This window comes from Oncorhynchus masou, chromosome 33 (assembly GCF_036934945.1).
Source record: "Oncorhynchus masou masou isolate Uvic2021 chromosome 33, UVic_Omas_1.1, whole genome shotgun sequence".
Classification (NCBI taxonomy): Eukaryota; Metazoa; Chordata; class Actinopteri; order Salmoniformes; family Salmonidae; genus Oncorhynchus; species Oncorhynchus masou.
This window is the reverse complement of record NC_088244.1, coordinates 36,694,767-36,983,124: the sequence shown is the minus strand read 5'-3', so window position 1 is coordinate 36,983,124 and position 288,358 is coordinate 36,694,767. Positions and strand designations below refer to the sequence as shown.

General features: G+C 43.0%; 14 protein-coding genes and 1 pseudogene across 28 annotated transcripts; 7 read left to right on the top strand and 8 right to left on the bottom strand.

Annotated features, from left to right (window-relative positions):
• Window positions 1–12,673: 12,673 nt before the first annotated feature.
• On the bottom strand, window positions 12,674–19,849 carry cbx5 (chromobox homolog 5 (HP1 alpha homolog, Drosophila)). The gene is made up of 5 exons (XM_064957539.1): window positions 19,519–19,849; window positions 18,720–18,937; window positions 16,906–17,128; window positions 16,002–16,102; window positions 12,674–15,695 (listed from the first exon to the last, which is right to left on the bottom strand). Exons 2-5 carry the CDS (start codon window positions 18,860–18,862, stop codon window positions 15,554–15,556), a joined length of 609 nt encoding a protein of 202 aa, XP_064813611.1. The 5' UTR covers window positions 18,863–18,937; window positions 19,519–19,849; the 3' UTR covers window positions 12,674–15,553.
• A 160-nt stretch (window positions 19,850–20,009) lies between these two features.
• On the top strand, window positions 20,010–25,102 carry LOC135528447 (heterogeneous nuclear ribonucleoprotein A1-like). 5 transcript variants are annotated; one of them, XR_010453549.1, is made up of 11 exons: window positions 20,010–20,119; window positions 20,615–20,731; window positions 20,925–21,282; window positions 21,380–21,475; window positions 21,714–21,800; window positions 21,903–21,968; window positions 22,339–22,530; window positions 22,865–23,062; window positions 23,234–23,324; window positions 24,832–24,904; window positions 24,992–25,102. XR_010453549.1 is itself a non-coding variant. In XM_064957538.1 (10 exons), the coding sequence occupies exons 1-9, from the start codon at window positions 20,108–20,110 to the stop codon at window positions 23,311–23,313; spliced, it is 1,146 nt and encodes a 381-aa protein (XP_064813610.1). In that variant the 5' UTR covers window positions 20,010–20,107; the 3' UTR covers window positions 23,314–23,324; window positions 23,577–23,875. The 5 variants fall into 5 exon arrangements, 4 of the variants coding, with proteins under 4 accessions (XP_064813610.1, XP_064813608.1, XP_064813609.1 ...); XM_064957538.1 differs by lacking the exons at window positions 24,832–24,904; window positions 24,992–25,102 and adding an exon at window positions 23,577–23,875 and having other exon boundaries at window positions 21,714–21,758; window positions 21,879–21,968; window positions 22,339–22,488; XM_064957536.1 differs by lacking the exons at window positions 24,832–24,904; window positions 24,992–25,102 and adding an exon at window positions 23,577–23,875 and having other exon boundaries at window positions 21,714–21,758; window positions 21,879–21,968.
• nfe2 (nuclear factor, erythroid 2) lies at window positions 23,963–32,264 on the bottom strand. Of its 2 annotated transcripts, XM_064957534.1 has the most exons (5): window positions 32,017–32,264; window positions 29,663–29,879; window positions 29,341–29,419; window positions 28,926–29,069; window positions 23,963–28,698 (listed from the first exon to the last, which is right to left on the bottom strand). In XM_064957534.1, the coding sequence occupies exons 3-5, from the start codon at window positions 29,386–29,388 to the stop codon at window positions 27,385–27,387; spliced, it is 1,506 nt and encodes a 501-aa protein (XP_064813606.1). In that variant the 5' UTR covers window positions 29,389–29,419; window positions 29,663–29,879; window positions 32,017–32,264; the 3' UTR covers window positions 23,963–27,384. The 2 variants fall into 2 exon arrangements, with proteins under 2 accessions (XP_064813606.1, XP_064813605.1); XM_064957533.1 differs by lacking the exon at window positions 29,663–29,879.
• A 7,649-nt stretch (window positions 32,265–39,913) lies between these two features.
• LOC135528445 (coatomer subunit zeta-1-like) lies at window positions 39,914–49,599 on the top strand. The gene is made up of 9 exons (XM_064957531.1): window positions 39,914–40,020; window positions 41,843–41,911; window positions 43,354–43,435; window positions 44,329–44,420; window positions 44,546–44,601; window positions 44,702–44,779; window positions 46,015–46,066; window positions 46,812–46,850; window positions 49,014–49,599. Exons 1-9 carry the CDS (start codon window positions 40,003–40,005, stop codon window positions 49,059–49,061), a joined length of 534 nt encoding a protein of 177 aa, XP_064813603.1. The 5' UTR covers window positions 39,914–40,002; the 3' UTR covers window positions 49,062–49,599.
• A 13,879-nt stretch (window positions 49,600–63,478) lies between these two features.
• On the bottom strand, window positions 63,479–74,651 carry znf740b (zinc finger protein 740b). Of its 5 annotated transcripts, none has more exons than XM_064957525.1 (7): window positions 74,561–74,651; window positions 73,130–73,292; window positions 72,539–72,760; window positions 71,527–71,667; window positions 71,243–71,369; window positions 68,094–68,212; window positions 63,479–66,849 (listed from the first exon to the last, which is right to left on the bottom strand). In XM_064957525.1, exons 2-7 carry the CDS (start codon window positions 73,172–73,174, stop codon window positions 66,664–66,666), a joined length of 840 nt encoding a protein of 279 aa, XP_064813597.1. In that variant the 5' UTR covers window positions 73,175–73,292; window positions 74,561–74,651; the 3' UTR covers window positions 63,479–66,663. The 5 variants fall into 5 exon arrangements, with proteins under 5 accessions (XP_064813597.1, XP_064813600.1, XP_064813598.1 ...); XM_064957528.1 differs by having other exon boundaries at window positions 71,243–71,366; XM_064957526.1 differs by lacking the exon at window positions 74,561–74,651 and adding an exon at window positions 74,392–74,525.
• Window positions 73,279–84,050, bottom strand: LOC135527478 (cysteine sulfinic acid decarboxylase-like; annotated as a pseudogene).
• A 168-nt stretch (window positions 84,051–84,218) lies between these two features.
• Window positions 84,219–88,634, bottom strand: zgc:174906 (uncharacterized protein LOC571548 homolog). The gene is made up of 4 exons (XM_064957530.1): window positions 88,476–88,634; window positions 86,507–86,878; window positions 86,309–86,389; window positions 84,219–86,186 (listed from the first exon to the last, which is right to left on the bottom strand). Exons 2-4 carry the CDS (start codon window positions 86,844–86,846, stop codon window positions 85,894–85,896), a joined length of 714 nt encoding a protein of 237 aa, XP_064813602.1. The 5' UTR covers window positions 86,847–86,878; window positions 88,476–88,634; the 3' UTR covers window positions 84,219–85,893.
• Window positions 88,635–99,352: 10,718 nt separating this feature from the next.
• LOC135528440 (LIM domain and actin-binding protein 1-like) lies at window positions 99,353–113,105 on the top strand. Of its 2 annotated transcripts, none has more exons than XM_064957519.1 (11): window positions 99,353–99,618; window positions 101,188–101,340; window positions 102,336–102,381; window positions 103,964–104,326; window positions 109,282–109,351; window positions 109,926–110,020; window positions 110,532–110,600; window positions 110,686–110,737; window positions 110,911–110,978; window positions 111,084–111,217; window positions 111,421–113,105. In XM_064957519.1, exons 2-11 carry the CDS (start codon window positions 101,219–101,221, stop codon window positions 112,535–112,537), a joined length of 2,136 nt encoding a protein of 711 aa, XP_064813591.1. In that variant the 5' UTR covers window positions 99,353–99,618; window positions 101,188–101,218; the 3' UTR covers window positions 112,538–113,105. The 2 variants fall into 2 exon arrangements, with proteins under 2 accessions (XP_064813591.1, XP_064813589.1); XM_064957517.1 differs by having other exon boundaries at window positions 110,908–110,978.
• Window positions 113,106–114,552: 1,447 nt separating this feature from the next.
• spryd3 (SPRY domain containing 3) lies at window positions 114,553–199,322 on the bottom strand. Of its 5 annotated transcripts, none has more exons than XM_064957520.1 (11): window positions 199,212–199,322; window positions 195,531–195,750; window positions 182,867–182,981; window positions 169,091–169,215; window positions 168,653–168,788; window positions 166,467–166,655; window positions 145,577–145,729; window positions 126,835–126,892; window positions 122,952–123,071; window positions 118,930–119,072; window positions 114,553–117,745 (listed from the first exon to the last, which is right to left on the bottom strand). In XM_064957520.1, exons 2-11 carry the CDS (start codon window positions 195,647–195,649, stop codon window positions 117,611–117,613), a joined length of 1,293 nt encoding a protein of 430 aa, XP_064813592.1. In that variant the 5' UTR covers window positions 195,650–195,750; window positions 199,212–199,322; the 3' UTR covers window positions 114,553–117,610. The 5 variants fall into 5 exon arrangements, with proteins under 5 accessions (XP_064813592.1, XP_064813593.1, XP_064813594.1 ...); XM_064957521.1 differs by having other exon boundaries at window positions 145,577–145,726; XM_064957522.1 differs by having other exon boundaries at window positions 182,867–182,942.
• Window positions 199,323–202,239: 2,917 nt separating this feature from the next.
• igfbp6b (insulin-like growth factor binding protein 6b) lies at window positions 202,240–207,178 on the top strand. Its single transcript, XM_064957516.1, has 4 exons — window positions 202,240–202,632; window positions 203,703–203,737; window positions 204,525–204,644; window positions 205,137–207,178. Exons 1-4 carry the CDS (start codon window positions 202,293–202,295, stop codon window positions 205,248–205,250), a joined length of 609 nt encoding a protein of 202 aa, XP_064813588.1. The 5' UTR covers window positions 202,240–202,292; the 3' UTR covers window positions 205,251–207,178.
• Window positions 207,179–208,775: 1,597 nt separating this feature from the next.
• pip4k2ca (phosphatidylinositol-5-phosphate 4-kinase, type II, gamma a) lies at window positions 208,776–219,100 on the top strand. Its single transcript, XM_064957515.1, has 10 exons — window positions 208,776–209,207; window positions 209,781–209,878; window positions 210,086–210,182; window positions 210,418–210,567; window positions 213,133–213,279; window positions 213,582–213,620; window positions 216,307–216,420; window positions 216,605–216,869; window positions 217,070–217,173; window positions 217,558–219,100. Exons 1-10 carry the CDS (start codon window positions 209,055–209,057, stop codon window positions 217,636–217,638), a joined length of 1,248 nt encoding a protein of 415 aa, XP_064813587.1. The 5' UTR covers window positions 208,776–209,054; the 3' UTR covers window positions 217,639–219,100.
• Window positions 219,101–239,794: 20,694 nt separating this feature from the next.
• On the top strand, window positions 239,795–244,112 carry gpr182 (G protein-coupled receptor 182). The gene is made up of 2 exons (XM_064957514.1): window positions 239,795–240,006; window positions 242,134–244,112. The coding sequence occupies exon 2, from the start codon at window positions 242,137–242,139 to the stop codon at window positions 243,220–243,222; it is 1,086 nt and encodes a 361-aa protein (XP_064813586.1). The 5' UTR covers window positions 239,795–240,006; window positions 242,134–242,136; the 3' UTR covers window positions 243,223–244,112.
• A 742-nt stretch (window positions 244,113–244,854) lies between these two features.
• Window positions 244,855–250,990, bottom strand: LOC135528435 (zinc finger and BTB domain-containing protein 39-like). The gene is given in 4 exon segments (XM_064957513.1): window positions 244,855–247,802; window positions 247,804–248,112; window positions 248,324–249,995; window positions 250,900–250,990. Coding segments are annotated over 3 exon segments (2,244 nt in total). The 5' UTR covers window positions 249,959–249,995; window positions 250,900–250,990; the 3' UTR covers window positions 244,855–247,502.
• A 4,690-nt stretch (window positions 250,991–255,680) lies between these two features.
• Window positions 255,681–273,645, bottom strand: LOC135528434 (arf-GAP with GTPase, ANK repeat and PH domain-containing protein 1-like). The gene is given in 19 exon segments (XM_064957512.1): window positions 255,681–257,271; window positions 257,469–257,760; window positions 258,036–258,258; window positions 258,588–258,678; window positions 258,959–259,110; window positions 259,443–259,502; window positions 259,630–259,761; window positions 259,915–260,185; window positions 260,799–260,903; window positions 261,005–261,085; window positions 261,380–261,478; window positions 261,481–261,561; window positions 261,971–262,092; window positions 262,313–262,447; window positions 262,661–262,802; window positions 263,036–263,121; window positions 263,255–263,342; window positions 263,466–263,524; window positions 271,266–273,645. Coding segments are annotated over 19 exon segments (3,669 nt in total). The 5' UTR covers window positions 272,491–273,645; the 3' UTR covers window positions 255,681–257,046.
• Window positions 273,646–279,392: 5,747 nt separating this feature from the next.
• On the top strand, window positions 279,393–288,091 carry tspan31 (tetraspanin 31). The gene is made up of 6 exons (XM_064957511.1): window positions 279,393–279,565; window positions 280,508–280,675; window positions 284,228–284,308; window positions 284,946–285,086; window positions 285,511–285,621; window positions 285,856–288,091. Exons 1-6 carry the CDS (start codon window positions 279,503–279,505, stop codon window positions 285,928–285,930), a joined length of 639 nt encoding a protein of 212 aa, XP_064813583.1. The 5' UTR covers window positions 279,393–279,502; the 3' UTR covers window positions 285,931–288,091.
• Window positions 288,092–288,358: the final 267 nt, after the last annotated feature.

The window sequence follows — 288,358 nt, the reverse complement described above, 5'->3', positions numbered from 1 at the left end:
ATTAATCAATCAGCAAAGAGCGCCGGGTGTACTGTGTTGAGCTGGAGAAGCTGCTGAGAGGGGAATCATTTATAGGGTTTAGCAGCTCAGTAGTTGCAAATCCCATACTAAGGGCCAGGGGGCAGTGTGGGGCCAAGAGGGTAGGGCTGTTCCCTCCTCACCACACCCGAACCTCAGCAGGCAGGATGTGATCAGCCCCACCGCCACTGTTATATTTTTAACGCTATGAAACAAATGGGTTGATACACCCATTTTCAGTGTACACTCTAATCTCACAATTTACAGTTAAACAAGCAAATAAAGTTATTGAGTGGTAAAGCTATAGGCCTACTCTCAGTGGTGGGAATAGGGATCCCCAGCTTTCAAAACGTAGGTTTTTTTCCCCTGCAGAACGCTAACTGGGGCATTTTAAGAACTCATAGCATGTTGATTAAGGGGGTTGGGTTAAATGCGGAAGACACATTTCAATTGAATGCATTCAGTTGTACAACTGACTAGGTTTCCCCTTTTCCTTTCTTAGCCCTTGCCTTCCAGCCAGTCCAGTCCCTCTCCTCCTGCCTCCTTCCCTCCCTCTTCCATCCTTAAGCCTCCCTGTGGTGGCTGCAGAAAGAGATGCCTGCTCAGTAGCACCTGGATTTATGTAGGGGAACCAGACACAGCAGGTGTTGTAAACTCAAGGCCCAGTGGGTCGGCAGTCAGTAGAATGGAGCAGCTTCAGGAGGGCTGTAAGTGTACCCAGTGGTCAGACTTTATTACAGACAGAAATACACCTCAGCCCCCTTCAGTCTTTCACTTCTCTCTCTCTCTCTCTCTCCCTCCCTCTGTCTCCTCCACTTCTCCCTCTCTCTCTCTCTCTCCCTCTGTCTACTCCACTTCTCTCTCTCTCTCTCTCTCTCCCTCTGTCTTCTCCACTTCTCTCTCTCTCTCTCTCTCTCTCTCTCTGTCTCCTCCACTTCTCTCTCTCTCTCTCTCTCTCCCTCTGTCTCCTCCACTTCTCTCTCTCTCTCTCTCTCTCTCTCTCTCTCTCTCTCCCTCCCTCTGTCTCCTCCACTTCTCTCTCTCTCTCTCTCTCCCTCTGTCTCCTCCACTTCTCTCTCTCTCTCTCTCCCTCCCTCTGTCTCCTCCACTTCTCTCTCTCTCTCTCTCCCTCCCTCTGTCTCCTCCACTTCTCTCTCTCTCTCTCTCTCTCTGTGTCTCCTCCACTTCTCTCTCTCTCTCTCTCTCCCTCCCTCTGTCTCCTCCACTTCTCTCTCTCTCTCTCTCTCTCTCTCTCTGTCTCCTCCACTTCTCTCTCTCTCTCTCTCCCTCTGTCTCCTCCACTTCTCTCTCTCTCTCTCTGTCTCCTCCACTTCTCTCTCTCTCTCTCTCTCCCTCCCTCTGTCTCCTCCACTTCTCTCTCTCTCTCTCCCTCCCTCTGTCTCCTCCACTTCTCTCTCTCTCTCTCTCTCTCTCTCTCTCTCTCTCCCCCCTCTGTCTCCCTCTGTCTCCTCCACTTCTCTCTCTCTCTCTCTCCCTCCCTCTGTCTCCTCCACTTCTCTCTCTCTCTCTCTCCCTCCCTCTGTCTCCTCCACTTCTCTCTCTCTCTCTCTCTCTCTCTCTCTCTCTCCCTCCCTCTGTCTCCTCCACTTCTCTCTCTCTCTATCTCTCTCTCTCTCTCCCTCCCTCTGTCTCCTCCACTTCTCTCTCTCTCTCTCTCTCTCTCCCTCCGTCTCCTCCACTTCTCTCTCTCTCTCTCTCTCTCTCTCTCTCTCCCTCCCTCTGTCTCCTCCACTTCTCCCTCTCTCTCTCTCTCTCCCTCCCTCTGTCTCCTCCACTTCTCCCTCTCTCTCCCCCTCTTTCTCGCTCTCTCCTACTCTCTCTCCCCCTCTCTCAATATCTCTCCCTCTCCTAGTCTCCCTTTCTCCTCTCTCTCAATCTCTCCCTCTTTCTCTCGCTACCTTTCCCCACCCCCCCTCCCCCAGCCAATAGAAAACAGATGAGACACTTAGTCCGAGGCGGCCCTCCTTTGCCCTTCCTGTTGTCAAGGCAACACATCTGACATACATTTTCACATAGTTTGGAGTAAAGTCTCCTTCTTTTTTTTCCTCGAGCCGATCGTTTGAAAGTAACAACACACTCAGGAGAGGAAGTCTTTTCAAGTTGAAAGTAACACGTTTATTTAATACAGTTGGGATTAGGATAACGTTCTTGAACCTAGATATACTGTCCAGTAGCTCTGAGATGTGAAAGAGGTGTTTATTTCCCAACCTTCTTTACCCGGATCAATACTTCATCTCAGGGAAATAAAGACTATACCCTCCATGTTGTATCCCTGACCAGACAAAAGATGACACCCTAGTCTAGCGCCATCGTGGAGGTAATGTAGTCAGGGTCATTATGAGGTGACAATAACACATTATAAGAGGGTAATAGGCCTGCATGCTTATGACAAGCGTTACATTATAACTGCATCATAATGCACCATGTCGGCAAGCTTCAAGTGTTACAGATCAATTCAATTTCCCTTTCTACTCTAGTTTAAACTGATCCCTTCCAAAATTGCATGATATACTGTACATTTCCGACACGGCGTCAGACTTTTCTTTTTACAACAACTCACTGAAGCAAACCAGGTGGAGGCATGCCATCGTGGAGAGGCCAGTAGTGGAAACACATGAACCACGTGATGCTGTCTCTCCTCTCTTTGCTCTCATCGTGTCTCGTAAGATGGTCTAATGCTTCGTGGTAAAACGGACTATTAAACCTTGCCATATCAATATTGTAACATGTATGTCAGGCTGAGTCAGGAAACCAGGGCAGGGTGCCACGATGGTTCAAAGGACTAGATACAGAGGGTAGTCAGAGAGAAGGGGAGAGAGGGAGGGTGAGTGGTGAGAGAAAGGAGAGAGTTGAGAGATAGAGAAGGGGAGAGGGAGTGAGAGATTTCATTTTGTATTATATCCTAATTATTTTGTGTATTGTATTGCTTTGGCAACATTTGATCATTCCTGCCATGCCAATAAAGTATATTTGAATTTGAGAGAGAGGAGGTAAAGTTGGTGAGGAAAGATGAGGGGAGGGTACTGGAGAGGGAGGAGATGTCTGGTGGTGGAGAGCCCATCTGTTCTGTCTGCTCCCCAAATTCACTGACATTTCCTGGATTCCTGCCAAGCGAATCTGGGCTACTTTGGCTTTATTTCTGGCCAACAGAGAGGAGACGAGATGGACTTGATGTGAAATGTTAGTATGGTGGTCTGTGTGGTCCAGTGGTGAGAGCCACTGATTCTGGCAGACATGTATGAGTCGGCATGTTTCAAATCCATCCCACAGCCCTTTGACTCACACTTCCCGGTTTTTTTCCGAACACAATCTCTTCAATAAAGAAAACAAAAAGTACAAAAAAATACCTTCAACATTTTTTTGATGTATTATGGTTATGTGGCTCTTCTCAACCACTAGAAATGAAGGATCTGATGATGACACACTGTCTATTATCAAATACATTCTCAACGTAATCAAAGACACTTCCTACTTCTATCCTCTTCTGATATAAAGGGCTTGGAACTGTTGTGAATGCATTACGCATGCGGGTCATTCTATGAAAATGGTGGCTTTTTGAACAGCCAAATTTCAAATCTATATTTTTAATCAAAACGTATAGTCAGATAATAGTTAACCCCTTAACATTATAAATCAACTTAAATGACAGCTTAACATATTTTTACTACATTACATGAAAAGAAAATGCTGGTCCTGCCTTTTTGTCACTGGTGTTACCTATATTGTAGATGACAATTCAGGCTTTCTAGAATGTAATTTCAGTCTTTAATTTGCATATATAATCAAAGACAGAAAAGGTTCATGATAATACTAAGAAATTGGCACCAAATAGGGAATAGGGTGCCATTTGAGGCTCAAGCGAGGTGTTTAAAGAAAATGGAGGTCGCCAGCCGGGAATTGTGGGATCTTGGATTGGATGAGTAATAATTGACTTTAAACATGTCACGCTCTATTGTCTGACATTTTTCCATTTGTACTATAGTTTTTCTTTTTTTGTAACATTAGAAATAATTGAGGTCGAGTCGTCAAAATTGAATGATCGTATCCTTAAAACGTTTACTAATGAATGTAGCAACAGTTAGGTAGATACAAAAAAAAACATATTAAATTAAATTGGGCAACTCTGATGCCAGAACACCAATATCCCATACAGTATTACCAGTGGCACAATGTGAAACCAATGACAAACATAAGATCATTTCAAACGCATTTTGTCCATTTATTAGTCATATTTTTAATTACAAATCATTTCAGATTCCATGAGATGGGTTGATTTAATATGAACAACAAAAGGAGGGTTATTGGTCAAAGATTAAGTCCGAAAGAAGAAGCCTATTGACTAAAATGTGTCTTTCATAACACAACATTGTCCACTAGAACATAAGACGCACTAACATTGAACATAAACTAAAAATGGTTTCCTAACCACACCCATACCAACATTTAGTATGCAGTACAACATGTTCATGGAATTTTTCCTGTATTGTTCTTCACTTTTACTTCAGATATGTCTGTCTTTGCCATGTTATTGTGTCGCGTCAAATCTCTTATCATCTCTGAGCCAATCTCCATTGCTTTCTAGCTACTGACGGCGTCTTCACCAGTAGCTAGTTCACGCCTGCCACCTGTCATGCAGTCATGTGCTCCTCCAAGTACTTCCAGATACTGTGGCAAATTTGATCTGATATTTTGTTCACTGGCAGCGGCTCTGGCATCAGACAAACAATCTGGTCATCCCCATACCAGATATCATCTCTTGGGCTTGGCCAGTAGAACTTGTCGACATCATTCCTGTGCTTGCACTTAACTTTGACATTATGTTCTTCAACCTCCAGTATAATGCCAGAGTTGTTGGTCGTAGTTCACGATACACCACTGTCCACTGTGGTGAGACTCGATGACATCTGAACGAAGTGGAACTGAGGTATCCAGGTCGATGACATCTGGTTGTTGTGGAGGTGAGAGATCACGGCCATTAGCCGGCATTGTCGGGAGGGTGACTTCTTGGGAGTCCATAACATGGGCAATCCCACATGCCTTCCGCTGCTTGGCAGAGACAACTTCTCTCTATATTTTAGGATGCCAGGTGTGATACTTACAAGCTGGTGCATTCGCATGGCTCCTTTTATGGTAACCAGAGATACCTCAGACATCCTCTGTGCCTTTCTTTCCACCTCTTCCTCGCTGTCATAATGCAACTGTATTTGACTAACAGAGTCCCTCAACTCTTGGTAGAAAGACATTGCATCCGTTGTGTCTCTCCCGTGGCGGACCAAGAGGTCGGCCGACCTCTTTAATGACCCCCCTCACTCCATCCGGAGCACCTTTTCCTTGACTGGCCTTTAAAAGGTTCCACGTAATCCCCTGGAAGCCCTTCTTGTAAGGTTCTGTGCAAACCATGTAGAAGTTGCCCTTCTATTTATTTGACCCAGGAAGAATTTGGCAAGGATGTTGCATTTTTTTCAAAGTGGTGTTTTTGATACATTTTAACGCTAGTGACATGAAATTTAGGGACATCTATTACTCGTAAATAATTTGTAATATTTATTTGATGTTTTTTAAGTCGTCCACTAAATAACTGTAATACTTTCCTTTGTATTATGGCATTTAAAGAGGGAGAAAAATATATTTTTAAACTCTAAATATGTCACTAAACCCTGACTCCTGACCTGAGGGACAAGCCAATTTCATGGTACTGACCATGCTCTACAATGTATACAAAAAATAGTTTGCAATATAACTCTTACATATGTTTTGTTAAAACAACAAAAAAATAGTTTTGAGGTCATTATCTCACATTTTTAAGTGTTTTTCCTGGTGAATAAGGCCGGGACAGGAAAGCCACCATTTTCGTAGAATTACCCAGGCACACAATCCGGTGCATGAAAATATCCAGAGTAAGAAGGATTGATCATCTACACCACACTTAAACTACATAAAACTAATCCTATGAGCATCAAAAGTCCACTGTGCTTCGTAAACCTGTTTCCTCTTGTGGAAAGGATTATTTTCTGAGTCAAAGGCACTTAAACATTTTTGCCAGATCCGACTCCTTGCTGAATCAATGAATACGAGAACCACATTTTGTGATGAAAGAAATATCACAGTTGGAAATCCAGAGGATTCCACAGGCTCTTAGAACACTAAGCCCCCATGAAAAGAGTGCGTTTCCTTCTAATGGCCAGGGTTCAAACAGTATTTGAAATCTTTACACATTCGATTGAGCCTGCCTGGGGTGCAAGATGAGCATTGTTTGCACTTTTGGAACTTCTCCACTTTTCCAGTTGAGTCAAGCACAGTTAAATTATTTGAAAGTAAAATCAAATCCTATTTGAACCCAGGTCTGGTGCATCGGTTAACATTAGACAGATTAGACAGTGGCCATTTGTTTTTTCTCTCCATTGCCAAATGTGGCTTCTCAGTTCTACAGTCACAGCTGTTTAAAAAAAAACTTGATCCTCCCCATATTGAAACCTCAAGTGTATAATACCATTCATTGAGAGGGTGTAACGTTAGATACTTCATGGCGAAGCTTGGCTCTAGCATGCCTTGATCAGTGGTGGGCGGTGGACATGCAGCACCCAGTCAGGGGTTTGGGCAGGGCGAAGAGCCAGAGACCCAGAACGTGTCTAGGCTAAATGTGAGCGGATTAATGCTCACCACACATTCGACCTCTTTAGGAAATACAAGCCGACTTTTCAACGTAAAAGGGCACCATTAAGTCTCTGTAGTAAAATGCAGGGTCACATGATGTCTGAAAGAGCCCAATAGTCAGGCAGCCGTGATTCCTTTGGGCCAAGGGAGGACAGGGGGCACAAAGCTGAGGGGAGAGGCAGGGGGCCTGAGGCTGGGTGATGGAGGATTGGCAGCCATGATTATTTCGAGGCCCAGGGAGGACAGGGGGCTTATCTTTTAAGCCTCAGAATATCTACACTGGGCAGCTGTGTGTGTGTGTGTGTGTGTGTGTGTGTGTGTGTGTGTGTGTGTGTGTGTGTGTGTGTGTGTGTGTGTGTGTGTGTGTGTGTGTGTGTCCTCCCCGGTGAGGACATCATGGGATGCAGGTATCTGTTGAGTTTTCCACTGAGATCTAATGGTGACTGGCTGCATATCATTATCCTCCCTGTAAGCATATCTGTATCTTCACTCTGGCTGAGGCTCTGTTCCACGTCCATCCTAGCACACAACTTAGAACGAAGCTATGTATTGGCCATGTATTCTAACTGCTGTTCTAGGGTAGATATTAGACAATGACAACCTCCAAAAGGATCCCGTTTAAATGGCTGATCTACATAGCCTGTTTGTGGTACTTTAAAGTCAATCCCTGCTGAGAATGCATTTTCCAACACAAGGGAAGCTCATTATATGCCTTAATGAGCCTCTGAATCACATTGTGCAGCTGCCTGGTAACTTAGGCTTGTCTAATAGGATTTTACACATGGCAAAGAGAGCTCCATCCCATAAAAAAAAAAAAACTTCTTTGAACTGTTGTTAAAATGTTCAGGAAATGCATTGCGACAGTCCCTATCTCCATGTGTAATTTACCAACGTGGACGATAAAATGAATCAGGATTCGTTTGGGTTTTAGAGCTCTCCTCTTAGCTGCTGCACTGTAAATAAGGAGGACCTGGATTGTATTCATTAGGGCACAATGGAATACGAAAGCGTCTTATTGGACAAGGTCGGGTAAATCTAGTTGTCTGTCCCTCCCTGTTTTAGTCCATTTTCTTCCATTCGGAGCCTGATGAATACTATCCATTGTTCAGTCGCTGCACGGTGGTCAAGAAGAAGAACTAATTGGTCAATCCATAGTAGTTGTTACAGTCCAAAGAGTCACACTATTTAATTTGATGGACCCCATACTTTTGCTTCTAGCAACGTATTACGTTCTTATAATGTATTGCTACGGAGAAACACTTTTAGTTTATAACAACGTAATAACAATTGTTAGAACAATGAGCTAATTCCAGCCTCTTTATTTAACTACTCACCAAATTACTAATGTATCATCTCAAACTTGCAGGAATATAAACTTATGTTGTATTGGAATATATTCAACAAAATATTCTATTATACAATTACTAAAACAGTGGAACCGTTGCGTGTGTGCCTGCATTGCATATTAATTAATAACCCCCCCCCCCCACCAATCATGAACGGCATACTTAATGCTTTCAATCTTCTTTCTCTCCCTTTCTTAGGTGCAAATGAATTGATGATGTCATTACAGGACAAGCCAGATCACCATCCTTAACAGATGGCAGAGAAACAGAGCTGGGTCGTTGAAATCTAGAAGGGGATCAATATTCAGAGGCCCATGGTAACACTGAGTATGACACCGGCTGTATTAACATGGAAATATCATGCAATATCTCCGGTAACTCGGCTTTCCTTCTTTGCTGGTTTCATTAGTGAGGAGAACTCGAATGACCCCTGTCCCACCACATGTAGGTTACTCAACAACAACATAACAAAGACATGCCCATAAGAATCTGCCGCTGCTATCAATTTAATCTCCCCCTCTCCCCTTTCCTCCTCATCTCTCCTTTACTGGATTTCCACTCTTCTCTCAGGGCTAGTCAGTCGGTTCACACTCTTGCCTCCGGCATGTAACTCTAGCTCGCCTGTTTAAATTATATCTGCTCGTAGGGGCCAAGAATTAGCATTTACATTTTATTGGAAGCACTGAGATTTAGAGCGAGGGGTATATCAGCTCTGAGCAGACAGAATTAGTTAACAATGCATTACCTGCCTTTTATGGCAGCTATAACTCTCTGCCCTGGTCAGCGGAAGAGATGAAGGGGAGGAGGGAGGAAAAGAAGGATGGAGGAGGGAAGGGAGTCGGTGGACTGGGTTGGTCCCAATCCCGCCAGGGGAAGGGGAGACAACGGGAGTGTCCTAATTGGAACACTGTTCTCTATACAGTGCAAAAACGCTACACACTGAGAATGGAGAAGCTCTCTCCGTGGCCTTCTCACTGCACATTAACCAATGATGGTGAGTCAAATTAGCCGCATCACTCTGCAATCACCATACGGATCAGTGATACTGCACTGTGCTGTGAGAAGCTGATGACAGAGAATAGGTTCAAATACTAAGTGGTTGCTCTAGCCTTCAAATAGTAATTGAACCCAGGTCTGGTTCTGTGCTGTGAGAGGCTGAAGCAGAAGCCGTCACTCACCCACAGAACAACAGCTGGAGGACAGCTATGCAGACCTGATCAGAATACCAGAAGGACCACATGACATGGCATTGGTCTCAGAGATATTCCGACACACAGCCCCTATTGAAATACAGTATTGTTACTACTCAACATTTAACAGCAAAATACAATAATAGATGCTGTATAAATTCAGTTGCCGTGTGTGTGTGTTGTTGTTGAACAGGCCATGTAATATTGATCAAGCCCACTGCAGCCTTCCCGACTAACAACCCCAGCTGCACAGTAGCCCCCTCAACACTCATTTGTGATGATGTGCAGCAAGACAACCAACCGCTTCCACAGGCAATACCCTCTGGAACTCATTTACACGAAAAGTTACACAAACACACGATATACGACACGGGCTGTGCTTGGGGAGGCTGGCGCGCACGCTTTTAATGACAGAAAGCAACCCACACACGGTTAATGGTACATGTGCTCAGTCAATTTGTCATGTCTGCTTACACTCCATGACATCACTGCAACAATCCTCACCTGAAATCCATGCACTGTATTTTAACAGTACACAACAGATACACACAATAACGGGGTGTACTATTAGTGCCTGATCTAGCTAGACAGCAGATTCTAGTCCGTAGTCCCTGGCTGGTTTGATTCAACCTTCTCTGTAAGACTGCTCATATCTTTCCAAAGATGCCTCAGCCTTATTCACCACACACATCATGGACAGAGAAAGAGTCCCTGGTCCTGACTAAGGATGCGTTATGATTCTGTACCCTTCTCCAGAAGTGTGTACTTCCTTCACTCCCCCTCATGCATTGAAATGCATTGGATTGGCACAAGCACGGTTGGAGTGAGTTTCCACTTTATTCCCTACACCAGACAGTCCAGTCCTTTTAAATCCATAAAGGCAGGTGTACAAGTGCACACTTTGGGAGAATAGTCCATCTGAACATGGGGAGTACTACAGCTCTCCTCTCCCACTGCACCACTCCAAGTTCTTCAGCAGAGTGAGCAGACAACTCCAGGTTCCATAAAACCCCCTTCTGGACTTAATGGTCCCACAGGCTGGATCATTTACTGGTGACCTTTGCATTCCATTTGGAGTGGAAGAACTTTTTTTTTTTTTTTTAAATTCTACCGCCATAAATGTAGCTAGCTGGCGAGATATATATATATATATATATATATATATATATATATATATATATATATATATATATAGAGAGAGAGAGAGAGAGAGAGAGAGAGAGAGAGAGAGAGAGAGAGAGAGAGAGAGAGAGAGAGAGAGAGAGACCATTGCATCAACGGGCATGGGCGGGTTGAACGTCTGGCAATTACTTAGAACGATAATCTTTTATTAGGGTGGGATGGGCCAAAAATGGACACGGCCGGCGGCCCAATGAACCTCTTTTTTTCTGACCTTTGCGCTATTTCTCTGTTGTCATAATGATTCCATATTGAGCATTTGGCTGACCATCAAACGCACCAAAGAGAGTGAGACGTACTCTGACTCTCAGTAAAAACAGAAAAACGGAAGGATGGTGCAGGAAAAAGTTCAACCAAAAAAGGGTTTGAGGCTGACGCTGCCAAACGTGTGAAATTAGCCAACTTATTTTCTAAAAGTTCTGCTGGTCCGAGTGCTGTGTCTGTGAAGGTCATGACAGATCACATGCTGTGGGTGCAGTCGAGGTGGGAAGAAAACAGAACGACACACTCACTCAGAAATTCATCTGCATTCACATAAACTAGTCCCGGCATCATTCTTCTACAAACACAGGTTTTATATTGAATTTTAAAAAAACAGAGAAAGGGAGAGACCAACAGTTCCTTAATGTATCCATTGGCTACAGCCAAAACATTAAGGACCTGGCAGTCACCCTCTCTCCTATTGAATTATATGTTGCCTAATATTTAAACACTTCTAAAGTGGACGGACGAACGGGGCACTTGAAATATGTAGTTACGCTGTTTTATGGTAGTACATGAGCCAATGGTTATCTAGTAGGTGTTCAGTGATTTTCTTTGTCGAATATACAGTATGTGCTTAAAATAAAGTGTTACCCATTCTGGTAGTGAATGAATAAAGGTCCTTAATAAACCATTTAGAAAAGGCATTAATAAATTGTGTGTTCACCATTTATTTATAATTACACACACATTTAACCATTTGCTAATCATTAGTAAAGTATTTTTGCAGTCCCTAACCTAAAGGGAGTGCTATTTACACTATATAAATACTTTGAGCGACCAGTGTAATTTCTCACAAAAAGATGGACACGCCCTTGATAGACATTCCTGCAGTACCTGGTAAAAGAACGAGCACACAACACGTTAAAAACACTACATAGACGTGTGAATAACTAGCTTACTAACATTTACAAATGTGGGAGTAATTATTATTCTATGCTGATCAAATGGTTTGCAAATATCAAACTGGCAGTACATGTCAGTGTCTCTCCCCACATCCATTACAACTGCAGCAGCAGAGATGCCTGTGCTGCTCGGCTTCACTGGGACCAGAAGACCACACTGCCTGTGCTGCTCGGCTTCACTGGGACCAGAATACCACACTGCCTGTGCTGCTCGGCTTCACTGGGACCAGAAGACCACACTGCCTGTGCTGCTCGGCTTCACTGGGACCAGAATACCACACTGCCTGTGCTGGGCCCAGCAACATCCTAGTACCTATACCTGTAATAGTAATTAACGCTTAGGATGGCGGGGGACATATGACAGCCAGGCACTTATAGTTGCAATAAGAAGTTATGCTTTTAAAGGTATGCGCCAATGGTCATCTATTAGGCATTTATTCAGTAGTCATTACATACAGTGTTTATTTATTCACAACTTGGATGTTGCTGGGCCCAGCACAGACACAGATGTACTGCCTGTTCCTTAATGTTGGCACTATATATAACAGCAATCAACCTATAGTTGTATCTCCAGTGGTGCGTTTACATTTAGTCTCAAACACGAGCTGGTTAAAAGGAGGACTAAATGTCACAGGTAGTGATAAACGCTGTACTATAGTTGCCTATGTATACGTGTGTGTGTGTGTTTTCCTGACCACCATGTGATCAAATCAGGAATTACTCTAGGGCCTGGTTGTAGCCTCTTCATACAGGCCAGGTGGAAGAGAATAGTCCATTGAATTAGCTCAATATTCAGAGTTGGACTAATTGAGGCAATATTCTCTGTCATCTAGATGGTACTCTTGAATTCAACAGTTTTTTGAAAGTCTAAAATAGTCTAGGCGATGTATAAAATCAACTATTAGTATATCAATAATTGACTCTCTCGATAGATATAACAGAATATTCTCTGTAATGTGGGGAAATGAGATTAGTTTATGAGCAATAAATAGGAGCCAATTAGGTCCATTTCAGGATTTCCTTTGACATGGCAAATGGCTCCATCTGGTGGTTAAATATGACTAGTGCACAGCAGTCTAGCAGAAACATCACCAGTCCGTTGAATGTTGAAAACAGTTTACTACAATACATATAAAACCCAAATTTCAGAGCATTAAAAAAAAAAAAAAAAAAAAAAAAAAAAAAAAAAAAAAATATTGGTGAGATACACCAAAACGTGGAACACTTTGAAAAAAAGGTCAAAAATGGACTACAAATGAAAATCTTGAGTAAATATAAATAAAAAACAGACAACCGTTACATTTGTCCTAAATAGAGATGGTTCTGAAGAGAGAAGGATATCCAAGTAATCTTTCACTTGTTTCTATTACTACAGTGACAAGACAACTCAGGACTCAGTTGCTCCTTAAATTGTTGTTTTTTTTGAGTGGGAAAACATCACAAATTGAATACGAGAATATTTGATCACAATACATAGCAATAGCACTCTGTCCATCATCAACTCAATGGTATAGGCTACAAATATACTGGAATACTTTGCCTCTATTCTGTGACTAAACAACCTTGCTCTTTTACCACACATTTGGATATATCATTGAACACAAACTCAATGCTCTCATTACTACATTCAACACAAGGGGTGGAAAGCCAAAATGGACAGAATAGGCAGTTAAAACAAACCTGTAATATGAAGTCAATGCTGTGGATAACATCGTTCCAAAACATTCAGTATTTAGCATTAACAGGGATGACAAAACTAGAAATTCAGGTCAGGACAAATGATCTTTCTACAAGTGGAACAAATACTCTGTAGGTGGTGTGGATTTAACCACTTAATACTCAAAAATAAATCAAAAATCATTGACGGGGATCTTAAAAATGTTCAAAATAGATTGATAAGCATTCCCAAGAAGGAACACTGTCTGGAGGTAAGCCCCGATCTGCCCTATCCCATTCTCTCACGCAGGGGACTGGGCAGGACACGTCGGCCCGAGCCATTTAGCCCCAGGGTGGCATACCTTGATCAAATCAATCAGTATGCTCGTATGGTGTCACTTTCTACTGCAGAGCATGTGGCATGCTGATTGTCAACTGACTTCTGATCTAAGGGCCGGGTTCCAATTCCGCACTGCTGTGATAATATCATTCACATTTGCAAATAAAGATGGCTTGAAACATTGGGTACAACTTTTGAAGTGGCCCGTCTGTGCATCTGTAATATTTGCTTCATTGTGCTTGTTGTGGTGATAAAATTGTCAGATTTTTAAAAATGTATTTATAAAAAAATAAAAAAATAAAAAAAATAATAAAAAAAAGGGTAATCGGAAGAATCCAAGTCCAAGTTAGGAAAAAGCAGCTACTCTGACTAAATATGTTCATGATCTTAGCAATGGAATCAGAGCTACATGATTACTTGACCTACAGAACAGCTACATAACAGAAGCCGATGGACAAAAGAGTTAAAATATTAAAATGTAGGTCATTCAAAACTTAGTCCAGCCACAGTACTAGTGAAAAATTGGAGAAATAAAACAAGACATGGAGTACTTAGAGGGGACAATATTGACCGTAAAACATCAAAAGGTGGACTAAAACTACTGAACAAAAAAAATAAGCAGGGGAGATTTTCTACCAAGGTGATCGGAGTACGATAAAACTATTTTATCTACGGCATAACTAGTTATTGTCGAGGTTTGATAAGACTTGGAAGACTGTCATCTTCCCAGAGCAAACATGTCGAGGGCTCGTATTCAAAGTTTCCAAAAGAGTGCCCGATCTAGGATCAGTTTATTTATTTTTTGGACCTTTTAGATAACAATGAATAAGAATATATGGACAGGTGGATCAGCACTCCCACTCTGAGACGCTCGATTTGTGAATGCTCTATGAAAGTCCCCCCTACATCCGCTATGGATCATGTCCCATACCATTTTTGAATGGGATTCCAGAGTACATCAAATTCATGAAAAAGGGCTTAAAGAGACATGTAAAATCATATTAGTAGATTCATTTACTCCGAACTGATGACTTTCATGAAGGTAGAAGTAAATTAATCCACGTAAACAAATATATGCGTAGGATGGCGGCGCACAATTGGCCCAACGTCGTCCGTGTTAGGGTTTGGCCGGGGTAGGCTGTCATTGTAAATAAGAATGTTCGTAACTGACTTGCCTCGTTAAATAAAGGTTCAATAAAAATATATATATATTTTTTAACCTTTTCATGATTTACTCTTGAATCGCATTCAAAAACGGCAAGTACATGATTCAGAAAGTAGACGGGAATTTCATACAGGGCACTGGACCATGCTTTGATAGACGTGGCCACTTTAACGTTACCTATTAGTTAAGACGACTACCTTCAAGTCACTTTAAGATGGCTGCCAGTACCTAGACAGGGTACCACAGAATCAAGAATCGTACTTACACAAAAATACAGAAACGGAATAAAGCAAGAGGAAAGACAAGCCGTCCCCAGTAGCGAGCGCAGCCAGCCTGTTTCACCACCTCCAAAACCCACAGTCTTCCCTCATCCTTCTCAGTTTGTGTGTAAAATGGCTAGATTGGGCTCTTTGTTATTCAGGGACATTAACCTGTACACTGGGGCACAGAGGGGGGTATCATGAAGAAGTGGGCAGTGTCGTCCATCGTTGGCTTGTGTGATTTTTGTTATGGTCATTAGCGGGGGGGGGGGGGGCTTTCAGTTCCGAATCGCACTCAAATCCTCTGTGTTGCCTTAACTCTTCACTGTTGTCAGAGCTGTAAAGGTGGAAGCAATGTGGTGGAAAATATACCACTACACTACTTACACCTACCCAAGCCATAAAAGAGAAAAGAAAAAGGCTATCATAAAAAAAAGTGTTAAGGCCAAGGAGAGGAATAGGGTGCGATTAGGTACTGGCTATATGAGTGTCTCCAGGTCATCCCTGCAGGGGGGGGGGGGGGGGGTCAGTGACCATTCCTGTGACGACACTTCCTGCTTACATGCTCACAGCGCCCTTCTCCTTCTTATCCCCGTCTTCATGCCAGGTGAGGCGCTCTTCGTAGAAAGCTATGACGATCTGCGGGCACTTGTGATTGGCCTCCTTGGCCAGCACCAGATCTGCCTCATCAGAGTCCTTCCTGTAGCGAGAGGAAATAAACAAGAAATAAATAAACACGATTTATTTCCAGGCCTATTACCATGCTGATGTAAAGGTAAGACTCCCTAGTAGGCTGCTTAGGAAATAACGACAAATCACGATGTCACAAGACTGGATCAGGAAAACCAGAAAGCTCTTAGACCCACTGTCTTGAAGAGGAATAGTTAACAAAAATCAACTTTAAGTGAGCAGCCACTTCGGTTAATCAGTTTCCAGCCTCACGTTTGAAGACATTCTTAGTGGCCTAATCTAGTGGACGACATGTGTCTAAATACTCAACGCTCACCACTTCATGAGGAACATGAGGTCTCCACAGGAGTCTGTGGCTCCAATAATCTTCTCTGGTTCCAGACCTCTCTCAAAGCCTCTTGCAATCAGGACGTCATCCTGGAAGACAGGAGAATCGACCAATTATACCGCTGATCATCTCTATGTTGTACATTAGAAGTGAAACTTAGGCACCAACAAGCACAGACAACAGTTGTATTTCACAAAGCCTTTGTCATTCTAGTGACGGTAAGCAACACCCAAAAGCTCAACTATTTCAGTTTGAAATGAGGTGTCTTCAGTTGGTTATAAATATGCAAATGGTAGTTCTCCAGGAAGATCAAGCTTTTGTTCTAGCCAACAATGCTGCAGCGCTTTGTTGGACACTTAAGAGGTCATTTAAAAAGAAAAAAAAAAAGTGTTGAATGGCCTATCAGTGAGCTGCAAAAGCTGGAGAGGTAATGAATCTCAATAAAGGCACCCCTTTCATAAAGTCATGATCTGTTTTGTAGATTAGCATGTGGCAGGCAATTCACATAGCTCTTATCTAGTGTTAAGAACCGAGCCTGGTCTATGCCCCCCCCCTTATTTTTGCACTTTCATACATGCTGGTTCTACTATTTATTATCCTGTTTGCCTCTTTTACCCCACCTACATATTGCCGCAACTACCTCGTACCGGTACTCCTCGTATATAATCTCATTATTGTTGTAGTGCGTTACCGTTTCCCATTCTCAAATGTCTTAATTTCTAACTCCACATTGCTGGGAAAAGTCTTGTAAGTATGCATTTCACAGCAAAGTCGTTGTAGTCGGCACACGTGACAAATACATTTCTATCGGATTACAAACAACTCATTCTTGCAGGTTTTTTTGGCGGAGGGGAGACTTTGTCCACACCAATTCACGAGGTAGGTTACGCACCTCTTTTTTCCGTTTGGGCTTGTTGCTGCTCCCCTCCTCATCATCGTCAGAGTTTCTCCTCTTGCTGCTGCCTTCCTTGCTACGGCCTGATGATCCCGCGCTGGACTTGGCTCCTCCGCTGCTGGGGGTGGCACCGCCACTAGGCTTCTTGTAAGTCTTCATAAACTCAGCAATGAGCTCGGGGCAGCCGAGATTCTTCTCTGGCTCCCATGTGTTGTGTTTTCTGCAAACAATAAATGCATTGTCATAGCAAGAACAAAATATATTCAATTGGTGAAACCATTCCCATCACCTAAGCCCCATTTTGACTCAGAAAAACACCTGCACTGGCCGTTTCACAATCAATACCAATTGTTAGGGGTAGAAATTAGCTAGCTACTGGAAACATCGCAACATGATAATTCTCAGTAACATGAAACTAGAACACCAGAAGATTTTTCTTCTGGAGATTTTCATCTAAATGTTATCCATGGAAGGGTCTTTTGAAGTTCTGTTGACATTTTGTTTCTTAAAGCATCATTTTTGCCTTACCCAGGCCACCTTTAAGACGCCATAATGTTTTGTCTGCAGGTGCTACAAAGCAAAAGTTAGAGTCATTTGAAGCGTTATGGCTTGTAAACATGAATATTGAAAATATACTAATTACCAAGCACGTCAGCCCCTGTTTGTGATAAGAGTGTGCAATTCTGTTCACACCAGGGCCTGAAACATCCCACAATTAAATTTGAGATGATTGTACATCTACCAAGAAAGGCCTACCAAAATGTAAAAACCAACATCCATATGGAGAAGTCAGCATACAAGTGTAAGCAAAAATGAATGAAGACAGTACAAACATCTCGGAAAAGTGTTTAGCTGGCTTAGGAAACCTTAGCTAACGCATAAAACTTTCCCTGACATCACACTTACCCATCATTTTTTGATTTACCCGATACCATCAGATGCCTAGTATCTGACATCTACAGATGAGTGGTCTCCTAGCCAAGACAATAATCGCAATCATAGTTGACTGTAGCTCATATAGCACACCATGATGACTGAAAACAACCATAGGATGAACGAGCGGCAATTTCCAGACAAGGGCGGTCCAATTAAAAGTAATCAAGTGTACATTTAATTTGAGGGTCTGTCCTTTACGTGTTTGGAATGCAGCTATTGTGTAACATAATATACAAGTTCCAGGGTGGGATCTCTGATAGAAGTTATGGGCCGTAACTTTAAAACAGAGGGTGTCTCAGGGGGAGTTGGATATGCAAAACAACAGTTCCCACCCACACACGCGTAGTTAAACACTTTCAGGGCTCTGCAGCGTGACAATTTTACGCACAACTGCACCTAAATATTTTGCTTTGTGACCTGAAAGTATGGATTCTGGCTTTATTGCTTCAAATGTTTTTCTTTGTGCGCGTTTCTAGTTTGGCGCACACGTGCTCCTTGTGTACAGTCCTGCTTGTACACGTGTGAAATCGTTCACACACCAAGCTACTTTATGTTCAACAATATTGAAAAGCGAGCCAAATCAAAATACTACACACATTACAGAGCAAGCAAAGCTTTATATGACACCAACTTTTGCTTTGTAGCACATACTGATGTCCAACATCTTTACAAATACTTGAACTTTAAAAAAAAACAGGTAGGCAAGTTGTGAACAAGTTCTCATTTACAACTTCAACCTGGCCAAGATAAAGCAAAGCCGTTCTCAATTATTTCTCAAATATATGTCAACAATACTTTCTCTAAGAGGTCCCTGCCATGGATTTACACTTCGTGTTTTGTTCTAGTTTCGCGAGGAACCACCCAGATGGACTTACTCTGAATAACCTTTCCACTTAAGGAAGAATTCAACTCGGCCCTTCACCGTCCTTCTGTCCAGAACCTTCTCCACAATAAATTCTTCCTCTTCTGAAGATGAGCCCGAGGCATCATCATCATTTTCACGAGTCTTCTTTCCCATGATTTGGCAGCGGTACCTCAAATGAGTGAACAAGGGGCACGTCCCAACTTGGAAATGGAAAGTTTGAAATAAAACCTAGAAAACGTAAAAAACAAAGTTAAGAAATGCGTGCAATATAACACATTGGTCAGCTGTTCATTGCTACTAGATAGCTACAGCAGATAACTAAACCTAACTAGTATAAAACCATGATACACTGATTGTCCGTTTAAAGGGACTCAATCGAATTAAAATCCACGCTAACGTTAGTAGGTTAACGTTTGCTAAATTAGCCAACACGGCTAGCTGGCAAGCAGATGCTTTGCTTCCTTGATACAACACATGGCCTGTTCCCTAATATAAATAAGGGTGCATTACCTAGTTATCCAATTGTCGTTTTAAACCGTTCCAGTTTGCCAACGATAACGTAACATTTACAGTACATAGAGGCATTGCTATCTAGCTAAATAGCCCTAAGCGCATGTTTGTCCCAACCCCCGCCTGGCTAGCATGAGAATGAGCTAGCTAGCTGTTCGCCACCGGCTAACGTTAACAATGTATCAAGCGTTATCCTCAATACTTTTTGCTTGAGACGGATTGATTGAAATGGGGGGGGGGGTTATAAACTAGCGAATATTAGTTAAGTAGCTAAGAAATTGCTATATGTATTTACTCACCCGTGCTAGCTTTAGCGGTTTACTGGTTCGTTTTCTTGACGCTGTTGCTGGGCTTTTCGTTTCCCCTCCCCAAACGACTTGCTTGTTTGCTTGCCTCGCCGTGCGAGAAAGCGAGCGCCAAAATGCACAATGGCAGACCGTGCACGATCACGAAACCGTCAAGACAGATAACTAGGAGTTAATCAGTAAATGTTGTAGCTATGTTTACTTAGGAAATATGCGGACGTATTTTTGGTATTACTTCTATCAAATAGCCTATTTGCTTAAATTTACACAGACTAGCCTGGGAATGGAATGGAATTGAAGTGACGTCTACATAACGTTTTGATAAAACGTAAGCCCACACCCACCACCGGCTGGTATCGTTTTGTTATTGGACATTGCTGATAATTGACTGTAAAATACCCAATCGGAGTTGCAGCGGAAGTGAGAAATCGAATGCAGCGGCAATAGATAACCAATCGCTGAATCCAAGAGGCGTAATCCTCCCTATTTATTGTACTCTTTGTTTCATTTGCAGGATCGTTGCATTCTGTCGCAGATCGTCTTTCTTCGAATAAGGCAAAGGAATTGTAAGCTACCATCCACAATGTCGAAGGAGGTAAGTTTCTCTAACGAATATCTACATACAATTTTGTTGTGTGCGTGTAATTTAACGTGTACGTTGACCAATTTAACCAAATTAGTTTTCCACTCGCGCGTATCTATTAATACAGCCATAGCTCATGTGGGGACGCCGCCATCTTAAAGGCCTCATGGCCTTATTGTTCGGGCGTTTTGCTCAGCCATTTTGCAAGAAAGGACGTACCGTTTTTTCCCCCATTGCGTTTAATATTAGTCCGATCATTTAATCCATGTTTCACCCATCGCACATTTCATAGTTTTGGTTCACATTTGCCAAATACCTCGCCATGTTGACGCCATCTGATATAATTGTTTGACCCCCCCCCCCCCCCACGTATTTGTTTTTTTGAGAAACTCATCTGCAGGAATATTGACGAACTGTTGGTAATGAACATTTCGAGTTCGCTAGAGTGTAGCGCTCTCTTGCTGATCTGCGTCTTTTGTTCTAAATACATTGTGTTTTTTTGTCCAGGCCCCACGTGAACCCGAGCAGCTCCGCAAACTGTTCATCGGAGGTCTGAGCTTCGAAACCACGGATGAGAGTTTGCGAGAACACTTCGAACAATGGGGATCTCTTACAGATTGTGTGGTGAGTATAATGTAAAAAATATAGCAAGCAATATTATCAGCTGCAGGGAGAACTGTACCCGAAATGACGACAGCAGCACACGTGTTTAAGTTCATTGTTCATGTTTGATTAGTAATCCTAAATATCGGTGAATCTGTATTTTTAAATTAATTTTTTAAATATTTTTTTCCCATAAACTAAATCACATCAACAGGTCATGAGAGATCCAGCCAACAAACGCTCTAGAGGTTTTGGGTTTGTCACCTACTCGGGTGTGAACGAGGTCGATGCTGCCATGGAAGCACGCCCCCATAAGGTTGATGGTAGGCTGGTAGAGCCCAAGAGGGCTGTTTCCAGAGAGGACTCTAGCCGTCCAGGCGCTCATGTCACAGTGAAAAAGATATTTGTTGGAGGTATCAAGGAAGACACTGAAGACTCCCACCTACGAGACTACTTTGAGCAATTTGGCAAGATTGAAGTAATAGACATTATGACCGACCGCACCAGTGGCAAGAAGAGGGGCTTCGCCTTTGTCACGTTTGATGACCATGATGCAGTGGACAGGATTGTCAGTAAGTAGTTGTCTGAACACAATCTCTTTGTATTGATGAAAAGGGCTGACTTTAATGGGTTATCTGCTGTATTTTAACACCACCATTGTATTTTCAGTCCAGAAATACCACACTTTGAACGGTCACAATTGCGAAGTGAGGAAAGCATTGTCCAGACAGGAGATGCAGACAACAGGAGTGGGTATGAGGGGTGGTAAGTACATTTGCACACGGGACAGGAGTATTTCCTGCTTCGGGACATGTTATGGCCTGGGAAGAAGTCCACATCCTTGCTATAAGCAGTATCCCTGTGTAACACAATATAATACATTTTATTTGAGTACTGATCAGTGACTTTGCATAATATAATTGACAAGATTGATTCATAGTTAAATCATGGGTTGCTGCTTTTATGTTGCGTTGGTACTAATAGTTTGCGTTTTCTTTTCCAGGCCGCGGAGGTGGCGGCAACTATGGCAGAGGTGGAGGATATGGAGGTAATGATTTTGACCGTGATGGTGGATCCTTCGATGGCCGTGGTATGTTGTGGTCCTGCACCACTCTCTCCGCTTGAACCTGTATGCTTAACCCCTTGTGATTGTTTCAATATACTTTAGGTGACGCTGACTCGTCTGTTTCAGGGGGCAGAGGGGGTGGATACGGAGGAGGAGATGGCGGTTACAACAATGGTTATGGGGGAGGTGACGGTAAGATTTGGATTCTAGAATGGCCATTCAATAGCTTTTCTTATCAGTGGCAATTTTAGGTGCTATACAAGTAAATGTCATTACAGTAGGAAGAACTTAACACACCATGCATTATTTATAGGGGTGGCAGGGTAGCCCAGTGGTTAGTGTTGGACTAGTAACCGCAAGGTTGCAAGTTCAAACCCCCGAGCTGAACAGGTAAAAATCGGTTCTGCCCCTGAAACGGCAGTTAACCCACTGTTCCTGGGCCGTCATTGAAAATAAGAATTTTTCCTTAACTGACTTGCCTAGTAAAAAAAAAAAAGCCACACGGATATTACCTTTTTTATTGGATGGCCGTGTATTTAGATTCAAACGTACCTTTTTATAGGTGGTTATGGTGGAGGCCCTGGTGGTTATGGCGGCGGTAACCGCGGCTACGGCGGAGGGCAAGGTTATGGTGGTGGACAGGGTGGCGGCTACGGTGGTGGAAATGGCTATAACGACTACAACAATGGCAATGGTGGAAACTTTGGCGGCGGTAAGTCCATGGCTTCCCCACAAGAAGCAGCCCCAGTTGGTGGTAAGTGGATGGCATCATAGGCTGTGACTTAATTCTCACACTACATTCTGTTTGGTGGAAAGTATTCATCTACTATATACTGTTTACAAAAATTAAGCAACAAATGTTTTCATACTTCACCTGAGATTTCACGTGCTACAAAATCATATTGTAAACTCAAATAGCCTACTAAATGGGAAGTAGTATGAGAACTATGTCATGGCTGACTACGTGAAAGTGACGTACATAATACTGTTATCGCAGCTGTTTTAAACATTCTAAATATCCTTGGGCCGGTGTAAAATGTACAGAACCAATTTCGTTAAGTAATGTGGCTGTTCAAATTGTGTTGCAGGGAACTTTGGCGGCGGCGGTGGTGGCGGCGGCAACAACTACAATGACTTTGGCAACTACAACAACCAGGCTTCCAACTACGGCCCAATGAAGGGTAATAACTTTGGAGGCAGCGGTGGAGGTGGTGGGGGTAGCGGTGGTGGCAGCAGTGGTGGAAGCGGCGGCGGTGGCGGCGGCAGGAGTAGCGGCCCATATGGAGGTAGGTGGCACGGACTAGCTTTACACCAGGCACCGGTTGAGCTGTTAACTCACGTTGTTTTGGCACGCCTTCAGGTGACTTAGCCAAAGAATTCTTACATAGTCTGACTTGAAACCGTGTGCTTCCTGGTTTTGTTCAACCTTTGACTTTTTTGTTTGTTTTTCATTTCAGGTGGATATGGAGGTAACTCTGGAGGTGGTGGTGGTGGCGGCGGTGGATATGGCGGGGGCTCCGGTGGGCGACGATTCTAAATGTTCACAAGGTATGCGTTTTTGTTTTATGTGACAGGTTGAAACCATAACCGAAGTGTGTAGATGAGACAAGCATATTTTCAGGATTTGTCTTTAAAATGTAGTGTTCAGAAACTAGCTCCATTATTGTACCCGTTGATACATACAATCCTAGTAGTTGTTTGATCCAAGTGTTACTTATGCTGGATCTCATGTAGTAGGTTCTGGTTAATCCAACAGTCAGTGCACAGTTTAACTTAACGTTGTTCCGTATTGTTCAACAGGACTCAGTACTTAGGAGAGGAGAGCGAGACAAATGACAGGGCAGCTGCAGGTTTACACCCTAGATCTGCTCAGCCAAACAGTTGTGGCAGGTTACAGCTGCTACAAGAAGAGATGTGTACAATAGAGAAATCATGGAGGGGCTTCATACATTTTTCTGTACTGTCAAACAGGTTTCTTATGTTTCTGGAAAGCAAGCATTCCAATGAGGTTTTATGTAGATTTTGCATCTATGGTTTTTATTTGTGTAACTGCAACAATCAAGTTGAAATAAACCACCTTTCAGTTTTTTTAAACTGTCGTTCAGTCTTGTTAGCCTCTCTTTTAGGGGATTGGGTGGGGGGGGGGGGGGGGTTTCTTCTGGTTTGTTTTAATGCATTTGCCTGTATACAAATCCACACTTGAATGATGGATGCTGTCAATGGCCATTCTTTAGAAGATATGCACCGCCTGTCAATGGAGACTTTTTGCCTCGTCCAATATGCTTTATTCCTTTCTTACACAAGACATTCTTAGTCTGTTCCAATGCACATACTACAGAATGTAGACTCTCATATCCCAGCACATCAATGGAAGGTTTGTGACAACGTAGTGTTACAATAGCGTTGAAGTCCTTGATGAACTCCAATGGGTGAAGCTATGGTAGTACAAATACTCGATCCACACAGAGAGCCCATCTCTTTGAGAACTGCTCCAGAGACGTGAGTTGGATGGCTAGATCAGACAGTACAGCTGCCAGCAGAAGGCTAGCTTACATGATGCAGTCTTGAGGCTAGCCAGCCATGGAAGCCAGCTGAGCTGAGGGAGAGACGTAGCAAACAAACCCATCGCCTGGCAGGAAGGAGCAGTGTGAAGCAGGAGAGTGAGTAGCAAGAAGGCATGTGAGACTAGCAGACAGCAGCTACCAAAGCACTTAGATGCCGCCTGTAGGTAAGAAGACTTTTCCAACTACTGTCAGTTTGAATAACATGTTCTGTAGTTGGTATGAGCAAACACTAGTTTTGTTGTAGAAATTCATAGTATAGCATTAATGACCGTGTACATTTTATTTGGATGTGCAGTGTTTTATTAGAAACCAATGCCCCCATCTAATAAAACGGTCTGGACCTTTTGCGTAACATTGTCTTTACCAGCGTGCCAATCTCATAATGCATGCTGATGTTTGCAGTCAAATCATGGAATATATATATCACTAACGCCTTTCATTGGTTTATCTTCTGATATTCATTTGTCTCCTTTTCCTCTGGTGCTTTCTAGGAAAATGACTGAATCCAAAGGACAGCTATCCAAAAGCATGGTTTTTAAGCAAAACATTGTTGCATTGCATATAGTAAGCGATAACCTTTTGATAACTTGGAAATATTAAGAGATTATTTGAGGCTGCCCTGATTTTAAACTACTGTCTGTTCTCTTTTAGGGTGCCTGGAAAGATGCAATTGGCTATTTTTATATTGCGAAGACTGCTGTGCAGGATTTTAACTTGTTTTTACCCACTTCCTGTTTATCAATAAAATATTTTTTAAACCCACTTTTACTCATAAATACTGTTCAACTACCACGGTACACAATTTTCATATTCTGATATACATGGACTGTGAAAATAGACATTCTTATAATAGAATTCCCAGATGTACATGTTAGATTTATCATTGTATCCAGAACGAGCATAGGCATATGACTGGTTAGCTCGGGTAAATAAAGGGCCTTAAGTATTCTCCCCCCTGACTTTCTCCACATTTTCCTAGCCTGAATTTAAATTGAGCCCGTCACTGGCCTACATACAATACCCCATATCAAGGTGGATTATTGTAGTTCAGCAAAAAAAATTAAGGAGAAAATGTGCATAAATTGCAGTAACTTTATTTATAATTCTGTAAGTCAAATGGATTTTCCACCGATTTGACCTCAAGGACCAGGGAGGTTTCCCAATGCCTCGCAAAGGGCACCTATTGGTATATATTAAAAATCCCTGAGCATGGCTAAGTTACTAATTAGACTCTTGATGTATCAATACACCAAGTCACTACAAAGATACATGCGGCCTTCCTAACTTTTGACGGAGCAGAAGGAAAACCACTTGGATTTCACCATGAGGCCAATGCTGATTTTAATGGCTGTGATAGAACTGAGGGGTCAACAGTTAAGTTACGCCACAATAGTAACCTAAATGACAGTGAAAAGGAAGCTTGTATAGACATTTTCCAAAACATGCATCCTATTTACAGTAAGACACAAGTAATGTGGCAAAGAAATTACCTGCCCTGAATACAAAGCGTTATGTTAGAGGCAAATCCAATACCATATTTTCAAGCGTGGTGGTGCCTGCATGTTATGGGTATGCTTGTCATCAGCAAGGACTAGGTCATTTTTCAGGATAAAAACAAACTGAATAGAGCTACGCATCAGCGAAAACCTGGTCTGCTTTCCAGGCAACACATTCACCTTTTCAGCAGGACAACTTAACACAAGGCCAAATGTACTCTAATGATATACCAAGATGTCATTGAATGTTGCAGTGTGGCATAGTTTTGAATTAAATCTGGTTTAAATCTATGTCAAGAAGGGAAAAAAGCTGTCACGCAATGCTCAATAAACAACTTGACAGAGCTTGAATTTAAAGTGTAACGTGCAAATATTGTACAATCCAGGTGTGCAAAGCTCTTAGACTTACACAGAAAGACTTGGCTGTAATTGCTGCCAAAGGGGATATCACGTGTTGACTAATGCAAATGAGATTTGATTTAATTTTCAATGCATTTGCAAACATTTCTTGAAACATGTTTTCACTGTCATTATTAGGGTATTTCGTGTTGCTGAACAAAAATATAAACGCAACATGCAAGGTGTTGGTCCCATGTGTCCTGAGTTGAAATAAAATGTCCCATACACACAAACAGCTTGTTTCTCTCAATTGTTGTGCACAAATTTGTTTCTGTCACTGTTAGTGAGAATTTTCCCTCTGCCAAGATAAGTCATCCACCTGACAGGTGTGGCATATCAAGAAACTGATTAAACGGCATGATCAATACACTGCAGAATTGTACACAGATGCACCTTGTGCTGGGGACAAAAGGTCACTCTAAAATGTGCAGTTTTGTCACACAACACAATGCCACAGATGTCTCAAGTTTTGAGGGAGAGTGCAATTGGCATGCTGACTGCAGGAATGTCTACCATAGCTGTTGCTAGACAATTTAAATATTAATTTCTATACCATAAGCCGCTTCCCCAATGGTTTAGAGAATTTGGCAACCGGCCTCACAACCACCGACCTCGTGTATGGTTTACTGATGCCCGTGGTGGGGTTATGGTATGGGCAAGCATAAGCTACGGACAACGAACACAATTGCATTTTATCGATGGCAATTTGAATGCACAGAAATACCGTGACCAGATCCTGAGGCCTATTTTTATTGAAGGTAGCTGTTACCAACAATGCATATCTATTCCCAGTCATGTGAAATCCATAGATTTGGGCCTAATGCATTTAATTCAATTGACTGACTTCCTTATATTGAACTGTAGCATTTATATTTTTGTTCAGTATATTTGATCCATTTTGAATTCAGGCTAAAACAACAATGTGGAATAAGTCAAGGGGTATGAGTACTGTCTAAAGGCCCTAAATATTGATTAGTTTAACATGGTGCCCTTTTAGCTGCCATTTTATCTGATCTCTACATACACTGTTCCATGGTTTTGTATGTAAATATCCTTAATGGCACTTATTGTACTGTAGATTTAGCAACAATTTCATATTGGTATATAAACTGAGGCAGTATACAATAACTGTCCAATAGATATCATACATTATTCTCCATCCAACACTTCACTACGAGGTACCAGGTATACGTTCCCATCAGGGGTCTGTTGTAGAGAGTAGTCCTCTATAGAGTAGGGATGTCCATCCTCATCCCGGAGCTGAGAAAAGACTTCAGCATACAAGTCTGTGAGGCGGTGTTTAACAATAGTCAGGTTGCGTTGGAACTCCAACCTCTCCCTGGCCAGATGTTCCCTCTGGGCCTGCAGCTGACCCAACTCCCCCTCCAGGTAAACAATGTTCTCCAGCTTCCTCTTCCTGCAGTTCTGGGCTGCCACCTTGTTCTTCCCCCGCCGGCGGATGTCCCTGACGAGGGCGAGCTGGGAGTCTGTGAGGGTGTACTGTGCCAGGAGCTCGTTGAAGTCATCCACAGGTAGGTTGATGATCTTCTCTAGAGGGAAAGGGATCTTGAGGGCGAGGGCTCGGCGTTCGTCCCGGCTCAGAGGGACAGGAAGAGGGTTACCTCTGGGTTTTTCATAGAACGCCTGGGGAGAGCTCTCTCTGGTGGCAGAGCTGTTAAGATGCCGGTCGTTCAAGGCACTGGGTAAACCATGTTGATGTTTCATTGACATGGGAGGCAGGAAGTGAGGCTGTGGTTGCATTTGGGATGGTTGTGTTACAGGGAAGTAAGAGGAGTGCATCCCTGAGTAGTGGTAGGGGTTATTGGGATGCTGCTGATAGTCCACAGAGTAAAAGAGGCTAGCTCTCCTACCTTGCTCACCCATATTCTCCATCTCCCCGTGACTATAGTTCAGACCAACCTCTGTGCTTGAATAAGCAGGGACACCAGTCATGGCATCATCTGGTGAGGCTAATGGTGGGCTGGAACCCAGAGATAGGCCAGAGTCAGATTCCAGATCATCCACAGTGCATGGTGGGTGTTTGCTCTGCCCATGACTTGTCCCTAGCATGTACCGCCCCGGGCCCTGAGAGGGGCCAGCATTGTCGTTTCCAACAAGCCCCTCACCACCGACGCTCGGGAGACTCATATGCTCTAGAAGGCTCATCAGCGGTGGCTGTATAGGGTTCAGAACTCTGGGGTTCAGCTGGGCTCCAGAATGGTTTCCAGAATGTCCGTACAGTGCCTCTGCTGCTGCTTCCCCGGTGGCCTGATGTAGGCAAGCTGGCATTACTTTAGAGTAGGATCCCTCATAAGCAGCATCAGGATTTGTCGCACCACCACAGGGGAGGGGCTCTGTATGAGAGTGAGACTGAGCCATGCCATAACCTCCCAGAGAGATGGGCAGCTCCATGGGATGGTACTGAATATTTTCATCTGGGCTGTCATGTGGGACCTCAAACTCCTGAAATGAAAAACAAGGTAAGGATCATTGGTGGATGCTTTGTCTATGGAAAACGATGCATCATTACAGTTTATCATTGCTATATGCATTGATGATAAATAAAACAATTCTACAAGTTTGTCATTGAGTTTTAAACAGCTGTGTGTATTTGTGAACACGCAAAAGTACATATCACAGGATGATCTAGGCTATATGGTGATGTAATTATTGAACACTCTTCCTCCTACCTGAAGCTCAGTGATGGCCATCAGTTCCTGCCAGGCCAAGTCCATCTCTTCGTCGTGTGGGTGGGGGGCTCCATGTGACCGGGCTCCAGGGGCATGGGTGGGCATCGATACCCCCCCACACAGCCTGCCAGGATTCACCAAGCCCTGGAGAATAAAAATAAACTTATAGCAAATCACCTTAGATTTTGATAGTAGCTCATAGCAATTTGTTGGTAATGCTTTATTTTATAGCCCTGTTTTGTCCAATTTACGTGGAATTAACAGGTACTTCCTGGTACTTGCTTCAGTTTTAATGAATAAAGTGTATGTCTATGGTCTATTACACTACATGATGCCACAGCCCTCCAAAATAGTAAATATCCGAGCCAGCACAGTTGAGTTCAGCATGATATTTTGAAAAGAGTATCCGACTCACCTCACTGTGACTCCTCAATGGGAGCACATAGTTGGCTGCTGCACACATTCAGGACAGGCTGTGGTTGCAGCGCCCCCTCCTGGAAGAAACAGACATTGACAAATATTACTCTCAGATGTTCAACCATTAGAATATGCTGAAATCTACGGATTCAATACGTGGCTGCGAACAAACAAGGAAGAAACTCATCTAGACGAAGTCTCCTCAAAGCAAAAACACGTCATCTTAAAATATAGAAAGTCATGTTATACTATTGTTATACTACTTGCCCTGCAGAAAGATGTATATACCAAAACTATACCCACTGTGATATGTAACCTACTATATGAGTGTTCGGGTGCTATTCGGTGTTGAACTCTTTGGGACATGCGAAAGCAGAGTTCCGTTGGGCTGAATCCATCCTATCAGCTGAGCTGAGCTGTGGTGCTGCTATGCCAGACACCGATAAGGCAATCTCCTGGGAGACAGCACAGCACAGCGTTCCCTCCACAGCAGCAGCAAACAGAGGCTGGAGCTGGGGCCGAACCGCAGTCATGTTCCTTATAGTAAAGTGAAAGTCAGAGCGGGCTTAATAACCTTTATAAAGGGTTTAACCTTACGTTTGGGACAGCACATAAATAAGTCCTCAATTGAGAAGAGCAGAACCATTGTCGTGGTTTTATAGTCATTATACCATGCATGAATTCCATATTGAGTTGTGTATTGTAGTTGGCACTATAGAATGCAAGGTATTGACTAAGATACTTCGGATGAAGAGAGTTCATGGCCTAACTTTTGAACAATGCAAAAATTAAGTTATGTATCATCCAGCATTTGTTCTCATTCCTCGCTGGCTTTGTTTGGATCTCAACAAATACTCAGGAAAAGAGCAAGAATTCTAAGCAACAGCACAATTATGACCATTCCCTCTTCCATGACCACAATTGTTTATTTACTTGAGGTGATTTTTATTTTTTATTTACTTTCCATCTCCTCGGCAACACAAAGTATTTTCACACAATCTGGATATGCCAAGTTTCCCATGATTAAAAATCTTGGTGATAGAGCATGTCATTTACAACATAGGATACATTGCTGCTTCAGAGTAGAACACTTGATGTATCACTTTGGCCTCTCACACTTCCTTGAACTCCAGTCTACATGTGCATCTCACACAACTAACAGGTGATGGCGCTCACCTGAACACTGTTGCAAAGATTGTACCATGCATTAATTGTATATTTAGTTCTGTGTATTGTACTTATACTATAGAACGCAAGGTATTGACTAAGATACTTTGGATGAAGAGAGTTCATGGTCTAACTTTTGAACAATGCTAAAACTAAGTTATGCATCGTCCAGCATTTGCTCTCATTCCTCGCTGGCTTTGTTTGGATCTCAACAAATACTCAGGAAAAAAGCAGGAATTCTCTGCAACAGCACAATTATGAACATTCCATCTCCCATGGCCCCAATTGTTTATTTACTTGAGGGGATCTTTCTATTTTATTTACTTTCCATCTCCTCGGCAACACAAAGTATTTTCACGCAATCTGGATATGCTGCTTCAGAGAAGAACATTTGATGAGGAATCACTTTGTCTCTCACACTTGCATTCCGCTCTACACTTATCTCTCACAACTGGCAGGTGATGGCTCTCACCTGAACACTGTTGCAAAGATGTGACCTTATCCCACAAAATACCCACTCGCCTAATTCATCAAACCAACTACAGGTTCATCCGTCGTTGTATCTCTACTATGTGATCTGTAGCTACAGGTTCCCCATGCATAGAGTAACCAACATGGATGGGCTTGTAACTCTCACCATATCTTGCCACAGCCACTGTTATGTTTGTGGTGATGCTTCCTAAGGCTGTTTCCTCTAGTACTGAGGGGACAAGGTTGCTTGGCCTGTCTAACCAGAACTCTTCTTACATGTCTTACATCAGGTGTTGCATAAACAAGACTATCAGTTGTGAGCACACTGGTAGGGAACAGAGATACAGTAGACTACATTTTCATATTTTAAATTGTCTTTAAAATTGTGTCGCGTGTCATTATCTGAAGAGATACAATTCAATTTGGCAGGGAAAACTTACTCACATAACTAAGAGCAAAATACATGTAATATATTTGTATGCAAAACCCATAGACAGTGACAGTAATGTGGATAAGATTAAAGGATATAATATACTATTTGTGTGGATAATCCTTCTCAGCAATGGTCAGTGTGGTACATTTGACATTAATTACTGAAGAGGGAAAAAAGGCTTGTGAGTCAATACTTCACCAAGTAAATGGCTACAATAAGTGCTCTGGCCTAAATGCTTTCTACTCTTGAAGATGACAGTTTGATTCGAATTCTATAAATATGCCTGTCCTTCAGCTTGAGCATACGATCATAATATTTGTTTATGACTCATTTTGAATGAGATACATTTGACCGTTTTTTGGCCATTTATATCTTTTCAATTAAGTTACATTTGTTCTTTGAATAACCGCTTCTTAAGTTATTAGAACCTGTTTTGCACATTAATGTGACAAAGTAGCAATGAGTTCGTTAAAAACAGATTCTATTTTACACTGGAAAGAGACCTGAAAGAGGCAGCAAATCAACCTCATCTAGCAATGAAAAAAAAATATATATACTGCTAAAAAGCTGTAGAGAAGGCGGCTGTGAAAGAACATACTGTACCTGAGCAACATGTCTCTGTGTCTTTAACAGGTGTTCAGGAGAAAAAAATCTTCAGACTGACACGTAAGAAACATAATCCTGGTAAAAAAAAAAAAAAAAAAAATGTTTGAAGTAGAAACAGAACAAAAAGGTGTTTCTATTCAGTTTAGTGAGGATGCCTGTTAATATGTCTGCTTTTAACCAACTATTATAGGGACTGCATGTGATTTCACTCTCTCACACTCTGTCTCTCTGTCTCTCTCTCTCTAGCTCTCTGCTCTGCTTCACAGACAACCCCCAGCATAAATGGGATGTCTCTGCCTGCGATGTAAGCAACCTTCCTGTAAAACAGAAAACCACAAACCAAGGGCCCGACAGACCAACAAGCATCCCGTTGAATCACCTTTTAAACCAAGGCAAATAGCTTTAGCTATGATGAATAGGTGTTTAAATGTTAACTACGTTAATTACAAATTAACCATTCAATGATACAACACGATGCACAAATCCTTACACAAATCTAGCAGATCAGGACTCATCTTCCTATAACTAACCAAACCCCTTACAATAAAATGTCCCAAAAGAAGTCCCCTGAAAGGAGAGGTTTATGGAGTGTGATCTGGAGCACCTGGAGCTAAACCAACCTGGTATTGTTGTTAGAGAGGGCCCTGTGCAGGCAGGGGCAGTGGTGGGTTGGAGACAAGCTGGATTGCAACTTAGTTTAGTAGGGATGGAATGTACACCTCCACCAGGTAAGAAAGGACACATTGTTCCTTTATCTGGCAGCGCAACCACTAAGGGGGGGAGGGGGGGGAGCAGAGGGAGAATGGAGGGAAGCGTGTCTTACATAGCAGGTGACCAGTAGAGTCCTACCCCCCCCCCCCCCCCAAAAAAACTCCCCACACCACTGCCCCAATCCAACACATGCTGTATACATAAAGACAAGCCGAATAAGCCTAAAACTAATGTTAGCACTTATTAATACACAACCAGGAGTTGGTAATAAGCCAATTTAACTATTAGAAATCATTTGATGAACTTGGTGCAACAATGGACGTACAGTCAAAAGGGCTGGTGTGATATTCTCATATTTCAAATCTATATTCATAGCAACGACATGCACCATTTATGTTTTATCACAAAAACAACACAAAAGGGGAATTCTATGATGGATTTTTAGAGGCGGGGTTGGGTTCACATTTCAGAAACGTTGATTAAACAACAAAATACATCAAATGACTTTTAATCGTAGGGGAGAGTGGGGTAAGATGAGCCACCATTGTTTCTAAGAGACCATATACAAAATGAATCATTTCCCCAAATATTTAGGAAGAGTCTGTGAAGGAAGAAACCATATGGGAAGTGGTAAGTAAGCAAGTTAGGTAAAACAAAAACAAAAATTCACCAAGTCAAATGAAAGTATTGTGTTCAATGTTTCAATAATGCTTGTATCTAAACCAAAATAGATCATTTTAAGATTGATGTTCTAGACATCAGCTGGGGCTTCTATAAGCTTCAATATGAGGTCCTAAACTGAGCATGAAAGTGTATCATTGTAGCTGTGTGGGCTAATACAATAAGTTGGGTTATGCCAATGGCAAGTTGAGCAAATTGAAGTGTTTTCCTCCCAGGTGTCAATGCGAGGCATTATCGCTGGGATATGAGATAACAACAGGGCCTGGTGTTTGTTAGGTGTTAAGCCTGTGTTAAAAGATGCTTACAATTATTAAAAGACAGACAAGTAATTGAAGGTTTCTAATGGGTAGTTGGAGTATTTCATTCAGTACAGAAGTGTGTAGGCGGCCAAACCTACCATATCCTGCATTGAAATTTACCACATACAAGCTATGTTTCATAATGTTTAATAATGATTTCTGATTATTTCCAGGGATACACAACATCTTGACGTAGATACTGTATCTTTGTTAGAAAGAATACTATATTTCGCTTGACAGTGGTGCTAAATGTAAAAATTGCTCACCGTACCCCATTCACCCCTACACATAAAAGAACAAGCCAGAAGTTTGAAAAAGTCCTATGACAAAGCCAGACCCCATCTCCAAGCCACAGTTTATGATGTTTTCGTGTCATTGTTCTCAACACATGGGAAGAGTAGGTGGCTGACAGTCAACAGAGGTGGGTGTTTACCAGGAATAAGAGAGAGAAGGGACTTCCCAACTTCCTAGCACCCAGCGCCCTACTCACCCACCTCCTAAGGATGCTAGAGAGCAGGCTGTTATTACCCTGACCACAGTGGTTTTCACTCTGGCTGCAGTTACCAGCTCAACGCCCCCTGTCTATGGTTGGGTTTGTTTGCTGCAATTGGTCTTTGACATCTTGGGTAAGTACTTTTCAATTTGTTCCCTTAAAGTATCTCATCCATCCTCCTGATTTTTACCACATCTCTGAGAATAATCCCCCAAAGTCACTATTATAGTCCTTCCTTTGTCCCTGTCCCCCAAAGACCTACCTACGTAGTTCCATGTAAGTGTAGGTGTAATGACCCGATGTGCGCCCTCTGCCTTTTTGCATGGCACCCTGTCCACACCTAACCCTGAATTCTGTTGACCAGCCATTTATATACATATATGGATACACACAAATAATGGTGTTTCTAGCACAGCCGTATCCATATACATTGAGTGTACAAAACATTAGGAACACCATCCTAATATTGAGTTGCACACAATTTTAGCATCAGAACAGCCTCAATTCGTCAGGGCATAGACTCCACAAGGTGTCGAAAGCGGTCCACAGGGATGCTGGCCCATGTTGACTCCAATGTTGACTCCAATGCTGGATGTAGTTTAGGTGGAGGACCAGTCTTGATGCACACGGTAAACTGTTGAGCATGAAAAACCCAGTGGCGTTGCAGTTCTTGACACACTCAAACAGGTGCACCTTGCACCTTCTACCATACCCTGTTCAAAGGCACTTAAATATTTTGTCTTGCCCATTCACCCTCTGAATGGCACACATCCATGTCTCAAGGCTTAAAAATCCTTCTCGAACCTGTCTCCCCCCCCCTTCATCTACACTGATTGAAGTGAATTTTCAGGTGACATCAATAAGGGATCATAGCTTTCGCCTGGATTCACCTGGTCAGCCTATGTCATGGAAAGAACAGATGTTTCCAAATGTTTTGTACACCCAGTGTATATGGATACGGCTATGTCAGAATCACCATTTTTTCCACAGATAATTCTAGAATTTGAACTAGGTGCATGTTCTACTAGTTCTACTCCATGATTAATACATTGCTTCTTTCGTGACAAGTATTTTTTATTATTGTCACCATTTTGTCATTGAAGAGGTGTGGTATTGGAAATCTTGCACTAACAACCTGAAAACATGATTTCTATGATTTGAGCGGAAAAAATACCTCACCACAAATTTGTTTTCCCTGGTTGCGGTCTGGAGAAGGGAAATTCTCTGAGCCAGTAGGCCCACAGCTGTTGGGAAGAGAGGAAGAGAGACTGCATGGACAGAGGGTAAAGTAGAAATAGTTCTTTATTGATTTAACTACGCAAGTCAGTTAAGATCAAACTCTTACTTACAATGACTTCCTAGGAACAGTGGGTTATAACTGCCTTGTTCAGGGGCAGAACGACAGATTTTTACCTTGTCAGCTTGGGGATTCAATCTAGCAACCTTTCGGTTCCTGGCCCAACGCTCTAACCACTAGAAATGTATACTGAACAAACATATACTGAAGAAAGATATAAACGCATCATGCAACAATTTCTAAGATTTTAATGAATTACAGTTCATATAAGGAAATTAGTCAATTGAAATAAATACATTAGACCCTAATCTATGGATTTCAACTGACTGGGAATACAGATATGCATCTGTTGGTCAAAGATATCTTTAAAAAAAGATATGGGCGTGGATGAGAAAACCGGTCAGTATCTGGTGTGACCGCCATTTGCCTCATGCAGCGCGACACATCTCATTCGCATAGAGTTGATCGGGCTGTTGACTGTGGCCTGTGGAATGTTGTCCCACTCCTCTTCAATGGCTGTGTGAAGTTGCTGGATATTGGCGGGAACTGGAACACACTGTCATACACGGTAATCAAGAGCATACCAAACATGCTCAATGGTTGACATGTCTGGTGAGTAGGCAGGTCAAGGAATAACTATGACATTTTCAGCTTCCAGGAATTGTAGATCTTTGCAACATGGGGCCGTGCTTTATCATGCTGAAACATGAGGTGATGGTGGCACCATGGGGTGCTCTGTTCACAACGTTGACATCAACAAACCGCCCGCCCACACGGCACATGTGGTCTGCAGTTGTGAGGCCGGTTGGACATACTGCCAAATTCTCTAAAACGACGTTGGAGGTGGCTTATGGTAGAGAAATCAACATTCAATTCTCTGGTAACAGCTCTGTCGGACATTCCTGCAGTCAGCATGCCAATTGCACGATCCCTCAAAACTTGAGACATCTCTGCCATTGTGTTGCGAGACAAAACTGCACATTTTAGAGTGGCCTTTTATTGTCCCCAGCACAAGGCACACCTGTGTAATGATCATGCTGTTTATTAATCAGGTTCTTGATATGACACACCTGTCAAGTGGATGGATTATCTTGGCAAAGGAGAAGTGCTCACTAACAGGGATGAAATACAAATTTGTGCACAACATTTGAGAAAAATAAGCTTTTTTGCATATGGAACATTTCTGGGATCTTTTATTTCAGCTCATGTAATATGGGATCAACACTTTACATGTTGCATTCATATTTTTGTTCAGTGTAATTATCACCACAAGCATTGCCAATAGATAATGCTCAGAGACAATAACAAACAGACATGGAAAAGGAAAACGTGTTTTTGTATGCTTCATCAAGCATCCCCTATCTCTATATGATGATGTTGTTCAAAATATAACCCATTCCCATTCCTAAGTTAATATCGATGTGTTTTCACATTGCATGACAAATGCAGCTTTGTGGTGACGGTAAACAGTGGACAACGCCCAGTGTGTTAGTCCAGCATTGTGCAACGGACGGTGCAAGGCAGGGAGGATGGAGGGACAATGCGATAGCATGGGCTGCTCCCTTCTCCCCATCTCATGGCAAAAACCACAGCAGTTAGCAGCTCCCTTCATAAGCACCCAATGCTGCTTTTATCAGCACCCAGCAGAGTTTCCTCTACCCAACATCCTCCCTTCCCTCCTGTCTTCCCTCTCTCTCTCTCTCTCTCTATGCATTACACACACACACACACACCACACTGCAACAACAATACACATTCCTGTTGCACTTCATTGAAAAAGTCCAGGTGATAAATGTAATCTTATTATTGTTATGAGATAGTAGTAATAGGCCATAGTCATAGAATAACAACTTTGAAAATGTGAGGTTTAAAAAGTTAAAAACTCTGTATTGTGAAAGATCACAAGTAGGTTAATCTGAACATCTTATCATTGGTCATATTGAGACATTAGCAATGAATGCAATGATAGTGCAGGTTCATGTTCCTCATTTGCTGTAACAACAATTGGTCAATGGCGAACATTTTACTCAACCTCAACAGACCGTCTTCGGACTATTCTGCAGAATCTCCATGGGCATCAGGTTTGCTGTAAGGATGAACATGATAGAACTACCGGATAAAGAGGTTATTTGTTACACCGGTAAATGTTGTTGTTCAATTTAGTCATATTGATTAAGCCGTTAAAAGTGTCTTGAGCATACTTCAGAAAGGGGCATAATGCCAAAGTGTTGCCTTTAGACTTTACAGTGTCCACGTCTTGTGATTTTCCATCTGTTACATGAAAAATGTTATCCTCTAGCTCAGGGTTTCCTAAACTTGGTCTTGGGGCACCCAATGGGTGTACGTTTTGTTTCTTGCCCATGTATTACACAACTGATTCAAGTAACCAACTCATCAACTAGCTTTGATTCTTTTAATCAGGTGTGTACTGTAGTGCTAGGGTAAAAACCAAAACGTGCCCCCATGGCCCCAGGACAGAGTTTGGGAAATCCTGCTTTAGCTCCCAATACAAAAAGTGTTTTATTTTATTTTACTATTTAAAGCACATACATATGTTGCATCAGGCAACAGATACATATACCAAAATTGCTGAGTATTATATATACAAAAAGTCAAAAGACATGTTTCCATTGTGGTCCTCTATTGGTAGGTAAGGGATGTTGATTGCATATGTCACGCCCTGGCCATCGAGAGGCTTTTATTCTCTATTTTGGTTGGCCAGGGTGTGACTAGGGTGGGCATTCTAGTTTCTTTATTTCAATGTTTTGGCCAGGTATGGTTCTCAATCAGAGACAGCTGTCTATCGTTGTCTCTGATTGGGAATCATACTTAGGCAGCCTTTTTCCCATCTGTGCTTTGTGGGTAGTTGTTTTCTGTATAGTGTATTCACCTTATAGAACTGTTTTTTTTTCTTCACGTTGTTATTTTGTTCAAGTGTTTTGGTTAATAAAGAATCATGAACACATACCACGCTGCGTTTTGGTCCGATCCTCATTACGACGAGAGCCATGACAATATACTTTATAAATCTAGTATTTTGCTACACCTGCAATAACATCTGCTAAACACGTGACCATAAACATTTGATTTGGTTATGGAGGGAGGTCCTCTTTCCTCTCTATTGAATGGAAAGGAAAACCCATTTGCCCATATTGCGTAGAAGTAAATGATGAATACATTTTTGAATTAAACATGTTAAGTACTAACAGTCAATATTGTCATGGTTATATTAAGAATAGGCTATACTGTAAAAACACAGGCATCAAGGATGAGAACAGAGGAATCTGTTAGTAACAAATGTTCTCATACTGCTATACTAAGTACAAGCAATGCCAACATGTGGCATGCCAACATTCTTCTGAGAAGCATTCAGGCTTTTGACTGTACAGTCAAGGCTGCATATTGTGTTTCCTCTCAGACATTAAGGGTAATTTCGAAATCTTTAGTGGTAAAATTGTGAAAACCCATTGCTGCATTGCAAAATGTGTTGGTGAGCCACAAAACTGTTGCAAGTGAATTTTTAGATAATATGATCATTTAATGCAGGCTATATAATATATAATACACATTTAGATTTAGAAAAAAACATTATGACAAAAGCAAAGAACTTCAATGGCAATGTGTCTTTCCCGTCAAAACAATATTACACTCGCAATACTCCTTGCAATAACAGACAGAAATTGATGTTCAAAACCAAAATGGAGGTTGACATGTAAACACTGATGCCATTCTGAATAGAGGGGAAACCCCGTCACTAGTATGGGTTTCCAGATTGATACTTCCCAGAAGAAACAACCAGGGTAATTAGGATGGTTTAATGTGGGATGATTCTTTTTAAAAATCTTTTTCATATAACATGACTGACTATACTCAGACACACAATGGGAATCAAAGGGGGGAACAGATGTGCTTGAAGCCAGGGAGGAATACAGTTGGCCTACCTTCATTACTGTAGGCCTACCATGTAGGTTATACTATATTATGCGGTAATAAAAATACCTAAGGTTTGCAGTGGTGGAGTTGAAGCTCATGTCCTTTGGTCAAAGAAATCTAACTGACTTTAAAAAAATAATACCCACAGAGCAAGCTAGTGGTATACCACCACCACTGCTTGCTGGAAATGTTACTGCCCAACTGCACAGTCCCTCCCTAACTTTGTCTTAATTAATACTGTCAGCTCCTCCAACCACAAATGTTGGCCCCTGGCCCTCACAATTAAATCCTGCATAATGAATGATATGAGCAGGTAACCCAATTGTATAATTTATAGTAACAGAAACTTTACATTCAAAGTTTATTCACTCAAGTATTTGCACCTTAATGGTCTGGACTGGTTGGCAAATGTCTTATACCTTTGTACTCGGTACTTAGTACAGAATGGGCGTTGTCATATCGGAGTGTTATGACTGACGCGGGTAATCATCCAATGGGAGACCGCATAAATATTTAGCTAGGTTGCTAACAAGTTAAGAAGGTTGCTAGCTGGGACCTATTGGAAGAAGATGGATACTGTAACGCTGGTGACGGTTTTTCTTTAATTCCTGATGTGACTGATTAAAGTCTAGTAACTTTGCCGACGTCCCGAGAGATAATGTGTTTGCTGCCTGTCGAGAAATTGGAAGATATTAGCTAGCTAACTCGCCGGATGTTTTAGCAAACTAGCTGATGTAGCATTTACAACAGTGTAACGTGTGTAGCTAGCTATCTAAATCATAGACGGTACAGTATGGAACTTTATAAACTGTGGCTAAATCCTCTATCTGGTCACAATGCTTAGTAATGTAAAATGTTTCCGTTAGTGAATGTCCTTATTTCTTGCGTCCTTACCTGCTATCATAGCTAGTTGCTAATGTTAGCTAATTAGCTAGCTAACGATTGATGATGTGTAACATAGACAGAGCGAAAGAGGCGAAGCGAGAGCCCAACTCGGCCAAAAATGTGTCTTCCCCAGCAGGGGGACATGTTTAGTTTTTTTTCGCTTACATTCAAAGCGATGAGTTTTTGTCTGGAGGTCAGTGTCCACTTTGGTCAACAAAAAATGTAATAGTTTATTTGTTCGAACATACGTTTTGTAATGGTTAGGTTGTTACGAGTGTACTGATAAGTAGGACGTGACATCCCACAACTTTGTGAAAAACGTCGGTGGTGGCTATTCTGACATGAGGCTGTTAGCATAGCATCTCTATCCATTAACATCAACAACCCTATATTAAAATAATTAGATGTTTCCACCAATCCAAAGAGGAATAAATGGGAGTTTGACAGCCCGCTGTGCTGCTTTGTGGACAACTACTCCATTGTTTGGAAGGAGAGAACGATATTGTCAGCAAACACAGCTGATTTAAACTAATTGCATTCTAAACTGGAGATCATGATTATTGGTGTGACGTGTGTTGGCGAAAGTGTGACTGACACAAATCAGGCCCATAGGACCCCATAGAGAATGATAGAGGCCTCTAGTGGCCAAAAGGATGTTTTAGCATGGGCAGCGCCATTGAGGACTTCCACCATTTTTAAAGACAATGTTTGTTAATTTGAGTCTGTAATGCCCAGAGCATGCAGGACCCTCTACCAGCGAACATTGATTTGAAAACTTGAAAGAGTCATGATCATACAAGCCCCTCGTTCACCATAGTGGGCTTATTGAAGCTGTCATTTTTGACGGAGACTTGTAAAAGTGTGCTTTAAACAATGTACATTTGTTGATTGCTTGGCGTACAAATAAAGAGTATTTCTTGATACATTTGAAGCAAGGTCTAGTTGTGGCCGAAATCAAACTAAATTGTGAAAGACCCCTCAAACGATACGTGTTTGAATTGGTTGAGCAGAGGCTGTGTATGTTTTGGTCCTACAAAGCTGTTTCCATACTAACATTCAATAATCAATTAATTGCAGTCATTCTTGCACCATGCATGAAATATCAGTTCTAAACATGTCTATTTTCCTGCGCGCATATGACAAACTGTTGGTGAATTGAGCACGTCTCTGAAGCCGCTGAGCCGGAGGAGCGTGTATTAATCCTGCTGTAGTACTCATTGCAGCCAGTACTAGCAGGTCAAACAAACGACTAAAATGAACAAGTCACTCAGAAAAACGAAATATGACTCGAGTCAGTAAAAAGAGTTGTTCAAAAATAAATAAAAGTTTTCAAACTAGACATCGCTAATTCCTATGGGTTGTAGCCTCATTGGCGCTTCCCATGCTGTCACAGATGTTATAATGGCACAGATAGAGGACTCCTCTTTATATCTATCGCTGTGTGTAACTTATTTCGCCACAGAGGAAGTGTACGCCCATTTTCCCTCTCACTACTACTCATGTCTGTGTACATCTGTTTAACAGGAACCATCTTTGTACACTGTGAAAGCAGTCCTCATTCTGGATAATGATGGAGAGAGGCTCTATGCAAAAGTAAGACTTTGATGATCAGGTGTGTTATACTGGGCTTGAACAAAAGCCTGCACACTCAGTAATTCAGGACTGAAGTTGGCAAGCTCTGCTATGTAACTAATGTTGTCGTTACCCAGCTGCATTAGCCTACCATTGGAAATGTACGAACATGGTCGATCCATATGAGTTCAATCACTTTTTGACAGCATCCCTTTTGATTTAAACAAAACTTTCCATACATCTTTGCCCATGGATGTAGTGGTCATCCATGTCCATCACTGGAGAAGATAAATATTTAAGTCTGATCTAATTTATAACCTTACAAAACAGGGTCTTACATTTTTTTTAAATGTAATATTTTTTGTTGTTGAATAATGTGTAAAATGTTATTTAAAAAAAAAAATATATATATTATTCGCATCAGAGGTTTTTGTGATGTGCCAGCCATCGGTTGAGACACAACATGCTCTTGGGTACAAGGTGGGTGTCATTTCAATCATAGGTCCATTCTGTGAATTATATTTCTATCTCTTCAGATCAATGTCAACTTAAATGGTCATGTCTATTTATATTTCTATGATTTCAATAGGTTTCCTATGGAGGATTGACAGAATAATTTTAAACGAATAAAAAGCATGAGATGGCACACACCCAGCGAAAAGTATTTAGTGTAGAGGTGCTGACTAATGGTGAATAAACTGTAAGATATAAAACCCAGAAGAATCACACACTCCATATATAACCTCCCAGTAATTAATTGGGTAAAAAAACAAAAACGTTTTGGCATCACCGTGCCTTCTTCAGTGTGGCACAGTGATGCCCAATAAATTACTGGGAGTTTATTTATATATGTATGGGACTTAAAAAAAACATTAATTTAAAGCAGGTATTCCCATTCAAGTCAACATTCTCTGATGTACTGCCGGTACCATTTTGAAAGTCTACATTTCTATTGGTATTATTTTCGGACACCCACCCTGTATTCGAGCATGTTGCGCCTCAACCGATGGCGGGCACAAAAACCTCTTGATGACGTAAAGTAGGGTCTAAGCTACAACATTTGTGAATGTGATTTATTTTATTTATTTTTTGAGTTTACACGTTTTTTAGATCATTTACAAAGAAAAAAAAGATAACGAAATTCTAAAACAGTTTGACAACCCTGTTTTGTAAGCTTTTTAAATGATATCAATCTCAACCGTCTATCTTTTCAAGACCTGGATGTCTCATGGTATGGTAGGGTATGCACCTTTTTATCTCTTGACTGTTTTGGTATTCAGGTCCAAAAAGTCACGTTCTCTGCATTTTCTACAATGGGCAAATAATGTATGGAAGGTTTCATTCAAATCAAAAGGGGTGCTGTCAAACAGTGATTGCATTCAAGTGGATTTACCCAACAACCAACAATATTTGTGGTATCGACCCCCTCATTCTCTTAATGCATTTTAATGCTTTATTGACAGTATTATGATGGCACCTACCCTTCAGTGAAGGAACAGAAAGCTTTCGAGAAGAACATCTTCAGCAAGACACACAGGACTGACAGTAAGAAATGCATTTGAATACACACACGCACGCAGACTAGTTATGTGCAGGTCAGCTTTTTTCACCTGCCCATGCAATTGCTAATAACCCATCTGCAACCCCCGACTATATGTGAAAATCCGAGGCCCGCACCCGACCCTAAACAACAAAATATAGACAATTGACAGTGGGTACAGGATTTAAAAATATATATATTTACGCCTAATTTAGATTGCCTACAAAATGTAGTAAATTATAAGCATAAAAATGGTTTCTATTTGTTAGTCAACTTGTCTATACTTAGATCCGCATCTCTTCCGTCGTTACTTGTTTCCCTAGAAGACTAAATGACTCCTTGGTTACCAGAAAATGTCATACAACGATTGAAGCATTCATTCTATCTAGTTGACTACGATTCGGTACATTTTTAGGGACCGGAGACGTTTTAAGAAGTTTAGGGACCGGGAACGTTTTAAGAAGGTTAGGGACCAGGGAGAAAGTGCAATAACTCTCTCTTATTGAATTAAACTCAGACTTGGTCCTTTTTGCCTCAGTTGATCGCCGTTAACTTTTTCTGCCCAAATTCCCAAAATAATTTGGCGCGTGAACGGTTAGTGCGTAAGCCTAAGCTTTACGGCCTAACACCAGATCCAAAAAATATTACAGAAAAACCTCAATGTAGCCTTTAGATATGAATTGCACAATAATTATACATTTATGGATTTTAATGCAAAGTTTCTCTTTTTTCTCACCCACATGCCCTTCATCCACACAATATTTCATGACCCTAAACACACCAGCCCCGCAGATATAACTGCGGGTTATGAGTCAACTCACACTTCACTAACACATGCACAGGTTATTGAATGTGTTTTACCTCTTTGTCTCATTGTCATGTTTCTGTGCCTACTCAGGTGAGATCGCTCTGCTAGAGGGCCTCACAGTCGTCTACAAGAGCAACATTGATCTCTTCTTCTATGTCATTGGAAGCTCACATGAAAATGAGGTCATCATATTGGAAGGACGTGATTGGAAACAATTAATGCATTTATTGTATGTTTCATTTCAGTGCACTCTGCCATTCTCTAAATAACCTTTTTTGGTGTGTGTGTTTTTGTTTCCCTTCAACAGTTGATGCTAATGGCTGTTCTGAACTGTCTGTTTGACTCACTTAGCCAAATGTTGAGGTGAGATCTAAAGCTTATTAATTACAGCACATATTAAGTCATCGATCATCAAAAGGCAAGCTTTGGAAAATTATTTCTCTGTTGTTGTCTGTCTCTGTAGGAAGAATGTTGAGAGGAGAGCTCTACTTGAGAACATGGAAGGTCTCTTTCTAGCTGTGGATGAAATTGTGGATGGAGGGTGAGTTATATATCTTATACATTGATAGTTGAACCATCCTCTTGTCCAGAATGACTTCCAGTTAGTGCTTTCATCTTAAGGTAGCTAGGTAAGATGACAACATGTCATAGTAAATAGAACATTTTCTCAGTAAAGCAGCTTTCAGTAAAATCAATGGTAGTAAGACCAATGTGGGCAGTGGTATGTATTGATGGAAGCCAAGGGTAGCCAGGCTTCCCCCAAAAATTGAGAGGAGAAAAGAAAAGCATCCGAGCAAACGAAACGGCGCCCTTCTGTCTCTGTGTGGGGCATCTATCTGACGCTGTCTGTTCCAAAAGAGTATGACATTGTTGCTGCCCATAGCATTGAATGCAAGGGATGCCAGCGAACATTTGGCATCCCTTCATTTAAAAAAAAAAAGAAAAAAAGTTGTAAATAATAGCCAATCAGTGAGATCAACTGTGAATGGCCCAAGTGCACCAAAAAAGTGTCAATGGAAGCCAGTTTGGATTTGGCGTCACTCCTATCAAATCGCGTTGAGAGCGAAACGTCATTGACAGAGAAACCTGAATTGTTGCATCTCGTTGCGTTGTTCTCCAGTAGCTAGGTAAAATTGTCCCTTTCCTAAATTAGCCATAGATGGAAATAGACATTTGGACTTGTTGTTTTACTTTATTCTCTGTACTGGCCAATGATTGTAATGGTGAATCTGACCCAACCATTCATTCATACTTTGTACCCCTGGCCTTTTAGCTGTCACTGTATTAGACTAAGCATCAGTGATTTGATGATGTTGAAATGGTGCTGGAATAGTGGAGGCAGCTCCTGTTTTCTTTGCGACTTGCGGTAACTCTCCGTGGAGTAGTTGTTTAGTGGTGCGAGTATGTCGGAAACATTAACTTGCTTGACCATGCTGTAGGTCATGTAACTGTTTGTTACATGCAATATGCTTCGTGGACTCCACCAGACAGAGGTTGCTCTCCGGTTTTGTGATGAAACAAAGGTGTGGTTGAAATTATTCTGCCGCTGTGTCTTCTTATTGTCTCTGCCTTTACATCACAGTGGCAAGACATATGATCTAACAGGTTACGCAATTATCACAACACATAGGTTGTAATGTGCCTTTATTTCTGGCTTCCCCAGTGATTTAAAAAAATAAAATAAAATACATTTTACCCACCCACTGCTACTGAGTGTGGTCTTCTGTCCTTGCAGTGTGTGAGTGATAACAAGCTTTTCCCTGCTGTCTCCTACAGAGTGATTCTGGAGAGTGATCCTCAGCAAGTGGTCCACCGCGTAGCTCTAAGGGTAAGTAAAGGTCTCTCTCCTCCCATCCTCTCCCTAGAAAGTACTCTTCACTCAACCTAGTGGACCTTAATGGAAAGTGTTCTGAGTATTGGTGCTGTTGTGTGACCAGGAGCTAAAACCTGCCAAATACAGGTAGATTTTGTCATTGGTGGAAAATGTGTCTATTACACCAGCCACTGTTGGTGGGTGGTCACAGCTCTACAGTGTGAGCATTTCACTAGCATTAGTGAATAAAAAGTCAAGCATGATCACATTTATAGTCAAATAAATGCTGCAGTAGCTGTTTTCAAAGTATTTCTGCCATTTTTGTATCATAGCTGGTAAATTTATCGTACAATATCAAAGAACTACAAATCCTATATAGCCTATTACACCTTGCGCTGAAACACTGCCTGGCTGGGGATTGTGCGCAGGTGAAACAAAAGTTTACTGAAGTGAGACTTTATGCTTGTGTTTCTTGGCTGTTTACATTGTTTTGTTCACAAGCTAGGTTGTTTTTCTGTTTTGAGTTTCAACTGTTTTGAGTGTTCAACTGAAGAGAAGATGACCAGGCTACTAGTCAGATAAAATCTCACAGGCACAAACATTATTCCAGTCGCGTAACCACGGCAACCTCCTGCCCTTAAAGGGGCAGGTGACATTTTTGTCTCATCTGTGATATTTTGGTTAAAATACTGACGTTTTGGCTGGTGGACCAAAATGTTATTGTTATGCCCTGAAGGCCACGATGTGTTCTCTCCTACAGGGGGAAGATGTGCCTTACTCAGAGCAGACTGTCACCCAGGTGAGAAAAACAGCCCTAATTACCTTGTTCATCTCAACATACTACACTGCTCAGTGTGGAATATGCTCCATTGCATTATTGACTTTCCACTCTCCTGAGACTTAGTTTGTGTCCCAAATGGCATCCTATTCCCTATGTAGTCCACTACTTTTGACCAGGGCCCATAGGATTCTGGTTGAAGTTAGTGCACTATATAGGGAATTGAGTGCCATTTTGGACAAAACCTTAGAGCTGTGCCAAATGTCCTATCTTGGGAATCCAGACTGAATCACGCTACACTTCACCTCTCTCTTGTTTTGCTTCACTAATTTAGTGACAGTGGAGTGAAACAAGAACTGAAACGGAGCTGAATTGAGTCTAGATTTCCAGGCTACCAATGTCCCTCTCTCCTCTACATGGTGGTGATCCGCATACTTCATCATCTCCGATCCTACCGTGTTGCTTTCACACTTCCTTAGTCCTTTTGGCTGTGAATCACACACTTGGAAATGATTGGCTGATGGTATGGTAGCCAGTGGTGGTTTCCATTGTGTGTGCACACGCCTGTGTGCGTCTGCGCTTAGCTTCTCTCCTGATTAATGTCCTCATTTAAGAGGCCGGTGACAGGCTGCCATCCTGCCATCCCTTCCCTCTCTCTCCATCCCTTCTCTCTTTCTCTCTGTCTACTGATTAATGGCTGGCTGTCTTCCTCATGCTTTATGGTTCTGGTTCTCCTTTCCTTCAACGAATTAAGATGATTAATTAATTCCTGCATATTTTCCTTTACTGGCATTACTCATCTTCCTCCATCGAGCCTTTTTTGTTAAACTTTTTGTTGAGGTCAATTTAATGACTGCATTTTTATGTGAATCATATGGTCTCCCTCCATTTCCTTAAAATGGTCCATTGGTCTTCTAAACCAAGGTGGATTAGATTCATTTGGTGGATTACATTCATTTGTTTCGATAGGGAAAGTCTTTCGTTTTGAAGTGCAATTTAAAAAAAATATGGAAGTCAAAATTTTAGGGATGTAACGATTCCCTGATACGCGTCGGTCCCCAGTTTAAAAGTTTAAGATACGAGTGCATCGGTCCGCGGGAGCCCAAACTGATCCAAATGAAGCATGCATCGGTAAGAAAACCGATTGAAACATTACGAATAGCCAGTTCACTATAGTTTGTTTACTTATAATTTATTTCTGCCTTATTGGGAAAATACCTATAATCTATTGTGACTGAATTGCTGTGTCCTCTCCTTCAGCCTATTTAAACTTTTTTTTTGTATGTAATTGCGATTTGAAATTGATCATCAAGTCACCTACGAGGGGGTAGGTCTATCCTATCCCTGTTCTAATATTCGTTGGCTACATCTGCGTGACACCTTAAGCATTCAGATGTTTGTAAAATGGCTTTCGCAATATTAAATCATAGGCTTTATTCAATTGAGGGACAACAAATGTAATTTGCTGGGTCATAGTTACCAAATGCGCTGTAGAAAATGGTGTTTTACTATGGTGTTTTACTGGAGGAGCTGTGTATCATAAGGATTGAACACTCATATCTTGCTGATTGCACATCCGAACTGCTGATTGGGGCTTTTCGATTGCCAGGTAGTTTTGGTAGTTCTGCTTTCAACAGTCAGTGCGTTTACATGGACAGGGTAATGGTGTGATGTCGTAACAAGACCAGTCATCAGTTTTGTTGGGCCTCACTGGTCTGAACTCGAGACGAGAGCAGCCTTCCTCCGTAAGGTTCCAACTGTCAAAACCATTTCGCTTTTGAGATGAGGGTGAATTCCAAAACTGTGTTCTATTCATTTCTACAGAGTAACATGTCTATTTATATCTCAACATTTGAATCTGCTATATGACAATAAGTGGGTGATGAGGATTTAAGATTAAAAACATAAATTGCCCCCCCACCTCAGCTCAAACACTACACCTCTCTCACACACACACACACACACACACAATCAAATTGCACTGAATCGTTTTGAGTAAACGTATTGTTCCTGTATCGGAACCCATGTATCTAGATGCATATCGTGCTTGTAAGGAGAGATGCATGCCCTCATAAATTGAATGTTGTTAACGAAAGCTGGATGGCTGATTACACAGACAGGTTTGTTTGTATGTTTACTTGTGTTGGTATGATTTGTTTTATAAGGCTGGTTTTTCATCCACAGGTGCTGCAGTCTGCCAAGGAACAGATCAAATGGTCTCTGCTACGATAGAACCTGTCGATTCCCCTCATCTAACACTGTACCACCATTACCCATGGCTCCCTCTCTCTGTGATGCCATCTCTTCCCCTGTGCTCGTTACTCACCATTCCTCCAATCAGGACTGATGAGCGGATGATCGCTCAGCCAATCAGACACTGCCAGGGCAAGGGATATCTGAGTTTTGTCTGTCTGAATCAATCATTTCTATCATGTGTGTCTTTACTGTAAAGGTGTATTTTTCTGATATTTAGTTCTAACGCTAGCTATGAGAGAGATTGGATGGTAGCGTGTCCTTACATTCCAGTGGTTTGATTTGCGTTTTCTTCCACAGTCCCTTACCACTTCCGTTGACTGCTTCATGCCCCTCATTTCTGATAACATTACATGGGTTTAGTACAGACCATAGAAATGGCTCCTTTCAAATTCTATGGTCCAGACATATGGTCCGATCAGGCAACATCGTTGTTAGTCACTATGTGCTCTTCGGAAATACTTTATGAACTCGGTCATTTAAATCTTTTGAATAAAAAACATTTCTAGACACTGACGCTTCGACTATTATGATATTTTGTGGTTGGTTATGTTCTTGGTCGCCCTATTGATCTTGTCACACATTGAAATATGTTAATGTAAGGTTTTTATAAATGAAACCTCTGTTAGACTATGCTCCATTACTCTCTCATATATATATATATATCACACACACCATGGCTGTCAGCCAATCAGCATTCAGGGCTCGAACCCCCCCAGTTTATAATGCCCTGTAGATTATGTGGAATTTCAGTCCACTTGAATCATGTATTGTCTCCTCAGTGGCAACATTCCCATGTCAGACAATGTACTTCCAGAGAACTTGGCTGGCCAAACAGGGAGAGACTCACAGCTAAAGCAAGGGCTCCATCTCCTGGTTGATGCATCAAAACCCATTCCTGAGGTAAATTATTTTGATGTAACTAAGTGCGTCTTTATTGAGACACTTTCAGTTAACGTTATGTGTTTAGGTGCTGATGAATCATGTCTTACATGTTTTTACCTTGAGTTACCTTGATTTCCCTTGGTAATCTCACTACACATTCAATCCAAATTGAGCAGTAGAGAGATGAATTGAAGCATGCAATTCATCTTTTTTTTTTTTTTTTTGTAGAGCCCTCACCACCACCACATTAATTTTAAATCAATTGAAAGATGCCCTCCAGAGATGGGTGCGGAATCAGACACTATATCACCTTCTTTTAGTGTCTGCATTCCTCCAGCACTGCTGGGTTGTATTTATAAGGGCACGCAAATGAAAATGTTTAACTTTTCAGAATGGAAATCGATATAAAGAAGTTCGGATGGTCCCTCCCTGTTTGCCTGTTTGGTGCCTATTGCCCCTAGTGTAGTTACACACATTCTCAATCTGACTTCTATAAGGTGTTTGATGCAAACTGAGATGTGTACCATGTTTCATAACTGGTCTACCATTTATTAATGTGAACCGTATTGGATCAGTATAGAATCAGTATGATAATACAATGACTTTAGTATTTTATATCTATATATTTTTTAACGTTATAGATTTTCCCTAGGTGTCTTTAATGTACAACAGGCAGTGTGAGTGAGTAAGTTTACAACCCCAGCGTGTACAGACCCATCTCTAGGACAGAGAGCATGTACTGCTCATGGACAATGGATGGATGAGGTTGCTGTTCACCTCGGGCTCCCTTCTCTTTTCTATTCTCTCTATCCTTAATGAGAATTTGGCTCGGATATCGAAGGCGGAAAGAGATGAAGGGAGTGTTCAATTAATGTCCAGTCAGATCAGAGGAGTTTGATAACACTGACCCTCGGGTCTTATTAAAGTAGAAGTAAAAATGGGGAATGGGCATGAAAATCCAAACCGAAGCACCCTTTCTTAGCAAGTTTGTGTTTCATAGAACAACAGACCTGAAACCTGCTAGTAAGGGCTTATAAGCCTTGACCTAGACATGATTGTCCTTTTTCTTAAGATGTTTGCTTATTCGACCTGCTCAGACACAGTGCTGCTGTTTTTGTCCCATCAATTACAAGGCTCGAGCCCACCACACACTCCTGGCTGTTTTACAGCGTGTTATGTACAGCGTGTCAACCGTGGCGTTTCAGACTATTATACTCATTCCTGTATAATTAATATAAATTACCTCTACGGCGTTTTACGATGAAAGATAATTATCTGATGAAAGATAGCCGTTGACTGCCCCAAGGTGCTGCCAGCCCTCCCGCCGGTGGAATATCTGGTTGGAATTGAAGGGACGGCAGGACACACACAGTGACTGGGACATATAGAACATCTAGATGACGACTACGTGCGTGAATGGCAATGCAGGAAGTACCAAAGTGTGTTTTTGTGCGTGCGGGATCCATTTGAGCTGTTTCCCTCCCTCTGCTGGGTGAGGACACGGCGAGATTAATCGAAGCATCTACGGTAGTGCTGCTGTCTAACCTTGTCCTCTTTAACCTTCACACCTCCTGATTTCCCTCCTGTGAAACCACACACTGACTGGGACATGTGCTATAGGTTGAGCTTCAGTATCAGCAAACTGGTTTGATATTGGGAGTGGCGAAATAGCATGGTACCGGTGATGGTAACACACATGTCAGTCACATTTACATTTACATTTAAGTCATTTAGCAGACGCTCTTATCCAGAGCGACTTACAAATTGGTGAATTCACCTTCTGACATCCAGTGGAACAGCCACTTTACAATAGTGCATCTAAGTCATTAAGGGGGGGGGTGAGAAGGATTACTTATCCTATCCTAGGTATTCCTTGAAGAGGTGGGGTTTCAGGTGTCTCCGGAAGGTGGTGATTGACTCCGCTGTCCTGGCGTCGTGAGGGAGTTTGTTCCACCATTGGGGGCCAGAGCAGCGAACAGTTTTGACTGGGCTGAGCGGGAACTGTACTTCCTCAATGGTAGGGAGGCGAGCAGGCCAGAGGTGGATGAACGCAGTGCCCTTGCTTGGGTGTAGGGCCTGATCAGAGCCTGGAGGTACTGCGGTGCCGTTCCCCTCACAGCTCCGTAGGCAAGCACCATGGTCTTGTAGCGGATGCGAGCTTCAACTGGAAGCCAGTGGAGAGAGCGGAGGAGCGGGGTGACGTGAGAGAACTTGGGAAGGTTGAACACCAGACGGGCTGCGGCGTTCTGGATGAGTTGTAGGGGTTTAATGGCACAGGCAGGGAGCCCAGCCAACAGCGAGTTGCAGTAATCCAGACGGGAGATGACAAGTGCCTGGATTAGGACCTGCGCCGCTTCCTGTGTGAGGCAGGGTCGTACTCTGCGGATGTTGTAGAGCATGAACCTACAGGAACGGGCCACCGCCATGATGTTGGTTGAGAACGACAGGGTGTTGTCCAGGATCACGCCAAGGTTCTTAGCGCTCTGGGAGGAGGACACAATGGAGTTGTCAACCGTGATGGCGAGGTCATGGAACGGGCAGTCCTTCCCCGGGAGGAAGAGCAGCTCCGTCTTGCCGAGGTTCAGCTTGAGGTGGTGATCCGTCATCCACACTGATATGTCTGCCAGACATGCAGAGATGCGATTCGCCACCTGGTCATAAGAAGGGGGAAAGGAGAAGATTAATTGTGTGTCGTCTGCATAGCAATGATAGGAGAGACCATGTGAGGTTATGACAGAGCCAAGTGACTTGGTGTATAGCGAGAATAGGAGAGGGCCTAGAACAGAGCCCTGGGGGACACCAGTGGTGAGAGCGCGTGGCGAGGAGACAGATTCTCGCCACGCCACCTGGTAGGAGCGACCTGTCAGGTAGGACGCAATCCAAGCGTGGGCCGCGCCGGAGATGCCCAACTCGGAGAGGGTGGAGAGGAGGATCTGATGGTTCACAGTATCGAAGGCAGCCGATAGGTCTAGAAGGATGAGAGCAGAGGAGAGAGAGTTAGCTTTAGCAGTGCGGAGCGCCTCCGTGATGCAGAGAAGAGCAGTCTCAGTTGAATGACTAGTCTTGAAACCTGACTGATTTGGATCAAGAAGGTCATTCTGAGAGAGATAGAGGGAGAGCTGGCCAAGGACGGCACGTTCAAGAGTTTTGGAGAGAAAAGAAAGAAGGGATACTGGTCTGTAGTTGTTGACATCGGAGGGATCGAGTGTAGGTTTCTTCAGAAGGGGTCGGAGCTCTGTTCTGTGAGCTCGCAATGAGTCATCGAGCCACGGAGCGGGAGGGGAGGACCGAGCCGGCCTGGAGGATAGGGGACATAGAGAGTCAAAGGATGCAGAAAGGGAAGAGAGGAGGGTTGAGGAGGCAGAGTCAGGAGAAAGGTTGGAGAAGGTATGAGCAGAGGGAAGAGATGAAAGGATGGAAGAGGAAAGAGTAGCGGGGGAGAGAGAGCGAAGGTTGGGACGGCGCGATACCATCCGAGTAGGGGCAGTGTGGGAAGTGTTGGATGAGAGCGAGAGGGAAAAGGATACAAGGTAGTGGTCGGAGACTTGGAGGGGAGTTGCAGTGAGGTTAGTGGAAGAACAGCATCTAGTAAAGATGAGGTCGAGCGTATTGCCTGCCTTGTGAGTAGGGGGAAGGTGAGAGGGTGAGGTCAAAAGAGGAGAGGAGTGGAAAGAAGGAGGCAGAGAGGAATGAGTCAAAGGTAGACGTGGGGAGGTTAAAGTCGCCCAGGACTGTGAGAGGTGAGCCGTCCTCAGGAAAGGAGCTTATCAAGGCATCAAGCTCATTGATGAACTCTCCGAGGGAACCTGGAGGGCGATAAATGATAAGAATGTTAAGCTTGAAAGGGCTGGTAACTGTGACAGCATGGAATTCAAAGGAGGCGATAGATAGATGGGTAAGGGGAGAGAGAGAGAATGACCACTTGGGAGAGATGAGGATCCCGGTGCCACCACCCCGCTGACCAGAAGCTCTCGGGGTGTGCGAGAACACGTGGGCGGACGAAGAGAGAGCAGTAGGAGTAGCAGTGTTATCTGTGGTGATCCATGTTTCCGTCAGTGCCAGGAAGTCGAGGGACTGGAGGGAGGCATAGGCTGAGATGAACTCTGCCTTGTTGGCCGCAGATCGGCAGTTCCAGAGGCTACCGGAGACCAGGAACTCCACGTGGGTCGTGCGCGCTGGGACCACCAGATTAGGGTGGCCGCGGCCACGCGGTGTGGAGCGTTTGTATGGTCTGTGCAGAGAGGAGAGAACAGGGATAGATAGACACATAGTTAACAGGGTACAGAAGAGGCTACGCTAATGCAAAGGAGATTGGAATGACAAGTGGACTACACGTCTCGAATGTTCAGTCATGGCATCTCTGTATCCACTTCAACACAGTAAAGAGTGGTGGACTTGCTAGCAACACAATAGAGGATCTGACTAGAGGCCTGACAGTGGGTCCGTAGGTCAAAGCCCATAACTGTTTCATTACCCACACTTCCTCGATCACTGGTATACACCAACGCTCAAACATCCACTCCGCTGCTACTGCAGCGTCCAATGTGATCATTCAGAAGACGTTTTTGTTTTTTTCATAGGATAGACTGACACGTCACACAAACCAAACATTTGCACCCCTATTTGTCTGCCTTCAACAGAATAATGTAGAAAAATAGAGTCATGAGCAACATTTCCTCCATTTAAACCAATCAGAAAATAATTTATAGGCACAGAGACTGTGTGAACGAGAGCTATAAAGGTGTGTGTGTGTATGGAGGGGAGCTGGGACTGAAAGCATGGATGGAGGAGGGGTAGTAAAGGGGTCTTGGGCTGGTCTCTTCTCAACAGCATCACTACAGTATGACATGCTTTATGGCTCTGGTCGCCATGGTGGCCCTCACAGGGGCTGTTTATGGATTCCCATAGAATAGAAAATCATTGCTGCTTTGCTCTGTGGAGTAGCCGGCCAAAAACAACACCACCATCAGAGCACAGACCACAGCACTTTCTCTCTGCCCCGGCCCCCTCAGCCATAACTCAGCACACGGTCTGTTTTTGCGAGAGAAAACAATTATTGTATTCAAATCAATGCCATAAGATGACGATAAATCACTGGTGCAACTGTTTAATTCCGTGTTGATGTATGATTTTTTTTTTTAAATGTCACAAGGACCGTAGCTGGTTTGTTAGCTGCTGTTGATCCTTTCGGTGGGAAAGTTAGAGGTTTGTTAGGATAACGCTTTTTATTCCATCATTGAATAACTTTGCTTTTACACTAAGCTATTTATCCATCCTTCATCATGTTTAATTTGCTTCTCTAACTTGGTCATATAAATATTCCAGCACCTTGATAGGTTAATGACATGCATTATCCAGGGTGTAGTAAATGGGGAAAAATACTTCAACTTGGCTTGTCTTCTCTCCGTCTTTGTCCTACCATTCCTCTACGCCTTTTGCAGTTCCCATTCCTTCAGCAGTTTTACTTTTGGCAAAATGTTTTTCCTTGTTCCTCACTGAAAGTCTGTTCTCAATTTTTTTTTAAATAGTATGTTATGTCCGAACACACATGAAACGTGTCATACATGATGTGAACCCTCAGATGTCATTCCGCACGAGACTGTTGATGTGGGAGGAGGAGCTGCTAGTTTCTGTCTGTTGCTCTCTCTCTCTCTTTGTGATTTAGAAGCATAATGAAATCCCTTCAGATCCAGGCCTCTGTCTTGCTGTGCTGTAGTACCCAGATGACAACCGCTCTTCCTTTGGACCCGCTGACTGCAGACTGCTGCAGAGAGCTGGAGGAGGGACCACATCTGGTCAGCCAGAGGCCTCTCTGAGCAGTGTGTGCAGCTCACAGCCCCTGACCCCTAAACCCGGGGCAGTCTGCCTCCAGCCATTCAGTCCCACTGTCTGCCCTCATGCCTCCAGCTTGTCCCAGCTTGTCTGCCCACTGATATTGCTGTTTCATGGCTATCAGAGCCAGAGGTGAGTGTTATTGTGAAACTGTCAACCTACAGTTTGGACTGGAGGAGTTGGCTAGTGATGCAAAGAGAGGGTGAAAAAATAATTCCCATAACTCATTTTCACTGCAGACATCAGACATACAGCCGTCTGTGGTGGCAGTAAAGGTTTATGGGTGTTTTTCCTGGTGTTATCCAACTCCAGTACCATCCCTTGGGGGTGGGGGGACGACATATGTTTCTCCTCCTTTGTGGCCGTGTTTAGTCTTGTTTTTGTCACATTCCTCTGTCTGCCCTCTCTATGCTCTTTTTAAGTTTTTTTAAACAGTATGTTTTGGATGTGACTTTGAACATGGCGTGGCTAAAGAATGGGAGGGAGAAAACAAGCGTTTTATTCTGTGGCATACTGCTGTAGCCTTCGGTTCACCCACCCCTTCTCCCTCCCCTCCTCCCTCTGTCATCTATCCTTTCTCTCTCTCACTTTCTCCCCTCGCTTCCTCCCTCCCCACGGATTCCCCAACCACACCACAACCCCGTTAACAGACATACGCTTGACAGATTTACCGCCGCCGTCTTTCCATTGGCCGCCAGCGCGACGTGTGATTTAGTGCCTTGTCCTGATTGGCCCAGGCGTGACAGGGCAATTTATGGCCGTGCTGTGATTCGATGCCAGCTGCCTTTGAAGTGAGTTACAGCTCTGTCGCTTATAGGACACAGAAACGGTGTCAGGTTTCAGTCATAAAATCTTATCCCCGAAGGGAGGTGGTGCTGCCTGCTGGATAACGCTGCTGGACTGACGTCACCATAGGGGAGGAGAGACCCAAGCACTAGCCTACTAGTAGAGAGTCGCAGAGAGAAAGACGGTAAATAGGAGAGACCCACTCCTACTAGAAAGAGTCACACGGAGAAAGAGGTCAATATGAGAGGCAGCCCGAGTCACACACACTCACAACTGCTCCACCATCATCATTGAATTGTGTGTGTCCTGTCTGTCTGTAGCGACTTCATCAGATACGTATTTCTCCAGCAGTAGACGGGTATCATTAGGATCAGTAACTGCCTCAACCATCCACCCATCTTACCCCGTCTATCCCCGGCCCATACATCCTGTAATCAACGAGGCAGAATTATATCACTTTATTATATATCAACACCTATAATAAGACTTAAAGTGGCAAACTAAATCGCTATCGCATCGCTGATCAACAGACGCAAAATGCCAGTCATTTTGAATCCCTGTCTATCAGCGATAAATACAGTTTGCGCGCTACACATTATCTATCTACTACCTAGCTATGTTTCCATCAGCCAGACATAAGATGACGATAAATCACTAATGCAAAATGTTTAATTCCGTGTTGATGAATGGAGTTTTTTTTTATGTCACAAGGACCGTAGCTGGTTTATTAGCTGCTGTTGATCCTTTCGGTGGGAAAGTTAGAGGTTTGTTAGGATAACGCTTTTTATTCTATCATTGCATAACTTTTGCTTTTACACTAAGCTATTTATCCATCCTTCATCATGTTTAATTTGCTTCTCTAACTTGGTCATATAAATATTCCAGCACCTTGATAGGTTAATGACATGCATTATCCAGGGTGTAGTAAATGGGGAAAAATACTTCAACTTGGCTTGTCTTCTCTCTGTCTTTGTCCTACCATTCCTCTATGCCTTTTGCAGTTCCTATGCCTTCATTCTATCCCGTGGAGGTCCAAAGGAACCCATGGCCTGTATTCATATAGCGCCTCACAGTGGGAGTGCTGATCTAGGATCAGGTCCCACCCATCTCTCCGACTCTAATCTTTTTTTTTTTTTGTATCTTTAAAAAAATTATTAAAACATACAATCTACCTGCAGTGAAACCACTCAACATTTACGTTACATTCAGTTCTCTAATCGTCTCCCGTCCAGAGCGACTCACAGGAGCAACCAGGGTCAAGTGCCCCGCCCAAGGGCAGGTCGCCAGATCTCCCACCAAGCCAAAACGGGGTCCAGAACCAGTGGCTTCATCTAATTCATTATGATCCAAAAGACAAAACTGATCCTGGATCAGCACTCACTACTCTGAGACACTTTATAATATTAATAATAAATAAAGTTATTCTAATTTATGAATATGAGCCCAGAGTGCACTTTTGTACCGGCAGTGACCCGTGAATATCTCTAAGGGTAAATGGTAAGGCCGCCCCTGTCTATCAAACCCCAGGGATTCATGCATCATTCACCTGATATCAGATCCCTCCTCACTCCTTCACCTGACACTTACAGGTTAGGTTGGTCTGCTCAAGTGGAAAATTGCTGGAAAATAGAAAGAGAGAGGTGAGCGTGAGAGAGAAAGAAGACCTGGACAACTGCAATGTAATTGCATAATTCCTTGAGAGAGAGACCGGGATATGAATTTGCTTAGCTCGAGGTTAGTACATGGCAGACGCAGACTCACTGTTGCTGTGCTGTGTTAAAGATAGAAAACAGGTTCTGCACCGAAACAGCATAGCTCCTCGCTTCTGTGTACTCATGACTGACATTTTGACCACAGATGGGCAAAAGATATGTCTAAGTATCTTGTTACAAACACAAAATATCCAACCGATCAATGTCTCAAAACAAAATAAGACACTTGCCAAGTATTGTATCGAGATAAAATACAAGGGGCTTTTGCAAGCAAAGTATTGTATCTACATAAAATATATTGTTGCTATTTTCATTCAAAATATATAGAAGTAGATGCCTTAACTACAACATTCTCAGTAATGGTAACAATTTTTTATTTATTATTATTGCTATGTTGATGTTAGTTTTTTTGATCGACCTTAGTTGAATGCACTGACTGTAAGTCGATATGGATAAGAGTGTCTTCTAAACGACCAAAATGTAAAAATGAACAATTGCAAAGCACACTGGGTATTATTATTGGCCTTGTTTTTGCAGGCAGAGTTAATTAGAGTGTTCATTTTGACATTATTTGACATTTACATTTTTGACACTCATCCCACCATCGTGCCATCAGACGTCTGATTTCAATGCAGGGTGAGCTGCTACACATTTATTTTAAATACAGGTCTCGAAAAAGTATCTTGATACAAATGAAATTGGATTGTATTTCAGGCCGGTGAAATAAAAATGACTCAAAAGTAATTGAAATACGTATTTCAAATACATGTAACAGAAATACTGCCCATCTCTGATTATGACAAGACAGCCTAATCATATCAAAAGCGTATAATAGTTATCAAGTGAGCATAAAAAAAAAGATATGTTGCCACAATGTGTAAGGTAAAGCGCTAAACCTTTTTAATGTTCTGTTTTTGATCGCTCCCATCCGCCTCGTTGGGTTAATATGCCATGATTGTATCATATCTCCATGCGCATCGATTTCAGAAATGACTAAGTATGTCATACAGGTTGATTACAAACAGGGCTGGAATATTGCTTTCATAAATCCTCCGCATGACTTCAGCGTGTCAGAGCAGTCAAGTGATCAGACAGTCTCTCATACCAGGGCTTGTGTCTCAAATGGCCCTCTATTCCATATATGGAGCCTGGTCAAAGGTAGTGCACTAAATAGGGAATAGGGTGTCTTTTGGGATCCGCCCCCAGAAGTCACACTGCTACAGCTGAGCCGAAAAGTTGAGCCTGGAAGAAGCCTTGTTAAAATTCTCCTCTATGGTGAGCACAGATTAAGGAGACTCGTATTTCATGTGCAGCGTATCTATGACCTGTACTATATATATCTTTTTTTATTTTTTACTTTATCTAACCTACTTCTTGGTCCTGACTCCTGACATACTGTTGCTGTAACAGATTTAGAGAGGCCCTTGGTGAACTCAGAGTGACAAAATATGTGAAGGGCCTCTTTAGACAAGCAAAATATGTGAAGGGATTTTTTTTTTATACCAGCAAAATATGTGAAATTACTTTTTAGACCAGAACAATATGTATTTAACTAGTCTTCCTGACTTGTGACATACTGCACTGTAGCTAACAGGTTTAGGGCTGTATCCTGACATGAGAGCCGGTGATTACATTTTTGCCCACGTCTCCAAATGAATGATTTACACACAAGTCTGAGTAAAGCCTGCTTATCTCAACTCTGAGTTGGGCCCTTGAGAGACTTTTTGGAGATCTCAGAGTGACTTACGTAAATAGACTAGTAGTGCTGACTGGGTGGCAGTGACGCCCACCCGTGATGTCTTGGCTCGATATTCCCTGAAGAGGGACCAGCCCCGCCTCGCCGGCCCTGACGGGTCCCAACGAGCTGTAGATTAATGGGGTGGTGGTGGCGTGGGGCCACAGTGGGTTAATGTAGCTGTCTGTCCCAGCTAAACGCCTATGACTCTCTCCAGTCTCCTCCTGTCTGCAGGGGGCTGGGGTGGCAAACCACTCACTGAGGCACCCACCCATGTTGTCTTGGTTTGGAAAGAAAGGAGGGCTGGACTGGGCGTCGGCCTGGAAGTGGTGTCAATCCTATGCAGGGAATGTGAATGACTATTGAACCAATACAACACCAGATCTCCACTCTCTCAGCATGGGGGTGGACAGAAGGGGAAAACATGAAACTTTGTTCTAGTCTGTGAGTCTCATGGGTTAACACATGAATATGCATGATTTGGTGTGATAAACATGTAAGTAGGCCAATCATGTGACTTGTTTCATCGTTCAAATCCCTAGTCACTCATCATATGCTCTGATGGTGACAGCTTCTCTCCCAGACTTGATCAGATGGGACAGGAGTGTTGAGGAATGGGAATAATATGCTTCAGCTAATTAATCTTGAGTGTTACAAAAATTTCAAAAAGCAGCTTATCTCGTGGTAAACGAACTGTAAATTGGAACTTTTTTTCCCCCAGCTTTTGCTTATCGTCCCATATAAAATACATTCTATAGTATCACAGCCAGGGGACTTTTTAGTATGTTTAAAAAAAAATGGATCAAGTGATTGCCTGTGCAAAATAGAGCTGCTTTCTATCTGTTTTTAGTTGGCAAAAGATGCATTTAAAACAGTGGAGGCTGCTGAGGGGAGGACGGCTCATAATAATGTCTGGAAAGGAGCGAATGCAATGGCATCAGACACATGGAACCCACGTGTCGGATTTATTTGATACCATTCCACTAATTCCGCTCCAGCCATTACCACGAGCCTGTTCTCCCCAATTAAGGTGCCACCAACCTCCTGTGATCGAAGTCTTGTTACATTTTGGTAATTTTGCTGACGCTCTCATCACACCATAGTGCCATCAAAAGTCTGATAGCAATGCAGGGTGAAAGGGGGCAACAAATTGTGAACTGCTGTAAAAAATAAATAAAAACTTTTAAAAAATGGCACACAAATGTGTCTTGTTACAAAACACCATTGGATTCAGGCCAGCAGTGAAATACAAATGACAAAATATTCCAAACTAATTGAAATACATATTTTACAGGATTATTGCCCATCTCTGCATTTACCCATTAAACCAAATGAATACAACCATTTGGAAGCCATTTTGTCTATCACCCTTATGCAGTAAGTCATAAGATGGCTGCCATTTTAAGGGTCCATTCTTGCTTTCCTGTCCCAAGAGAGTACTTCATGCTCACTGATGTCTTGGGTCCTCTGAACAGCTCTTTTATGGCTCTATTATGCCTCTGTGTTATACTCTGTATAAGGATTCAGACTCTCATATATAATTAATTTCAGAATAATTGCATTCAGTATTTCAGAATATAATATTATTTTGGTGTTCATGAAAAAAAATACTTTTCACAATTTCTTTATGCAGAGCTGTTGGGATTTCAGAATTTATGGAAAATGCCTCCTGGTAATGGAAGTGTTTCTGTATCTGTTTACTAATAGGCTGTCATTTGAGAAGCTTTGTAAGGTTGTGGTTTACCTTAGAAGCACATCATGATATAAACCATGCTTTTCGACTTGGTACTCATTTATAAACCAATTGATCTAACATACTTTTAAGTTCCTAAACCTGAACTCTAGGTTTCAAGGGACAAGGCCATTTCTGTATTAAAATTTTGTCACTGGGTGGCTACACCGCCGGTATGTACTAGGTAGTAGTACCTGTGTGTGTAGAGGTGGTGTACAACGGGCGGTGGGGTTTGGAGTAACGAGCACGTGAATATTTAATGAAGTGTGCACACATGTTTAAAAGGTACACCTCGCTCTGTCTGTATGCTGGCTTAAATACCAGAGCCAATTAACAGAGGTGGGCTGTCATGATGAATAGCAGGGAGGGCGCACACACGCACACACACACACACTCTTCCACGGCTTTCACACAGAGCGGCTGTACCATTTATTAATCAAACATGAAATGAGGAGAGAGGAGGAAAGGCTCTTGGGTCGTGCACCTTGGGGAGAGGGAGATATTGTTGGGACAGAGGGTTTCAATCATATTGGCTGTGTGTGTGTGTGAGTGAGGTATTTGACCATAGACAGGAACCAAACAGGGGTAAGTAAAGAGACCGAACCCTGGAAAAATACAAAATAACCACAGATATTTTTGTAACCTGAAAACCTCTTAAAATAATAGAGATATTGACAGATTTACATTTGGTTATAATTGTTCATTTTGTCTTCGGACTATCCTTAGTGTGTAGGGCCCTAACAGAGTAGCAGTAGAAGAGGGGCCTCTGTCAGGTCAGCCACGCCTCACTCGTCTTGCTGACTGGGTGTTAACGGATAACAAAGCAGGCCTCAGTCCCCTGCGTCCCAAACGGCACCCTATTTCCGAACATAGTGCACTACTTTTGACCAGACACCATAGTGCTGTCTGTAGAATGATTTCAACACTTTCTGAGATTATGGAGTGGTATCACCCCCTCTCTCACCTCACTTAAGGCAGTACAGTGTTAAGTGCTCTGGCCTGTGGGGACTGTAAATCAGGGGTGGAGAGGGAACCGATGTCTCCCCAGGGGCAGAACACACGCTCCCTGGCCTACAGTCTCCAGTGTAGGCTGATCTAATCCAGCTCATCTTCCTGGAGGTTTAATTACAACGCCTGGTCAATTAGAGGGAGGATAGCTCCAGTACAAAGGGGAGAGAGGTTTGGAGAGGAAGGGATGGCCCAAAACAAGAGAGGGGGAGAGGTATAGAAGGGACAGCCCCACTATGTAGCCTAGTGGTTAGAGCATTGGGTCAGTAACCGGAAGGTTGCAGGATCGAATCCCTGAGCAGACAAGGTAAAAAAAACATCTGTCGTTCTGCCCGAGCAAGGCAGTTAACCCACTGTTTCTCGGGCACAGAAGACGTGGATGTTGATTATGGCAGCCCCCTGCACCTCCCTCATTCAGAAGGGTTGGGTTAAATGCAGAAGATGCATTCAGTTGTACAACTGACTAGGTATCCCCCTTTCTCAACTAGATCATGTTGCAAATAGGATCAGAACCTGACTGCTGTTGGGTTGCAATCAGACATAATGGCTGTGGATAGAGCCTCCTCTAGTGGCGTCTCACGGTCACAGCTATGCAATATCGTTGTCCAGATATGATTTGGAGTCCATTTCAGATGAACCGGTATGGCAAGATGGGTGAAACTACAATTCTCTAAATCATTTGAGAAAGCATTGACAGTACCAAATGTTTAAAAAGAGAAACACGTTTATTAAAGCTTGAGGCCCTAGTTTTTCCATTCACTACAATGTTACAGAGTCAACTTTATTTTATCACAACTTTACTAGGATTGTGATAATGACAAAGTTATTTTACTTTAAAAAAAACTAATTTTATTTTTAAACAATTTGTACTAAAAACATTTATACAATATCCCTTCATTTTGACAATCACATATGCATGCAAAACTACTAGTAATAAAACGTTAATTATGACTGCTACAGTAGACAGGCACTAGTGGCAGTTCTGCCTCTACTCCTAATTGAATTTTAAAATATATATTAACTTAAATTCAGCAGTAGAAAACTAACTGGCTTTAGTCTTTGTAAAGGGCCATAAACTCCTTTGACACGACTTACAATCTGACCGTGATGCAATAGTAACTACTTGTCCTCTATAGAAAAGATTCTCGGTCTATACAGATAACTGTTGTATCTCCTATATTTTGGGCTTCCTCAATCCAGTGTTTATAGATATAGAATGTCAATGATAGCTTGGTCCCAGATCTGTTTGTGCTGTATTGCCAACTCCTATGGTCATCGGTATGGCAATAACCACAGGAGTTGGCAAGCCAGTACAAACTGATGTGGGACCAGGCTACCATAATGGAACCGGAGATGCTCCAATACAAATGTGAGAGAAAAACCTCCCCAGTGGAACGTCTGCTACCATGGATATCTACAGAGTGGAAATATACTGAATTCTAAACGACCCCTAGCACCTACTGTTTAGCCATTCCTGTAGGTCTGAGAGGATTAGACAAGATGGCATTACCCCATAATACCAGATTAGAATTTCTCTCCGATATACAGGAGTGCCTAGGTTGTAGAGGTCGATTTGGATTTCAGAAATGGTAATCTTCACTTTAGATGCTAGAGGTGAATAAAGTGAGCTCAAATTATTGGGAGTGACATGTTTTCGCTCTTTACTCCAGCACATTGGATTTGAAATTATACAATGACTAGAAGGTTAAAGTGCAGACTAGGCTATCAGCTTTATTTGAGGGTTTTTTCATCAATATCGAGTGAAGCATTTTGAAATTACAACACTTTTTGTAAATAGTCTCCCCAATTTATTGGGACAAATTCCCTTGTATTAAAAGTAGTAAAAAGTTTAGTGTTTGGTCCCATATTCCTAGCACGCAATGACTACGTTAAAACCTGTCACTCTACAAACTTGTGTTTCAGATTATTTTGTGCACAATAGAAATTAATGGTAAATAATGTAGTGTCATTTTACATTGTGCCTCTAACTTTCTCACTCATCATTATTCACGATTCATTCAGGATTATCCGTATTCATGGAAGCATCCACATCAATGTAGGTGTTTCGAAACATTATTTTCTTATTTACAATAACTGACTCCAAAATGACAGTGAGTTATTTATCACTCATTTCTATTACAAAATAATCTGAAACAATCAAAACAAACAGCAAATGCATCCAAGAAATGTGTAGAGTCACAAGCTTGATGCAGTCATTACATGCTATGAATATTGGACCAAATACTTAACTTTAATACACATACTGTAGAAGTGAATTTGTCCCAATACGTTGGAACCCCTAAAACAGGGAGACTATGACCAGAAAATGCTGTAATTATTTAACGGCTCACCCGATTTGGATGAAACTAAAGCTGACGGTCTGCACTTTAACCTCGTATCATTCCAATCCAACGTGCTGGAGCACAGAGCGAAAACAACAAAAACTGTCACAACACTGAGCTCACTGTAGAAACATCAACATGGTATGATATTCTAGAGGAAGCATTTGTTCACAAACTGGGTCAGAGCAGGTCAACCGTCCTGCTTCATGAGATTACCTCTTCTTTAAAATAACACCAGAAATATAACAAGATGGATCGACATACTCAGGACATTTGATAACAAAAGACAAAAAAATACCTATTGATACTCTTCATAGAGTCTGAATGAATATAGAATAGGCTTACATGCACAGATGTCCTTTGAGATAAGACACCTGATTATTCACAACAAAGAAACACGAGATCACTTAGAATACTAGAATGGACATGAGTCATTTCATTTCCATGGTCACTATCCCCAAAACGGTAGCTATGAGAGGTTCTAGAGTTAAACATCTGACCAGTGTAGCAAACTAGAAAGTTGGATATCTTTAGACAGAATTGAGTCAAACATAACAAGAACTGGATGTATGTAAATGACACTAACAATGGAGAGCAAGAAATGCATCAACTGCCCAATGATCTCAATATCAAGGTAGGGTCAGCTAGTTACACAGGTCTATTAGGCTACGGCCATTCACTAACAAGTCAAACCAGGAACAGTTAAGCTAGTAGTAGTAACAGAACCAACTTGAATGAATCTGAGTGGTTCAAGGCCACAAGGATTTGTGTGTTCAACACGTTCCTTCAAATACTTAATAATGTCCATAGTATGATGTGCTTGACCACTGAGGCTGCTAGTGGATCAGGAAGAGGGTCCTAGGTTACTGATCAGTATTGTCCAATGGTAAGCGTACACATACAATCAAATGGTAAAAAAAAAAGCGTTTTAAAAGAAGAAGCAAAGCCAGTTGTTCATATTGGTATGACCAGACCAACCTCACATTAAAGGGCTTTCCAGGCAGGAAGTGGCGGTGGAGTTTCCCATTCGACGGAGCTAGGTGGGGGTGGGGGATTCTATCCAGGCGGATCGGTCAGCAGTGCACGTGAAAGCTGCCTTACGGAGATAATAGGAATCTGCTCGATTTCGCCGAACTCCACTCTGAATTTTCTCTTACTGTCTGGAAAGAGCTTAAGTCTCCAGTCAAAAAAAACAAACACTTGTCCAATTGAGGCTAAAACAAGTCAGTTAATGAATTCATTATTGCCGTAGTAATATGACAGCTTGCCCAAACTCCTCCCACCCCACCCGAGGTCTCGTCTTCCCCTTCTGTTAAGTACCATGTACGTAACAATACAACATTTATTTAAAAAGTTATTACAAAAGTAGAAAATAATCCACTATCCCATCAACAGGATATGAGCTAGTTGGTGAGAACAACTTAAGGTTTGGGGTCTTTGTCTTAGCCAGGTTTATCTGGGCTGAGGGAGGATGCAGCACTGCTCTGCTCCAGTATGTGGTGCCACTGAGCTGAGGACTGCTATCTGTGAGAGGGTCAGCGTTTAAAGGTCAGACAGCCAGACGGCTGCTCTGCTGCTGTAGGGGGCTCCAGGCAGCCGTGTGCCCAGGTGCATCCTGGGAGTAGGCTCCTCCTCTGCCCTCGCAGGAGAATGACTGGTTCTCCTCCTTGGGAATGCTCCTTCCCGCCCCACACAGACGGCGATGACGTAGCAGACGGTCCGTCCGCGAGAAACTCTGGAACCGGGGCAGAGGGAAAACATACAAGTAACCACAAATGATGGGAGTCAGTGTAATGTACGTATTGACCCCAAACCCTGGACCATGTTCAGTCGGCAAATGTTGCAGATAGAAATGTCATGAATAGAGCCGACATGATTCCATATTCTACATAACATATTTCTATCTGAACGTTCCACAAAGTTGTGCCTTGCTGAGAGTGCCCCAGGTGTGTGTATGTATACTGAACAGAAATATAAATGCAACAGGTTGTGTTTGTCCGTTCTTTCATGGGCTGAAATTAAAGTTCCCATAAGATTTGTTCGATACGAACAAAAATGATATTTCTCTCAAATGACGTGCACAAATTTGATTATATCCCTGTTAGTGAGCATTTCTCCGTTGCCAAGATAAACCATTCACCTGACAAGGTGGCATATCAAGAAGCTGATGAAACAGCATGATCATTACACAGGTGCACTTTGTGCTGGGAACAAAAGGTCACTAAAATGTACACAACATAATGCCACAGATGTCTCAAGTTGAGGGAGCATGCAATTGGCATGCTGGCTACAGGAATGTCCACCAGAGCTGTTGAAAGTTAATTTCTCTACCATAAGCTGCATCCAATGTCATTTTAGAGAATTTGGCAGTATGTCCAAACGGCCTCACAACGCAGACCTGACTCAATGGCCACCTGCACGTTGGAGAAGTGTGCTCTTCACGGATTAGTCCCAGTTTCACCTGTACCGGGCAGATGGCAGACAACGTGTATGGCTTCTTGTGGGCGAGTGGTTTGCTGATTCAATTTTTAACATTTCAAATTTGATGTCAACGTTGTGAACAGAGTACCCCACGGTGGCGATATGGTATGGGCAGGCATAAGCTACAGACAACAAACACAATTGCATTTTATCGATGGCAATTTGAATGCACTGAGATACCTTGACGGGATCCTGAGGCCCATAGACCTGCCATTCATCCACCTGATCAACTCTATGTGAAGGAGATGTGTCGTGCTGCATGAGGCAAACGGTGGTCACACCAGATACGGACTGGTTCTGGTCCACGGCCCTACCTTTTTTTTTTAAGGTATCTGTGACCAACCAATACATCTCTGTATTCCCAGTCATGTGAAATCAATAGACTAGGGCCTAATTCAATTATTTAAAATTGACTGATGTTCTTATATGAAATCGGTCAAATCTTTGAAATGGTTGCATGTTGCATTTACATTTTTGTTCAGTGTAGATCTCGCTTACCTGATTGCAGCGATCACACTGGTAGGGCTTCTCTCCACTGTGAACTCTCTTGTGTCTGTCCAGGTGGTATCGCTGAATAAACCGCATGTCACACACGTCACACGCAAACGGCTTCTCCCCTAAACAACACAAAAACATTGCTCAAAACTTCATGCTATAGATTGCATTTGATGGATTTGTATCTTTTTGGGGGTGGGGGTGGGGGGGGGGCACCCCCCCCCCAATTTCTTTTTTATAGCTTTTTATTTTTTGTTACATTCTACACACAGCACCTTTTTTTACACAGTAGTTACATAGCAAAATATATATAGTTATTTGATATACATTATTACATCTGGATAAATAGTACTTATACACATCCAGTATACATTATACACTCAGTGGCTAGTTTATCAGTTACACCCTGTTCACTAAAATGGTTCACTCCGACAGACAGTGAGTCACGTGGCCGTGGCTTTCTATATAAAGCCATCAGACAGACATCGAGGCATTCATCTACTGTTCGATTGAACATAAGAATGGGCAAAACGAGTGACCCAAGCGACTTTGAGCGTGACATGATCGTCTGTGCCAGGCGCGACGGTTCCAGTATCTCAGAGACGGCCAGCCTCCTGAGGTTCACACACGACAGTGTCTAGGGTTTGCCAAAAAAATGGTGCGACAAAACATCCAGTCAGCAGCAGTCCTGTGGGCAGAAACAGCTTGTTGATGAGAGGTCGAAGGGGAATGGCAAGAATCGTGCAAGCTAACAGGCGGGCCACAGACAAATAACAGAGCAGTACAACAGTGGGGTGCAGAACAGCATCTCGGAACTCATCAGTCCTTGTTACGGATGAGCGAACGCAGCAGACGACCACACCGGGTTCCACTCCTATCAGCTAAAAACAAAAAGCAGCTCTAGTGAGCATGCAATCACCAACACTGGACAATTGAAGAGTGGAAAAACATTGCCTCGCCTGACAAATCCCAGTTTCTGTTGCTTCATGCTGATGGCAGTATGAGACCATCGCACAATCCATGCTGGTGTCTACTAGAGGTCGGCCGATTAATCGGAATGGCCGATTAATTAAGACATACTATTGAAGGTTGTGCAATGTAACAGGGATATTTAGACTCATGGATGCCATCCGTTAGATAAAATATGGAACTGAATAAACATTTTATTTTCGAGGTGATAGGTCAAATCCGGAAACTAAGGCTCGTATTTCTGTGTGTTTATTATAGTTAAGTCTATGATTTGATATTTGATAGAGCAGTCTGACTGAGGGGTGGTAGGCAGCAGCAGGCTCGTAATAGTCAAAGGTATATGTTTAGAGAGAAATAGTCGACGCGTTATAATTCCTGTAATAACTTGCGGCTGAACTTGAAAGGGGTTCCTTCGTTATTTTACCGTTCATATCTTCCATAGAGAACGTCTTGATCTACTTCAAATAAGGTCTGTGTTTCGTGCAGGCTTAAACCGCCTTGGCGTTTTGATACCCGTGTAAATCTCACTAGGAAAAGGTAACGTTTGTCAAAATAGTTTCATAAATCCACTCTACAATTTTTTTATTTTTATCTTCACTTATATTTAGCCAATATTGATCAGAGTTACCTTGTCCTGTGGATATCTACACAGTTATAAAATTGTCAAGGTGCTGTAAGCCTACACGAAACACAGACCTTATTTGAAGTGAATCTAAAAAATATCCTATGGAATAAATTAATGAAGGAACCGTTTTTCAGATTTTGCTAGAAGGTGTCATGGGAATTATGACTCGCACTTTGGTAGTCAATTCTTACCATGTCCATTATTAAAATAGGATTTCCTGCATATAAAAATTACAGTTTTTGTTTTCAACATTCATCACAGGTAACTTAAACTCTATTTTTATTCAAACAGTTGAGAGTATTTGTCTCCTAAGAAAACTCTTCAGTATCATTGTCACTTCAGAGCTGTGTGTGTGTTTTACAGATGGCAGAGAAAAGCAGAGCACCAGTGTGGGACTATTACATGGAATTGGCACCAGGGAAAGCAAGGTGTCTTATTAGTGATAAAGATGTAAACATGGGGTCAGCAACGGCTAAATCAAACAATACCACCAACCTGTGGAATCACCTTAATTAAGAACACCCATCCAAAAGCCCATATGTATTATATTAAGTTAAAATAAAAGTGTTCATTGTTCATTCAGTATTGTTGCAATTGTCATTATTACAAAAATGTGTGTATATATATATATATATATATATATATATATATATACACACATATATATACACACACACACATTTTAAAAATCGGCCGATTGATCGGTATCGGCGTTGAAAAATCATAATCGGTCGACCTCTAGTGTCTACGGTACAGGCTGGTGGTGTAATTGTGTGGGGAATGTTTTCCTGGCACACGTTCGGTCCCTTGATACCAATTAAGCAAAGTTTCCATGCCCCGGAGAATTCAGGCTTTCCTGGAGGCAAAGGGTGGTCCGACCCAGTACGAGATGGGTGTACCTAATAAACTGGTCACTGAGTGTATATAGTTTTTTCAGTCATAACTATTATAGATCGTGGGCTTTTAAAAACCACCCCTTAGCGGTTCTCAGCCCACCCATCTCCCTAAAGCACCCTCTTGTGATTTCCATGTGCCATATATTTGTTTCAACTGCGCTGTGATGATTCACATAAGTTCTGAACCTTTCTAATCACATAGTATCCACAGATTGCAAAATTAAAGATAAAAAGTTTTACTTTTTCCACTAGCACTTAAAATTAGGGCCAAATTCGAGCAGGCTCAAATGTTATTCTCAATTTCGAGCTGGGTCGAGGGAAACCCGGGCCAGAGCAGCTCAGTTTCACGACTGGTCGGGCTGGTGACGCCGTTACTATGCAACCACCAAGCGGATCCCTGCTGGATGCTGACAACGTTTAGCTAGCTCGTCTGGGCTTGTTGCTGTTAGCTAGTACATGGACAAGCAGTACTGTAGTAGTCAGGCAAGACAGGAATTACCACCATAGCCGGATCCTTCATTTTTTTTTAAAGGTAAAATAAAACATCTGCTTTTAATTATGAGTCGTGCATGTTTCTCTACTTTTCTATGACTAGTGTTATAATTTAACACATTTTATGAGTATTCCTGAGCAAGGAAGGGGAAACGTAATGCGAAACAAACCTGTATGAGTGAGAATGTGCCGCTTCAGGTGGTAGCTACTTCGAAATGCTCCATAGCAGTGCTCACAGATGAAGTTCTTCTGTACTTGTGAATTGTGATCATCACCGTTAATATCCATCTCCACCTGCTGAGAAACACAATGAGTTTTCAAAATATTACAACTTGTCATATTATATACACACACAATTAGTGTAACGCTACAGCACACGCACACACTTCTGTCCTGCAATTGTATCCATCGTTGTAAATTCCATTTCCCCCACTCTCACATAAACACAACTTACCTCCACTTTCTCTCTCAGCTTGTTGGGTGTGGCTGATTTTCTGTGCTTCTTTTTTGTTGGTTGTGTATTCTGGCTGGCCTGCATATCTTTCTCATCCAGCAGCCTGGGTGCGTGACATGGGTGTCCATCCTTTCTAATAAACTATCGAGAGAAGAAACGGTTGATAATTCATATGTTTCTAACATACCAGCCAAAATAGAGCTGCCGCTTAGACGTGCATTCTTTTTGTTGTTGTTGTTGATAGATTTACTATAATTACATGAATATAATTTCAGATTAATTGCCAGATTAACCCCGCAATGTAAAGAGTCAAATAGCTTTCAAATATGCACATCCTTCTATTCACTGCATTCCAATTTCTCTGTTATTTTTTTTTTTCAAAATGACAATTATTTATAGAGAATCAACTAAATCGAATGTTCTGAGTCCATGGCAATGCATAGATCACAACAGAAGACAATTCTGTAGGTCTGGGGGGAAAAAAATAACATTTAGATTTTTTTGGTATAATTCCCCTTTACTTCAAGTGCGTACCTAGTGAGAGGGGAATGTGTTTTGGTAGCAATGTGTCTGTACTGCACATGCGAGTTTGCAAAACAAATGCCCACCAATTGATACAAATAATCAGCATAATATTGTCAGGTAGGCCTACTTTGCAGTTAACATTTAATTGAGAAAACATTTCTGTCGACCCACAAGACGGTTATCATAAGCATTGCTAACTGGCTATACAAATTGATAGGCAAACGCGCACATACACAGACAGGCAACGTTGCTGGAAATTAATCGGCAGATATTGTGTTATATTTGGATTTTTAAGCCAATTGTGGCTAACCAAGGGTAGGATAATGAAAATGTGGCTGTGATTGGATAGTATCTGGGAGCTTGCAGTGTCTGATACAGTATTTGTGAGATTTGTTTATGACAGTTTGTGGTTGAACACATGAAAAATGTACTTTCAGCATTGTTCGGCGAGCTGCTCATAGTCGGGCTGCATGTGTCTATTTCTCACCAGGGGTGGGCAGCTGACTCCCAAGGGCAGGACCATGTGGCTGTGGTGGGACTGGTGATTGTTGTGGTGAGATTGGTGAGACTGCTGCTGGTGGCTCTCAGGGTTGTTGATGTCCCTCTGGCTCTGGTCGTGCTGTGACATCTTCTTTTGTCCCCCAGACATGTTGTTGGCCTGCATCAGGGCCATGCTGGACAGCACCGCCTCACAGCCCAGCAACCCAGCCTGGAGGAACAACACAAACAGCAGTTCAGTTTGACAGTAGTATGGTGGCCTAGGATTGTCATCAACTCAGACTGCAGGAACTACACAGGACAAGCAGCAGCTCAGAGTCAGCATCAGGGTCAATGTCAGGGCCACAGTCTCACGCATAAAGACTGACACGCAGGGATTGCAGATGGTCATCCACTGACTGTTTTCAGACTATTTTTGGCCTGGTCTGTCAGGCCTCTAATGGAAAGACTCAGGGAAAAAGTGAAGATGAGAGAAAGGCTTCAAGCCATGAACGTAATGGAATTGTGGCACAAAGACGAAAAACAAGAGACAAAATAAATAAAAACAAAAATGGAAAGAAGGAAGGAGAATTCAACTGACCCATTTCATGTGGTCTCGAACTGAGTTGTTGGGATGGTGTGTCATCGCCGGTGCGTGGATTGAATGCGTGTGTGTTTGGGTGTACAGGGGCGCATCAAGGGGGTTCACTCAGGATGAGGGGTGTGAGAAGACTACACCCACCCAAATCATCAGGTGGCAAAGCCTGGAAATAGAGGGTTATTGTGAGGCCAAATTATTTGACCATGACTACTGGTATTCAAATTCAGGCCTAATATACCTAATAGTGTCATTTGTTTAATTATCAGGGGTGCTCAGTCATTTCTCATCCATATATTTATGTACATATTCTTATTCCATCCCTTTACTTAGATGTGTGTGTATTAGGTAGTTGTGGAAATGTTAGGTTAGATATTGCTGCAGTCAGACCTAGAAGCACATGCATTTCGCTACACTCGCCTTAACATCTGCTAACCATGTGTGACCAATAAAGTGTGATTTTATACATTTGGCATGGTCAACAAAGAAAGTCGATATCAGGCTTGGAGACAACAGCCCCAATGGTTTAGTGTATGCCTCTTCTTCCCATGGAAAACAAATGATTGTCAAATATTGTTGCAATGATGACAGAAATAAAGCTGGAGGACGACGATAAAAACACATTATGTTCGTGAATATGATCTGGAAAAGGGGTTATGATTCACGCATGTGCAAGTTACTCAAGATACCATTCAATATTGACCCAAGTATAGGCTAATGATATGCAATCACACGTTAAGAGTCAAGTACAAAAACAAACAGGAAAGCATAGTTTACCCTATACATACAGTTGATCGATCATCGTGTATTCCCTCTACTCTACAAACATGTACTCTAGTCTCCATGCAAAGTGCCCGCTAAAGTTGCCTAGAAGTGAGTGGCTAAAGCTGCCTGGAAGTGAAGGGCTAGCTACCTAGCTTGTTAGAGCTCACGTCAAATGCAGCATTATTCAGTGCCCTTAGACTGCACTGCTCTAGTTCACTACAATAATGTCTGAATACTGAGCGAGCTCAACGTTACAGAAGGAGCTAGCTACCTAATTAGCAAGCTAAGTTAGCTGGCTAACGTTAGCTATTTAACCGTAGCTAGACATCTTCACTGAGTTTCCGAGGCCAAACACCAACACATAGCTATGGGGTAACGTTAGCTAAGACCACAAGTGAAAATATTATTTGGTTAAATATTTTAAGAATTAGCGATCAATGAGGTAACTTATGGGGTAAAGCAAGGGTCTGCTTAGGTGAAGCTAGCGCAAGATGACTCACTGGTTGGGTACCCCCCTCAGACAACACAACAACAGCCATGCAGGGCGTGCGGGTTGAGCGCCGACTACAAACTGTCATAACTCTCATTGCCTTACAATTCTGGGAAATAACTTATGCATTGCAACTCTATGGTGGCTTTGTTGGGAATTACATTTTATAATGGGTTTACCTTAGGTTTGTTTGAGTTTTGCAGATTAATATTTCTTGTCGGAGTTCCAATTTTCTCAGTTTACAAACACAGGAAACTACACCGGAAGTGTTCCCCGGGGAGACCATCCACATTATGAGTTTAATGACGCATGATATCGGCCATGTTGGTAAGGGAAATATAGGGGGCTTGCTGTTGCCGCGCATTGTTGGAAGACCAGAGTCAGTCTGGTGGAAGTCCTCCAATCACCCACATGGCTGGCTGCGTTTAGCTACCAGCGGACACTTCATAGGGAATACCTATGAGCTATCTAGCTAGTTACAGAAACTTCATGTTCAGGCTAACTCAAATGAGCTGCTAAAGTAGCTTTACATACTGTATTGTAGGGATCTCCAACAGTTTGATCGTGAGTTACCAGCAGCTTGCAGCCCACCTTTGAGTAGATCGCCAAACAGTTCTGAAACTACTTCCAATTTTCAAACAAATATCAGAAACCACAAGCTCCCAACTGCTATCCAATCAACGCAAAATTGCTATTTGGTTGACCACTATTGTCTTACAAAGCCAAACCTATCAAAATATCTGTCAATTAATTTCCAGCAGTATTGCCCATCTGTCTGTGGTGCCCACATTTGTTTATCACTCTTCTCAATTGAATGTTAACTGTAAAGTAGGCTTACTTGGCAGAAGCACTGTATATCATTTGTATTTGTTATTTGCACATTTTGCCATAAAATTAGCAGTAGCACAACCATTGCTAGACCGGCACATTCCTCACTCCATACCTCTTCTGATGTGATTTAAGCATTGACATAGACTCAGAAAAGATTTGAGGCTGGTGAGTAGTCAAGGGCTGATTGCTCACCAGCCGTACGGGGCCCATAAAGCTGCCAGGAAGGCAGCACACGGGAGGGTTGGAGGTAGTGAGAGGTTACTACCGAATAGACGTCTGCTAGAACCAAGGGGCTCTGTGTTCAACCCCAGAGGAGACAGCATTCCCCGGAGCCCAGAAGGTGGTAACCTGGAAGAGGTCTCCTCGAGGAGACCGATTTATTGTTTTAAATAAACACCTTTGAAACTGAGGTATCACACTTGAGTTTGTGTCTGATCTGTGTAAATGTCTTGATCAAACCCCCTGTTCTACCACAAGTGATGGAGAATGCGGGCAGACCAGGGTTGCCGTTTAAGCAGTATCAGCATAGACAAGTTGATAGCTCAGTTTGTTTGGGCCCAACAGGCGCAACAGGACATTCAGGAATGAACGCTGGAAGAACAGCATCTACTGAATTTCCGCCTGCATGAGGAAGTCCGGAAGCTGCGAGGAGAAACGCAGACCGAATCGCATCCCAATCCGTTTTTTATCAAGCTAACGGAGGATGAAGACATCGAGACTTACCTCTGCATGTTGTAATGGACAGCACTCTGAGAAGGATGACCCAAGGCGAAGTGGGAGAGTGTGCTGGCCCTGTTCCTGTACAGAGATGCCCAAAAGGCCTATTATAACCTCATCATCGAACAGGCGGCTAACTACGACTGTCTCAAGAGGGAGGTACTCAGCCGCTACGGGTACAGTCTGGCCCGTCGGGGCCCAACTGGAGGTTCATAGCGAAGCTTCCCTCCGAGCCCAGATGAGCGACCTACTGTATATCACCAGGGCATGGCTCCTAACCGACATCGCCACCCTCCTGGTTATCGACAAAGTGATCATGGATTGCTTGTTATGGGCGCTACCTCACAACATGAAGAGGGTGGCGAGACTATTTGTGCCCCAAACCTGGGGTGTCCTCTTGGGAGCTGTGGAGAAGTACCAGAATACTGAGGCCCTGGTGAAGGCCGAGTCCGGGATCCGTCGGAGGGGAAGGATGACCCCACTACCGCACTCTCCAATCCGACAGTCAGCCGGGCTAAAGGACTGCAGACCCACGGAGAGACAGCCGGGGGAGAGTCGACCCGCCGCCGACCCCAGGTGGATGAAGACCAAAGGAGGTGTTTTGAGTGTGGTGCGCGGGGACACCTCGCATGGAATTGTCTGGGTCGAGAGGAGTCAATTCCATCAGTGGGCCCTGGAGAAGAACTGGGCCATGCAGTAAACTACGTCACCTCCTGTTGGGCCCAAGTCGACGGTCATGACACTGTTGGATAATGCTCGTACTATCGTGCCTGCTGGCCCATTCGAGCGACCATGGTGATGTCCATCTCGTGTCCACGGCGACACCAAGTGGTATTTGACCGGACTGGCAACCATCTTGACGCCACAAGGGAGTTGCCAGATAGTGGAGGGTGCCGGGGAGACAGAAACCCCAACAGATTTACCACGTGAATCTATTGAAGAGGTGGCACGTGAGGACAGCCTTGGCTGTGTTGCGGTCAAAACCCGGGACATCGACAGGAGCAGTGGTGGTCCTGAGCAATGAGGACCTCGGACCGGCCCAGAAGCAAGCGCTCAGGGATCGGAACACCGCCGTCGGATCGGAACGACCCTCTTTGAACACCACGTCCACACCCGGCCCAGAGAAATGGTACGAAAGAGGCCATACCGGATCCCCGAGGCCCGACGGAAGGCTGCGCAGCAGGAGGTGGAGGCTCTGCTGAGGTTGGGTCATCAAGGTTGCCAACAGAGCATGGTGCAGCTCCATCATGTTGGTGCCCAAACCGGACAGTAGTCTCCGTTTCTGCAATGACTTCCGGGGGGTGAACGACATCAGTTTGATGTTTGTTTGACAGCCTCCTCCCGGGAGAAGACGGCATTCTCAACACCGGACGGCTTATACCAATACCGGGTCCTCCCATTCGGTCTCCATGGAGCCCTGCCCATGTTCCAGCACCTGATGGACCGACTCCTCCGACCTCACCAACAGTACGCAGGGATCTATTTGGATGACATCATCATCCACAGCCAAGGTTGGGACGAGCACCTGAAGCGCCTCCAAGTGGTACTGGACGCGTTCAGGCAAGCCGAATTGACAGGGAATCCCAAGAAATGCAAGCTGGCGTTCGAGGAGGTGGAGAACCTGGGGTATCTGATTGGAGGGGGAACATCAAGCTCCAGGAGAGGGAGGTCCAGGCGGTTCGTGACTGGCCCGTACCAAGAGATTGGTTCTTCCTGGGGCTAGCGGGATACTATAGCTGGTTTATCCCCAACTTTGCAGCTATAGCCTCCCCCCTTACCGATCTGACCAGGGCTCGCCTCCTGAAGACAGTGAAGTGGTCAGATGAGGCCGAAGTGGTGTTCAAGGGCCATACTGACCTAGGTACACGATGGGGAAAGAGAGTGTCTAGTGGAGAAGTGGGCGCTAGACTCTCTTTAGTATTACCTGTTGGGCACCCATCTTCACCCTGGTCACAGACCATGCTCCCCTGGTCTGGAAGGCCAGGGGAAGGGACATGAACGATCCAGTCACCTTATAGTTCTTGTCCCTTCAATGCTTCCCATTTTCTGTTGTGCACAGATCAGGGGAGAAGCACGGGAACGCGAATGCCCTATCGAGAAGGGAGACGTACATAGCCCTGTCGGGGGAGGGGGTGGTCGTCAGTGCGAAGGGGAGGAGGACTCGTCGAGGCCTGGTGAGAGACTGTCTACATCACGCAGCGGTTCCGCCCTCTGCTGGATGTGCCAGGTCTCAACGGGTCAAGGACTAACAGGGTCTAATTGAGGCTGGTGAGTAATCAAGTGGCTGATTGCTCACCAGCCGTACTTGGCCCATAAAGCTGCCAGGAGGGCAGCACACGGGAGGTTTTGAGGTAGTGAGCAGTTGCTACCGGATATGTCCTCACGGTCTGCTAGATCCGAGGGGCTCAGTGTTCTACCCCAGAGGAAACTACACTGTATTGTACTATCTTAAGTTGACAAATTGAGGTAAAAATATTGTTATCACGGTAAGCTACTTCATACACCAACCTCTGAGAATCTGTTTTCTTATTCTGGACTGTTCTCCTTTCCACTCAAAATGGGTGGTATGAACCAGAAACACCCCTTCACAAACTCAGGCTGTTCAATGGGACCAGAGCAGAAGACCTTGGTGAGAAGACCTTGGTAATAAAACCTTACCTTTCCTATAAGTTGAACCCATTCTTGTTTCTGCATCTCCTCCACCAGATAATTATGGGACAGACAACACAAATCAGTCATTATATAATGTAAAAACATTCATTGGCATAGATTCTATTAAAATCTTTAATTGAGAGATCTACGATGAGGAGACTGAGTGGTTTTATTTAGAACTGCAGCCATGGGGTGGTACCCAATATCCATGAAGATATAGGCTATAGGCTATGTGGTTGTACCCTGTATGTGCGAAAGCCCTGCTTACACACTCTGCCAAGCCATGTGAGCCCACCGCTTTCCACATCAACTACAGCTTCAGACAGTCTACCTTACGGACACACTGTATCGACTTGTCCCGTGTCCAGACTCATGTCATAGAACTTATCCTGCTGGAACAGGTCGGTTGCATTTGCGCTGTGGCAATGATTCAACAGGTTCTGTGGAAAAGGGGAACAGATTCTGAGGTTTCGCTGAAGAATCAGAATGAAGAGGAGACAAATAACATGGAAATAAAATGTCTGGTAAGAAGGTGTTGTCTTACTGTGGTATCCTTGAGCAGAATGGCTGAACGCTGCAAGCCCGTCAGCAGCATTTTGTGTGGATTCCAAGTCATTGAGTCGGCTCTGATCACAAACGCATGATTACATTCTGGACATTAGTTTGAATCCCAACCGCCGTAGGCGAAAGTATGCACCTGACCAGACTCACACCTTTCAATTCCTCTCATGAGATGTCTATGTTCCTTTGAGAAAATGACACTCCCTCCCCAAGCTGCCTGTGTCAAACAACAAGAGAACACCCGTCCGTTCTTCAGCTCAAAATGGTCACCATCCCAAATTAAATTAGACTGTGGCACTGGCTATCTTTCTTTGAGATTGGGGCATACAGTTGGATGGACCTACATAACCGATGGCATCGGACTTGCACTTCGTCTCAACATTAGATCACTGTTGTGTGAAAACATCTGCCAACGTTTGATTGTAGAGTGAAACATCACTTTAAGTACTCACATCTGCATGCATCCACAACCCCTGTCTGTCACAGATGTCAGCTATGGGGGTCAAAGGTGGCATGGACCAGGAATGGGATTGCCTCCTGGTGGAAGAGAGGGGTAATGAAAGATGTCCTTTCATCTTTATTTCTGGTATGTAGTGAGTACATCTGGGGCTCTTTCTCAATTCATCTTTCATCCTCTGTCCGCCTCCTTCTCAAAAGGCATTGGAGAAGAAGGCCCGAGGGGAGGGACCTTGGAACTTCTCCTCCAATTTGGTTGAGAAGGAGGCGAGGAGAGAGGATGGAAGGAATCGCAGATAGACAAATGGAGAAAGAGTCAGGGCCGCCCATCCCAGTTCCTGGAGAGGTACCATCCTATAGGACAGTACAGGAGGGTAGCTCTCCAAGAACAGGGTTGGGAAGCCCTGTTGTAAATGATCCACTAGGATCTAGTGAGTTCCTAGTAGTCTACTGACAATTCCTCGTAGTCTATCAGCAAACCACAACTATACAACTTTGCAGGCAGGCAAACTGACTCAGAGGGGTGAGTTAAATGCGGAAGACACATTTCATTAAATGCATTCAGTTGCGCAACTGACTAGGTATCCCCTTTCCCTTCCCTGTTCCTTTGTTACAAAACACACACTTGTGTTCTTATTTAGGGTTTTGTTTCCCTTACTGTATATCACAGCACATAACATTTTTGAATGTATTAACACTTCATGGTAAACAGTAAACTTGCTTGTGATTTCGCTCAATTTTCTCATGAAGGTCCTCTGGAATCATGCAACCCCTGTAAGACAACAGGGAACACTTGTGAAAATCTGTCAATTATGTACAAGGACTGTACAAAACATTAAGAACACCTTCCTAATATTAAGTTGCACCCCCTTTTCCCTCAGAACACCCTCAATTAATTGGGGCATGGACTCTACAAGGTGTCTAAAGCGTTCCACAGGGATGCTGGTCCACATTGACTCCAATGCTTCCCACAGTTGTGTCAAGTTGGCTGGCTGTCCTTTGGGTAGTAGACCATTCTTGATACACACAGGAAACTGTTGAGCATGGAAAAACCCAGCAGCGTTGTTGTTCTTGACACACTCAAACCAGTGCACCTGGCACCTACTACCATACCCCGTTCAATGACATTTTGTCTTGCCCATTCACCCTCTGAATGGCACATATACACGGTCCAAGTCTCAATTGCTTCAAAGCTTAAAAATCCTTTAAAATGTCTTCTCCCCTTCATCTATACTGACTGGTGTGGATTTAACAGGTGACATTAATAAGGGATCATATCTTTCACCTGTATTCACCTGGTCAATCTATGTCATGGAAAGAGCAGGTGTTCCTAATGTTTTGTATACTCAGTATATGCATGTGATGATAATGAGATGACTGACAAGAGGGTCACAAAGGAAGAAAGATTCCAGTCACTTTACCAATCATACACCTTGATCTGGAACAGATTCTCTGTCCCAATGCCCTGAAATGCAGCTGCTTTCGTCACAGAGTAGTGGCTCTGGAGGAAAGTTTGGGTATAATGAATGAATGGGAAATTGAATATTGTATTACATCAACCATACTGTCCGTTTTCCCCTACCTCTTGAGATGTGGAGGGAGGGCCCACAGTCCCTTTAGTTTAACTTCTGGGAAGGTGTGGTATCGTGCCACGTTCATGGCATACATGTTAGACACAGAGCCGCCTGGGCAGAAGATGCCATCTCCCTCTGTCCACCCAACCAGAGAACGTAGTTTGGCGAGGACCTCGTCATCCATCAGGACAAACACTGGAGCTACCTCATAGACTGTAAAGGGAATTGTACAACAGTCAATCACAAGCCTCTTCATATCATAACATATGTTATGGTATATACTACAGGTATATTGCTGGAATGTAGAGACAAATTAAAAGTTATCTTCACTGTCCAACTAAATATGTATTTAGTGAAGCGAAAACATTTAATTTGTCTCTAAACTCCAGCATTTTGGATTTTAAGATCAAATGTTTTACAGAACGTCACCTTTTATTTGAGGGTATTTTCTTATGTGTCTGTTTACCATTTAGAAATTAAAGTACTTTATGAATCTACCCCCCCCCAAGTTCACTGGTAGTATATTGCATTTAGTCAAAAGTTACTATTTGGTCCCATGTTCCTACCGCACAATGACTACATCAAGCTTGTGACTCTACAAACTTGTTGGATGCATTTGCAGTTTGTTTTGCTTGTGTTTCGGATTATGTTGTGTGAGAAAGTTACAGAGGCACAAGGATCATATCCCCAAAACATGCTAACAGTGGAGGTTCAGAAACATGTTCTGTTCTTGTTTACAATAAAAGTGACTCCAAAATGACTCAATACATTATTTACCATTCATTTCTATTGAGCACAAAATTGTCCAGAACACAACCAAAACAAACTGCAAATGCATCCAACAAGTTTGTAGAGTCACAAGCTCATCACTAAGCTAAGGTCCCTGGGACTGAAGACCACCTTCTGCAATCGGATCCTGGACTTCCTGACGGGCCGCCCCCATGTGGTGAGGAAAGGCAATAACACTTCAGCCACGCTGACACTCAACACCGGGGCCCCTCAGGGGTGCGTGCTTAGGTCCCTCCTGTACTCCCTGTTCACCCATGACTGCATATTTTCTACTCACTATATATAGTCATGTTATTTTCTACTCGCTATATATAGTCATGTTATTTTCTACTCGCCATATTTAGTCATGTTAAGGAAGCATTTCACTGTTAGTCTACGAAGCATGTGACGAATCAAATTAAATTGTATTTGACAAGCTTGGTGTAGTCATTGCGTGGTAGGAATATGGAACCAAATACTAAAAACGTTTTAATGAATTTATAACACTATAAGTGAATTTGTCCAAATACTTATGACATCTTCAAATGAGGGGACCAGATGAAAAAAGTGCTTTCATTTCTAAACGGTAAAACAGACATGAATGAAAATGCCCTCAAATCTAAAATGCTGTAGTATAGTTTTAGCTTCACTGTCCAAATAAATACATAGGGAAGTGTACATGGTATGTATGGTGTATATGCATATATTGCTCTCTCCTACTGGCTAGTGTAGAGAGCCTCCGTAAGGAATCGTCCTGTTAAGGCATGGTAATCCACCCCTGCAAAGAGCTGATTGAAGAAACGCGGAAGATCTGGAGAGAGAGATGCTCTTTACCTTATTTAGTGCGTGCATTCAGGAGAGTTCTAAGTGATTGCCTACCAAAATCAACTGTAACCAGAATCACACTCATCTCCCTCTGTCTATGTTTCCCTGTGGGGTTGGGGTAGCTCTGGTCTAGGGCGTTTGTGCGGCTTGCTTATTAGTGAAGGAAAGCTCAGCGATAGCAAACCGCCCTAACACCCTGGACCAGAGCTTGGTGCTGGGGGGGACTTACTGGTCTTGACACTGTACTTGGCTACGTCCCGTACTCTCTGCAGCAGCTGGTGCTGGGACTCCCCGTTCTCTCTCAGCTCCAGATCCAGCAGAGCAGCCAACTCCTCCGGCTCCCGCCACTCACACACCTGTAGCCCGGGTAGAACAAGCACAAGAAACCCCTGAAAATACAGCACTGGGTAGTGTGTACCTCCCGAGGTTTGATTGTAATGCAAACAATCAGGTGGGAAGATATCAATTAACTTACCGGTACTAGCCCAATGGCCAGTGGTTCCTAATTGTTTTTGCTGAACTATTTTATCATTTCTGGGAAAAAACTTTAACCTTTAATGTCAATTATCTAAAAACTTGTAAACTCAAGACCCTATTTTACGTAATCTAAGGTTTTTGTGTTGTGTCCCGCCATCGGTTGAGACACAACTTGCTCTTGAATACAAGGTGGGTGTCATTGTAATAATATAAATATAGTTCATAGAATGGACCTGTAATTCAGACCACTGTAATTTAGCTGGAACACCATTGAAATGAAATCATTTTTTATTTAAAACAAAACATTTGAAGAAATAATACAATTGTTTGACAACACTGTAAGCTTTTAAATGATCTCAAACTCAACCATTTCTCTTTTCCAGTGATGAAGACATGGAGGTCTCATGGTATGGTGGGGTATGCAAATTCGGTCAACTTTGATCATCTTTATGTTTTGGCATTCAGGTCCAAAAAGTCACTTTCTGACCACTTCATCCAAGGGCAAACATGTATGGAAAGTTATTTTTTAAATCAGAAAGGATGCTGTCAAAAAGGGATTGATTTCAAATGGACACAATGCAGGGAGGTTACAGTTTAGACAGATGGAGTCATTCGAAAGTGACTGCGTTGCCATTAACTATCAGTGCAGATGGTCGTTGTTAGACAGGCCATTGTTAGACAGACAACTATATAAGGTGAAGATAGGATGTGAGACCGTCTCATTGATGTCTGTGCCCTTACACAGCACCTCCTCCATGAGGGCTTTAAAAGCCCGGGTTAGGAAGTGCTGGCCCTCTCTGTGGTTCATTCAGGCACAGCAGATCATTGGGGGAAGGTTATGTCGTTATCCCATAGTCTAATGAAGGTAGATGATGAGAGTTGAATAGTAACGTGGCAATCAGATGACAGTATGACGCTAAAATACACACGCACACACGAATTGAAACCAAACACTCAATAATTGAAATCAAAAAGGTTTTCGCACTACTGGTCAATGTTTTTATTTTACATCAAAATGTTCAGAAGGAAACATCAATGTATCGTAGATATTGAGCCACAGGTTGAAAACCCTGCACAATAAGGATGTACACCCTCGCCCCCATCAAACACAAACATTCCATATCACCACGTACTCGAAGAAAACGATTTCCAGAGAGCAACAGGATTCATTTGAATACATCTCCTATGGCAATAGACATCTTAGACTGTGGCTGTTAAAATGGTTACAGAACAAACCATAAGATTAAGTTGTACAAAACATTTCAAACATACCTTGGAACTGGATATACAACACAGTAGGTCTGTGTCGTAAATGGTCATCTGTGCAAATCTCAGAAACTGAAATCTTGTTCACAATGAACACCACATAGATAGCACCAGACCCTTAAGGATGAAGTCTGCAGTACAAAGTCCATATTCTTACCATGCATGAAAATGCAGTGTTGAGCTTGACCATGTCATTACTAGGTTTATGGTTCAAGGGTGAGTAAAATTACCTGACCAGAGTGAAACAATAACTACATGAAATCACAAAGGTCATCATTACACATAGTGGAATATATCATGTAATCTATTTTGAACATGGACCCCCCCCCCCCCCATAAAACGAAAAATAGATTAAAATCCACATCAAAGAGTAGTGTCTGGTGCCAGCACAATTTGTGTGTGTGTGTGTGGGGGGGGGGACCTCATCCATGGAAACACAAAGGTCTCAGGCTTTAGCCCATTAGCATTGGATATGACTCATTGGCTGATGTACCTGTAACAGAGTAGCCCTGCCTGAGACAAAACAACTATACAACTACAAAAATGTTATATATATATATATATATATATATACACACACACACTGAACCAGTCAAAAGTTTGGCCGCACCTACTCATTCAAGGGTTTTTCTTTATTTTGTAGAGTAATAGTGAAGACACCAAAACTATGAAATAACACATGGAAACAGCAAAAAAGTATTGATGCTCCAGATACTCAACTAGTCTAAAGGCCAGTTTTATTGCTTCTTTAATCAGAACAACAGTTTCCAGCTGTGCTAACATAATTGCAGAAGGGTTTTCTAATGATCAATTAGCCTTTTAAAATGATAAACTTGGATTAGCTAACACAACGTGCCATTGGACCACAGGAGTGATGGTTGCTGATAAAGGGCGTCTGTAGGCCTCTGTAGATATTCCATAAAGAAATCTGCCGTTTCCAGCTACAATAGTAATTTACAACCTTAACAATGTCTACACTGTATTTCTGGACAAATGGACAAAAAAAATGCTTTTCTTTCAAAAACAAGGACATTTCTGAGTGATATATATTTTTTTACAAAGAAATAAGCAACAAAACAAGAGATGATGCAAAACAAAAGTATAAAAGAGATTTGTAAAAAAATAAAATAAAAAGCTGATCTGGTAAAAAAAATAAAAGTAAGACAAATTGTCACCCAGTCTGACCATGAGGATTTCCTCCTGGTATAATGGTAAAGACGTTGCGTTACCATGCAGAAGACCTGGGTTTTACATCCCACCGATAACAACCTTTTCCCACTAAACCTCAACCATGGAACACTAAAGTCTGAGGCCAAGCACTGTGGTAAATCCCTGCAGTGGAAATTATGCAATAGTAGCTAAGGGTTAGTAGTAAGGCCAGACTGCTACGGGTCTAAGATGGGGTCCAGGAGAAAGTCTATGCTGTCTGGCGGCAGGGCCCAGTCGTCCTGGCTGAGCAGGGAGTGGAGATTGGCCGCCGTGGCCTCCTGCCGTTTCAGTGTGCTCCAGTAGCGCAGCATGGCGAACACACGGTCCACATGGCTGTGTGGATAGTCCTCCTGGATCTGATCCAGCTTGACAGAGGGGATGTCTAGGGCCCCTGTACCAATTGCCCTCCAGGAGCGACCGATATTTCGAGCCACACGCATCAGATCCTTCTCCACCACCATCTTAGAGCCTGCTCAGCAACAGAAGGGTCCAAGACGAAACACCAGACAGACTGTCACTAGACAATCAACAACATAACGTTTTGAGTTGAATTATACCCTATATTCCCTTGTTTCAAGAGGGTCAACTCACCATCCTTGCATGTCTGTTTAGCGGGAAGGTTCTCTTCGGACTCAAATGTTTGTCCTCTCTTTCTGGTAACTTCATTTCCCCCTAGAAAAACAAAAAAAACATTATTTAAAAACGGCATCATTTTTCTGTACAGTAAATATGGTAATATAGAGGGGCGACACCATCCCCCGGGTGAGTCTAAAGAGATGTGTACAGTACCTGTACCCTTTTCACCTGCAGCTCTTTGATCATTCACTGGCAGTTCCTTGAGGAACAGAAGGTTGGGAAACGTATCCTGCATTTCTTTTCCTGTCAGGAGCTGCAGAAGCTGCTCTGCAGCAGTGGGTCCTTTGTTGATCACATGATCCAGAAGGTCCTGGGCCTGTTTTGATGGGTCAGTGAGGGCTTTGACCTGCTTGTACTCATGCCTGGCCAGTAGACTGAGAGAGTCTGCATGCTGCAGCACAAAGGCAGGGTCTGCACTTAGAGTATCGATCAACTTGGGCTTCAGACGACGCAGTACCTGCTGGGCGCCACCTAGGGGTTCTTCTTCAGCCATGATCAGCTAGCTTCCCCCTTCTATTGCTGGATCTGAGAAAATGATGCATTACAGTAGCTGTCATTAAATTTGCAAATGAAAGCTGTTATGCAAACTGGCATTCATTCTCATTGAATGTAGGCCTATAGTTTGATTTAATTAAATTGGAAACTTATAGTCAAAGTTAAATGCTTACAGAGATTGTGTATTTTTTCCTTGTGTTATGATACTGAACAAAAATATAAACGCAACATGTTTCATGAACTGAAATAAAAGTGGACAGAAATGACACGTGTTTACATCCCTGTGAGGGAGCATTTCTCCATTACCAAAATAATTCATCCACATAACAGGTGTGGCATATCAAGAAGCTGATTAAACAGCATGATCATTACACAGGTGCTGAGGACAATAAAAGGCCACTAAAATGTGTAGTTGTGTCACAACAGAATGTCTGAAGTTGAGGTCGCGTGCAATTGGCATACTGACTGCAGGAATGTCCACCAGAACTGCTGCCAGAGAATTGAATGTTAATTTCTCTACCATAAACCACCAGCGTTGTTTTAGAGAATTAGGCAGTACGTCCAACCGGCCTCGCAACCGCAGACCACATGTAATCACGCCAGCCCTTGACCTCCACATCCAGCTTCTTGACCTGCGGGATCGTCTTAGACCAGCCACACGGACAGCTGACAAAACTGAGGAGTATTTCTGTCTGTTATAAAAACCTTGTGTTGTGAAAAACACATTCTAATTGGCTGGGCCTTGTTCCCCACTGGGAGGCCCTGGCTCCCAAGTGGGTGGGCCTATGCCCTCCCAGGCCCACATCCATGCCCAGTCATGTGAAAACCATAGATTATGGCCGAACATATTTATTTCAATTGACTGATTTCTTTATATGAACTCCGTAAAATCGTTTTAACTGTTGCGTTTATATTTCTGTTCAGTATATTTATTCCTGGGTTTTATCATTTTTCTACTTTCACTTTTTCCTCTGCATTGTTGGGAAGGTAAGTAAGCCTTTCACTGTTTGTCTACACCTGTTGTTTACGAAGCATGTGACAATTAAAATGTTATATGAAGTTGTCAACTGTGCCCTCCCTTGAAGCGTTTGGCTGCCTGATTTGCATACTGCTAATTTGGCCAGGTAAACATTTGAACGTGACGATCTGATAATGGTAGCCTACTTTTTTGGCTTTAAATTGAGATGACATTTTTTCAAGGATCGAGGTAGATTTTCAAGCATTTTTCTGATTTCCGCTCCCAAATTACTTCGGCGTCAAACTGCAATTACACACATTGTTCTGTGTAATTGTGGGCTATTATTTGGGTGCAGGTGCTAGTCAGAACTAGGAAACCCGGAAATATCCAACTTGCTAACTGCTTGAACAGGGCACTTGTACTACAACCAGCTGGCAAGTCTAAAATGTCCATGTTCTGAGTAACATTTGAATGCGTCTAGTCGGCTAACGTTACTCATCGAAAATACTCGAAATGCCCATAACTAAATAATGCAGAGTTTTGTTTATGTCTGTAAGCAGGAAGTCGCCCCACTATCTTTAACTCGAGCTAAATGCATTTTTAACGCACAGAACCAAAACATAATTAGCTGAATATTTTGTTATGATAAAATCGTATGCAACTTCTTACCAGAAACGTTTGAACGCACCAGAAGCCTCTTCTTCTGTGGGTTTGATGGCAGGCTACAACACAAAAGGGTCTATTGTCGCCACCAACTGGACGGGTTGAAACCAAAACAAGGTAAAAGGAAAACCCATACGTGATAGGGAAACTAACTTAATCCCAAATAAAAATAGTACATTAGCAAAACAAAACTCCTACTTCTTCCTTCAATTCTCCATATCTCCCTTCTCAGGATCAAGGGCCTTGTGACAATATTCCATGTAACTCCCTCTCAGATAAATCTCTCAGCCCCAGCAACCGCTCCTTCCACAATGATTTCTATCTTCCTGGACCTTCTCAGTACCATTTATCACCATAGCTATAAAGGCCACAAAATCCACCTTAACTTTTAAAATGTCAGGATCCTGCTGATGAAAGGCAACCCCTGCAGTGAAGGCCTATCTACCACCATGGACTCTTCAAGTGCCCCATTCACACACACTTTTAACAGCAGCTGCATATGATATGCTCTGAATAGCCCTGACTTTAGCCACCTCATTCTCTTTCATCCTTGTGGGCATTTGAAAGATGTGGCTTCATGGTTCCCACCACAATTGCAACATGTCACATTTTAATCACTTTAATAACAGATAATATGATATTTTCCACAACTTGGATATCTTGGCTTCTCCCTTTGCAAACACTTGACACATGACCAAAAGCTTTACAATGATCACACTGCATTGGTCTTGGGATAAATGCTCTGACACTGTCGTCAATATACCCAAACTGCACTTGATTAGGAAGAGACTACATATCAAAAAACAACAGATAAACATAACTTTTTCTTCATTCACCACACAATTAGTCTGTGAATCAATCACTCCAATAATATTTTTAATCTCTTCAACATCTTACTTCCCATGAGACGCCAGATATAACCTCCTTGAGGGGTGCTCTGTTGTTCCTAAGAGATACACACAACACTTCACACTTATCAAATCAGGTGAGACCCAACACACATTTCTTTTGATCCTCAGGAGCACAAAAAAATCTAAGCCAGCCCGCCTCTAGTGATCCTAACAGACTTCACTCTACCCAGCCAACAAAAAACGAGGGCTGAGGGGCTTACGTTGCAAACTTCCCTTGCTTGGCTAATCATTTGGACCACCCTCCAAGATGGCGACAGGGATTTCCCCCAAGGGCATAAGGCGAGGGTAAGTGGACAAGGGTGTGTCTTTTAAGTGTTTGGACCACCAGAAGACCCCTGTAGTGACTACTATTATCTTCTTATTCTATGATATAATGGCGGTCTGCAGACAAATGTTAAAGAAGCATGCCGCCACCTACTGTGCTGGAGTGTGTGGTCAATCACAGTTTATAACATTTCTAAATCCTCCTACCTAACTCAGTACTTCTGAAAAAGTTAAAAAAAGAGAGCCCTACTAACCTCTAATTGACCCTCCCCCATCACTCAAATCCCTTCCACCCCCCCCCCCAGCCCCGTCCAACCTCAATGACCCTAAACTTCAATCTTTCCCTCTCTTCAATATACTTACAACAATATAGCGACACATTCTCCACCGTTTCATCGACCATACACTCCAGACACAAACCATTCACATGCTCGCCAACCAGATGTAATGACGAGTTCAATGTACAATGTCCTAAGCACAACCGAGCCACCTCTTTCTGCCTAATCTGACCTTTGAATCTTGGTTCACCGATCTTTCTTTGGAGGGCATATAAATGCTGGCTCTTGGGCTCAGAGTCCCATCTCTTCTGCCACACATCTATCAAAATGTCTCTGATCTTACATTTGGACTCACCTCAACCCAGTGGAACATTAATATCAATTATATCTTGTTTCAAAGCTCTTTTGGCTAACTGGTCTACAATTTCATTCCCTTCCACACCCAAATGTGCTGGGACTCAAAAAATTCTCACTAATACACCCAGTCTCTCAATTTTCCATAACATTCATACCTCCAATAGTAGGTCACTCCGATTAGATTTACAAGATAAACAACTCAATACAGACAGAGAATCTGAGCATATTATAATTCTAACAGGTTGTACCCACTGGAGGGCAACTAGTGTCGCGAAACACTTCAACTGAGTATACGGACAGTCCATCTGTTAGTCTTCTACATATCTGCACATCAAATTCAGGAATGTAAACGCCTGCTCCTGTTCGTCCACTATCTGGGTTATTGGATCCATCTGGGAAAAGTGGGAAAAAAAGCATAAAACTTCAACCAGTTTCCCTACATCACTAACGTCTGACCAATCTTTCCTTACATCTACCAAGGTTAGATTAACAACAGGATCTGGGAGTAACCATGGAGGAACATCCCCTATCAACACAGAAGGGACAATCTCCAACTCCCTCAAACCCCTCTCATCAACAAGCTTCCAACTGTCCGACCAAAACCACGGCCTTGTCTACTAGTATATTCCCAACAGTCGTCTAGAGCAGGAGCAGTGGGATTCTCAACTTCACAGCCTTTCAACCCAATAAGCGAATGACAAGTTGTTACGCCGTATATCCAAAAGCATCTCACCTGCCTTCACTAGAAATGGAACATACAGATGTTAATTTAAATGCACCAATACACATCCTTAAAGCTGTATACTGGATTCTGTCCAGCCTCTGAAGCCAAGTTTTCACCGCTGCTCCATAAACTATACACCCGTAATCAATTGTCGTCCTGATCAGAGCTCTAGAAATATCCATCAACGATTGTCTGTCAGCACCCCCTTCATAACCAGAGACCGAGCGCATAAGATTCACCACCTTCTTACACTTTGTTTCAACATTTATGACATGATCTTTCCATGTATATCGCTCATTGAATCATAGACCCAAACATTTATACTTAGAAACCCTCCTCATAGGCTGTCCATACAGAAACGACTGTATATTATCACAATCAGCAACTTTCTTCTTCGAGAAGAACATACAACAATACTTCGCCACCGACAATTTAAAACCCCCAGTCAATCGACCATTTCAGCATCCATTATAGCTTGTTGAATAGATTTGATCACACGAGAGACATTCCTTCCCCTCTTCCAAATGTACTGTTTGACTTCGTCTTCTTTGAGTTTTTATTGGCAGATCACAACCAACTGATGTGTATACACCGCCACCTACTGTACTGGAGTGTGAGGCCAGTCACCAACTGTCTATACCACAATATTATCTTAATTAACCCTGAATTTTGAACACAGGAGGTTGATGACAAATACATCAATTTGATGCCATTCCATTCCCTCCATTCCAGCTATTATTATGAGCCGTCCTCCCCTCAGTAGCTTCCTGTGATTTCGAACAAAATGCAAAAATTCCCTACAAACCTCACTATTCCCAAAATACCACCCAATCCCCATTCCCTCCCGACCTCTCTGACCCAGTCAAACATCCTCTCCATTTCTGCATCATACATTTCACAAAATAATAATACATGTTCAACCGTTTCCTCTACCATACAGCCATTACACATTCTAGTACCATGGTACCCTATCAATTTCAAAGAGGAATTCAATCCCATTCCCGTGTGCCCCAATCTCATCCTACACAACATAACTTCCTCCCTTCTGTTTCCATTTCATGACACTCTATCCGATTCAGATTTCCTTGTACGATCAAAATGTTTGCCCTTACTACTTTTATCCCATTGTCTCTGCCAACAATCTAACCCATTTTTCAGAATCTGTTTTCATTTCCCCTCTACCCAACTGCACCTGTATAGAGTGCCAGTGTGAGTCATAATACCCATAAAACTTAGCTGTCAAAAAAATTCCAATCGTTTTTCTACAATACATTTTTTCCAATGGGGAATTTTAGAAACACTTCAAATAAGGGCTGTGTTTCATGTAGGCTTACCCTGGTGTGACGTTTTGATAACCACGTAAATCTCTCTAAGACAAGGTGACTGTTATCAATATATTCAGGCTCTATATCCACAATACTATTTTCCACTGCTTTTTTTGTTGTTGCTATTATAACTACCATATTATTTCCAGTAACTCCAGTATGAACAGGAATACAATAGAACTGAATTTCAATACCATTTCTTTGTAAACCGAACAGCAGCAACATCATTTCTAAACATAAATTCACACATTCTGTCTTTCCAGATCTTAAACTACACAGCCTAGGATCTTCTTGATAAAATAATGTATATGCTGAAAGATAATAAAATATTTCCACTCTGAAACCTTATAACTGTATGAAATTGATTAGAATCATAAAATTATAATCTGATGATGTGTGTAGTTTCAGTCGGAATTAGGTTAAACAAGGTATCTGTATAGTGGAAAAACACAGACTGTCTGAGCAAGGCGTCGCTTAGGATTTGAACTTGTGTGTGCCTCGTAAAAAACCCGAAGAACAATTAAAACTGTGTTTGAACCAACCTGGCTAGGCCTCTGAGAGACTTGGGAGAGGACAGTGAGTACTTCTCAAGGTCTCCCTAATCTCGGGGGAATGAAACTGTCGTCTGGGTAGTGATACAAAGTGGTGAGAACACAGTTTGTTATATCTGGAGTACTTCCCCTGTCCAATTCAGTGTCCTGTGTGAATCTAAGTGTGCGTTCTCTAATTATCTCCTTCTCTCTCTCTTTCTCTCTCTCGGAGGACCTGAGCTCTAGGACCATGCCCCAGGACTACCTGACATGACTCCTTGCTGTCCCCAGTCCACCTGGCCGTGCTGCTGCTCCAGTTTCAACTGTTCGGCCTTATTATTATTCGACCATGCTGGTCATTTATGAACATTTGAACATCTTGGCCATGTTCTGTTATAATCTCTACCCGGCACAGCCAGAAGAAGACTGGCCACCCCACATAGCCTGGTTCCTCTCTAGGTTTCTTCCTAGGTTTTGGCCTTTCTAGGGAGTTTTTCCTAACCACCGTGCTTCTACACCTGCATTGCTTGCTGTTTGGGGTTTTAGGCTGGGTTTCTGTACAGCACTTTGAGATTTCAGCTGATGTACGAAGGGCTATATAAATAAATTTGATTTGACTATGGAGAAGGATAAAATCTCACCTACTGTGTGTATGTATGTGCATATGTGCGCAGCTATAAAATGGATGTTATTGTATTCTTGACTTTAGAACCTTCCCTGAATAAACTGTGCTATCGTTTTGCATAAGATGAGTCTTTGACTAATTATTATTAAACCCATGGTCTTACAAACCTCGGGGATTGGTCAAAGCTTGATCGATTGATAGTTATTATCATTGGGATTGAAAATTCTCATGACACTTCTTCGCCGGTGCTGACATGCATGGCTAGATACTTAGCGCTGCATGCAGGGTGGAGGGTGGTTGCTGCACACACTGGACTGTTGAGAGCCAGCACGTGTCAAGTGAGTGCTGCTTGGTTGACATTCATGAAGCCAGCGAGCTAACTCGTAAATGATTAGATTACTCCTGTATACTTTTTGTAAGTTAACAAAATTGCATCCAATTGCAAAAGAGTAGAAGAGAAGTCATATTTTGAAGAGCAACTTGAACATGTATTTGAGCAAATTCAGTGATGAGTTCTATCACTGTTGTTGTTTACTGTTTGGCTATGGAGGATGATGATCGTTCATGGCCTAGGCTGTCACCCAGTTGGTCACCAGTCTGAGTTGTTGTTGATGAGAATTGACCTGCAGTTCCAGTAGAGCATACCCTATATGACCAAAAGTATGTGGACACATGCTCATCGAACATTTCATCCCAAAATCATGGGCATTAATATTCTTCTTACCAGAGAGCTGTTTGTTTCTGTCGGCGCAATGCGTGAAGAAGCCGGGTGGCTGTACCGACTATGACAACATATCCCAAATGAGCCATGTTTCCTTGAAACAGAGAATGTTACAATCTCTGATGTCTATCTGGAAGGCAACTCGTGCCCTAATTTCGTCCACCTTGTTGTCTAGAGATTGGACATTGGCGAGTAATATGCTCAGAAGCGGTGTATGGTGTGCTCGCCTTCTCAGTAGGCAGCTCCATCTGCCTCTCCTGCGGCGACCACGTTGTTTTGGATCGGCCTCTGGGATAAGATCCCATGTCCAGGGTAAAGGTCCGAACAAAGATTCCACTTCGGGAAAGTCGTATTCCTGGTCATAATGTTGGTAAGTTGACATCGCTTTTAAATCCAATAGTTTTTCCCAGCTGTATGTAATAAGACTTGAGATTTTCAGTAAAGTTCTTCAACACTGATCTCGACAAACCACTTCTGTATGGACTTCGCTTTGTGCACAGGGGCATTTTCATGCTGAAACAGGAAAGGGCCTTCTCCAAACTGTTGCCAAAAATGGCCTAGAATGTAATTGTATGCTGTAGCATTAATATTTCCCTTCACTGGAACGAAGGGGCCTAGCCCGAACCATGGAAAACAGCCCCAGACCATTATTCCTCCCCCACCAAACTTTACAGATGGCACTATGCATTCAGGAAATCCATACTTTTGGCCATTTAGTGTAAGTATGCACACCCCAATGCTATGACACTCCAAACTGAGCTCAGGTTCATCCAATTTCCTTTGATCATCCTTGAGGTGTCGCTACAACTTGATTAGAGTTCTCCTTTGGCCAATTACATAGTTTGGACATAATTTAGAAAGAAACACACCTGTCTATATAGTCCCATAGTTGACAGTGCATGTCAGAGCAGAAACTATACAATCAAGTCCAAGGAACTGTCCGTAGATCTCCATGATAGTCATATATCTGGGTATATATCTGGGAAGGGTATAAAACTATTTCTAGAGTGATGAAAGTTTCCCAGAGTACAATGGTCTCCATCATTGGGAAATTGAAAGAATATGGAACTACCCAGACTCTGCCTAGAACTGGTCGCCCGACAAAACTGAGCAATTGGGCAAGAAAGACCTTGGTTAGGGAGGTGATCAAGAACCCACTGAGCACTCTGACAGAACTACAGAGTTCCTTGGCTGAGATAGGAGAACCTGCCAGAAGGGCAACAGTCTCTACAGCACTTCACTAATCTGGGTTTTATGGGAGAGTGGCCAGATGAAAGCCACTCCTGAGAAAAAGGCACATGACAGCACGCCTGGTGTCTGTGGTCTGATGAAACAAAAATGTTACTATTTGGCCTGAATGCAAAGTGCTATGTCTGGAGAAAACCAAGCACAGCTCATCACCCATCTAACATCATCCCTACCGTGAAGCATGGTGGTGGCAGCAGGTTTTAAGCAGCACGGTCTGGGAAAACCTTTATTTAACTAGGCAAGTCAGTTAAGAACAAATTCTTATTTACAATGACGGTCTACCAAAAGGCCTCCTGCAGGGGGCTGGGATTTAAAAATAAATAAAAAAATAGGACAAAACACACATCACGACAAGAGAGACACCACAACACTACATAAAGAGAGACCTAAGACAACAAGACAGCATGGCAGCAACATATGACAACAAAGCATGGTAGCACCACAACATGACAGCACCACAACATGGTAGCAGCACAAAACATGCTACAAACATTATTGGGCACCGACAACAGCACAAAGGCAAGAAGGTAGAGACAACAATACATCAGGCGAAAAAGCCACAACTGTCAGTAAAAGTGTCCATGATTGAGTCTTTGAATGAAGAGATGGAGATAAAACTGTCCAGTTTGAGTGTTTGCTGCAGCGAACTGAAAAGAGGAGCAGCCCAGGGATATGTGTTCTTTGGGGACATTTAGCAGAATTTGACTGGCAGAATGGATAGAGGGAGAAATGAATGGTGCCAAATACAGGCAGATCCTTGATGAGAACCTGCTTCAGAGTGAGAACGACCTTAGACTGCATGGAGATTTATGTTCCAACAAGACAATGACCCCAAGCATACAGCCAAAGCAACGACTTCAGAACAAGAATGTCCAAGTCCTTGAGTGGTCCAGACTTTAATCTCTTTGAAAATCTGTGGAAGGACTTGAAGATTTCTGTTTACCGCTGCTCCCCATCTAGCTTAGCAGAGCTTGAGAAAATCTTCCAAGGAAGAATGGGAGAAAATGCCCAAATCCAGATGTGCAAAGCTGATATAGACATACCCAAGACGACTCAAAGCTGTTATCGCTGCCAAAGGTGCTTCTACAAAATATTGACTCAGGGGTGTAAGGGGTAAAGGAGATATTTCTGTATTTCATTTTCAATACATTTGCAATATTTTAACATGTTTGCACTTTGTCATTATGTGGTAGTGTGTGTAGATGGGTGAGAAAAACATATTTAATCAACTTTTAATTCAGGCTGTAACACAACTAAATGTGGAATAAGGGTATATGAATACTTTCTGAAAGCACTATCTTTGACTGCAAAACTAAATAAAATAATCATCATCAAAACAAAAAAAAGTGGTTTTCAAGCCTTTTTTCAAATGTAATGAAAGGGTAATGAAAGGGTAATGAAAGTGCGTTTGATTTTTTTTTAATCATGTGACCTCGAGACCAATATAGCGTCTTCTCACATCACGTGTGAATTAATTGCCACTTGTGCATACCATGATCATCGAACATAATTATCCAATTAGTTCAAAATAAATGTTCAACCATGTGGATTGACTTCAAATGAAATGCTTATCTTAAGGACATTATCAACAAACATTTTAACATTGTCTGTTAACATTATATGGGAATACTAACCATTTTGTCTAAGAAAATGTAGCCTCTTTCCGTACAAAGTTACAATTTTCATTCACTATCCATGGAAAAAGGTAAATGAAGTGCATTCATTAATACACATGTGAAGAACGGAGGCGCAGTCTGGTCAAAAAACCCCAGAAAGCATCTCCATAGTAACAGACGAATCCACTGACACAAAATACCAAAATGTTCTATATATTTTGTAGGAGAGCTGGGTGAAGACGTTAAAGTTGTTCTGGCTGATACACTGTATTTACAGGCAGTGAACTGCTCAACAGTAGCAGAACATCATTCTGAGTACCTGCGCTTTTACGCTCGCTTTGTGGAGGCAGAGAAGCACATCTCTCCAAATAATGTAGTCTAACAGAGTAGGAGAAATTGCTGGGTTGTTATTTCTATAGCGAATGAAAATAGGCTAGCAATTTATGTTCTGAGAATAGTCTACATTTCCTTATATAAAAAGGCTTATCATCATGCATCTTGTGTTGCTATCATGTTTTGTTATGTTGTGTTGCTACCCGGCTGTATTGTCATGTGTTGCTGCCATACTATGTTGTTGTCTTTGGGTCTCTCTTGTCGTGATGTGTGTTTTGTCCTATATTTTTAGGTTTATTTTTAATTCCAGCCCTTGTCCCCGCAGAAGGCCTTTTGCAATGTGTTAGGCCGTCGTTATGAAATAAAAGTTTAATAAATAAATTGTACCCATGTTAATAAGAACAGAAAAAAGAATGCGTTGTGAAATATTTTTGTTGATTGATAGTGTCTTGGTATGTAAGGATGAGACTGTTTCGTTATATCCTCCACAACCTTCTAAGGCAGAAGCATTCTTCTGATACAGCATTATGTTTGTGGTTTTTTCTTCCGATGACTGTCTATCAAGCCTTTCCGTTTATAATCTGATGCTAAATTGCAGGTTTTTCAGAATATATTGTTGTCCGCAAAGAGTGTCCCATCGGGGTTTTGACATGCTCTTCTGTTCAAGAGATTTTTTTTCTCTGGTTGAATTCCAAGTCTCTCCCCTTTAAATGTCACAATTGCCCCATTTTTATAGCCTCAGATGATCAGGGATTGAGTCTGTTGGAGATGATCAGTTTGAGCAAAGTGAGGTGTAGAATCACTGATCTACAAATAGTAGAATTGCAGGAAATGAGATTTAAAACGGCTACATTTTCTGCTACCTCATGGAATAACGTAGAATTGCAGAAAAGGAGATTTGAAACTGCACATTTTTCTCTGTGCCAACAAGAAGTGTGAACAGTTTGGTGTCGCATGGGTTGCGAGGTATGGGTTTGTTACTATGCCGATAAATGCCAACATCCATCCAGACATTTGCCACCTAGGACATTTGTGTGACAGACCATCTCAAATAGTACTGAGGTACCCCTGCTATAGGCCTACACCACATAAATGGCTCCTAGCCTCCCATGCATAACCCTACTTTTATTCCTTAACACTAAGACTAAAACTAAATCATATAAAAACTCAATAGAATTTTTTTTAGCAAACCGAAACTGAATAAAAACGAGTAAATCAAGTCTGAAAAATAAATTAAACTAAATTGAAATAAAAACAAATAGAAAATCCAAAAATGGTATTAACTTTGCTCCAAAGACAGACCACCCAAAGTAAAGACAGAGTGATTAATCCTGAATCTGATCCACACTGGGTTTTTAGCTGTTACACAACTTTGTATTCTCAAATACTGTATGCCATAGACATAGTTATGTGTCAGGTTACGTTCAATTCTATGGACACAGAGCCCTTCCCTACACAGGCAGGGAAATCATGTGGTTTGGATTAGACTGTAGTGATGTGTCACTGATGTAGACGAGACCCTGGTGCCACACCAATCTGAAGCTTAGCAGTCCTGTTTAACCACAGGATAAATTAGATGGCACAATAACAGTGTCTTAAACATCTTAGACTAGATACAACAAGGTATAGAGGATTGTTTTGGTGTGGGTTAATTGATAGACAGAATGGCCCGGAATGCAGATAAACATACAGACCTTTTAAGGAGTTGAAGAGGGATGATAACATGGGTTTGATATAGTGATAAGAAGTAAGTCTCGTCTTTTGATCACACACACACACACACACTGGAGTTTGTCTGGATTGTGAATGACTCACATCCTCTCAGCCTTTGACCTCATGAGAAGGGAGGTAGAGTTTGCTTCACTTCCAGGAATTGAGTGGGATGCTTCCTCATGTGTCATACTGTAAGGAGGTGTAGTCTATATTGTATGTACCCACCTTTTTTTGCTTTCAGATTCACTCTGAGGAACACAGTGGTTTGGATGGGAAGGGCAGCTTGTACTGTACCTGCCAGGTGGAAGTAAATGCTGCTATGTTATTGGTTGGAAAGAGTCTCATGGTGTTGATTTGCCCACACCCATTTTCCTAAGCACACATACTTACATGAGCACAGCACACAGCAGTGCCAGACAGCAAAGTGTTACTGAGGAGAAGGAAAAGAGGGAGGTTGAAACAAGCATCAAGAAATAAGAGAGGAGTGATAAGAAAAACCTGAAGGTATGTAACATGCCTGAGCTTTCTATGGCGGTAGAGGTGATGATTTAAAAAAAATGTTGTGTGTAGAAAGGCTTATCCTAGTACTTAGACATCTTTCTGGAAATACTGATTTGAAAGTTAAGTTGGATGCTTAATTTGGCATCCAACTTGGTATTTTGCTCTCTGTGCTCAAGTCATTTCCTATTAGTTAAATATTTGATTTGTTGTCATTCATATGCTGCTGGCAATTTCCAAAATGTGTTGTCTGAGGTGATATTTTGTATTGATGTGTGTGGTGTTTGATCAGTGGACAAAGAAATAGAGAAGTGTTAAAGGTCCAATGCAGCCGTTTTTATCTAAATATCAAATAATCTATGGGTAATAATTAAGTACTTTACTGTGATTATTTTCAATTAAAATGGTCTAGAAGAAACAAATAACGTATTAGCAAATAATTTGTCTAGGACTGTCTGGAAGTGGTTTGAGTGAGAGGGGAAAACTGAAAACTAGCTGTTATTGGCAGAGAGGTTTGAAACTTTCTTTCTTATTGGTCTATTAACTAATTTACTGCCTGGTGATGTCACCAGGTAGTCCAAAACGCCATCCCACCAAAACAGGCTGAAATTTCAGGGTCTCTTTTCAAACAGCTCGTACACTAAAAGGGCATTAATGATAATTTTCACCATATTATTCCAACTTCAGAGTTTGGAAATATACTGTATATAAAACACAGGAAACCATGTTTTTTCGAGTGCACTGGACCTTTAAGGCTGGTCTATATTCCAGAGCAGCATATTTGGATTAATGCCAACCTGCTAAATGGGGACTTCAATATTATTGTTATTCATAATAACGGTGGTGTATCTGCTGTTGGTGGATGTGTGCAAGGTGTCTCATTACCAAGGAAAAGTATAGTCTATGTCTACCTGTCCTGTCTTACCATATCTGTTAAAAAAGGACATCTAAACCAATAGGCTAGTTTGACAGTACAGTACATGTTAGCTCGGAACCCCAGCGGCTATTTCCTAACTAGAATCCTCAACATCCTCCACATTGGCTAATTGTTTTTGTACTGTGAACCATGTGTAATTCTGAAATGACAGTTGAAATGAACGTGCATACTGTAGAACAGTAAGGCTGAGAGTGAATGCATGTCATCTGCTTGCCCTGGTTTCCAGACAGAAAGTCTGTGTGACGTCCCAGGAAACAAGTGGACACTTCACTGTCTCTGTATGTCACCGAGAAACATGACCAGGCAAAGCCTGTGTATGCAGTGAGTAGTAGCTTGGGGTCTTCAAGTTCACGAGTTCAGTGACTCAATGAGAGGCCTGAGTTGGATGAGTAGCTGCTGTGTGCTGGCTAGTGCCTTACTCCTTGCTGATTTATTCATCCATAGGAACCATGAGTCATTTTTCACAATAGTGGCCTACTGTCACTCACTGTAGACTACTCATACCATAGACCTATGGCTTACACACACCATATGCTGAGATACGAGGAGTATGATTGTCTAGGGTAGAATCTTATTTTTGTTCCGTTATTTGTGAGGTAAATGTAATATACTATATATTTTTCTTCCTATTCGGCCAGCAAGAGCAGTCTTTTCCTGAGAACAACCGAGATGACCGTCGCTCCGTTCAGTCGCAGACAGTGGGCCTCCCAGTCCCTCAGAGTCACAGCTGCGGAACTGTCCATAGTCGGCACCAGAGGAAAGAACAATGCCATCGCTGAGCGCTTCTCGAAGTAAGTGGGGTATAGTAGTATTAAATCTATTTATAAATAACTCAATATAGTTCATATGTGTCGTTTACAGTGGGAGCAAATTACGGATAGTGGGCAGAATAAACAAGAAGTCGGACCAAGCCATGCGCGAGCGAGATCCTATCTGCGCGTTGTAGTATATTTCTGTTAGGGTTCGCCTCCTTTCTGAAATGTGCAACTCAGTTGAACCTTGCACTCCTTCGAAACAACGCAATTGAACCCCCAAAAACGTTGGCAAAGCGTCAAGTCTATAAAACGTTGGGCACCCTGTTCGTAACAGATTCTAGTTTTGGGAAAAGAAAGCTAAAAAAAAAGAGCATAATGTCGGCCCAGTTTCACCGAGTTCCATTCTCTCCCACTACCCGGGATCGGACTTCCTCTCACTACCATTATGCTTCAGCTTTGTAGCCCCAGTCACGTGTCTGGGTTACCCCTTCGGTCTGTGGTCATATAGCTCTCATTCCCTTTAACTGTTCCTCACTTTCTCTTCTTGCTTCACATGCACAGACACCCAGTTGTATCTATTGCTCTCACTCTCTTCCTATAACCTCATACTTGTTCCAAGGTAGAAACGTAAATACTCACTTCAGTGTTAAGTGTATCTTTCCCTCTCCTACTGACCACTGATAGCTTTTCTCACCCCAGTCCTTTCTGCTGCTTGGAACCATAGCATTAGATCACACACTCCCTCCCACTCTCTGTCCTCTCCGTGTCTGCTGGATCAGTACAAGATAAGACAATTACACCAGCAATATTTTGAAACTGGATTTAATAGTGCCAGTCTGCTTGTGCTATCATGCCAACTCATTGTCATGGAGTAGGCAAGAGCACAAACAGATCTGGGACCAGGCTAGAGTTTTACCAGTTTGTCTAGCCAAATGTGGAAACAGCACTGACTAAGCCATGATACAGCCAGACAGATCCAATTGATCCGTTATGCAACCCTAAACTCACAACCCCCTCCATCCTCTTCCAAGGTACCAACTGGCTGCAGAGGAAGCCAACTTGGAGAGGAAGAAAGCCGTAAGTACCCAGTCGAGGTTGAAGAGACTAATATCTAACAAAGCTAGAGACATTGGGATGAACCTATTTCTCTCTCAGGCCTAAACACGCACAGTCATGCCTGTCCACATATTGCATTTGGAGGATACACTAGTAAATCTTTAATCCGTCTTCAGAGACATTTAATCTGAAGGTAGATAACCTCTGTTGCTCCCAGTACCTCGCATCACTTCCTCGCTTCTGTTACAGACCTGATCCATTAACACTGGGTGGTCACGCACTTCACAGGCATGAAGGACTACAATGTAATGCCAGATCCCACATGGGCAATACAGACACACTTCCTGGAGGTCTGTTGGCTGGGCCCGGGAATGTCACCTGAGGGAATATAAACAGACAGCAGGGAATTTAGTTATTTTCATTAAGCTTTTTCAATCCCAGGTATGTGTCTGAGTCTGGAATAAGTCGACTGTCAGCTGTTGTATTGTATTGTGAGCAAGGCTTTCAAGGCATTTAGTGGGATTTTTTGTTGTTGTTGCTACAATTATGTACATCGTCACTGTTAGCAGGAGAGCTTAACATAAGAAAATCTGTTAGTCTTCACAGTTTGTGTGTGTGTGTAAGGGGGGGGGGGCATGCTGCTGGTCTCTATCCTCAAATGGTTCATTTCTCCAAAAATGACAATTTCCTGCTCTCTCGTTTTTGGGATTTTCCCCTTCTTTCAATTGACCATTTCAGTTTTTTTCTCTCTCTTACTCATCCTCTTTCTTTTCTTTCTATGTTCCCCCCTCTCTCTTCCACTGTTACTCTATTTATCTCCCTCCTTCCCTCTCTGTGTTTCTCTCACACTCTCTCCTGGCATAGAGGGGTGGGCAAGCTAGCTCCTTCATGCAGATCTTTTCTCAAAACTCACATCTGGGAGAGCTTTTATCATTTCCACCCAACAGACACAGAGCCAACTGGATCTCCAGGTTACCGGGCTTTCCAAGCTTTTTACTATTTTTCTTTGACAAAAGGAGACAGACTGTTGTGAAAGGAAAACTATGAATTGTTAAGGTCCTTATTTGTCATTCATTTAAATGGCTGTGAAACTTTTAGCTCCACTTATCTTACTGTTATGGTTGTCTAAACAGAGGACAATGCGTCCGTTGTTTACTTGAAAGCAAGCATTGAAGCTTGTGTTAAAAACCCCTTAGAGTGTTCTCGTCATATGGTCCTAGTCATTTGATGAGCATGAGAAACTGTGTCGTCATAACCAGGTTGGGTTAACCAGGGAGAGGTCTGGTAGGAAGATGCTAGTCAGGATGAAAGCTAACAGTACCTGTATTAGTAGCTATGGAAGAAATCGGAGACCGACTCGTCTCCTGAAACAATTGATGTGGGTGTAACACTGGTATCTGATCTGTATTCCCCCCCCCCCCGTAATTACTACCGCATATCATTCCTCTGCGTTTCTCTTTCACACGACACAAAACAAAAAAACTAATCCTGGTCTCTTAAGTATCGTTGTTATGGATTCAGCCAGTTGTGGATGCTTCTGGAATGTGTCAGTGATTATGATCCGTTAGTCAGACAGACTGTCGGTCTTTACCCCCTCCTCCAGGCTGCGGAGCCGTCGCCACAGACTTTCCGCAGTTGCAACCTGAGTCTGTTGAAGAAGCTTTGGGAGCAGCCTGTCCAGTCAGCCACACCTTGTGCCACGCTACCCCACACTCGCCGCTTACTCCCCTCAGATCCTAACGCCAAGCACCAGATCCAGACCCAGCCACCTCTCTCACCAGACCCCAACACCAGTCCCACAGCGGACCAGGCAGGACCAGGTATGGAGAGGAGATGGCAGCAGAGAGACCGAGAGAGGCAGGAGGGAGGAGCAGCAGAAGTGCCTTGTATCCCCAGTGAGAAGCCCGACATACCCCTCAACAACCTCAAGATGATGTTCGAGAAAGGAGAGAACCTTCAGAACAAAGTAAGTCCAAACCTACCGATTTACAAGCTACACGCCCCTAAATATTTTAATAGGATATATGTAATTTTCCTGCCATTTTCCACCACATAAATTATAAGAAATGAGAATGGCTAAACAGGAACAAAGCTGATGAACTACTGCAAAATGCATTGTTTGTTTAATCTTTTATTTTTATCAAAGTCGTTTGTTTCTTCAAATCTGTGGTTTCCGCATGTATTTTGGAGAAACACTTGTATATTGTTTAAGTATTAGAAGTCCAGTGTGGTCATGTTGATCAGGTGTTGTGAGGCCTTCTACTCTGTGGCAGTGACTTAAAAATGTGCCTTTCTTTCAAAAACAAGGACATTTCTAAGTGACAAACTTTTGAACAGTAGTGTACATGCATACATACTAACATACATACAGTGCATTCGGAAAGTATTCAGACCCCTTGACTTTTTCCACAGTTTGCTACATTACAGCCTTATTCTAAAATTGATTCAATAACATTCAAATCTCAATCTACACACAATACCCCATAATAAGAAAGTGAAAACAGGTTTTTAGAAATGCATGCACTTTTTTATATAAAACTGAAAAACCTTATTTACATAAGTATTCAGACCCTTTGCAACAAGACTCGATATTGAGCTCAGGTGCATCCTGTTTCCAATGATCCTCCTGATGTTTCTACAAGATCTGGGGAAGGGTACCAACACATTTCTGCAGCATCGAACTCTTTGGCCTGAGTGCCAAGCGTTACGTCTTGAGCAAACCTGGCACCATCCCTACGTTGAAGCATGGTGGTGGCAGCATCATGCTGTGGAGAATATTTTTCAGCAGCAGGGACTGGGAGACTAGTCAGGATTGAGGGAAAGATGAATGGAGCAAAGTACAGAGAGATCCTTGATAAAAAACCTGCTCCAGAGCGCTCAGGACCTCAGACTGGGGGTGAAGGTTCACCTTCCAACAGGACAATGACCCTAAGAACACAGCCAAGACAACGCAGGTGTGGCTTCGGGACAAGTCTCTGAATGTCCTTGAGCCGCCCAGCCAGAGCCCGGACTTGAACCCGATAAACATTTCTGGAGAGACCTGAGCGTCAACGCTCCCCATCCAATCTGACAGAGCTTGAGAGGATCTGCAGAGAAGAATGGAAGAAACTCCCCAAATACAGGTGTGCCAAGCTTGTAGCGTCATACCCAAGAAGACTTGAGGCGGTAATCGCTGCCAAAGGTGCTTCAACAAAGTACTGAGTACAGGGTCTGAATACTTATGTAAATTATATTTACACCCCTCCACTAATTGGAGTAAACTAAGGGAAAACAACACTTAGGCTTCTGCTTCCAGCCTATACATACTATATAGATTTTACGAACATACTTAGTTGAATAAACAATGTATTTTACAATAGTTATCTTTTGTTTGTTTTTAATCCCATCCTTCAGTTCCACTAAACCCCTCCCATCTCTCTTTGAACATGATCCAGTTTTGATTTCTGTTTGCCATATATTTTTCAACTGTGCTGTGATTCACAAAAGTTCCGAACATTTCTATTTTCATAGTCTCTACAGATTGCAGACCAACGATAAACACCTTTGCTAGAAGTATTATATTATTGATCGATTGACTAGGACTTGTCAAATCACCCGGCAGAGACCATGACTTTAGATGTGTTTGCTAAGGAAAGGCCCTGTGAAGCAGCCCTATGAATTGTAGAGTTTTGAAAGATTTTTTTTTCCTGAAGATGTAGCAGACAACATGTCTGTGTGTCGTCAATGTTCCTGTTCCAGAAGTAAAGAATGTTGTGCTGTGTGTTCTCCAGGGGTCAGAGCCCTCCTGGGGTTAGTCATGCTGCCAGTCACATGCATCGCTCTGAGTGTTCTCATCTCACAGTACATTCCTACAGATGGGCTAGATATAAACGTGCCCTTAGGCAGATAGGAGGGTTGGATGGGGGTTTCAAAACAAACTGTCCTCCTCCTCAAACTCACTTTGGAGGTTAACAGCCATTTTGATAATAGAAAAGTGGGTAAACTCATTTTAGAAGCAAAGGATCCTTTTTATTCGAGGCTAATAGTCTATATCTTGTTTATTTTCCCTGGCTTGTATGAAATATTAGGCGCTGGAAATGAAAGGCCAGACTTTCAATGCAACTTCCTTACGAGGTAGAGTCTTTGGTTGATTGTTGATCAAGATTCAGACCTTCATATTTTTTTTACTAAAGCTAGTTTACTAGTCGGTTTTTGAACATGGCCTGGGCACCAGATCAGAGGATTGTTTTGTAGCGGCTTAATGAGTTGCCTCGCCACACCCCAGCTGGTTGAACCTTCCTTCCTTCCTTAAGCACATTAGCAGCTTTCTCTCTCCCAGCTGAAAGCCAGGAAGTGACCTGGGCTCTCCCCACACACCCCCACACCCTGGCCTCGACCCACACCTCCACGTCCAGCCCTGACTTGCTCCCTGCTCCTTGGCCTGTAGGCCTAGCCCCTCTCCCCGCTTCTCTTCCAGGGGCGGTGATGTCATGGGGTGGTGATGTCATGGGGCAGGCATTGCACGTGACTGCAGTAGAAATGAGCAAACTGAGCCTCCTCAGATAGCTCTTCCTCCCCGGGTCCTCTCGGATTTATCAAAGAAAAGGTCTTCTCTCCCCCTCCTCTCCCTGGAGGAGACGGTCATGAGGGAGAGGCACTTAATTGACCCAACTTCACCCCCCTCCCTCTTTAGCCCCCCCACTCCCCTCCATATGCCCCCATGAAGGCCTCCCCTCCCCTCTGCTCCTCTCTCTCTGTGTGACTGTGACGAGACAGAAAGGAAGGAGGCACCAGTCCAGTCGTGGTCCCTGCTCTGCTCTGTCAGGCAGCCCAGTCCAGTGGAGCCCCAGTCTAATGAACACAATTGAGTTAGCTGCTGTTGATGTTCCAAACTCCTCCAGGACAGGTATGAGTGCTCCAGCGTAACAGTCTTCTCTCTTCAACTCGTGCTTTGGTCTGCTTCTCCCTGTAGCTCCTTGCGTTGCTTTGCGAGAGGTAAATATATATATATATTTTTTTCTTTGTTTGGTCTCAAACCCCTCGACCTCGGACCTCCTTGAGCTCACTTTTAATCATTGCGGCTCTGAAACATAAAGCGGAGACTATCTGGGGTAATGCTTTCATTGCTTGTTGTTGGATTAGTATGTTTGTATTAGGTTATAGCGCATTATGCTGTGAATTGAATCTTTTGATGGGAGGCCTAGCATATACACAGACTACACTATGGTTGATGAAAGTACTGATCTGTCAGTGAATAGGGCTTTTTAAGGACTTTGTTTTTGTCAATGGTGGTTTTGTGCTATATGTAGCCTAGCCTACAACTCACTGATTTGAATTGGCCTTGTTTCTTGTTATTGTTCTGGGGCCCAGGCAGCCAGCCGGCAGGCGGTAGGCTTTAGGGAGGAGCCTCAGTCTGTCTCCGGGGGTTTTAATTGTCAGAGGGATTAGTGTCAGAGCTCTTTGTCTGGGCCGCTGATCAGTTCCTCCCTATCGAAGCTCAGCTGCCTTCTGGCTGTTTGTTTGTTTACATCCTCTGCCTGCTCCCCCATATTGTTGAGGCACCACCCGTGACCACCGTCTGGAGAGGGGTTGAGAGGAGAGGGATCAGGCTGAAGAGTGGTCACGCTTGGGAAGGGGCCTCCGGCTGCGTTTAGAGAGAGGTCTCTCGGCCTGGGGTCCGTCTGGGCCAGCTGGGGTCTGGCTTCCTCTGCCTGGCTCTGTCTGGAGTCTAGAGCCTATATTAATCCACTCTGGAGGATGGAACAGCACATATCATCCCCTTCTGCGAATGCAAATCTAAAATCCAGACGGCCACGAATGCACAACTCTATATAGACTTCTCCCCCAGAACAGCACTGCTGTCTCGTCCTTGTATTTCAGGATTTTATCCACCCTTTGCCTCCCCATCTCTCTCGGTCTGTCTGTGTATTATAAAGGTTGTGCCCGGCGCAGTCCCAGCCGACCAGGGCTTTGTGGCACCCTGCTGCTCCTCTAATCTCTGATACCGATCACACCCGTGGCTTACAGACACAAGTGGTACAGACGGATAGGAGGCAGGAGACCGGGCGTGTTCCAAATGGCACCCTATTCCCTACACAGAGCACTACTTTTGACCAGAGCCCTCTTTGCCCTGGTCAAAAGTAGTGCCCTATATTATAGGCAATACGTCAACATTTGGGGCTCAACCATAGGCTGTTCTGGCATTGAGCGGGTAGAGGCCAGGTGAAGCCAGGCTTAACTTGAGTCTCTGCTATTACAGGTGTGCCAAGAACAGCATGTCTTCTCCTCTCGGCTTTTACCACTGACCTTTTGGCTCTACGAAATCCCTCTCTCACCGATGGCCTGATCACTGAAACGAGAGTTGAAAAGTAGGCAGCCACTCGGTCTCGTCTTCAGCTGTGTTCAGAATGCGCCGTGCCGTGTGTCAGGCAGGAGGGTGACTGGTGAGTCTCCTGGCGGGTGCTGGTGTTGACTGGGGATGTGGGACTGTGGACAGGAAGCCAGACTGGGGTGTCCGTCTCGCCTTTTCTCCCTAAGGTTCTAGCTCACAAGGGGATTAGAGTAGAGGAGGGCTGGGCTGAGCACGAGAGGCAGACAGCTGGGACGGAGGCTGGACAACAAGCCAGGCTGATACTCCAGCTGACACCCTGACAGGCTGCCACACCACCTCCTCGCCTCTCTCACCTATTTCCTTCTCATCTCTCCGCACCACTCTTCTTACTGTCAGAGCACTGGGCTCAGAGCTGTCTGATGGATGGCCCTGGTTCTCCCCTGCCTTAAATTTAGTTTCAGCGACGTGAGCATCATATGGTTCTGTATGCAAAGCACGAGGCAAGTGCTGCTGGCCTTCTTCTGTATGTTCAGCCTGCTCAATCTACAATGTAAAGGCTACCCTAATGGAATATACCGTCCTGATAGCGTGGCTTGGTTCTGTGTTTCCAGGTGTCCAGAGAGTCTGTGAGGATTGGAGGGACCGGAGGCATCACTGACAACATGGATCAGCTACTTGGAGGTACTATTACGCTGACAGAGCTCTCACTCACCCACTCACGACACCAGAGTTAAAAGCAAATGTACTGTTCTCCACGAGGATGTACATATTGTTTCACTAGGCGTACAGACTGACTAAGCATATTGTCCAGACTACCTCTTTCCTGTAAATGTACTGGGTCAGTGAATGTAGATGGCGCCTTCCTAAAGTGCCGTGATCAGCAGAATGTCTGATTACAGGAAGAATGATAGTTACGGGAAGAGGGCTTTTCCCTTCTATTCCCCCTGTGACCCTGTGTTCCCGTCGCAGCCTGACGAACACCATGGGCATGTCCCAAATAGCATCCTATTCCCTATATAGCGCACTGCTGTTGACCTAAGCCCATAGGTTCTGGTAAAAAAAAAGAAAAGAAAAAGAGTGCACGATATAGGGAATAGGGTGCCACTTGGGACGCATCCCATGACCCAGACAGTCTGCATTGTGTTGTATGGATCACCTGTACTGTCGTCTCCATATCTTATGAGAGGTGTGTGTGTGTGTGTGTGTGTGTGTGTGTGTGTGTGTAACCTGTGCTTCTCTCTGTCCGGTCTCCTAGATTCAGGGAGCATAGAGTCCATGCCCCTGAGGGACAGGATGGCCATGTACCAGGCTGCTGTGTCTAAAACAGAGGTGTTATCCTCCTCAGTCAGCGTGAGTACCTGTCCTTTACTCTGCTTCACTGCCTGCCTGCCATGGAAGATCATGTAAGAAGTCCATGGTTCTTAAACCTGACGGAACTTGACTAGCCTCGTAAGGTATAACGATCCTGAAGTCGTGCGAGCTTACATTCTGTTCGAGAAACGAGATCGCAGCGGTGGTCTTGGATCAGGCTAGAACTTGACCTCAAAGTGAGAACTTCAGGCCCATCCCGGCCAGAAGCTGTCAGTTACGGGTTACTTTTACTTTATTTATTCATTTAACCAGGCAAATCAGTTAACAAATTCTTATTTACAATGACGGCCTACCCCGGGCCTAACTCTAAAGACGCTGGACCAATTGCGCTGGACCGCCTTATGGCGGTCCAGTCACGGTCGGTTGTGATACAACCTGGAATCAAACCAGGGTCTGTAGTGACGCCTCTAGCACTGAAATGCAGTGCCTTAGACCGCTGCGCCACTTATCCCAACTCTAAAACACGTCCCTGTTTTTCTCTCTCTGACAGAGTGATCAGCTGGACTCTGACCTCTGCAGCAAACAGAAGGAGAATGTACCCCCAGGCAGTGTGGACACGGTAAGGGATTGTGTTCTCGCGTGTGTGTGTGTGTGTGTGTGAGTGAGAAACATCTCTAAATCACCACCTCTCCCTCTCCTCTCAGGGTCCGGATTCAGAGCCCAACAGTAGGAAAGCATCTTCCACAGAGAGCAATGGTAAATGATTTGGTGCTCCACTGCATTTCACCAGATCTACAGTATATTCTTGTCTGTCATTATTTATGTCTCCTCTATAGGTTTCAGCTCATGAACATTAGGTCAGTATTTTCACAACAGCTCCCTCTGGTGTCCAATGTGTGCCATTACTGATTTTAGTCTCATCACAGCAGGCTCCAGTACCGGCACCTTCTCTGCATCCTCGACTCAGAAGGACCAAGCTCAGCCCAAGACCTCCAGGGTGAATTCAACAGTCCCTTTTCTGTATTTGTCTCAGAGCAATTGCCAAACCAACCATTCACTCTCCCAACGTGCCTTGAATGCCTCTATTTTTTTGTGTGTACAGAGCTTCTGCTTGCCTGCACGGGAGAGTTGTGTGTCATGTCAGAAGACAGTCTACCCTTTAGAGCGTCTGGTAGCCAACCAAAAGGTCTACCACAACACTTGTTTCAGATGCTCCCACTGCAACACCAAACTCAGGTGAGGGGATAGGATGGGACAGACACCATGCAGCAAGGAATTGTTTATTTGTTAAAACATCTGTTAATCTCACTATTAGTGGAATTGATATCGTCTTTAGGTCCACAGTGTCATTCCTTTTGAGTTAAGGATCAGGGTTTATGCGGCAAGATTAGAAAAAAATATTTCTCAATATGTTGTCTTTGTCTCCCTCTGCTGACCAGCCTGGGGACCTACGCCTCTCTGCACAGCCACGTCTACTGCAAGCCTCACTTCTGCCAGCTGTTCAAGGCCAAGGGCAACTACGACGAGGGCTTCGGCCTGCGCCCTCACAAGGAGCTGTGGGAGATCAAAGGAGAGAGTGGGGCTGGGGAGGAACCCAGGACAGAGCTGACTACCAAGGCCACCTCCTTTTCCAAAGACAAGCTGAAGAAGTGCGCCTCTACTGGCACGCTGTTAATCAGCCCAGCAGTAGAGGAGTCTCCACTGGCCAAGGTCAACGTGGTGACGGCCTCCTTGGAGACCCGCGCCCAGAGCTCAGCAGAGAAGGACAAGCCAGTGGAAACACGTCGGCTGAAGATCTCCTGGCCCCCCCGCACTGAAGGAGACGGAGAGGGGGGTAACAATGGGGACAGTCCCACCTCAGACGGGAGCTCCGCTGGGAAACAATCCCGTGCTAAGTGGCCCCCAGAGGATGACTCAGCCTCCACCGACCAGAGCCCAGAGCCCACCGTACACTCCACCCTCTGCAGGAGCGCCTCCCTCAAGGAGCGTAGCCGACCCTTCTCATTGGCCATGGCCTCCCATGCTCCCGCTGCCAGTCAGACAGCTAATACTGAGCCACTGGAGAGGAGAAGCTCATTCGAGGACAGGGAGCCTGAACTGGCCTGTAGCCCTGAGGAACAAGGCATGGAGGACCGGGAACAACCAAACAGCCTGTCACCCGACTACCACACGCCTTCTGACGACAGCTACGTGGACATCCACACCAGCTCTGAGGACGAGGGGATGGAGGGGAGAGTCGCACGTCTGAAAGACCACCACGAATTACTAGAAACAAACCATGAACAGGGAGCAAAGAATGACAGGGAGGAAGAGGAAAAGCTGGAGGGAGAAGAAGAGGGAGCAGGAAAAGAGGGGGAAGGGTTACCTTCCCAAAACTGCCAGACTGCCTCGTCAGAGATTGCCGCGCCCCCCTCGTCTCTGGAGACTGAGCCGAGGTCCAAGACCAACCGCACGTCTCAGGATGTGGGCTTCTGGAATGGCGAGGAGGCCGTGTCTGTAGAGGAGATGATTAAGAGGAACCGCTACTATGAGGAAGATGAGGACGAGGAGGACTGAACTGGCGTTTATCATGCCATGAAAACGATCAGCCATTATCACCACACTGACTGTTAACTTCCTCCCCTCTCTTCATTTCCCTGTTACTAAGGAACAGTGTCTGGCTGCGTTTGGTGCCATGTCAGGTGTTTTACTCTCTCTGAGCTCTATTTGTGCCTCTGAACTATCACCTCAATTGGAGTGATCAAGTCCTCAGAATATCTACATTGTTAGTTTTCCATAATATAGATTTATTGAAGCACAGATCAGTCTCATGTTTGTGTATCATTCAACGCTAATTTTAAGATATTCCATGATCTGAAACAACCTATTGTGGTCATTTATTTCTGTCCATTCTACCGTAGTCTGAATGATGGCACAGTAAAAAACAAACGAATGCTGATGATACCAACTGAACCAAGTGAATGAGACATACGAGTCTGTATTTAGAGAGTCCGATGAATGTTTTTAAGGTGGATTGTTTGATCAGAACCGCAGGAGAGCTCAGCTGAAAGGACAGGATCGGTTTTCCCCATATTCATTCTGCTTGTTATCATTGTTTGTATGAATTAAAAAAGGATGCACAAAATATTCTGTGACCTCTAGTCTCATTCTAGTTTGGACACCGACTCATTCAAGGGTTTTTCTTTATTTTGACTTCACTACATTGTAGATTAACAGGAGACAAACTATGAAATTACACCTATGGAATTATGTAATAACCAAAAAAATGTTAAATCTAAATATATTTTACATTTCAGAGTCTTCAAAGTAGCCACCCTTTACCTTTAGGACAGCTTTGCCCACTCTTGGCATTCTCTCAACCAGCTTCAAGACTGTTGGAAAAGCATTCCAAGTGAAGGAGTTCCTACATGCTGAGCACTTGCAGGCTGCTTTTCCTTCACTCTGCGGTCCAACTCATCCCAAACCATCTCAATTGGGTTGAGGTCGAGTGATAGCGGAGGCCAGGTCATGATGCATCCCTCTCCTTTTTGGTCAAATAGCCCTTACACAGCCTGGAGGTGTGTTGGGTCATTGTCCTGTGGAAAAACAAATGATAGTCCCACTAAGCACAGACCAGATGGGATGGTGTATTGCTGCAGAATGCTGTGGTAGCCATGCTGCTTAAGTGTGCATTGAATTCTAAATAAATCAGTGTCACCAGCAAAGCACCTCCTCCATGCTTCACGTGGGAACCACACGTGCGGAGATCATCCGTTGACCTACTCTGCGTCTCAAGGACTTTTCAGACCAAGGCCAGATTTCTACCAGTCTAATGTCCATTGCTCGTGTTTCTTGGCCCAAGCAAGTCTCTTCTTCTGATTGGTGTCCTTTAATAGTGGTTTCTTTGCAGAAATTCGACCTTGAAGGCTTGATTCACTCTCCTCTGAACAGTTGATGTTGAGATGCGTCTGTTACTTGAACTCTGAAGCATTTACTTGGGCTGCAATTTGAGGATGGTAACTGATGAACTTATCCTCTGCAGCAGAGGTAACTCTGGGTCTTCCATTCCTGTGGCGGTCCTCATGAGAGCCAGTTTCATCATAGCGCTTGATGGTTTTTGCATCTGCATTTGAAGAAACTGTAATTTCTCTTTGCTTATTTGTTCTGTTCTTGCCATAATATGGACTTGTTTTTTTTTTTACCAAATAGGGCTATCTTCTGTATACCACCCCTACCACTCGCAACACAACCGATTGGCTCAAATGCATTAAGAAGGAAAGAAATTCCACAAATTAACTTTTGTCAAGGCACACCTGTTAACTGAAATGCATTCCAGATGACTGCCTCATGAAGCTGGTTGAGAGAATGCCAAGAGTGGCTACTTTGAAGAACCTCAAATATAAAATATATTTTGATTTGTTTAACATTTTTTTTGGTTATTACATGATTTTTGCGTATGTGTTATTTCATAGTTTTTAAGTCTTTTTTCTTCAATGTAGAAAATAGTAGAAATAAAGAAAAACCCTGGAATGAGGAGGTGTCAACTTTTGACTGGTACTGTATATCAAACAGTGAAAGTCAAACAATTGTAGTATGGAAATAACTACCTTTTAATGCATATATTAATTAGTAAGACAGCCTTCCTGGAAGTAGGCAAGGTGCTAACATTTACATTGAGATCATGGTTGCCAAATTCTGATAATTTCCCCAAAATTCCCAGGTTTCCCATCAATCCTGTCTGGAAGGTTCAGGAGGGAATACGCAGGAAATCCAGAATCCTCCAACCACGATTTCTGGAAAACCTGAGAATTATTGGAAAGTTACAATTTTGCAACCCTAATTGAGATACAAGTACAGCCTTCTTTCTCTTGCTTGTATGTCATCTATGAATAAGCATGTCTATGGTCTTCATGATGCCTGAACCGTGACTACAGAGGTGCTGCTGTGTGGGATTGTGTCAATATCAAGGGAATGAGGCATGTCCAGGTGACAGACAATGTCCCAAATGGCACCCTATTCCCTTTATAGTGCACTACTTTTGACCAGGGACAATAGAGCTCTGGTCAAAAATAGTGTGCTATATAGGGAATACGGTGCCATTTGGGACGCACACAGAAGCATCTCATGGCGAGTTAAATCATACAAACAGAAATGCAATATGGCGGATTGATCAGAATCCTTAAACATTTGGCATAGATCGGAACAAGTCTCTTAAACCTTATGAACAAATGACAAGCGCTCAGTCTCTTCCTCTGTATACATTTAGACAGGCTCAGTCCCAAATGGCACCCTATTCCCTACACTGTGCACTACTTTTGACCAGTGGGCCATGGTAAAAAATTAATTGTGCACTATGTAGGGAATAGGGGGCCATTTGGGACCACAAACAAACATTCCTCTCAGATTGGACTGAACAGGATGCTGATCGCACTCTGCTGGTTCTACTGTGTACTAGACACCACCCGACTCAACCATTTCTAACGTGCTTGTGACAAAAGTATACTCTTGCAGAAGACATTGATGATCTCGTGTGCAGTTGATCTATTATCCTCAACCAAAATATGTTCATGAAAAATGAATCGGAACATATAATTAGGCAAAAGTAACCGCTTGTAAATTACACTGGGAGTGGATAGAGTACACTTAAAAAGTGCTTGGGATTTTTAACTAAACCCTCACCACCCATCCCCCCCTATTACAAAAAGCCAACAGTCTCTCTCCCACGTCTTCAGTTATAGAATTCCATGTAGAGAGAAATCTAGGAAAATATATAGGAGATTATGAATCTATACAGTCAAACATATATGACATAGAATATATACATACACTACATGGTCAAAAGTATATGGACACCTGCTCGTCGAACACCTCATTCTAAAATCATTGGCATTAATATGGAGTTGGTCCCCCCTTTGCTGCTATAATGGCCTCCACTCTTCTGGGAACCCCCCTTTGCTGCTATAATGGCCTCCACTCTTCTGGGAACTTTGCTGAGGGGACTCGCTTCCATTCAGCCACAAGAGCATGAGTGAGGTCGGGTACTGATGTTGTGCAATTAGGCCTGGCTCGCAGTATGCGTTCCAATTCATTCCAAAGGCGTTCAATGGGATTGAGGTCAGGGCTCTGTGCAGGCCAGTCAAGTTCTTCCACACAGATCGACAAACCATTTCTGTACGGACCTTGCTTTGTGCACGGGGGCATTGACATGCTGAAACAGGAAAGGGCCTTCCCCAAACTGTTGCCACAAAGTTGGAAGCAGGCTCGATTGTGTGCTCGATTGTATACACCTGTCAGCAACGGTTCTGGCCGAAATAGTCAAATCCACTCATTTCAACGGCTGTCAATATACTTTTGTCCACATACCATGGTCGTGTATATTCCCACATTAACATCATTTCCAGTCTTTGATAAGGGGTTACTTGATACCAGGATGCCATCCATGTGATATGGAGAATATCGTTTTTACTCCCACCTAGCCCAGCTCAAGCCTGGTCCCAAATCTGTGTTTGGCATGACAATGACCATAAGAGTAGGCTATAAAGCACTAACAGATCTGGGGCCTATCAAGCTCAGCTCAGCTCCAGGAGGCAGGTTAGTGAGCACTCACAGGAAGGTACTACTCACTCAATCACACACACAACCTACCGGCATCCCAAATGTCACCCTATTCCCTATATAGTGCATTATTTTTTGTCCAGGGCAAATAGGGCACTAGTCAAAAGTAGTGCACTATATAAGGGATAGGGTGCCATTTGGGAAGCAACTTCCAGTGCTCACAGGAGAGCACTACTCACTCACTAGTGCCTATAACATGAACTGCCAGCAGGCTCTCGGACTCTGTTGGACATGCATTGCTATGTTTGGGGCCATGACAAATGAAATCAACAAAGTGTGCCAGTAGACCTCACGAGAGACATTTCAGGGGCTCCACTGTTTCAGAGCCCAGGACCAGGCAGGGCTGACTATTTGCTTTGACAGGGGAAAAAAAATGTGGCTTGATGATGATAAAACAACAAATTGCACAGAATTATCCAACAACTGGGCCTCAGGCGTAGCCTTTAGTTTAGCCACAGTGAATCCTGATGGTATTGTTGCCACAGTGAATCCTGATGGTATTGTTGCCACAGTGAATCCTGATGGTATTGTTGCCACAGTTAGTCCTGATGGTAGTTTTAGGAGTCGCTGGCTTGAATACCCGAGACAACAATGTGAGAAAAAAAAAAATCTATGTTACCTTGAGCAAGGCACTTTACCCTAATTTGCCAAACTACTATTGCTGACGCTGTAAAATAACACATTTCTCTGCATCAGTGTATATATAAATTTTTGCCACAGTGAGTCCTGATGGTTGTGACTAAGGTTGGGATTCTATTCAAGTTGTGTTACAGGGTAGCATTTTATACAGCCCACAATATGCCTTTTAACAGCATTTTCCCAGACGTTTGCAGAGATCAAATAAATGGTAAACGCTCAAGAAAAAAATACCTTTAAAAAGTCAGTTATAGAACGCCATGGAATGAATCCCTGCCCTAGTTTCACTATGCTGATCCCCAGTAAGGCTTGATGTGGTCACTGGTCAGGCAATGACAGGGTGCAGTGTTCAGTTTCTGGACTCATCTTATCCACTAAGAGGATGCAGGCTGGTCAGGTTCATCCACTGAGGGGGTGCAGGTCTACCTTGACCTTTTCTCCGCTGCTCAGCATCCCCACGGTGGGGTAGAACCCCCCTGGGGGCACCACCACCTCACGGCGACCCATCAGCTTCCCGTTCCGTGTGAAGAACACCTGCCACACAGCCACAGGGGGGCGCCAAAAAGACACAGATTCACCACTGTTTACATTCACATTTGAGTAATTCAGCAGACCCTCTTATCCACAAAGACTTAGGTCAGGATTCAATCAGAGGGGCATTGTAGACTACAGGCAATGCACCCTTTTAAGGCAATTTCGCGGTACTCGCGGAGATTGCTGCGAATGTCGGCTCAAGTGTAAATGGCCTTTAAAAAGTCAAGTTCAATGTGATTGGCTAAAACGTGCCTTTGATTGAATCCCGGCCTTCAACTGAGGTAGGCAAAACCACCACATCATAAATGAAGAACACCTGCATAGCCACAACGGGACGCCCGAATACATCCCTTACAGTTACTGACACTCACTCGTTCAAATCACACATCAAATATTTACCCCACCATTCTAAAAGCAGCTCTTTATATATGAAGGCCTGTAGAGTTTCATGTCTTTGATGAATGGTGTTTAAAAAAAATGGCAGAGCTGCGATTTTGTCAATATCGCTTTTCTCATGTAGCTGTGAAATTACTACACCCTTAGTGACTCCAGTGTGTGTGTGTGTGTGTGTGTGTGTGTGTGTGTGAGAGAGAGAGAGAGAGAGAGAGAGTGGTGCGGTACGTGCAGTGTGGTCCCAGAGTGTTCTGTAATGTCAAAGCAGGCTTTGTTGGTAATGTGTCCCCACTGAATAAATATGAACAAATCCCTGGATTACAGCTGGGCCAGTTCTATTCTCACTCTCTAAGGTTGCAACAGCAGCACAGATGGCACCCTATTTCCTACATAGTGCACAACCAGATCCCTGGTTAAAAGTAGTGCACTGTGTGGGGAAAAGGGTGCCATCTGGGATACAGCCTACAGTCTTGCTGACCCCTCGTTGCACAATGCAGCAGTGAGACTCGGGCCAAGGCCTGGCAACCATATGAGACATATGATCTCTGTAAAGAATGCTGCTTCACCATTCCAGCAGCTACAGTCAATCAAAATAACAACAAACCCCATCAAAACCACAATGCAGAGTCAGTTCATGAATTTACGTCAAAGGATTTGCATGTGAGAAGGTAAGTGACACAAGTGACTGAGTCTAGAGTATTGTGTTGTGTGTGTGTGTGTGTGCGTGTGTGTTGTGTGTGTTGTGTGTGTGTGGTGTGTTTGTGTGTGCGTGCCCAATGACATGTGCTCACCATGACCTTCCTGCCGTCATGCTCCTGGTCCAGTTCGCCCCCCTCTTCCTCCTCCTCCTCATCATTCAGGTACAGAATGTTCTGGATGCGCCCCTCGCCCTGCCTTGGCAGCACCTCCAACGGGTCCCACTCATCTATGTCATCTGAAGACAAAAAACAAAAAGGGGCAAATCTTAACTTTCATTATTTCCATCAGGGACACAACTTTCACTGGGGAAATGTCCCCCCACATTCTGATTTATTTTTTGCCCCCCCCCAATTTTATCATTGCACTGTGATACAAAAACACGGCGCTGGTGTGCTTTAGGACCATGCATACGCCACGGAGCTGTCAGGTAGGCTGTTATATGTTTTCAGTCGGCTGGATTTAGGACCTGACAGACACCACAGAACAGAGTGTGCAGACCGGCTGTGTGAAGGCAAAGCTTCTGAACCGCTGCAGTGTAGGACCATTATGTGAGAGATGGACAGAGCCAGCTGCTGTCTGTGTTGCTCTTTTTTTCCGAGTTTGAAAAGCAAGCAGAGCCAAAACTGGCTACTCTTTAGTTGACTAATCTAGCTGGCAACGGCAACTGCTGTTTGACAGAAGAAAAAAAAAATTATTCCCAATGCTGAGCTAGAAGTGTAACTGACATGTTACTTTAGCTAATGTTTCATCCCCTCTGGACTTAAGTTAATGAACTACTAGCAGGTAGTTAGCTAGCTAATACAGACAGTTCAGCTTGAGCTAGTCTCTAGCTATCTGTCAGGTAGCAGTATCTAACAGCTGTTGTGTGTATGGAAATGTTTTGTAGCCTCTGTTTTGTCCCATTTCAACAGCAGTAAATTTGATGATTTACCATTCGCTAGAGCTAGCCAAAGTTGGCTAACATTAGCTATAATTTTTGCCTCAATCACACTAGATCTAAATCAACTGATGAAACCAGCAGCCAAACGATTGAAGACCGATATTCTGACATTTCTGCAGCGCAATTTGAGTTTTATTAGTCAGTATAGCAATTTAATGTTATCTGTCAGTTTACATAGCAAACTCCCTACTTATCACACTGACACAGTATGAACAGCTCTACAGGCTTCACTGTCATGATGCACAGTCAGTACACAATACTATTCTCATCATGTCTTAGCAGGATCAGATGTTGACAGGCCAGGTGAATTTTACAGTAAGTTACAACAATCAGTGAATGGATACAAAGTTTCATCTTGAGTTGATGGTGATAAGGGGTCTCATCAGGGTCAGACGGTGACAGGGGTCTCATCAGGGTCAGGATCAGATGGTGACAGGGGGTCTCATCAGGGTCAGACGGTGACAGGGGTCTCATCAGGGTCAGGATCAGATGGTGACAGGGGGTCTCATCAGGGTCAGACGGTGACAGGGGGTCTCATCAGGGTCAGACGGTGACATGGGTCTCATCAGGGTCAGACGGTGACAGGGGGTCTCATCAGGGTCAGACGGTGACAGGGGGTCTCATCAGGCTCAGACGGTGACATGGGGTCTCATCAGGGTCAGACGGTGACAGGGGGTCTCATCAGGGTCAGATGGTGACAGGGGGTCTCATCAGGGTCAGACGGTGACATGGGGTCTCATCAGGGTCAGACGGTGACATGGGGTCTCATCAGGGTCAGACGGTGACAGGGGGTCTCATCAGGGTCAGACGGTGACAGGGGTCTCATCAGGGTCAGATGGTGACAGGGGGTCTCAGCAGGGTCAGGATCAGATGGTGACAGGGGTCTCATCAGGGTCAGACAGCCAGGGAAGACCAGTCTGTCAGCACAGAGGTGAACTTTTGCAGATACACTTTATTTTCTCTGTGCAGCAAACACTGGACAAGCAAGAAGCTTCAAAGATGTAGACTATTTTAACGCAGTCGGAAAAACCTCTAAAGTTGATTTCCAAACTGTATCAAGGGTTGATCGAGGTTCTCTCGATGACACAAAACATGTCAAACAAAAATGTGAGGAAGACCTGGGAGACGCTATTGATGATGAATGGACACATGTTAGAATGCCCAGTCATGTTCATATAATCTCAGACACAAATGACTGCAGTTTAAGACCATCCATAGAACATCCTATATGCCAGTGAAACTGAATATCATGCACTCAGAAATGTCATTCGTCCGCTGGAGGCGTAAAACACAAATTGTGACATATGTGCAAATGTTATGGTCTTGTGAAGTCTGGCTGAATTCTGGTAAAGAAGTATGTTCTTTTATCTCAGCATATCTACAGATTCTCAGTTCACCCTGTTTATGTTTGATTGGAAATGATGATACTGGAGACTGTTATTAGAAGAAACTGTGTAACCTAGCATTTATAGTGACTAAGAACTGCATTCCCATTCATTGGAAGGTTGGTTATCCTCCCACAATGGATGGAAGAAATGTCAAGTTATGTATCAGTAGATTTGATTTATTCCCAGATTAAGGGCATAGTGTGCAACTTTCATAAGGTCTGGATGCCTTATATGGAATACTGTACGACAAAAGGAGTCTGTATTGAAAACATGCCCACGACAGGAGAGATACCTATTTAGGCAATCCCTCGCTGCTGGGCTGCTCAGTCTTGACCCTGAGGTTCTGTTGGACTGTTGTTCGTCACTCTGGTCTTGGCCTAACACACCGGAAACCAATAATGAATGTTTCACTAAGATCCTAAAGCTGAGTGGGGTGTGTTGGGTTGGGGCGCTACAAGGCCGTGGACTCCTAAGGGCAGGACTGGGTGACCCAGCTCTATTGTATGCAAGTAAAAAGAGCTCTACAGTACTATTAGACCTATGATATGAATTATATGGAGGATGGACTGTTTGTGTGTTCATGTGTAGGTGTGTTTTTATTAAAACTTTTGTTTTTCAAACCTTTCCCTTGAGACAAAAAAAAATAAGAAAAAAAGATGGGAAGGCATTTGTGCTGGGGAGAGTTGAGGTATTGACTCGACTGGTGGAGATCGGGCAGGCGGATCGGGCTGGCTGAAATTTGATAGAGGACGTCTCAATCAAGACTATCGAAAGAATTGATAATTTATTTGTAAGAGTTGTTCATTTGTTAGGTTATTGGTTAAAGGCGCAACACAATATTGATTATTGAATTATCATGGATCTAGGTCAGTCTTACCAATCACTTAAACAATACTTAATAATGATCTCTTAGCTTGACTGGGGGGCATTTTTGCTTACTTTTTGTTGTTCTAAACAGAGACGGCTAGAAGGGCCATGGGTCATATTAGATTGTGTAGAATTGCAGGAAATGAGCTTTAGATGCCCCGCAAAAAATGGGAGAACCCCCCCGCCAAATTATGTACCCCCCACTTCTAAAGCCAAAGTTGTGCCCCTGATTTCCATTGAAATTTCCATCAATGTATGACTAAGTAATAATTGGGCAGAAGTGAAGATTTGCCCCCCCCCCCTCTCAACTCAGGCAAGTGTCACTACTTCCTCATTATTCTACAACACATCTGTAGGTTGCAGGGAGGAATGGTCATGTCATTAATGGGAACAAGTGACATTGAAAACTTGTTTAAATGGATCCTCCGGTACTTTTGTAGACTTTTTAGCCAGTAGTTCTGAAAGTAGCCCTCACGAGCAAAAACTGTTTACATCACATATGTGCAGAAAACTGTATGTGCACAACTGCCATTTGTTTCGCTCTCTCTCTCACGCCGCTGTGTGTGCATCTTGCTAGCTGTCAGTCATACGGCGAGGGGCCGAAGCTCATTGGTTGCACTCGAATTGCAAGGGGGCTGGCCCACTTGGGGGAAAATGAAGGGGCAATGGCAAAGCTTCCAGAAAAACAGTTGCTTTCAAACTAGGAATTTCATCAGACAGTAATTCTCCTCATAGATTATGCATGTATGAACTACACACTGACACGTCCAGCCCAAAGCGGGAGAGTTAAATAAAAATACTAGTCAGTCACCAAAGTTCCGGAGCATGTCTTTAACTTCCGCTACTGTAAACAAATTGCCATTCGGGAACAATAAAGATATATTGAACTGAAAATGTGGCCCCATCTTATTGTCCTTACCTTCACCATCCAATATGTAGTCCCGTGGGAACATGATGCCACAGCCCATGATGTCACCCTCGATACAGCGAGGACCAAACGGCTCCCCAACCCCACTACCATGGAAGATCTTCCCATCATCTGAGAAAGCGCGGGAGAGAAAGAGAGGGGGAGATAGAGAATGAGAGAGAGGCACAGAAAGAGAGAGAGGGGGAGACATCTTGTCACTGTGTGAGGACTGTTGATGTAAAAAAAAAGGGCTAAATGGGATTTATTTGTTTATTGATAGCTAGATAATCCTACTGTATTATGCTACAATATTTTTGAACTTTCACCAAGAGGGCAACATTCCGAAAAAAACAACATGTTACTAGAAACACCTCCAGTGGGATTTCACATTAAAACTCTTTTTAGGATGTCCATAAGAAAGCAAGGATCATCTAGGTAAACAGCTAGGTAAACAGCTAGGTAAACAGCTAGGTAAACAGCTAGGTACATGTGTTGCACACGATGCTCTAATATTTCCAATCTCATTCTGGATTTCGTGCCATCTATTCAAAATGACATGGTCTACGTTGCACACCGTGTACAGTGATTACCAAGGGTAAATGGTCCTCCGTCCGAATATTCCAGGGACATGATCACTGGAACAAACAGGCCTCTACACCTACATAACACTACTTCAGTATTCTTTCAGTAAAACAAATCCAATCTCTGGTGGAAAAACAACAAAACAAGAAAGAAGTAAAGCACGCACACACACACACACACACACACACACACGTGTGCACACACGAGAGAAAGAGAACAATAAAAAAAGAATGAAAAACACTAAAAAGGTAGCCTGCAGACATGATCCTCCACGGTGCGCTGCGGCTGGTTTCTGGTAAATATTTGTGGAGTTGTCATGGGAGCCGTCCTCGGCTCAGGATACTGTTTAAACAATCTTTATCTGAGATTGTGTGTGTGTGTGTGTGTGTGTGTGTGTGTGTGTCGGACAGGGAGGGAGATGGAGACACTATCATTAGGGCTCCCATGTGGGCCCCTGTCACAACACACACAGCAAACACTGGTTCCACGACGGGGAAAGAGAGGAGGGGGAAGAGAGGAGCAGGAGGAGGAGGAGAGGAGGGGGAAGAGAGGAGGAGGGGGAAGAGAGGAGCAGGAGGAGGAGGAGAGGAGGGCGGCTAAAAATAGCAGTGTGGAGCGTGGATAAAGAAATGGCTCTGGCTGGAGAAGGCAAGGCTTCTGGCACCTGAGACACCAGCTCGCCAGGCCAGGAAATCTGGCTGACACCTGGCTGGAAGACAGCTGAAGACTGGAGGAATGGAGGAAAGGAGGTGTGAACGAGAGAACAGGGCCACTTGGCGTTCATAATAGGAGGGTATGTATGTCTGGAAAACACAGGGGCTTCCCTGAATCCCTCCCTGGCCTGGCCCAGGGAACTTTGACTCAACAACATCTAGAATATGTGCATGGATTTTAACACCACAGCCACTGACCTAGAAGATACATGCAGTAGGTCTTCATTGTTAAAATGTGGCTATGGTGGTTGTAGGGTGTTGTAGGGTGTGGCCTGGGCTAGTTCGGCAAGGCCGTGGTGGTAGGGTAAGGTGGGGCCTGTGCCCGTGACAAAGAAGCAAGGCTGTGGTGGTAAGGTAGGGCGTATGCCAGGTCTGGCTCTGTGGTGGGCCAGAGCCAGCCAGGTTAGGTAGTGCTGGTTGTTGTAGGGAAGGGCATCGTGCTGGTGTTGAGTCAGAGCATGAGTCACTGATGAGGAGTGGCGATAGGGTCGTGCTCTGAAAGCGTAGCGCCTGCCAAGGTGACAGGGTTAATGAGGCTTGGTGAGCTGCTGCCTCACAGGCTGCTACTAACAGGGCACCACAACACGCCACACACACACACACACACACACACACACACACAACAGGGTGCTACGCCTTGGTCCGCTCAGAGCAGAGAAAATGGACCACGGCCCATCGACACAGTCAGCAACATCACACTGTGGCAACACACGGAATGGAGGTTCTCACTGTCTGTGCCAATATCGCAACAGTCACACTTTTGATTGATGTGAGTGAAATGATACGCTGGCAGTCACTTGCCCTCTGGAACGTGAGGAGAACCTAAAAACAGATATGGCTGATTCCCAAATGGCTGACTATTCCCTTTATATGGGCCTCTGGTCAAAGGTAGTGCACTATATATGGAATAGGGTGCGATTCGGGACGCACACATGATCGTGAGCTAAACAGACGACTGAGTTGATAAACCAAACAGATGTACCTTTTCACAGTGTTCCATCTTGGCCCACCACTGTTTTTGTGTCTGTAAAAAAAAGCTAAACAGCAAGAAGTGCCCTCTCTCAAGACTCAGTAAGGCAAAAGACACACATTGAACAATCAGCCTTCCCTATTATTATTGCGTACATAGATACTAGTTTGTCTTGTGTGTGCATATTGTGAAGTTCTGAGCTATTGCGCTGCTGACTGTGCTGAAGGCTTGCTTGGATGGATGGATGGCTGGCTGGCTGGCTGGCGAGGATAACTAAGAGGTTCTAAGAGGCCTCTTGTTCCCTACGTAGTGCACTACTTTTGACCAGATGTAAGGAATAGGGTCACGTTTGGGACACAACCTATGAGGTACTAGGAGTCATGTTGATGTAGACTGAAGGAGCTGGACGGAGCCTGTACGTGAACCCAAGTATGGGAAGGCAAACCTCAGAAACAGTGTGGAAAACCACATATATAATTTTTGTCTCTAACAAATAAGATTAATGGGGAACTGTGCTTGGGCATGCAAATTCTTGTGGAGTCTTCCACACGCCAGCCAAACCAGAGTGGGAGCCCACATACAGAACCCAACGGGACTGACTGTGGTGCCCCAATCCCATCCCTCAGTCAGCACTGGCTGTATCATCTCCAGCCCTCCTAGGGTTGCATCCCAAATAGCGCCCCATTCCCTTTGTAGGGCCCATGAGGGTTCCGGTCAAAAGTAGTGCACTAGGAAATAGGGTGCCATTTGGGATGCAGACTAGGACAGCTAGCAGATTACTCTGGTCAAACGTCATGCACTACACTGTATAGTCATTTGGGAATAGGATGCAGGCTACCTTTGAACCATTTCAGACACACCATCTGGCTGATGCCTTCCAGCCCATCGACGATGATGGATTTAACAACGGGGTCCTTGCGACTGGCCTCTCTGTAGACAACCCTCAGTGCCCCCATGATACATTCCCTCTAGCGCTGATACAGCAGCAGACCTAGCAGCACGTGGTGGCTAATCAACAGTGATAAGTCTTCAGTGACAGATAGCGACGGGATGCCGGAGGCTTTGGGACGGCAGATGCCTGGAGACCGAGCGACAGCAGCAGTCGGCAACAGGGCCTGTCTTCACAAAGGGCCACACTGAGCAGTTATACAACCGTAGCAAGATAACCGCAACTGATTCCTTGATTGGAGAAGGAGAGATCTCTCCCCGAGGAATGAGATATCACCCCCCTTTCTAACCTCAGACGTTTCGCCGTTCTCTTCTTTGTCGCCCTGCGTGATCCTACTCTATCTGCCCTGGCCCCCTCCTGCTGAGATGGTGCCCAGAGATGATGGGTTTGGAACTGTGTGTGTCAGAGAGATGCAAAGGAAACAGTTGTGATCCATCAGAACCCACATACTCAGGGAATGAGCTAACCGGTAAGCAAGACAGGCCAGGAGAGGAGAGAAAGGCAAGACAGAAAACAAGTTAGGAAGAGCACAGAGAAATGTTGATCGAAGAGCACAGAGATATGTTGATCGAAGAGCACAGAGATATGTTGATCGAAGAGCACAGAGATATGTTGACGAAGAGCACAGGGTAATGTTGACGAAGAGCACAGGGTAATGTGATGAAGAGCACCAAGTCTCACCTGCGTGATAAGCCACTGAGCCTTGGCTCCAGCCCGGGTGTCTGTTCTTGGGGTAGTCCTAAAGACAGACACACAAGTTACAATCGCAGCTCACTACACACATTCAAGTCCTCTCTAAAAGACGTAACTTTTCCCCACAGGCCTGCAAAACAAACACTTGTATTGGCTTTTGTGTGTTCCCACATATTTTTTTGTTGTCCAATGTACTCCCCTGGTTCGTCTGTCAGCTGGTTAGTGTTTGTTAAGAGTACTTTTTATATTCTTGCTGATTGTAAATATATAATTTTATTGCTTTGTTATTAATCTGGCTGATTTATTATGTAAAGTGATGGCGTCTGATAAACATTTTCTCCCTCAAATCAAACCAGTGTTTTTTGCCACAGTGGTGCACACTAAAAGTACACATAGAGGATACATATTTTCTATACAGGTTCTCCATGCCAACAGAAACAATAAAAGAGGGCCAAGTAAGGTTTGGATTAGATCAGAGTCAGTGTGACTCACGACTCAGCGAGTTAATCACCAGAGATGTTTTTTGCTCTCTACGGGTTTACTCAAATCTCCACAAGTAGGAGAGCCAACCGTCCACAGCCCAAAGAAGAACACAACTCCTTTTCATTCTGCATAAAAAATAAATAAATTCTGCTGATCATCATCCATGTAGCAGAATTGCTAATAAATAAACCCCTGAAACATGTAACAGGTGTCACGCCCTGACCTGAGTATTCTTTGTTTTCTTTATATATTTTGGTTAGGTCAGGGTGTGACATGGGTGATGTATGTGTTTTTGTACTGTCTAGGGGCTTTGTAGGTTTATGGGGTTGTTTACGATCTAGGTGTTTATGTATGTCTATGGTTGCCAATTAGAGGCAGCTGTTTATCGTTGTCTCTGATTGGGAACCAGCCATCTTCTTTGGGTATTTCGTGGCTTATTGTGGCTTATGTGATGTTGCATGTTTGCACGCAGTATTTATAGCGAACATGTTCATTTTGATATTTTGTTTGTTTATTTAGTGTACTTTGTGTTTGTTTTTATCTATCATTAAAGGGATGTATTCACATCACGCTGTGCTTTGGTCTCCTCAATACGACGATCGTGATTGTTGAAGCAGTTAAGAAAACGAATACAACCCTTTACTTAAATGGACCACACTTCAGTGGAGATGAGTGTACCTCCAGACACAGGCCGTGTCTGAAATCTGGCTTGCCTACTACTTTCTGAAACTGCATACTGCGTACTAATCGCGCTACACACTATTTAGAACGTACTGTTTAGTAAAAACTAATGCAGTAAGCAACAAGTATCAGCATACTAGGCTCATCCTACTGAGAATGTGTCATAGAACGCGGAATTGCGTTGATTCCCGCCGTTCGTTCATTTTGGTACAGCGCGTCCCCTCAGATGATTATCAGCTGTTGTCAAACACACAAGTCTCAGGAGACGATTCTCTTCCTCAATAATGTGCAGCGAATTCTACTAGATGAAAAGTGGCAATGAGTTTGACATCCTGGCATTTAAAGCATACAAAATGTGTGTCACATAATATTTATTAAAAAAAAAAAATTGTACACCCAAAATGCGTAATACTGTACTTAGAATGCAAGTATGGGTATTCGGACAAAGCCACTGTCTAGTGATCTCTACACAGGTGGGAAAGATGCCATGATGGGCCTTCAGTTGGGTCCTAATGGAGAGGCCACAGACAGCTGCTTCATCGGGTCAGATGAGACAGTGAGAGGAAGCCATGGCGGGGTCAGTCTATCCGACAGCCTCACTGAGGGTGGAGGAGAGGTGGAAGAGCAGGAGAAGGAAGCGAGCGAGAGAGCAGAGGAAAGACATGGAGGACCAGCAGGAATGCAGCTCCTGCTCCAAGCCATATCTACTCTCTTTCTTTTCCCGTTTTCAACCACACGCCCTGGAATCTCTCTGGCTGGCCCCGTCTCCAGGATGACAACGCTAAGCTCGGATTGTTTGGGGTTTTGTTCCAGTAGAGGCTATGGACCCTGGTCAAAAGTAGCACACAATATTAGGGAATAGGATGCCATGTAGGACGGAGGCTCTGAGGGTGAAAGCCAAAAGGAGCGCTGGGCTCACTGAATCTGTTCATCTAATTCATATGGATTGTAAAGTGATGGATTTACAGTCAAGTCACAGTGAAACCACAGACCTGTGTCTTAGCACAGTTTAATTCCCAAACCAGTGGATCTCTGCCAGCTACTTGATCATGTTGTTTTCTGACTGGTATGTTTTCTGACATATTATGGTACTCAGTTGAGCAATCACTTTTATTGATTTAAAAACATTTTTTTAAATTAAAATTTAACTAGGCAGGTCAGTTAAGAACAAATTCTTGTTTACAATGACTACCTACCGGGGAACAGTGGATTAATAACTGCCCTGTTCAGGGGCAGAATGACAGATTTGTACTTTTTCAGCTCTGGGATTCAATCCAGCAACCTTTCGGTTACTGACCCAACGCTCTAACCACTAGGCTACCTGCCGCCTCCATTAAAGCAGCAGTAACTTAATTCGAAGCGTATCGTTTGTTCACACACAGCATATCGTGGACGGTATAAATCTGTTAACCCCCGGAACCTCGGTCTACTACTTCACCATGAACTTTGGATCGCAATGTTCTGCAGAAGCCATTAGTCTAAAACTAAGCTGCTTCCAAGAACAACAAAGAGTAGCGTTCTGTCTGTCCATAGCAGACCTCTATCTGATCCTCAGGGGCTTTATCAGTGGCATTGGAGCTAGCCTGCATTTCCACACTGTGACAGAGTCAACAAGCTGGAGCTGCAGAGATGCTGGCCTTCCCTGGCCGGGCCCCTGTTGGATTCATGGAGGCAGATACTCATCTCTCTTCTGAGTCCCCGGCTATAAATATCACCACAGGGATTACTGCAGGAGAAGCCAGGTGAGCGTGTATTTGCCCACAACCCCAGAGAGAGAGAGCTAGAGAGCGCGAGAGAGAGCGAGAGAGTGAGAGAGAGCGAGAGCGCGAGAGAGAGTGTGTAAGGGTAAGGAGTGGTGGTGATGCAGGTTTGTTTGTGTAACCCCTTGTCATCGTGTAAAAACCAACATCGTGAAATACCAGGGCAAAGAGATGGAGATCAGAGATCAGCACTTGATGGGAATGAATAGAACAACAGCCTGTGTGTGTGTGTGTGTGTGTGTGTGTGTGTGTGTGTGTGTGTGTGCCCTGTCTATTATATTGCTGCTACAGTAAACCAGATAGCGAAAGCCAAGGCCCCTGTCTATCAGCTCCTTTGTTCAGCCAGATAGAGTCAACATGTTAAAAGGCTCTGGTTCTGCATCAGGGAGCATTGCAAAGGCAGTGAGGACACAGAGACACAGCCACAGGGATAGGTCAGGCCATAGTAAACACACACACATTAACCTGACCTGGCTGGACCTACTGTATGTGGTACACCAACGATAACCATGCCAAACAAAGAAGAGGACAGTGTCTAGCTTGTGCAGGTGAAATGTCTTTTAAAGCAAGAAAAATAATGCTACAAGGAGCTGTTACAACTGCAGAAGAGCTTCAAAAGTTTCACGTACGGGAAAAAAATAAACGTTGGCTCGCAGTCGGAGCTCCAATTCATCCCAAAGGTGTTTGATGGGGTTGAGGTCAGGGCTCTGTGCGGGCCAGTCAAGTTGTTCCACACTGATCTCGACAAACAATTTCTGTATGGACCTCGCTTTGAGCATGGGGGCATTGTCATGCTGAAACAGAAAAGGGCCTTCCCCAAACTGTTGCCACAAAGGTGGAAGCAAAGAATTGTCTAGAAAATCATTGTATGCTGTAGCATTAAGATTTCACGTCACTGGAACTAAGGGGTCTAGCCCGAACCATGAAAAACAGACCCAGATCCTTATTCCTCCTCCACCAAACTTTACTATGCATTGGGGCAGGTAGCGTTCTTCTGGCATCCGCAAAACCCATATTCGTCCATAGGACTGTCAGATGATGTACAGTTCTTGTGCTGACGTTGAATCCAGAGGCAGTTTTGAACTCGGGTTGGGAGTGTTGCAACTGACAGGCAGACAATTTTTATGCGCTCCGTGCTTCATCCCTCGGCAGTCTCGTTCTGTGAGCTTGTGTGGCTGAGCCATTGTTGCTCCTAGACGTTTCCACTTCGCAATAACAGCACACAATACAGTTGACGGGGGCAGCTCTAGCAGGACAGAAATTTGATGAACTGACTTGCTGGAAAGATGCCATCTTATGGCAGTGGCACAACATTGAAAGTCACTGAGCTCTTCAGTAAGGTCATTTTACTGTCAATGTTTGTCTATGAAGATTGCATGGTGGTGTGCTCAATTTTATAAACCGGTCAGCAACAGGTGTGGCTGAAATAGCTAAATCCACTATTTTAAAAGGGGTGTCCACATACTTCTGCATACATACTGTATGCGGAAATGCTTGTGTGAGTTAAACAGAGAAGTCTACTTTCTTGGGGACCTGAATATTGACTGGTTTTCATCAAGCTGTCCGCTCAAGAGGAAGCTTCTCAATGCCTGTAATCTGGTTCAGTTTTTTATTTTTTTATTTAATTTTTACCCCCTTTTCTCCCTAATTTCGTGGTATCCAATTGTTAGTAGTTAGCGACCTGGTTAGCGTGCACTGCATCCGGCCCGCCACAGGAGTCGCTAGTGCGCAATGAGACAAGGATATCCCTACCGGCCAAACCCTCCCGAACCCGGACAACACTAGGCCAATTGTGCGTCGCCCCATGGACCTCCCAGTCGCGGCCGGATGCAACAGAGCCTGGGCTCGAACCCAGAGTCTCTGGTGGCACAGCTAGCACCGCAATGCAGTGCCCTAGACCACTGCGCCACCCTGGAGGTCCTGGTTCAAGTTTTTAATCAACTAAGTCTGGCTGCACATCTGACTGGAGGACTTACTGCAAATTGAGAAATGATGTGACTAAACTCAACAAAAAGAAGAAACTGTATTATGAAGCCAAGACCAATTACATGAAGAATAATGGAACAACTTTTGATTACTTTAAATGAAATTGTCAGAAATACAAATTCAACTCCATCTTTCATTGAATCAGATGGCTTATACATCACAAAACAATGATGTTGCCAATTATTTTAATGATTACTTCATTGGCAAAGTGGGAAAACTTGGGAAGGAAATGTTAACGAACAGTAGGCAATCGTACTCAAGCATAAAAAAAAGAATAATGAAATTAAAACATTGTAAGTTTGAATTTTGGAAACTTGATTAGAGTCCACCTGTGATAAAATCAAATGACTGGACACGATTTGGTAAGGCACACACCTGCCTATATAGGGTCCCACAGTTGACAGTGAATGTCAGAGCAAAAACCATGCCATGAGGTCAAAGGAACTGCCCGTAGAGCTCCGATACTCGATTGTGTGGGAAGGATACCAAAACATTTCTGCAGCATTAAAGGTCTCCATCATTCTTAAATGGAAGAAGTTTGGAACCACCAAGACTCTCCCTAGAGCTGGTTGCCTGGCCAAACTGAGCAATCGGAGGAGAAGGGCCTTGGTCAGAGAGGAGACCAAGAACCCGATGGTCACTCTGACAGAGCTCCAGACTTCCTGTGTGGAGATGGGAGAACCTTCCAGAAGGACAACCATCTCTGCATTGCTCCACCAATCAGGTCTTTATGGTAGTGGCGCAAGATAGAAGCCTCTCCTCCGTAAAATTAACATGACAGCCCACTTGGAGTTTGCCAAAAGGCACCTAAAGGACTCTCAGACCATGAGAAGCAAGATTCTCTGGTCTGATGAAACCAAGACTGAACTCTTTGGCATGAATGCCAAGCATCACATCTGGAGGAAACCTGGCACCATCCATATAGTGAAACATGGTGGTGACAGCATCATGCTGTGGGGATGATTTTCAGGGGCAGGGACTGCGAGACGAGTCAGGATCGAGGCAAAGATGAACAGCGCAAAGTACAGAAAGATCCTTAATGAAAACCTGCTCCAGAGCGCTCAGGACCTCAAACCGGGGCGAAGGTTCACCTTCCAACAGGACAACGACCCAAAACACACAGTCAAGACAATGCAGGAGGGACAAGTCTCTGAATGTCCTTGTTTTTTTTATGAATTTGCAAACATTTCTAAAAGCCTGTTTTTGCTTTGTAATGGGATATGCAAAGCTGTCAAAGGCAAAGGGTGGCTACTTTGAAGATTCTCAAACATAATATAAATATTTTGATTTGTTTAACACTTGTTTGGTTACTACATGATTCCATGTGTTATTTCATAGTTTATGTCTTAACTATTATTCTACAATGTAGAAAATAGTAAAAAATAAAGACAAACTCTGGAATGAGTAGGTGTGTCCAAACGTTTGACTGGTACTGTACATGGAGGGTACGAAATATTTGGAACATCTTCCTAATATTGAGTTGCACCCCGCCTTTTGCCACCAGAACAGCCTCAATTCGTCAGGGCATGGACTCTACAAGATGTCGAAAGCGTTCCACAGCGATGCTGGGCCATGTTGTCTCCAATGCTTCCTAGAGTTGTGTCAAGTTGGCTTGATATCCTTCGGGTGGTGGATCATTCTTGATATACACAGGAAACTGTTGAGTGTGAAAACTCCAGCAGCGTTGCTGTTCTTGACACACTCAAACCGGTGCACCTACTACCATACCCTGTTCAAAAGGCACTTCAATCTTTTGTCTTGCCAATTCACCCTCTAAAATGACACACATGCCCAATCCATGTCTCAATTGCCTCAATGCTTAAAAATCCTTCATAAACTGTCTACAACACATCACGGCACAACGCCTCTCCCCTATTTGGCGTAGATAGTTTGTGTGTATGCATTGACATGTATGTAGTTCTGTCCTTGAGCTGTTCTTGTCTATTGATGTTCTGTTTCATGTTTTATGTGGACCCCAGGAAGAGTTGCTGCTGCTTTCACTACAGCTAATGGGGATCACAATAAAATACTAAATAACATCATCTATACTGATTGAAGTAGATTTAACCAGTGACATTAATAAGGGATCATAGCTTTCACCGTGTATTCACCTGGTCAGTCTGTCATGGAAAGAGCAAGTGTTCCTAATGTTTTGTACACTCAGTATATGTATACACATACACACACACACACACACACACAAGATGAATTTACACAAGATATACTAAGAATGATATGTACAGCAGTATATATATTTGTGAGCTATATCAAGAATCCAGTATCTAAATAAATAATGTGGTGTGAATAAACAGTAACTAAAATGCAATGTACAGTGCTAGAAATATTAAAATGAGCCGTGTCGAAGAATACATTATTGAAATACACAATACAAAATCCCACGGCAAAATTGTATCTAACATAAATATATACAGTCCATTCGGAAAGTAATCAGACCCCTTGACTTTTTCCACATTTTACATTACAGCCTTATTCTAAAATGGATTGAATATAGTTTTTTTTCTTCTCATCAATCTAAACAAAGTAAAACCAGGTACTCTTTTAAAACTGAAATATATTATATTTACATAAGTATTCAAACCCTTTACTCAGTACTTTGTTGAAGCACCTTTGGCAGCAATTACAGCCTCGATTATGACGCTACAATTTTGGCACACTTGTATTCGGGCAATTTCTCCCATTCTTCTCTGCATATCCATTCAAGTTCTGTCTGGTTGGATGGGGAGCATTGCTGAACTCAATTGGGATCAAGTCCAGTGAACATTCACCCCAGTCTGAGATCCTGAGCGATCTGGAGCAGGTTTTCATAAAAAAAAAAAATCTGTACTTTTCTCCGTTCATCTTTCCCCTTGATCCTAACTAGTCTCCCAGTCCCTGGCGCTAAAAAACATCACCACAGCATGATGCTGCCACCACCATGCTTCACCGTAGGGATGGTGCCAGGTTTCCTCCAGATGTGAATCTTGTTTCTCACGGTCAGAGTCATTTAGGTGCCTTTTGGCAACCTCCAAGTATGCTGTAGTGTGTTTTTACTGAGGAGTGGCTTCCGTCTGTAAAGGCCTAATTGGTGAAGTGCTGCAGAGATGGATGTACTTCTGAAAGGTTCTCCCATCTCCACAGAGGATTTCTGGAGCTCTGTCAGACTAACCATCGGGTTCTTGGTCACCTCCCTGTCCAAGGCCCTTCTCCCCCGATTGCTCAGTTTGGCCGGGCGGCCAGCTCTAGGAAGAGCCTTGGTGATTCCAACTTCTTTAATTTAAGAATGATGGAGGCCACTGTGTTCTTGGGGACCTACAATGCTGCAGACATTTTTTGGTACCTTTCCACAGATCTGTGCCTCAACACAATCCAATCTCGGAGCTCGCCGGACAATTCCTTCGATCTCATGGCTTGGTTTTTGCTCTGACATGCACTGTCAACTGTGTGACCTTATATAGACAGGTGTGTGTGCCTTTCCACATCATGTCCAATCAATTGATTTGACCACAGATGGACTCCAATCAAGTTGTAGAAACACTTCAAGGATGATCAATGGAAAAAGGATACACCTGAGCTCAATTTCAAGTCTCATAGCACATGGTCTGAATACTTAGGTATTTCGGTTTTTTGCTTTTTTATAAATTAGCAAAATATTTCCAAAAACCTATTTTCACTTTCTCATTATGGGGTATTATGTGTAGATTGATGAGGAAAAAAATATAATTTAATCAATTTTAGAATAAAGTTGTAACATAACAAAATGTGGAAAAAGTCAAAGAGGTCTGAATAATTTCCGAATGCACTGTATGTAAATGGTGTGTATAGACAGTATGGTAATAGAAAATGTGTGTACAGCAGTAGGTATACAGGATAAGCCCTGACTTGAATACAGTACATAACACAGGAGGCTGCTGAGAGGAGGATGGCTCATAATAATTGCAGAAATGGAGCAAATGGAATGGCATCAAACACATGGAAACTGTGTGTTTGATGTACACTGAACAAATATATGAACTCAAGATGTAAAAACATGTTTCATCAGCTGCAATAAAAGATCCCAGGAATTTTCCATATGTACAAAGCTTATTTCTCTCAAATTATATGCACAAGTTTGTTTACATCCCTATTCGTGAGCATTTTGCCAAGATAATCCAGCCCCCGGACAGTTGATGAAACTGTGGGTTTGCACAATCAAAGAATTTCTGCACAAACTGTCAGAAACCGTCTCAGTGAAGCTCATCTGGGTGAACGTCGTCCTCACCAAGGTCTTGACCTGACTTCAGTGGGAAAATGTTCACCTTTGGCCACTGGAGAAGTGTGCTCTTTACGGATAAATCCTAGTCCCAATTGTACTGGGCAGGTTTCAATCGTGTGGGCGAACGGTTTGCTGATGTCAACGTTGAGAACAGAGTGCCACATGGTGGCGGTGGGGTTAAGGTATATGGGCAGGCATAAGCTATGGACAACAAACACAATTGCATTTTAAATCGATGGCAATTTAAATGCAGAGATACCGTGGCGAGATCCTGAGGCCCATTGTTGTGCCATTCATCCGCTGCCATCACCTCATGTTTCAGCATGATAATGCACAGCCCCATGTCGCAAGGATCTGTACACAATTCCTGGAAGCTGAAAATGTCCCAGTTCTTCCATGGCCTGCATAATCACCAGACATGTCACCCATTTAGTGATTCTTATCCAGAGCGACTTACAGGACAAATAACGGCAAATGAACAGATTTTCACCTAGTCAGCTCAGGGATTCGAACCAGTGACCTTTCTTTTAACCGCTAGGCTAACTATCGCCCTGACAATTCAAAAGTGGTAAGAGGTTAGGGGTCAATTCTAGGCCAGGTCTGTGTGTCCTCTAATACACTAGTGTGCAGACCCGACCCGAACCGCACTGTGCTGGCTTGGCATTATTCATTTTCCCATTAGCCTTTCACTCACAGCACTCACAGTACCAGAAACTTCAGTGGAGGCTAGTTCAGCTCGCTCAGTGGTGTGAAAAAAAAACATTTTCTGTCACGTCCCATAAGAGAGAAGGCACTCCACGATTCTCACCAAACCATGCCTGTTGGTCGCCCTGCACCTCGATGGCGAGCCCAAAGTCAGCTAGCTTAACCGCCGCCCCCTTCAGCTTACAGGCCAATAGGAGGTTCTCAGGCTGGAGGGGGGCGGAGTCAAAATGGGTTAGTAATAATAATAATAATAATAATAATAATAATAATAATAGCGGTAACAAGACGCTCTGGGTAACCGTTGGCGCTCTGGGTAACAGTTTTGGGGTGCTTTGGTGGGAACTGGAAGCGTGTTCCAGTTCCCACCAATATCCAGCAACTTCTCACAGCTCACAAAGAGAGGTGGGACAACATTCCACAGGCCAAAATCAACAGCCTGATCAAATCTATGTGAAGGAGATGTGAAGGAGATGTGTCACACTGCATGAGGCAAATGGTGGTCACACTAGATACTGACTGGTATTCTGATCCACACCCCAACAGAAGCGCGTATTTGTATTCCCAGTTATGTGAAATCCATAGATTAGAGCCTAATGAATTTATTTCAATGGACCGATTTCCTTGTATAAACTGTAACTCAGTAAAATCTTTGAAATTGTTGCCTGCTGAGTTCGCATTTTTGTTCAGTGTATTTCATACCATTCTACTTATTCTGCTCCAGCCATTACCACAAGCCCATCCTCCCCAATTATGGTGCCACCAACCTCCTGTGGTAAATAGATATAAAGTAGTCAAAGCAGTATGTAAACATTATTAAAGTTACCAATGTTCAATGACTCTGTAAAGTGCCTTCGGAAAGTATTCATACTCCTTGACTTATTCCACATTGTGTTGTGTTACAGCCTGAATAATAAAAAATAAAATGTCTTTCTCTAACACATCTTACACACAATACCCCATAATGACAAAGTTGTTGTGAGGTATTTACAGAACAACTGGTGCTGTGAGATTAGGATAGCAGGACCTGCTTAGACAAAGCAACTGTAACAGTAGAGCAAGGGATCGCAATATATGGGAAAATGAATGGCTGCAGTGTTGCCGTTATAATGAGTACATGATGCATGGAATGCCAAGGCATAAATGTATGAAACGATAAATTCTTATTTGAAATATATGTAGTTCTGTCCTTGTCTATTAATGTTATGTACTGTATATGTAATGTTTTATGTGGATCCCAGGAAGAGTAGCTGTTGCTTTAGCAGTAGCTAATGGGGATCCTAATAAATACACACACAGTGGGGGAGGGGGGCTGAAACAGCCCGCGGGGACGGAAGGAAAAGGGCAGAGGAAAGGGCCGACGGGGAACGGATGGGAACGGAAGGCCAGCCAGCAAGATAACGGCACGCACACGCACACACACGCACGCCATGGCTGCTCAGGCAGGCACCACTGAATGCACCTCGCCGCCCGACTCAGGGCAAGATCTCTCTCCTTGTCCTGCACCTTAGCAACCAACCAGTGTGTATCTCCGGATGAAAGCTGAAGTGCTTCCAAGCAGCACACATACATCTAAACTCTTATCTGCAGAGAGAGGAAGGAGAGCGAGAGTAGAGGTAGCGCCATGTCTAGGAAGGGGAGATCATAGATTACATCTCCCCCCAACACACACATACATAAACAAACATATTAACAATGTGTACCTTTACCTGGTATCTAAAATCATATTGCTGCGGAGCTAAAGCTTCAGTGATTCGATACTTCCCAAACTGGTCATCCGCCTTCTGGCAGGGTTCTAGAACCAACTTTTTCCACTGGTGGCAATAACCTGACCTCTGACCCAAAATGTACCTGCATTCCATACAGAACCAGGCTAATAACATCTATCCATCTTTTAAATTAGCACGCCTTTTACAGTGTTTGACATTCAAGTTAATTTGCCAGGGGCACACTGGGCCAGTGCCAACTGAAAGCTACTGGCCCGAATGAAAGGAATACTGGCCCGCGAAAGCAGATGACCTACAGTACCCTCCACGCACAAAGTTACATTTGAACTTGACAGTATCAGATTTACCTTGATTGTTTGGAGGGAAAGATTAAGTGGTTGCGCAATCTCAAAGGCTGTGTAACCATGGTAAATGTAATAACTTTTCATGTAATAAACCCAGTAAATGCAATAACTTGCCGGTAAACGCAATAAAATGTTGAACAGTAAACCTAACTTACTACATTAACCGCTGGTGAGTAACAACCTTTTCATAAACAATGTAAACAATTCAACCAATCATGCAATAACAAAGTTAAAAAAAATAGTATGTACTACTTCACTCAATTCGATGTGCATACCACCACCTACTGCCAATCACAACAGAGACAAACTCGTGCACATCCTACAGGAATAGTCATACATAGACACTCATTGAAATGCACACACACACTTTATTATTAATCAAGCTTATTATTGTGTTATGCGGTTGTTATGTTATCAGGTAAGCAGCAGCATACCACAATCAATGCCTATGTTTAATTTCCTTTATTTTATCCTCTACTTTGATGGGCATGTGCAAAACCCTTCAATCTACCACTCCATGCAGGGTCAAGTAAATCCTCAGGGTATTTGAATGATTTCAAATCTGGACGGCAGATCTGGTTGGCACCAGGGCAATTGGTGTCAAATTAATATGTTGAGTAAACTTGCCTGAAACCCGAAGACTTGCATTAGCTCCACAAGCTAACCAAGTAGAGGCACACATATTGTTTATATCAACTCAAAAATCTAATCAAATTGTGTCACATGCGCCAAATACAACAGTGAAATGCTTACTTAAAAGCCCTTAAACAACAATGCAGTTAGGAAAATAACAAAAAAAGGTAAGAGAAAAAAATAAAATTATTAAAGAGCAGCAGTATTGAGGTAATTAAGGTAATATGTACATGTAGGTAGAGATATTAAACTGATAACAAAAGAGAGTAGCAGCAGCGTAGAATGGGGTGGGGGGGGCAATGCAAATAGGCTGGGTAGCCATTTGATTAGATGTTCAGGAGTCTTATGGCTTGGGGGTAGAAGCTGTTAAGGTCTAGACTTGGCGCTCCGGTACTGCTTGCGGTACAGTAGCAGAGAAAACAGTCGATGACTAGGGTGGCTGGAGTCTGACAATTTTTAGGACCTTCCTCTGACACCGCCTGGTTTTGAAGTCCTGGATGGCAAGAAGCTTGGCCCCGGTGATGTACTGGGCCGTACGCACTACCCTCTGTAGTGCCTTGCGGTTGGAGGCTGAGCAGTTGCCATACCCGGCAATGATGCAACCTGTCAGAATGCTCTTGATGGTTCAGCTGTAAAACCTTTTGAGGATTTGAGGGCCCATGCCAAATTTTTCAGATTCCTGAGGGGGAATATGTTTTGCTGTGCCCTCTTCACGACTGTCTTGGTGTGCTTGAACCATGTTAGTTTGTTGGTGATGTGGACACCAAGGTACTTGAAGCTCTCAACCTGCTCCACTACAACCCTGTAGATGAGAATGGGGGTGTGCTCAGTCCTCCTTTTTCTGTAGTCCACAATCATCTCCTTTGTCTTGAACACATTGAGGGAGAGGTTGTCCTTGCGCCACACGGTCAGGTCTCTGACCTCCTCCCTATCGGCTGCCTTGTCGTTGTCTGTGATCAGGCCTACCACTGCTGTGTCATCGCCAAACTTAATGATGGTGTTGGAGTCGTGCCTGGCCGTGCAGTCATGAGTGAACAGGGAGTACAGGAGGGGACTGAGCACATACCCCTGAGGGGCCCCAGTGTTGAGGATAAGTGTGGCGGATGTGTTGTTACCTACTCTTACCACCTGGGGGTGGCCCATCCAGAAGTCCAGCATCCAGTTGCAGAGGGAGGTGTTTAGTCCCAGGGTCCTTATCTTAGTGATGAGCTTGGAGGGCACTATGGTGTTGAACGCTGAGCTGTAGTCAATGAATAGCATTCTCACATATGTGTTCCTTTTGTCCAGGTGTGAAAAGGGCAGTGTGGAGTGCAAAAGAGATTGCATCATCTGTGGATCTGTTGGGGCGGTATACAAATTGGAGTGGGTCTAGGGTTTCTGGGATAATGGTTTTGATGTGAGCCATGACCAGCCTTTCAAAGCATTTCATGGCTACAGATGTGAGCGCTACAGGCCGGTAGTCATTTAAGCAGGTTACCTTAGTGTTCTTGGGCACAGGGCCTATGGTGGTCTGCTTGAAACATGTTGGTATTATAGACTCAGACATGGAAGGTTTGAAAATGTCGGCGAAGACACTTGCCAGTTGGTCAGCATATGCTCGGAGTACATGTCCTGGTAATCCGCTTGGCCCTGCGGCTTTGTGAATGTTGACCTGTTTAAAAGGTTTTACTCACATCGGCTGCGGCGAGCGTGATTACAGTTTCAGTGTTACTTGCCACGAAGCGAGCATAGAAGTTATTTAACTTGTCTGGTACGCTCATGTCAATGGGCAGCTCTCGGCTGTGCTTCTCTTTGTGGTCTGTAATAGTTTGCAAGCCAGAGCCGTGTAGTACGATTTGATCTTAGTCCTGTATTGATGCTTTGTCTATTTGATGGTTCGTCTGAGGGCATAGCAGGATTTCTTATAAGCTTCCAGGTTAGAGTCCTGCTCCTTGAAAGTGACAGCTCTACCCTCTAGCTTAGTGCGAATGTTGCCTGTAATCCATGGCTTCTGGTTGGTGTATGTACGTACAATCACTGTGGGGACGACATCATCGATACACTTATTGATGAAGCCAGTGACTGATATGGTGTACTCCTCAATGCCATCAGAAGAATCCCGGAACATATTCCAGTCTGTGCTAACAAAACAGTCCTGTAGTTTAGCATCTGCTTTATCTGACCACTTTTTTGTGCTGCTTCTTGCTTTAATTTTTGCTTGTAAGTAGGAATCGGGAGGATAGAATTATGGTCAGATTTGCTAAATGGAGGGCGAGGGAAAGCTTTGTACATGTGTGTGGAGTAAAGGTGGTCTAGAATTTGCACATTAAACATGCTGATATGAGGTAAAACTGATTTAAGTTTCCCTGCATTAAAGTCCCAGCACTGCCTCTGGATGAGCGTTCTCCTGTTTGCTTATGGCAGCATACAGCTCATTGAGCGCGGTTTTAGTGCCAGCATCGGTCTGTGGTGGTATGTAGACAGCTACGAAAACTCTCTTGGTAAATAGAGTATCTCATGATAAGCTGTAGACCACACCATCTCAGGCGAGCAAAACCTTGAGACTTCCTTAGATATTGTGCACCAGCTTTTGTTTACAAATATACATAGGCCGTTTACAAATATACATACAAACTATCCTGCCGATAGAGTGTATAACTCGTCAGCTGTATGTTAATGTCATCTTTCAGCCACGACTTGGTGAAACATAAGATATTACAGTTTTAATGTCCCGTTGGTAGGATATACATGCTTTCACTTCGTCCCATTTATTTTCCAGCAATGGAATGTTGGCTAACAGTACGGATTGCAAAGGCAGATTAGTCACTCGTCACCTGATCCCCACAAGGCACCCCAATCTCTTTCCGCAAAATCTCTGTTTCTTTCTCCAGCGAATGACGGGGACGAGGGTCTGTTTGGGTGTTTGGAGTATATCCTTCCCGTCCGACTCATCCAATTCGAGGTGAGTAATCGCTGTTCTTATGTCCAGAAGGTCTTTTCGGTCATAAGAGACGGTAGCAGCAACATTATGTACAGAATAAGGTACAACAAAATTGAAAAACCGAACAAAATGGCACTGTTGGTAAAACAGTGCCATCCTCTCCGGCGCCATCTTATGTTTGTTTATGTGTTTATGTAAGTAAAAACATTGATTTTGGTATGTTATTCCATGACTGGTTGAAGTTATTACATTATTAATCAAAATTGTTGTTACTCACCGGTTAATGTAATACGCACTGGTTAATGTAATAACTTATTAAATTTAGCAGGAAAAGTTGTGTTTACCATTCAACTTTTTATTACGTTTACCAGCAAGTTATTACATTTCCCTGGTTGATTACATAAAACATTTAAATGTTATTACAAATAGAAAATGTATTACATTTACCATTGTTACAAGGTGTAATTCAGGGTTTTCCAAACTTTGGTCCTTGTTTTAACAGTCACACCCCTATTTTGCACCAAACAATTTACAGTTTAGGCTACATGTGATGGCAGAGTTTACTAAACAAATGTCCCATGATTGATAGAAATCATCATGATATCATTCTGCCAGCTAAGCCTACGTTGCAGTGAACATTTAATTCAGAAGGTTTTTGGGGAAAGCCTTCAGAAATGTTCATTCAAACATCGCATTATGACTGAATGGTGCATCGCAAAGATTCAACCAAGACACATGGTTGTCGAAGTCTTAATTTAAAGGAAAAAAACAAAAAACAGCAGACACTAGGCCGTCCATGGAATGAGTTTGACATCCTTGCTCTACTGGGTTAGAGTAACTGTACGGTGCCACCAGTCAGTCAACCGGGCCAGGTAGGCAGTCAGTCAACCGGGCCAGGCAGGCAGGCAGGCAGTCAACCGGGCCAGGCAGGCAGGCAGGCAGTCAACCGGGCCAGGCAGGCAGTCAGTCAGACAGAGTGTGTGTGTGTGTGTGCGCGCACATACACGTGCGAGGGTGTGTGTGTTGGGCATCCACTCTGAGACATCTAGCAAGATGCTGTCTGAGTGAAGTAACTGAACCCAACAACATGTAAACAGAGATTAACCAGCCCTTCAATTATCTGCTTTATCACCTCAGTTGTCCTTTGGAGAAGAGAGGCCATAATGTCTCTGTAAACAAACACAGATGCAGAGAGACTGAGGGGGACAAAGTCTTAAGGGGAGGAAATGTTATGGAGTTAGTTATCACTAACAAAATGTCTTCCTTTTTTCAGAGTGGAAGGGAGGAGGAGCAGGTCGGTCTGGTTGGCAGACCTGGATTCAATACTATTTGAAATAATTTAAAATACAGTAGCTATGATTGACCGAGCTTGCCAGTTGCAATGGAACTGATAGACAAGTACCAAAAGAACAAACACAGCTCACTTGGCATTCCAAGCAGGCTAAAGCAAACACTCAAATCATAAAAAATAAAAATAATTTTTTTTTAAATATATTGAACCCAAGTCTGGTTGGTCGGACCCAGTGACCTTGGCCTTAAATCAACCTTCCCTTTCACAAGACAAGACTAGTTTCAGTCTGTCTTCGCCGGTCGGTTCGAGACCTGAGAGTAATTAGTCTCTGTCTACAGTGAGCTATGCCCATGGCCACAGAGAGATCAGAGCGAGCATGACAGAACAGGGCAACTCCACGTAGACCATGCCTTGGGTTGTGGCTGGCGTTCATTACACCTCATGACTGATGTTCCTAGGTCAGACCTACACAGTCAGTCCCAGCCCTTTTCATCCTCTACCGACAGTATGAGCATGGCAAATGGGTGATATAACTCGGTCATTGAGCATCTCTCAGTCTTGGCCTTCCATTGATACCTATGTATATTATGGATACGTCCAAAATGGTATACTATGCACTACTTTTGGCCATAGGGGCAACCTGTATTATTTTTCCTCTGTTCCAGTCTACAATGGTGTAAGACCAGATGTTGCTCGTTGTTTTGATCAGTTCCCGTACAACTGTTTGTTGTGTTAGACTTCAAGGCACACAGGTTATTATGGAAAGTCCAGCAGCTCCTGTTCTGTGCTAACATTAGATGGGAACCGCATGTGCATTCTTTGGAAAATAAGATGAGGGGTTTGAATTCGTCGTGCTAAAATGTCTTGAATTGTTTTTTTCCTCTTCATCACGCACACTGTGTTCTATTCCTACAACAAAGGTGTTGAATAATGAGGGATGTATGTATTTACGGTGCATTCGAAAGTATTCAGACCCCTTCCCTTTTCAGTACTGACTTACCACTCATGTATTTTGCAAATAAGTAGAAGACGTATTATTGAGTAGAACTTGTAAGGTAGTCATGAATAGTAAGTTCTTTTTTTTTCATGAGGCTGTGGCAAAATACTGCCATCTGATGGCGACTAGAATCAATTGCATAATAGGAACTACTTAAAATTGATGGTCCTTGAAAATAAATATTAGGGCTTGAAAAAGTAATTGAAAGTCCTTGAATTTGACTTGCCACTGTCTGTGCGAACCCTGTACTGTACCTAAATGTGTTATACGATTGTACTATTACTTCCTCAACATCAAAACAAGCAGAATCTGATTAAATAAATGCCACCTATACTTCTCTGTAGTGCTGATGGTTAAAAACTGCATACAGAGTTATGAATGCTTACCCTTAGGCTATGGCCAGACAGAGACTTTGTCTCAGAAAATTACAGATTGAGCCAATGTTATAATTTTTACCCACTTTCTCGATTATGATCTTGTATCATTGCTGCAACTCCCCAATGGGCTCATGAGGCTAAGGTCGAGTCATGCGTCCTCCGAAACATGACCAGCTAAGCCGTGCTTCTAACACCAGCTTGATTAACCCAGAAGCCAGCTGCACCAATGTGTCTGAGGAAACACTGTTCAACTGACGACCATTGTCAGCCTACAGGCGCCCGGCACCGCCACAAGGAGTCGCTAGATCATGAGGAGCCAAGTAAAGCCCCAGCCTGTAGTGATGCTGCAACACTGCCTTAGACTGCTGCGCCACTCGGGAGGCCAGAACCAAATGGTTTTTCAATGGGAGTCATTTGTTGACAGATGGACAACGGAGATCATTGCCAAACACACACGCAACTCTTCCGGAAATAGTTAGCTAACTTTTGACAAACATTGACAATTGATGAACGCATGTGATCTCATCTGTCTCTGTGTGGTCGTAAGTTTACTGATGTGCAATTGTACAGTGCTTACCCTTCTGGCCAGGCCCAGGGCGATGTAGCACTTCTCTCCAGCGTCCACTATCTCCACCTCAAAGTAGTGGCAGCGTGTGCTGAGGGGCTGCCTGGCCTGGGCTAGACCCACGTCCAGGATGCTCTTCCCCTTCCCAACGTACTCCAGGAGCTGCTAAAGTGTGTGGGGGGGAGGGGAAATAGGGTCAGTATTCAAATACAATATACTGTAGTTTTGACTAAGTTGGCCTTTCGCGAACATGTTGGAGTACTCAAAAGACAGATACACCTAAAGTCGGGCATACTCTACACGATTTTGGCCTCGATTTAGTTGTCCCAGACGGTAGACAAAATCCACATTGTTGCCTATTCGGGGCCCGCGGCCGTCACCGACGTTCATTTAACGTGAGTGTGTCAGAGACGCAGTCTAAGGTCTACCGATCACATCTTTGAGCCGTCCCAGACGTCCCGATATTTTCAAACATGTTTGATTTTAAAATCGGCACAAAAATCTGCTATGCTCTTGTAGTGTGAGATGTGCAACGACAAGTTTTGAGAAAGGTGATCAGCAATAGCCAATGAGAGTTTGCCAGAGAAGATGCCAGTGAGATGATGGTGTTGTATCGCATCGCCCAGAATGTGTAGACTCTCGAAGCAGGAGCCATGACTACTACTGGTAGCCGATGCATTTGTACTTGCAACCAGTGTCAAATTGTCACAGCTTTGTAGTTCACAAGCAATGCTGTTCAATTGAAAATGTATTGGCTAGATATTTCAACTCTGCATGGCAAGCATGAATGTTTGAGGCTCGTTTGAGCTACAGCTCGTTCTAGCTACGTTAACAATCTAATCACATCACCTTGTTTTCGCGAGACAGCGTGATATCGAGAACCCTCACGACCAAGTGTTAGGATTTTGGAAGTCGTGTAGTGTATGCCCGACATAAGGAGGAACTCACCAAGTACAGACAAGCAAATGTACTAAATAGGGAATTGGGTTCCATTTTGGGACACAGCCATGCAGTCATACTCCCACTGTAACAGGCACGCCCAGGTTGATCATGCGTAAATAGTCTCGCCAAATATTCCACTGATTGAACATTATAATAACTTCTCCATGGAAGGCTTAACAGATCCTATAGGAAAAACACATTACTAAGCCTCAGAAGAACAGGTTTCTATGGGAAGGGCAAGTAGGTGGGCAGCTAGGCAACCAAGTGCTGCTCCTATTTTTCCATCCAGTGTGTCATAGAGAATAGAGAGACCGAAGGAACACCTTCAGTTTGAAGTGGAAGAGAAAAGATGACAGACAAAGTGGGGGTGAACTCCTCTAATAAGCTTGTGACAACACCTGGGTGCGTTACGGTAATGGGCCTAAAGCGGTTTAGAGTTATACTTCAAAAGGAAAGGTTTCCCTCAATTAAATGATGAACGTTGCCTGGTTATCCATCCAGTGGAAATAAATAACTTCCTAACTAGGTCTCAGTCAAGAAAATAGAGTTCTCTGTCAATTATTCTGTGACAGATTGAATGAAGGACCAATCCAGGTACAGTGTTCCTTACAGTACTTGGGCATACTACCTCACACCCAAAATACATACTCCTTACACCAGCAATATCAAGTGAGAAAGGACAAACACAAGCCAGGACCAACTTTGTCAAACTCCACTCTCAACGTGAAAACTGTCAACAATATATTCTGGAGTGGACCCTTGAGACAGCGTTTTCCATCCCTAATCAACAAAAACACAAAATGATGGAATTTATTGTAGAAGAATGGTGTCGCATCCCTACAATAAAGTTCCAGACACTTGTAGAATCTCTGCCAAGGTGCATTGAAGCCGTTCTGGCTCGTGGTGGCCCAACGCATTACGACACTGTCGGTGTTACCTTTATTTTGGCAGTTACCTGTATAATACTGCTGACGACCAAGATGCTACAGTCTGGAAGGGAATCTGCACATGAAAGCTATATTTAAAGTGGACAGGGATCGTGAAAGTTGATCATCTGAAAAATGTGAATTTATTGGCAAATACCTTTAATCTTCCAAGTCACAATCTGGTTATTGCACGTCCTAAAACTCAGACATGAAAGACATATAGTCAGGCATCTGACAAAAAAAAAAAATCTTCCCTTTAAAAGAACACAATCCATTCCATTACTGTCTCTGTCTGGCCAGCTACAAAAAAAAATGAGTGCCCTGTCTTGTCTTGTGTCCTCAACTCACAGGCCTGCCCTACATTAATGGGTACCCACTTCTTTACAATCTTGTTTTTTAGACTGTCCTTTCTTGTTCTCTCGCTGCCATCTTATCCTTCTCCTCAACCTCTTCAACTTTCATGCCTGGACAGTAGCTGTTATTTTGAGGGGGAGAGGGAGTTGCAGCGAGTGTGTTGTCACACCTTCCCGCCTCTGTGATGCTGAGTAATGGAGAGAGAGAGAAAGAGAGGTAGAGAGAGCGAGAGAGAGGTTTTTAATCAGCTCTCCCTCCCAGCAGCTTGGAACATGCTTCAATGAGAGTGCTGACAGATGCCTGCAGTCATTCTCTCTGCTCTCCCTTTCACTCTCTCTCACTCTCCATCTCTTGCCTTTCTCCTTCTCTCTCTGATCATGGCACCATCCGGGGTGGTGGTGTCAGGGCTGGTGGTAGGGGTAAGTTGTGTGTGTGTGTGTGTGGTTGGGGGAGGAGGGGGGGGGTATTTCCTGTCACTCCTGGAGGCATTTGGAAGAAACATAGGAGATTAGAGGGCCTCTCCCTCCCAACCAGCCCGCTTGGGCTTGGTACCTGTTTGGCTGCCACTGTGTGCTGCCTGTGTAAAATGTTCTACTGCACCCCAAAATGGCACCATATTCCCTATTTAATGCACTACTTTGACAACGGTCCAGGGCTCTGGTCAAAAGTAGTAACTACACTAAATAGGGAATAGGGTGCAATTCATGAATCAGACGATTACTCACCAGTTGCCTACCAAATTACCTATCCATCAATCATACAGCCAATTTATCCCAAATAAACTAGAAGAGGATCATGACTATTTACATAGACAAGGCCCACCCTCCCTTTTGTTTTTACACTGCTGCTATTTTTGTACTATTTCTACTTTATTTAGTAAATATCCTCTAACCTCTGTCTTTAACTGCATTGTTAGTTAAGGGCATTTCACGGTAAGGTTTACACCCGTTTTATTCAGAACAAGTGACAAATAAAAATGGATTTGACTGACCAAAACACAACCATCATGTTGACACAGACCATTGATAGCCTTCTATCAGTAGTGTTGGGTATGGCCAAAAAGCTGGCACGCAGGCCGCGCCGTCTGTGCTGAAGCAATACAGCAGCACCTGAAAGTGTGTAATTGAAACTGAGTCAACATACCGCAGAATCAAAACACTCCAAAAATAGAAATAATCAATCAATCACTCATTCCCTCACTATCACTTGGTAAATAAACTCACCACAGATGCCAAATTCATAGGAATGTTTTGAACACACACTGGGGTGAGGCTGTGAAGGTCTGAGAGAGCGGGAGACAGAAAGAGAGAGAGGGAGTGTGAGCTTATTTTTTCTACTGCACCCAATTAAATCAATCACTCACTCAGGACAGCGACTCCAAAGTCTGCTTGCATTGACTGTGTGTCAGGTGAACTGTAGGTCTACATGGCAGGTGGTGTGGAACATAGAAATATAATGAAGTAGAGCATAGAACGAACACTGGTCCTCCCATCACAGAGCATTGACTTGAAAAGAATGACCATTCTGGTCCTATGTCTATGGCGTGTGAAGATATTGAAGTGATGTGGACAGTGGAGTAGGCCTAGATAAAAGCAGAACCTGCAAGAGGACAGGGATCAAAACACAGGCTTTGCTTGCCACAGTATAGAAAGCAACACTAGCTTCGTAGCCTATGGTGTGGTCTCTTACATCCATCACCTTCCTGTGTTTGACGAGCCAAAGAAAGGCCCACAGAGGGATACTTCTTATTTGAAAAGTTGAAGTAGTGACTTTTAAAGAGTTCTAAACCATTTTCTTATAAGCCGTCTTCCAGATGTACTCAACACAACAACACCAGACAGTCATGGTCACACTGCAGATGAAGAGAAACCTTTCATTTGGCTTTGGCTGTACATTTACATTTTAGCAGACACTTTCACAGAACAACTTAAGAGTTAGTGCATTCATCTTAAGATAGCTAGGTGGGACAACCAAATTTCACAGTCATAGTAAGTACATTTCTCCTCAATAAAATAGCTCAGCGAAGTCAGTAAGAGGGAGAAAAGTAAAACGCGAGTGTTAGTTCACTTGTACTTAGTGGGGCAAAAAAGTATTTAGTCAGCCACCACTTAAAAAGATGAGAGAGGCCTGTAATTTTCATCATAGGTACACTTCAACTATGACAGATAAAATGAGGAAAAAAAATCCAGAAAATCACATTGTAGGATTTTTAATGAATTTATTTGCAAATTATGGTGGAAAATAAGTATTTGGTCACCTACAAACAAGCAAGATTTCTGGCTCTCACAGACCTGTAACAACTTCTTTAAGAGGCTCCTCTGTCCTCCACTAATTTCCTGTATTAATGGCACCTGTTTGAACTTGGTATCAGTATAAAAGACCTGTCCACAACCTCAAACAGTCACACTCCAAACTCCACTATGGCCAAGACCAAAGAGTTGTCAAAGGACACCAGAAACAAAATTGTAGACCTGCACAAGGCTGGGAAGACTGCAATAGGTAAGCAGCTTGGTTTGAAGAAATCAACTGTGGGAGCAATTATTAGGAAATGGAAGACATACAAGACCACTGATAATCTCCCTCGATCTGGGGCTCCACGCAAGATCTCATCCTGTGGGGTCAAAATGATCACAAGAACGGTGAGCAAAAATCCCAGAACCACACGGGGGGATCTAGTGAATGACCTGCAGAGAGCTGGGACCAAAGTAACAAAGTCTACCATCAGCAAGGGCATTGAAGATGAAACGTGGCTGGGTCTTTCAGCATGACAATGATCCCAAACACAACGGCCGGGCAACAAGGGAGTGGCTTCGTAAGAAGCATTTCAAGGTCCTGGAATGGCCTAGCCAGTCTCCAGATCTCAACCCCATAGAAAATCTTTGGAGGGAGTTGAAAGTCCGTGTTGCCCAGCAACAGCCCCAAAACATCACTGCTCTAGAGGAGATCTGCATGGAGGAATGGGCCAAAATACCAGCAAGTGTGTGAGAAAACCTTGTGAAGACTTACAGAAAACGTTTGACCTCTGTCATTGCCAACAAAGGGTATATAACAAAGTATTGAGATAAACTTTTGTTATTGACCAAATACTTATTTTCCACCATAATTTGCAAATAAATTCATTAAAAATCCTACAATGTGATTTTCTGGATTTTTTTCTTCTCATTTTGTCATAGTCATAGTTGAAGTGTACCTATGATGAAAATTACAGGCCTCTCATCTTTTTAAGTGGGAGAACTTGCACAATTGGTGGCTGACTAAATACTTTTTTGCCCCACTGTACATGATACAACTTTTTTTGGGGGGGGGGGGGTGCTGTGTCATCGACTCCCATCCCTTTCATGCAGACTCCTGCATGGTTTCCACTTTCCACCTTTAATCTCTTCCTTCTACTTCTGAGTGGAAGTTGAGCCGAGTAATTTTCTTTCAAAAGAAAAGAAGCAGCTGTTACCTAAAAGGTGTTTAGAAAGTCATTATTCCGCGTTGTGACATAAGTCTCACATATGTGAGACAGTGTAAAAAAAATATAATAAATAAATAAATAAATCCTCCCTTAGCAAAAATCTCCCAGTTGGGGCCAGGAATGACCTTGATATAATTTTTCAACTGCGCGCCACACACACACACACCTACTCCCCACATGATGTGATATTAAGACCATAATTGCCTGCAGCAGAAGCTTCTTGCTGCCCCCCCACCCCCACACACACACTGATAATCTCTGGTTAGTTAGCTCCAGGGAGGGGGTGGGGGGCGAGAAAAAGAGAAGAGAGAATGTTAGCTACCTCCAATGAAAGAGAGGAGCTTCTAATAGTTTTGTGGTGATAGCTGGGAAACAAATGAACGCAGACCGTTTTATTTCCTCTGTAGAAAAACAGAGCAATGAGACGTCCCTGCTGTTGTTTATCTGGTCACCAGCGTACCAGCATCAAGTCACATTATGCTGGCTTGCAAAGTGATGTCGAATTCCTATTGGAATCCAGCACCAAGTGGGGATTCAGTGCATTTGGAAAGGAGTCTGACACCTAGACTTTTTCAACATTTTTTTATGTTACAACCTTATTCTAAAATGGATTAAATAAATAATAAATACTCAGCAATCTACATAAAATATACCATAATGACAGTGAAAAGTTATTTATTTTTGCAAATGTATTACAAATAAAAACCTAAAATACCTTATTTGCAATAGTATTCAGATCCTTTGCTATGAGACTCGAAATTGAGCTCAGGCACACACCTGTCTATTTAAGGTGCCACACTTGTCAGAGCACAAACCAAGCCATGAGTTCGAAGGAATCATCCGTAGAGCTCAGAGACAGGATTGCGTCGAGACACAGATCTGGGATAGGGTACCAAAAATGTTGTGCAACATTGAAGGTCCCCAAGAACAGATGCCTCCATCAATCTTAAATGGATAAAGTTTAGAACCACCAAGACTCTCCCTAGAGCTGGCCACCTGGCCAAAATGAGCAATCAGGGGAGAAGGGACTTGACCAAGAACCCGATGGTCACTCTGACAGAGCTCCAGAGTTCCTCTGTGGAGAAGGTTGTCTTTCTGGAAGTTTTTCCCATCTCTGCAGCACTCCACCAAATCAGGCCTTTATGGTAGAGACGGAAGCCACTCCTTAGTAAAAGGCAATTGACAGCCCGCTTGGAGTTTGCCAAAAGGCACCTAAAGACTCTCAGACCATGAGAAACAATATTCTCTGGTCTGATGAAACCAAGATTGAACTCTTTGGCCCGAATGCCAAGCGTCTGGAGGAAACCTGGCACAATCCCTACAGTGAAGTCTTGTGGTGGCAGCATCACGCATTGGGGATGTTTTTCAGAGGCAGGCACTGGGAAACTAGTCAGGATCGAGGCAAGATGAATGGAGCAGAGTACAGTGAGATCCTTGATGAAAACCTGTTCCAGAGTGCTCAGGACCTCAGACTGGGGCAAAGGTTAAACTTCCAACAGGACAACGACCCTAACCACACAGCCAAGACAACGCAGGAGTGGAGGCTTTGGAACAAGTCACTGAATGCGGCGAAGCTGCCCATACAACCTAACAGAGGAAGAACGGGAGAAACTCCCCAAATACAAGTGTGCCAAGCGTGAGGCGTCATACCCAAGAACATGCAATGCTGTAACCGCTGGCAAAAGTGCTTCAACGAAGTTCTGAGTAAAGGGTCTGAATACTTATGTAAATGTGATATCTAAGTTTTATTTTTTTTAAATAAATGAGCAAAAATGTATTCAAAAAACTGTTTTTGCGTTGTCATTATGGGGTATTGTGTGTAGATTAATGAGGGGGGGAAACGATGTAATACATTTTAGAATAAGGCTGTAATGTAATAAAAGGAAGAGAAAGTCAAGGGATCCAAAGACTTCCCAAAGGCACTCTATATTTCCGTTGACCCCCTGCAGTACCTCTGTGGACTCCTGCTTGAATACCCCTGGCCAATATGAATTCTAGCTACTTTTGAACCACACGTTGTGCCCTAGAAACTACTATGTAAACACTGTAAATACATTGGTTTATTATAAAAGTGAGACATTTTGATACAAATACCGGTCATTGAAATTAAGAAATCATTTGTGGAATATTTGGTTTCTACATTGTGTAAAAGCACTATTTTCCTATTGGGATGCAATACACTGAAAACACTGTTTCTTTAAAAACGTCAGGTTTGTGTTGATGATCTACAAGAGATGTATCATTCATTCATTGCTATGATCATTGATCTCCTGAAGAAGGTATTCCTTTTCCTTTATTTCTGTGCCCCCCTGTGATCTGCAGGTATCATAAGATATAAATGTTGCTCCGGTAATATGGGTCAGATCTTTTGACCTGGAAGTAAGCCGGTTTTGCTGTAGTACTCATTTGTTTCTCTAGGGTAGCAGGAAACAAGGGTAGAGCAAAGCCTTAACATTACAAAAAATATTGTCTGGGAGATTTTGCTCCCAAAATAGCAAAATCCTAGTCGCACAGCAAAATATTTTGTCGTACTTTAGAGCTCCGATGGCACATATTTCTACCCAATATTTTGGAAATCAGGTACAATCATCACTGCGCTTTGAAATGTAGGTGGAGGAAATGTACCTGTGTGAATTTTTGGCCTACTAGTAACACACCAAATACGACAAGACAAAGACCATGCTGGTCTCCTAGTCAGAGTTCCTCTGTCCAGTATCTGTGTTCTTTTGCTCATCTTAATCATTTCTTTTAATTGGCCAGTCTGTGATATGGATTTTTCTTTAGAACTCTGCCGAGAAGGCCAGCATTCCGGAGTCGGCTCTTCACTGTTGACGTTGAGACTGGTGTTTTGTGGGTACTATTTAATGAAGCTGCCAGTTGAGGACTTGTGAGGCGTCTGCTTCTCAAACTAGATACTCTAATGTACTTGTCTTCTTGCTCAGTTGTGCACTGGGGCCTCCCACTCATCTTTATATTCTTGTTAGTGCCAGTTTAAGCTGATCTGTGAAGGGAGTAGTATACAGCGTTGTACCAGATCTTCAGTTTCTTGGCAATTTCTCTCAAGGAATAGCCTTCATTTCTCAGAACAAGAATAGACTAACAAGTTTCAGAAGAAAGTCCTTTGTTTCTGGCCATTTTGAGCCTGTAATCAAACCCACAAATGCTGATGCTCCAGATACTGAACAAGTCTAACGGCCAGTTTTATTGCTTCTTTAAATCAGAACAACAGTTTTCAGCTGTGCTATCATAATTGCAAATGGGTTTTCTAATGATCAATTCGCCTTTTAAAATGATAAACTTGGATTAGCTAACACAATGTGTCATTGGAACACAGGAGTGATGGTTGCTGATAATGGGCCTCTGTACACCTATGTATATATTCCATAAAAATGTAATAAAAATCAGCCATTTCCAGCAATAGTTATTTACAACATTAACAATGTCTACACTGTATTTCTGATCAATTGGATGGTATTTTAAAAGTGGACAAAAAAATAGCTTTTCTTTCAAAAACAATGAAAGAAAAGTCGCTCGAGGGTCTGCGTAAGTACATCCATGCCCACCCGTGCAGTCATAGCCGGCCCTAGCCTTCTGAGGGTCCTAAGTTAAATTTGGTTCGGGCCCCCCCACGCAAGTTTGCTGCAAATCTAAAAAAAAAAAAATTTTTTTCTTCCATAGGGTGGAGATAAATGTTTGCGGTTTGTCATGTAATATCTGAGTGAGTGACTTGGTTAGCACCCACTCAGTTATTCAACCATAATTCCTACAAGTTTCGATATCTGGACAAAAGGATGACCGATTAGGATTTTTCGACGCTGATTAAATCGGCCAATCTCTATTTATTTATTTGTAATAATGACAATTACAACAATACTGAATGAACACTTATTTTAACTTATTATAACATCAATAAAATAAGTTTAGCCTCGAATAAATAATGAAACATGTTCAATTTGGTTTAAATAATGCAAAAACAAAGTGTTGGAGAAGTAAAAGTGCAATATGTGCCATGTAAAAAAAAGTTCCTTGCTCAGAACATGAGAACATATGAAAGCTGGTGGTTCCTTTTAACATGACACTTCTATATTCCAAGGTAAGATGTTTTAGGTTGTAGTTATTATAGGAATTATAGGACTATTTCTCTCTATACAATTTGTATTTCATATACCTTTGACTATTGGATGTTCTTATAGGCACTATAGTATTGCCAGTGTAACAGTATATCTTCCATCCCTCTCCTCGCCGCTACCTGGGCTGGAACCAGGTACACATCGACAAAAGCCACACTCGAAGCAGCGTTACCCATGCAGAGCAAAGGGAACAACTATTCCAAGTCTCAGAGTGAGTGACGCTTGAAACGCTATTTGTGCGCACCCCACTAACTAGCTAGCCATTTCACAACTGTTACACCAGCCATTAGGCTGATAGGCTTGAAGTCATAAACAGCGCTGTGCTTGTGAAGAGCTGCTGGCATAACGCACGAAAGTGCTATTTGAATGAATGCTTACGAGCCTGCTGCAGCCTACCGTCGCTCAGTCAGACTGCTCTATCAAATTATAGACTTAATTATAACATAACACACAGCAATACGAGCCTTTAGTCATTAATATGGTCGAATCCGGGAACTATCATCATCTTGAAAACAAGACGTTTATTCTTTCAGTGAAATACGGAACCGTTCGGTATATTATCTAACGGAAGGCATCCCTAAGTCTAAATATTCTTGTTACATTTTCACAATTACGTAAAATTCTGGCAAATTAGTTTGCAATGAGCCAGGCTGCCCAAACTGTTGCATATACCTGACTCTGCGTGCAAGAGAAGTGACACAATTTCACCTGGTTAATATTGCCTGCTAATATTGCCTGGGGCGGCAGGGTAGCCTAGTGGTTAGAGTGTTGGACTAGTAACCGAAAGGTTGCAAGTTCATATCCCGAGCTGACAAGGTACAAATCTGTCGTTCTGCCCCTGAACAGGCAGTTAACCCACTGTTCCTAGGCTGTCATTGAAAATAAGAATTTGTTCTTAACTGACTTGCCTAGTTAAATAAAGGTACAATTAAAATAAAAACTTTCTTTTAGCTAAATATGCAGGTTTTAAAATATTTACTTCTGTGTATTGATTTTAAGAAAGGCATTGGTGTTTATGGTTAGGTACAGTCGTCCAACGATTGTGCTTTTTTCTCAAATGCGCTTTTGTTAAATCATCCCCCAGGGTTGCATCGATTATATGCAACGCAGGACACGCTAGACAAACTAGCAATATCATCAACCATGTGTAGTTATAACTAGTGATTATGATTGAATTATTGTTTTTTATAAGATAAGTTTAATGCTAGCTAGCAACTTACCTTGGCTTACTGCATTCGCGTGACAGGCAGTCTCCTCGTGGAGTGCAATGAGAGGCAGGTGGTTATAGTGTTGGACTAGTTATCTAAGGTTGCAAGATTGAATCACCCGAGCTGACAAGGTGAAAATCTATCGTTCTGCCCCTGAACGAGGCAGTTTTCCCACCGTTCCTAGGCCGTCATTGAAAATAAGAATGTGTTCTTAACTGACTTGCCTAGTTAAAAAGGTATAAAAAATCAAATTTAAAAAATCTGCAAAATCGGCACTCAAAAATAACGATTTCCGATTGTTATGAAAACTTGAAATTGGCCCTTCCGATTATTCGGTCGACCTCTAATTTGGATGCCAGACTAACTTAACAATGACATGGGCTAATTGAGTGACTGTCATGAGAAAAACTACTGATGCAGAAACACATTTTTAAAAATGCACCAGCGAGACCATGCTGGTCAGCCCAGCACAGACCAGCTTAAAATTCATGGTGGTCTATGCTGTTTTTTTCCAAAAGGGCTAAAGAGAATAAATGGAACATACAAGAGAAGAAACATCTCTATTGTCTGTGGTTGCACCCCAAATGGCACTATATTCCCTACATAGTGCATTACTTTTGATTAGAACCCTGATGACCATCAAAAGTAGTGCACTATATAGGAAAAAGTGTGCAGAACAGCTCAACTAACTAATAACTTGGCTAAACTATGATGAACCAGAACCAATATTTTGAATAGCATCAAGAGTCTCACAGTCTTACTTTCAACTGTAGCTGGCTATTTAAATCAACAAAATTATTAATATGTCTCACTGTCGTTCGTGTGAGATATCTCTCGCCATCTAGGATATTTTTCAGAAATGATGCAGACTTAAGCGGCAATTTTCAGTGAGACGTCTAGTTAAAGAAGCAGGTTGGCCCGGCCTCGCCTAAACCCCCCACATACAGTATTCATCAGAGCTTCCTTTCAATCTCACAAACACACACTTTCTCACGCTGTTCTGTTCCCATCGTGGAGACAGTCAGAGGACACTCCGGTCGGTGCCACTGCCTGCAGTGTCTGCCTGCCTAGTGGTTCTCAACAGGGGAATTACACAGTTTATGGGAAACTGATGAACTTCAGCAGATCAAACAGTATCATGATGGGATGCATGACAACTGTTCCTCCAAGGAAGGAACCAGGCAACCTTAGAAGGGTGTTAGCTCCTCTAGCAAATGGAAATAGCATGACTGGTGGTTCAGATAGAACTCAATGGAGAAGTGCATGTGTTGGCTGGAGACCAGCACAGATGATAGAATATATTCTATGTGCTGCTCAAGTTTAGGTGGGGGAACCTGGAAGGGCCAAGAAGACATGATTTTATCTTTCTTAGATTAATTGACACACTAAGAAGAATAACTTGGGATTTAATACTAGTCAGCTCAATTAAAACTTCAGATGTGTGTGGGTGGGTGTTTTTTTGGTTTTACTATCCTTGTGGGGACCAGAAGTCCTCACAAGTTTAGTAAAGCAAAGAACATTCTGACAAGGAGACATTTCACAAGTCCACACAAGGAGACATTATGTTTTAGGCTTAGGGGTCAGGTTTAGGGTTATGGTTACAATTAGGGTTAAGGTTAGAGAAAATAGGATTTTGAATGGGAATCAATTGTTTGGTCCCCACAAGGATAGTAAAACAAATGCGGATGGCAGAAAGCCTAACAGTTAAGATGGTTCAAATCCCAGAGCTGGCAAGGTGGGAAGAAAAGCTGCCATTCTGCCCTCGAGCAAGGCAGCTAACCCACGACAACAACAACTGCTCCCTGGGTGCCGATGACGTCCGATTAAGGCAGCCCCCGGCACCGCTCTGATTCAGAGGATTTTGGTTAAATGCGGAAGACACATTTCAGTTGAATGCATTCAGTTGTGCAATTGACTAGGTATCCCCTTTTCCCCCAATGCAGCCCACGGGCGGTAAGTGTAAAAGTGTCTAGCCAGAACATTATGGGGATGGGGGGTACAAACTCAATATATTTTGAAATTAATAAAACCAAATCGAAAACTATGTAGAAATGAACCTACATTCATATAGTTACTTGACTGTGTCCAGCTCGCTGATAATCACCAAAATGAAAGCTAGAGTCAGGGAGCATAGAAAATGGTGTTATGTTGGTGACAACAGCAAAACAGTGGCAGTCATGCAGGTGTATGTGCATGCGTGCATGTAAGCGAGGTGTGTGTGTGTGTGTGTGTGTGTGTGTGTGTGTGTGTGTGCGCTCAGTCATTCCAGCAGCAGACTGAGGTGCTGCCCAGCCCTCTGCAGCACTATGCTGGGGGGGGGCTTGGTGGGGACAGCCGCTGCTGTGGCAACAGGGAGAGAGGGATTTGGCTGCTTGCATTTGTATCAAGCAGCACGTACACAGCACAGCCAGCCAAATGCCTCCTCACAAGACCAAACATACAGGAGCAAGAGCATGGGGGCGGACAATGCAACTTATAACATTACCTAAGTCTTATTTCAATTGGGAGTTTTGGTCTATTAGTCAAAACTGATTTATATGGATTACACAATACGTGTTCTGTCTGTTTTGTGTACCTTCCATTAAAAACCATGACAAAAGGTGTTCAATAAATCAGAAATTATGTAAAATTATGACATTAAGGGAATTGAGCAATCCTCTATTGCCCCAAGAATAACAGACAGACAGACCAGTCAAAAATGTAGACACACCTACTCATTCAAGGGTTTTTCTTTATTTTTGACCATTTTCTACATTGTAGAATAATAGTGAAGACATCAAAACTATGAAATAACCTGATTGTTCAGATTAGAGCTGTCCGCCTTGCCAGGAAGAGTCTTGGTGGTTCCAAACTTCTTCCATTTAAGAATGACGGAGGCCTCTGCTCTTGGGGACCGACAATCCAGCAAAACATTTTTGGTACCCTATCCCAGATTGGTGTCTCGACACAATCCCGTCTCGGAGCTCTACGGACAATTCCTTCGACCTCAAAGTAGAAAATAGTAAAAATTATTTTAAAATCCCTTGAATGAGTAGGTGTGTCCAAACTTTTGACTGGTACAAACAAACAAAACACACACTAGAGGTCGACCGATTAATCGGAATGGCCGATTAATTAGGGCCGATTTCAAGTTTTCATAACAATCGGAAATCTGTATTTTTTTGTACCCCGATTTTGCCGATTCTATATATATATTTTTTTTACAACTTTATTTAACGAGGCAAGTCAGTTAAGAACACATTCTTATTTTCAATGATGGCCTAGGAACGGTGCGTTAACTGCCTTTTTCAGGGGCAGAACAACAGATTTTTACCTTGTCAGCTCGATCCAATCTTGCAACATTACGGTTAACTAGTCCAATGCTCTAACCACCTGCGTCAAGAGGAGCCTGCCTGTTACGCGAATGCAGTAAGAAGCCAAGGTAAGTTACTAGCTAGCATTAAACTTATCTTATAAAAAACAATCAATCATAATCACTAGTTATAACTACACATGGTTGATGATATTACTAGTTTATCTAGCGTGTCCTGCGTTGCATATAAATCGATGCAGTGCGCATTTGCGAAAAAGGACTGTCGTTGCTCCAACATGGACCTAACCATAAACATCAATGCCTTTCTTAAAATCAATACAAATAACTAAATATTTTAAAACCTGCATATTTAGCTAAAATAAAGGTTAGCAAGCAATATTAACCCGTTGAAATTGTGTCACTTCTCTTGCATTCATTACACGCAGTCAGGGTATATGCAACAGTTTGGGCCGCCTGGGAACTAATTTGCCAGAATTTTACGTAACTATGACATAACATTGAAGGTTGTGCAATGTAACAGTAAAATTTTGACTTAGGTATGCCATCCGTTATAAAAAATACAGAACGGTTACGTATTTCACTGAAAGAATAAACCTTTTGTTTTCAAAATTATAGTTTCTGGATTCATATTACTGTGTGTTATTATGTTATAATTAAGTCTGTGATTTGATAGAGCAGTCTGACTGAGTGATGGTAGGCACCAGCAGGCTCATAAGCATTCATTCAAACAGCATTTTCGTGCATTTTGCCAGCAGCTCTTCACAATGCATCAAGCATTGCACTGTTTATGACTTCAAGCCTATCAACTCCCGAGATTAGGCTGGTGTAACCGATGTGAAATGGCTAGCTAGTTAACGGGATGCGCGCTAATAGCGTTTCAAACATCACTCGTTCTGAGACTTGGAGTAGTTGTTCCCCTTGCTCTGCATGGGTAACACTGCTTCGAGGGTGGCTGTTGTCGATGTGTTCCTGGTTCGAGCCCAGGTAGCGGCGAGGAGAGGGATGGAAGATATACTCTTACACTGGCAATACTATAGTGCATATAAGAATATCCAATAGTCAAAGTTATATGAAATACAAATTGTATAGAGAGAAATAATCCTATAATTACTATAATAACTACAACCTAAAACCTTTTACCTGGGAATATTGAAGACTCATGTTAAAAGGAACCACCAGCTTTCATATGTTCTCATGTTCTGAGCAACGACCTTAAACGTTAGCTTTCTTACATGGCACATATTGCACTTTTACTTTCTTCTCCAACACTTTGTTTTTGCATTATTTAAACTAAATTGAACATGTTTCATTATTTATTTGAGGCTAAATTGATTTTATTGATGTATTATATTAAGTTAAAATAAGTGTTCATTCAGTATTGTTGTAATTGTCATTATTACAAATAAATAAATAAATAAATAAATAAAACTGGCCGATTAATCGGTATCGGCATTGAAAAATCATAATCGGTCAACCTCTAATACATACGTAGGTAGGTATGTACACACACACACACAAAGTCGGAAGTTTACATACACTTAGGTTTGAGTCATTAAAACTCATTTTTCAACCTCTCCAGAAATTTCTTGATAAACAAACTATATTTTTGGCAAGTCCGTTAGGACATCTACTTTGTGCATGACACAAGTAATTCTTCCAACAATTGTTTACAGACAGATTATTTCACTATCACAATTCCAGTGGGTCAGAAATTTACATACACTAAGTTGACTGTGCCTTTAAACAGCTTGGAAAATTCCAAAAAATTAGGTCATGGATTTAGAAGTCTCTGATAGGCTAATTGATATAATTTGAGTCAATTGGAGGTGTACCTGTGAATGCATTTCAAGGCCTACCTTCAAACTCAGTGCCTCAGTTTCCCATGACATCATGGGAAAATCAAAAGAAATCAGTCAAAACTTCTGGGGAAAAAATGTAGACATCCAAGTCTGGTTCATCCTTTGGATCAATTTCCAAACGCCTGAAGGTACCACATGCATCTGTACAAACAATAGTACGCAGCCGTCATACAACTCAGGAAGGAGACACGTTCTGTCTCCTAGAGATTAACGTACTTTGGTGCGAAAATTGCAAATCAATCCCAGAACAACAGCAAAGGACCTTGTCAAGATGCTGGAGGAAACAGGTACAAAAGTATCTATATCCACAGTAAAACGAGTCCTATATCGACATAACCTGAAAGGCCGCTCAGCAAGGAAGAAGCCACTGCTCCAAAACCGCCATAAAAAGGCCAAACTAAATGTTGCAACTGCACATGGGGACAAAGATCCTACTTTTTGTAGAAATGTCCTCTGGTCTGATGAAACAAAAATAGCTCTGTTTGGTCATAATTTCCATCGTTATGTTTGGAGGATAAAGGGGAGGCTTGCAAGCCAAAGAACACCACCCCAACCGTGAAGCACGGCGGTGGCAGCATCATGTTGTGGGGGTGCTTTGCTGCAGGAGGGACTGGTGCACTTCACAAACTAGATGGCATCATGAGGTAGGAAAATTATGTGGACATATTGAAGCAACATCAGTCAAGAAGTTAAAGCTTAGTCGCAAAAGGGTCTTCCAAATAGACAATGACCCCAAACATACTTCCAAAGTTGTGGCAAAATGGCTTAAGGACAACAAAGTCAAGGTATTGGAGTGGCCATCACAGAGCAGAACTGAAAAAGCGCGCGGGCCAAAATTCACCCAACTTATTGTGGGAAGCTTGTGGAAGGCTACCCAATTTAAAAGCAATGCTACCAAATACTAATTGAGTGTATGTAAACTTCTGACCCACTAGGATTGTGATGAAAGAAATAAAAGCTGAAATAAATCATTCTCTCTACTATTATTCTGACATTTCACATTCTTAAAATAAAGTGGTGATCCTAACTGTCCTAAAACAGGGGATTTTTACTAGGATTAAATGTCAGGAATTGTGAAAAACTGAGTTTAAATGTATTTTGCTAAGGTGTATGTAATCTTCCGACACACACACACACCCTGCACCCGGAAAAGAAGTTGGGGAGAATGGGACCCCCCTATAATATAAGTATGATAACTTTTCTATTACATTGATTCTATGAGTTTGACTCAGTTTATCTCAAGAACATAAACTATAACAGCAATGTACATTTGAAAATGGAGGACCTAGCCTATGTTATTATAGAGATGAAAACTTGTGGTGGATGGGTTTAGGGTTTTGCTTGACAGGCCTGATGCTGACAGTTGGTAAACAGCTGGGATCTGATACCCACTTATCTAAACAGGAGCGCCCATCCCGCCAACTGCAATGTAAACAGTGTTCAAAGACAAGAACTCCATGGAAGGCAAGTCAGTGCCATCACCATTGTACTACTCTGCATTCTGTGGCTTTGCACTTCTCAATTCAAGCCCCATAAAAATCACATCATTGGGAAATTGAAAAAATATGGAACAACCCAGAATCTGCCTAGAGGTGATCGTCCGACCAAACTGAGCAATCGGGCAAGAAAGACCGTGGTTAGGGAGGTGATCGAAAACCCACTGACCACTCTGACAGAACTACAGAGTTCCTTGGCTGAGATGGGAGAACCTGCCAGAAGGACAAAGGTCTCTACAGAACTTCACCAATCTGGGCTTTATGGGAGAGTGGCCAGACAGAGGCCACTCCTGAGAAAGAGGCACGACACCACGCCTGGAGTTTGCAAAAAGGCATGTGAAAGACTGAGATCATAAGCCAAAAGATTGTGGTCTGATCAGACAAAAATGTAACTCTTCAGGCCTAAATGCAAAGAGCACTGTCCGGAGAAAACCAGGCATAGCTCATCATCAATTAACACTGTGCCTACCGTGAAGCATGGTTGTGGCAGCAACTTTTCAGCAGCAGGGAATGAGAGACTGGTAAGGATAGAGGGAACAACGAATTGTGCCACATACAGGCAAGTCCTTGATGAGAACCTGCTTCAGAGTGCAAACAACCTTAGACTAGGGTGAAGATTTACGTTCCAACAGGACAATGACCCCAAGCATACAGCCAAAGCAATGCTGGAAATGGCTTCAGAACAAGAATGTTAAAGTCGTTGAGCGGCCCAGCCAAAGCCCAGAGTTGAATCCCATTGAAAATCTGTGGAATGACTTGAAGATTGATGCTCACTGCTGCTCCCCATCTAACTTAGCAAAGCTTGAGAAAATTCCCAAATCCAGAAGTGCAAAGCTGATACAGACATACCCTAGACAACTCAAAGCTGATACAGACATACCCTAGACACCTCAAAGCTGTAATCACCACCAAAGGTGCTTCTACAAAGTATTGACTCAGGGGTGTAAATACTTACGTAAATTACATATCTGTACATCATTTTTAAAACATTTGCAAAAATGTCTAAAAACATGTTTTCACTTTTTCATGATGGGGTATTGTGTGTAGAGAAAAAAGTGTTTTAATCCATTTTGAATTCAGCATGTAACAACAAAATATGGAATAAGTCAAGGAGTATGAATACATTTTTAAGGCATCATAATTCTTTGTCCCTTTTCCACCATCTGTTAGGACGGTTATCATTCAGAATCAGAACAGTTTTTATAGTTTTGAATAACAACACATAGAAGTATTCCATTCTGTGGGAAAGTTTACAAATGGTGATAATGACAAAGTAAACAATGCCAGGAAAGAATACGGTACAATAACGTAGGCCTAAGTGGTATAAATTGATAAGACTCCCACCCGCGATACAAACTGTAGAGCTATGTCATCGGAAACTTTCACTGGAAAGCTCCGTTGCATAGCTACAGTACATACGAAAGAGGGATAATATTTGCATTGCTTCTAATTACTATACATCAGATTAATACTCTCAATCAACGGAGGGACTAACATGACATGTGGGGGAGGGAAAAACCCACACACGCACACACACCTGACGCACGCACACACACTGTTTAGAAAACTATGAGACTAGCCAGGTGTTTTTTACGGAACAATTGTTAACACATCATGAGAGAGAGGTTTGCTTCTCACCAAAAGAGATACAAATTTTGAAGCATTGGTTTTCATTTGCTGAATGTTGAAACTAAAAACCCACAGAGATCCACCCAGGGCTATTAAAGTGCAACTATCGCCCTGATATTCCAAGTAGGTTATTTATAGAGCCAGGCAATCTCTGTCAAGTGCAGCTCAAAGTATTTGAAATTAAACAAATATTAGTTGAACCCGGGTCTGTTCAGATTCAGAAACAACTGTTGTACTAGTCTTCGTGTGAAGAGGATGGTTGTAATGTCATGTTAAAAGACCTAAGAGACCGGTCTCAGATCTCCACCCGAAAAGACCTTGAGCTTGTCAAAACTCGCCCTTATCTGTTTCCAGCATCAACAGAACCACCATCAACACCCTCTCCTCATGTTGATGAGGGCTACTTTACTCACTTGCTCCTAAAGTAAGACACAAAAAAAGGAACTAAACAAAATGGTCGCCTGCAGGACACACACAAACACAGCTGAACACCCCAGCTGTGAAAACCTCCGACCACATGAGACGGAGTAAAAGATTCCTTGGAGTCCCGCTACTCCCCTCATTGAATTTTTACAACCTGGTGAGCTGCCAGGCCTTGGCTCGTACCATCCCGTTCCGTGCCACTGCCAAGCACTAGTCCAGGAAAGCAGAGCTCAGAAATAGTTTGTCTTAACCCGCAGACCCTCTTTTATGACCTCAGTCTACCCTTAACACTTACAGATGATGGTCTCTCTCAGTCGTCTCAACTGGAGGTGTCACGACCTGTGGATAAACAAATCTGTCACGTCAACCCGTGTGCGCGCGCGCCCGCATGCCTCTGGTATCAACATATATAACCTGGATTCTTTGAATCTCTCCGTATTAGAGATGAAGGGGGGTCTGACCTACGTACCCACAACACAAACATAATCCAGGATGTTACCGTTTTTCTTAACTTTCCTAAACACTGCTGGGAAACTAACAGAAACAGCAGCCAAATCCATCCTGACACCCACTACTGGCTGTCGCAATCAACGGCACCTTGGCACACAAATGCACAAATGCAAGTGGGAAGGTGCCAGCTAACAACATCACTAATTGACACAGTTTTACTGTTTGCCAATGTCTTGTGGAGTTAAGAAGCTAGGGCAGGGAGTGGGAGTCATAATTGGGGCAAAACCTCTCTTCAAATCCCCATTCCTGCAACCACTTCCAGTAACAGCCACCAGATACCTACATGTCTAAAACAATTGTCAATCGTCTGGAAAAAAGGCTTGTTGGCCAAAACTTGTCCATTGTGCCTGCTGATAATAAAACTATATAAAACCTAATACTTAATTTGCGAGTGCTGTTTGTCTTTTTCATACATGTCAGTCATCTGTTGGCCATGCATGTTCATCCAAAACTGGCCATTCAGTAGCTTGTGACCTTGTGGCCTGTTGGTTGTGTTACGTTGCAGTGGTTACAGAAAGACAAGGGCAGTAATGCAGGTGTGTGTGCGCGCATGCGTACGTGTGCGTGTGTGTGTGTGAGAAAGCGCAGTCATTCCAGCAGCATAAAAAGGGAGTGGCAGAATGGGAGGACGCTGTTCTGTATTACTCCTTACCGTGCCAGTGACCCTGATGTCGTAGAGACGTCCCCAGTCGTCCTCGTGGCTGTCCACCATCATGATGCTGTCGGCCTCCTCCATGTCCCACTCTGCCTGGAGGTCCAGCCTCACTTCCTCTCCCAGAGAGTGCATCCCGATTGCTGGGAACAGGCCCTCCGCCGCTGCAGGGAACACCAACGAGCCCACCTGGAACAAAACACACGGAAGTCGGGCGCATGAGCGTACACAGACGCGCGCGCACACACAGACATACAGGCACAGACACACACAGGATCTCTTAGCTCTTCTTCTCAAGGATGTTAGGCTTAAGGTTGGAACAGAAGCACTAGGTTCTTGAACGCCAGCTAACTGTAAATGACCTTTCTTCATATTATTACCGCACTGAGTAGTCAAACATTTTAGAATGTTGATTTACGATGGCCTGCAATGCTTGTTTCTCAAGACGTTTTCAGATCAATTATATTTGACTAATGGTTGTAAACTCTTAGATCTTATTTTTATACTGGTCTCTGCCTGTCCGTTGCGTCCTACAAATGAGATCACATCATTGATCTCTCCCACCTTTCAAACTTTTCCCCACCAGTCAATTTGGCCAATGCTGTATTTTAAATTAAGCAAGCAAGAGGAAGGTTGGTTCTGTCCTCAAATAGGCTAACGGTAAAACAATCTTCAAAATACAGTGACCGTACGTACATATCATCCAACCAGAAGCCATTGATGACAGGCAACATCCGCACCGAGCTTAAGGCTAGTCCGGACGCTTAAAAGAAATCCTGCTACACCATCAAACGAACCATCAAACAGGCAAAGCTTCAATACAGGACTAAGAATAAATCCTACTACACTGGCTCTGACACTCGTCGAATGTGACAGGGCTTGAAAGCTATTATGGACTACAACAGGAAACCCAGCCACAAGCTGCCCAGTGGCGCGAGCCTAAAAGACGAGCTAAATGCCTTTTATGCTCACTTCGTGGCAAGCAACACTGAAGCATGCATGAGAGCACCAGCTGTTCCGGACGACAGTGTGATCACACTCTCCATAACCGATGTGAGCAAGACCTTTAAACAGGTCAACATTCACAAAGACATGGGGCCAGACAGATTACCAGGACTAGTACTCCGTGTATGCATGGACCAAATGGCAAGTGTCTTCACTGACATTTTCAACCTCTCCCTGACAGAGTCTGTAATACCAACATGTTTCAAACAGACCACCATAGTCCCTGTGCCCAAGAAAGCGAAGGAAACGTGCTTAAATGATTACCGCCCTGTAGCACTCATGTCGGGAGCCATGAAGTGCTTTGAAAGGCTGGTCATGGCTCACATCAGCACCATCATTCCGGAAACCCTAGACCCACTCCAATTCGCATACCGCCCCAACAGAGCCACAGATTACACAATCTCAATCTCACTCCACACTGCCCTTTCTCACCTGGACAAAAGGCACACCTATGTGAAAATGCAGTTCATTGACTACAGCTCAGTGTTCAACACCATAATACCCACAAAGTGCATCACTAAGCTAAGGACCCTGGGACTAAACACATCCCTCTGCAACTGGATTCTGGACATACTGACAGGCTGCCCTTAGGTGGTAAGGGTAGGTAACAACACAAAGCTACGCCGATCCTCAACACTGGGGCCCCTCAGGGATGCGTGCTTAGTCCCCTCCTGTAATCCCTGTTCACCCACAACTGCGTGGCCAAGCATATGTCGCCAAACCCACTGGCTCCAGGTCATCTATAAGTTGTTGCTAGGTAAAGCCCCGCCTTATCTCAGCTCACTGGTCACCATAGCAACACACACCTGTAGCATGCGAATTAACCACCCATGAATTAACCACCCATGTTTTGCATGACAGAACTAATCTCTGCCGGTTTAAAGAGTGTACTCAGAATTCAAACGTGGTGTCAGCATTGACCACCTGCTTCACTAAAATTGATCAACGGTTAATCATTATGTACAGGTAACTGACAAAATAATGAAGAAAATTAGGGATACAAAGTATCAAAATTATTGCCTCTGCCCTTCATGGGTATTAACAAGGCTTAGCGACATTTGACCTAGCTTGTAAAACACCTTCATTCCCCTTTAAGCAGCGGTCAAGAGCACTGAAGTTAAGCCCCTATTATTTGATGGTCTCTCATTGTGGAACTTGGGCAAAAACAAAGAGCAACTCACCTCTTTGCCATTCTTGGTGAAAAAGACCGTGGTCAACCCAGCCTCGATGGTATCACAGTATATTCCACAGCCAATCCTGTCACCACGGTTGCATTTGGGCCCAAACTGCTGGCCTACAGGGTTCCCATCGTACAGCCTATACATAAGAAGAAGGATAACAGTGACTCATTGAGCCTTATTCACACTGGACAATGCCGTAGGACATTATCATGCCTGTGGTGTAAATATTTTTGTGGTGGTAAAAAACTTGACATTGGTCTTAAAAATGGGACTTCCTGCTAAAATAAAGGTGAAATAAATCAATAAAAATAAGGTCCATAGAATCTCTGAAAGTCCCTGCAATTAGCCTACATCCATAACAAAACATCTTAGAGGTCAAACTGAGGAGCTGGTATGACTGAGGCCTACTTGCGGGCATCTGCATGGTGTGAAACTTACTTGCCGTCATCAGCATGGTAGGCTACAGACTGTGGCAGCCAGCCTGGCTGATGGTCCAGCTTGTAGAACTGTGGCACCAGGCCTACTGCTATCGTCCCTCTCACCCCTGTGTCCATTATGGTCACCTAGGTCAAGAAATAAAGAAAGCACGCCCTTAGATAATGTGCTGACTAACGGAAGATAAACGGAACAATTGAAAAAGATATTCGCACTCTCATCTCTCCTTGAAGTGGATTTAGGCTAACATAACACACAGTCCACTGTAACAGCCAGAAACAATACCTACATGATTCATAACAATTCACCCATGTAAGAAGACACAAGCATGATAAATAATAAGTAGTCTATTCAAGAAATTAAAGATGTGGCACACACACATTTTCATATGGGAAAGAATATTGATGCATGTGTGACCAATGTTCCCTTAAAAATATTTTTGGCATTGAGCAAATTTCTGACTGAACATTTTGTGATGTTTGATGCAAGAAACCATTTGACTAAATAAAATTCCTTATTTCCATACCATTATTATAGAAAATCTGACAAATTGTGCAACCCTCTGCCTATTGGCCTCATAGCTTATTCAAGCCCGTCTCAAAATACAAGACTGCCCCTTACAGACAAAAAGATCTTTACCAGACTTGAAATGAACACATTTTCTGCTTTTTAGGAAGCAAATCACTCCCCCATTGCAGACTAGAAATTATCTATAACTGGACTAATAACTCACTAACAAAGAATATGAGAAAATGTACACACCTGGCTACATGCAGCTCTTGCTTTGATCTCAAAACAAGCACATCTACTCACAACCACTCATGCTGTAAACACAGTGCAGGTCAAATTGAATGGCACAGATCCATATATGGCAATGGTCTATTTGCATATTGGGATACTGCAGCTCTGACTGGTTATGGCGCACAGATCTGTGTAGAGTTTGGGCCAGAGTCATGCCTGTGAATGCAATAGAATCCTACTCCAATGCACTCAAGAAAATCACTTGCATACTTCTTTTTGTTTCGGTATGTTGCATTGAAAGTGGCTAATATTTTGATTCGATCACAATTCGAACAATAGATGGAAACTTTGATAGAGTTAACTAAAGGGGAAAACTAGAAAGCTGAGTGAAGTTCAATGTGCTTCTCTGCGGAAGCTGATATTTCTTCTGCGCGCCAGTCCCGGGGAGCTGCGCACCCACAGCTTAGAGGGAACATTGTATGTGACACATACCCAGGTGTTTACCACAATGCTGGTGTTTCACAATTAGATCAGGGAGGAGCGAGACATTTAGGCCTAACAGAAAATCGAACAGTCAACAGTTACTGTGAGAACTTCACTGAGTCACAACTTTAAATGGAAAACTGCTGTCAGGGGCTGCTATTAAATCATTGACTTTTCAACCCCAGCCTCTCCGCTCTCTCACATACGCACACACCCGGCCTGACTGGCCGACTCCATACCAGTCTACAGCTGGATGGCCCACCGCCTCCCCAGGCTCCCCACTGCCCTGGGCAAAAACCCCTCTCTGCCTTCTCAGCGAGCCAGGCAGGGAGAGAGAGAGATACAGTCACAGCCAGCGGCTGGCAGTAGAGCCAAGCATAAGTAGGTGAAAGGTGATTCAGCCCATACAGGAGAGGGTAGTCCTCCTGCGCCTCTGGCTGCGAACCTGTCCAACACTCACTCTCTCCGAAAAGACAGTGGAAGTCTCTCTAGCTCAGTGGAAGTCTTGACCCATTGTTCACCAGTCTTGGGATACCCGGTTCAAATACAGACCCTTCTACCTCCCGAGAGAGTATTTCAGCTGTTATCGTGACTGCTGTATATAATCCACCTCAGAAGAAGAAAAACAACAAGTTGGCACTTAAACTGTATGAGGCTATAAACAAGCAGGAAATCTTGTACCCGGAGGCTGCGTTTCTTGTTGCCAGTGATTTTAAGTCTGCGTCATTAAGACATGTGATGCCCAACTTCCATCAACAAGTCCCCTTCGCCTAGACAACTGTTACTCTACCCACAATGCAAGCATACAAGGCCATCGTTCGTAGCAGAAGCCCCTAGCAGAAGCTCAGACAGGAAGTACCCATGATGCACAGAGGCTATGCTACAGGACTGATGTGCTAGCATTGACTAGAATAAGTTCCGGGACTACGGCGATAGCGCCAACGAGCTAACCACCTCAATCACTGGCTCCGCCGCCCACCATATGTGGCAGGGGCTACAGTCAATAACTGATGAAAAAAGGAAGACCCAGCCATGATCTGCCCAACGATGCCTCTGTACCAGAGGACCCCAACGCATTTTATGCTTCGACAAAAAACAACAGCGGGCCATGCATGAGGGCCCCCGCCGACCCAGAGGACTGGGGATTTCACTCTCCGAGGCCGACGTGAGTAAAGTTTTTAAATCAGGTCAACACCCGTGGGCTGTGTTTTCAGAGCATGCGCAGAACACCTATTCAGTCATTTTCAACCTCTCCTTGTCCCAATCTGTAATCCCAAATGTCTCAAGCTGACCATCATTCTCATTCCCAAGAACTCTTAAGGCTACCTGCCACAATGACTACCGCCCTGTATCACTTATCTGTAATCATTGAGTGCTTTGAAAGGCTGTTTATAGCACACAGCTCAATCCTCCCAGACACCCTATACCAGGGATCATCAACTAGATTCAGCCAGGGGACAATTTTGTTACTGAGCGGATGGTCAAAGGAGCTGGAACATAATTACAAATCATTTGTAGACTTCAAATGCACTGCAAGAAGCCCCAGGGGTCGCATTAATAGTCAAGAAATCTGCATTTTCAAGAACGCAGATCATCAAAAACATGCGCTTTAAACTATTTCACCTACGTTTTATATTGAAAATGAACAGTTTTCTTTGCTTCAACAGACTGACCAGGGGCGTGCAACTAAAGTTTCCATTCAAAGAAAATGCATTAGTGCAACACATTCAGCAGAAAATAGCTTAAATTACATCAGATTACAACAGAAGTGCAATGCTATTTTGCAAGAAGCCACACAAGTAAATAAGCTAAAAGTGAAAAAGCATGTTCTTTTTTTGCAAAAATTATCCATTGCCGTCATATTTCTAATGTTTATCATAGAAGGATTGCAGCCAGCAACATTGACTGAGTATTTTGCTATACAGTACCTTCGGAATGTATTCAGACCCTTTGACTTTTTCCACATTTTGTTAGGTTACAGCCTTATTCTACACCCAATACCCCATAATGACAAAGACAAACAGTTTTTTATTTATTTTTATTGATGCTAAATATCACATACGTAAATATTCAGACCTTTTACTCAGTACTTTGTTGAAGAACCTTTGGCAGAGATTACAGCCTCAAGTGTTCTTGGGTATGATGCTACAAGTGCGGCCCATTCTTCTCTGTAGATCATCTCAGGCTATGTCAAGTTGGATGCTACACAGTTATTTTCAGGTCTCTCCAGAGACGTTTGATCGGGTTCATGGCTGGGCTCTGGCTGGGCCACTCAGGGACTTCTCTTGAAGCCATTCCTGCATTGTCTTGGCTGTGTGCTTAGGATTGTTGTCCTGTTGGAAGGTGAACCTACAACCCAGTCTGAAGTCCTGACCTCTCTGGAGCAGGTTTTCATCAAGGATTTTGCTGTACTTTGTTCCATTCATCTTTGCATCGATCCTGACTAGTTTCCCATTCCCTGACGCTGAAAATACATCCCCACAGCATGATGCCGCCACCACCATGCTTCACCGTAGGGATGATGCCAGGTTTCCTCCAAATATGACATTTGGCATGCAGCCCAAAGAGTTCAATCTTGGTTTCATCTGACCAGAGAATATTGTTTCTCATGGTATGAGAGTCCTTTATGTGCCTTTTGGCAAACTCCAAGCAGGCTGTCATGTGCCTTTTACTGAGGAGTGGCTCCCATCTGGTCACTCTACCATAAATGCCTAATTGGTGGAGTACTACAGAGTTGGCTTTCCTTCTGGAAGTTTCTCCCATCTCCACAGAGGGACTCTGGAGCTCTGTCAGAGTGACCATCGGGTTCTTGGTCACATCCCTGACCAAGGCCCTTCTCCCCTGATTGCTCAGTTTGGCCGGGCAGCCAACTCTAGGAAGAGTCTTGGTGGTTCCAAACCTCTTTCATTTAAGAATGATGGAGGCATCTGTTCTTGGGGACCTTCAATGCTGCAGACTATTTTGGGTTACCCCTTCCCTAGATTTGTGCTTCGATACAATCCTGTCTCGGAGCTCTACAGACAATTACTACGACCTCGTGGCTTTGTTTGTGCTCTGACATGCACTGTCAACTGTGGGACCTTATATAGACAGGTGTGTGCCTTTCCAAATCATTCCCAATCAATTGAATTTAATACAGGTGGACTACAATCAAGTTGTATAAACACCTCAAGGATAATCAATGGAAACAAGATGCACCAGAGCTCAATTTTGAGTCTCATATCAAAGGGTCTGAATACTTCTCTCTGTTTTTTGTTTTTAATACATTTGCAAACATATCTAAAAACCTGTTTTGTCTTTTTCATTACGGGGTATCGTGTGCATTGCTGAGATTTAAAAAATAATAATAATGTTTTAATCCATTTTAGAATAAGGCTGTAACTTCACAAAATGTGGAAAATGTCAAGGGGTCTGAATACTTTTCGAAAGCAATAAATTAATCTGGCATATTACCGAGAAAAGTATGAGAGAAAAATAGAGTGCCTACAGAAAGTATTCACATGCCTTTTAAACGCCATTTTGTTGTCTTAGAGCCTGAATTTAAAATGGATTAAACTGAATGTTATGTTACTGACCTACATACAATACCCCTTATTATTTTTAGACATTTTAAAGATGAAAAGCTGAAGTCAAAAAGTATTTCAACCCCTTTGATATGGCAAGCATCAGGAGTAAAAATGTGCATAGACTCACTCTGTGTGCAATGATGGTGTTTAAAATGATCTGAGTTACTACCTCATCTCTGTACCCCACACATACATGTACAATTATCTGTAAGGTCCCTCAGTCGAGCAGTGCATTTCAAACACAGATTCAACCACAAAGACCTGAGAGATTTTCCAATGCCTCGCATAGAAGGGTACCTATCGGTAGATGGGTAAAAAAAAAAAAAAAAAAAATCAGACATTGAATATCCCTTTGAGCATGGTGAAGTTATTAATTACACTTTGGATGGTATATCGATACACCCAGTCACGACAAAGCTCCCGAGTGGCGCAGCTGTCTAAGGCACCGCATCTCAGCGCAAGAGGCGTCACTACAGTCCCTGGCTCAAATACAGGCTGTATCACATTCGGCCGTGATTGGGAGTCCCATAGGGCGGCGCACAATATACCCAGCGTTGTCCGGGTTTGGCCGGGGTAGGCCATTGTTGTAAATAAGAATTTGTTCTTGACTTGCCAAGTTAAATAAAGGTTAAATAAATGTAAATGATACAGGCATCCTTCTTAACTCAGATACCGGAGAGGAACAAAACTGCTTAGGGATTTCACAATGAGGCCAATGGCAACTTTAAAACTGTTAGTGTTTAATGGCTGGGATAGGAGAAGACCGGATGGATCAACTACTAGTGAAAAGAAGGAAGCCTGTACAGAATAAAAATATTCCAAAACATGCATCCTGTTTTTAAACAAGGCACGAAAGTAAAACTGCAAAAAATGTGGCAAGGAAATTAACTTTATGTCCTGAATACAAAGCATTATGTTTTGGGCAAATCCAACGCATCACTGAGTACATATTTTCAAGCATTGTGGTGGCTGAATCATATTATGGGTATGCTTGTAATTGGAAAGGATTAGGGAGTTTTTTTGGGGGGGGATAAAAAGAAACAGAATAGAGCTAAGCACAGGCAAAATCCTAAAGGAAAACCTGGTTGTCTGCTTTCCATCAGACACTGGGAGATACATTTGCCTAAAACAAAGCCAAATATATCCTTGAGTTGTTTACCAAGACGACGTTGAATGTTCCCTAAGTGGCCTAGATACAGTTTTGACTTAAAATCGACTTGAAAATTTGTTAAGATTTGAAAATGGTTGTCTAGCAATAATCAACTTAAATAATGTAATCAACAAATAATGTGCAAATATTGTACAATCCAAGTCTTAGAGACTTTAATTGACTAAGGGGTGTGAATACTTATGTAAATTAGATATTTATGTATTCCATTTAAAAACAATTGCTAAAAATTGCTAAAATTTAAAAAACATGTTTTGAATTTTTCATTATGGGATTTCGATTTAGAATTTAGGCTCCCGTACGGGCTCGGGAGAGACGAAGGTCGAGAGTCATGCATCCTCCGAAACACAACCCAACCAAGCCGCACTGCTTCTTAACCCGGAAGCCAGCCACACCAATGTGTCGGAGGAAACACCGTACACCTAGCGACCTGGTCAGCGTGCACTGCGTCCAGCCCGCCACACGAGTCGCTAGTGCGTGATGAGACAAGGATATCCCTACCGGCCAAACCCTCCCTAACCCGGACGACGCTAGGCCAATTGTGCGTCACCCCATGGACCTCCCAGTCGCGGCTGGCTGTGACAGACCCAGGGCTCGAACCCAGAGTCTCTGGTGGCACACTGCGATGCAGTGCCTTAGACCACTGCGATGCAGTGCCTTAGACCACTGCGCCACCCGCCATATCGCCAAGCCCTAATAAAGAATGATAGTAAAAAGCAAACTCACTCCATCCTTCATTGAATCAGATGACTCATTCATCACAAAACCAACTGATATTGCCATCTACTTTCATTTGCAAGATTAGCAAACTTAGGCAATGCCAACAAAAAACTCTGAACCTACACAGCCATTCATAACTCATCAAATTATGAAAGGCAAGCAGTGTAAAAAAAATAATAATCCATTAAGCGAGTGTGTAAGCATTGAAAAAATGATTGTTGTCAATCAACAATGACAAGCCACCTGGGGCTGGATGGAAATTTACTGAGGATGATAGCGGACTATATTGCCACTCCTATTTGCCATCTCTTTAATCTAAGCCTACAGAACAGTATGTGCCCTCAGGCCTGGAAGGAAGCAAAAGTCATTCCACTGCAGAAGAATAGCAAAGCAGGGAGGGGCACTCAACATGTACAGCACTTACACAAATGACTGATGATTGGCTGAAAGAAATGTATGAGAAACTAGTAGGAGTTGGTTTTTTTAGACTTCAGTGCAGATTTTGACATTATTGATCATAATGGGCTGCTGGAAAAATGCTTTATTGTCGATTGAGAGTTCCCTATTTAACAGAACACAGAAGGAGTTCTTTAATGGAAGCCTCTCCAACATAATCCAGGTAGAGTCGGGCATTCCCCAGGGCAGTTGTCTAGGCCCCTTACTTTATTCAATCTTTACTAATGACCTGCCACTGTTACTGAGTAAAGCCTGTGTGTCTATGTATGCTGATGACTAAACAGTATACACATCAGCAAGTTAAATTACTGCAATACATAAAGAACTGCAGTCCATTTTAGAATGGGTGGAAAGTAATAAGATAGTACTAAATATTTCAAAAACGAAATACATTTTATTTGGGACAAACCATTCACTAAACATCAACTAAATCTTGAAATGAATGTGAAAATTGAACAACTTAAGGAGACTAAACTGCTTTGAGTAACCCTGGATTGTAAACTGTCATGGTCAAAACATATTGATGCAACAGTAGCTAAGATGGGGAGAGGTCTGTTTGTAATAAAGCACTTCTCTGCTTTCTTGACATTGCTCGGCAAAACAAGTCCTACAGGCCCTAGTTTTGTTCACACCAGGACTACTCCCCAGTCAAATGGTCAAGTGCCACTAAGAGAGACATAGGAAAATTACAGTTGGCCCAGAACAAAGCAGCACAGCTGACTCTTAAATATACCCAGAGAGCTAACATCAATGACATACATGTCAATCTCTCCTGGCTCAAAGTAGAGGAGAGATTGACTGCATCAATACTTGTCTTTGTGAGGGGTTTTAACATGTTGAAAGCACCAAGCTATCTGCTCAAACGACTAGCAAAGCTCAGAGACCCATGCATACCCCACAAGACATGTCACCAGGGGTCTCTTGCCCCAGGACACTCCCCATATCCAGAAGAGACTCTGGGAAACACACACTACAGCACAGAGCCATGACTTCATGGAACTATATTCCACATCAAGTAACTCTTGCGAGCAGGAAAATAACACAGACTGTAAAGAGACACAGGCACACACATACACATTTTAATATTGTTGAATGGCATTATTATTAGAGGTCGACCGATTATGATTTTTCAACGCCGTTACAGATTATTGGAGGACCCAAAAAAAGACGATACCGATTAAAATCGGCCGATTTTTATTTTTTTATTTGTAATAATGACAATTACGAGAGAGAGGCAGATCGTTATTGCGTTGGACGAGTTCACTGTAAGTTTGGATCCCCCGAGCTGACAAGGTGAAAATCTGTCGTTCTGCCCCTGAACAAGGAAGTTAACCCACCGTTCCTAGGCCGTCATTGAAAATAAGAATGTGTTCTTAACTGACTTGCCTAGTTAAATAAAAAGTACAAAAAATAAATTACATTTTAAAATTAAATTTTACAAAAAATACATACAAAAAAAGCAGTGTATATATATATATATATATGTATATACATATATATACACTGCTCAAAAAAATAAAGGGAAATAAAGGGAACACTAAAATAACATCCTAGATCTGAATGAATGAAATATTCTTATTAAATACTTTTTTCTTTACACAGTTGAATGCGTTGACAACAAAATCACACAAAAATGATCAATGGAAATCAAATTTATCAACCCATGGAGGTCTGGATTTGGAGTGACACTCAAAATTAAAGTGGAAAACCACACTAAAGTCAGATCCAACTTTGATGTAATGTCCTTAAAACAAGTCCAAATGAGGCTCAGGAGTGTGTGTGGCCTCCACGTGCCTGTATGACCTCCCTACAACGCCTGGGCATGCTCCTGAGGAGGTGTCGGATGGTCTCGAGGGATCTCCTCCCAGACCTGGACTAAAGCATCCACCAACTCCTGGACAGTCTGTGGTGCAATGTGGCGTTGGTGGATGGAGCGAGACATGATGTCCCAGATGTGCTCAATTGGATTCAGGTCTGGGGAACGGGCGGGCCAGTCCATAGCATCAATGCCTTCCTCTTGCAGAAACTGCTGACACACTCCAGCCACATGAGGTCTAGCATTGTCTTGCATTAGGAGGAACCCAGGGCCAACCGCACCAGCATATGGTCTCACAAGGGGTCTGAGGATCTCATCCCGGTACCTAATGGCAGTCCAGGCTACCTCTGGCGAGCACATGGAGGGCTGTGCAGCCCCCCAAAGAAATGCCCCCCACACCGTGACTGACCCGCCGCCAAACCGGTCATGCTGGAGGATGTTGCAGGCAGCAGAACGTTCTCCACGGCGTCTCCAGACTGTCACGTCTGTCACGTGCTCAGTGTGAACCTGCTTTCATCTGTGAAGAGCACAGGGTGCCAGTGGCGAATTTGCCAATCTTGGTGTTCTCTGGCAAATGCCAAACGTCCTGCACGGTGTTGGGCTGTAAGCACAACCCCCACCTGTGGACGTCGGGCCCTCATACCACCCTCATGGAGTCTGTTTCTGACCATTTGAGCAGACACATGCACATTTGTGGCCTGCTGGAGGTCATTTTGCAGGGCTCTGGCAGTGCTCCTCCTTGCACAAAGGCGGAGGTAGCGGTCCTGTTGCTGGGTTGTTGCCCTCCTCCACGTCTCCTGATGTACTGGCCTGTCTCCTGGTAGCGCCTCCATGCTCTAAACACTACGCTGACAGACACAGCAAACCTTCTTGCCACAGCTCACATTGATGTGCCATCCTGGATGAGCTGCACTACCTGAGCCACTTGTGTGGGTTGTAGACTCCGTCTCATGCTACCACTAGAGTGAAAGCACCGCCAGCATTCAAGTGACCAAAACATCAGCCAGGAAGCATAGGAACTGAGAAATGGTCTGTGGTTACCACCTGCAGAACCACTCCTTTATTGTGTCTTGCTAATTGCCTATAATTTCCACCTTTTGTCTATTCCATTTGCACAACAGCATGTGAAATGTATTGTCAATCAGTGTTGCTTCCTAAGTGGACAGTTTGATTTCACAGAAGTGTGATTGACATTGTGTTGTTTAAGTGTTCCCTTGTTTTTTTTGAGCAGTGTATATATGTTTTTAAATCGGCGCCCAAAAACACCGATTTCCGATTGTTATGAAAACTTGAAATCGGCCCTAATTAATCGGCCATTCCGATTAATCGGTCGACCTCTAGTTATTATACAACAAATGTTGTGGCATAATGATGTTGTATGATGTATATTTTTTGTGGTTGGTATATTTTTTGTGTGATGTGCCTCAATGTGCTTGGAACCCAGGAAGAGTAGCCGCTGCTTTGGCAGAGGAACCAATGGGATAGTCCTAAAAGTGCAAATTCTGCCTATCCGGCAATTTAGCAAGCTCAATCACATTAAGTTTTTGAAAGAAAACACTATTTGAACCCAGATTCTGGGCTGGATCCCACGTGATTATTCACAGTCTGAAACTGAACTCCTTGGGTTTTTGAGTGAAAGTCCAGGTCTCACTCACCTGTTCTCCTCTGCACTCATTCGAGGAAACTTTTTGATCCGTTCAGTTCAATCTCTAGGCTTTTACAGTACTGGCTGTACTGCACTTGACAGGTTCAAATACATTAGTAGAAGGTACTTAAAAGCTTATAAATGTCTGAATGAAAGATTCACAGACGCAGCTGGGCTTAGATAGGCTGATGAAATTGGAATGGACTTTGAATGGGTTGAAATGGAATTCAAATAAAATGTTGAAATAAGTGGAATGCCACAAATCCCAGATGTTCTTCTGCTGGATTCACAGAAGACAGATAGGCCTAGATTTGAGTGCACAGGGGCAGTGTCTGACGAAGGTGAAATTATTTCCTTGTGAAAGCATAATGAGGAAACATGAGGATACTAGTGACGCATACTCTGAAAGGCAAATGACCTTTATGGGAAAGAATGCCCCCAAACGTTCAATATCTGGGGGAATTTCACAGGATGTGCGTCACGCCGAATGAGAATTGAGAACCGGATCACATAAAATATGGATGTGGAGTTCTTTAAAGATCACTTCTCAACTTCTAACTGTAAATGTCAAACTCATTTAATCTAACTTGCAGATAGCCATCAGACTCCAACTGTGACTAGCATTTGAGAATGATTTTGGTTACCCTTTTCTTTGATAAAAAGGGATCCGGTTCTGAGAAACTCTGGTATCTAGCTTGCGCACATACACATCTCATGTAGGTCAGGAGCATGATGAACATCACTTTCAACAACATGTCAGCACTGATGCAACTAAGAAAAGCTTTCTGCATAAAATTACACTGCACTGTTATAATATTCTCATATTAGGCTAAGTTTACAACCTACATTTAGTATGGTAACATGTTACATACTTAAAATAATTTGTAAAGGGGTTATACAGTAAGTAGGCCTAGCATTTAAACAATTATCAACTACTTATAAACCCTTTATTCTTAATCTATACCCTCAAGGCTCATGGATTTGATCGCTTATTTGCTTGAATTTGAAGAAAAAAAAAGAAATCTGGGAAATTTGGATAACTAGAGCCACTATCAACTTGCTGTGGAGTCGTGGAGACAAGCTGTGAAGAGGCGACTCCTGGATGCTGGCCTTCTAGGCAGAGTTCCTCTGTCCAGTGACTGTGTTCTTTTGCACAGCTTAATAATTTATTTTTATTGGCCAGTCCGAGATATGGATTTTTCTTTGCAACTCTGTCTAGAAGGCAAGCAAGTCGCCTCTTTACTGTTGACATTCAGACTGATGTTTTGCGGGTACTTTTTAATGAAGCTGCCAGTTGAGGACTTGTGAGTCGTCTTTTTCTCAAACTAGAAACTCTAATATACTTGTCCTCTTGCTCAGTTGTGCACCGGGCCCTCCCACTCATCTTTCTATTCTGGTTAGAGCCAGTTTTTGCTGTTCTGGAGGGAGTAGTACACAAGGTTGTACCAGATCTTCAGTTTCTTGGCAATTTTTCACATGGAATAGCCTTCATTTCTCAGAACAAGAATAGACTGACGAGTTTCAGAAGAAAGTCCTTTGTTTCTGGCCATTTTGGGCCCCTGTACGCCTATGTGGATATTCCATAAAACATTTTTTTTATCAGCTGTTTCAAATCAGCAAATCAAATTTTATTTGTCACATACACATGGTTAGCAGATGTTAATGCGAGTGTAGCGAAATGCTTGTGCTTCTAGTTCCGACAATGCAGTAATAACCAACAAGTAATCTAACTAACAATTCCAAAACTACTGTCTTATACACACACAAGTGTATGGGGACAAAGAATATGTACATAAAGATATATGAATGAGTGATGGTACAGAGCAGCATAGGCAAGATACAGTAGATGGTATCGAGTACAGTATATACATATGAGATGAGTATGTAAACAAAGTGGAATAGTTAGTGGCTAGTGATACATGTATTACATAAAGATGCAGTAGATGATATAGAGTACAGTATATACGTATACATATGAGATGAATAATGTAGGGTATGTAAACATTTCCAGCAATAGTCATTTACAACATTAACAAGGTCTACATTGTATTTCTGATTATTTGATGTTATTTTAAATTGGCAAAGTGTTTTTCTTTCAAAAACAAAAAACTTTTGAACGGTAGTGTATCCTCCAAACACCGGCTTCGAGGGTATTATCACGTTTATACAACAGGTTACCAACATGTTCAAATAATGATATACATATTTTCATGGAAAATTTTTATTTTGATGAATTTATTCATACTATTTCATCCTTCCACAAGACATACTCCCGACACAAATCTAGGGTTGCTACCCAAGCCGGCTGGTCGTTCGTTCTATCGGTTCGGTTGACAGTCATTGAGTCTTTTTGTTCTGTATCTATGGACAGTCATTTGTTCTATTGCCATACATACAGCACCAGTCAAAAGTTTGGACACACCTACTCATTGCAGGGTTTTTTATTTATTTATACATTGTAGAATAATAGTGAAGACACCAAAACTATGAAATAACATATGGAATCATGTAGTAACCCAAAAGGTGTTAAACAACTCAAAATATATTTTACATTTGAGATTCTTCAAAGTAGCCACCCTTTGCCTTGATGACACCTTTGCACACGCTTGGCATTCTCTAAACTAACTTCCCCTGAAGGAGTTCCCATATATGCTCTACAATTGTTGGCTGCAACTCATCCCAAACCATCTCAATTAGGTTTGGATAATGTCTAGATGTTTTTTATAGTGGAGATCAAGTTTATAAATTGCCTGGCTGGGCTGACGAGACATTTTAACATCATAGCTTTAGACGTTGATAACTTGTGGAATAGACAGCGGCTGGAATCCGATTTTAACCAATCAGCATTCAGGATTTTTTATTTAACTAGGCAAGTCAGTTAAGAACAAATTCTTATTTACAATGATGGCCTCAGAACAGTGGGTTAACTGCCTTGTTCAGGGGCAGAATGACAAGTTTACCTTGTCAGCTCAGGGATTCGATCTAGCAACCTTTCGGTTACTGGCCTGGCCCAATGCTCTAACCACTAGGCTACCTGCTGCCCCTATTAGCAGTAGACCCACCAATTATACAATAGAAAATAACTGCTTAGAAGCGTGCAAGGCACACACATTTCAAAAGATAAGGCTGTCATCATCTAAGGATACTAATCATTGGTGAAAATAAAACAGGTGTTAACACTTACCTCAAAGTAGCAGTTTCCCTTTGATAAGGGACGGGGAGCCACATAGCAGCCAACCTCATCAGAGTTCCCTTGATAGCTGAAGAGAAATAACAAGGAAACACTTCCACTCAGACATCTGCAAATTAGAAGGTGAAGATCCTAGTTTGAGATAAGAGCCAGGGGCACTTTTGGGGGGGGCATAAGCTGAATTTAGTTGTCCTATAATAACAGTCATAATTGTTTTAATATATTCCGTTTTAGGAGAAGGGGGATTCAATGTCATATTCAAGTAGAAACACTTAACCAAAAGCAGTTTTTCCATTTTCACATTATTTTACAAGCAGAACGGCACGGTTGGAAGAAGCTTAATTTCCAACATTTTTAAACAATCAAAACCATTATTTTTTGAGACAGAGGTGTCACCAAAGCTGTGTTGTATTTAATACTGTATGTCGTAGTTGTATTCATTAGGTACAGTGCCTTCGGAAACTATTCAGATCCGTTCCCTTTTTCTAGTTATGTTACAGCCTTACTCTAAAAAATTTTTTTTTTTTAAATATATATATTATTCATTTATTTATTTTAATTTCAAAAAAATCTAAAAACCTGTTTCTGGAAACAGGTTCTTAGAAATATTTGCGAATGTATTGAAAATACATAAGTATTCAGACCCTTTGCTATGGGACTCGAAATTCCGCTCAAGGGCATCCTGTTTCCAGTCCACCTGTGGTAAATGTTGCTTATACTGTGGTAAAGATGTTTATACAACTTGATTGGAGTCCACCTGTGCTAAATTCAATTGAAAGGACATGATTTGGAAAGGAACACACCCAGTCTATATAAAGGTCCCACAATTGACAGTGCATGTCAGAGCAAAAACCAAGCCATGATGTCGAAGGAATTGTCAGTCGAGCTCCGAGGCGGGATTGTGTCGAGGCACAGATCTAGGGAAGGGAACCAAAACATTTCTGCAGCATTGAAGGTCCCCAACAACACAGTGGCCTCTATCCTCCTTAAAAGGAAGAAGATTGGAAGCACCAAGACTCTTCCTAGGGCTGGCCGCCCGGGCAAACTGAGCAATCGGGGGAGAAGGGCCTTGGACAGGGAGGTGACCAAGAACCCGGTGGTCACTCTGACAGAACTTCCGAGTTCCTCTGTGGAGATGGGAGAAACTTTCATATGGACAACCATCTCCGCAGCACCAAATCAGGCCCTCATGTTAGTGGCCAGACAGCAGTCACTCCTCAGTAAAAGGCACATGACAGCCACTTGGAGTTTGCCAAAAGGCACCTAAAGACTCTTTAGACCATGATAAATGATATAATCTGGTCTGATGAAACCAAGATTGAACTATTTGGCCTGAATGCCAAGCGTTACCTTTGGAAGAAAACTGGCACCATACCTAAAGTGAAGCATGGTGGTGACAGCATCATGCAGTGGGGACGTTTTTCAGCGGCAGGGACTGGGAGACTAGTCAGGATCAAGCAAAAGATGAATGGAGCAAAGTACAGATAAATCCTTGATGAAAGCATCTCAGGACCTCAGACTGGGTCTAAGGTTCACCTTCCAACAGGGCAACAAACCTAAGCACACAGCCATGACAAGTGTCTTCAGGACAAGTCTCTGAATTTCCTTGAGTGGCCCAGCTTGACCCCGGACTTGAACCCCATCAAACATCTCTGGAGAGACCTGAAAATAGCTGTGTAGCAACACTCCACATCCAACCTGACAGAGCTTGAGAGGATTTGTAGATAAGAATGAAAGAAACTCCCCGAATTACAGGTGTGCCAAGCTTGTCACGTCATTTCATAAATTAGCAAACATTTCTAAAAACCTGTTTTGCATTGTCATTATTGGGTATTGTGTGTAGATGGATGAGGGGAAAAAATATTTAATCAATTTTAGAATAAGGCTGTAAGGTAACAAAATGTGGAAAAGGTCAAGGGGTCTGAATACTTTCCAAAAGCACTGTATGTCTTTCAAAGTGGCATTACAAGCACAAAACATTAACAAAAAATGACAATTATGACAACTGTGCCCATTTGAATGGCAATTAATCGTTACCCCAAATTATATTATTGTCAAGGCCCTAGTTTGGAGTTAACTTTATCGCTAATTGGCTGTTAGAGTTTATACTTCATCCAATTATGTGGGGAGGTCAAAATAATGAAAATCAATACCAAATCAATTAATTTTAAAATGTTGATTACTTGTCCTTGCCATTATAATTCAGTGGATAGGACATATGAAAAAAAAAAACTTGTTTTGCTAACATGGGGGTCCCTGGGTCACCGGATTCTCTGGGCGGGGTCCCTGAGCAATAGGTTGAATACCCCTGGTTTAGATTTCTAGCCAGCTCAACTTCCCAATCTAAAAAGAAATTGCTGACATGAGCTAATTGAATGACTGACACTAAAACAGAAAAAACACATTTCAAAATTTCACCTTGTGTATTCTACTACTCTAACTCAACAGTAAGTTGAGAACACGACGGAGTTTCAAAAGAGGTATAAATATATATTTGGGGGGGGGGGGGCACCAGTTGCCAAGCCCTGTTATAGAAGCACCATATTTTAACTCAAGACTATCAGATAGGCCTACATGCAAAGAGTTTCATAAAGCTTAAACACATTCAATGAATCAATTACGAGTCTTTAAAGCCCCCATGCAGTGCATCAAACAAAGTGATCATAAACATTGACACTGTATATGACATGACCTTTATGAAATCAACTAAAATAGTATTGGTCGCATACACATATTTAGCAGATGTTATTGCAAGTGCAGTTAAATGCTTGTCTTCCTTCCAACTGTGCAGTAATAAAAAAATACTCCAAAGTTTCTTAGGAGCTAGGAACCAGGTGACCACGTCTATCTGCGCCATCTTGTCTCTGATATGGAAATGTGAAGTTCCCATTTGGACTCAGGATTGCGTGTAAGACTTGCTTGTACGACATCAAAGTGGTATTTACTATAATCCTCAACGTCTCATCTTTCAAAATACATAGTCCTCTTAAATGTACAGCATTTCCCTCAGATAACAAAACATTTTCAAAAGTTGCCCAATTAGCAGGAGTGATGGGGGCGACTATCTCGCACAAGGTGGTCAAATTCAGAACAGCTTTCAGTCAAAGACCATACAGCGCTGTGAAGCGCAGAGGCAGAGCTCTGACATGTATAGCATGTTACTGTACATACATACACTGCTCAAAAAAATAAATGGAACACTTAAACAACACAATGTAACTCCAAGTCAATCACACTTATGTGAAATCTAACTGTCCACTTCGGAAGCAACACTGATTGACAATAAATGTCACATGCTGTTGTGCAAATGGAATAGACAACAGGTGGAAATTATAGGCAATTAGCAAGCCACCCCCAATAAAGGAGTGGTTCTGCAGGTGGTAACCACAGACCACTTCTTAGTTCCTATGCTTCCTGGCTGATGTTTTGGTCACTTTTGAATGCTGGCGGTGCTTTCAGTATGAGACGGATTCTACTATCCACACAAGTGGCTCAGGTAGTGCAGCTCATCCAGGATGGCACATCATTGCGAGCTGTGGCAAAAAGGTTTGGCGTGGAGGAGGCCATAGGAGGGCAACAATCCAGCAGCAGGACCGCTACCTCCGCCTTTGTGCAAGGAGGAGCACTGCCAGAGTCCTGCAAAATGACCTCCAGCAGGCCACAAATGTGCATGTGTCTGCTCAAACGGTCAGAAACAGACTCCATGAGGGTGGTATGAGGGCCCAACGTCCACAGGTGGGGGTTGGGCTTACAGCCCAACACCGTGCAGGACGTTTGGCATTTGCCAGAGAACACCAAGATTGGCAAATTCGCCACTGGCACCCTGTGCTCTTCACAGATGAAAGCAGGTTCACACTGAGCACGTGACAGATGTGACAGTCTGGAGACGCTATGGAGAACGTTCTGCTGCCTGCAACATCCTCCAGCATGACCGGTTTGGCGGTGGGTCAGTCACGGTGTGGGGTGGCATTTCTTTGGGGGGCCGCACAGCCCTCCATGTGCTCGCCAGAGGTAGCCTGACTGTCATTAGGTACCGAGATGCGATCCTCAGACCCCTTGTGAGACCATATGCTGGTGCGGTTGGCCCTGGGTTCCTCCTAATGCAAGACAATGCTAGACCTGAATCCAATTGAGCACATCTGGGACATCATGTCTCGCTCCATCCACCACAGACTGTCCAGGAGTTGGCAGATGCTTTAGTCCAGGTCTGGGAGGAGATCCCTCAGGAGACCATCCGCCACCTCATCAGGAGCATGCCCAGGCATTATAGGGAGGTCATACAGGCACGTGGAAGCCGCACACACTACTGAGCCTCATTTTGACTTGTTTTAAAGGACATTACATCAAAGTTGGATCTGCCTGTAGTGTGGTTTTCCACTTTAATTTTGAGTGACTCCAAATCCAGACCTCCATGGGTTGATACATTTGATTTCCATTGATAATTTTGTGTGATTGTTGTCAGCACATTCAACTATGTAAAGAAAAAAGTATTTAATAAGAATATTTCAATCATTCAGATCTAGGATGTGTTATTTTTGTGTTCCCTTTATTTTTTTGAGCAGTGTATATTCAGTAGTGTTCTCAAAGCTCAACATAGTAAACAATAAAAATGTAATTACAATATAAAACATCATACATTTAGAATCAAGGCAGGAAATAGCAATACATCCTAAAGGGACTTTCCAGATTAGGACTATAGGAAAGAGTCTGTAGAAATGTGCTTTAAGGGCCCTTAAAAGTTCTGATTGATGGAGCGGCTCTCAGATGATCAGGGAGAACATTCCATAGGCGAGGAGCAAGGGAGCAGAAGGCTCGGTCCCCCATAGTACGGAGATGTGTCTTGGGGAATTGAATAAGTAGGGAGTCGCTCAAGAAACTCCCTTCTAACATTGATAGAAATGTGGTCCCTGATGTAGGTAGGACCCAATCCATTTGAGGTTATAAACACTAGGAAGATTAAAGTCAACCCTATTGTTGACCGGTAGCCAGTGGAGTTCAGCAAGGACGGGGAGATGTGGGCTGACTTCTTGGTCCTGATCAGTACTCTGGCAGAGTTGAAGCCTCTGAAGTGATTTGGCTGGAAGGGTCCCCAAACAGAGTGTTGCCGTAATCAAGCCAGGAGAAGTTGAAGACGTGGACAAGTTTCTCTGCATCTGGCTGGGAGGGCAAATGTTTGAGCTGGGCATTGTTTCTCAGATGGAAAAAAATTATGTTTTGCAGATGTTTTATATGGGCATCAAAGACAGAAGTATCAATCTTGACTCCCAGGTTGGAGAGATGACAAAGGACAGATGGATGTCTTGGCCTTCAATTGTAGGGCAGCATTGGGGACCTGCTTGGGTATCCCAATAAGCATAGCTTCAGGATTTCTGCTTTTCAGCTGAAGGAAGTTCTCTATATCCATGCCCTGATGTCATCTATGCAGCTGTTACATTTTGCTAGGGCTGAGATGGTGTCCGGTTTGGTGTTAATAATATATACTTGAGTATCATCAGCGTAGCAGTGGAAGTTGATGTTTGGCCGAGAGGGAGCATGTAGATAAGGAACAGAATAGGCCCCAAAACAGACCACTGTGGGACACCACGTGACTGAAGACTTCTCAGATCTGGACTCTCCAATCGTGATGTATTGCTTCCGATTGGAGCGGTAGGAGGATAACCAATTCAGAGCAGTTCTAAGAGGAGGAGGCTAGCTGATCCAGAATCTGCAGCCATCAGTAGGTAATTGGTAACTTTCACCAGAGCTATTTCGGTGAAAGGGCCAAAAGAGAGACTGGAAAACTTGGTACAGCGGATTGGAAGACAGATGGGATTGAAGCTGGTTCTTTTCCAGTCTTTTGATAGGAAGGGGAGGTTGGAGATAAGCAGGGGAGGTTGGCGATAGGCCTGTAGTTGGATAGGATGTCATGGTCAAGGTTGAGTTTCTTCAATAAGGGGGTGACTGCAGCGGTTTTGAAGAGTGATGGTATCTCCCCGGTCAGCAGGGACTTGTTGAGGAGGGTGGTATCAAACTGAAGCAGGTTAGATGAGCAGGTTTGGAGTAGGGATGTAGGGATAGGGTCAAGGGAGCAAGTGGTGACCTTAATTTTAAAGATGATTGACTGCATAGTGGTTTATGTTGCTGAGGGGAGGGGCAGACTGCATTGGGGGCTCAGGAGGTGGGGTGCAGGTCATTTTGGAAGCCATGATGTTTGTTCTAATATTGTCAACCTTACTCTGAGAAGCGATTGCACTGCTCAGATGAGCCTGCAGGAGGGCATGAGTTTGCAGGGTTGAGAAGGCGGTTGATGGTTGAGAACAGGGTTCTGGGGTTAGTTTTGTTCGTGTCAATCATGGTAGAAGGCAGCAGTAGAAGACTGATCCTGCTGCTTTTAGGGCAGCAGAGTAGCTTGTTTGGTGGTCTTTGTAGGCCAGTAATGGGACAGTGAGGCCATCCTTCCACCAGCGCTTCTCAAGCTTGCGACCATGACTGTTTATTCTGCTCAGTTCATCAGTGAACCAGGGTGAAGAGCATTGGATGGTTAATTTGCGTTTTTTTCAGGAGCAAGGATGTTCAGGGTAGTACTTAGAGTGCTGTTATACAGGTTGACCATGTCGCTGAGTGCCACCTCACTGCAGTCAGACTCAAAGGTGGGATGGATGTGTTCCAGGAAGAGGGATTCGTAGTTTTTTAATTTAATGGTCCTCTTTGGGCGGTGGAGCGGAGTGGGTGCCATCAGAGATAATGTCACAGCCTTGTGGTCAGATACAGGGACATCTCCAGTAATAATGACATCTAATGTGTCCAAGGGTTGTGGTTAGTAGCATTAATATGTTGCACAAGGTTTAGACAGTCCAGCAAGTTGAGGAAATCAGCAGCAATACATCACTCAATATGTCAATATGGATGTTAAAGTCAACCAAAATCACACTGGAGAAGGTGGGGCATGCAGAGGTTAATATTTAAGAAAACTTACACATAAATTAGGTGCTTGTCTAAAAAGCAAGGCACTCAAAAGACTGAAAATCAGCAGCAGTCAATAGGTTTCAAATAAAGCAGTCTCTGTATAAAACAGCATGGCCTGCATTATGTCCGATGGAGGCCTTGTGTGCCTTTTCAATGTATTTATATCCAGGCAGAGCTGCCTCATTTAGTTGGTAAAAGTCCTCCTCTTGCTTCAGTGAAACAGGTCATGTAAAATTCATTGTCTAAGATGAACTCATACAAAAGAGAATTGTTTGTTAAAGACTAGACATAGTAGAGTGCAAAACGCTGGAAACCGTTTCATTACATATTGGTTGATCAACTGCGCTCTGTATGGACTGTATAGACTTGGAGTGGGTGACGTCATTTGCCTGAGGGTCAGCCTGCAGAAATAGCTGTCCATTACCAACCCAACTCCGGTGCTGTATTGCTCTCAATACGAATGTGCACAATATACTTTTGTTTCTTAATTAGTCTCGTACCACCTAGTCATCTGCATGTTTCCCATAAGAGCCTGTATTGAAAGAGGCTGTTCTTAAACCCCTTACACAGGGATGTTTTAATCTGTGCAAAACATCAGGAGGAGTCCTTGTGTGTGTAGTGAATGAAGGTTGCTGCCATTTCTGAATATATTGGTCCAGTAGATGAGGATCTAGGAAGATCTAGCTAGGCTGGTATTTGAATCTAAACTATTTGCTATTTGACTGAAAAGGTTGGAGAAGTAGCTAAATATGTTAACAAATATAACATTGATGATAAAAACACTGATTCCTGTGTGCTATACTTGATAAGCTATCAAATAAACTAAAAGGTTGATAAAAACAATGTGCATTAAAATAAAATAAAAACTCTTAAAACTAATAATGATGGATAATTTTGCAGGTATAGACTACCAAGGTGCCATGAAATCCCATATTTGGCATCTTGATTATCAGTGCCCAAATCTGAAATTTTCAACCCGTATACGGTTATAAGCGTAAAGGACTAATGAAAATAACTCCCAAATATATGTTTTATCATTTATTTCCCTGAGCCTCCTTTGGCCCTTGAAATGCTCAGTCTGATCGTATTGGCTGTAGGAAACTAATTTGAAGAGATTTAGATACACAGCCCTGATTGGCTGATAGGATGTTCTAGAGCCCACCCTCTTACCCAGATGAACAGTTGGAAAGAAATGGAGGGGCTGCTTTTTCCACTTGGAACCGGTACGTTCACTTGGACCTTATGGTTTCCTCTCGCATAAAGGGGGTGGAATTATGCGGGAATTAAGTCACGGTCAGAATACGGTGTGTCTGTAGACACACCACCGCCACACCTTGATTTATCTTCACCCCCAAACGAATAGCAGGTGAATAGCATGCTATTCTCATGCTTAAGTTCAAGGTCAGAATACGAGAAGAGAAAAGTGCATAGAAAGAGAATCACATTTCATTTACGCACGCTGAACTCGAGTCGGAATTGCCCTGTATAGCCTATCTGTGCCATCTTTTCATAAGACAACCCTGTTTTTACTGAGTTGGCATACTGAGTTACAGAACTGTACCTTTTCAGTGTTTTGTGTCGCACAGCTTGGGGAGGAACCCGTTTTTCGCCGAGACAGTATAATGATGCATTAGCCTAACACTTTGATGAACTGCATTATGGGCCAGGTGGTCCCAGCTCAGTTTGGGCTCTTGCTAACTCTGTTGCTGTCATCTTGTTTTGTTCAAATACCAGAGCATGACTACATCAATATTACTATGCTTGGGTCAGTAGGACGTTCATTGTTTTTGGGGTGGGTGAGTCAAATGTTCAGATCATATGCTAGAAATTAGTTAGTGGTGTACCGAGTATCCCCTAAAATGTTTTCAATGATTTCAATCACTGTGTATCATAACAGACCTCATGACATGAACGAATATGAACAGAAGGGACACTGAACCTACGGTAACACTATACTTGACACCCAGTACGGTCATAACCATGTCATAACAGCTGACAACCTGTCATAATATGGTAATAACACTATGACCCATATACATGGATCTTACCGACAGTAACAAGTCAAATTCAAGGACTTAAAGTACTTTTTCAGCACTAATATTTGCTTTATTCTATATCAATTTGAAGAGAAACAAGCTATTCATGTGTTTGATAAAATAAAAGATTCTCTAACTCACGGAACCCTATTTACATTTTAGGGGACCCCACATGGGTCCCAGAACCCAAGTTCGGGAACCACTGTACTATTAACCTTTCTCCCTGCTTGCTTCAATGTTTCCACTCTCTGTGTATCTCCTTTATTGAAGCCAGAAGGCCAAACGGAACGCGAACAAGCGTGTACACGCTGGAATTAGAATGCACGGTAGTAAATTACAGAAAACAGACGTGCCGCGAGCGTCAACGTCATCAAAAGCGTCATGTTCTTCAAACTAGAAAGCAAGTCAACTTCTTTGCCTACCCAAAGCACTGCTCATTCGCGATTAATTTGATGTAGCCTTCACTCACCACTCTGTCTCGCTACTCACTGTAAAGAAAACGTATTTTGTTGTGATAACTTATAGTAGTCCATGTTTTGATTATAGCTAGCTTAATTTCTGTCGACTGCTCCAGTTGAGATCAGGCTCCGTTCAACGTTAGATTCTAACTTAATCCGTCTAACCAGCTAGCTACCTGACTATCAGTCAGAGCCCTTGAGCTACCTAGCTAGTTAACTGGACATGTGTCTGACTGAAATATCAGCGCCTATTTACCAGTCGTACACTAAGTCTTCGAAAATCAGTTTTTTTTTTGTGGTAAGAGTCAAGGGGTGTTAAAAAAAATCCCACTGTGAGCGGCGTCTCTCTGCCACTGTAGGTCTGGGCTGAGGTAGTTCGTTTCACCTCTCGGCCTATGTCGTGGGCAGAGTGGAGTGCGAATGTGCCGCTAACAAGGCAAAGGTGGAGGAGCAGGAGGATATAACGAGCATACATGAATCAATCATGATTCCACTTGTTCGCAAATGTAAACTCAATTAGAACTCATATCAAGAAGCCTTTGAGCATTGATCAACGCTGGGAACGCAATAATATGCGGGTAAATGATAACTCAATTTTTAAAAAGGTGAGTAAACGCTATTTCACAAATAAAAAGGTGCATGAACAGCGTTTTACCCTCTACATCCCTGGATGGGTCTGGCAAAACCATTCATAAACATCAATATCCTACCAGGCAGGCTGGAATTTACATCTGCCCGGAATTTTAGCTATCGATGGGATGTTCGCCTAATCAGTCAGTCATGTACCTGCCTGGCTGAGTGGCAGTGTGGATGGAATGAGCAGGATTGCCTGGCAACCAGAGCGCGTAACATGTGAGGAAATAAAATTCGGTAGTCTGCCTGGAAATTCATTTTCAAGACCAATATATTTTTCTAATCTTTTTCATATTAACATATTTGATCATTTATCGGTACTTTTTAAATACCATTTTGCCAAAACATCAGATTTTCAAGGTAATCCAGTACTTGTATTTCAGAGTGTCAAATTCATGTTAAGCACCTTGCACCTGCATATATTTACACCTGTTGTGACATACATTGCATTATTTTATGTGGCTGGTTATGACACCTATATAAGAGTGTCAACAACCACATTCATTAAAATTCTGTTTTTTTCCCTGCCAAGAAGTTTCCTTTTGCTTGTTTTTTTTCTTAATCATATTTTAAATAACTTAAAGAAAATACACTTTATGACACTGTCATGAAGCATTATGACCATTCTGTGTCACTTCACTTGGACTAAGAAAATACACTATGATCATCATAATTATATAAGCCAGATAGGCCTCACATATATCGGGCGGCAGGGTAGCCTAGTGGCTAGAGCGTTGGACTGACTAGTAACCGGAAGGTTGCAAGTTCAAACCCCCGTTGACAAGGTACAAATCTGTCGTTCTGCCCCTGAACAGGCAGTTAACCCACCGTTCCTAGGCTGTCATTGAAAATAAGAATTTGTTCTTAACTGACTTGCCTAGTAAAATAAAGGTTAAAAAGACACCCTCTTTTTGACTGATATAAGGGCATTTTTTTTAAACATTTATTTAACTCCTGCCACCCAGGACCTCAATACCAGGCAGTGTCAGAGGAAGGCCCGAAAAAATTGACAATGACTCCAGCCACCCTAGTCATAGACTGTTCTCTCTGCTACGCGGTACCGGAGCGCCAAGTCTAGGTGCAAGATGCTTCTAAACAGCTTCTACCCCCAAGCCATAAGACTCCTGAACATCTAGTCAAATGGCTCCCCAGACTATTTGCTCCCCCCCCCACAACACTCCCTATGCGGGGTTGCAAGTAGCCTTGTAGTTGGACTAGTAACCGAAAGGTTGCAAGATCGAATCCACAAGCTGACAAGGTAAAAATCTGTTGTTCTGCTCCTGAACAAGGCAGTGGCAGTTCATTGAAGGCCGTCATTGAAAATAAGAATTTGTTCTTAACTGACTTGCCTAGTTAAATTAAATTAAATTTAAAAAAATGTAATATGCCTAAGACACCATACATGTGGTCTGTGGTTGTGGGCCGGCTGGATGTACTGCCAAATTTGGAGGCAGCTTATGGTAGAGAAATGAACATTCAATTCTTTGGCAACAGTTCTAGTGGACATTCCTGCAGTCAGCATGCCAATTGCAGACTCCCTCAAAACTTGATACATCTGTGTGTTACAGGGAAGACATCCTCCTCCCTCATGTGGTACCCTTCTTGCAGGCTCATCCTGACATGACCCTCCAGCATGACAATGCCACCAGCCATACTGCTTTATCTGTGTGTGATTTCCTGCAAGACAGGAATGTCAGTGTTCTGCCATGGCCACCAAAGAGCCCGGATCTCAATCCCATTGAGCATGTCTGGGACCTGTTGGATCGGAGGGTGAGGGCTTCCTCACAATTCCCCCCAGAAATGTCAGGGAACTTGCAGGTGCCTTGGTGGAAGAGTGGGGTAACATCTCACAGCAAGAACTAGCACATCTGGTGCAGTCCATGAGGAGATGCACTGAAGTACTTAATGCAACTGGTGGCCACACCAGATACTGACTGCTACTTTGATTTTGACACCCTCCCCCTTTGTTCAGGGACACATTATTCCAATTCTGCTAGACACATGTCTGTGGAACCTGTTCAGTTTATGTCTCAGTTGTTGAATCTTGTTATGTTCATACAAATATTTAAACATGTTAATTAAGTATGCTGAAAATTAACGCAGTCGATTGTGAGAGGACATTTCTTTTTTTGCTGAGTCTATATGTTGGGTACAGAGATGAGGTAGCCATTAAAAAAATCATGTTAAACACTACTAAGTTGCATGAATCCATGCAACTTATGTGACTTCTTAAGCAAATGTAAACTTATTTAGGCTTGCCATAACAAAGGGGTTGAAATACTTACGACATTTCATTTTGAATTAATACATAATTCCACTTTGACATTATGGAGTATTTGTGTAGGCCAGTGAAAAAAATCTAAATTTAATCCATTTTAAATTTAGGCTGTAACACAACAAAATGTCAAAGTCAAGGTGTGTGAATACTTTCTGAAGGCACTGTCAATGTGTAGCCTAATACATGGGCATGGGGAGAGTTGTAATCTTCAACCAGTTTACAACCAGAATTAATTGCAATCTCGTTGTGATGACATTTCAAACTTGTGGATCCGCTGGGAACCCTCTTGCCACTCATAACAGGCTCACCTGAGTGTGTCTCCATTCTTCAGCATTCTTTTGTAGCGCTCCTGAAAGCGTACAGCACGCACGTCTCTGATCCTCCTCCGCCAGTTCAGGAACCTGTAGTGTAGGTTGATGTCATCCATCTTGACTTGAGGTCAGGATTGGCTAAATCCAGTGAGTTCAGGTAGGGCTAGTGTAAAAACCAGCACACTCAGTAGCTTTCCAGAAGATGGGTTGGTTACCCCTGTATTTGAGGGAGGGGTGAAAGGGTGAGTCAAATTCTCTACTTGGAAGCTAATTGGTAGAAACCTAGGTGAGCAAGGTGCAAATTACAGGGGAGCCAGGAGGGGCTCAAATCCCCTGAATGAGACTCAAGCTCCCTTAACCGCAACAAAAGTCTAACTTTGGGGTGTCTCTAAGTAATGCTAATTTAACCATTCTCCTATTTGTTTAAAATGTAGTGGTAAATACAGTGGGGCAAAAAAGTATTTAGTCAGCCACCAATTGTGCAAGTTCTCCTACTTAAAACGTTGAGGCCTGTAATTGTCATCATAGGTACACTTCAACTATGACAGATAAAATTAGGAAAAAAATTCCATTAAATCACATTGTAGGATTTTTAATGAATTTATTTGCAAATTATGGTGGAAAATAAGTATTTGGTCACCTACAACAAGCAAGATTTCTGGCTCTCACAGACCTGTAACAACTTCTTTAAGAGGCTCCTCTGTCCTCCACTCGTTACCTGTATTAAATGGCACCTGTTTGAACTTGTTATCAGTATAAAGACACCTGTCCACAACCTCAAACAGTCACACTCCAAACTCCACTATGGCCAAGACCAAAGAGCTGTCAAAGGACACCAGAAACAAAATTGTAGACCTGCACCAGGCTGGGAAGACTGAATCTGTAATAGGTAAGCAGCTTGGTTTGAAGAAATCAACTGTGGGAGCAATTATTAGGAAATGGAAGATATACAAGACCACTGATAATCTCTCTCAATCTGGGGCTCCACGCAAGACCTCACCCCATGGGGTCAAAATGATCACAAGAATGGTGAGCAAAAATCCCAGAACCACACAGGGGGACCTAGTGAATGACCTGCAGAGAGCTGGGACCAAAGTAACAACGCCTACAATCAGTAACACACTACGCCGTCAGCGACTCAAATCCAGCAGTGCCGACGTGTCCCCCTGCTTAAGCCATTAAATATCCAGGCCCGTCTGAAGTTTGCTAGAGAGCATTTGGATGATCCAGAAGAAGATTGGGAGAATGTCATATGGTCAGATGAAACCAAAATAGAACTTTTTGGTAAAAACTCAACTCGTCGTATTTGGAGGACAAAGAATGCTGAGTCGCATCCAAAGAACACCATACCTACTGTGAAGCATGGGGGTGGAAACATCATGCTTTGGGGCTGTTTTTCTGCAAAGGGACCAGGACGACTGATCCGTGTAAAGGAAAGAATGAATGGGGCCAAGTATCGTGAGATTTTGACTGAAAACCTCCTTCCATCAGCAAGGGCATTGAAGATGAAATGTGGCTGGGTCTTTCAGCATGACAATGATCCCAAACACACCGCCCGGGCAACGAAGGAGTGGCTTCGTAAGAAGCATTTCAAGGTCCTGGAGTGGCCTAGCCAAGTCTCCAGATCTCAACCCCATAGAAAATCTTTGGAGGGAGTTGAAAGTCCGTGTTGCCCAGCAACAGCCCCAAAACATTACTGCTCTAGAGGAGATCTGCATGGAGGAATGGGCCAAAATACCAGCAACAGTGTGTGAAAACCTTGTGAAGACTTACAGAAAACGTTTGACCTCTGTCATTGCCAACAAAGGGTATATAACAAAGTATTTAGATAAACTTTTATTATTGACCAAATACTTATTTTCCACCATACATTTGCAAATAAATTCATTAAAAATCCTACAATGTGATTTTCTTGATTTTTTTTCTTCTAGTTTTGTCTGTCATAGTTGAAGTGTACCTATGTTGAAAATTACAGGCCTCTCGTCTTTTTAAGTGGGAGAACTTGCACAATTGGTGGCTGACTAAATACTTTTGCCCCACTGTATATATCTCCCTCACTAACTTTAAGCGTCAGCTGTCAGAGCAGCTTACCGATCGCTGCAGCTTTACACAGCCCACCTGTAAATAGCCCATCCAATCAACTACCTACCTCATCCCCATATTTTTTTTATTTTTGCACTATTTCTACTTGCACATCCTCATCTGCACATATCACTCCAGTGTAAATTTCTAAATTGTAATTACTTCGCCCCTATTGGCCTATTTATTACCTTTCCTCCTTACTTCATTTGCACACACTGTATACATATTTTTCTATTGTGTTATTGACTGTACATTTGTTTATCCCATGTGTAACTCTTGTTTTTGACGCACTGCTTTGCTTTATCTTGGCCAGGTCGCAGTTGTAAATGAGAACTTGTTCTCAACTAGCCTACCTCTTTAAAGGTGAAATATATATATTTTTTTAATTAAAGCCTCGTGGAGGGTAAACTCAAGTAAATGATGATGACACACCTTTGTCTGATAAATGCATTGAACTATTGGGAGTGTTTTTGTTTTTTTACTGTGACCAGCAATCAGAGTTTACCCACCACTTGTTTTACCACTACATCACTGGCTAACGGTAGGCCTGTTAGAAGTTCATGGTAATACACATTGTAGACTACTAGCCTAGTAAATTGACCATATGTGTTAGGGTGTCCATCCTGTTTTCCTGGAACAGTTTCAGCCCCATTTCAGGTGTCCCGACTTTTCAGGCTACAAAAAAGGTAGATTTGTCATACAATACGCATCATTTAATGTAGGCCTAATCAATGTCAATCACTGAATGACAGTAGGCACACTTTGTGTTTTGTAACAGATGTCTATTTCCATTCATCAAATGGCGCGAGTATAGGCTACATGCAGTTTGGATGCTGTAATTATTTTGGAGTGGACTAACATGCACTTCTTTAAATGGTTTGTTTGACAATCAGAATACAATATAATGACTTGTGTTCATGCTAAGCGCGTGCACTCTATAGAGAATGTCATGGTATAATTCGCACCGAGTTTGGGAAACCCTTAGCTATTGTAAACTCTATCAAGCATTCTGCCTTCTCCCTAGTTTTCAGGCATTAGCGTCGCCCACGACAAAGCTATGTGAACTTCAATCTCGACGTTTTGTTCCAACTTTTAGGAACGTCAATAATCATCCCTTGCGATATGGCTTTCGAAACATATGGCCCTTATCTTTCATCAGCGAGAAAGAATCCTTTAAATAAAATAGGCACTTACTCTAGTAGTTTTGCACAGGTCCATACAGCTATGGGTGCCCCCAGCCAACGACACTAAACTTCCCAATTCAAACTTGCACACGGGTGTTTGGAGCCTGCTAGATAGCTAATTAGCAGAGGTGGTCGCCTCATATTTTCCGTAAACAAGCGCAACATGGAGATATGGCTGTGTGGGAACACTAACCACATAAAGGTGTATATCAATTTAACCTAAGCTATTTAGCTAGTGGCACCTAACGTTACCGATATTAGCAAAACAATTTGAGCAACGCTTCAGTAGCTAACGTTACCTACGTAGCATACTAGCTCACATCGGACAAATAGATTCCCTAGCTACTAACGTTACTGGCTTGTGAACTCACTGTGGATACACAGCATACCACTATTCTTGTGCATTGCTTACCATTTGTCCAGTATGTGTCTAAATAATTAATTCAAAGGCACTTGTGTTCATTTGGTAAGACTCCAAAACTTTACAGTAGAAAAACGTTGCAAATGTATGGCGCTTCCTACTGACATCAGACACCGGTAACTTTAGTGAGCCAATCAAAGCTAGCCATGAGAAAGACTGACAAGCTGTGAAACCAATACCACATCAGAATCATAAAATCATGTTTTGTGATATCGAATAGGTCTGTCTGTGTTCAGAGACGTGTTTCAAGAGGCAGTGGTGCTCCCTGATAAAAGGAACCAATGAGATATTGTAAATAGTTGTTCCCACAATATGAATTGTCCTGGACACAGTATGTCACTATCTGAGCTAGTGACGACTTGTGCCCTTGATTTACCCTATGGGAAAACTGTTTGCTACCATAGGCCTTGGACACAAATGGAGTTTCCCAGATACTGTAGCATTAGGTGGTTGAAAAGTGTGGAGGGCATGCAGTCATTGTAGTCTATATTTTGTGAGAGGAGGAAATAATAGGAGTAGCCTACATCTGACTCAACAGACACTTGAGAGGGGTGGGGGTAGAAGGTGGGAGGAAAAATGAGTAATCCAGGGAGTGTGGAAAAAAAGAGCCCCCATTGGTCTGGCGTTTCTCTTGGAACGTTCTCCTGACAGAACATGTGGAAACAAATTAGCTAGGGCTGTAGCTCCTGTAGCTAGCATTGATGAGAACACAAGACGGCAGGTGATTTCTGTTCTTAGTGCCAAGATTAATCATTCCTAATAATAACACCAGGCGGCTGACGACCAGGAAGGTTTTCACCAAGTGGGGTTCCGGAACTATTGCGATGTAGTCTAGTTTGTGAATGTCTATGGGTTCCGGAGCTTTGGGAAGTATTGACCTGCCGCTGTGTTCTAGATAGAATTTTGCCCTAAGATACAGCAGGTGGTCCAGCAGGTTGGTCAAGAGCCAATCATGTATATATGTGCCCTTGTTTTAGTGGTGCATTGCCATTACAATTTCAATGTTGTTAGATCAACATCTTTTTCATTCCTGGTTAATGCTCTCTGAAATGCTAATGTGTCTTTTGATATCGTTTTGTTGATGTTGCCTCATGACAACAGTTTATTGTCCTTACAGGAACCTCCTTCATGGTAGTGACCTCAGACAAACTATAGCACACAACACTATGAGATAGGTGGCCTGGATAAGAGTGGATTTCTAACCTATGGGGCTCTAACACTTAGAAATAGAATTAGCCATTGTAATTCTATTGGTTCATTAGAGCCATTCTAATTCTAATGCATCAATCTACATCTCTGCTCTATGATCCTCCAGCTAAGGCTGGCTTATCAAATTAACTGTAATCTACATTATAGCCCCATATCAATTGTTATTCTATGCCTACTATAATCACAAATCTAAAAACACATAGATCATCTTTTTTACTACATACAATGGAACTGTAAGTGGTATGAAGAGGTTTGAGGCTCAGGATGGGTGAGAGTGAGTGATCTCTTGAAGATGGCGCCCGTGAAGCAAATCTTAAACGGTTGAGTGCATAGATGGATTGCATTATTAGTAGCTGCATGCCTGACACAGCCTTTCCCTCTTACAGTCAGTATGTACATTCCAGCTCAAGCAAGTCCTCCTTAATTATCCAGTGGATGCCTCTTCCAATGCAAACAATGGCAGCATGGGCAAGAAAATCAGAATCTACCATCTACTGTCCCCTCAAGACTGAATAACTTCTTTATATGATTTAGTCCACACATATTCTCGAGTTTGTAAAAAGACTGCTGAGAAATCAAGACAACCTCTTATGAAACTTCACTAAACTACGTTCTACGAAACGGTTACAATGTGTTAAATACCCAGTCCTGCCATTATCAAGATCTGTCATTCCTGGTCTCAATTCACATTCACTATAGTTTGGCAGGAGGTGGGATAATCTCCCTAGTGGAACGATACCAATTCATCCAACATTGTTTGATCTGGAAAAGATCCAGCAAACTCCAATGGGTTATAGTTATGCACATGTATTACACAAAGTGGTACATGATATGCCAGCTTCTGAAACATTGTGTTTTTCATGGCAATCAGTTTACATTAAAACACTTCTACTTCTGGAACCCTTTCTTAATTAACATTTGGCACACATCTGTGTAGATCATTATTACATTGTACTTAGGAGGTAAAATAAGGTATTTGTTTGGTTATTTTAACTTTCACCATTCTTCTGTACACGGACAGTTCAATATCTATTTAATTATCTGCAATTGGATCAGTGGTTGTAGTTTTAACTGATTTATCAGTTACTTTTTCATGTAGTACCTCTTTTGTGAGATCCAAGCAGTATTCTGTATTCTTCTGTGGTCGGGGTTGACAAGAGTATTAGAACAACTCCCATAAAGCTAGACATTGCAGCCAGTATAGCTGAATGCAATTCTATACCTTGCCGTAATTGTTACCATGGCAAATATGATCAGAATGGTCTGACTGACATCAATGCATAATGGGGAGAAAGTGTATATTTTGTCATGTATACTGTTTGTACATGTAAAATGTTTAACATTACTATGGAAAGGGGTCAGTCTATGGGGGTGTGCTGATAAACAGTAGAAAAAGAAGGGGTGGGGGAGATTTAGCTAATTTCCAAAAGGAAAATAATCCACCCCCCACCTCTCTCTACTCCCTCTCTGCCTTCCTCCATCTCTCTCTCCCTCCCTCTCTCTCTCTCTCTCTCTCTCTCCCTCTCTCTCTCTCTCTCTCTGAGTCCCAGCCCCTGAAGGTGTCATAACTGTGCTCTCTCTCTCCCTCTCTATCACCGCCTTTCAGATCTTTAAAAGCTGCTGCTTTGCTGTGTCTCTCTCGATCTCAATTTGTCTCCTCTGGCACTGCAGGGGACTCCTGGCTGCCTAACGATTGAACCGGCTAAGCACCAAGCAAAGCTGAAGAGACGGAGAGAGGACAGAGAGAAAGAGGAGAAAGAGATAAATATACATCCAGAAATAGCATCAGCCACAGTTGACTGACAGAGAGAGAAAGAGAGAGAGAGCGTGTGTGTGGAGCTTAACCTGAGACCTGGACAGAAAATGCCTCTCCTTTCTAACTTAACGACTATTGTCTTGTTGCTGATTGCTCACTGCGGATCTTGGATTCTGGCTAACCGCTTGGGCCCCTACAAGGGTTGTCCCTCTTGTAGAGAATCTTTGGGGGCAGGTCGGGCCCCCCGGGACCATATTGGACAAGCAGGCAGCACATCCATGTTGGCCCAGGGAGAGCCCTGTGGTGTGTACACCATGAGCTGTGCCAAGGGGCTGCGCTGCGTGCCCCCTCCTCAGGAACACAGCCCACTCCAGGCGCTGCTGCAGGGCAGGGGCTTCTGCACCAAGCACAGCAGGACCAGTCCCACGGAGAGGCCCCACCCCACAGGTAAGACTGAGACACACACCACTGGCACATCTAATATTATTAAATTCAGCTCTGTGTTGTGTGTGTTAGGGCAATTATACTACAGCTTAGTTTATCAGGTAAGACTGATAAGTAAGAAACACATTCTCTTATCATCAGTGTGAGGATTGTATGCTATGTTGGTGTGCACCAAAAATAAATGCTAGTATTGTTTTATTATAAGAGTATGACATTTAGTGTTAGATACATGACAGGCACCAAAGATGAATTTGAAAAGGCTGCATGGTCTTGATTTCTATGCTGCAGTGCCACTGCATGGTGTCTTGTGACAAAAATCTAATTTGAGAGACTGTTGGACTAGAAGTCTCAAATGTTGGATTGAACAGCCTATCATCAGTCATGTAATAAAAAGATGTAGTCAACACTATGATGCACAGACACTTGAGGAACGCTTTAGGTGTTTCAGTACGTTGGAGCTTGTGTAAGTATGTGTGTGCAAGTATGTGTGTGTGTATATGGATGTGTACGGTGATGGTACTGTACATGCATGCATTTCAAGGGTGTGATCTGTGCATTTTATTGACAGCACAGAATGAGTGTTATACTGTCACCTACAGTCAGATAATGATGCTTTTCATTGCTAGGGGTCTCCATCTACTGTTCAGACTAAGCCACTGCGATTCCTTAGGAAGGACATACTACAGGAAATATCAATTCAGAGCCGAATCACTGTGTCCAGTAAAGATACAGGGTCTTGAGTTGAGCCAGTTTACTACAGCAGGAAAATAATCCTGCAGCAGCAGGAAATGTGATTTTATATGTGGATTATAATTCATGGACATTTTCTGTAGTGGTTGATAATTTAAAAAATGTAAGGGAAATTACAATCTTCAGACGCCTTTTTAAACCTCAAATACAATACAGGTGTTACATTTCCTGCCTTGCACTTGTATATGATTGATGCTTCGTGTCTTGCAACAGCTTGAAGCAAAACACTTCTAACTTATATTTTGATATCAGAGATGGTTTAAGGTTCTTGGTAATGCCCTGGTTGAATGCATTCATGGTAATGTTGCTGCTCTCTCCTATAGGTCCACATCCTTCACAAAGTGGTGAAATAGAAAAGGTAAGTGTTATCCAAGTACGGTACCTGCTTAAGCCACTTGATGCAGTAAGCTAATAATGACTCCTACTTACATTTACCCACACCTGTTTAAATCTGAGAAATATGTAGAGCTGCTTACATAATGCATTCATATTCATACAGATAGATACTGTATGATGGAAGGAGTCGGGTAGGGAGAGTTATTACTGAAGCTGCTGTGCTGTCTGGGTGATACAGCGACAGCAGTACCACATATAGTGCTCTAAAGCCATACATTATGGCGCATGATGTGTATGCTGCTATGCGGCAGAACTAATAGACCATGATGTGAATCAGTAAAGTTTAGACTCGACTGTGGCGGCCTTGGGTTTTTCACTTTACGAGGAGAGGAGAGGAGGTGGATCTGCAATGAAACACAAACCCAACATAGAATTTATTTCTACAATTTGACAGATACTGCATACATAGTCACACAGTTGCTTCAAACCACTGTCTAAGTGACTTGGAAAGAGACCGTCCTTGTTTAACAATATCATTATATAATGACATGATATTATGTGACATATAATATGTTTTGCTTCTGGCTTCATGCTGCATCAGTGACCTCAATCTTCTATGATATCCACACGTGTTGTAGCTACTCTAATAGGCTAGAAAGGGTCTTCTAACATCAACCATGGGCTTCTCTTACTGCCATTTAATATGTAGGCTCTCTCCTTGTATACAGTAGTTACAGTATTTATCAATGTATAGTTGCTGTATTTATGAATGTATAGTTTCTGTATTCATCAATGTATCCTCTTTCTAGGCACCCTGCCGCAAGCTGCTCAATAGTGTTCTGCGGGGTATTGAGCTCACTATCTTTCAGTCTGATCGTGACATCTATATCCCCAACTGTGACACTCGGGGCTTCTACAGGAAAAAGCAGGTAGTTATAGCGCAGCGCGGCTGTTGACGTGAATATTTGCCTGTGTATGAATAGTATATGTGTTTTTTGAGATCAAGAGAGTGGCATGCTATTTTGGCTCCCGAGTGGCGCAGCGGTCTAAGGCACTGCATCTCAGTGCTAGAGGCGTCACCTCAGTCCCTGGTTCAATTCCAGGCTGTATCACAACCAGCCATGATTGGGAGTCCCATAGGGCAGTGCACAATTGGCCCAGCTTCGTTAGGGTTTGGCTGGGGTAGGCCGTCGTTGTAAATAAGAATTTGTTCTTAACTGATTTGCCCAGTTAAATAAAGGTTAATCAATATTTTTTTATTCCTCTTTTCAATTGCATGCTCTCTCTCTATTCAATTCAGCCCAAAAAATAGCTTTGGATAAAGGACATTGCTTCCAGGCCCTCTAGGCTGTGGGCATGCAACACAATAGTTATGTGGTATGATGACATGTTATCTTTCTCTATCCTGTCACACAACACAGTGTCGCTCCTCCAAGGGTATGCAGCGTGGCCACTGTTGGTGTGTGGATGAGCTGGGTACTGCCTTGCCCTCACGTGCCAGCGAAGATGGCACTTTACCATGCGATGGAGAGTGAGAGAGGTCCTTGTCCCAAAATGTTGAGCCTAGAGGAGGGGGAGTAAGGGGAGGAGGAGGTGGTGGAGGCAGAGGAGAAGGAGGAGGGAGAGGAGGAGGAGGAGGACGAGGAGGAGGGGGAGGAAGGGGAGGAGGAGGCAGAGGAGGAAGAAGGGGAGTAAGGGGAGGAGGAGGTGGAAGAGGAGGAGGGGGAGTAATGGGGGGAGGAGGAGGAGGAGGAGGAGGAGGAGAGGGGGTGACTTTAGCTTGTGCTAGACACTGCCTGGACAGGAGACACCAGGGATTAAACCACTTCCTATGGAAATTACCCCAAATTAGTTTACTGTCCTCTAGTCAAGAAACAGCCTAACAAAGACACATACCTACAGTACAGTACTATAGTGGCAACATCCAGCTGAATGTTCAACAGTTTGCAGCAGCAGTACCAGTCCTCTGAATCATTCAGTGTGACAACGTGCAGTAGCTTATCTATCTCACATTACTGCTTTGTTACTCACTGACTCAACTAACTGATATCAAAGCTGTATTTCTCAATATTGAATTCCCTGGCTCTTGTCCTGGCTTCGTCTGTTTGTATGTTCGTTGTAGATTTTCTGTTTTATAGGATAGCTCACACTGCCTGTGTTTGTTATTAAAGGCCCAATGCAGCCGTTTTTATCTCAATATCAAATACTTTCTGGGTAACAATTACTGTGATTGTTTTCAATTGCAATTTCTCAAGCAAAACTTTAGCTCGGACTGTCTGGGAGTGGTTTGAGTGTGGAGGGAAAAACTGAAACCTAGTTATTTGAACTCTCTTATTGGCCTATTAAGTAATTTACCACCAGGCAGGCTAAAACTCTATCCCACCAAAACAATCTGACATTTCAGGCGGTCTGGTCAACCAGCTCTTACACTAAAAGGGCATTATCATAATTTTCATAATTTTACAGTATAATTCCAAACTCATAGTGTGGAAATATATTTTTTTAAACACAGTTAAATCCCATGTTTGACTGCACTGGGCCTTTATCTAAGTGGGCTGAAATACTGTTACGCTGGTGTTGGTGTGACACAATGTTTGAAAACGTGTCTCCGTCACCATCCTCTCTCCCTTTCTCCAAAGATACACTGACATTATGATACTTAATTCAATTGATGAAAATTCCTTTTCTATTTAATTTATTTTGGAGTATGAATTTCCATGCAGCACTGCTTGAATTTTACACTTATCCTATAATCGTGTCAGAAAAATAGTTAGGCTATGTGAAACAGTCCATTGTTGTTGAAATGACGTTCTGACTGCTCTAATAGTTGATTGTTTGTACATATGTTGGATTTTTGTGGTTGACAGTGTGTGTTCTGAAGTGGCAGACAAAAAAAAGCTTATGGCTGTTACCCTTTTCAAGAAGTTGTTAAGCATATTTTTATACACGTCAATATAATATTTTATATATAAATTGTTGGTTTATGTAATGAACTACAATGCCATGTATTTTTATATTGTCAGCAGTTTTTTTTATTTAAAAACAGAGGTTATTTTATTTATTTGCTAGGGAGAGCATTGTGCTTTGGACGCGGTAGCACCCTCATGGAGAATCTCACCACACACATCTGAGCTATTCAACTGCTGTACATGTTATGATTTTTGTTTAATTTTCTTTCAATTTTATTTATACTTTGACCATTTAATATTGGAATGTATCATGATAATGTTTTGCTTATGGCATACCCTACTACAATGCTAATTTTGGTCAATTAAGTTTGAATATGTTACAGTTACTTACTTGTCTTTGAATTGTGTGATAAACTGTGTGATTAGATCATTTCTATTTCTCACCCAATGTATGTGCTGTGATGGTAGGGCCATGCACAGGGGGCCTAATATTTACAAAGCCTAAAATTTAAAAAATGATATCAAAATGAATAACAATAAATACATATATTAATATAAAAAAAAGAGCATTACTGTGTGTTTTATTTGTGAGCTTCGCCAGTGCAGTAGCTGTAGTGGTATCGGATCTCATTCATTTTACAAAGCTGCTTAGTCATAGTCACTATCTGAAGCACTGCACAGGTGTAGCACAGCTACTCTGCTAGCCACTGTTCTCTTATGTCAGCTGAGCTGATTTAAAATGACTGTTATTAAGATTTAATAACTGTCTCTGTCCATATCACGTTAAGATAAAACAACAAGTGAAAGATGAACCAACACGTTAATAACACGTATGTAGTAGGAATGAATAGGCATTAGTATGACTTAGGTTTTCTACCATGTCTAGGGGATGCAAAGGACAATTTGTTCCAGCATCTACAGTATACAAGGACACATGTCTGTTTCCAAGGAAACAGCATAGAATATCCTATTTGTCAATGCATACGAATTTGAAATGCAGGTCTCGCAGAGGATGATGCAGGAAAGTAAGCAGTGTCCTTTGTTAAATCACACCACATGTCCTACTTCTGTATCTAGGGTGGTTACATTTGCTATTCTTAGGAAAGTGAATATACGAGACATCCTATAGCTACCCTCTCTGTGCACAGAATTAACAATCTAAATGTGCTCAGATGGAAGACATCAAAATGCTATGTAATTAACATCGCTTGTAGCATATCCTATATAAGAGCATGGTTTATATGCAGACTTAAAGACAAGATATATTCAACTAAAGCCCAATGTGATGATGATCAGTATGGGTTAATAATGTCGATTCCACCAAATGTATGCATTTAAACATGCAGAGTGTAATCCATTTCTGTTGCAATGCTGTAATTATTAGTGGCCCGAAGCATATGAGAGATGGCATGTCAGAAGTAATAACAGAGCGGAGGGCCTGTGTCCCAAATGGCACCCTATTCCCTGTAGTACACTATATGGTGCCCTGGTCAAAAGCCATGCACTGGTGCACTATAGGGGTCCTGTTCAAAAGTAGTGCACTAAATAGGGAATAGTGTCATCTGCGATGCACACACCTCATGACATTGGAGCTGCTCTAAGGCCAGTGATGGCGAAAATAAGGGGAGAACACCAGGCAAGGGTAACAACACTAGTACAATTATGCAAAATTGGGAAACGAACCTTAATCTTATGGATCCCTTGTCATGTTTCAGTTTGAGTAGGTGTGCACAGTTAATAAGCAAAGAGAGATGAGAGTGTATCATGTGAATCATTCGGACAACACGCTTGTTTCAGTCAAATTTAGTCATAGGCACTGCTGTGGCTGAGATAGGTAGATGAAGGCTGCAACTTTTCTAGTGAGAAAATTCATCAAAAAGTGTCATGTTTGTCTTCTATGGAATGTATCTTTGGAAAGCTGCACATATGCAGGATTTAGCTCCTTTACTTTCATAGTCGAACTTTATTCTCCTCATAGGAAAGCTCTGCATTACAACAATGTAGCAGAACTGTGAGGACAGCTCTAGTATCCCATTACGGTTAGTCACTAGTCAGTAACATTTTATATGAAAGAAATGGACAAGTTTCCGCCTATAAGATCACATGACATGATTGTAACATCTCTTTGGCTTTTCACAACTGTCCATCACCTGAACACACAGGTGGACCAACACAACCGGGGTCAGCAGTTCAATTCCTCAATATTTTTTTTGAGTCTACCTGGACTGGAATATATCTGAAGAAGACTAGTTTGGAATCTAAAATTAGTGTTAAAACAAGCACAAATGTAGGCTAATACTGATCTGAATTCAGACGTGATTGCTCCGGTAACATTACGCAGTGACACCGGGAAGTCAGTTTGCGAAAGATCAGAATCCGGAGAAGAAAAAATAAAGTTCACACGCAAGTCAAAGCCAGGCAAGCTCTACGATGGCGTCCAGCGGCAACGCTGTTTCCAGTCCTATGGTGATATTGGCTCCAAAAACTAAAACCAAAAAGAAACATTTTGTGCAGCAAAAGGTGAAGGTCTTTCGTGCCAGTGGCCCAGTCTTGAGCGTTTTTATGTGGGGTGTAAATCATTCGGTGAGTATGAAACGTTATGTTTTCAATGTTAGTTATTCTAGCTTACCTAACTAGCTATCTACAGTAGCTAGATACTTCAGTTAGCTGTAGTTAGTTAGCTAGGTAGCTAGCTAGTTATCAAACCTAGCTGTCAGTGTAGCTAACTGACTAATTTATGCGCATTCAGTAGAAATGTAACATGAACTAAACAAACCGTTCCGATGACAAGTTAACTGGGTTAATGTCTGGTTGATTGCTAAACGCGTTGGCTAGTGTTGTTTGTGTCAGTAACACTAGCAGCAGGCTAACTAACCAACTTGCTGCTGGCTACTAGCTAACTATCAGCTGACACTGAAGTGTGTCGCGTCATGGACTGTGTGTTGTATGGGCTTTGCTGATAGAAAAGTTAGCCAGTGTGGTCCCGAATGACCGGGCTACAGGGCAGGCTGTCATAAAAATAATTTCCATCTTGTTTGCTATCTATTAACTGCATCTTTAACCCTAATGATGATCCCATATTATGTGTTTTCCCATTATGAAAGCCTAGTAACATTAGCTAATGGGAGTACCGTACTTATTTCTGTTTGTCTGCAGATTAATGACCTAAACCAAGTGCCTGTTCCTGTCATGCTGCTGCCTGACGACTTCAGAGCAAACACTAAGATCAAAGTCAACAATCACCTCTTCAACAAGTAATGTTTGTGCACTCTTGTCAATACTGTTTATATATATTACACACACAAAATATTAGCCTATGTCACTAAATTAGTTACATATTCTCATCTTTCACCTATGGCAAAAAGTAAGAAATTATTTTGGTATGTTACACCGTGAATGAATGGCAAGAGGGAGAGTAAACACTGCAAGTATTTGAGAATTTGTTCAACATTCCCCTGCAGAGAGAATCTACCTGGACATTTTAAGTTTAAAGAATACTGTCCACAAGTGTTCCGCAATCTTCGGGAGCGCTTCGGAATTGAGGATCTCGACTACCAGGTATGAGTGTTGCTATGTTTGACACAACTTTGGAAACTCCCACTAGCCCATACCTTCACCCATCCAATGCTTTTAGATTTGTGTGAAGTAGTGACCAGTGCAGACTTCAGAAGAAAGGAGATGTTATTGGGACACACCGATGGACAAGGCGAATGACTATTAAAACAATAAATATGAACTTTATCATCATGCAGTTGATTTTCAAGCACACCTGTTTTCTCTCTCATCCCTGTAGGTGTCGTTGACCCGCAGCCCTCCTGTAAGAGGTGGGGACACCCAGGGGTTGGGTATCCTCCTGACCTCCTACGACCGCACGCTGGTCATAAAGCAGATCTCTAGTGAGGACGTGGCAGACATGCACGGCATCCTGTCTGAATACCACCAGGTAATGTAATGACATCCAGGCTGTGGGCAGCTGAATTAACCTCTGTTCGAAGCCTGTGGATGGCATCATATTCCCGTTATAGTTCGCTACTGTTGACCAGAGCCCTATGGGTGACATTTGTGATACAGTCCAAGTGAGGGTAAAGGTTGCGCTTTATCTTGGTGAAGTTTTGCAATGCTTTACTGGTTCAAATGAACAGTGCATTTGATAAACAAAAACTTTGTTTGGATGCGTCAAAAGCATTAAAACATTGTGGGCTTCCTAGAATTGCAAATTAGCATCTAATACTTTGTCTCATGGTCTGGTCTGTACTCTGGTGATACTGCAGTATGTTATTGTAATAGGGTGTTATTATGACTGTTCTTCTATGCCTCATGTTTTGCACGACTAGGCGAGGAGAGACAATATTTGGAGATGCATTGGTCAGTATGCTTTTTCACAGCTATTCTAATTGAACTTGGCATTAATCAATTCGGGCTAAAGAGAGGGAAAATATTTTGGCATACATTTCATTTGAAAGCCTTGGACTCGCCATTCCATTCACCAGATGTGAATTTCTGGTTAGCAGAGGAACGAGTTGCCTTGCTCGTGTTCAAAAATTGTGTCTCGGATTAGGCCGTCCTTGTCCATAATCATATTCATTATACTTTTTTTTAAAGGCTAAACTGATCCTACATCAGCACTCTGACCTTGAGGCCCTGGTTATTTAAACAGCCGTATTAGGCTAGAGTGTTTGCTTGCGTGGGTCATTTGTGACTGAATGAACAGATTATTATAATTATTATCATCGGAGCAGCAGAGCTCTTGAGTCTGCAGTGCCACTGCAATCTCTATTGTTGGATCCCAAATGGCCCATCGGGCTCTGGTCAAAAGCAGACCTGCCAACCTGAACACATTTTGCGTACCATGCACGCAATTCAAGGTCAAAGTATGCTGGTACAAAAAACTACCCTAAAATACGCAAAAATAGTCTTTTAGTTGGCACATTTAGTATTTTTTGACTCAACCGTCTGAAGTTGGAGTTGAGCTAATCCGAGGATTTGGGTGAGGACAAATTATCTCTACCGCATTGTCAGGTGGTAAAATCAGAGCCTCGGAGCGTTCAGAGTGTACACTGGACTCTCTGGCCAAGCAGTAGGGTTGATCCGAGCGTTCTGACCTCACAACAGCAGTCAAGCACCCAAGTTAACTGGCTAATGTTGGCTAGCTTGCAGGCTACTTCCAGAAACAAATGAGAGCACACCTCACTCTGGCCATTTTACTCGCACTTGCAGAGCTGGTTAGGCTGTTTTCATGTTATCCAGAGTGTTGGAGATTGCAACTGTGCTGTTGGCAACAATTTCATGCCGCTTTTTTTGCAAAAGTTTACCGACACGGCCCGTATTCAACGGGTGTTACTGACACAAAAAGATCCCACCATGTCGAACTAACAAATTATCTTTCAGCCTATAAAATTGTACCAAAACAACTTGTTTCCATCACAGCTGTCGTGATTTATTTTTATATACGGTATGACCCTACTTGCATGAAAACCACATTTCCATCCCAAGTTAATGAGACCGCTTCAATTTAATTTAGGATCAAACACAAGATTTCTGTGTTAGCTACATTGTTTGATATACACTGAACAATAATATAAACGCAACATGTAAAGTGTTGGTCCAATGTTTCATGAACTGAAATAAAAGATCCCAGAAATGTTCCACATGCACAAAGATATTATTTCTCTCAATTCCTTGTTAGTGACCATTTCTCCTTTGCCAAGATAATCCTTCCACCTGGCAAGGTTGGCATTTCAAGAAGCTGATTAAACAGCAGCATCATTACGTCGCAGTTGTAAATGAGAACTTGTTATCAACTGGCCTACCTGGTTAAATAAAGGTAAACTAAAATTGCACAGGTGCACCTTGTGCTGGGTACAATAAAAGGCCACTCTAAAATGTGTAGTTGTGGGTGTGGCATGCTCGCTGTTGTGGGGTCTGTAGAGCAGGGGGTGCCGCTGCCTCAATGAATTGGTACTCATTCTTCAAGTTTGTTAGGTCAGCAAAAGTAGTGCACAATGTAGGGTGCCATTTGGGACCTGGCTTATGTGTCCTGGGGGTGTTGTTTATCTTGCATCCCATCCACATTGCCACTGCCGCTCACTTTTGCTCCATGCAGACTCCAAAGAATAGAAGCGGAGAATATAAATAGTACCGTAGTCTCTTCAAAGCATCATATCTTTTGTTAGCATTCTGCTAGCTACATTGCGTTTCAGTCAGGAGAACTCTGAATGAGGTCAGTTTAAAGTGTGTCCCTTTTTTAATAGATCAGTCTGCGTGGGGACACATTTGTAACCTGGATAGAGGGACAGGATGTAAGACTGGGAGATGGAGAGAGCAGTTTGGTTGAAAAACATTTCCATTTCATCTTCAACCAGGGGTGAAAGGAGTCATGTGAATGCATAATGAATGTACTTTGGACAGTACTTGTGCATGTTTTTGACCACAGCCCTATGGGTGCCATTTCAGACACAACCATAGTCTATTTGCCGTTCATTCTTTCCTGTCTTCTCCCTGGCTGCAGCACATAGTGAAGTGCCACGGCAGCACTCTGCTGCCCCAGTTCCTGGGGATGTATCGTGTGGGTGTGGAGAATGAGGAGACCTACCTGATCGTCATGAGGAACATGTTCAGTCACAGACTGGTGGTGCACAGGAAGTATGACCTTAAGGTGAGAGGGAGAGACTCACGCAAAAAAACACACACACACAGTACAACGTCAAGGTGAGAGAGACACACACACACCTAGATATACACAAACTTCCAGGTTTTCCAGAATTCTTGATTGGATGATTTTTGCTTATTCCCTTCTTATTCCAACCGGGATTTCTGGGAAACCTGGGCATTTAGGTAAAGTTAACCTAGACTCACCTGTTGTAAAATTCTTGTTTCATTAGCCACTTCATGATTTCCACTCAGAGGTCATATAATCCCTGATCTTGCCTATTAACCTGTTATTTTATTGATACTCAGGGCTCTCTGGTGTCTCGTGAAGCAAGTGACAAAGAGCGGGTAAGGAGACTAAGAATGTGTATCTCACCCAAACATACACAACCGTTCAAAAGTTTGGGGTCACTTAGAAATGTCCTTGTTTTTTTTAAAGAAAATCACATTTTTGTGTGCATTAAAATAACATCAAATTTATCAGAAATACTGTGTAGACATTGTTAATGTTGTAAATGGAAGGAAAAAAAGCAATAAAAATGACCTCTTTAGACTAGTTGAGTACCTGGAGCATCAGCATTTGTGGGTTCGATTACAGGCTCAAAATGGCCAGAAACAAAAACTTTATTCTGAAACTCGTCAGTCTATTCTTGTTCTGAGAAATGAAGGCTATTCCATGAGAGAAATTGCCAAGAAACTGAAGATCTGGTACAACGCTGTGTACTACCCCTTCACAAAACAGGGCAAACTGGCACTAACCTTGCGGGTACTATATAATGAAGCTGCCAGTTGAGGACTAGTGAGACGTCTGTTTCTCAAACTAGACACTCTAATGTTAGTGTCTTCTTGCTCAGTTGTGCACCGGGGCCTCCCACTCTTTCTATTCTGGTTAGCCTTTTTTTTAAATAATAAACTTGGATTAGCTAACACAACGTGCCATTGGAACACAGGATTGATGGTTGCTGATAATGGGCCTCTGTACGCCTATGTAGATATTCCATAAATAATCAGCCATTTCCAGCTACAATAGTCATTTGCAACATTAACAATGCCTACACGAGAGGTCTTTCAACGCCGATACTGATTATTGGAGGACCAAAAAAAGCCGATACCGGTTAATCTGACAATTTTCATTAAAAAAAACATTTTTTGTAGTAATGACAATTACAACAATACTGAATGAGCACTTAATATAATACATCAATAAAATCTATTTAGCCTCAAATAAATCATGAAACATGTTCAATTTGGTTTAAATAATGCAAAAACAAAGTGTTGGAGAAGAAAGAAAAAGTGCAATATGTGCCATGTAAGAAAGCTAATGTTTAAGTTCCTTGCTCAGAACATGAGAACATATAAAAGCTGGTGGTTCCTTTTTAACATGAGTCGTCAATATTCACAGGTAAGAAGTTTTAGGTTGTAGTTATTATAGGTATTATAAGACTATTTCTCTCTATACCATTTGTATTTCATTAACCTTTGACTATTGGATGTTCTTATAGGCACTTTAGTATTGCCAGTGTAACAGTATAGCTAACATCCCTCTCCTCGCTCCTCCCTGGGCTCGAACCAGGAACACAACGACAACAGCCACCCTCGAAGCAGCGTTACCCATGCAGAGCAAGGGGAACAACCACTCCAAGTCTCAGAGCGAGTGATGTTTGAAACGCTATTAGCGCGCACCCCGCTAACTAGCTAGCCATTTCACATCAGTTACATGAGCCTAATCTAGGGAGTTGATAGGCTTGAAGTCATAAACAGCGCAATGCTTGACGCACAACGAAGAGCTGCTGGCAAAACGCACGTAAGTGCTGTTTGAATGAATGTTACGAGCCTGCTGGTGCATACCATCGCTCAGTTAGACTGCTCTATCAAATCATAGACTTATAACATAATAACACACAGAAATATGAGCCTTAGGTTACTAATATGGTCGAATCTGGAAACTATCATCTTGAAAACAAGATGTTTATTCTTTCAGTGAAATACGGAACAGTTCCGTATTTTATCTAAGGGGTGGCATCCATTAGTCTAAAGATTCCTGTAACATTGCACAACCTTCAATGTTATGTTATAATTACGTACAATTCTGGCAAATTAGACAGCCCAAACTGTTGCATATACACTGACTCTGCGTGCAATGAACGCAAGAGAAGTGACACAATTTCACCTGGTTAATATTGTCTGCTAACCTGGATTTCTTTTAGCTAAATATGCAGGTTTAAAAATATATACTTCTGTGTATTGATTTTAAGAAGGGCATTGATGTTCATGGTTAGGTACACATTATAGCAACGATACGCACCACATTGATTATATGCAACGCAAGACACGCTAGATAAACTAGTAATATCATCAACCATGTGTAGTTAACTAGTGATTATGATCGATTGATTGTTTTTTTTATAAGATAAGTTTAATACTAGCTAGCAACTTACCTTGGCTTACTGCATTCGCGTAAGAGGCAGTCTCCTTGTGGAGTGCAACGAGAGGCAGGTGGTTAGAATGTTGGACTAGTTAACTGTAAGGTTGCAAGATTGAATCCCCGGAGCTGACAAGGTGAAAATCTGTCGTTCTGCCCCAGAACGAGGCAGTGAACCCACCGTTCCTCGGCCGTCATTGAAAATAAGAATGTGTTCTTAACTGACTTGACTAGTTAAATAAAGATTTAAATAAAGGAGTAAAAAAAAAAAAAAAAAATGTCCAAATCGGTGTCCAAAAATACAGATTTCCGATTGTTATGAGAACTTGAAATCGGCCCTAATTAATCAGCCGTTCCGACTAATCGGTCGACCTCTAGTCTACACTGTATTTCTGATCAACTTGATGTTATTTTAATTGGCAGAAAATGTGATTTTCTTTCAAAAACAAGGACATTTCTAACGGACTCCAATCTTTTGAACGGTAGTGTACATGTGAAATTGCCTTTCTTAGGGACTAGTCTTATTACGCACCCACAGTACATTTTCTAAATTCTTGTCATTACTTTCTTTGGAACATGCGTCTGTTTCAATGTTTCATAACTGTCCCTCAGGTAAAAGAGCTCCCCACCTACAAGGACATGGACTTCAGAAACAACATGCAGAAGGTGTACGTGAACGAGGAGCAGAAGGAGAAGGTCATGGAGAAACTCAACAGAGATGTGGAGGTAGGGTGACCTCCAAGGAACTCAAAGGGAACGAGAACTATAATTTGTGTTTTGATGTTTTCAGTTCTAGAACCTGCCTTCCTATTCTATTTTAAGAATCTACCACAAGGTGGTAGTATAAACATTGTTTGTTACCATGATATCATCATTTCCATCCATAGTAATTGTTTGGTGTGTCCACTAGTTTCTGGTCAAGCTAAAGATCATGGACTACAGCCTACTGTTGGGTATTCACGACGTGGGGCGGGCTGAGAGGGAGGAGGAAGAAGGAGAGGAGCCATCCAATGAGGAAGAGGGGGAGCCTGAGAACGGCCTGGCGCAGGCCCCTAACGTGGGCTCCTACGGTACGTCTCCTGAGGGCATCGCTGGCTACATGGCCTCCTGCAAGCCCCTGGAGCCCGGGGAATTTGACCCCTACGTGGATGTGTACGCCATGAGGAGTGCCCCTGGTGAGTTCCAGGCAAAGTTGTGAAATTACATGTTTGGGGTCAATTCATGCAATTGGATTCTCCATTTACCTACTGAATTGATTTCACTAATGATTTTACTCCTGTCATTGATTTACAGCTACACTGCAATTTGGGTAATTTGGGTAATTTGTGTTTTTGAGCGGTGACTAATTTGCATCTCTCTCTGTTTCCCCCCTCAGGAGCCCCTCAGAGGGAGGTGTACTTCATGGGTCTGATAGACGTTCTGACACAGTACGACACCAAGAAGAAAGCCGCTCATGCAGCCAAAACTGTCAAGCATGGGGTGAGTGAAAAGGGAGAAGGAAGGGGGGTTAGTTAGGGTCTGTCCTATTAGATATCATTTAGATTCAGAATGCTAGGAATATTGAGAAATGAGCTTTCATTCCACCTTATGATATTAGATGCAATGTAATTCTCATTGCATACTGTGTCCATTACTGCTTTTCTAATGTCATTCTCTGTTCATAAATAATTGAGTTACCTAATCCCAATTGTCTTCTTTACCCTTGTTTTCCAATGGTGGGCTAATCACATCTGAGATTAGTATCTTGTATTAGATACCTTAGTTGTTAAAATTCAACTGTAAAATGAGCATTTCATTGATACTTTTCATTCCTAATATGAGGTGTTCAGTCTGACGTTATCCCTTCTCTATGCCTCTCTACAGGCTGGTGCTGAAATCTCCACTGTCCACCCAGAACAGTATGCCAAGCGATTTCGTGATTTCATCTCCAACATCTTTGCATAGCAGGACGTTTATAACCACCACTGCTACTTCCCATTTAGATTTGAATCTTTTTTTGAATCTTTTGTTCTGCTACACATTTATATCATGAAACATTGCCCCAAAAAATGTACACACACAGATTATTTTAGTCTGATCTCACACCAGACTCTTTCCATTGTTGTAATGTATTGCTGACTGATATTTATGAGAAGAATGTGATAAGCACTCGGACTGACTTTGGAGCCAAGGGTACTTAAGCTAATACTGCTGCTTGTGTCCTAGAGATGTTACACTGAAAAGGATTGATTAGACTTAATGGGACACCTGAGATTGATACATTGACTGCTTTTTTGTTGTTTGAATCCCCGATTGACCCTTTAACCCAGTCAGTTGAAATCCTGGGTCATGTCCATATTAAGTACCAGACAGGAGAAAAGGTTTGAAACAGGAAGGTACAACACTACCAATGACTAGATACTAACTACCTGAACTTGTCCAGTCAGAAATCATGGCTATTTTAGTGCTACTGAACACGACCCTGGATTGGTCCGATCTACTGAGTGAGTATGCTAATATGACTGGACACGGGAACATATCAATGTAGTGAACCCTACAGTAAATATCAGAGCGCTTTGTCTCAAAGGGAAAGACATGAACGTCCCTCATCATCATCTCACTTTGGATCATATTGAGTCTGTGTTTCCCCTAGAATTTCAGCAGTGGGGGCAAGGGTAGCTGGGGTGACGGGACATTCTAGCTGTTCCCATAGACTTCTAGTCATTGAGCCAATGACTTCTCTATTTAAAAGCGCTTCTGCAGAAATGATATATAAATGTTGCAGCGGTGGTTCCCTGCTGCCGAATTAATATAGTGGAAACATTGAGCAGTTCGCTATCATGATTGGACTTGGGACCAGAACCAATTGTTGGACTGAAAGTGTTATTTTGAACATATTGATTGCTGCACCTTTTTTTTTTTTTTTTTTTTTGCGCATCAAACAGCGTTTTTAAAAGAAGCACTTCTCAAGAATGATTGGGAATAAAAGTAGCTTGAGTGCCAGTCTGTCTGCTACCATACCGACTGCCTTTCACACATTGTCATGGCAAACATGTTTTGTCTTGACAGTGACATCAATACAGTTGGCAAGATCGTAAACAGATCTGGGACCAGACTAGAATTAAAGATCAGTAGAGATTGATGGTCTGTGCTTGTTCAAATTTGACGACTACTACTATTAGATACTCCATTGAAGAACCAGCTTGGTATTATGTGTTACTTGTAGAATATAGCACTACATTTCAGCTGCTTTATGCAATTCGATAGCCTTAAATGTGTAATCTATAGTAGAAAACTCGAGAAGTTGAATACACTGTTAAGGCTGAATGGGTGCAGTAGGAATATGTGATGCCTTGTGACCATTGTGATTGCACAGCCTATATTTTTGCTAATCAGCTTTTGGACCAAAATATATTTTACAAAAGATTTTCTGAAATGTGTTGGAATATTTTTCTATATATTTTACATGAAAATGTAAACCTTGTGTAGACCAATCTCTCCTCATCTTCCTGTAGTGTAGGATACATAAAATCAGAGTTCAGGCGGCCAGGTCGGCTCTATGAAAACAGCTAACCAAGATGGAGGAAAGAGATTTCCTCTCTTGGAGAATTTATCCATACATGCATTACGTATGATGGGTGCCATTTGGGATGGGGACATGGAGAAGTTCAACCTTCCTGTTTATGGTCAGGATGAAACTGCTAGTTTGGTTGGTACCTGTACATTGGGGATATTAATTCCTAGTGCATGTCAGTTGATAGGGCTGTGAGTTTGGTTAGGGGTACCGTTGATAGGGCTGTGCGTTTGGTTCGGGTCATTTTAGTTTTTATGCTGGCTAGAGATAACAGGCAGGGCCCAACAGACTGGAGGAGGTCAAGGACAGGTTTATCCCCTCTTTCCAGAAGCCATAATTCTGCTGACAGACCTCTTCCTGTTGCTTTAGAAAAAGAGAGGAATTGACTACTCTTAACAAAGGGAAGCAAGCAGGATGGACAGAGCAATAGAAAAGATCACCCAAAAGCTGAGAAATGCTGACAACCTAGAGAGGGAAAGGAGAGGGGTGGCAGTTGAAACACTACGTTCCATTCACATACCATTAATCTGCAATTAACATGAAGCTCAGCCAACACAAATGTTGTTCCTGTGCTTCTCAGTATCACAACGAGCCATGGAAGGCTGTAGCCACTGAGCTCTTGAACAGAACAATGGTGCTGACTGCTCATTCATGTTTTGTGTATATTTAACCAGGATAGTCCACTTAGTTACAAAAGCCATTGCTTTACAGGGAGTCCTGAGTTCCATAAAATCAATAAAAACAATTTTACATTCGAAATTAAATAGAACTGCTGTAGAACAATGTGTTGTCAAAGGTATTTTTGCAAGAGTTTCCTCTCACCTAACCTGACAGGTGTTGACAACTTTATCATACTCAGCAGTTTCAATCAGAAAACTAACCAGGGGTGGTTGATTTCCCTCCAAATTCGTAGCACCAAGATCAAAATTGTACAGTGCCTTGCGAAAGTATTCGGCCCCCTTGAACTTTGCGTCCTTTTGCCACATTTCAGGCTTCAAACATAAAGATATAAAACTGTATTTTTTTGTGAAGAATCAACAACAAGTGGGACACAATCATGAAGTGGAACGACATTTATTGGATATTTCAAACTTTTTTAACAAATCAAAAACTGAAAAATTGGGCGTGCAAAATTATTCAGCCCCTTTACTTTCAGTGCAGCAAACTCTCTCCAGAAGTTCAGTGAGGATCTCTGAATGATCCAATGTTGACCTAAATGACTAATGATGATAAATACAATCCACCTGTGTGTAATCAAGTCTCCGTATAAATGCACCTGCACTGTGATAGTCTCAGAGGTCCGTTAAAAGCGCAGAGAGCATCATGAAGAACAAGGAACACACCAGGCAGGTCCGAGATACTGTTGTGAAGAAGTTTAAAGCCGGATTTGGATACAAAAATATTTCCCAAGCTTTAAACATCCCAAGGAGCACTGTGCAAGCGATAATATTGAAATGGAAGGAGTATGAGACCACTGCAAATCTACCAAGACCTGGCCGTCCCTCTAAACTTTCAACTCATACAAGGAGAAGACTGATCAGAGATGCAGCCAAGAGGCCCATGATCACTCTGGATGAACTGCAGAGATCTACAGCTGAGGTGGGAGACTGTCCATAGGACAACAATCAGTCGTATATTGCACAAATCTGGCCTTTATGGAAGAGTGGCAAGAAGAAAGCCATTTCTTAAAGATATCCATAAAGTGTTGTTTAAAGTTTGCCACAAGCCACCTGGGAGACACACCAAACATATGGGAGAAGGTGCTCTGGTCAGATGAAACCAAAATTGAACTTTTTGGCAACAATGCAAAATGTTATGTTTGGCGTAAAAGCAACACAGCTCATCACCATTCCCACTGTCAAACATGGTGGTGGCAGCATCATGGTTTGGGCCTGCTTTTCTTCAGCAGGGACAGAGAAGATGGTTAAAATTGATGGGAAGATGGCTGGAGCCAAATACAGGACCATTCTGGAAGAAAACCTGATGGAGTCTGCAAAAGACCTGAAACTGGGACGGAGATTTGTCTTCCAACAAGACAATGATCCAAAACATAAAGCAAAATTTACAATGGAATGGTTCAAAAATAAACATATCCAGGTGTTAGAATGGCCAAGTCAAAGTCCAGACCTGAGTCCAATCGAGAATCTGTGGAAAGAACTGAAAACTGCTGTTCACATGCTCTCCATCCAACCTCACTGAGCTCGAGCTGTTTTGCAAGGAGGAATGGGGAAAAAATTCAGTCTCTCGATGTGCAAAACTGATAGAGACATACCCCAAGCGACTTACAGCTGTAATCGCAGCAAAAGGTGGCGCTACAAAGTATTAACTTAAGGGGGCTGAATAATTTTGCACGCCCAACTTTTCAGTTTTTGATTTGTTAAAAAAGTTTGAAATATCCAATAAATGTCGTTCCACTTCATGATTGTGTCCCACTTGTTGTTGATTCTTCACAAAAAAATACAGTTTTATATCTTTATGTTTGAAGCCTGAAATGTGGCAAAAGGACGCAAAGTTCAAGGGGGCCGAATACTTTCGCAAGGCACTGTATATTTGCATATCAATGGCCTTAAGATGATCTTAGTGCCAGGAAGCTTTCAGGAAAATGACCCCTCTTAGGTAGATGAGACCACCCATGGAAATCTCAGTAAAATCATTGCCGACAACTGGCTGCCAAGCTGCTGTTGAAGCAGTCCTTTCAAAGTGGGTGTTGAGACAAACCATCAGAGAGGGGATAGGTTGGAAGGGGGTTTGGGTTAAAGGGCTTGCTTCCTCTGAGGTTTGATTTACCACAGGCTTCCTACGTCCCCTTACTCTTTCTTCCATTTACCACTCCTCTACGGCTAAGGGGGCTTCCTGGCATTGTCCTACCCTATTGACTTTTTTGTGTGTATCACACACCCTTCCATACCAACTAAACTGTTTTTGTGGTGTTTTTTTGTACAGAAATGTAACCTTTACACTCGTGTATGGGCCTATATGGATAGGGCTACATTTAAATGTTGTTTTTTACAGAAGAAATATGAAAAGCATCAGTCTTTGGTGTGCTTTGTTGTGCTTATCAATGCACATACAAAAAAATCCCCTATTCTTTATATAATAATAATTAGGTCATACAACATTTTTATTGTGGGTAAAGTTTCAAAAGCATTCTGTCATTACTTAATTGGATAGGTATGTTAATATAAATAAATGAAAATTACACACATTTGGTTAATCAAGTATTTAATCAGTCTTTCTCAAATGAAGGGAATGATGACAATCTTTGCGAGAGGTAGGGAATCTGACTTCATTGGTCCTCAACTCGCTGCTCAGACACTTCATTCAGGATAAATGGGAGTTATCCCGGAGTTAGCCTGCCATGGAGCAGGTTACTCCTGAATAATTTGTTGCCATATAAATTGAGATGAGATGAGCCATTTTCGTGCTGGTTTTTCCGATTTGAACTCAGTTGACCCAAGTTTCCTCGCTAACTCCTCAAACATGGCTCAAGTGGCCACACACCTCTCCAAAGTGCACAGTTCCTATGTAATTTCAATGCACTTTTATGACCCAATGAAGAGTCTTCAACCAAGGTGTGTATATATGTTTTTAACATCCTAGATGGTGCCGTTGAGGAACTGTGCCGTTGAGGAACTAGGGAAAGCACACCTGTTGTTTTGTTTGGAACACAGCCCTGCATCCTCGCCATCACACAATTACTGATGTTTACTCAATCCAAGAACTGTACGTTACAAATTGCAATCGGAGTTAGGTGGGCATCATTTGAATGCTTGTTTTTTTTAAAACATGACTCGCTAAGTTATAAAATACAATCTTAGTGTTAGACTTTCACAAGGCAACTCAGAGAAACAGCTCATTTTGGTGCATATACAATACCGGTCAAAGGTTTTAGAACGCCTTCTCGTTCAAGGGTTTTTCTTTATTTTCACTATTTTCTACATAATAGAATAATAGTGAAGACATCAAAACTATGAAATAACATATGAAATCAACTAGTAACCCAAAAAAGTGTTAAACAAATATAAATGTATTTTATATTTGAGATTCTTTGCACACTCTTGGCATTCTCTCAACTAGCTTCACCTGGAATGCTTTTCCAACAGTCTTGAAGGAGTTCCCACATATGCTGAGCACATGGCTACTTTTCCTTCAATCTACGGTTCGACTCATCCCAAACGTCTCAATTTGGCTGAGTTCGGGGGATTGTGGAGGCCAAGTCATCTGATGCAGCACTTCATCACTGTCCATCTTGGTAAAATAGCCCCTACACAGCCTGGAAGTGTTTTGGGTCATTTGGTATTTGGTGTTTTATTAGGATCCCCGTTAGCTGTTGCAAAAGCAGCGCCTGCTCTTCCTGGGGTCCACATAAAACATGAAACATAACACAGAATGACATAATACAGAACATCAATAGACAAGAACGTCTCAAAGACGGAACTACATAAAAACTTTTTAAAGGCACATGTAGCCTACATATCAATGCATACACACAAACTACCTAGGTCAAATAGGGGGAGAGGTGTTGTGGCGCGAGGTGTTGCTTTATCAGTTTTTTTACACCAGGTTTGCTGTTTATTAAAGCAATATGAGATGGAAGGAAGTTCCATGCAATTAGGGCTCTATATAATGTACGCTTTCTTGAATTTGTTCTGGATTCGGGGACTGTGAAAAGACCCCCCCTAGTGGCATGTCTGGTTTGATAAGTGTGTGTGTCAGAGCTGTGTCAATTGACTGTGCAAGCAATTTGGAATTTTCAACACAATGTTTCTTATAAAAATAAGAAGTGAGGCAGTCAGTCTCTCCTCAACTCTTAGCCAAGAGAGACTGGTATGTATAGTATTTATATCAGCCCTCTGATTACAATTAAGAGCAAAATGTGCCGCTCTGTTCTGGGTCAGCTGCAGCTTAACCTGGCCTTTCCTTGCAGCACTGAACCACACGACGGACAAAAATCAAGATTAGACAACTAGAGCATGCAGAACTTGCTTTTTGGAGTGTGGTGTCAAAAAAGCAGAGCATCTCTTCATTTTTGCCAGACCTCTCCCCATCTTTACAACCATTGAATCTATATGTTTTAACCATGACAGTTTACAATCTAAAGTAACGGCAAGTAATTTAGTCTCCTCACATTGTTCAACAGCCACACCATTCATTACCTTATTCAGCTGAGGTTAAGAACTTAAGGAGTGATTTGTACCAAATACAATGCTCTTAGTTTTAGAGATGTACAGGACCAGTTTATTACTGGCCACCCATTCCAAAACAGACTGCAACTCTTTGTAAAGGGTTTCAATGACTTCATTAGCTGTGGTTGCTAATGCGTATATGGTTGAATCAACAGCATACATGGATATATGCTTTGTTTAATGCCAGTGGCAGGTCATTGGTAAAAATAGAACAGAGGGCCTAGAGAGCTGCCCTGCGGTACACCACACTTTACATGTTTGACATTAGAGAAGCTTCCATTAATTAAAAAAATCCCTTTGAGTTCTATTCGATAGATAGCTCTGAATCCACGATATGGCAGAGGTTGAAAAGCTATAACACATACGTTTTTTCAATGACAGGTTATGGTCAACAATATCAAAGGCTGCTCTGAAATCTGACTACTGCTCCCACAATCTTATTATTATCAATTTTTTTCAACCAATCATAAGTCATTTGTGTCAATGCAGTACCTGTTGAGTGCCCGCATGCTGAAAGTCTGTTGTTAATTTGTTTACAGAGAAATAGCATTGCATTTGGTCAAACACCATTTTGTCCAACAGCTGGCAGCAAGCTTATAGGTCTGCTGTTAGAACCAGTAAAGTCCAATTTACCACTCTTGGGTAGTGGGTAGTGGAATTACTTTGGCTACCCTCCAGGCTTGAGGACAATGACAGATAGGAGTGGCTATAGAGTCAGCTACCATCCTCAGTAGCTTTCCATCTAAGTTGTCAATGCCAGGAGGTTTGTCATTAATAATCGACAACAATCATTATTCCACCTCTCCCACACTAACTTTACACAATTCAAACTTGCAATGCTTTTCTTTCATTATTTGTTTTTTATGCATGAATACAATTGCTCACTGTTCGTTATTGGCATTTCCTGCCTAAGTTTTCCCACTTTGCCAATGAAATAATCATTAAAATAATTGGCAACATCAAATGGTTTCGTGATGAATAAGCCATCTGATTCGATGAAAAATGGAGTTGAATTTGTCTTTCTGCCTATAATTTAATTTAAAGTACTCAAGTTTTTATATCATTGATCTTGGCTTCATTATACAGTTTCTTCTTCTTTTTGTTGAGTTTAGTCACATAATTTCTCAATTTGCAGTAAGTCCTCTAGTCAGATGGCTAGCCAGACTTATTAGCCACTCCTCTCATCTCTTTCAATCATACAGTTTTTCAATTCCTCATCAATCCATGGAGCCTTAACAGTTCTGACAGTCAGTTTCTTAACAGGTGCATGTTTATCAATAATTGAAGAAGCAATTTCATAAATTCATCAAGTGCAGCATCTGGGTGCTCCTCATTAATCACATCAGACCAACAAATATTTTTAACATCATCCACATAAGAGTCACAGCTAAATATTTTGTATAATCGCTTATACACTATTTTAGGCCCAGCTGTTATAACTTTGGCTTTCCTGGATATAGCCACTATATTGTGATCACTGCATCCAATGGGGACAGATACAGCTTTAGAACAAAGTTCTACAGTACTAATTAAAATGTGATCGATACATGTGGATGATCTTGTTCCTGTAGTGTTTGTAAACACCCTGGTAGGTTGATTAATAACCTGAACCAGATTACAGGCACTGGTTAGAGTGAGAAACTTCCTCTTGAGCGGACAGCTTGATGAAAACCAGTCAATATTCAGGTCCCCAAGAAAGTAGACCTCTCTGTTTACATCACATACACTATCAAGCATTTCACACATTATTTAGATACTGACTGTTAGCACTTGGTGCCCTACATCAACACCCCAAAAGAAAAGGCTTTAGATGTGCCAAGTGAACCTGCAGCCACAACACTTCAATATCACTTGACATAAGATCTTCTCAAAGCATTACAGGGATATGGCTCTGAATATATACAGCAACACATCCCCCATAAGCATTTTTGTCGTTGTATTGCTACTGCTGGGTTTTCCAGTCCAGTGGATGCGCTCCACCTCAATCTTCCTGTGGTCCATTTTCAGTTTCTCAGAGATCTTTTCCCTCACTTTGTCGTCCGACTCCATCCAGGTCTCATGTGGAGATTCTGCAATTCCGTCCACAACCATGTTGTTCTGTCTTGATTATCCCTCAAGATCATCATGGATTCACACACAGAACCGATGTCCTCTCTCAATGACTTACAGACTCCTGTCATCTTGCCGTTCTCCTGTTTCAACTCATTGAGCTGACCCTGGGAGAACTGCAAACTGTTCTTCAGTTCCTGGACCTCTCTGGTCAGATTGTCCATTCTTTTATTAGTATAATCTACGAGTATTTGGACAAAACACTTGAAGCTATTTTCTTGTTGTTGTAACAACTGCTTGTAGGTCTCTTTGTTTTTTAAAAGATCCTTCACATGTGATAGACACCACTGTCCTCAACAGTACTCCTGCCGGTTTGGTCTTTGTCATAGTGGGTAGCAACGTAGGTTACTCTGTTACTCCTCGCAGTTCCAGACAAGGCAGGTCACGGGGAAGATTGAAAAGGGATCTAGACACTGGAAAGAGACAAGCAGTCCCAGCAACTGATGCTAACTGCGTCACGGGATCCAAACTAAGAAGCTAGCTAGCTACCAAGAACATTCCAATACACTGGAAAACAACAAACTTTCCAAACAAACAAAACCGAGCTCTTCCTCGTTCCGCGTTCAACAGGAAGTGATGTGAGGCAGGTAAAATAAAAATCACGTTCACTTGATGACAGTTTTGCACACTCTTGGCATTTTCTCAACCAGCTTCAATTTGTTGAACAACAAATGATAGTCCCACTAACCCAAACCAGATGGGATGGCGTATTGCTGCACAATGCTGTAGTAGCCAAGCTGGTTAAGTGCGCCATGAATTCAAAATAAATCACAGACAATGTCACCAGCAAATCACCCCCACACCATAACACCTCCTTCTCCATGCTTTACGGTGGGAAATATACATGCGGAGATCATCCGTTCACCCACACCACGTCTCACAAAGACACGGCAAAAATCTCCAATTTGGACTCCAGACCAAAGGATACATTTCCACCAGTCTAATGTCTATTGCTCATGTTTCTTGGCCCAAGCAAGTCTATTCTTCTGATTGGTGTCTTTTAGTAGTGTTTTCTTTGCAGCAATTCAACCACGAAGGCCTGATTCACACAGTCTCCTCTGAACAGTTGATATTGACATGTTACTTGAACTCTGTGAAGCATTTATTTGGGCTGCAATTTCTGAGGCTGGTAACTATAATGAACTTATCCTCTGCATCAGAGGTAACTCTGGGTCTTCCATTCCCGTGGCGGTCCTCATGAGAGCCAGTTTCATCAAAGCGCTTGATGGTTTTTGTGACTGCACTTAAAGAAACTTTCAAAGTTCTCGAAATGTTCCATACTGTGACCTTCATGTCTTAAAGTATTATTTGAGCTTTTCTTGCCATAATATCGACTTGGTCTTTTACCATATAGGGCTACCTTGTCACAACACAACTGATTGGCTCAAAAGCATTAAGACGGAAAGAAATTCCACAAATTAACTTTTAACAAGGTACCCCTGTTAATTAAATGCATTCCAGGTGACTACCTCATGAAGCTGATTGAGAGAATGCCAAGCGTGTGCAAAGATGTCATCAAGGCAAAGAAAGGGTGGCTATTTGAAGAATCTCAAATCTATTTTGATTTGTTTAACACTTTTTTTGGTTACTACATGATTCCATATGTGTCATTTCATAGTTTTGATGTCTTATTCTACAATGTAGAAAAAAAATATTAAAAAATAAAGAAAAACCTTTGAATGAGTAGGTGTTCTTAAACATTTGACCGGTAGTGTACACTGAACAAAAATAAAAATGCAACATGTAAAGTTTTGGTCCCATGTTTCATGAGCTGAAATAAAAGGCCCCAGAAATGTTCCATACGCACAAAAATGTATTTCTCTCAGATTTTGTGCTCAAATTTGTTTACATCCCTGTTAGTGAACATTTCTCCTTTGCCAAAATAATCCATCCACCTGACAGGTGTGGTATATCAAAAAGCTGATTTAACAGCATGATCATTACCTTGTGCTGGGGACAATAAAATGCCACTCTAAAATGTGCAGTACTGTCACACAACACAATGCCACAGATGTCTCTGTCACACCATGATCTGTTTCATCTGTCTTTGTACTTACATTTTTACATTTACATTTAAGTCATTTAGCAGACGCTCTTATCCAGAGCGACTTACAAATTGGTGAATTCACCTTCTGACATCCAGTGGAACAGCCACTTTACAATAGTGCATCTAAATCATTAAGGGGGGGGTGAGACGGATTACTTATCCTATCCTAGGTATTCCTTGAAGAGGTGGGGTTTCAGGTGTCTCCGGAAGGTGGTGAGTGACTCCGCTGTCCTGGCGTCGTGAGGGAGTTTGTTCCACCATTGGGGGGCCAGAGCAGCGAACAGTTTTGACTGGGCTGAGCGGGAACTGTACTTCCTCAATGGTAGGGAGGCGAGCAGGCCAGAGGTGGATGAACGCAGTGCCCTTGCTTGGGTGTAGGGCCTGATCAGAGCCTGGAGGTACTGCGGTGCCGTTCCCCTCACAGCTCTGTAGGCAAGCACCATGGTCTTGTAGCGGATGCGAGCTTCAACTGGAAGCCAGTGGAGGGAGCGGAGGAGCGGGGTGACGTGAGAGAACTTGGGAAGGTTGAACACCAGACGGGCTGCGGCATTCTGGATGAGTTGTAGGGGTTTAATGGCACAGGCAGGGAGCCCAGCCAACAGCGAGTTGCAGTAATCCAGACGGGAGATGACAAGTGCCTGGATTAGGACCTGCGCCGCTTCCTGTGTGAGGCAGGGTCGTACTCTGCGGATGTTGTAGAGCATGAACCTACAGGAACGGGCCACCGCCATGATGTTGGTTGAGAACGACAGGGTGTTGTCCAGGATCACGCCAAGGTTCTTAGCGCTCTGGGAGGAGGACACAATGGAGTTGTCAACCGTGATGGCGAGATCATGGAACGGGCAGTCCTTCCTCGGGAGGAAGAGCAGCTCCGTCTTGCCGAGGTTCAGCTTGAGGTGGTGATCCGTCATCCACACTGATATGTCTGCCAGACATGCAGAGATGCGATTCGCCACCTGGTCATCAGAAGGGGGAAAGAGAAGATTAATTGTGTGTCGTCTGCATAGCAATGATAGGAGAGACCATGTGAGGTTATGACAGAGCCAAGTGACTTGGTGTATAGCGAGAATAGGAGAGGGCCTAGAACAGAGCCCTGGGGGACACCAGTGGTGAGAGCGCGTGGCGAGGAGACAGATTCTCGCCACGCCACCTGGTAGGAGCGACCTGTCAGGTAGGACGCAATCCAAGCGTGGGCCGCGCCGGAGATGCCCAACTCGGAGAGGGTGGAGAGGAGGATCTGATGGTTCACAGTATCGAAGGCAGCCGATAGGTCTAGAAGGATGAGAGCAGAGGAGGGAGAGTTAGCTTTAGCAGTGCGGAGCGCCTCCGTGATACAGAGAAGAGCAGTCTCAGTTGAATGACTAGTCTTGAAACCTGACTGATTTGGATCAAGAAGGTCATTCTGAGAGAGATAGCGGGAGAGCTGGCCAAGGACGGCACGTTCAAGAGTTTTGGAGAGAAAAGAAAGAAGGGATACTGGTCTGTAGTTGTTGACATCGGAGGGATCGAGTGTAGGTTTTTTCAGAAGGGGTGCAACTCTCGCTCTCTTGAAGACGGAAGGGACGTAGCCAGCGGTCAGGGATGAGTTGATGAGCGAGGTGAGGTAAGGGAGAAGGTCTCCGGAAATGGTCTGGAGAAGAGAGGAGGGGATAGGGTCAAGCGGGCAGGTTGTTGGGCGGCCGGCCGTCACAAGAAGCGAGATTTCATCTGGAGAGAGAGGGAGAAAGAGGTCAGAGCACAGGTTAGGGCAGTGTGAGCAGAACCAGCGGTGTCGTTTGACTTAGCAAACGAGGATCGGATGTCGTCGACCTTCTTTTCAAAATGGTTGACGAAGTCATCTGCAGAGAGGGAGGAGGGGGGAGGGGGAGGAGGATTCAGGAGGGAGGAGAAGGTGGCAAAGAGCTTCCTAGGGTTAGAGGCAGATGCTTGGAATTTAGAGTGGTAGAAAGTGGCTTTAGCAGCAGAGACAGAGGAGGAAAATGTAGAGAGGAGGGAGTGAAAGGATGCCAGGTCCGCAGGGAGGCGAGTTTTCCTCCATTTCCGCTCGGCTGCCCGGAGCTCTGTTCTGTGAGCTCGCAATGAGTCATCGAGCCACGGAGCGGGAGGGGAGGACCGAGCCGGCCTGGAGGATAGGGGACATAGAGAGTCAAAGGATGCAGAAAGGGAAGAGAGGAGGGTTGAGGAGGCAGAATCAGGAGATAGGTTGGAGAAGGTATGAGCAGAGGGAAGAGATGATAGGATGGAAGAGGAGAGAGTAGCGGGGAGAGAGAGCGAAGGTTGGGACGGCGCGATACCATCCGAGTAGGGGCAGTGTGGGAAGTGTTGGATGAGAGCGAGAGGGAAAAGGATACAAGGTAGTGGTCGGAGACTTGGAGGGGAGTTGCAATGAGGTTAGTGGAAGAACAGCATCTAGTAAAGATGAGGTCGAGCGTATTGCCTGCCTTGTGAGTAGGGGGGAAGGTGAGAGGGTGAGGTCAAAAGAGGAGAGGAGTGGAAAGAAGGAGGCAGAGAGGAATGAGTCAAAGGTAGACGTGGGGAGGTTAAAGTCGCCCAGGACTGTGAGAGGTGAGCCGTCCTCAGGAAAGGAGCTTATCAAGGCATCAAGCTCATTGATGAACTCTCCGAGGGAACCTGGAGGGCGATAAATGATAAGGATGTTAACCTCTTGAAACTCCCCATCCCGGATCCGGGATTGTGACTAAGCCTCAGGCTCATTAGCATAACACAACGTTAACGATTTCTGAAAATCGCAAATAAAATTAAAATAATGCGTTTGCTCTCAAGCTTAGCCTTTTCTTAACAACACTGTCATCTCAGATTTTCAAAATATGCTTTTGAACCATAGAAATTGACTAATTTGTGTAAGAGTATGCAAAGCTAGCATAGCATTTTGTGTAGCATGTAGCACGCAACATTTTCACAAAAGCCAGATAACCAAATAAATAAAATCATTTACCTTTGAAGAGCTTCTGATGTTTTCAATGAGGAGACTCCCAGCCACATACCAAATGCGCAGTGTTTCCTGAAAGCGTCTGTGTGTAGGAGAAATCGTTCCGTTTTCTACATTGCGCCTGGCTACCGAAACGAACCGAAAATGCAGTCACCTACAACGTGAAACTTTTTCCGGATTAACGACATAATATCGACCGAAACATGGCAAACGTTGTTTGGAATCAATCCTCAAGGTGTTTTTTCACATATCTCTTCATTGACATGCAGTTCATGGAAGCTTGCTTCTCTCTCTGTGCCCCATGGAAAAATACTGGCAGGTGACTTTTGCGCACCAATTTCGGCGCAGGACACCGGGCGGACACGTGGTAAATGTGGTCTCTTATGGTCAATCTTCCAACGATCTGCCTACAAATACGTCACAATGCTGCAGACACCTTGGGGAAACGACAGAAAGGGCAGACTCATTCCTCTTGCGTTCACAGCCATATAAGGAGATCATGAAAGACAGAGCCTCAAAAATCCTTGTCATTTCCTGGATGCCAAGTCATCTTGGTTTTGCCTGAAGCTCACGTTAAAGGGCACGCACAGAGAAGATATTTGTATTTCTGGACACGTCAGAGTGTTTTCTTTCGAACAGTAGCAATTATATGCATGGTCGAGCATCTTTTTGTGACAAAATATCTTGTTTAAAACGGGAACGTTTTTCTTCCAAAAATGAAATAGCGCCACCATAAGTGTAAGAGGTTAAGCTTGAAAGGGCTGGTAACTGTGACAGCATACTTGTCTCCACCCCCCCTCCTGGTGTCACCCATCTTCCTCATTATCCCCAGTGTACTTATACCTGTGTTCTCTGTTTGTCTGTTGCCAGTTTGTTTTATTTCGTCAAGCCTACCAGCGTTTTTTCCTATGCGCCTGTCTGTCTCTAGTTCCAGTTTTCTAGCTTTTTCGGTTTTGACCATTCTGCCTGCCCTGACCCTGCCTGTCGTTCTGTACCTTGCCATACCACCCTGGATTACTGACCCCTGCCTGCCCTGACCCTGAGTCTGCCTGCTGTTCTGTACCTTTCGGACTCTGCTCTGGACTACTGATCTCTGCCTGCGCTTGACCTGTCATTTTGCCTGTTTTTGTAATAAACTTTTATTACTTCGAAACTGTCTGCATCTGGGTCTTCTCCTGAGCCTTCACAGTCTAAAGTTTTGAGGGATCGTGCAATTGGAATGCTGACTGCAGGCATGTCCACCACAGCTGTTACCTTTCTCTACCATAAGCCGTCTCCAAAGTCGTTTTAGAGAATTTGGAAGTACGTCCAACCGGCCTCACAACCGCAGACCATGTGTAAACCCTGCGAGTGCAGGACCTTCACATCCGGCTTCTTCACCTGTGGGATCGTGTGAGACCAACCACCCGAACAGCCACCGAGGTCTGACAATCTGGATGGAAAATTACTCAGGATAATAGCGGACAATATTGCCTTACCTATTTGCCATATCTTCAATTTAAGCCTACTTGAAAGAAAGTAATTTCGCTACCCAAGAATAGTAAAACCCCATTTACTGGCACAAATAGCCGACCAATCAGCCTGTTACTAACCCTTGGTAAACTTTTGGGGGAAAAATGTGTTTGACCAGATACAATGCTTTTTTAGAGTAAACAAACTGACAACAGACTTTCAGCACGCTTATAGGGAAGGACATTCAACAAGCACAGCGCTTACACAAATGACTGATGATTGGCTGAGAGAAATTCATGATAAAAATATTGGGAGGGCTGTTTTGTTAGACTTCAGCGCAGCTTTTGGCATTATTGATCATAGTCTGATGCTGGAAAAATGTATGTGTTATGGCTTTACACCCCCTGCTAAATTATGGATAAAGAGTTACCTGTCTAACAAAACAGAGGGGATTCTTTAATGAAAGCTTTTCCAACAACAGGGCAGCTGTTTAGGCCCCTTACATTTTTCAATCTTTACTAACAACATGCCACTTGCTTTGAGTAAAGCAAGTTTGTCTATGTATGCGGATGACTCAACACTATACACGTCAGCTACTACAGCGAGTGAAATCACTGCAACACTTAACAACGAGCTGCAGGTAGTTTCAGAATGGGTGGCAAGGAATAAGTTAGTCCTAAATATTTCAAAAGCTAAAAGTAATGTATTTGAGACAAATCATGCACTAACCTCAACTAAATCTTGTATTGAATGTGGAATTTGAGCATGTTGAGGAGACTAAACTGCTTGGAGTAACCCTGGATTGTAAACTGTCATGGTCAAAACATATTGATACAACAGAAGCTAAGATGGGGAGCAGTCTGTTCATAATAAATTGTTACTCTGCCTTCTTAACAGCACTGTCAACAAGGCAGGTCCTACAGGCCCTAGGTTTGTCACACCTGGACTACTGTTCACTAGTGTTGTCAGTTGCTAAAAAAGAGGGACTTTGGAAAATTACAATTGGCTCAGAACAGGGCAGCATGGCTGGCCCTTGAAAGTACACAGGGAGCTAACATCAATGACATGCATGTCAATCTCTCATGGCTCAAAGTGGAAGAGAGATTGACTTTATCACTACTTATTTTTGGAGGTGTTGACCAGCTAAATGTACTGAGCTGTCTGTTTAAACTACTAGCACACAGCTCGGACACCCATGCATAACCCACAATGCCACCAGAGGTCTCTTCACAATCACCATGTCCAGAACAGAGTATGGGAGGCACACAGTACTACATAGAGCCATGGCTACATGAAACTCTATTCCACATCAGATAACTGATGCAAGCAGTAGAAATGGGTAAAAATACACTTTATGGAACAGCTGGGACTGTGAAGTAACACAAAGGTTCAGACACATTCATAAGCACACAAGCGCAAGCACACTCACTCTACACACACGTATATTGTAATATTGTTGTATGGTGGTATTATACATGTTATATTGTAGATGTGTAGTGGTGTAATAATGTTATGATTTACTGTTTAATCTTTTGTTTTATGTGTAATGTAAGTACCTTAACGTGTTTGGACCCCAGCAAATGTTCTTCATAGTTGACACACGGGCTCATTCTGTTGATGATGCCATGTCATCTTGCAACTGTTTATCAAACATAGTGATCATAAACGTTGACACTGTGTACAGGTGTTTAGTGCTGAGGGAGCAACCTTACTCTCTATTTTAGAATACATGGGCAATTACTTCTGATCAAATCAAATTTGATTTTATTGGTCACATACACATATTTAGCAGATGTTATTGCGGGTGTAGCGAAATGCTTATTTACATTTACATTTAAGTCATTTAGCAGACGCTCTTATCCAGAGCGACTTACGTTCCTGGCTCCAACAGTGCAGTAGCATCCAACAATTCACAACAAAATGCTCATCGGAAGGATGAGACCAAGGTGCAGCGTGGTACGTGTTCATGATTCTTTATTAAATCCGAACTCCAAACAAAACAACAAAAGACCAATGAACGTCACGTTTCGTAGGCTACGCAGAGCTAACAAAAAACAACATCCCACAACCTAAAGTGGCAAAACAGGCTGCCTAAGTATGATTCCCAATCAGAGACAACAATATACAGCTGTTCCTGATTGAGAATCATATCCGGCCAAAACATAGAAAGACAAAACCTAGAAATAAAGAACATGCCCACTCAAATCACACCCTGACCAAACCAAATAGACACATAAAAAGGCTCTATAAGGTCAGGGCGTGACAGTACCCCCGCCCCAAAGGTGCGTACTCCGGTCGCAAAACCTGAACCTATAGGGGAGGGTCTGGGTGGGCATCTATCCGCGGTGGCGGCTCTGGTGCGGGACGTAGACCCAGGTCCACCTCTGGCTCACCCCACTTTGGTGGCGCCTCTGGTGCGGGGACCCTCGTCGCCGACCCCGGACTGGGGACCCTCTCCGCAGGCCCCGGACTGGGGACCGTCGCTGGAGGCTCCGGACTGGGGACCGTCGCTGGAGACTCCGGACTAGGGACCGTCGCTGGAAACTCTGGACTGGGGACCGTCGCTGGAGACTCCGGACTGGGGACCGTCGCTGGAGACTCCGGACTGGGGACCGTCGCTGGAGGCTCCGGACTGGGGACCGTCGCTGGAGGCTCCGGACTGGGGACCGTCGCTGGAGGCTCCGGACTGGGGACCGTCGCTGGAGGCTCCGGACTGGGGACCGTCGCTGGAGGCTCCGGACTGGGGACCGTCGCTGGAGGCTCCGGACTGGAGGCCGCCGCTGGAGGCTCCGGACTGGAGGCCGTTGCTGGAGGCTTCGTGCCATGGATCATCACTGGAGGCTTTGTGCCATGGATCATCACTGGAGGTTTCGTGCCATGGATCATCACTGGAGGCTTCGTGCCATGGATCATCACTGGAGGCTTCGTGCCATGGATCATCACTGGAGGTTTCGTGCCATGGATCATCACTGGAGGCTTCGTGCCATGGATCATCACTGGAGGCTTCGTGCCATGGATCATCACTGGGCCGTGGAGACGCACTGGAGGTCTGGAGAGCCGAGCTGGCACAACCCATCCTGGCTGGATGCTCACCCTAGTCCGGCAACTGCGTGGTGCTGGCACAGGACGTACTGGGCTGTGGACACGCAAACGGAGACACAGAGCGCAGGGCCGGCGCATGATATCCTGGACTGAAGAGACGCACTGGAGGCCAGATGTGCTGAGCCGGCACCATCCGTCCTGGCTGGATGCCCACTCTAGCCCGGCCGATGCGGGGAGCTGGAATATAGCGCACCGGGCTATGAGTGTGCACTGGAGACACACTGCTCAGAGCCGCATAACATGGGGCCTGACTAGTCACACTCTCCCCACGGTAAGCACGAGGAGTTGGCTCAGGTCTCCAACCTGACTCAGCCAATCTCCTCGTGTGCCCCCCTGCAAAAAAAATGTTTTGGAGTGGCTTCTCAGGCTTCCGTGCTAGCTGTGTCCCCTCGTAACGCTGGGCCCCCTTTCTAGCTGCCTCCGCCTTCCTAGCTGCTTCCACCTGTTCCCATGGGAGGCGATCCCTTCCGGCCAGGATCTCCTCCCATGTCCAGGATCCTTTGCCGTCCAGGATGTCCTCCCGTGTCCAGTCCTCCGTACCACGCTGCTTGGTCCGTTTGTGGTGGGATGTTCTGTAACGTTCGTCGAAAGGATGAGACCCAGGTGCAGCGTGGTACATGTTCATGATTCTTTATTAATTCCGAACTCCAAACAAAACAATAAAAGAACAACGAACGTCACGTTTCATAGGCAAAAAAACAACATCCCACAAACTAAGGTGGCAAAACAGGCTGCCTAAGTATGATTCCCAATCAGAGACAACGATAGACAGCTGTCCCTGATTGAGAACCATACCCGGCCAAAACATAGAAACACAAAACCTAGATAAAAGAACATAGAATGCCCACCCAAATCACACCCTGAACAAACCAAATAGAGACATAAGAAGGCTCTCTAAGGTCAGGGCGTGACATTATACATATGAAAGGAGTAAAGCAGTATGTAAACATGATTAAAGTGACTAGTGTTCCATTAAGTAGCCAGTGATTGTAAGTCTATGTATATAGGGTAGCAGCCTCTAATTTGCAGGGTTGAGTAACCGGGTGGTAGCCGGCTAGTGATGGCTAATTAACAGTCTGATGGCCTTGAGATAGAAGCTGTTTTTTTTTTTTTTTTCCTGGCACCACTCCGCCAGGGCCCTCACCTCCTCCCTGTAGGCTGTCTTGTCAGTGTTGGTAATCAGGCCTACGATGGTTGTGTGTTCTGCAAACTTGATGATTGAGTTGGAGGCGTGAATGGTCATGTGGTCATGGGTGAACAGGGAGTACAGGAGGGGGCTAAGCACACACCCTTGTGGGGCCCCTGTGTTTAGGATCAGTTAAGTGAAGGTGTTGTTTCCTACCTTCACCACCTTGGGGCAGCCCATCAGGAAGTCCAGGACTGAGTTTCACAGGGCGGGGTTCAGACCCAGGGCCCCGAGCTTGATGGTGAGCTTGTAGTCAATGAACAGCATACTTACATAGGTATTCCTTTTGTCCAGGCGGGATAGGGCAGTATGCAGTGCAATGGCAATTGCATTGTCTGTGGATCTATTGGGGCATTAAGCAAATTGAAGTGGGTCTAAGGTGTCAGGTAAGGTAGAGGTGATATGATCCTTAAATAGCCTCTCAAAGCACTTTCATGATGACAGAAGTGAGTGCTGCAGGGCAATAGTAATTTAGTTCAGTTACCTTTGCTTTCTTCGGTACAGGAACAAGGGTGGACATCTTGAAGCAAGTGGGGACAATAGACTGGGATAGGGAGAGATTGAATATGTCTGTAAACACTCCAGCCAGATTGTCTGCACATGCTCTGAGGACATGGCTAGGGATGCCGTCTGGACCGGCAGCCTTGCAAGGGTCAACACGCTTAAATGTCTTACTCAAGTCGGCCACGGAGAACGAGAGCCCACAGTCCTTGGGAGCGGGCCACGTTCGATCCTCAAAGCAGCTGAAGAAGGTGTTTTGCTTGTCTGGGAGCAAGATGTCAGTGTCTGCAACGTGGCTGGTTTTCCCTTTGTAATCCGTGATTGTATACATTCCGTTGTCAACAAAACAATCTCTATCCTCTATCTTGTTAAGTGTGTTCAGGTGTGTTGGCCAAATAGGTGTGGCCAATTAGTGAATTACTTAACACAATTAACAAGATGGAGGACTATGAAGAAATTGTACTTTTACCCCTTTTTCTCCCCAATTTCAAATCAAATTGTATTTGTCACTTGCGCCTAATACAACTGGTGTAGACCTTACAGTGAAATGCTTACTTACAAGCACTTAACCAACAATGCAGTTCAAGAAATAGAGTTAAGAAAATATTTACAAAATAAACAAAAGGAAAAAATAAAATGTAACACAATAAATTAACAATAACGAGGCTATATACAGGGGGTACCGTTACCGTGTCAACCGGGGGTACAGGTTAGTCAAGGTGATTTGTACATGTAAGTAGGGGTAAAGTGACTATGCATAGATAATAAACACCGATTAGCAGCAGTGTAAAAACAGAGGGGTGGAGGGGGGTGCATTTGATTAATTGTTCAGCAGTCTTATGGCTTGGCTCTGGTGCCGTTTGTTGTGAGGTAGCAGAGAGAAAAGTCTATGACTTGGGAGACTGGAGTCTAAACCATTTTTGGGTCCTTCCTCTGTTCTTTGTGATATAATTGGTAGTTACAGTCTTGTCTCATCGCAGCAACTTCCATACGGACTCGGTAGAGGCAAATGTCGAGAGCCATGTGTCCTCCGAACACAACCCTGCCAAGCTGCTCTGCTTCTTGACACACTGCTCGCTTAACTCAGAAGACAACTGGACCAATGTGTCGGAGGAAACATTGTGCAACTGGCTACCGAAGTCAGCTTGCAGGCTCCCGGCCCCCCACAAGGAGTCGATAGAGCGCGATGGGACAAGGAAATCCCATCCGGCCAAACCCTCCCCTAACCTGGACGACGCTGGGCCAATTGTGCACCACCTTATGGGTCTGCCGGTCACAGCCATCTGTGACACAGCATGGGATAGAACACGGGGCTGTAGTGACGGCTTAAGCACTGTGATGCAGTGCCTTAGCCCGCTGCGCCAATTGGGAATGGAATGTTTTCTAAATGTTCTGAGAACATGACTGTAAATCGAACCATGAGGAAACCTGTAGGAAGCGTTATGCTGAAGTACTGAAATTCCCACCTAAGAAACATATGTGCTCGCTGGGTATCCTGCACCAAGGTTGTATGCAAAAATCAGGGTTTCCCAAAGTTGGTCCTGGGTGCACGTTTTTGTTTTTGCTCTAGTACTACACAGCCGATTCCAATAATCAAAGCTTGATGATGAGTTGGTTATTCGAATCTGCTGTCTAGTGCTAGTGCAAAAAACTAAACGTGGACCACGACCGACATCGGGAAACCCTGTGCAATAGGACAACCACACTCTCACCAAGCTCTAAGAAACACATGGTTCTCAGAACGTTATGTGCTAATGTTACGTGTTGGGGTGGCAGGTAGCCTGGCAGGTAGGAGCGCTGGGCCACGGTCACACTGACACCAGTGGCACCCTACTCCCCATCTAGTGCACTAGTTTTGACCAGGGCAAAAAATATGTTGCACTAAATGGAGGGAAAGGGTGCCATTTGGGACATAGGCAGCCCCACAGCCATCAAGGCTTTCCTGCCCTGCTCTGCACCACCAAGCCCCACCCCATGTCCTGTCAACTCTGGCTCTGAGGGGACAGGACAGGGGGATGAATAAGGGGAGGAAAAGGCTTCATCTAGTCTGCCTAAACTAAGCACAGATTCTCCAGGACCCCAGAGCCAGTACGGTCTTCTTGCTCCTCCAAGCCACAGCTAGCTTCCCAAGCAGGCAGACCAAGAAAACCGCCTGCCCTGTGGGACCTTCCCTCACCACCCATCATCTATTGCCAGGCACTCCGCTTCGCAGCACATCAGGATACTGTATGTATGACTGTATTGCTTCTTCCTGTTCTTCACCTCTTGTAGAATTTGCAATGATTTGAGTTTAGACTTGTGAGTGATATATGAAAAATTTCATTTGTGAATATTAATATTTATTAATATTTATTAATGTTTATTATTTCATTCTCTCATTACACTATACACAAAGTAATGTATTCATGCATTTTGTTACTATATTATTATGATTACTAAAGAGGAAAACAGAAGATAGTATATGCATACCATAGTGTCTGATATTTTCTCAGGTACTGTGCCTTCAAAAAGTATTCTCACCTCTTTACTTTATCCAAATTTAGTTGGATTATATTTAGATTTGAGACACACAGGATCCCATAATGCCAAAGTGTAATTATGTTTTTGGAATTTTTGACAAATACATTTAAAATGAAAAGCTGAAATGTCTTGAGTCAATAAGTATTTAACCCCTTTGTGATGGCAAGCCGGAATAAATTCAGGAGTATACATGTGCTTAACAAATCACATAACAAGGTGCATGGACATAATAAGGTGCATGGACATAATAAGGTGCATGGACATAATAAGGTGCATGGACATAATAAGGTGCATGGACATAATAAGGTGCATGGACATAATAAGGTGCATGTGTGCAGTAATAATGTTTAACATGATTTTCTTTAATGACTACCTCATCGCTGTACCCCACACATACAATTATCTGTAAGGTCCCTCAGTTGAGCAGTGAATTTTAAACACAGATTTAACCATAAAGAGGGAGGTTTTTCAATGCCTTTCCAACAAGGGCACCTATTGGTAGATAAAATAAACAAATAAAAAAGCAGACATTGAATATCCCTTTGAGCATGGTGAAGTTATTAATTACACTTTGGATGGTGTATCAATACACCAATTCACTACAAAGACACAGGCGACCTTCCTAACTCAGTTTCCAGAGAGGAAGGAATCCACTCAGGGATTTCACCATGAGGCCAATGGTGACTTTAAAACAGTTGCAGAGTTTCATAGCTGTGGTAGGAGAAAACTGAGGATGGATCAACAACGTTGTTAGTTACTCCACAATACTAACCTGATTGATACTGTAGAGTGAAAAGAAGGGAAGCTTGTACAGAATTAAAATATTCCAAAACATGCATCTTGTTTTTAACAAGGCACTAGAGTAATACTGCAAAACATGTGGCAAAGCAATTCACTTTTTGTCCTGAATACAAAGTGTTATGTTTTGGGGAAAATCCAATACAACGTATTACTGAGTGCCACACTCCATAATTTCAAGAATAGTTGTGATTGTTAAGAACTGGGATAAAGTATAAACAGAATGGTGCTAAAAGTGCAGACAAATTCCGAGAGGAAAACCTGGTTCAGTCTGCCTTCCACCAGACACTGGGAAATTAATTCACCTTTCAGCAGGACAATAACCTAAAACACAAGGACAAATATACACTGGAGTTTCTTACCAAGAAGTCAGTGAGTGCTCCTGAGTGTTTCAAGTTTTAGTATTTCTCTACATCTGCTAAATATCTGTGTGCGACCAATGCCATTTGATTTGATTTGACTTGAATCTACTTGAAAATCTATGGAAAGACAGGAAAATGGTTGTCTAGCAGTGATCAACAACCAATTTGACAGAGCTTGAAGAATTTTGAAAATATTCTTGAAAAGAGACATCCCCAGAAAGACTCACAGCTGTAATCACTGCCAAAGGTCATTCTACAAAGTATTGAGACAGCTGTGTAAATACTTATGTAAATGAGATATTTCTGTATTTCATTTTCAAAGAATTTGCAAACATTTCTAAAAACATGTTTTCACTTTGTCATGATGGGATATTGTTTGTAGATGGGTGACAATTAAGGCTGTAACACGACAAAATGTCTAATAAGTCAAGGGGTATGAATACTTTCTGAAGGCACTGTAGATTTAAAAATGATTCATGACAATTCTATGGCGAGAAATGCTTCTCACATCTCATCTTTGTAGGCTACATTAGTAAACTCATAAACAAGCCAGAAATCCATGTTTGAACAATCCATGTCCTCCACTGCTTACGTTATGTAACGTTGGACTATTAACTGATCAGCCCAATACTAAACTCCTAACACAGCTAACAATTTCCTCTGCATTCAACAGACCATGAACGAACACGACTTCCACAACTCCTCGTTTAATTTCTTAAATGGCACACCGTGGTTCGTCTACGAGTGCACCATCAGTCTGGATAAGGACTATCGGCAGATCGCCCTGTTCCTTCTCTACCTGCTGCTGTTCATGGTTGGGCTGGCTGAGAACACCTTGGTGGTGTGGGTCAACTGGCGCCGGCGCCACTCGGCCAACGGCGTCTTGTTCTGTGTCATCAACGTGAGCCTGTCGGACCTGATGGTGGTTCTGATGATGCCCTTCTTCATGCTGGAGGTCACAATGGACAAGGTGTGGCTGTGGGGCCGCTTCCTGTGTAAAGCCACCCACCTCATCTACACAGTCAACTTCTACAGCAGCTCCTTCTTCCTGGCCTTCATGACCCTGGAGCGCTACCTGTCCCTGTCCAGGCCCTCGTCTCCGGCCTGCTTCCCCGTGGCCAGGCGTCGCCGCTGGCTGCTCTGTGGTGCTCTGTGGTTCTTCTCCCTGTTCCTGGCTCTGCTGGAGAACTTCCACGTGGACCTGCTGGAGTGGGACGAGCCCGGCTGCTACATGCTGCCAGACTACGTTGAGTGGTTCGTCTCCATATCCTTCCTCTGCCTCATCTTCCAGTTCCTGGTCCCGGTCTCCATCATCGTCACCTGTAACGTGCTGATCGCCCGGGCAGTGCGCTCCGCTCCAGATGTGCAGGGAAGACGGGATGTGTGGCTGGTGCATGTGTACTCCCTTGTGTTTGTCCTCTGCTGGCTGCCGTACCACATGGTTATGTTCCTTATAATGGTGGATGATCTGGACCCTCACATATTCAGCTGCAACACAGTGGAGGTGCTCTACTTCTCCTTCAGTGTGGTCCAGTGCCTGTCCCTCTTCCATTGCATCGCCAACCCAGTCCTCTACAACTTTCTCAGCAAGAGCTTCCGCAACAACCTTATCAATGCTGTGGTCCACTATACACCCAGGGAGGACCCAGGCGGGTTGAATCCCCAAGAAACTGCACCCAAAGCAGGAGGACCAGGCACAGGGAAGAAGGAACGCAAGCTTAGCAACATGAGTACCAGCCATTCTGACGTTGCTGCCTCGTAGAAAAAGGAAGCATCACAGTGTCACATTGAGACTTAACTAGCCATCATCACTGAAGGACAATGGAGGAAAGGAAAAAAATCACTTCAGAACTGTTACTGAAGCGTGTGCTGCTTTCACAGGCTAAAAGACAGGGCACAAGACACAAAGCCTCCTAATAGTCTCTGCTGTTTATGACTTGAGTCCAGATTGTCCACCCTACTTCCAAAGGTTGCACTTGCACACTCCCTGTCATGGATTTTTAAGCATTTGATTAGTGTAAGCATTGCCTGGAGGGAGTTTCCATCATTGTTAAATCCAAGACAGGGAGTGTGCAAGTGCGCACTTTTGGAGAAGTGTGGAGATTAGGGATGCAGCCTTGGTCACTAAGCAATAGTCATGTAAATTATAGGCTGACAAACACTCAGTGTCCCTCTCATAAACTGTCTCCCATTTTTCTCATCATCCAGTTTTTCAGCCCATCAATGTTGTAAACAGAGGAAGGAAGGAAACATTTACAGATTTCTTTCCATCTTTAAACTCCCACAGGAACTTATGGCACCAATGTCTAGGAACTTCTGGAGGACAGAATTGCAGTCATTACGTCACAGGGTGAAGAGGAATGCTTCCTCGCAAACAAACATTTTCCTCTGTGCAACACAGATAAGATTGATCCTTATAACTACTGAGCATAAAAAAACTTTGTAAAAATGTTGAACTGTAACGGATAAATGTTAAACAATTTTGATTACACAAACATATATACACATCTTAATTTCCACACAGTGACATCCATATTTAACAAATGTTCTGATTGTATTTGACTATATATTTTTAAAGCTACTGAATTTGTAAATGTGTTGGATGCTGAATGATGTCACCTGTTACATTCAATAAAAGTATTTCAAACAGAATGATTGTGTATTATTAAAGTCAAAAGTGTGTCCTTTTGATGACTTCTCAATAGGGACAACCCTATGAACATCTCATAGTATTACTATATGGGTTGGTATCCTGCTATCCCAAAGGAGATTCTCCACTGAGCTTGCTCTTTAGTCCAGGACTGGGCATATTCTGTGTCTGGGAAACTAACCCCAAATGGAATTACTTTTTATTGTGTGGTAATAAATACACAAAATCCAAATTCTTTTAGTTGAATACTGGCCTTGTGTTTGCTTTCACTGGGAAGTCCAGAGGGAAAGGTCCCTTGGTTTAATGATGTTGACATGATGATCAGTGGAGGGAGGAAAGACATAGGTGTCACTCCGCATATGGCACAATGGGAGGAAGCAGCCTACCTAGAGCAGAACAGGGTTCCCTTTTCAAAGGTCACCTATCCCTGAGGCAGGAACTAGATAAATGCTTTCAATTGTGCATAACTGCAGTTGCATCATTAAAATGTGATGACGAAGGTAGTATTCTGTGGTGGTGGACATCATAACATATTAAATGCAAAGAAGAAGAATCAAGCCTAGGTCTAAAAGTTGCAAGATAATGGGATTCTCAAAACATTTTTCCGTTTACTTTATTCTTTACAGAACAAGAAACGACACTGAACACAAATATAAATGCAATATACAACAATGTCAAAGATTTGACCGAGTTACAGTTCATATAAGGAAATCAGTCAAATTAAATAAATTCATTAGGCCCTAATCTATGGATTTCACATGACTGGGAATACAGACATGCGTCTGTTGGTCATAGATACCTTTAAAAAAAAGTTTAAAAAGAGTTGATCAGGCTGTCATTTGTGGCCTGTGGAATGTTGTCCCACTCTTCAATGGCTGTGCGAAGTTGCTGGATATTGGCGGGAACTGGAACACGCTGTTGTACACATCAATCCAGAGCATCCCAAACATGCTCAATTGGTGACATGTAAATGAGCATGCTGAAACATGAGGTGATGGCGGCGGATGAATGGCACGACAATTGGCCTCAGGTTCTCATTACGGTATCTCTGTGCATTCAAAATGTCAACGATAAAATAAAAATGCTGTTGTTCATTATCCATAGCTTATGCCTGCCTGCACATACCATAACCCCACCGCCACCATGGGGCACTCTGTTCACACTGTGAACAGAGTGGCCATCAAAGGTGAGCATTTGTCCACTGAAGTCGGTTACGACGCCAAACTGCAGTCAGGTCAAGACCCTGGTGAGGATGACAAGCACGCAGATGAGCTTCCCTGAGACAGTTTCTGACAGTTTGTGCAGAAATTCTTCGATTGTGCAAACCCACAGTTCCATCAGCTGTCCGGGTGGCTGGTCTCAGACGATCCCGCAGGGGAAGAAGCCAGATGTGGAGATTCTGGTTTGGCGTAGTTACACGTAGTCTGCGGTTCTGTGGCCGATTGGACGTACTGCCAAATTCTCTAAAACGATGTTGGAGGCAGTTTATGGTAGCGAAATGAACATTAAATTCTATGGCAACAGCTCTACTGGACATTCCTGCAGTCAGCATGCCAATTGCACTCCCTCAAAACTTTGTGGCATTGTGTTGTGTGACAAAAATGCACATTTTAGAGTGGCCTTTTATTGTCCCCAACAAGGTGCAGCTGTGTAATGATCATGATGTTTAATCAGCTTCTTGATATACCACACCTGTCAGTTGGACAGATGATCTTGGCAAAAGAGAAATGCTCACCAACAGGGATGTAAACATATTTGTGCACAAAATCTGAGAAAAATAAGCTTTTTGTGAGTATGGAACATTTCTGGGACCTTTTATTTCATGGGACCAACACTTTACATGTTGCATTTATATTTTTGTTCAGTATAGATAATGGAAAACGTTCATAATTTGCACTAAAAAAGTACATACAAATTACAATTAAAAAACAGCATTAATCGAATAAAACGTTTCATAATGAGGTAAGACACCAAATAGAACACAAATACGAGTTACGTTTAAACATCGAATCCAAAGTATGCAAGTCTACAGAGCATAATGTGGTGCTTTTGAAATGCTGGAAGCCACCATTTGTTTAGTTCATATCATCTGATCACTAATACATACAGTCAACATGAACCACAGTATCATGTTTGTTTTGTTCATATCATCCGATCACTAATACATTGTCTACATGAACCACAGTCTCATGTTTGTTTTGTTCATATCATCTGATCACTAATACATACAGTCTACATGAACCACAGTATCATGTTTGTTTAGTTCATATCATCTGATCACTAATACATACAGTCTACATGAACCACAGTATCATGTTTGCATTATAAATAGTCTATCACTAAAGAAGTAAAATGCTTGGAGGAAAACATACCTAAATGGTTTCCAAGGGAACTGATACATTAAGGCCACATTCATTGGTTGCAAAGTACAGTATGACTGCTCAGGTACACTTACTGGTCCAATGCAGCTGTTTTTTTTTATCTCAATATCAAATCATTTCTGGGTAACAATGAAGTAACTTACTGTGATTATTTTCAATTAAAATGGTAAAAAATAAACTAAAATAGCTTCTTAGCAAAGAACAATTTCGCAAGCAATAACTTTGCTAGGACTGTCTGAGGGGAACACTGAAAAGTAGCAAGTAATTGGCAGAGAGGTTTGGAACTTTTTCTTATTGGTCTATTAAGTAATTTACCGTCTGGTGATGTCACCAGGCAGGCAAAAACTCCATCCCACTAAAACAGGCTGGAATTTCAGGTCGTCTTTTCACAACCATAATTGTCCCAATTTCACAGTATTATTCCAACCACATGATGTGGAAATATATATAAAACACAGGGAAATCACGTTTTTGACTGCACTGGGCCTTTAACGCTTGGTGCACAGTGGTAAATATGGTGTTTCACTCAGACAGACACAGACGGTCCATCATGTGTTTCATATATAAATGAATACATGGTGCTTAACTGACAGAAAAACAACACTTTTTGTACAGAAGAGTAATAGTACACTTAGGAAAATGTTTGACTGCAATTTAGGAAAAGCCAACTGACTTGAAGACAGCTTGCACACAGTAAACGGTAATAAGTCCTTCCATAGACAACAGTGCATACACTGCCATCAAGTGGCTAAACTACTTCCAAGGAAGATGTCTGTTACGCTATGCTACAAAACAGGTCTCTTCCATCCAAACACCATCTCAAACACAGACATAAAACAAGTTAAATGCATTCTACAAGTCTATAGATAAGGCTCACAACCAGAGAGAAAGAGAGAGAGAGAGAGAGAGAGAAGAGGAGGAGCATGACAGAACAGCTCAAAGACAAATAAAGACGTGGGAAATAAAAGTGAAAGCGAGATGAAGGCAGAAGGACACCAGAGGAGTAGCTGATCAGGTGTCCAGGGCGGGGAGGGTTTCTTTGGAGTGGTCATTGTACATGAAGGTCTGCTCTATGTTGAAGTCTGGAGGCAGGTGGTCCTTGTGGATCTCCATGTGGGAGGACACCAGCTTGAGTGTGGAGAAATACAGGCCGCAGACAGTGCAGCGGTACATGAGCGCCCCGGCGTGGGTCTTCAGGTGGCAGATCATGGTGGAGCGGCCTCGGAAGAACCTCAGGCACACCTTGCACTGGTACGGCTTCTCCCCAGTGTGAATGCGCAGGTGGTAGGTGAACTCGCCAGAGTGGGAAGGCTGTGCCAGAGCGGAAGGTCTGTGGGCATAAGAAGCAACGAAGCTCCTCCTCTCCCTCTGCCCCGGCTGCTTTATGAGCCCTCATGGCCTCTCTGTCAGTTTCTGCCTCCTCGGCATGCAGGGCCATGTGTCTGTCCAGCAGAGGGCGATCCAGGAAGCCGCAGGCACAGAGGGGGCAGGAGTAGACTGGCAGGGAGAGGTGGGTGAGGGCGTGCCACAGCAGGGCACACAAGGAGGGCTGGGGTAACAGGCACACACCACAGCTCAGTGACTGGATAGACACGTGACTCAGCAGGTGATCCCTGATGACCTGGTTGCAGGAGAGAGACAATACGATATGTCAACAATACAAGGAGGGACAACACACATCTTCAGGTGTCTTAGCCACTACAATGCAATAGGTGTACTCTTGAGTTCAGTGAATTTATTTGAGCGATGTCAGTCTATATTTCACCATGGCCATTAGCCAAAACACGTGCCAAATCACCCAGGAAAAATGAAGCAAATCAAACCACACTGACCTGGAAATCCTTGGTGAGGGTTATGTTACAGATGGCACACTGCAGCTCCCCATTGTGCCCCTGGGTGGCGGTGTGGAGCTGACTGGGGAGGGTGTACCGAGCAGCCGCCTGGCGTCTGTGGCGTACCAGCTTGGCCTGGCTGCAGAACTGGAGATGACACATGTCACAGGAGAACACCACATGGGACAGGGCGTGGGTGATGCTGGCCCCGCGGTCCCCGGGGAAAGATGCCCCACACACCCTGCAGGTCCCTGTCTCAGTGAGGTGGGTCTCTGCGTGGGCCCCCAGTGCAGCAGAGTCTGTTAACAGTTCCATCCCACAGGCTTTACACTCCACCATACCCGACAACTGGCCAGGGTCCACTCCCTCTCCGCCAAGCACTGCTCCATTCTCCACACACACAAAGTCCTCATCTTCTTCCTCCTCCATGTAATTCTCATCATCGCTCAGCTCAATGACATCTTCAGCCAGGGGTCTCCACTGGTCCTCTCCTCCGTCAGTGACTTCTTCGTCTCCCTGCAGCTGCTCTCTCTCTTCCTCATTATCTTCTTCATTCTCCTTCCCTTCGAAGATGACCCCTGTCACCTCTGTGTGACCAGAGCGAAGCCCACCCACCCCCCCCAACTGCAGACTGTCCAGGGGGTCTCTAAAGGAGGAGGGGGCGCAGGGAGCCTCTACCCCACAGACCACCCTTCCCAGCTGGGCTGACGAGTCAGGGAAGGAGCAGGCGTCAGACACACATGGAGTTGGAGAACCAGCTCTACTCCCACTAGCTACCATCTGTTCCTCCTCACTGTTACCAACCATTTCTCCCATCACCACCTCCACGCCCTCCTCAGTCTTCAGCTGCAAGGGAAGGAGAAGTCCTGGGGTGGCCCCAACAGCTACAGTGGAGAGACTACCTACTGAACTCTGCTGATCTCCAGACAGCTGTATCTGTTTGTCTTCGGCAATCTGTCCATAGCCCAGGTGAGACTGCTCATCCTCTGCTTTGAGAGGCAGGGACAGGGTGGCTGTGTGTCCACCACCCCGGCCCAGCCTGGCCACCCTGCTGCCCTGGGGGAGAGGGAGAGGTGATGGTGCTGACGCCGGGGTAGGAGCAGCAGAGGGACCAGCAGATGAACACAGAGAGGAAGAAGATGCGGCAGACGACGAACACATTGGTGACCCAGCTGCAGCAGCAACCATGTCAGAGTCCAGGTCTCCATCCGCCACACAGTCTGCAGACCCTGAGCCCAGCTGCTGCAGGTCAGGGAAGGTAGTGTGACAGGCTCTCACCAGCTCTCTCACCCCCAGTCTCTCTGCCAGCTCATACAGCACCCCTACATCTATCAGGTCTGTGAAGATCTCTCCGGTGTAGATGAACGTCAGCACCTTCTCAAAGTTGACCGGGGACACAAAGTCCAGAGAGTACGTTGTCGTAGCTCCGGCTCCAGAGGTTCCGATCTGTTTCCCCCTACCTGAGAACAGGCTACGGAAGTGTGTCCCAGCGCAGGCGAGCACCGCACGGTGCACTGTGAAGGAGCGGCTCCCCACCTGGAGGGTGACATCACAGAAGAGGCGGGAGAGACGGCAGTGATTGAGCTCGGTGAGGAGGCTGGCGGCATGGCCTAAGCCCTGCAGCCGTATCCTCATCCCTCCCTGTCAGTGTCACTGACAGCCTAGAGCCCAACTATGAGAAGATACAAAGGGGGGGGGGGGTACTTAAATAGTTGTGGGGGGGAATATGTACTTCACTTTTTACATTTTTGACAACTTTTACTTTAACTTCACTACAAAACTTCACTATAAAATCATTTTTCCTTCATACATTTTCCCTGACACCCAAAAGTACTTCTTACATTCTGAATGCTTAGCGAGACATAAAATGGTCAAATTCACAAGAGAACAACCCTGGTCATCCCTACTGCCTCTGATCTGGCAGACTCACAAAACACTTAATTTAATTTTGAAAACAAGAAAATTGTGCCACCTGGTTTGCTTAATATAAGGAATTTTTAATTATTCATACTTTTGATACTTAAAGTATATTTTAGTAATTACATTTACTTTTGATACTTTCACTCTAGTAGTATTTTACTGGGTGACTCACTTTTACTTGTCATTTTCTGTTAACGTATCTTTACTTTTACTCACGTATGACAATTGGATACTTTTTCCACCACTGGTCATTGCCTAACTCATTCTGCAACAGTAACAGGACTAATAATAAACACTTTCTTTTTGCAACGTCCAATAATAAGAGCCAATGAGTGATTGATTGGTTAGACTTGCAAAGGTGGAGTGCAGCTTTGTCGCGCACGTGCTCGTAAACCAACTATTTAATACGTATTTAACTAACATGCAATTATTAGAGATCGAATACATCAGAAACACCAATTGGTAAAAACTAAGGAAACGTTTAACCGTTTAAGTTTCACTGAATGCTAGTTTGCTAACGTTAGCTATAGCCTAGCAAGGTAGCTAGCTGCACGTCACAGTTTTCTACCAAATGCAAACATATCAACACCTTTCTACAAAGATGGATAACGCCGCTCATATGGCAAATAAAGTTATGTGTATAATATATTATTTACCAATAGAAGGTAGTATTTTCGACCATTTAGCTAACGTTTTCGCTAGCTTAAAGCCAGTGGTCGCATAACAATGACGTAAATAAAATAAGGCCCCCAAACAGGAAGTGGCCAAGCGAGAAAAATAAAACGAGAGGTTTTATTTTGTTTCCACTAGATAGCACAGCCACAAAGTCAAAGTATATCCTAAAAATGTATGAAAACCAAAATGATATTTTTGGCCTTTAGGCATAAATTAAGCAGTGTGGTTGAGATTATGGTTAAAGTTCTGGTTAGGTTTAAAATCACATTTTAAGAAGATAAATTGTAGAAAGGCTATGTACAGGGGGTACCGGTACCGAGTTGTGCGGTGCTATTGGTTAGTCAAGGTAATTTGTACATGTACAGTCGTAGCCAAAAGTTTTGAGAATTACATATATTAATTTTCAAAGTTTGCTGCTTCAGTGTATTTCGATATTTTTTGTCAGATGTTACCATGGAACACTGAAGTATAATTACAAGCATTGCTTAAGTGTCAAAGGCTTTTATTGACAATTACATGAAGTTGATGCGAAGAGTCAATATTTGCAATGTTGACCCTTTTTTATCAAAACCTCTGCAAGCCGCCCTGGTATGCTGTCAATTAACTTCTTGGCCACATCCTGACTGATGGCAGCCCATTCTTGCATAATCAATGCTTGGAGTTTGTCTGAATTTGTGGGTTTTTGTTTGTCCACCTGCCTCTTGGGGATTGACCACAAGTTCTCAATGGGATTAAGGTCTGGGGAGTTTCCTGGCCATGGACCCAAAATATCGATGTTTTGTTCCCGAGCCACTTAGTTATCACTTTTGCCTTATGGCAAGGTGCTCCATCATGCTGGAAAATGCATTGTTTGTCACCAAACTGTTCCTGGATGGTTGGGAGAAGTTGCTCTCGAAGGATGTGTTGGTACCATTTTTTATTCATGGCTGTGTTCTTAGGCAAAATTGTGAGTGAGCCCACTCCCTTGGCTGAGAAGCAACCCCACACATGAACGGTCTCAGGATGCTTTACTGTTGGCATGACACAGGACTGATGGTAGCGCTCACCTTGTCTTCTCCGGACAAGCTTTTTTCCGGATGCCCCAAACAATCGGAAAGGGGATTCATCAAAGAAAATGACTTCACCCCAGTCCTCAGCAGTCCAATCCCTGCACCTTTTGCAGAATATCAGTCTGTCCCTGACGTTTTTCCTGGAGAGAAGTGGTTTCTTTGCTGCCCTTCTTGACATCAGGCCATCCTCCAAAAGTCTTCGCTTCACTGTGCGTGCAGATGCACTCACCTGCCTGCTGCCATTCCTGAGCAAGCTCTGTTCTGGTGGTGCCCCGATCCCGCAGCTGAATCAACTTTAGGAGACAACATTTGAACCGCTCTGAAGTTCTTGATGATTCGATGAATGGTTGATTTAGGTGCAATCTTACTGGCAGCAATATCCTTGCCTGTGAAGCCCTTTTTGTTCAAAGCAATGATGACGGCACGTGTTTCCTTGCAGGTAACCATGGATGACAGAGGAAGAACAATGATTCCAAGCAGCACCCTCATTTTGAAGCTTCCAGTCTGTTATTCGAACTCAATCATGATGACAGAGTGATCTCCAGCCTTGTCCTCGTCAACACTCACACCTGTGTTAACGAGAGAATCACCGACATGATGTCAGCTGGCCCTTTTGTGGCAGGGTTGAAATGCCCTGCCACAAAAAAAGGAGAAAAGCAAAAAGCAGGAGAAAGGGGAAAACTGTTGGAAAACATACAAGTCAAACTGACACAGGGGTAAATACACTGGGGAAAATAAGCGACACCTGGAGGGGGTGGAGACAATCACAGGGACAGGTGAAACAGATCAGGGCGTGACACTGTATTCTTAATTCATCAACATATTTCAAGAGTAAAGGCTATCCAAACTTGTTTTTATCGTTCATACATATTTTCATTACCCGAAAATCAACCTGGTCTATAAACATTTCCTATTATTCTCTGCATAAATCCGAGACACTTAACTTAATATGATATACTACGTTTATATGGTATGTATTCATTTGTGGAAGTCCAACAGCCATTTCATATGATATGTTATGAATTACAATTCGGATAATAGTGTAACGACCCTGGGTTTATAAGCGCGGAAATCGACTCTGCTGCACGAGCATGCTTTTGCGGCACAGTCGACCTCGGACCTTGGGCTCAAAGGTCGAGGGTTCGAGACCTGCTCCCTGCTGTTTCATTACAATATGTTACAAATTTGCAAAATATGTTATGAATATGCAAAAAGTATGATATGTTACACATTCTAGCTAGATGGCTAACATTAACTATGCTAGGGGTTAAGGTTAGTGTTAAGTCTTTAGGAGTTAGGTTAAAATCAGGGGAAGGGTTAGCTAAAAGGGTTCAGGTTAGGGGAAAGGTTAGCTAACAGGCTAAGTAGTTGAAAAGTAACTTAAAAGTACTTTTGTTTTTTGCCTTGAGTAACCATCTCTTTTATGTAACCATACCAACATAACATATCACACTAATTTCAGTATCTAGCATTTACAATTACATTTACTCTATGAGACCAGGCTGCAAATAATTTGACAAAAATTATTTTGGCCAGCAAGTGGGAGGGTTTTCAGCAGCAGTGGCATGTATTCATGGATTCCAATGGAAGCCAGGCTTCCCCAAAAACTTTACTAAGAAAAAAAAGAAAAAAACATACATTATTTTATCTTTTGTCTCTTTGTGTTTCTCACTGGAGAAAGCATCCGAGCGAGCGAAACATTGTCCCTCTGTCTCTGTATGTGTAGACCATCTATCTGATGCTGTCTGGTCAAAAAGGGTATGATATTGTTCAATGCCTGCAGCATTGAATGCAAGGGAAGCCAGCGAGGATTTGGACCAGCGAGGATTTGCAAGGGAAGCCAGCGAGGATCTGATAACATGTATACAATAATAGCCCATCAGCGTTGCGCTAAACTGAGTGAGCTCAACTGTGAATGGTCCTGGCCCACCCCAAAAAATAAAAAATCGCAGCACCCCCAACCCCAAACTACTTCCCACAGTTCTGGTTCTGGGTGGAGTTCTAAGAAATTAAGGTGTGGTGGAGGTGTGAACAGATAAGACTTATTCACACCAAAAAAGCCCGTTTGGATTTGGCTTCACACCAATCAAGCCAAACATCATTGACAGAAAAAAAATGGAATTGTTGCATTGTTGTCCTCTGGTGGCTAGCTAGTTAGCTAAAAATGTCAATTTTCTAAATTAGCCATGGACCGAGATAGGGATTTGGACTTAATTCTCCATACTGGCCAATGATTTAATGGGAATTCTGATCCAATCATGAATTCAAACATTGTGCATCTGGCCTGAAAGGATGGAAGATCAATGTGTAGCTAGGTGTAGTAGTAGGATAATGTTAACTAGATGGCTAATCATTGCCCATGAAAGGAAGTAAGGCCAGCAAGAAATAATTTTAGCCAGGCTAGCTTGGAACAACAAAAACTAAAAGCTTGGTCTCTATGACAAAGTTATAGACTGTTTTGGCAAAATGAAAGAAAAAAGGATGACATTGGCATTTCTCTACAAGTGGGGTGAGTCAACATGTTTTTTCTACTTACGCGCATGCACACACACACACACACACACACACACACACACACACACACACACACACACACACACACACACACACACACACACACACACACACACAGAGAGGAATCAGTACCACATGATATTTAGCTGACGTTGATTGGACTAAATTGTATTTGGAATCTTTTAGTTGTCATTATATTAGACTAAGCATGGGTAATTTAGAGCGTCTGCCAAATGACTTAAATGTAAATGTAAATGTAAGTTGAAGGTGCTGGAATAGTGGAGGCAGCTCCTGTTATCTTTGTGACTTGTGGTAACTCTCCGGTGTTCTAAATGAACAGATGTTTAGTAGTCCAAAAATGTCAGAAACATTAACTTGATTGACCATGCTGTAGGTCATGTAACTGTTTGTTACATGCAATATGCTTCGTGGACTTCACTGGACAGAGGTTGCTCTCCGGTTTTGTGATGAAACAAAGGTGAGGTTGAATTTATTCTGCCACAGTGCCTTCTCAATGTCTCGGCCTTAGGCCTATATATCATGGTGGTAAGGCATATGAGATAACAGGTTAAACTGTTACTGTTCAGCTGTTGAATTACATGTGTTCAGCTGTTGAATTACATGTATTCAGCTAGCAAGGGAATCACGCCTGCAAAGCCTGTTATGCACCTGCACAAGGTAAGCCTGAATATCAACTACTGACAAGTGCATAGGAAAGACGCTCGTAAACAACACTGCGTCATTTCCTAAGTCAGAATCAAGCCCTTATAGCGTCTGTGACTCTATTTTAAAGTAGTTAATTTTCTTCTTCTTCATCCAACTAATAGGAATCTCCATCCAGTTGACTACTTTAAAATGGAGATGGCCTCAATGGCGCTGCCCATGCTGTCACAGATGCTATAATCACACACATACAAAGTCCTCTATCTATGTCTATGGCCTGTTGTTCACACATGTATCTGCCCTCTCGTTGGCTAAAATGGTCCCACCTGATCTCACCTCATTGCACCTGCCTTCCATCTTTGAGGACATGTATGTCCATTGTTAGAGCGGTCCCTTGACAATGTTTTCAATATAATAGACCATCTTTGCTGCCTCAGAGGCTGCTTGAATATTTGGCAATATTTGCAAACGATTTGGCAGTAACTCGCCCCAGCGTTCAGATGACAGTGGTACACAGGAACCAGAGGGAACCAAACCACAGGAACCAAAGTCATTTAATTCAGTTTACTTACACAGCTCATGAAAACAGACAAACAGGGATGACAAATAGATACATTGTAACAAATAGAAAATAAAAGTCAGATTAAAGTACTCTGAAGATCATATAGAAACAAATGGTCCATTTTTTGAATTGTAACTTTTACCCTGCATGCTTACAAACAATTCCTATGTGTTCCTACAGGTTTACATACGTACAATATATATTACAAAAACATTGTATGGATTATACATCAGCATTATTTCTCAATATTTTAAAACAAAGGCAAAATGTATAATCTAATTAGATATAAATAGTTTATCACAGTTAACCCACCTATTTTCTAATTTGTTTCAATAATTGTAAACAGACAACATTCACAATTTCAGCAATACGTTTGCCTTCAATAAATGGAATGAATATTGCTCCTTAGATGTTTGATATGTTGTCTTTCTGTGCTTTACTTTTGTATGAGGAGTACTTTATTTATATTATTGTTGCCTTCCTCACTTTCAACACTACTAGTGCTGACCGATTAACCGAAATGTCGGTTATTTTTAGTTTTTTAAACAACTAATTTACCGACATTGGTTAAATTGTTTGAATTTAATTTTGTTTTTATTTTTTTGTGACCCCACTGCACACATTGTACAATTTCTCTGGAGCTAAATCAGATCCCGCCTGAACTGTGCTATGTTGTAGGGAGTTGTAGTTTCCAACAGGCCAATATTCTACATAGTTTAGCCATAAAACATGATAATTAACTACAATAACCACAATCCATTGCGCATCTACTTGTCTGGACTGTTTCTTTTACTCCTGCTAGGGAAGAGAGCAGAATGCTCAATCGTGAGGTGAGAACAGCTATTGCTTCATGAGGTATCTACCTGAAATTACATGATCTAAGATGGATTGTTGGTATTCAGCAGTCATAAAAGTATGCCTTATTTACTTTAAAGAACTAAAAAATAGTAAATTTGTCAGACAGCATTGGCAGCAGCTCTATAGAGATGAAATGATGACTTGGAATGAAAAAATATTAATCAAATAAAACCAATGTTATTTTATTGAAGTAAAGTAATGTGAATAAATGATGGTTAATAAGTGGTAAGCAGTAATGGGAAGTCACTACCATCATGGGACTTTTATTAATTGTTTTATTCTGTGTTACAGTTTTCGACCCACATAATGCATAGTGCATTTAATGTAAAGCAATTAAATAATCGAAATCGCAAACCGTGTTTAAATAATTAAACCGAAACGACCTCAAAAAGCACTAATCGCTCATCACTAAACACTACGTCCATAGTTATTTGCTTTTTTTCCACCAGCCCTTGTATGTTTGCTACCATGGCCTCTTAAAGCTACGAAACCCTTCTCCTGGAATTGGTACGACCCAGGCTGCTGAGGCTGGCAGTGCTAGATCTACGGGAGAGACCAAGCGTGGGTCCAGTGGGGGAGACGGGGGAGACCTCGTTAGGACAGCCATGTTGCAGCAGGATGTCAGCGCACTCTTTGCTCCCAGTCTTTCTGGCCATGGTCAGGGCTGTCTGGCCCTGGGGATCCCTGGCCTTCACATCACTTCCATACTGCAAGGAGAGAGAGATTGAACAATTCACCATTTACATTCTGTATAAAATTACCAAAAAGTATAATCATTGAGAATGTGGTGAGTTAATTAATACATTATGCTCATTTGAAGTCACTTGACTTGGGCAAAAGGCTAACAAAGTGCTTCCAGTGCTTGGGAATGATAGGAAATAATTTGTCCAGACCAGGGGCTTACCCAGACCAGCAGCTGTGTCATGACCACATCCCCGAGCTGACAGGCAGCGTGCAGGGCAGTGTGAGGCTGTGTATGGGAGGGTGCTCCTCCGGTGGACAGGGCAGTGTTGATCTGGTCCTTGTTGCTGTGGGCCAGGAGTAGTAGGAACCTGGGCAAGTCCCTTTCTGTCACCGCTGACAGCAGACACACAGACATAGCAGTGTCCCCTGGGCCTGTGGAGCTTGGAGCAGGCAGGGGTGCCACAAACACCCGTTGCTCGTATTTGGCACGGATCCATGATTCTCTCTCCTCCCTGTGAGAGAGACCCGAACATACAGATGAGTGACCATGGGTTACCATGGCAACTCTTCATGGATCAGGAGAGAGCTCTCTGTGACAATATACTGTACCTTCCATTTGATTTACTGCAACACATTATTGGAAGCAATCATTTCCATCTGATTTTAGTCGAAGAATGTTATTTATTGGACAAAAAGAAGGGCTTTTCTTTTGAGCTCTCACGAAACCTAAAAATCTAGTAAGGTTTACAGATGTTCCCTGTCTATTACATTCAAACAGAGCCCTCACCGTGTGGCGTTCGGGGTGGGTTTGTGTCTGCCCTGGGTGTGGCTCTCCCAGATGCTATTGGCCAGGTGGTTGCCGATGGCGGTCAGGACCTGGGTGAGCTCCCGAGGCCAGTCATCCAAATCCAGAGAGCGGACCCTCGATAGGTGTGTCCCCAGGTTACGGTGGATCCCTGAACACTCAATGCAGATCAACGCACCCAGGTTGAGACTGGCCCATGTGGGGTCTGGATGAAGGACAGACAAACCAGAGCACAGGAAGTGAGGTAAAACGAGCGCAGTCTGCATCTAACGTAATCTAATTGATGTCCATAACAAGGGTCATTGCTAGAAGGGATCCAGCTTTTGTCAAAGTCACGTCAAAAAGTTGTTTTTTTGCATTTTGCTAACCTTAACCCTTTTCCTAAGCTTAACTTAACTATCCTAACCTGCTATGTTAATTCTCCTAGCCCGCTACAAAAAAGTCAAATCTGATGTGAATTTTACAAAAGCTGGATCCCTTCTAGCCATGACCCATAACAATGGAGATAAAGACAGAGAGAGCCTAGAAACCCACTTGGTGCTTCGCAGTCCACACAGAGGCTGTTGCCCTTGGCATTGCGGATGGCCTGTATTGCTACTGCCTCACTCTGGCTGCTCCTCCGTGCCTATAAAAGAACACACACCCATTTCCTGGGAATGAAGTGCATGTGGCTGCCTACGTCACTAGACAGAGATCAGCACCTTGGGCAGTGATTCCTGTCACTACAGAGACAAACGGTGGAATCTCCCCTCCCCAATTACAGAACAGAAATTCAGAAGGAACATTTATATACTATCAGACATTATTACGCTGTAGGCCTACACACACAAATAATGACAAATACATGTAAAGAAGGGCATTGTAATGTTAAGGTGCTGCCCAGGCCAGTGCATTGTGGTCCTTGCCTTGTTCCTAAGGCTCTCACAGGACTGCAGGCTGGCGAGGATCTGGCTCTCTATGGCCGCCACCCAGGCATCTCTTTCCTCTAGAGTCTGGGCCTCAAAGTGCCATGTCTGCCCCGTGCTGGACACGATGATGAAGTCAACATTCTCCTCATCTACAAAGATAGGTTGGTAAAAATGCAGGGGGGGGGTGCAACATATATTTTAATAAGTTTGAACCCTGTTAAACACTTATTTGACATATATGACAATTACAACATACAAACAGACTCACTGTGCCACCATGATATGTTCGCAGAGCAGGCAACAGGCATGCAATGGGGTGACAAAAGGGCGAACAGCATGGTAGTCATAAGGCAAACAAATAATGAGCTTTACCAATCACAGTTTCGATCCGAATGTGCAATGCAGGTAAACAGTGACTTGACAAACAGACAACCAAGACACAGGACGATTCAGTGATCCAGCTGCTCATGTTCCTCGTTACCTGTCTTGTTAATATTTCTCAAGCTACCAAAGCTTTTTAATTTCCACATTTTGCGCTTGGCTGCAGGGCGACAGGTTAGCCCAGACAAGCAGGAGAGGAGGAGAAGGAAAATAAGAGCAATAAGAGATAGATATAAATAGTGCAGAATAATCTGGCAGAGATGTACAGCAGGAGGCCCAGAGCTCACCTTCAGCCTGTCCAATGGCTGTGTCTCCTTTCTGGTTCATACTCTTCTTCCTTGTTTTCTTCTTTCTGTCAATCATTGGAGAGGATTGACCGTCTTTTCCAAAAGGGAGACTGGTCACTCCTTCAATAGCTTCTGACATTGGGGTACAAGGACAAATAAAACACTGTTTGTTATGTGCTTGCAGCTCTGGTTCTAACATGCTCCAAAGTCCACATTGTCATACTGTATAATAGAAACCCATTATTATGAATAAAAATGGAACACAAAAAGGGCTTTCTGACATACCAGCACTGTGTGACTTGCTGGACAGTGACGATGGACAGCATTTTACCCCACTGTCTGCTGGAGGAGGCAATGCCCCAGCCTGTTCCTCTACGGGCACAAGGCCTGTGCTCTCCGTGGCCCCAGTGTCTTTGACTACGTCGTTGAGGCCAGATGAGGGGGAGGGGCCACAAGGGGGGACAGCCCTGGGTGGGCGTTTCCCTGGAACCTTCACTGTGACACGCAATAGGTCGATCTCTTTAGCGTGAGCATTCTGCATGTAGTCCTGAAACCGCTGTAAGAATATTTTAAGATAATACACAACGCAGAGGACTAAAGGTCAATAGGGAATTAACAATCAATGGAAATAGTTGTTTTTCAGTTCAACATCTGTTTAGAATCAGTGTAGGAATTTCAGTCCTGGACTCATAGCTACAGGTGTCAAGTTTTCCTTGATCCAAATCGTTTATACATTGAGCCTGAAACAAGATACTATAATTTTACTGCAAGGAATTCTAATTGGTCAAACACAGGCTAGGGTTGGGATTTATAAATGACATCCCGCCCCTTTGTTCTGTGGAGAATCATTGAGGACAGGGAAGAATTAACATCTGCTTCTCAGCATAACATTTATGATTTGTTCTCTTTGAATAAACCTATTTCTCTCCCCCTGATTTGCTTTGGGGCCTGTGTTATTGAAGAGCAACATCAACTGCAAACACCGCCAAAATCATTCCCATGACTAGGTTGATGTGCTGAATATCACTGGACTAATATTGCAATGTTACTGTGTATTTAAGTTCACAACACAGTGGATTCTTTTATCAAAAGTCGATCTTAAGACAAAGTGTTATAACTCAAATGAGATATTACTGATGTTGATCTGGTTTGATTATGTTGCGACTTACATTGACGCTCGAGTGATAGCCCAGTGTGCCGTTGCTGGACAGAGTGACATATTTCTTCTTCCACTCTTTGTTCAGCGAGCTCCCACTCCGCTTCCATAGGATACTCTGTTACAAACAATGGGATTAATGTTCCCTTCTATTACCGAAGATACAATAGAACTAGCTTATTCATTATACACGGTATCCAGTGTGTGTGTCACACTGACCTGTTTGATGGTGATAGCCCGGCCACTGCCCAAGTCACCTTTAGAGTCAACATTCTTTTCACTGCCACTGCCTCGACGGTTCTGAGAGAAGTTGTACCAAGTAAATAGAGTTTGAGATGAGAGTGTGACAGGTATAAAGACGGACTGACACAAGTTTACAGGACAGACCCATGTAGTGAGATGAGGGACTACATGATGGATGAAGAACAGAAAACAAACCGTGTAACGACTACTATATCTACAATTGTAAAATGTATTTTTCAGCTCTCGTTTGAAATGTATTGGCTTGAATTGTATGGATCTTTGGGACATTGTTCCACTGATGAAAGCGTCTTCTAGTTTTGACCAGCAGAGATTCGGAGAACAGTAACTGACCTTGAACAGGGAGGTCCGTCGTTGAGGGACGTTTCTCAGGGACCCCGAGGAGGTGACACTGCCACCCCCCTCTCCTCCCGCCCCAACCCCGTCCCCGCCCCACCCCGCAGCTCTCTATGGCTGATCACAGGGGTAGAGGGTAGGGAGGAGGGGTAGTTACTACTCAGTCCTCCATTACTAGCCTGAGAGGGAGAGGGGAGGACAGATAGGGGGACAGGGGGATGGGGTGAAGTGGACAAATGAGATGAAACAGTAAACGAGGCAAACAGACAATTGACACAGCGTTCTTCCTTCTGGAGTACACTTGCAATCTACTAGGATAAATCCCACAACAGTGGTTCTCAAACGTTTTGAACCATTCTTTGAATCCATGAATGGCCTCATTTTATCCCCCAAATGAACTAAAAACCACGTGTACAGTATTTAGCCGCAGCTCAAGGTTAAGTCAAAGCTCATATAGGAGAAGCTACAACACCATGGCTGTTATCCACCTGTGGGTCCCACTGCACTACAGTATTGATTTTCTGTCAACAACACAGATGAGATAAGCCTGGGGGAAAATACAGATGTTAACAGTTTGAAGCATGTTACCTGTCCAGGGAAGGATGTTGACCCAGGTGTGGAGCCCCCAGAGTGACTGGGGGAGTTGGGAAGAGACTTACAGGAGGCCAGTAGGGCAGACTGCTTTTTCTGTGTGACTATCTTCTGGGCAGCTGAGAGGAAAGAGCAAGATCAGTAAGAAGGCACGAATTGCCAATGATGTTCTTTTGACCGGCATGTGAACTGCATTGTTAAGTGGAATGATTTGTGAAGCATCGATTTATGAAGACTGAATGTTTGTGTTTAAAGTAGGACTGAAATTCTGTATTGTGTTGGCACATTAATTTTGGATCCCACTGCTGACACCAATGTACTCAATGTCAGTTGACTTACCCTCCTGAAAAACCCGGTCCACGTTGAGCCCATAGGTGGCACAAGTCTCATAGAACACACAGTGCCTCACATCAACACATAGCTGCCGGGCACGTATGTCCTCAATCACGCGGGGGTTGGTACTGCTGATTTTGTCTACAGGGTAGAGAACAACAAACAGAGACAGATGAGGTCATGAACACTTTACGCTGCTAGAGCAACAGATCATTGGAATCCAAATAAACAAACAAGCACTCACTGTTTCCGGTGTGATCTGCAGCACATCTATAATGGACCTCTGTCTGTTACATGCCCATTATAATGAATGGCCTTAATCCACCCCATCCATTCCTGCCTCCTGTCCCTTACCTTGTGTCCCAACCACAACCAGTGGGATTTCGGCAGTGCTGCGGAGTGTGTTGAGCTGGCTGTAAAGTTTGTACACCTCCTGGAAGCTGGCCTCATTCTCCAGACTGAATACAAGGACCACTGCATCCACCCAGCTGCTGAACTGGAGACAGAGATTTGATAGGATAGGGAGAGAGAGAGGGAGAAGAATGCAGAACGAGTCAGCGGTAGCAGTGTTGGTTAAGTATTGGTTAAATATCCCACAAAAAAAATAGAATGGATTTTGACCAATCAATCAATCTTTCTGTGTCTCTGGTGCTATAGCGACACATTCTTGCACAATGATAACAACAAGACTGTATGGTTCAGAGGGTACAGACACACACAAAAACACACCTGTGCATCAGGAAGCGCAGCCTCCTCCCTGATTAGTAGTAGATGGTTCTGTCCATCTACCAACACCTCCTTCTTATACCTCCCCCCTGACAATGGAACAGTAGAGCAGAGGTTAGTTACTGTGTGTCAAGAGATTCATGAAAGATAAAATGGTAGGACTGCAGAGTTGTTCGGTATATAGGACGAAGAGGACAAGATAGAGGAGTTTTTCACGCTTACCATCAATCTTCTCTAGAGGAAGATAGCTCCCTGTTATGTATCTATTTACCAATGCTGACCTGCCACTCTGAAGACTTCCCAGCAGCCCCTGCACAGATAAAAAAAATGTTAGGAAACACACACAACCTGTCTTCACTGATGTGGTAGTTTCCCTGAAGCTCTATCTAACTTCCCTTTCAAATGACCTTTCATGAGGATGGATTTGTCTTACCACACGGAGCTCTGGGATGGATCGACTCAGGGTCCACTCTTGACTATTTGCACAACTAGCTGCTTGGGGACAAAGGGAGAGATAGAGAGAGAGATAATAATGTATATAATGCTCGGGGAATATCATAGTAAGGATGATCCTGAAATGTCACTAAGTTTGCTTATGAAATGATTTATGAATATAGCTGTTAAGCACGCCCCTTTAAGAAAATGCTCTGTGAGGTCAAACGGTGCCCCATGGATTGATGATGAGCTGAGAAATGTAGTAATTCAACGTTATGATGCCAAAAAAAGCATCAGATAAATCTGGCACTCCGTTTGATAAGCAAAGTTATTGTAAATTAAGAAATCTTGTGACCAAGCTAAACAAATGAAAGAAGGGTTTCTATCAGCACAACATTGATGAAGTAAAGGGTGATGGGGAAAAACTGTGGGGAATGTTGAAAGCTATTATGGGTAGGAATTCAAACATGTCTGCCTCTTTTGTTGAATCAGAGGGTATATTTATTACAAAACCACACGATATCACAATCTACTTTAATGAATATTTTACAGGCAAAGTGGACAGGCTGAGGAATGCTATGATTCCAACTGATGGCTCCATGTCATATACCCTTATAAAAGATTGTATCATGAAGGAGAGGCAATGCATGTTCGAATTTCACCAAGTAGTGGTTATTTTTTAAATTGAATCTTTCTTTAACTAAGCAAGTCAGTTAACTTCTCTAGGGTAGGGGGTAGCATTCGGAATTTGGGATGAAAGGCATGCCCAAATTAAACGGCCTGCTACTAAGGCCCAGGAGATATGATATGGATTTAACTGGTAGATTTGGATAGAAAACACTCAAACACTCAAAACTGTTAAAATTGTGTCTGTGAGTATAACAGAACTGATTTGGCAGGCGAAATCCTGAGAAAATCCATATGAAGATCATCAAAGGTAAGGGATTAATTTTATCTCTATTTCTGAGTTTTGTAATGCTTCTGCTTGGCTGGTTACTGTTTGTAATAATTTGTCAACTGGGCTATGTTCTCAAATAATCGTAAGGTATGCTTTCACCGTAAAGCATTTTAAAAATCTGACACCGTTGTTGGATTCACAAGAAGTCAATCTTTAAACCTATGTAAAATATGTTTTGTTTTCTGCATTTTTATAATGACTATTTCTGTATTTGAATTTGGCGAACTGCAATCTCACTGGATGTTGGCCAGATGGGACACTAGCATCCCACATACCCTAGAGAGGTTAAGAACAAATTATTATTTACAATGACGGCCTACGCCGGCCATACCCTAACCAGGACGGCCCTTGGCCAATTGTGCGCCGCCCTATGGGACTCCCAATCACGGCCGGTTGTGATACAGCCTGGAATCGAACCAGGGTCGGTAGTGATGCCTCTAGCACTGAGATGCAGTGCCTTAGACTGCAGCGCCACTCAGGAGCCACTATTCCACTACCTAAGGATACAAAAATCTGCATTCACTGGTCCTAATAGTCCTAATTATTGGAAAAAATTGTATCTGTACAAATCAAGGATTATTTCTCATGTAATGGTCTGATAACGGGTTTCCAGCATGCAAACAAAGAAGGGCATTTTACGAGTACGGCCTTAGCACAAATGCCAGGTGATTGGTTAAAGAGGATGGATGACAGGAAGTTAGTTGGTGCAGTGTTGCTACATTTCAGTGCTGATTTTGATGTAATTGATCATGAACTGTTCCTAGGTAAACTCAAATGTTATGGTTTCAAGTCAGCAGCTCTATCCTGGATATAAAGCTATCTATCCAGGAGAAGGCAAAAAAAATATACATTGTGGTGTTCCTCAAAGAAGCTGCCTAGGCCCACCTCTCTACTCTATCTTTACTAATCTTCTCTCTGTAATGAACAAAGCAAGAGTGGTAATGTTTGCCGATGACCCTACAAATGTATAGCGCAAGCATCAGAATGTAATGAGCTAACAGATGTACTCAGCAGGGAACTAAGAGTGGTGTATGAGTGGGTTGATATGAACAAATTTGTGTTGAACACTTTGAAAACTAAATGTATTGTATTTGGTTCAAGATACATGCTTGCTGATGATACCCAATTGAATTTCTCGATGGATAGAACGCATGTAGAGCAAATAAAAAATACTAACTACTCGGTTGGACACAGCTTTATCATGGTCAGAACACATAGATAGTATTGTTATTAAGGTAGGTAAGGGAATTGCGGTTACAAGAAAATGTTCAGAGTATGTAATATCTAGCACTCTGAATCAGGTGATTCAATCACTGGTCCTATCGCACTTAGAGTACTGTCCAGTTATATGGTAGTCTGCAGCAAAGAAAGATTAAAAAAAGCTCCAAATGGCTCAAAACAGGGCTGCCAGGTTATCCCATTGCTCTATCCGTTTGAATACTATCCAAATGCCTCAGAATCTCTCATGGCTTCACGTTGAAAACAAATTACTATCCAGGCTTCTGATTTTCGTTAAGAATGTTGTATTTTTCACACTAACCACAGTACCTTTCAGGCCAGTTAGTACATACTAGCAACATGCATAACCACCAAACTAGACAGGTAAATTCAGGGCATCGAAGACAACCCAAGCAAAGAACAAATCGCCTTAAATCTACAGTTTTATATAGAGCCATAGCTGAATGGAACTCATTACCAATTCATATTTCTCAGGCAAAAAGTTAATCCACCTTCAAGAAAGCAAATTAAATAACAGTAATGCGTTAGACCATATGACTGGACAGGAAATATAAAGAATCAACTAATTGTGTTTCCTGTCAAGTATTTTAGTTGTCTGTATTGTCTACTTGTTAAATGTTTGTAAAGTCTTAATTTGCAATGGTTTGTAATGTCTTATTAATTGGTGTTGGACCCCAGGAAGATTAACTAATGTTACGGCGTTAGCTAATGGGAATTCTAATTTGAAAAATCACAAATCATAACGGCCTTAGATAGGAACAGCGATAAATTACTGCTCTGTGAATTATAACTGTGTGGTAGCCAGACACCCTTCATGAATCCACATACTGCATGTGGATTTGTATAAGCTCTGCTTCTGCATAATGTATGTTGTCTGCACATCCTGTTTATCGCCTGTCTGTATATTCTGTTTGTTGTGGCAGCCCCATTTCACCAAGTCAAATTCCTGCACATGCAAATGTATAATGAACAAAAATATAAACACAACATGTAAAGAGTTGGTCCCATGGTTAATGAGCTGAAATAAAATATCCTAGAAAATGTTCCATACGCACAAAAAAAGAAGCTTATGTCTCTCAAATGTTGTGCACTAATTTGTCTACATTTCTGTTAGTGAGCATTTCTCCTTTACCAATATAATCCATCCACCTGACAGATGTGGCATATCAAGAAGCTGATGAAACAGCATGATCATTACACAGGTGCACCTTGTGCTGGGAACCATAACAGGCCACTCTAAAATGTGCAGTTTTGTAACACAACACAATGCCACAGATGTCTCAAACTTTGATGTAGTGTGCAATTGGCATGCTGACTGCAGGGATGTCCACTAGAGTTGTTGCCAAAGAATTTAATGTTAATTTCTCTACCATAAGCCGCCTCCAAAGTCATTTTAGAGATTTTGGCAGTACATCCAACCGGCCTCACAACAGCAAACCAGGTGTAACTACGCCAACCCAGAACCTCCACATCCGGCTTCTTCACCTGAGACCAAGTGAATCTGAGACCAGCCACCATGACAGCTGATGAAACTGTGGGTTTGCACAACCGAAGAAAAATGGTCAAAATACGCCTCACCAGGGTCTTGACCTGACTCCAAATGCTCACCTCCAATGGCCACTGGCACGCTGGAGAAGTGTGCTGTTCATGGATTAATCCTGGTTTCAACTGTACCGGGCAGATGGCAGACAGCGTGTATGGCGTCGTGTGGGTGAGCGGTTTGCTGCTGTCAACCTCGTGAACAGAATGCCCCATGGTGGGATTATGGTATGGGCTGGCATAAGATACAGACAACAAACACAATTACATTTTATCGATGGCAATTTAAATGCGCATTGATACCGTGGCGAGATCCTAAGGCCCATTTTGCGCCATTCATTCACCGCCATCCCCTCATGTTTTCCACATGATTATGTACGGCCTCATGTCCCAAGGATCTGTACACAATTCCTGGATGCTGAAAATGTCCCACTTCTTCCATAGCCGGCATACTCACCAGACTCACCCACTGACCCATTGAGCATGTTGGCGATGCTCTGGATCGATGTGTACAACCGCTTGTTCCAGTTCATGTCAATATACAGCAACTTCGCACAGCCGTTGAAGAAATTAGTGGGACACCACAATCAACAGCCTGATCAACTCTATGCGCAGGAGATGTGTCGTGCTGCGTGAGGTCACACCAGATACTGACTGGTTTTCTGATCCATGCCTTGATCTTTTTTTAAGGTTTATCTGATCAACAGATGCATATCTGACTGGGAATGCATATCAGGTAATCAAATGGCTACCCGGACTATCTGTATTGTCCCCCCCCCCAAACCCCTCTCTTACGTTGCTGCTGCTCTCTGTTTATCATATATGCACAGTCACTTTAACTATACATTCATGTACATATGTACATACTACCTCAATTGGCCCGACCAACCAGTGCTCCCACACGTTGGCTAACCGGGCTATCTGCATTGTGTCCCGCCACCCACCACCCGCCAACCCCTCTTTACGCTACTGCTACTCTATGTTCATCATATATGCATAGTCACTTAAACTATGTCTACATGTACATACTATCTCAAATCAGCCTGACTAACCGGTGTCTGTATGTAGCCTCGCTACTTTTATAGCCTCGCTACTGTATGTAGCCTCGCTACTTTTATAGCCTCGCTACTATATATAGCCTGTCTTTTTACTGTTGTTTTTATTTCTTTACTTAACTATTGTTCACCTAATACCTTTTTTGCACTATTGGTTAGAGCCTGTCAGTAAGCATTTCACTGTCAGGTCCAGCAACTTTGTAAGGTCCAGCAACCTGTTGTATTCGACTCACGTGACAAATAAACTTTGATTTGATTTGATATCTGTATTTCCAGTCATGTGAAATCCATAGATATTTTTTTCCGCTCATTTATTTATTTAAATTGACTGATTTCATTATGTGAGTTGTAACTCATAACTATATGAGTTACAACTATATGAGTTGTAATATTTTCAATTGTTGCATGTTGCATTTATATTTTTGTTCAGTGTAGTTGGTGAATTAAGGTTATTCTTATTCTGTTTCTGATGAAAGCAAAACCTTTAACTATAATATCAACTACTGGATTTAACTAGTTTCTCAATTCAACGTTTATCCCCTCTGTCCCTCAGAGGGTTGCAGTAGCATGTGTTGTTCTCCTAGAATGCCCTTTATATGCTGAAGCTGCCCGTCACAGCATCTGGTTTCGCAAAGGATCAAAGTGTCTAAAGGTGTCTGAAGCAGGGAACTCCCTTTGCAAAGACAGAGAGAAGATTCGGTGACACTGCTGCGCTCTTCGTCCTCTCCCAGTGGAACACGACACCCACACGCACTCTTGTCACGGTCAGGGAGGTAACACCACACACACAGTCACGGTCAGCTGACAAAGAGCTGTGCCACGCTGCCACTGTCCCTGCTGGGCCTGAGAGGTGACAGGCCCCCAATGCGATGTGACGCACACACCCCCAGACCCCCAGTTGTCTCTGCCCACTGTCCACAGCTGTGGCTCTGTGATGAGAGAGAGGGAGAGAGCAGGGTGCTGAGTGCCTCTGTGTTGCTGTTGTGGGTTCGAGGGACAGACCGTTCTACCTCACGGCCACCTGGTTCTGATCTGAATCATGGCTACAGACCATCAGACGAGCCCCTCGCAGATGCATCCCCATACAGATGCACAATGAGTGCAGAGAAGATAGGGCAAGTAAAAGATAGGGAGGAGAAAAAGGGCTTTTACACAAGCTACCACTGCGGGCAGCTCTCTAGTCTCTCAAATGAACACTCGGATAAGAGACTCCATCTGAATTCATCCCCAGTCAAAGGGCTCTTTATGTGCCAGGCCACATGAGAGATGTTGCCAAAGCAATTAGACAGCATGATCCTTATACAGCTGCCTGCAACACACTCCGTATAAAGCTGAATATCGAGACTCCCTCTTAGAACTGTATGAAAACAACTGTCACGTGTCACTTAGATTCAAAGGACCCTTCCATTCTTTTTTAGGGACATCAAAAGTCTCACTCTTTGCCTCCGTTTCATGTCTCTCTCTCTCTCTCTCCGTTGTGCAACACACCCATAACATACATTTCCCTACCCATGTTGCTATGGTAACCTTTCCTCCAGACCCCACTAGCCTGATTCTGCGTTTGCCCAGAGAACACATACGTGACCAGACACAGAACACATGCATGTGTAACAGCATGAATAATATACAGACACTTTAGGCACATACTTATATTGAGCAAGCATACGTAAAACCAGTTCAAACTCATATTTAACACAGGCTGCAGGCACATATCAGTAAAACCGCTTGTCAATACAGTCCACAGACCATAATAATGCTGGCATGTTATTGACCTTGACCATATAAATGGGTAATGAATTAAGTGACATGTTTTTGTTGTTGTTGGCCAGAGGCAGATGAAACGACAAGGCGTTCGGATGTTCTATCAACTTGTCACACAAATAGGGCACATTTATTATTCATAGACCTTAGAATGTCAGATGGTTGAAAACATGAAGTACAGGGAAGAGAGAGAGAGAGAGAGAGATATTTGTGGAGGAATAGTCAGGCATTGAGTGGGCGGATCGTCAAAGATATGGATTAAGGATATTGGCTGTAATTGCACTTTCCCAGAGGGTATTCATATTGTCGAATTTCCCTTGAACCGCTCCAGTTTTGGAGACAGAAAAAAAAAAACAGGAGCCAAAGCAATACATCAAAATAACAGATAGTCATGGTGCAATGCTGTCAGCCTGCTGCCACAGCCTGGGCTTTAACCAGAGCTGTATATCCATAATATATACTGTAGTTCTGGCTTTAATCATTAGGATCATTATGAGAGTTAAACAGCGGCGCTGACCCAAATGGCACCCGATTTCCTATTTAGTGCACTACTTTTAACCAGAGCCCAATGGGCCCCGGTCAAAAGTAATGCACTAAATATGGAATAGGGTCCCATTTTGGGACGAACACACAGTGTAGCTACGCCGTGGAGAGATTACCCCTTCAGGCTGCGTGAAATCATCCCCCGTTCCATTCAGAAGGGAATTAGATTAAAACTGTCCACTATTGTCAGCTCAGAGATCAAAAGACTTTCTATCATGCTTTTACAGTCACACGTGGCTCTAAGTTAAACATCGCAGACACGTGCCATCCCTTTTATTATGAGCTCAATATCAAATGTATGCGAGGCTCTCAGAATAGCTCATTCCCTTCCCTCCATTACAAATGGATTCCTCGGCATACGGATCAAATACGGGACTAGAATAAAATGGATACTCAATTTATTCCTCCTTGACTGTATAGTTACTATGATGGTCGAATAGCAGCAGACAGACATTTGCTCTTGATCTGTATATAAAGTATTTCAACCCTTAGAGCAGTGTTTGTGTGTGCGTGTGAGAGAGTCGGAAGGGACTCTGCTTCATTTTCGTGAATGCTGTGAGTGTGGGACGAGGTGAGGAGAGGCTATTGGTCTGAGACACGGGGGTGGTGTCATCGTGTGACCCTTATTGTTTGATCATTCCAACATAAGAGTGCATTGTTTGTGTGTGTGTGTGTGCCTGCGTGTGTGCTTGCGATGTCCTACCGTCCTCCTCACTGGACTCTCTCTGTATATTGCAGACAGGGGGAAGCGTTGCTGTGTTAGAGGAAGTGGTGGCTGAGACAGAAACAGGGCTGCTGCTTTTGGTGAAGATCCCACTGATGAACTTGAGCATCTTACGATCTCGAGCAGAGCCCTTTTGTCCCTGCTGGTTGTGGGGACCAGGCTGTATCTGGCTGTTCTCTCTGCCCACACAGAAGTCCTCTGCCTGGCTGTTAGGGTCAGTGTCATCCAAGGTACAGCTGTAGCCCCTGCGTGGGGGCTTGGGGACTAGGGTGACCGGAGCAGGTAGAGAAGCGGAACTGTTCTTCAGCCTCTCCATCCTGGGATTGTCTCGTTTTGTAACCGCTCCTCCTCTTCCCTCCTGTGTGCCAGCTTTGTCCCCAGCTTCATCAGTCACTTGTTCTTGATTCCCCGCTCCATCTCCAGGTTCAACCCTACATCCCTGACCCTGAAATCTGGCCCGACCCTCACCACTCTCAGCCCAGGAGGCCCGACAGAGACCAGGGGACCGGGTTGGGATTCTGCCGTCTCTGCTACCCAGGCTCTGGGACGCCGAGGGGCTTCGCTTGGCCTCCCGGCGGCTGGTCACAGGGCTGGCCAATGGGCTGTGGGCTTTGAGCACGGACCCTGGATGCTGACCTCCCGTGCGTACAGGGATACTGCTCCCGGTCGGGGTGCGGTTGGGGTCGACTGCTACCGCCACAGATGTTGAGGTCTGCGGTGGAGCTGTGCTGCACGTTATCACTTTTGAGGTGACTGTTGTCGTCCGGTTGTCCTCTTTCTCCCCTGCTGCATCCTCTCCACTCGTTAATGTTTCAGTCTTGACATTGTCAACCACGGAGGAGATAACACCATTGTCTCCGTCTGGTAACTCGTCACTGTTTTTAGGAGGAACATCGCCCACAAAAGGTTCCTCGTCTCTCGAGGGGATACTGGGTGATTTTCTCTCCTCCTCCTTGAGTTCACTAACTTTTCCACCCTCCAGGGCAGCAACATCTGCCTGGTTGTCCTCTGGGGAGAAGGGCTGTCCCGTCTCCACCCCAGCCCCATCCCCAGCCTCCCTCCCCTGGGTGATTGACCTGGCCTGCTCCCCTCCATGTTCTTCCACAGCCTCTACCTTGACCAGGGTGAGGGAGATGAGGTAGGTGGTGCGCTGGTGCAGCGTGTCGGCTCGGCTCATGTGATCAGGCTTTGGTAGACACACCATAGACAGAGAAATTCAGAAAGAGCTGACACTGACATGGGTCGATGACTGACAAGCTTTGAAATTCTGATCCTCAAAGGAAAATGACAGCAGCTGGGAGCAAACTCAGAGAGAGAGAGAGAGAGAGAGAGAGAGAGAGAGAGAGAGAGAAAGAGAGAGAAGTATCTCCTCAGGGGGATTAGAACAGAACTGCTACCCACTTTCAGATGTATTTATTCACTTTCCCTCTTCTCTGCTTTTAGATTTAGGATTCCAGTCATCCAATGTCAGTGTTTCACTTAATCTTCCATCCATTGTCATGGAATGTAGAAAAATACAACATTTTTTGCCCACAAATATCTGAAATTCGTGCAGTTGTGTTAACCAAAAACATGCTATGGTAAAAACAGCAGCAGTATAAATATAGGTGGATTCAATTATTCACTTGACCTTATTTGCGTTGTGTTGCCGCTCCCCCATCTCGAATGGTGTTCAACTCCATGTCCCATATTTGATGTAAAACGCAAATCAGAAAAAACAAAATCCGCTCCAAGTCACAATATAGTCTATCTCACTGCAACTGTCGATCAAGTGTCAAGAAAATTTGAAGTGTTTGAATATTCCCATGTTGAAAAAAAGAGAAGAAAATGATCCTCACAGCCGTACAGACCATGGTTTATCCTCTTCAGCCATGTGTTCTGACAGGAGCCTCTATTCAATCAGAGAAGGGTTGTGGTCAAAGCGAGAGAGACAGACAGGACAGTGATCCGACGTGATGTCAACCAGGAAGAAAAAGACAATAGGATCCAATCGGAGGCAGAGATCTGAAGATGCATGACCGAGTCACAGCGCCCGGCCACCATCACGCCTCTCACCCTCAGTCCCTGTGTCTTTCAAGTGTGTCAGGCACTGGGCATGTCAGTAGTACCACGAGCCTGGGAGGCTGAGCTAAGCCTCCGTGCTGAACACTGAACGTCTCTGGCTCTGAATCTCTCTGCTATACAGACAAATCATGTTCGACATGAGTAGGAAATAAACAGTCACAAAGCTGGTACCCGGATAGTATGGATACAGAGAGGAATCTTCTCAATCCCTCCACCTCAATCCCTCATCTTGTGTGAGCGCCAAGCCAAACAGAGAAGGAAAACCCTGTTTCTATCCTATCTCCCCCTCTCTGTCTCTTTCCCTCTCAGCAGGCAGACTGTGTGCGCTGTCCCTGCTCTTTACTGCTTGTCACTCCTCTCTCTCTCTCTCTCTCTCTGTGTTATGAATGTGGAGGGGATGAGGCGTAGATGAAAAGACTGGTGGTAAAAGCTCAGAGAAGCTGGACCTGGTGAAAGAAGGCAGGGGATACCAGAGGAGGGGAGATCAGGGGCAGAGAGACAGAGAAAGAATAATGAAAGAGGTGTGGGAGAGGGTAATCAAGAGTGACGGTGGAGTAGAACGAGGGATGGTGGAGAGGAAGGAAAATAGCGACTGCTTTATTTTTCTCCTTCTCCTTTCCCTTGTCTGTTCTCATTGCACAGCTGCAGCAGCTTCATCAAGATCCGTCACAGCCACTCAGTGTTAGAGTTATCATCAGTACCCCCCCCCCCCATCAGTCTTTACTCAAGATGCTGAGCTAGCCTGTTACTAAGGTTTTAGGATCTTCCTGGCTCCAGTGGTATTATCCTAGCTCCTTTCCTACGCTATTAGCAGAGGATCTCTATCTCTGCATCTTAATTGTGTGTGTGATTTTTTTTTTAAACATACATTTTATGGGTTCTCTTTGTAAAACCACGTACAGTTTTGTGAGGGTTGTTTAGGTGTAGAATCTTCACATACACTAGACTCATGTCTCAGTCTCTCCCTGCTGACATCCAAATACATAACATCTGACTACCCACCTGCTCCCACCTACTTCCCCTCCCTCTAACCCGCTTCCAGTCACTGAGGGGGCCTTGACCACACTCACACTGAATACAAAAGACCCTGACAGCATTTAGCTTAAGGAGTAAAACACAGCCTAGGAACAACATGATGCAGTCTCAAACACAGAGGAAGTGCACTGAATGAATGTGACTGGTACATCCACCTTAGGGCTAACACACAATGTTATTTTTGGAGAGCAAGTCAATTTATGTGTGAACTCCTGGAGAACATATAAAATCATATTTTTAGTGTTCCATTTATGTGCTTACGTGTAAGAGGTTTGCATATCTTTCTGTCTCTTGATGAATCTGAAATAGACTCCCACAGATTTGAGATGAAGAATCCGGTTGCTCAAGGCAAGGGTCGTCAGACACGTGGGTTCTCTCTCTCTGACACACACATACACACACACACACACACACACACACACACACACACACACACACACACACACACACACACACACACACACAGAGGGAGTCAGATGGACACTGACAGAGGGCAGTGTTGAGGCTGGATGATATATATGTATTTTTTTATTTAAAATTTTACCCCGTTTTCTCCCCAATTTCGTGGTATCCAATTGTTTTTAGGAGCTACTATCTTGTCTCATCGCTACAACTCCTGTACGGGCTCGGGAGAGACGAAGGTTGAAAGTCATGCGTCCTCCGATACATAACCCAACCACGCCGCACTGCTTCTTAACACAGCGCGCATCCAACCCGAAAGCCAGCCGCACCAATGTGTCGGAGGAAACACCGTGCACATGGCAACCTTGGTTAGCGCGCACTGCGCCCGGCCCGCCACGGGAATCGCTGGTGTGCGATGAGACACCGGCCAACCCCTCCCTAACCCGGACGACGCTAGGCCAATTGTGCGTCGCCCCACGGTCCTCCCGGTCGCGGCCGGTTACGACAGAGCCTGGTCGCGAACCCAGAGTCTCTAGTGGCACAGCTGGCGCTGCAGTACAGCGTGGATGATATTTTTATATATTACCCAGCTAGCACATTTGGTTCCTTGTAAGTTGTGGGAACATATGTTTTTGGTTTCACATTGGATGTGGTAACGAAGCCATACATTTCCTGACCGGTAAAAACTGAACGTTTTTTAAACGTTATGAGAACAGAAGTGAAAATGTGGCCTTTTCTGTGAACATTTATTTTTAGGTTGCAGGGAGGTTCTGAGAACTTTTACTCTGGTTCCTTTAACGTTTTCCAGGGAGGTTTTATTAACGTTCTGAGAATGGAACATATAGATCAGTTGGAGGTTTTTGAATAACTTCCTTAAAACTTTCAATGAATGTTTCAATAAGACTTTTAATAACACTGCTAGCTTATTTGCGGTAAATGTTTTTGAAACTCCAAGCACAGATAGGACACATGGTAATTAATTTACTTGGGCATTAAATCATGCAAAGGCCTGCATTTTTTTATTGTGACATGGCATCAGTGAGATTCAAACCTATAATCGTCTGTTCTCTATCAATGGAATCAGTCCACTGCACCACCAGGATGGAGCCAGCATGCCATGTTGTTTTATGCATACAAATCTGTTTATTTTTGTCTATTCAAACAGACCCCATTTCAAAGGAAACAATGCTGAGAATGGAATGTACCTGTTTTTAAATAACATTCTTCGAATGCTCTCTTAACGTTACTAAAGTTTTTTTAATGTTCTCAGAACCATTTGAGAATATGACTTTAAATAGAACCATGAGGAAACTGGTAGGAAACGTTATGCTGAAGTACTGAAATTCCCACAGAAAAGCATTGTTTCTCAACATTCAATGAACTATTTGAGAGCATTCCTATTGTCAAACCAGTTGGAGAACGTCCCTAGAACATAACCAAAATCCAAATGAAATGTAACCATGTTTGAACTTTTAGGAAACATTCTGTTACAGCAATGAAATACTAAGAAAATAATGTTTTTTTTGTCAAGTTCCTTAAATGTGCTGAGAATGTTCCAAAGCCAAGCAACTATCCTTAACTACTCCCAGAAAGTTGCAGGAAGGATGTATGCAAAATAACCATAGGGCAGCAGGTAGAGTGTTGAGCCACTAACCAAAAGGTTGCTAGATCGAATCCCTGAGCTGACAAGGTAAAACTCTGTCATTCTGCCCCTGAACAGGGCAGTTTACCCACTGTTCCTCAGCCGTCATTGCAAATTAGAATTTGTTCTTAACTGATTTGCCGAGTTAAATAAAGGTTAAATTAAGAAATCAAAACACGTTCTCACCAAGCTTTAAGAAATCTATGGGTCTCAGAACGTTATGTGCTAGCTGGGTATTCCATCTTTGCTGTGAGCCATCCCTGGTCCTCTTTAAAAGGCCCATTGCAGCCGTTTTTCTCTCAATATCAAATCATTTCTGAGTAACAATTAAGTACCTTATTTGAACAAAAATTGCTTCCGAGCAAGATACATTGTTCAAGCAATAATTTTGCAAGGACTGTCAGGGAGTGATCTAAGTGGGGAGGGGAAAACTAGCTGTTATTGTCAGAGGTTTGGAACTCTCTTTCTTATTGGACTATTAACCAATTTACTGTCTAGTGATGTCAAAACTCCATCCCATCAAAACAGGTAGTCTTTTTAAACGGGTCTTACACTAAGAGGGCATTATCATAATTCTCACAATTTAACAGTATTATTCCATCCTCATTGTGGAAATATGTAGAAAACACAGGAAAATATTTTTTTTACAGCACTGGGCCTTTAATCTGTTTTCTCTACAGAAATCATCCACTCTCCCACTGTGTTGGCATGCTGCAGAGAACGGAGCTGCTGCATGTGACAGATACTAATTCAAATGGCTTCATTCGGCACCCTGGAGCATCATTCCTTCTCCCCACGCTGTTTTTTTGGTCAGCCTATTTTTGGCATGGCGGCCATCATCCGCTTCATCCAACTCACTTCCATTCAATTCCTGACAGAAATGCCGCCTCTGACACCAGTGCAATGCACACTATGGGCTCTGGCCAAAAGTAGTGCTCTATGTAGGGAATAGAGTGCCATTTGGGATTGAGCCCATGAGATGGGTACCACAGAGTGGACTGTCAGAGTCAGAGTCTTTGATCGTGGCTGCCATGGAACATTTGCTGGCCAAAATGTATAAATTATGCTAAATAACTGTTTAAAGCACAAGTGACTCTCAACTAATTAGGGACTCTGGTGACCTTTCTCCTACAGCCAAATAGGGGAGTGACTAAATTACTATCTTTCACTGAATAATACATTGATGATCTAGGGAGAAAAGGTTGAACAATTATTTTTAACATCTCTACTCAATTTTGCGTATGGTTTAGGGCAGCCATCTCATTCATTAGTAAAACAGAATAGCAGGTGAACAACAATAAAACAAAGACGCTCTGTGAAATCAAGAAAGAAACTAAGCAAGAGTGGGAAGGAGGATGTAGGAAGTGATGGAAAGCGACAGAATTTGCATGCAAACTAAGGTGCTAGGAAACTGTCTTGGTCTGAGAGGAAGTGGCTTTGAGGGTACAGAAGAAGGGTGGCAGACAGCGTTTTGGGTTGAACAACCCTGCTGCCATGGTAATGGCCACAGAAACGTGTTGCTAACCCTGTGTTCAGACTAAATAGTAGCTACACAAACATGGCTTCACTCTCAGACGAAAGTCAAATGGAAATGTTGAAGTGAGAGAGAGGGAAGTGTGGAAGAAAGCGCTCACACCGGGGAAGTCAAGAGGTTGATCTTATCATGATCTGCAGTCAGTTGTTGTGAGATGCACACACATTTCTGGGTAACTGGTCTGTCTTGACCTTAAATTAAAACTCCACCTCCATCACAAACAACAACACATAATACTTTACTTGAAGGGGGTATGCACAAGGCATAACAGTTGAGAAAGACTTCAAATGGGCTAATCAGTAGAAAGAAAGATATTTTCCGTTACCAACAATATTATACAAACCTATAATGTGATCTAAGTCACAGGTTTCGAACGCTATACTTGAATTCAGTAACACCGTGGAATTGATTCAAAACTGCACATTGTAATTTCGTGTCAAACAAAGCTTGCACCTGCTGTGATGATAAGAGAGCTTACCCTGAATACTATGGAGGTAAACCTTCAGGCCAGAACGGAGCTGCTGATCACCAACCCTCTCAAACTGCTTGAACAGTTTGTTGATTGTGTTCTGGATGGATTCATGCCGTTTCACCTCTGCTCTTATGGCACTTGACTGAGCCAATTTGTTGCTGCTATTCATCTTGAAGTATGTATATTGAAATAAACTGGGTAAAGAATGCGGTCGCTTTCAGCCCATTTGAACTCTTTTTCGTTCCACAAATGAACCGTTAAAATGCAAAACTATACCCCAGAAGAAAGGTACACTCAAAAGTCTAGACCACAAAACACCAGAGCTCTCATTGCAACATGTTTCAGTTTCCTCTGATGGCTTTGAACTGACTTCCTTATTTCAAATCGTATGTGCTCTAGGCAGCACTAACAACTGCAAAGGTTATTTTTGCGGATTCAAAAGTCATACTATTTTCTTTTACATAACAATACAATTTCAGGTGCAATAGGTGCTTTAAGTATTTGTGTTAATAGATATCTCTATGTTCACAATAAGGGCACAACAACAAGCCTATAGTAACACTGACAGCATCAGAGCCTCTCCTTGTCTCGTGTTGCTGGTCGCTGGTGTTGCTGTACATGACATAATGCCAATGCATGGGTAAGTTAATGTTTACATAACAATCATCTGCCTTTGAGTGCCTCCTGTGTCTCTCTCTTTTTCAACCCTCTCTGCACTATGTTGCCATTCTCCTTGTCAAGGTTTGTGGAGTAAGGCCTTCCATCTATTTATGATAATCATTCATTACCCCATATGTGATATGAATAACACTGGATCATATATTTGATTTTATTCAAGAATTATGATATTTGGAAAGTGTTGCACATTTTCTCTTCCAAATACTGTATACAGAGAGATAAGTATTCTTGATGATGTCATGCACACACGTCATGACAACGCCCTCTTTTCACTTGTGTGCTGTTGCCTGCCAGACCAACAACAAATCAGTTTAGCCAGTTAGCCTGTGAAAGCTTTGCTATTAAAGCAAGGTCTTTGTTTTAGAATTTTGATTTTTAAAAATACGAATATGGTCTGTGGTGGATTTACCTGCTCTAAAAACGCGCTTTGTTCCTTAAATGTGGTTTACATTGTGAGTATTGAAGTGGAATACCTTAGCTAGCTAACGATAGCTTGCTAGACAGCTAAACTGGATAGCTAGCAAGCTAGCAAATGGAAGATTGTGTAACTAGCTAGCTAACACTTTTTTTTTTAATTCCTTTTTAACTAGCTTACGATGTCATCTAACTGGACATATGGGTAATTTCTGACGTAGATTGTTGCTTTTGCTAACGTTAAACGTATTGTGTCAAATATTTAGCGTTAACATTAGCTAGCTAACCAAATAACGGTGGCCCACTAAAGTTAGCTAACTGCTACATTAGAACGCATCATTGCTTGGGTTGGGTAAAAACATAGCTACATCTGCAAGTGGATAGGTAGTTATCTAGCTATTCCAAACAATACTGTACATTAGCTAGCTAGCTAGCTGACCCAGTAGGGTTTTGATTTAGCTATATAACTAGTTCACAGTGAGCGTTATCTCCCTCGTCCTCTGAATCGTCACTGACACGTGTTACAGCTGTTCCATAAGGTCCACTCGATACTGCCCCCCACCCCAGGGTTCACGTTTTGGTTTGTGGGTGGGGGGGGGTCTGGGAAACCCTGCTATAGTGCATAGTTCTCCTCTGCCAGCTCAGCCCTTAAATAACATATCTATCTGTGTGTGTGGTGTTTTTGTTTGGATGCATTCCTCAATCAGCACATTGGCCTAGTTATTTATTATATTACCTTTCCCATGTCCTCAGCATAAACTGCCTCAACACTGTTGTATCAGCCAGTGATTCCTTACTTGATTGCTTGTTAATTTACCTCTTGCTATGACTTCTTTTAAGCCTGGTTCCAGATCAGTTTGTGCTGTCTTGCCAACTCCTATGAGCATTGCAAATATGTACCATGACCAAAGGAGTTGACAATACAACCACATCTGGGACCAGGTTAACAGTTCACTGTGTTTGACTACCACCCTCCTCAGCTGGTAGGTCTGCTGCTGATAGGCGTGGCAGCATGGGGGAAGGAGTTTGGCATCGTGTCTAGCATCCACATCATCGGTGGAGTCATAGCTGTGGGCTTCTTCCTGCTTCTCATAGCCATCGTGGGACTCATCGGAGCCATCCACCACCACCAAGTCATGCTCTTCTTTGTATCCTTTATGTGTCCTGTAGGAAGAAGTCTCCTAACGTGGCTCAGTTTGAGTCAATCGTTGGGCTTTAATTACAGTTTCCCTGACTTCATTGTATTACAGATTGGAATAGTGTATCTATTAAGTTTTTGTAAGAAAGGTGGAGATAAAATGAAAGATTAACATCTCATGTGAACTTTTATGACATTTTTTATTGTAAGAGAAAAATATTTGATCAAATATGTGACAAGTCCAGACTGGGCTTAATGGGTACCGAATGTACCGTTAAATCCATAGATATTCCAAATAAACCAACCTCTTAAATAATCAATTTGAATCCATTTCCAAATGTTGAAAACATGCAGGCTGACATTTCTTATGGGATCTTAGATTATATGAATCTCCCCTACAGTTATAAAAATAAACTGATCATTACTATTCATCATGAAATTACCACTCATAACAGCGGGGTGTCCAATCGTATCCACAGAGATCAATGTGAACCTCGGCTTTTATTTTTGCCAACCAGCACACACCTGATTTAACTATCCATAGACTTAAACTATTCAAGACCGGATTAGTTGAATCAGGTGTGTTATTGTTTGGTTAGAACACAACCTTGCACCCACACTGGTCCGCTGTGGATAAGAAGCCATGCACAAAGACCATAACACACACACAAGTTTAAATGAATTATCTAAATGCTGGTTCACATTTTCTGTACTCCTATTATTGTTAATTAGTTCAACTTGTTTCCCTAAAGCCTGTCTGAAGACAGTTTCAAATCTCCCTCTACTGTTGCATTACAATGGTACATGTGTTGAACCAAACAATAGAATCACCTGGATGAGAGACAACAATATAACAATGCCCTGGGCCTAACTGCATGAGTAGTCGGTCCAATGGTCATCTTCTTGTCTCTCATTTGTTTCCATTTTTGTCTGCTACTTGTAGGTCTTCTATCCCTGATATCCTTAAAATCTTCTCTCTCTGCTGTCGTGTCTTTGGCTATGCCGGATTAAGTGATATGACATGCTATTCTATAAAATAATTTATTTGTAATTAATATTACCTGATTCAGGTAAATAATTAACTAGAAAGTCGGGGCACCATGAAATAATGTTTATAGAGCTGTTATCTTCCGAATAAACTCTTAAAGACCTAGTAATCTTTTACATCAATAGCAGTCAATATTTAATCTTCACCTTATTTAGTCTCATCTGAAAGTTGTAAGTTCTTAGTTATCTTCACGAACCCTGGCAGGAAGTTGGTTTAATTATTTATTTACTCAATACCTAAATAAACTCACAGAATTACATCTACACAGAATGGATCATACATTGATTACAAATTATGTCATAAAGCAAAACGTCCCTAGCGGACGGAACAGATATGACAGCTGGTTACACAAGGAAAGCGGGTTGGGTTTGAGTGAAAGAGCGAGAAGACTGAGGAGCAAAGAGGTTTTGTGTCTATCGGGCCGTAGGCAGTTATGCTAACGTAAATACAGTATCTTATGCATTCAAAATTACCGCCCATTTGAAAAAGGAAAATGCAATTAATATTTACTCTGAGCTGCGCCTCGATCAGTTGGTCGTAGATGGGAGGCCGGGTTTTCCTTTGAAGAATGTCTTATGGTAGAATGGATACTTGGTAGTATCGTCGTCGTGTGGTAGGACAAATACTCTGTCCGTCCTCTCCTAGCCCACGTCCACAGTTGCTGCGCTAACGTAACGGCTAGGAGGTATCACTTCTTTAGTGAATAAGAGTTCAATGTTCATACCAAGTTGCCATACTTTAAGCTCATGCTATATTCTGGCTGGTATAGTCGAAATTCATCCTTTCAATGTGTAGGTCGTCACCTTCACATTGAAATTCGATGCTAATTTCATCAGGTTCTTGCTGAGGTTGGCTTAGTTCTGTAGGTGGACTTTGTCCTTTCAACGTGGGGACCTCAAGTCCACGCGCCCTTGGAGCAAAAAGTTACATTTTCGTCAAGGGGCTTATATAGGATTGGGAGAGAGGGCCGTGCTTCATAGTTTACAACCAGTGTCTGTTCACATGGGCGGGGCCACTGAGTTGAGCATAGTTTACTCATGAAAACCAATTCTCTCATTTAGGAGCTAAAAATTACATTTAATCTTTTCACAAATAGTTTCATATTTAAACATTTAAATTGCACAACAATTCCATGTGAATCTGATAACTAGAATGTGTAGATTTTCCCAGAAACAGTTTATGTCGTCCTATCATCAGTAATCATGTCTCAGACACCACCTGAACTGACATCATCTTCATTAAGTCCCAACACATATTTTCAACTGGTTGGATTACCGAAATATGGTTCCGTTTCCCATCTTTTAATGTCACCAGACTCAATGTTAACAAAGGGATTTTTTTAATAGTCACATTAGTAGAGAGAGGAAAAAGGGGGAAGGTATTTTATGGGGGTCATAAACCTCCCCCCTCAGGCCAACGTCATGACACTGCATCAACGGCTACCGGTCCACTCCAAACATCTTGGAGAGACTACAGAGGCCTTTTAATTGTTCTTACTTTTGGTAAAGGCACCATGGATAGATGCATAACTCTAGTTTGAGTATTTTAATCAACACAAATCGGAAGAAAATACATATTTATGCTCAGGTTCATTGAATATTAGGGATATCAACACAATCCCCATGTGTTTCAATGCATACTGGGCTTAATTAATGATTTATAGTTTTAAAAAATTGTTTGGGGAATAAATATAAACTATAGACTACAATATTATGCAAAGTTAGTATTGAACAATATTTATTTTCATTTCCAGGGGGTGCTTTGTGTTCTACTGTAACCGTTAAGCCCACCTGAGCTAAATGTCAAATTTACACAAATGTGTATGTATAACAATGTTAATTTAACAGTAAAATAAGACAAAATCCATAAAACAATGTGAGCTGTGAGTTCTTGAGAGCTATTATATTGTTGTGGTTTACCAAGTTATGTTGCTACTGTATTGACTGTGACATGTGGTACGACTGCTAGCATGAAAAACCACATGGCTTCGTTTGGCAATAAATAGTCATTTATACCCATGTAGTATGCTATCATGTGCATATCAACACATGAATCTCTTCATTTTACATGAAGTATGATCACCTATCTGTGATGGTGCAACAAAAAAAACATCTGTAAAAAATGTGTTTATCTGAGAGTCGCCACAAGTTATTTTGCAGCTTTGAAATTGGCCAGTTGTAGGAACTTACACATGTCAATAACTTAGTAATAAAACATCTGGTTGTCTTCAAATAAAAACTGGTATGGATACAACAACCACATACACTGGTTGAAACATTAAATAGCAGAAAATATTCTTTTTTTCCCCTTCTTTGAATCGAAAGATGGACGTGGGCTTAATAGGTAAGCTTACCCCCTATCTCCCAATGTAGAAACTCTAATGTAGAATGTAGAAACTCCCATGTAGAAGCGCCATTGTAGAATGTAGAAGCGCCAATGTAGAATGTACTCTGTCAATATAGGCCTAGTTGATAAATTACCAGTTTGTTGTTTCCTTTAACCGGGCCATTGTAGTACATGATCATACTTTTCCTGGTATTCCTTGTCCAATTTGGAGTTTCATGCTCTTGCTTGGCCATGAACCAAGACCAGCAGGTGAGTTCCCATAGATCTCTCAAACTCAACTCTGGAGACCTGGGACACCAGGTGGGTGCAATTAATGATCAGGTAGAACAAAAAAAACAGCAGGCTCCGGAACTCGTAGGGTAAGAGTTGACCCAACCCCCTAGGAACTTGTGTAGATCTGAAAGGAATGACATAGATTCCTCTATCCATTTCAGCTATGCCTTGTCAGCTGCTCCCTTCCACTCCCTCTTTCTCTGTAGAATCAATCTTTATGGCTGCGTTTAGACAGGCAGCCCAATTTCGGTAATTTATTTCACTAATTGGTCTTTGACCAATCAGGGGAAAAAAAGAGCTGATGTGAAAAGATCTGATGTGATTGATCAAAAAGACCAATTAGTTGAAAGAAATATAAGAATTGGTCTGCCTGTGTAAACAGAGCCCATGTTCTCTTGTATTTCCACTCACTCATGTCCTCATGGGCCTGTGTGGCTCAGTCCGTAGAGCATGGTGCTTGCAATTGCATATGATCATGGATTCGATTCCCACTGGGGCCTCCAAAAAAATGTATGCACTCATGACAAAAAGTCGCTTTGGATAAAAGCATCTGCTAAATGGCATTAGTATTATTATTATTATTATTATTATTATACGCCCTCTCTCTTTCCAGGAGAAGCTGCTGAACTCCACCTGGAGTCTGATGAGCAACAACACCAAGGGAGAGCTGGAGGGCCGGCTGGACTGCTGTGGCCTGCTCAACAACACCCTCGGCCAGAGACAGTTTACCCAGGACTGGTTCAGCTGCAATGCTGTAAGGGTTGGCTGTACTTGTAATGCATATTCCTGCAAAATACTACCTGAAAATAGTTGTACTTGTAATACATGTGTCCTTCTGCTCATACTAAGTATGACAGGGAAATGGTAGCTGGAAAAAAGTATGAAAATGTATGCATCTTCTAAATTACTCACATGTAAAAATGCAGCTGTGTTTTACATTTCCCCCTTGTTCATGATTAGTCACCACAAGGAAATGACTTGTCTTTATCCATGGGTAATGCCCTGTCACATATAAATATGGGACGTAACGGTCAAGGAAGCTCTGAATGTTTCTCCCTTGCTTTTGCCAGTGTAGTGTGTACCTCGCTACCTGTGCTTTATCCGAGTATTTGCCAGTTGATCTACTGTTACCAGTACACCACAGCTGAGACTGTGAGCGTGTCTGTCTTCCATTGCAGCCGTGTAAAGACAGGAGAAACTGCTACACCTGTGGTACCATGATGCTACAGCACGCGACAGAGGCTCTGAAGATCCTGGGAGGGGTCGGACTCTTCTTCAGCTTTACCGAGGTGGGTGTCTGAGCTGCGAGCCTTTCTTTAGGCACTTTTTTGCTCTTTTCACACTATCGTGACCACCCGAACCCCAACCAAACGGTGCCAACCTGGATATTTTCACACTGTCCACAATTCCAGACACTATGGTGGATACGCAACCAGACCATCTCAGTACATCTTGCTTTGGCTTGGTAGTGTGAAAAGCTATGACCACATACTTGTCTGAATTATGTAATCATTCTCTTCCAGATTCTTGGGGTGTGGCTGGCAGTGCGCTACAGGAACCAGAAAGACCCCAGAGCCAATCCCAGTGCTTTCCTATAGTCAGTCTAACCCCATCTAATTAATGCAGTACTGTAGATTCCCAATGAGGAGATACACTGGTAGCTGTACATGTAGAGTTGTGCACATCTAGAAACACTCAGGAGTTTAAACTGGACCACAATCATACAAATGGGCTCTGTTCCAAATGGCACCCTAGTCCCTCTATTGTGCACTAGTTTTGACCAGGGCTCCATAGGGCTCTGGTCAAAAGTAGTGCACTATATAGGGAATAGGGTGCTATTTGGGAGACATCTGCAGACAAGAGAGCGCACACAGAAACTGACACACCCCTCCGATATACACACCATCCTTAAATTCACACTGGACTAAAACACATCGCCTACCTACTGCATTAACCTCTGTTTGTGCAAGCACTCCTCTTCATATTGCCTAGTTTAGATTTAGCGAGAGGTCAAACGTCTCGATTTTGGCAAGGATCCAGATCTTATGTATGATAGGATAAATGGCTACCTCCATTGGGCTATTGCCCAGCCTTGATTTGAGTACTGGATCTTTGATGACTGACTATATTCCAACCATGTAACCGTAGACATTCTTTTACACTTGCCCTGCTGCACAGACATACCTACAGTATCTTGTTTTCTCCCAAGGCCTATTGACAACTCTACTGTGTATAACGTTTAATAAGCAAATTTCATTCACCTTTTCCTCCAACCTGTATGTCGTGTTAATTCGGCTGAGAATGGCCCTCTAGATTAGTGCTAGCTGTGATGTGTGGCACTACAGTATGGTATGTATCGATTGCTGTCAAATGCATTATTCAGGAAGTTTCTATTTTTCTCTCTTAACTTGAGGTGAAATGCTGTGTTGTTGTTTGAAGTCAGATCAAAAAATCTCAAAGTAATGGTTGTCGCAAAGGAATGGGTGCGCGTTGGAAGTGGTGTGTGATGGAAATGTATGTTTTTCAGATGAATTGATGATGCCGTAGATGCTGGTATTGTATTTTAGAAGTTCAATTTTAGATAGTCAAGTAGTTAATCTGATAGGATTAAGAATATTTATGAACTGAATTTGTGTAACTGAGCCAACTAATTTAACATTCACATAAGTAGGTAGATCGCCAATGAACTGCAGCCCTTATTGTTGTACATGTATATAGTCTTTTGAAAGTTTTCAATATCATGCAAGACGGGTTTGATGGTTAAGATGATCCACACCTCCTGCATTTCCAATGTTCCTTTTGTTTCACAAATGATGTCAATAAGTGTAACGATTTGGTGACCTATGAGGGACATGGTAGTCAAGTACACTATGACCTCTCCTGCTACTTAAAGGTACATTACGTTTATTCCCAACTCACTATTGGTTCTCGTTATTGGCAGTTGAAAGTGTAAACAATAGCAATAGTTCACGACTCTGAACGTTTTTGAATTGGTTTATGATAAAGGTAAGAAAGTAGTAAGATCATTTGGTTATGTCTAAGTCTTGTATTCTTCCAAAATAATTGTAATGAGCAATACAATGTTAAATGGCACCTTTAACTAGAAGGGAAATGATCTATTGTCGATCATTTCAAGTTTTTAGCTGAAAATCAGAGGTTATGCCTAATTTGGTCGAAGCTGTAGTGAAAACCTGCTGTACTTGTTTTATTTTCCGTAATCCTCAGTTTGTTTGTGCATTTGTTGTTTTGCTGCCTGATGTCGTTGGTTTTGTCCTCATTTGCCGACATGATTTTGTTCAACAGTGTTGAACTCATTTTTAAAGTGTTTTGATAATTGCACGGCAGACTTTTTTTTTTTATGGACTTAATATCCTGCTTTTAGTAAGGTGCTTTCGTTAAAACACATTACTGCTTGTTCTATGTCTTACACAGAGGTGTGGACGAGTGGCATCTCATCTGGCCTCTGTTGATCTGGATCAACCTGTAGGACTAAGATGAATTGAAATGTCAGCGCTTGTATTACTTGAACCACTTATGGTGAATTAATATGGTTTTTGATTGTGGATATGGTGCTTGAGTGGAGCCACTACAAGGTCTAATGCATATATATATATATTATCTGTACGCATTATATTAACTCTGTACCTTATCAACCATGTACCCTACTTAAAACCTTGTGCACTTGTTATCCCAATTGTACCCTATCTTGAATTTTTGAGACTTCACAATTTCCAAATAAAAATGACAAGATAGGATAAATGTTTTACGTTGACTATTTTGAAGACTCACTCCTAGGCAGGAAGTTATCTCAATTCACATTTGAGTAGTTATTGTAATACACATGTTATCCATGGCCAGCTAAGGATTAGCTTGTTTTACAATGTGCAGCTCTCTCTATGTACCACACAGTGGCAGCACAGCTTTTATACCAATTCAGCTGCACAACATCCATATTCAATTGCTTAAAGAAGGAGTCAAGAGGAACTAGAAAAGGTGGACTATAGCAATATATTCCTGGAAGATCAG

Bases quoted from the DNA above. Each gene is read 5' to 3' on its own strand.
- spryd3 (XM_064957520.1), bottom strand. From the start codon at position 195,649: ATGGATGACATCAACCTACACTACAGGTTCCTGAACTGGCGGAGGAGG. The intron at 166,656-168,652 runs GTGAGTTGCTCT...GTTTTGTTCCAG, and splicing joins TCACCAAGAATGGCAAAGAG to GTGGGCTCGTTGGTGTTCCC. The intron at 117,746-118,929 runs GTGAGCACATGT...GCTGTGTGGCAG, and splicing joins ATGACGGCAGGAAGGTCATG to GTGTTCTTCACACGGAACGG.
- LOC135528447 (XM_064957535.1), top strand. The intron at 20,732-20,924 runs GTGAGTATAATG...TCACATCAACAG, and splicing joins GATCTCTTACAGATTGTGTG to GTCATGAGAGATCCAGCCAA. The intron at 21,801-21,902 runs GTATGTTGTGGT...CGTCTGTTTCAG, and splicing joins TGGATCCTTCGATGGCCGTG to GGGGCAGAGGGGGTGGATAC.
- znf740b (XM_064957525.1), bottom strand. From the start codon at position 73,174: ATGACACACCATCCCAACAACTCAGTTCGAGACCACATGAAATGG. The intron at 71,370-71,526 runs GTAAGTTGTGTT...TGTGTTTCTCAG, and splicing joins AGCTGAGAGAGAAAGTGGAG to CAGGTGGAGATGGATATTAA. The intron at 66,850-68,093 runs GTAAGCGAGATC...CCCCGGTTCCAG, and splicing joins AGTGTGATCGCTGCAATCAG to AGTTTCTCGCGGACGGACCG.
- tspan31 (XM_064957511.1), top strand. From the start codon at position 279,503: ATGGTCTGTGGTGGATTTACCTGCTCTAAAAACGCGCTTTGTTCCTTA. The intron at 284,309-284,945 runs GTGAGTTCCCAT...CTCTCTTTCCAG, and splicing joins CCATGAACCAAGACCAGCAG to GAGAAGCTGCTGAACTCCAC. The intron at 285,622-285,855 runs GTGGGTGTCTGA...ATTCTCTTCCAG, and splicing joins TCTTCTTCAGCTTTACCGAG to ATTCTTGGGGTGTGGCTGGC.
- nfe2 (XM_064957534.1), bottom strand. From the start codon at position 29,388: ATGTGTGCAGCAGCCAACTATGTGCTCCCATTGAGGAGTCACAGTGAG. The intron at 29,070-29,340 runs GTGAGTCGGATA...TTTATTCTCCAG, and splicing joins CATTGAGGAGTCACAGTGAG to GGCTTGGTGAATCCTGGCAG. The intron at 28,699-28,925 runs GTAGGAGGAAGA...TTTTCATTTCAG, and splicing joins TGGCCATCACTGAGCTTCAG to GAGTTTGAGGTCCCACATGA.
- gpr182 (XM_064957514.1), top strand. From the start codon at position 242,137: ATGAACGAACACGACTTCCACAACTCCTCGTTTAATTTCTTAAATGGC.
- LOC135528445 (XM_064957531.1), top strand. The intron at 44,421-44,545 runs GTCATCATATTG...TCCCTTCAACAG, and splicing joins GAAGCTCACATGAAAATGAG to TTGATGCTAATGGCTGTTCT. The intron at 44,602-44,701 runs GTGAGATCTAAA...CTGTCTCTGTAG, and splicing joins TCACTTAGCCAAATGTTGAG to GAAGAATGTTGAGAGGAGAG.
- pip4k2ca (XM_064957515.1), top strand. From the start codon at position 209,055: ATGGCGTCCAGCGGCAACGCTGTTTCCAGTCCTATGGTGATATTGGCT. The intron at 209,208-209,780 runs GTGAGTATGAAA...GTTTGTCTGCAG, and splicing joins TGTGGGGTGTAAATCATTCG to ATTAATGACCTAAACCAAGT. The intron at 216,870-217,069 runs GTGAGTTCCAGG...TTCCCCCCTCAG, and splicing joins CGCCATGAGGAGTGCCCCTG to GAGCCCCTCAGAGGGAGGTG.
- igfbp6b (XM_064957516.1), top strand. From the start codon at position 202,293: ATGCCTCTCCTTTCTAACTTAACGACTATTGTCTTGTTGCTGATTGCT. The intron at 202,633-203,702 runs GTAAGACTGAGA...TCTCTCCTATAG, and splicing joins GGAGAGGCCCCACCCCACAG to GTCCACATCCTTCACAAAGT. The intron at 204,645-205,136 runs GTAGTTATAGCG...CACACAACACAG, and splicing joins GCTTCTACAGGAAAAAGCAG to TGTCGCTCCTCCAAGGGTAT.
- cbx5 (XM_064957539.1), bottom strand. From the start codon at position 18,862: ATGGGAAAGAAGACTCGTGAAAATGATGATGATGCCTCGGGCTCATCT. The intron at 17,129-18,719 runs GTAAGTCCATCT...TATTGTTTGCAG, and splicing joins AAGTGGAAAGGTTATTCAGA to AAAACACAACACATGGGAGC. The intron at 15,696-16,001 runs GTGAGCGTTGAG...CTCTCGCTACAG, and splicing joins CTCATGTTCCTCATGAAGTG to GAAGGACTCTGATGAGGCAG.
- zgc:174906 (XM_064957530.1), bottom strand. From the start codon at position 86,846: ATGGCTGAAGAAGAACCCCTAGGTGGCGCCCAGCAGGTACTGCGTCGT. The intron at 86,390-86,506 runs GTACTGTACACA...TTGTTTTTCTAG, and splicing joins TGCAGGTGAAAAGGGTACAG to GGGGAAATGAAGTTACCAGA. The intron at 86,187-86,308 runs GTGAGTTGACCC...GTTGCTGAGCAG, and splicing joins TAAACAGACATGCAAGGATG to GCTCTAAGATGGTGGTGGAG.
- LOC135528440 (XM_064957517.1), top strand. From the start codon at position 101,219: ATGACCGTCGCTCCGTTCAGTCGCAGACAGTGGGCCTCCCAGTCCCTC. The intron at 102,382-103,963 runs GTAAGTACCCAG...CCCCTCCTCCAG, and splicing joins ACTTGGAGAGGAAGAAAGCC to GCTGCGGAGCCGTCGCCACA. The intron at 110,979-111,083 runs GTGAATTCAACA...TTGTGTGTACAG, and splicing joins CTCAGCCCAAGACCTCCAGG to AGCTTCTGCTTGCCTGCACG.